This window comes from Rhipicephalus microplus, chromosome 2, assembly GCF_043290135.1.
Source record: "Rhipicephalus microplus isolate Deutch F79 chromosome 2, USDA_Rmic, whole genome shotgun sequence".
NCBI classification, from domain to species: Eukaryota; Metazoa; Arthropoda; class Arachnida; order Ixodida; family Ixodidae; genus Rhipicephalus; species Rhipicephalus microplus.
This window is the reverse complement of record NC_134701.1, coordinates 208,255,864-208,544,221: the sequence shown is the minus strand read 5'-3', so window position 1 is coordinate 208,544,221 and position 288,358 is coordinate 208,255,864. Positions and strand designations below refer to the sequence as shown.

At 44.9% G+C, this 288,358-nt stretch overlaps 1 protein-coding gene across 2 annotated transcripts; it reads left to right on the top strand.

Annotated features, from left to right (window-relative positions):
* The first annotated feature begins 125,277 nt into the window (after positions 1-125,277).
* On the top strand, positions 125,278-258,414 carry LOC119169587 (guanylate cyclase soluble subunit beta-1-like). 2 transcript variants are annotated; one of them, XM_075875128.1, is made up of 12 exons: positions 125,278-125,434; positions 203,774-203,847; positions 206,847-206,950; positions 207,467-207,706; positions 212,753-212,918; positions 215,379-215,640; positions 219,690-220,079; positions 241,147-241,335; positions 248,485-248,631; positions 250,946-251,100; positions 255,035-255,257; positions 257,380-258,414. In XM_075875128.1, the coding sequence occupies exons 1-12, from the start codon at positions 125,339-125,341 to the stop codon at positions 258,118-258,120; spliced, it is 2,787 nt and encodes a 928-aa protein (XP_075731243.1). In that variant the 5' UTR covers positions 125,278-125,338; the 3' UTR covers positions 258,121-258,414. The 2 variants fall into 2 exon arrangements, with proteins under 2 accessions (XP_075731243.1, XP_075731247.1); XM_075875132.1 differs by lacking the exon at positions 125,278-125,434 and adding an exon at positions 149,985-150,257.
* The last annotated feature ends 29,944 nt before the right edge of the window (positions 258,415-288,358 follow it).

Below are 288,358 nucleotides of genomic sequence, written 5' to 3'. Positions count from 1 at the left end.
CAAAATGTACGATTATCTACGGGGAAAAAACCTACCTAGTGTGGGTCAGGGCTTGCCTTCAGGGACAGAAGATCAGACACCGAGATCCACAAGGTCAAAACAAGGGCACAATATCAATGGACCATGCTATGGAGCCGTGAAAAAAAAAGTGCCAAGATTTCGTCTGGAAGACGCGGGGTCAACAAGCCAGACCGTTTCCATCTGAATCGGCTCCACTTGAAGCTATAGGCACGTCCGACGAAGTTCCAGATTGTGCTAAGTCTTTTGGTAAGGAAAGTAGAGGTTAGAAAATAGCCGGAGAAAGCCCTAAACCCCGTTTTGAGGGCTTTCGTTAGATGGGAGTGCTCTAATCCCCGAAAGTAGAGAACCCAGGCAACTATAGCTCCGCAGTTGGTGCCTTGGAGGCATGTGTCTGAAAGGGCAGCTCATTCCGAGCCGGCCCCTTTAGTGTCTGGATTCGAGGTGTCTTTTCGTTTACTATTTTATTTGCTTCACCGGCGGCGTAGCTCATTCCTATACCAGGCCATACTGAGAGGTAAACCTTTCAACGGGTGCCACTCCAACCGCGAGTAAAACGTACTTATACTGATGGAGATTTAGACTTATTTTCGAGAGCTCAAAGTACTCGAGGCACCGTACGTTGAAAGAACACTATCGCCATTTATACTACCCCACGTAGCTCAAGCTTGATACCAGGCCTCTTTACTTTCTTTACGACCACATTGCGAGAAATGAAAACTTTCATTCCATATTTTGATTGTTTGAAAGTCCTGACGGTCTGCTTCGTGAAAGATGATGATTCCCAAATATTAATCGGGCAAGTTAGCTTCTCTGAACTGAAGCAATGTATATAAAGTAGCGACGACAAAGTGTACTAGAGAATAATTTTACGGCTTTTAGTTTGAAAGGCTGTAGGGCCTCGCAGTAGTACATTTCTCATATTGGTTTGGATGACATCAGGACACGCGTCTGGCAACTGTTCGAAGAAATGGCGAATATTGTTTTGTTTTGGCAGCGCATTCAAAACATACAATGCTCCTAAGACATTCAAGGTGGCAAATAGAGAAGAAAAAACGAAGACTACATGGTGGGCAGCACACTTAAGTCTTGTCTGCAACACGTCACGCAAAGCCGTAGTCATGGTGAAGTCAACTGGGTGAAGAAAATTAACGTATTGTAATTCTTCACCGTAAAAAACAGTGAATAAAATAATGATAATACGACAAGCAAGGTATACACAGCGCAACAATGTCATTTCGCCGCCTTCGTTTCTTGCCCTACTTTCTACGATGATGCAGGAACAACTTGTTCATCAAGCCAGCAAGCCACTTTCAGAAAAGTCATTTCGAATCAAGATTATTTACGAACATAGTCTAGTATACGATGGGATGCAAGCGTTGTCTACGAATTATCAGGAGGAGAGAAAAATAGGAGAAGAATGGAATTACAGGGAGGTTAGCCAGTTGTCCGACCAGCTGGCTACCCTGTGCTGAGGATTAGGTTAAGAGGAGTAAAAAAATTGTTGAAGAGAGAACTTACAGAAAGAACTGAAGAGAAAGCAAACAGACCAACAATACGTTAGACGACACTGCTCAATCGTTTCCGCCCTTAATTTTTTAACCAGCAGATGTTTGAGTTTCTCGTTAATTTGCAGTTACTACAACCTCAGATACAAGTACTGAGTATATCAGTATACAATAAAAATGACTCCATGTCCTAAATATAGCACGCCAGAGCTTAGTGGTTGTAAAGTAAAATATGGTGAATTTCAATACACCTATTTATTTAACCCTGTCAGTGCAAGTGATCGTTGTGAAGCCAACATACAGCAACCACGTATTAGTTACAGCGCCTAAACTGTCCAATAGCAAGTCTGTGTTCGTGATACACAGCTCCTCATTGACCTTGAATGGTCACCATCTACATATAGAACCCTTTGGAAGGTCCAACATGATAAAAATAAAATTCAACAGATCCTTCGTACCTGGGAATAGATGTTATGCGAAGCATGCGGAGGAAAGGTGACCATGTTGGAAATTTTTTATTGTGTGACACGGCATGAAATGACGCTAAATATATGTACAAACTTTTTACGCACTGACATATGTGTAAGAGTTGCAGATGTTTATATAATCAGGTTTTTGAACTTGCGCAACGATGGCAAATGGAACCTACGTATTAGCAACACCAGAAGCTGATATGAAGCACTGATGCTCGCGAGGATGCTGGCCTCGGACTCTGCAACATAAATCAACTTCAGAACCTGGCAACAAACCACAATTGACGTTAACTCGACGTAACGGCTGCATTAAAAAGTACATAAGTAATGTTTATAGAATTGTAAAGGTAGCACTGCAACCACTCTTTACGTTTCACAAAATTTAGCGTGTATTTGAAAAGTAGTTCTGAGACCTTACGTAGCTCTGTGGTAAAATGCTTCACTGCCATGCAGAACGCCTGGGTTTGATTCCATCTGGAACCCTGACATTTACTCTTTGCATTCCTCCGGCCGACGCTACTTATGTCGGGTATTTCTTACCGTTCGCGTGTTAAAATTGCCCATGTGTGTTCTCGTCGTTCATCGGTAAATACTGTCAATCACCTGTGGTACATACCCACCTACCAGTGGCACATTCCGGCCCATGGGTATGTGCTATTGTCGGGCGGCAAGTGTTTGACGACGTAGGTGACGGGACCAAAATTAGCATGGGAGGGTACTCCCATGCTAATTTTGGTTCACGCCAATTAAAGCGGGTAACCACGAGAGCACCCAAACGTAACCGCCTAGATAGATAGCTAGATAGATAGACAGATAGATGGATAGATAGATAGATTGACAGATAGATAGATAGATAGATAGATAGATAGATAAGTAGACAGATAGATAGATAGATAGATAGATAGATAGATAGATAGATAGATAGATAGATAGATAGATAGATAGATAGATAGATAGATAGATAGATAGATAAGTTGTAAGTTGAAGGTAGATCGTACTATTCTCTCTAGTGGTTGTTCAAATTTTAGTTGTACGTAAGCCTTCCTTACTAACTAGAAAGAGCACTTACAATCAGACGCAGAAAAAAGTACGCCTCCTTCATCGAACTTTGAAAAAATTGCGTTCGGACATCACGGCTTCAGTCACCTTTTTCCTTCAGTATTTTGCTTCAGCTGCAACAGTATGAGTAAGGCTTTGTTATTTGAAGATTACGTTGACTAATACTGCAGGATTAAAACAGAGCGATTAATTGAAGAATTATGTACGGGCCGAAACATAGCAAAAATACGAATCGAAATTCACAGCTTAAAGCGGACGCATCGCAAAAGATCGTTTTGAGAAAAATAGTGAAGCTTATTGTGTTGTAAAAATGGCAACTTTGTAGGATATCTTTATTTATTTACCAAGAAGAATTTTTTACCAATAAGAATTTTATGTAGGAACTTGGCGCTATTACTACAAGATATAGGGTGTAACTTTAAGCTTATTCGATGGTCTCCACCACAAATCTTCCACTGGCGCGAAACCTATTAGTACACCTGTTCATTAGACATTGTGATGCTTGATGCGTTCAAAGATACAGTGTCACGATTATTTACCAATGTAAAAAAGCGCCTTCTTCGCCAAAACCAAACCACATCCGCCTAAAATAAAGATTGATTGAAAGTTCTTACAATAATAATAGCACATTTTGTATTGATAGGGGCATGTAAGAGGCAGACGAAATATTTGCATGAAACACATAAACCTCATCAATCACGACACACTATTGATGTTTCCTTAGTGGTATACCAGAAAGTATCATAGATACTACATTATGAGAATCCTATACTTCTGCCTTGCTACGTGCCTCTTACGAAAGTATATGGAGAAGGACTGTCGCTCAGCTCATGTACCTTCTTCATTTCACTTTTTTTTAATATATCAGCCGTAGCAACCTTGCTCAGTATGCTTTCAATTGTCTGTGTAACGGTGGCTTCAGCTTGGAACGCGATATTTCGACTACATACGCGAGACGAGAGTAACGCCGCTGGATGATAAATTGGACTTCTGGTAGCTAGATAGCTTTCGGCATTGACTCATTGGAGTACGCGTTACAAAATGAAAAGCAAGTTTGAAAAGGGGAAGAAAGAAGATGCCGGTTTACGACGTCTCCTATTATGCCCGTTAGACACTGCGTAACAAATTATCTGTACGCTTGCCGAGGCAGTTTCAACATCCCAGTCACTGAGGCGCTCAAACGTGGCGTCGCACGTAATTAATGACGTTTTTCGTGGACAAAAGATTCATTATACACGCAGTCATCCGATACTTTGATTTTCAGGCAAACCACACTTGCTCGCAGCATCATGCCACTGCAGACCAATAACGCGTGAAAACTGAACAAATTGTATCTTTGGCTTGTTCGCAGCGTCCATAATTTCACTTTCGGCAACCAGCGTAAAGTTATGCTAAGTGTCTCTTACTGACGTTAGTGACATAGAGGAGGAGAGGGTAAAACTGAAGTAAAGGTAGAAATATAGAAAGAGTGAGAAAGAAAGGTGAAAATTAATATCCATGCTGGAGTCAAGGGAAGAGTGGGTCGATAGACCAGCCCTTCTACACCACCCATTCTTTATGCCGTGGCCAGGCCTTGGTTTTTGGTGTCGTTTGCGGCCACCCGGACTTCTCAGTGTTGGTCTATTGGACGTGTGGTGAGCAGCATATCCACACAATGCTCGGGCATGGTTGTCGTAATTGTATGATTAGTGCGGTGTTTAAACCTCTCTCTTCAAATATTTTTTTGCCTACTTGATTCTACGTGTCCTGAAAAGGCTCATGTGATTTAATCGGTAAAGTATATTCAAGTTATTCTCTTTTTTTAAATATGCAGTTGAGTGGCTTCACTTCACTGCATTCCAAAAAGTGCCCTAACTTCGCCAGTATTTGGTGCAGAAAATGTTTATAAAATTTATTATAAGACAAATACGTTGTTCATGTCTAGCCATACACAATGGGAAGAAGAAGCTGATCTGCAAAGTGTTGGACTAATTCGACCATGGCGTACTATCAAAGTAAAGCCTTCTGGTCCTTCGAACAACATAGAACTTCAGATGCTATTACTGATGCTTAAGAAGTTAAGAAGCTCATATCACAACTGCCCCGCCGTGGTGGTCTTGTGCCTAAGGCACTAGGCTACTGACCCGCAGGTCACGGGATTGAATCCCGGCTGCGGCGGCTGTATTTCCGATGGAGGCGGAAATGTTGTAGGCCCGTGTGCTCAGATTTGAGAGCATGTCAAAGAACCCCAGGTGGTTGAAATTTCCGCAGCCCTGAACTAAGGCGTCTCTCATAATCTTATGGTGATTTTGGGACGTTAAACCCCACATATCAATCAATTAGATGTCACACCGCATTGACCCAACAAAATAAGATTGAACTGAAACAGCATGCAACAAAAATTCTATATGGAATGTTTAGAATGACGCGCTTACTGGTTCATTACGAGACCTTTGTGGAACTTGATGACGTGACCGATGATTTCGTTCTCGGATAGTCAGTAACAGGATCTACATTAGTACTGCACCGTAATATACGGGACCGCGAGACAGAACAATGTGGGGCCGGAATCAACGCGGCCCTCGTTACGTGAAAACGCTAATGAGGCAAATGCGCTGCGCAGAGACAACTGCAGCTGTCACATGACACGAGCTCGCCGAGTGCGATGCCGACTGACTGCTAATGAGGCTCCGATGTAAACGTTCCACGAGGGAATACCGCCGAGCGAGAGGACGAAGGTTTATGCAGATGCGTCGCATCATCACGACGCGGCCCTTTCTGAAGGAAACAATGTGAAAACAATCGCATGGGCAATTTCTCGCTCAGAACATGCATTGCGGGCTTCCGTGGAGGCGTACGTGGCCCGCTGTCAGAACCTAAACATCGTGCAAAATTTTGCTGGCAGATACCACAGATTGCACTAACCCATCTAATGTGGAATTGTCTAAGGAGCTCGTTGTATCGCATTGCATGACGTTGAGCGCCGTGTTACTGCAGACAGTTAAGCTCTGGAATTCTCTGTACGCTTAAGCTTTCCGCGAACACATTATATTATCCCCAAAAGCCGCTGGTGTTGGAAGCAGGGATATATTTTCTCATGATCCAAAAAAGTCTGCTTGTGTGTTTGCGTTCGTAAAATTGTTTAGTAACCTGCGCCCGCATATATTCGTCAAGATGAATCTAGTTAACTCTATATACATGCTCACGTGGGAGACAGTTACTGAAGAGTGTATCTAGGCGTAGTTGATTGGAAATGAATACTGGAGCACTGCAACACTGGCACTTGTACGACTCATGGATGTTAAAGCGTCTGTGATGAGTCACGCTTAAGCAAACTAAAAGTGGTTCGTGCATGAGGTGCATGTGCCGTGCGAGAGTGAACAAAAAAAAGCTGCATATACAGTGAAGGTAGCCGAACAATGACGAAAGTCAAATGGGCTGCACGAACACAGATATGCTTGCATGGTCTACGTACTCGAGAGCGAAGCACTTGGTCGACGGAGCCTTGTCTCCATCAGTCTAAGGAAGGATCATTAAGCGTGTGTCTGTATTTTTCTCCTAAAGTTTAACAAGCGCTAAGCAAGCACCGTCGAATCGAATAACTTAGTTCGAATCTTTAAAAGATGTGGAAGCTTTGTCATAAAATTCTAAGTGGGCAGCCTGAAAAAAAAAAGAAAAAATCCGATTGCTTTGAATTAAGGTTTTGCAACTCCCGGTGTCCCCCTGTTTTCTCGTAAGTGCCTGTGAAAAAGAAGGAAAAACTCTAGTGGAAGTGCTGTTTGTTATTGTGCTACACGTAAAGTGGCTTTACCTGCGAACAAAATGCAATTGAACTGTTCTGAAATGTAAGGATGCACGAAGAACTGCTTCAAGCTAGTTGCTCCTTTTGCTCGGTGTTGGAACTACAAATACTATTGAGTGGAGCTAAGTTTCCTTGCGAAAACTGTTCATGCATGTGCCTCATTTGTTTGCTTACTGTCAATCTGCTTGGGTTTCAATTCTAATGCTCATTTTTTTATACGATTGGAGGGATGTCTAACAAAAAGTGGCGATTTCCACGTGACGATGATTAAGGCACACTGTACTAGGCGTACGGGAAGGTGACCAACTATACACCAGCGCACATATATATCATATTTAGTATAATAGTAAATGCAGATAAGCAGGCGTCTACACACGGCAGTAAAAATAAATGCTTTAGTAATAGCGCTACACTCCACAAGAACAAAAAAACTAAAACAGAACTTTGAAACTCTAGTGCATAATACTATCATAAGCATTGCAAGTACCATAGATAAAACATCAAAATCAAACCTACACTTTGTAATGGTATATGTTGCAAAAGGCAATGTTTTAGAGTTTCAAATTGTGCTAGTTTGCCCATACAATATCTGAATGATAAAACGGAGCTAGAACCCGACAAAAACGAGAAAGCACAAGCCTGGTATTAGCCGTCTTCATCTTGTGGTAGCTATTTTATTCAGGTTATATGGCCTGAGGGAGTTATATCAATCGGTAACTGAACATTTAGTACCACTCATTACACGTCTAGATTTCGCTATCACCATTCTATCTGCTGGCTAATTCAAGCCAATGACTAGAAGTAGCCATACATCTAAGTTAGCATTGGCAGGAAAATATATTTCGTTTTTTTCCCCTAACACGAAGCTCTCTTTTTAGCTGAGTCATTTTCTTCTCTCTTTTTCAGTTGTGGCCCTGCAGCTGCAAACCTATTAGGTTGTACTCCCCTGATTGCAAGGTACCTCAGGGCCCGCTTCCCGGTATCGTCACCGGTAGCCGTGAGTCGCCCGCAAAGGTTGATGAAGCAACTTGTTTCATTAGCCCAGATCAGTGAGTTCGCACTTTTTGTGGCCGGCTTCCATTGCAGCAACACTATCACGTGGGTCAGTTGGTTCTTATTTAAGTCAAGGTGCAACGCCTCTGACGCAAGACAAGGACAAACGACGTGGCTTTATGATGCGGCGATGTAGTTTCTTTTTCCGGCTTTGCTTCGTCTCAATCGCGACACGCACACATTTAACGAAACGACTAAGGCGAAATCCCTAGACACCTCACCAAGCGCGGAAAGTCACTGTCGGCGTTGGCAGTGTCAGCGTCAACACGAACTGACACGAAAAATATCCGGCCGATCCCTCCATCATAGGGATAGGTACAACACAGAAGTGAAACGTGTCTACATAGATGTAGTGCATAATGTGTAGTGGTATATGAGTACTTGTACAAATTCTATAGGTGTTTCGCAGTGGTGGTATCTTGTGACGTGGACGCAGCCACGCTGACCATTTACACTATTACGCTAACTTAAGTTTTTAACTTTAACTTGAACACAGCTTATCGTTAGTCGCGCGCAAAGATGATTGACAGTTATGGAGAGAGAAACAGCATGGTGTGCGCTCCATAAAAATACGCCAGCGCTCGTAGATACTGCTCATCAGTGACGTGGGATACAGACGTTCGTAGTTTGATCCGCGAACAAGCACCAGCGTTCCACGTCGTGCTGGCCTCAATTTCGCTCCACCAAGGCACGATACCGTTGCCTTTCTGTAGTGCTTACTGCACAAATTTTATTGAATAGGCTGGTGCTTTCACATTCGAAGTGGCGTGCAGTGAAACATGGTTCGTGCCTGCGGAAGCAGCCCGACTTGAAGAACGAGTTGTCACGTTCTCACCCGAAGCGAAAGACCAAGAACATATTTGAGAAGTTTTTGACTGCCATGGAGAAACTTTTATCATGGCCTCCAAGAGTGCGCGCCAGCGCCAACTCAGACGCCATGCTTTCAATGCGTCATGCAACATTACTTCTCTTGAGCACTCGCAGACAGTGGCACTGCCCCGCTTCACCAACAGTGAGCACGGAACGAGAGAGAATGTGAAAGATATTAAGCATGCTCATACAGAGCACAGCAAGTTCCTCAATAGATAAATTGGTAGAGCAATGAGTGCACTTCGTTGATTTGCCAATCGACAGAGGATCGTAGCCCGGTGGAGTCTTTCTCTTGAATGTTTTTTTTTCTTGCTCATTTGGTAGCGGTAATTTTACAACGTCATATCCGTGACAAAAATATGTCACTGAAGGTCTTGGTGGACCCCGACATAAAACACTTTTGTGTTAAAAAAGGATTCATACGATGACGTCATCGTGTGGCGTCACCGCGACGTCAGAGATATGCGTAATATGTTACTTAGTTGTGACGTCATGAAACGTGGCATCGTGCGATGATGAATTAAAATGGGGCATACTCGTTTAGTCTAAGGTGGCTCAACCTAGAAGTCACTAAAAGTGATGTGACATGTAAAAAGTTTGCAACGCCTCTGATTCCGGAGGCACAGCGAAAGTCACGTTAGTCGCAGAAAGACGCGGAATTTTCAAGCGCTCATTTCTTATTTTTTTATTTTTAAGGCACGATAACAATGCCAGCCAAAATACTACATTGCCAAGAAATGTATAGTGATTATCCTAGTATTGTGCTATAATTGTGACATTTACTATATATTGAATCTTATAGACTCTAATGCAAAGGAAAGTGGATGGATTGTTTTTAGCATTAGCTGTATTGTGGGTGTTATTGTGGCAAGTGCAATATAATGTAACATTTACGCTGTATGGGCAACAACAAACTAAAATGTGATGGAAAATATAGGGAATGTTATTAGCAGCAAATGTCATGTAATTTTGAGATCTACATTACATAGACATTCACGTATTGTAATGGCACGTAAACTACAAAGAATGTTATTAGAAGTAAATGTAATGCTATGTCACACTAACATCACATTTTTTACTAATAACATCTGCTATACTTAGTTCGCATTGTAATTCCTTAGTTATCATTATTTTAGTTGCTGAAAGCTTACGGAATGCTATGGTGGGAACAGGTGGATCAATAAAGTCGACAGAGAAGACAAAGGCCACTTTATTTCACCTTTGATTCACCTTTTTTCGTTTGTGCTTGCAGTAAGAGTACTGCAAGTGTCCTTTAAAATTACAACAGTGTAACAATATTGAATAAGAATCACTTGGGGCATGTTTGCTGAAATTAGAACAGCCATTATGTTTGAGACGAGGTCCACAATTAAATTTTGTATTAGTTTTTTCTAGGCAATCGCTAGTTTTCGGAACTTAGTAAGGAACACGCTTTTAGATGTGAAGCAGCTTTTGCTCGGGGTCTGTCAGCCCCTCAGCGACCATCCACTCTCCCACTACGTATGCTCCTGCTCTCCCCCTCTCATCGCGTAAGTGGGAAGAGGTAGGGTGGTGGAGGTGGCACAGTGCTGCTTCTGCTTCATTTCTCCTCTCCCATTTATCTCTTCGCCACAGCTGTGCGCTCGACTACGATGGTGTGAGCACTCGCTCTGTTGCACTTACTGGTCGCTCTTTTCTACACTCGGACCAGAGAGAGAGAGGAAAACAAAGAAGGCCGGGAGGTTGACCAGATATTGGCATCCGGTTTGCTACCCAGCACTGGGGGTGGGGAAACAGGAACCAGAAACAGGGGTTAGATAGAGAGTAAAAAAATTGGCAGCATATCCACGGAGTGAATAATGGAGAGTGGGGCGAAGCATTCGTCCGTCCATTTGTTGTTGCTTCCGTCCGTCCATGCGTCCGTCTGTGTGACCGTGCATCCGCCCGTCCGAGCATGCGTCTGTTCGTGCGTCCGTCCTTGCATCCACCCCTGCCTCCGTTAAAGCATCCACCCATGCATCTGTCTGTGTGTCCGTTCGTCCATCTATTCAACACTCCAAGTACCACCATCTCGCATCTTTTCATCATATATTCCCCATATAGAAGCACCGCCATCCAGCGGACATTTCAAGGACTAAACGAGAGGTGGCACACGCACACTTTCTAACGGCTTGCGCTTCGGGTCTACTTCCCACCTTTAACCACCTCGAGTTCATGGTATATACTAGTTCACTGTATTCATGGCACTGTGGCCTAACGTTCGCTAAAATTTTTCTAAAACCAAGGAGGTTACGCCTAGCGAGTATAACGTAGCATTCTTTTCCTGTCAAATAGTGTTCAATGTACATGCCAATGGCTGCTAATGGGAAATGAGAGGCAGGAGAATTCGGCTTTTACTGTCTTACGGCTTGCGCTTCGTATCTACTTCCCACCTTTAACCACTTCGAGTTTATTTATGGTATATACTAGTTCATTGAATTCATGGCACTGCGGCTCAATGCTCGCTAAACTTTTCTAAAACCAAGGAGGTTACGCCCAGCGAGTATAACGTAGCATTCTTTTCCTGTCAGATAGTGCTCAATGTACATGCCAGTGGCTGCTAATGGGGATCGCAGCGTACGCGTTAACTAAAAGCCGAATGCACCTGTCTCTCATTCCCCATTAGCAGCTATTGGCATGTACATTAAGCACTGATTTTTTTTGTTCAACAGCGCACAGAAGAAATCTCTCAACGGCACCACCTTGGAGGTCAAAATGTTATAGTTGTTACGTACTACAACGGCTACGAGAGACGAACGGGTGCCGCTATAAGGAGCTTCGCCCCTAAAAAAAAAATGCACGTGCACTCATGAGAAAATGAAAACACATACAGAAAGGGCGTTCTGGCTACAACCGTTCAGAAAGGACGGTAAATCGCAAAAAGTGCAGTAGCGCTTTCAGGGCCTACTCCTGTGAAGTTGCATGTTGTCGATATAACAAAATTGTTTCCTCCGACAGAGGTTGTATATCTAATTTGCTGAGTTCTTTGCGGAGGCCTAGCCGTTCTCTACTATACTCTAGGAAGTCAGAAAGGATATGTGGAAGTGTTTTGTCTTTGCCACAGCGGCCACAGGCTGCGATGTCGGCCACCTTAATGCGGAAAACGTAGGCGCTGGTAAAGCTATGTTCACACGCGAGGGCAAAATCTCGCTGCTCCACGGACCGAACCGTCACGTGATTAGTTCACAGAAGCTGACACGTCACATGCACGCCGCCGGAGCTACGCTCGCGGAATTCTCGTGCATACTCTAGACTCCTATGCTTATGCAGCGCGCTTGTACCGTCTTTATTTTCTACGTGGATCTATGCGAGACAGGACGCAGCTGACACCAGTAAGATATTCGTATTTCTTTTAATTTATCTGTTGTGACTTCGCTTTTTTGAACGCGTGGGAAAGTACCGCCTTTTTACGTGCACCTCAAACGCTAAGTGGCGTCTGCGTCTACATGAAACGTTGATAATGCGTCTTCTCAGGACAAAAATAAAGTTTTAATCAATCAATCAATGCGCCCCCGTCACTTTCCACAGCGCTACGAGACGTGCACCAAAACGGACTACTTCGCGTAGTGCTACATGTGCAGAAGGTCCGCCTCCACAGCTTTCTTTTCAGTGCCATGAAAGGTTGTCGCCGAGCTTAAAACATGTGGCTTTTAAGCCGGCTGTTGCCGGCTTAAAAGCCGGGACTTGATGACTCAACGTGGGGTCAAGCGAGTACAATCGGGCATGCTTGAAGTGTGGCTGATTCTATTGTGACGTGGTTTGCTGGCGAGCAAAGCAGCGGAGCTTTCGTGCAGCATCTGTCCTAGAAATTGGTAGTCGCAGTTCATGGGCATCTGCGTGGTCTCAGCGGGCAGCTTGATCGGCCCTCCCTTTTCCTTCCTTCCTTGATCGGCCCGTTCATTGCCGATGATTCCGCAGTGACTCGGTAATCACTGAATTGTAATTTGGTGCCTTTACAGGTGGGAATAACCTCTGTTATTTCTAGTACCAGCTGCTCGTACGGTCCACGGCGTCGTACTGATAGTAGAAACTGCAGTGCCGCCTTTGAGTCGCAGAACATAGTTCTCTTAGGTGTAGGTTGATCAATGGCAAAATGTAATGCGGCACGAAGGGCTGCCAATTCTGTCGTCGTTGAAGTTGTTGAGTGGGATGTCTTTTTTTTTATTGTCGGGACCAACCTTGGTATCATGAGTGCTCCGATTGAGCTGTTATGCGGAACCGATCCGTCAGTGTACATATGTATGCAGTCTTGGTATTTTTTATACAAGAGAAGTAGTGTGAGCTGTTTAAGAGCCGGTGACAACAAATCGACTTATTTCTGGACGCCTCGCAATCACCTAGCCTTTCTACCAGGGAACCGACCACGCATCTGACACCACTGGTCGACCACACAGTTTCCGCCCTAACCACCGATTCGACATCCGATTTTTCATCAACGTCGCTCTCGTCACGTTCCTGTTCCGATCTTTCAAGCCAATGCTATCTGACAAGCTCACCTCTGAACAAGTCTCTGCTTTCTGCCGTGTGCTTGCTTCTTATCAGGACATCTTTGACTTCAGCGACCGTAATTTGGGCCAGACATCTGTGGTAACCCATCGCATCGACACCGGTGACGCTCGACCCATTTGCCGACGACCCTACCGTGTGTTAGACCCGGAGCGTGCTAATATACAGCGAGAAGTCGTTAAAATGCTTCATAATGGCATAATCGAACCCTCATCTAGTCCCTGGTGCTCACCCGTTGTACTTGTTAAAAAGAAGGACAATAGCTGGAGATTCTGTGTTGATTACCGCCACCTCAACCATATTACCAAGAAAGATGTCTATCCCCTACCGCGCATAGATGATGCACTCGATTGCTTTCACGGTGCCGAATATTTCTCTTCAATAGACCTTCGCTCAGGCTATTGACAGATCACTGTGGACGACAAAGACAGAGAGAAGGCGGCCTTCGTGACTCCTGTTGGACTTTATCAGTTCAAAATGATGCTTTTTGGATTATGCAATGGCCCCGCGACTTTTGAGCGCATGATGTACTCTCTCCTTCGAGGCATGAAGTGGACCATCTGCCTCTGCTATCTTGACGACGTTATTGTTTTTTCGACTACTTTCGACGATCATCTTACCCGTCTGTCCACAGCGCTTGATGTTTTCCGACGTGCCAAATGCCGCTTTGGGCAACGTCAAATCTGCATGCTCGGCCATCTTGTTAATGCTGCGGGCGTTCAACCAGACCCTGCGAAAGTCCGAGCAGTTCGCAACTTCCCCACACCCCGCTCAGCCAAGAACGTTCGAAGTTTTCTGGGACCGTGCTCCTATTTCCGTCGTTTTGTCGAGAAGTTTGCTGAAGTAGCCCGTCCTCTAACCTGCCTCCTCAAAACGGATGTCCCATTCACCTGGGGCCAACAGCAAGCAAACGCCTTCTTGTCGCTCGTCGACATTCTCACCAATCCACCAGTCCTAGCACACTTCGACCCATCTGCCACCACGGCGCTTTGTACTGACGCCAGTGGCCACGGCATAGGCGCAGTGCTGGCGCAGCAGCAACAAGGCATGCACCGCGTCGTCGCGTATGCAAGCCGACTGTTGTCGCGCTCGGAACAAAATTATTCCATCACATAACACGAGTGTTTAGCTCTCGTCTGGGCCATTGCGAAATTCCGACCGTACCTGTATGGCCGACCATTCTCAGTTATTACGAACCACCATGCGCTTTGCTGACTCCCCTCACTCAAAGACCTAACGGGACGCCTTGGTCGCTGGGCGCTGCGCTTACACTTTTTCCGTATCCTATAAATCCGGACAACTTCACAAGGATGCCATCTGCTTGTCCTGTTACCCAGTCGATGCCCCTGACACGGTGGAAGATGGACAAGAAACCCTCGTTCTTTCAATTACCGACTTCACCGACATAGCTGCTGAACAACGACGCGACCCCTCTTTGCGTGCTATTATAAATGGTCTGCACTCTCCCCACCCTGACCACTCCTTACAACTCTTCGTTCTTCACAACGACATCTTGCACCGCTACAATGCCGGCCCTGATGGTGCTGAGCTTTTACTTTTGTTCCTGTGCATCTTCACTCAGGCGTTTTGGCCCAGCTCTATGATGCCCCTCCGCTGGACACCTAGGGGTGTCACGCACGTATGATCACATTCGCCGCCGATTCTTTTGGCCTGGCCTCTACTGTTCTGTGCGACAGTACGTTGCGGCATGAGACCTCTGCCAGCATCGCAAGACACCTGCTCTGGGACCTGCTGGTACCCTCCAGCCCATTGAAGTACCAGATGAGTAATATTTCCGAGTCGACCTCGATCTTCTAGGACCTTTTCCCGTGTCGGCCACCGGTAATAAGTGGATTGCTATTGCTACCGACTACGCAACGCGGTATGCCGTTACACGCGCCCTCCCCACCAGCTGCGCTACTGATGTAGCCGATTTTCTTCTTCATGACATCATTCTGTGTCATGTTGCTCCTCGTCAGTTGATCACCAACCGCGGCAGCTGTTTTCAATCTAAAGTAGTCGACGAGCTCCTGCGATTCTGCTCTACCCACCACAAGTTCACTACAGCTTACCATCCGCAAACCAACGGCCTCACGGAACGCCTCAACCGTACCCTGACGAACATGTTAGCGATGTACGTCTCCAAGGATCACAAAGATGGGGACATCTACTTACCTTTCGTTACCTTCGCGTACAACAGTTCACGTCATGATACAGCTGGATTTTCACCTTTTTACCTACTGTTTGGTTAAGGCCCGCCTTTGCCCATAGACACCATGCTCCAATCTGACGCCCCCTCATCGACTGCTTATGCTCGTGGTGCCCTGGCCCGAGCTGACATCGCCTGCAAGTCGCCCGGGATCGTTTATGTGCCTCGCAGCTTAACCAAAAGAGTGCTTACGATCGCCGGCACCGCGACGTACAGTACTCTCCAGGGCCGCTCGTCTTGCTGTGGTTACCATCACTTCATGTTGGTCTCTGCGAAAAACTGATGCCCCGTTACGTTGGCCCCTACCGTGTCATACGCAAGGTCACCAGCGTGACCTATGAGATAGCTCCACTCCATACCACGTCAGTACCAGCTTCAGTCCCGACCAATATAATGCACGTTTCACGGCTTAAACTATACTACTCACGCCTCGAGAATTGATCGCACCGGGATGGTGCTTCTGCCACCGGCGGGTAATGTCACGGGCTAAGTAGATGCCTGAGGATGACGACGACGGAGTGCTGAACGTGAACGGTGAACGTGCTCAGACTGCAGCAGCGTTGTTTGCATTTGCTCGCCAGTATATTCGCCAGTACGCATTTGCTCGCCAGTGTATACTTTATTCCTCGTAACAATATTTTACTGCAAAACAGTCACCGCACATGGTGAGTCGATACCCACTTCGTTCTCTCCTGCCGCTGGACCTGTGACTCCGCCATGGTGCTTAGCTTAACACTCGAGGACAATTTTCTGTGGCAATTAAGAGAAAGTTTCGAAGCCAAAGTGGGCATGTGTAGAACCAGTGTAGAATATAGTGCTACAAACGCGTCCGCGTTTTCCGCGTGAAAATTGTAAAAAAACCAAAATTATTTTCTACTGGATGCTTTTCATAAGAGACGCTGCACGCACCAAAGAGATATTAATATGTGTTATTGCTATCTGAAGCGTCATATCACGCGTTTGGGCGCTTGAATACGTCGCACGTTTCACGTGCACCTCGCAGACAAAATGGCGTTTTGGTCTTTAGGTGAACGCGCGTCGCCCTCTATCTAATCTGACGACTCGCCGAATAAGCTTGTGTCGAATTGAATTAACAAATGGCTGTGTAAGCGGAAGTATCGAATTGTGTGCAGTCGAATTACTTAAACACGGCCGTCATTCCATACGCGAGCTGAACGGGACTACCTCGTGGAGGAGTACCGCCCCTAGATCACACTGAAGCATTCGCTTTCTATACAGTGACCGAAATTATCCTGTCACAGAAATGCAGCGTCGTTCGCAGTGTACGCGCCCTGCGCCGCCTAATATGCCATCTACCACGGAGCGAACTCTGGATGTCTGCGCTGTCACCCGGTTGTTGTCGTGGCTCGCAAACACCACTAGGTTTTCCGGAGGTCTAGCCTTCGTTTATTCTCGTACGCAGGAAGCAAGAAGAAGCAGTGCTGCTTACTTTGCTGGCAAGCCGCTGTCTTGTAATGCATGAAGAGCAGAAAAAAACAACGATGTAAGTGGCGTTGGTGGGTTCTGCAAGACCGCGACAAGCTCAGTCACGCCGACGACAACCTCGGTCACCTCTTCCACGAAATAGAGACGTGAAGTTGGCACAGAGTGGGTTAAAATCCCGTTGGTTACAACATTCAGTTGCGTGCACTGCGACATGACAAGCGAATACGGCTTAGCTCCCATTTTTCTAAATTTCTTGACTAGCGCTCCTATTGGTCCGCGGCGACCTGTTCAGTGGCAGACGCCACAAAAATCGGTCCGAAAGCGATTGGCGCGGAGGGAGCCCTTTCGGCGGATATCGCCGCCACCGAATCGGATTCGGGCCACTTTCGGTGGCCGGACTGCTCAGTGTGAACGCGGCTTACGAGAGCAGTAGGTCCACCCATGTAGCTTTCCCTTCACTGTCACAAAAAGTCCCCGAGTGTAGCAGCGCTCGGTGCTCCCTTTGTGACACACACACGGTAACACACACAAATCGGAGAAGGTTAACGTAAGCGGTGCAAAGCATATACACAACTCCACATGCAAATGAAACATACACGGAAACATACAAATTGAAACACAAGTGAACACCAGCGCTGCTTCGCATCCCTACAGAGTTCTATTTTGTGGGAGATGGTGTAATTTTTAGCTATAGTGTAGGTTAAAGTATCAGGAATAGCTCCAGCATTGCTTTGATTACAAGCAATGCGGTAAAAAAAAAGAAAAGTCCATTTATCTGGCTAAGGAGTTTGCCACTTCGATTCGGTGTTACGGCCACTGCATCTTTATGGTGGGGAAGTGGCAAAGAACAGCTGGGTGCTCTGATTTTGGAACATGTTTAAGAAATATGTTAACGGGCCGAGTTCCCTCATAGTTGAAAGGTAAATAGGTGTGCACAAAGAATACATAATGACGCAGTTACAGAATAGTTGGTTCAGGGTCCGCTTCACATTTTTTATCCCTGTGTCCATGCGTACCATTTGTGCATATTTATTTATCTTCACAATCGTATTTATATAGTTATTTTTACACGGACTACGTAAGAATTTAGATTTCTCTAAAACTGGCAAAGGGGTTCAATTTTGATGAGCTAATTTTCTTGCTTACTTTTGATATGTGGGGCTTAACATCCCAAAACCACCATATGATTATGAGAGACGCCGTAGTGGAGGGATCCGGAAATTTCGACCACCTGAGGTTCTTTAACGTGCACCCAAATCTGAGCACGTGGGCCTACAACATTTCCGCCTCCATCGGAAATGCAGCCGCCCCAGCCGGGATCCTGCTTACTTTTATGAAACTACGTTTTTTTAGATTGATTTTCTTATACGCGTGTAATTCCCTTATAATCCCCTTTTCCCTTTTCCCTGGCTTTGTTGATCGAATATAATATGTAGCTTATTTATTTTGTCCGTGAAATAAACATCACGCAACAGAAATCTTCCAATTTCACATAACCTAAACGATCAAGCCAAGCTTAGTCGATCGCGTAACATCAGGAGCGTTCAGGGCTCGGCCGAATAGCTGACGCTACGGCAAGCTCAGCGCCCAATTCGTGACGTAGCGTACCGCGTAGGAAATTGGATGGTTGCGTGTGCCCGGCGCTGGACGCTTTTTAATCAGTGCGCAGCGCGCGACGTGTCACACATTCCGAACAGAGTCGCCGCAGTCTGCACCGCACTTCGTAGAACTGTCACGCGCACAGCCGGGCTTGATGTTGAAACGATGCAATTATAGCCGACGTGGCGCGATAGTTTCCCGCGGATATAAAGTGTTCTATTTATATGGTTGTTTCAATCGTTGCATTCCTGCAGCTGCTGTCCCCTACCACGCGTTCAATAGCTTGACTGTTCATTTCCACTGTTCGTTCTTTGCACTCTTTGCAAATGATACATTAATTATAGCATAGTTGTAATTAAAATGAAGTTAACTGAGTATTAATGGGGTGATGAAGTAGCCTAGAATTACGAGCATATTCTTTCGGACATCTATAGTTTCGCAATTCAAAAAATCCCTAGAATTGTCAATACTTCAAGTTGGCAAAGCTGATGTTATTACACATTTAGAAAAAAGGGTAAAAGCATTGCTGTCTGTTTTTTTTCGCCAAGTAACAGACATTTTCGTTAAATAAGAGGATAGCGAAAGCAAATCTATAATTTAGTACCGCTTAAGTAAGTGGGCACTTAAAGGACGTATCTACGCACTTCATGTCGGAGAGTGGACTTCAGGCACATATGTACGGGTTCGTGATTCCCTTCACACCTTAGCTTCTTTTTTTGTCGTTTTCCCGTGTACATCATATTTCGGGCTTGTTTGTGGAACATTTATTTCGGGTAGTATTCTGTATACGGCTTGATACTTAGTGCTCGCTGATGGGGTCAGTGGTACAGTGGTTATGACGCACAGCTGCTGAACTGATAATCACGTGTCTGATCCTGGCTGTGGTGGTCGCACTTCGATGGAGGCGAAACGTCAGAGGCTTGTGTACTGTGTGAGGTCATTGCCCGTTAAAGAACACCGAATGGCCGAAATTTTCGTACCTCTTCGTTACGGTGCACCGCCTAATGATGTCCTTACCACGTGACCTGCAATGGTCTTTTTATTACTTGTCTCTCGTTCAGTTAGCTTTTGGTTCATGCAAAAAGAATGTTAGGAAATTTCATCATGCCTGAATGGGCAGCATGGCATCGGAAACTGACGAGCCATAAGTTCTTTGAGGGGGTGTCGAACCAACTGAGACATGTCAAAGGAATTCAATTGCTGAGCTGTTTCTGCTGATTCAGTCGTATGCTGAGCGCGAGGAACGGAAATCTCTTTTTAAGTGAAATATTTGATGCCACTTTTGATGCATTGTAGCAGCAACTATTCTGGGCTACAAGGACACGAGCTGTTTTAATGACAAAATCTGTTATCCTTTTTTGCATACAAAGTACCCCGCTGGCGTGTGTGGAAGCAGAAAATGAGCCGTGTCGTCCGCACGGAATTAGGCGAATTACACAAAAAGAAGCACATACTTCGATTAGTATTTGTCATTATACTCCACAGGCAAAACGTGTCCGTGCCAATCAATTTCTTCAACGCGCGATGACCACCATTTGTTGTATCTTTCGTACATGTTGAGTTTTCGAACCTACGTCGGTTTGCACCCCATATCACCGCTCATTAGAGCAGCTTCACTTATGGCTCGAATTAATTTTATGCCTGATGGACGCAAGACCAACACTGCCAACTTATTAAATCGACCACGATACACGACACTCGGGGCTTTCCGAGCAGCTCTAGAGGGTGGGCGATTAAGAGGAACCGCAAGCAGGATTATTCTTCCATCTGTGAACGAGCCTGGAAGATTGCGGCAGTCTTTAATAACTTTATCAGAGCGCTTATAATTAAAAAGACCCGAAAGAGACGCAGCCATGCTGTAGTTTTTTCCCCTTTTCGTTTGTTGTTCCGTGCAGCGTGTTGGGCGAGAGCAGCAGTGTGCTTCGTAGAAATTGCAAGTTTTTATATGCAGTAAAAACATCGCCGCCATTACATATAGTCCCTAACGAGTTTCAGGGCGCTTGTAGAAGGACATCATTCTGCATATTGCTTTTAGAGAAATGGTCTATAGAGTGCAACCGTTGATGCAGCCGAAGAAAACGGATGAGACATTATCTGATCTTTTTAACTGTCATGCAATATTTATTGGGTTAAAAGCAAAGAATTAAAGTCGTCTAAAAAGCACCCGTTAAGCTGGTGGGATCCATACATCGTCGGTGGGATTTTTCGAATTGCTCTACCGGTGTTCTACACATTTCGCGACGACGAAGTTAAATGAGAGCAGGGAATGTTTAATGAAAGAGATCGCGTTTGGAAGCAAGGGAAGCTGTCGTAGAGCTGCCCTAAAGAAACGAAGACAACTTGAAGCAACCAGGCTACAACGGTTATAAAAAGGGACAAAACAGAGAATCATTTCTTCGAAGTTTTTAAAAATTGATTTTCGGGATATGTTTCGGGCTGTGGAATGATTTTAATACGCACTTCTGCTTTCTAGCCTGTTGGCTGCAAGAAGGCGGGATCATTATCTTCAAAATATTGCTAGAAACTAAACCAATATCGCGACATAGACATATTTTTCATAGACTAAGAACTTCTAGTATACTTAAACATTATGTGGTGACAGTTCAGAGTTTTTTAGGAACTCCATTAAAGTAACGCTGCTGTAATTTCCGTGCAAGCGTCGAGGAGAAAACACTTAACTCCAGCTGAAATGAGACACTTCTGACTCGTTAATGAAAGTTAATGAACTCGTTAATGGACTCGTTAATGAACTTTCTAATTGTTCTTCTGACGAAAGTTTATATTATAAAGTTGTAAGGCGTCCGTCGCAGTGCTGTTACGGTTGTAGTGCTCGGCGGCTGATCCGCATGTCGTACGTGGGTTCGATCTTGGCCATGGTGGTCGTATTTCAAAGGATGCGAAATAGTTGACGCCCGTGCATTATGCGAAGTCAGTGCACGTCAAATACACCAGATGGTTGAAATTTCCTGAACCTTCTACTACGGTGTCCTCGTAACGCTATTTGTGTTTTGGGACGTCAAACCCTATATATTATTAAAGAAATAACTTTACAGGGCAGCATGATTTATGTGATACCCTGTTTTGAAATGACTGTACTTTGACGTAATGCCAGAAAATTATTCAGGATTTTTAACGGTGATATCAAAAAATGATCACGCCTGGCGCACACCAAGCTCAACCATTCTGTTATACGTCACACCGGAGCCACCCGTGATAGATTGATTGATATGTGGGGTTCAAGGTCCCAAAACCACCATATGATTATGACGGATGGCGTAGTGAAGGGCTCCGGAAATTTTGACCACCTGTGGTTATTTAACGTGTACCTAAATCTGAGCACACTGGCCTAACACATTTTCGTCTCTATCGAAAATGCAGCGCCGCAGCGGGGATGCGATCCCACGACCTGAGGGTCAGAAGCCGAGTACCTTAGCCACTAGAGCACCGTGGTGGGGTGCCCGTGATAGAAGGTGATGATGAAATTTGATGGACGGTGTCCATCATCTCACTTGCCCACCATCTCACTCGCGCCGTTGGATTATATTACCTTAGCGTCTGGTGTTTGGCGCTTATCGGTTTCTTTCAGGCTGCGTGCAAAACAACCACTGTATCAGCGTTGCCTTTTTTTTTAAGTATAAATTTCAGGGTCGTTCCCTGCAGCACATCGTCATTAGAAGAGCGAAGTAGTTTTTCGTGCCTGCCTATAGTTTCAGGAACAGATAAATACGAAACGTTGCAACCAAACAACAATGTTTTACACGTGCATTTAAGAATACCTGTGCATTTTTGTGACAGGAGTCCGTTTCATCTCTCTTTAATTAAAATTGGGCCACTTCCTCATCGTATGTAGTTCCCGTCGTAACATACAGACTGCTTTTCTGTGTGACGACAATGATCAGTTTTAATATCGCCTTTCTGATTACTTGATTACTATAATAATAATAATAATAATGATAATAAGCAGTAGTAGCAGTAGCTAATGTCCCAAAACCAGAATATGATTATGAGAGAAGCCGTGGTGGAGGGTTGTGGAAATTTCGAAGCTGTGGGGTTCATTTACATGCTCTCACATCACACAGTGCACGGGCCCGCACACCATTTCGCATCCATCAAAATGCCACCACTGCGGCCGGGATCATGATTGCTATCTCGAGCTATGCGCAAATTTACCGTTTTCTAAACTATGAGTATGCTGGAGATTGGCAAGTGCTATGCGAGAGTTTGTTACCCAGCCGCGTAAAGGTCATTTTAGTCGTGGCAAAGTATTTCCGCTTCTATACAGACTTCCAATGGGAAAACGATGGGAGCCTTGCTTCTGCAGAATTTTAGGGGAAAAGATTGGTGTTGTCTAAAAAAGCGGCGCCCTGTATAACGCAAGTGAACGAAAGCAAATGAAAAGTAATGACAATTGAAATGTTTGAGAGAACTATGTTGCCAATATTTTATTTCGGTCCTAGTTTGCGGGCGTCAACTATATTTTGCGAATGAGTGGTGCGCTTTTAAAGCATCATGATACTCGATAATATGTGAACTTCTTCACTCTTTAAATTATAGAAAGCATTCGAGAGTTATATTACAATATATTTATGGGTTTTAGCTAGAAGCAAGTAAACAGAACTCGTCTCATTTGACGTCAAAACACGCGCAGTGACTGCAGCTTTCATAAATAATGGTTGACGTCCCCACGTGGGAGACCTAGACCCAGAGAAGCTAAACTATACCGAATAATCAGTAAAATTATTACTGACCAACCCCTAACACGTTTGTCGTGGTGACCGAATAGTTCAGTGAAAGCGAAAAGTGCCGCGTGAGTAACGAACTACGTGTGCAAAAATTCTGCGTTCACATTTATAGTAATCTTTTTTGCATTGCTATAGCACCTCTTACACTGTGTTCTGCTTTCTACAGGCTTGCACATCTCATTTTTCTAGACCCATAATGTACGAGCTTGTGTTGCCACGGAAATAAAAATGAATACTAACCTACTATAGCTAGCATGCGGTACATGTTATACTGATCATACCTCATCCACAGCTTCAAATCTTCGAGCACACTTCTTGTGCACAGCAAATCGGTTAGTGTGATAATGCAGTCGAGATACTTCGCTAATGTAAGCTAAACCAGGCGTAGGAACACCATACTGCTTGCCAGACGCCAGTTATTGCCGATACCACCAAGGCTCGTTAACGGGAGGCAATTAGTCGTGCAGGTGGTGCCGATCGACCGAACAACCCTGTTGTGGCAGCGCCGAGCAGCTGAACAAGATGATCATGAGCGGCGCTGCCTTAAATCTTCATTCACTGCTGTTCTTCCTTTTTTTTTTTCGTGTGCGCATAACGGCCATGCGAGTTAGTCGCCCGATAGGTTACAGAGGTCGGCGGGCCACGATCGTTGGGTCCTACGTTATTTACGCACCACCTTACTGATGAATGCATCCGAAGTACGTCGGGAAACTGAGGCCTAACGGCGTTGTTAGCTTCAAATGAGCATACGCATCCTTGTACTGCCTATAGAGGAGAGATAAAGTGATGCATGGGTGCGTATCAGCTTGAATTGGGTCAATAACTAAAGCTGTCCAGAAACGTGCGTGGCTATGCGATCCATGGCAATGTATTACGTTATGCTTGCAGCGCACTTCCAATGCAACAACACACAATGGCGTCCTTTCATCAGCCTTCGCAATTCAAGCGCCCAATGAGCCAAACGTTTCAATCGCAAAGCAGCATTTTGAAAGACTAAAAGATAGCTTGGTCACTGATTTATAGTGAGCGAGGTAAGCGCCGCTTTATGGGACAGAAAATGCACTCAGTTGTGGTGATTGGTGTAGCGCAGCTGTGTTGCAATCAGTTATTACTTTAGCAAAGTATACCGAAACGCTCAAACTTAGTACCAATTAGAGTATCTAACTGACCGTCGTATCAATCAGCGTAGTTCGAGGCAAGCCTCTAAATTGCTCGATTCCCTATTCAAGAGATGGTCTCCTCCCTATAGACTTCTTCGTAAATAAAAACTGCAGCCGATTCTTCCGATCGACACATCTTTAGCAAAGCTGCCTTGTCAATGGCAAAACAATGAAAACAAAAAAACGACCACAAATCCAGAGCTTTGCAAGTGAGTTTGGGGCATTTGGCTTTGCTTTTAGCTTGGCTAGCGTATGCCCTTTAACCTGTATGTTGAATGTATCATTTTTTCCTTCATTCCGTGAAATAACGAACAGGAATTATCCAATGAATAGGATACATATATGTCCTGCATTAAAAGCAGTTACTCACGTGTGACAAGTTTCCCAGCTGTCTCAGCAGGTCACTCCAGTGTAGGTGCAGACTATGAGTGTCTACGAGCTATAGTAAGGCGAGCAGAACGTCGCTATCGCCGCACTGGGAGGCTTAAAGATAAGAAGAGTCAGGCCGCACACAACCAATCATGCAAAAGTTAGGTCGGAAAAAGTGGCATGATTTCTGCAATTAATTGACACCATTTACTCTACTTCCGAAAATTTGGCAACAATCACTGCTCTTAATCATTCAGTATCTCAGCGAAACCCATTCAGAGCATTGGTCATATCTCTTGGATTATCCGAACGTGATGTTTCTAATAAGTTTTGCACAATGCTGACTGGAACTGGGCAATTGGTTCACAACACTGCTGCACTGCCTAGCTCTGTAGAGCAGCAAGGCCAAGATGCGTACACTTTATCACATGCTCAACTTTATAACACGTATTCTCTACTAGAGTTGCGTACTGCTCTATCACTAACCCGCGTAAGAACGGCAACCGGTCCCGACAACGTATCGTACAGTGTTCTGAAAAATCTAGGACTCAACTACATGCCAGTTCTTCTACGGATATATACCGACATGTGGACGAAGGCGTACGTTCCAATGTGTTGGAAGATCGCGAGAATCGTCCCACTACTGAAGCCCGGTAAATCACCGCTTTCGCTTGACTTATTCCGACCAGTCAGCCTCACTAGCTGTGTATCTAAAGTAATGGAAAAAATGGTTGACAGATTACAGTGGTGAATTGAAGCTAACAACTTACTTCCAAAACAGATGGCTGGCTTCATACGACGGCGATGCGCCATGGACTGCGTCTTCGACCTCGTTACATTTGTAGACCATGAGATGAGCTGTGGAAACATGGCTGTTGCGGCGTTCATAGATATAAAGAAGGCGTTCGAATCTGTGAGCCACCTTTCTGTGCTGCACGGGCTTACCTCACTAGCGGTTCACGGTCGTATCCTTCAATGGATCGCCAACTTCCTATGTAACAGACAAATATACATTTCAATCAATAACGGAGACAGCGATCGCTCCAACATAAGCAGAGGTGTACCCCAAGGAAGCGTTCTAAGTCCGCTTCTTTTTAATGCTGCAATGGCAAGTCTTCCAGAAGTACTGCCTGAAGCCTTGAACATATCCATGTATGCAGACGACATATGCATATGGACGTCTCACAAATCACTGAAAGTGATCGAACATCGGCTTCAACAAGGACTAGACGCATTAAGTGATTACCTCAAAGAGTGAGGCATGCAGATTTCTCACGCGAAATCTGTAGTTTGCCATTCACGAGAAAAAGAGTGAAAAACTTGAAGCTTTTTGTGGATGGCCAGAGAATCGAAATCGCAAGAAAGCATCGCTTCCTTGACGTTACCTTAGATAGCCTACTCAGATGGAGTCAGCATATTGCTGATCTAGAAAATCAAGTGAACAGCACCATAAATGTTATACATCGCATCGCGGGAACAAAATGGGGCGGTACATCAGCGTCTTTCCTCCACGTCCATTGTGCACTAATCCGACAAAAAATTGCCTACTCTGCGCCAGTTCTCTACAACATCTCTCAGACGTCGCCATACCGACTTCAGCTGTTACAAGCACGAAGCTTACGCATATGTCTGGGGGTTCCACAGGCAACATCAAGTTCTTTGACACTGGCAGAGGCAAGAGAACCCAACTTTACAATAATTAGAAATGTGGAGACATATTGGCACCTCTTTCGTCTAGTCACGCAACACCCTTCCCATCCGCTCATTTCCAACATCGTGAACCGTGCTGGAGCGCAAATACACCATGTGTACCAACAGTACATTTCCTGGCTTCCTGTGTCGACACATTGGCCACTGGACCAAAACTACCCTCCATGGCTGCTTGAGCTACCAACTATTGAAACGTCAATAGCAGGTCTTCGCAGCAAACATGAAGTGCCAACCGTTGCCGCTCAGCAGTTAGCATCACATCATCTGTTTGACAGGTACCAAGGATACACTCACGTGTACACTGACGGCTCCGTCACCAAAGAGACAGCGACATTAGCATTCATAATTTCGGAATTGCACGAAGAATATGCATGTCGGTTGGGCCACCTCTCTTCCTCAACAACGTTGGAGCTCGTAGCAATTTCGATAGCCATAAGTTTTATTAAACTGTCAACGGCACTAAGAAAATGGGTGGTAATTACAGACTCTAGGGCAGCACTGGCATGTGTGGAAAGTGCCACTTCAAGACACATTGATGTGCGTATAGTATACGCTATAGTAAAACAGCTCTCAGAAGCTGCGAAGTCGAATCATAGAGTGGCATTCCAGTGGGTTTCCAGTCACTGCGGAATTAAGGGAAATGGAATGGCGGATGAGTTGGCGACAACCACTCATAATTCTACGCAAACTTGCCTCCTTCCGGTATCTCAATGTGATGTGAATAGAATTTTAAGAATAACAAAACGTGAATTATGCCTGTCTACCTGGTTCACAGACAAAACAAAGAAATCGATTCTATATTCTGTTGATCCTAATATTGAATACCAATTAAACCGTGACCTCCCAAGACGTATCGACACACTCATTCATCGCCTACGACTCGGAACTGCTTACACAAAGCACTTCCTACTTCGTATTCAGCGTGCAACATCGTCAGCATGTTCATGCGGCCACGACGACGAGGATATCTGTCACCTTTTGCTCGACTGTCCGAAACACGACACACACCGAAGGCGACTAGAACAAGAACTGCATAGGTTAGATTCTGAGTGACCATCCGGGTTGAATAAAATACTAGGTCTATGGCCATCCAAAACAAACGACAAAGCAATGAAGGTGCTGCACCAGTTCTTCGAAGAAACGAAGATTTGTGACGGAGATTTGCTGAGCGGACAAAAGTTAGAAATGAGCGTGTAGTCTGCGTGCTTGTTCTGCCCATATAGGAGAACTTTTGTTGCTCTCAACCATGTAAGACTGTGTATATGTATATATGCTATTGTTTTTTTCATATTTTTATTTGTACTAATTAAGTGGAAAGGGTTAGCCGTCGCCAAGTAACTTTGACAAAAACTCCTTCGTTTATTCTGTTATTCACACAAAAAAACAGAAATTATTGCGTTGGTGGTCGCAGAGAGTAGATGACAAACAACCGTTTCGTGCTCATAAGCACGATTCTAGCTTTTCATTTTGACACCTTAATGCTTGTTCGTAGTACTAATGATTGTTCGTTCAGTGTTTGTCTTATTGCGTGCATTTAATGGCAAGTTGTGCATGAAAGAAGAACGCAGTCATCAGTGAGCCAGAAAAAACTGCAGAAAGATTCGCTTTGACGGTGTTTGCTCAATGTCAGTTACAAGCTCATCTCTTTACCTTATCTGCAACTTATTTTTTTTTATTTTTCTACTCTCCTCTCCAGGTATGTGGAAATAAGGTTGCCATGCTTCGGTAGCTATAAAGAGATTGATGTTCTTCTAAAGTGAAAAGTTCCAAGCTCAGGGAATTCATGTAGCTTAGAAAACGATGAAAGATGAAAAAAAAACAGCTATACCGTGATCATTAGTATTGTAGGTCAAGACTGTTTGGCCCTATGTTCAAACAAGAAGCGAATCTTCGCAATTTACCGAGAAATGGGATCAGTCGGTGCTTGCGCTTGTTTGCCCGACTAGAAAACAAACATGTTTCTCAATTTCCTCCTAACGAATGTTGCACGACGCCAACTCATAGTGATACTGTTGGACGAGTGGGCGCACGACAATGATTACGTTGCCATGGCGATCAAATTCTTCATTGAAATTTGTGTTCTTCAAACTCGCTGCTTCGATTGAATGCAGGGAATGTGCTCTCTAGCCCTTTCATAAAAAATGCGTAAATGTACAGACGCGTTCACTGTGAAAAGGAACAACTAAGTGCACAGCATGCTCAAATTTTGCTATCTTGAGGAAACATAGTAGCATAGATATGCATAAGACTACGAGCGGATGAAAGTTGTGACTCTTCTTGACCGACTATTGATGCGCGCGGAAGTTGTTTTCATAACTACTCGCCGTTAGAGGACCAGCATTATTTATGGTGTGCTTACGAGTGTAATGTTTAACAGTAGATGGTACAGTATATTAGGCTTGGTATTCTTATGTCACTTCTACATGCGAAAGGAAATTCTCACGCAACAAGATTACTAATGTGGGCTTCATTTAAAAAAAAATCAGAGTACTAAATTGTTTTGTGCTTAGTGAGGTAAACAAAAAGCAATGTATGAAATTAAAGGAACCTAATACAATAGACTATCGAGTAAGCTTCTAAGAAATCAAGGAAGTAGTGCACATAAGTGAACGTTTGCTAAACTGACTATTGATTAGAATATAGAACTGCAGTAAGCACTGCAGACATCAAGTCAAGAGTGTGAAAGGCAACTTATTTTGAGACGAATTGTGTATTTTTATTTGGAATGGTGTCATCAAAGCTAAAGGAGTGACGATGCTGTCAAGAGAGTCTGTGAATTGCCTCTGACATGGCTTGCGCGGTGACATGTATTTTCCCGTGTTTGTTATATATCCTGATAGGATACTTAATTTTTTATTTCATTAACCTTATGGCACAAGCAGTGCATTATAAATGGAAAGAGCAGGAACACTATATTTTTAACAAAGAGCAAAATTAAATGGGGCAAAAAATATCAGAAAACTGCGCAGAAGTGGTGGTCTGATAGAGAAGCCTCTTCTGTTTCGTCGAACTCACACAAATGTAGGCGCACGAACTGTGTTGTTGTTACCTGAAACGAAGATGACTGAACAATACAAATGGGACAGACAAAGAAAGGAGGGGTTAGAGAAATGACGCAAGTGGGTCTCGTTTATTGCCTACGCCTGTGCTAAAGAACAGAAAACTTCGTTGCAAGTATTTCAAAAATAAGTGCGCTTCCTCAGTTCAAGTTCGTTCAATTAAAACTATCTATTGAGCGATTCGTTTAACTGAAAGATTTTGCATAAAATGTGTGCCAGGCATTTATTATTGGTTTATTACTCAGAAATATTTGTTCGGCCGATGTTCGTAGAAGTCAGAGTCCACTATATATATATATATATATATATATATATATATATATATATATATATATATATATATATATATATATATATATATATATATATATATATATATATATATATATATATATATATACATATTATGCCTTGAAAAAGACGGGGCTCCCGTCGAAACGTCGGCAGAATAAACAGTTCTCAGGTGAAAGAGCATCTACATTCATATATATATATATATATATATATATATATATATATATATATATATATATATAACCGAAAGTCGTACGTTCAGTTCCTGCCCACGGCAAGCTATCTTTTCAACCACTTTTCTTTCTTCACATTACAATTGGGTCTAATAACTTCCGCTATACTTTCTTTGGCATTATTGTCTGTTAGATCTCATTATTATTGTGCAAAAACACGGAAAACTAGCCCATAAGTATACAATTTTTTCCCTTACTCATCAACGAGAGTCTCATGCTGGCAGACTTGGTGCCTTAGGTGGTATATGAGGGACTATTGGTCAGCTGCCAGCTCGTAGTAGGTTCACGTGCTACGTGACGCCACGCAGGCTCATAAAGAGTGTGCCACACTCGCCGCCATGGCAACTGAGGGCGCCGACTGACACTCCCACGTTTAAATTCACATATACACCCAATGAAGTGGCTGGGAGGACAGCCGCCGTGATAGCTCAGTGGTAATGCATTGAACGCATTATTCGAAGTTCGCAGGTTCGGTTCCTGCCCATGGCAAGCGATCTTTTCAGCCACTTTTCTTTCTTCACGCTATAACTCGGTCTAATTACTTCCTCTACACTTTCCTTGGCATTATTGTCTGTTAGATCTCATTATTATTGTGTCAAAAACACAAAAAACGAGCTCTTATGTATACACCAGTTCTTTCCTATATATATATATATATATATATATATATATATGCGACGTAGTTCTTGGCACGTCTTTATTAGGCCTAGAAGACGTGGCCAAAAGAGTCACCTCTGAGGCACAGAACCAACTCAAAGGTCATCCCCACTAACGATGAAGATGAAGAACACTAGGTGATGATGGTTTTGTACAGGTGATTAAGAAGCGTGCTTAAAGTGCCCCCACTAATTCCCCGCGCATGACAGTGGCCATCCTGGCCGCAACTTATAGATGCGGAGAATGCCTTGCGAAAGGCTTCATACGCGAGGCATGCACTATCTCGGTACCGCGACAGCGCCGGCCACTTGGAGCAATCACAGGTTCATCGAGATAATTAACGGGCGAGGTCTGCTCTAAGACTATGTATGGGCCGAGCAACCGAAACTGAAATTTGTCACACAAGCGAGGAGTGCGAACTGGTGTCCGGAGGAGGAACTCGTCGCCGGGGTGGAAGGTCACAGTGGTGTGGGATGCGTCATGCAGATTTTTACGGGCTTGTTGTCTCTCCTCAGTGTTGAGTCTGGCGAGCTGGCGACAGTGATAGAGGCGGGATACATATTGTTCACAGGAGGATGCAGATGGTGTAACCGGGTCTGTCAAGAACGAGACGTCCAGAAAGGAAGATGGTGATCGGCCGTAGACAAGGAGACTAGGTAGAACGGCGAGTAGCCAGTTGTGCGTTGTACGACGGTATTATAAGCGAATGTTACGAACGGCAAAATCGCATCCCAGTTGGTGTGGTATGGCTCAATGTACATGGCTATCATGTCGGACAGAGTGCGATGAAAGCGCTCAGTGAGCCCGTTGGTTTGGGGGTGATAGCTAGAGGTTGTCTTGTGGCTGGTGCCGGAGGCTTTTAGCAGTTCCTCTACAATTTGTGAAAGGAAAGCCTTTCCATGGTCACTAAAAATAACACAAGAAGCACCGTGACGCAAGATTAAGCCTCCAAGCATAAATGTAGCCTCGTCAAAAGCGGAGGCCGAATTCACGCAGGTCGTTTCAGCGTAACGTGTCAAGTGGTCGACAGCTGTCAATCTCCATCGATGGCCACTGGGAGTCGTGGGAAGGGGACCATATAGATCGATGCCAACGACTTCAAATGGTGCCGACGGACATGGAAGTGGTTGCAGCTCTCCGTATTGAGGTGATGTCAGAAGCTTTCAGCGCTGACAAAGGTTGCAGGAGGTGACGTACTTTGCTACGCTGGCGGACATTCCTGGCCAGTACAAGTGACCTTCAATGCGATCGTACGTTTTCTGGAAACCAAAGTGACCAGCAGTCAGGTCATCTTAGTAGGCCTTAAGAATATCGGCTCGAAGACAGCGAGGCAGAACGGGCACCCAGCTATGACCGTCTGGGTGATAGATATGATGGTAAAGAACGCAGTTATCGAGCTTGAAATGTCTGAGCTGTCGCCGAAGGCGCGCATTGGGTGGTCACGATTTCCCCTGAACGCGATCTATAATGCGTCTGCAGTAAGCGTCAGTGGGTTTATGCGTTATGATGGAGCCGTGGTCGTCAGGAGGGATCTTGTTAATGGCGGCTAAGGACGAAACAGACGTGGAAGGACCATCCAAGTGTTCCTTGCAGAAGTTAGTAGAGAAAGAAAAGGACGGCGCCATAGGAAGCGGGCAGCGAGGAACCGCATCTGCGTCCTAGCGCTTTTGGCCGCACTTGTAGGTAATAGTGAAGTCGTATTCTTGAAGACGTATAATCCATCGACCAAGGCGTCCTGACAAATTCATGAGCGTGGAAAGCCAACATAAGGCATTATGGTCTGTAACTATGGTAAAATGCCGGCCATGTAGATAAGGTCGAAATTTCTGCACCGACCACACGACAGGTTAACACTCCTGTTCAGTAATGGTGTAATTCATCTCGGTGTTGGTCAGGACGCGACATGCATACGCAACGACCCTTTCACGTGATGATTCATTTCACTGCAGTAGAATACCTCCAATTCCGTGAGAGCTAGCGTCAGTATGCAGGAGTGTGGGTGCTGTTTCATCGAAATGGCGAAGTACTGGTACAGTTGTGAGGGCGTTTTTCAGATGGCTAAACGCTGATTCGCAGGCAGGAGACCACTCAAAGCGAACACCGGAACCGAGTGATTTTCGCAAAGGTACCGCTATCGAGGCAAAGTCTCGTATGAATCGGCGCAAGTATGAAGCCAGGCCAAGAAAAATGCGTAAGTTTTTGGTCCTTTTAGGACAAGGAAAATGAAGAACGGCCGATATTTTATCGCGATCAGGACGAATGCCATCTTTACTCACATTGTGGCCTAAGGCCTTTATTGTCTTGCTGGCAAAACAGCACTTTTTCATGTTCAGGTGAAAGCCAGCCGTACCAAGGCACATGAGGACTTCCTCTAAACGCTGTAAGTGTTAAGAGAACGTTGACAAGAAAAGAATGATGTCGTCCAAATAGCACAGGCAAGTTTTCCACTTCAGGCCACGCAAAATGGTGTCAATCATGCGTTAGAATATTGCGGGTGCGTTGCACAGGCCGAAGGGCATTATATTGAACTCGTAAAGTCCGTCTGGTGTCGCAAATGCCGTCTTTTCTTTATCGTCCTCATGCATCGGTATCTGCCAGTATCCCGAACGTAGATCGAGACTCGAGAAGTATTGAGCTCCTTGTAGCGAATCCAAGGCGTCATCTATACGTGGCATAGGGTATACATTCTTGCGCGTGATCTTGTTTAGCGCTCGGTAATCTACACAGAAGCGCACAGAACCGTCTTTTTTCGAACTTAGACGACAGGTGATGACCAAGGGCTAGCAGAGGGGCGTATTATGTTCCGTCTCAACATGTCGTCGACGTTTTCTTCAATAACCTTCCGCTCAGCTACTGATACGCGATATGGCCGACGACGTACGATTGACGTACCTTAAGTCTCAATGCGATGCGTTGTGACGCACGTCTGCGCCAATACGGGTGAATTGACGTCAAACAAAGCTTCGTGCTTAGTCAGCAAGGCAAACAGTTGTTGGGTCTGCGAAGGGGTCAAGTCAGAGCTTATGGTGGTTTAGAGGGTGGAGGTGGACGGAGAACGTGCAACAGGGAGATCTTCAGGAGAAGCGTCTTGAAAAGTTACCACAGAGAAAGGCTCCGATGTAGCAACGCAAGCCAAGATTAAGCCCTTAAGAACCATAATTTTTTCAGGCGTCGGGTTTTTTTGCTCAAACAAATGCGAAGTTATCGTCGAGACGTATCTGACCTAATGCGACGGCTATTCTTCTGGTGACAAAGCGTCCGGAGGGTTGTACGAGCCCATCGCCGTAGTCAATGACATCGGACAAAGGTGTGACAATTCGCTGACTGTGCGGAGGTAGCTCAGTGTCTTCTGCAGCATAAAAATGAAGTGGTGCGTCATCTGCGTGAAGCGAATAGGTGGTATCGTTCATGTGTAGGACGCGTTGCCGGCAGCAGATGGACGCGGATGCTGTTGCAAGAAAGTCCCATCCTAATATTAGCTGTTGAGTACACGAACTAAGCACTGCAAATTGCACATAATGGAGAAGTCCATCAATGTAGACACGAACAGTGCACATGGCGGAAGGTCGGATGGCATCCCCTTGAGCTGCGAGCAGCGTAGGTCAATCGTAGGGCGTAGAAACTTTGCGGAGACGCGCACACAAATCTCTGTGAATGGCCGAGAAACTAGCACCAGTGTCTATTAATGCTTCCACTTCTATGCCTCCCACCGAGACAGATATCATATTATGAGGATGTCCAGGATGGATGGATGGATGAAAAACTTTTAATGGGGTCCTGAAGGATTCCACCCCAGTTTTATAGGGGTAGGATCGCGGGCCGCTCCCACGTTGGGACGGGCAGGCCCAGCCTCACCGCCGCATCGGGGGCCTTCTGGACAGCCTTGAGTTGTTGTATGAGAACCGGACTCGTGAGCATTAAATAAAAGGAGTTCTCAGAATATTCTTCAATTTTTTTTTGTAAAGAGGGGCACCTTCAGAGGATTTTTTTCCACTTCGCTGAATGCAGCTTTCCCCCCGAAGATGCGTAATTTAGTTTTCCGAGCGACGGTCGGCGAGCTGTGAGGCTGGTCAAAGTGGCGACGTAGAGCGATGGAGAGGAGATGGCGAGCGATGCCTGGCACCACGGTAGCGAGGAGTCATTTGAGGAGTAATTTATCGGCGAGGAAGAACGGCCGTGAAGCGTAGCGTAAAAACAGGCTGGAAAGTGCTTGCTGTGGCATAGTCATCCCGTTCGTAAGAGTCAAACCCACGACGCTCGTCTCGATGACGCTTGCGACAGACACGTGCGATGTGTACACGATATCTGAATAGTAGCATGTAGGGTCTTGTTGGGCGCCATGATTGATATTAGGGTTGGTTGTTTGGGCTGGGGACTATGGAATCCAGGTGTGCTGGCGCTGGTGGAGCATAGTAAGGCAGGTCTTGCGTGCTGGGCGCCAGGGACGCCAGATGGGCTGGCGTCATCATCGGTGGTATCGGTGGAACGAAGGCTGGAGTAACTGCGGTGACTTGCGTGTAAGTCAGTGGGGCTTTAGAGACGTGAGGGTCTGTGTACGCATTACCAGTCATAGCCGCGAACTCCTCCTTGACGACGTTCCGTAAATTTGTACTGATGGTGTCAGAAGGAAACTGACGCGCTGTAAAGCCGAGCGACTGCAGTTCCTCCCGTATCATGCTGCAGATCCCGTCTCGTAACGAGGGGTTGGCAGTAGGGTTGTTAGGGATGGCTGCAGGAGAGTTGCCCAGCTACAGCCGTGCGGATTTGAGTTCGTCCAGGCGCTGGCACATAGCTACAATGTCAGCAACGGTACTTGTGTCCTTTGCGACCAAAGCATTGAAGGCGACAGGCCCTATGCCTTTGAGCAAATGGGACACTTTGTCTGTCTCGGACATGAAGTTGTTGACGCATCGACAGAAAGAGAGAACATGCCCCGCCGCGGTGGTCTAGTGGCTAAGGTACTCGGCTGCTGACCCGCAGGTCGCGGGTTCGAATCCCGGATGCGGCGGCTGCATTTCCGATGGAGGCGGAAATGTTGTAGGCCCGTGTGCTCAGATTTGGGTGCACGTTAAAGAACCCCAGGTGGTCTAAATTTCTGGAGCCCTCCACTACGGCGTCTCTCATAATCATATAGTGGTTTTGGGACGTTAAACCCTCATATCGATCAATCAATCAATCAAGAAAGAGAGAACATCCTCGGCATACGGGGTAAAAGACTCGCCTACTTGTTGTTTGCGACCATCAAGAGTTCTCTTCGCCAGACTGGCTCGAACTGCCGGAGTAGCGAAGACTTGTCGCAAATGTTCTTAGACTACGTTACAGTTGGGAAAGTCAATCTGGTGGTTAAAAAACCAAGTCTTCGCCACGCCAGTAAGATAGAATGAGACGTGGCAGAGCTTGTGCGGATCGTCCCAATGGTTCGCTGCGCTCACTATGTCATATTGGTGTAGCCAGTCGTCCACGTCCTCATTTTGGAGTCCAGCAAATAGCAGGGGTTCTCGAGTGGGTCCATTGACAATACAAAAGTGAGTAGTTTCGGCAGTCGTAGCCGGGGGGGGGGGGGGGGGGTAAAGGGAGAATCGCCCGAAGGTTCGTCCTGCGGCATGCTGGTGGACACGTAGCCCAAACGGCGTTCTGAGCAAAGCTCCAGGAGGTAAAGCGGGTGAGCAGGCATGGGGAATCAAGGAGCAACCTCCACCACTTGTGACGTAGTTATTACATGCCTTTATTAGACCTGGAAGACGTGCCAAAACAGTTACCTCTGAGGCAGAGAATCGAATCAAGGGTCATTCCCACTAACGATGAAGATGAAGAATACTAGGTGATGGTTTTGTACAGGTGACGAAGAAGCGTGCTTATAATGCCCACAATATATATATATATATATATATATATATATATATATATATATATATATATATATATATATATATATATATATATATATATATATATATATATATATATATATATATATAATACGCCTTGAAACAGTATTATTATAAAATTGTGAAACAAATCCGCAGTGAATGATTTCAGAAAGTTCAACTTTGTGGTGTTTTTTACCGTTCACGGACCATCTCACCAAAGAGCATTGTCGTGTCTGGTTGAGTGGAGCATATCATCCGCTCATTGTGAATCTCACCATCACAAAAATTAGCTGGGTGATTCCACGAGAGATCGAGACGGGTCCAAAAAGTTGATATTTTAGATTTCATTGAGTATATTATATTTCGTGCACCTCTCACCAAGTAGCCCGAAAGTCAACCTCGTTTTATGATTAACGGCATAACTTACGAGAAAAAAAATATCAAACTTCACCAACACGGAGGCACCAATTTCGTCACCTGTCATTTTCAAAAATTGCAGATGCTATAACAAGACAAATATTTTTCTTTGAAGAAAGATATTTTTTACCTGAAATTAATGTCTAATGAAGAATGAATTCATATGGTTTCAAGTTTGTAGACCTTGTGAAAATAGCTTTTAAACATGTCTAATTTTGCGACAGTTTAAAGTAAGTTACGTATTCCTCATTTTTTTTTTCTCCGAAAGTATTGCAAGCAGCGTTTTCAAAGTTCTCACGTTTTAAGGATATAGTGTGTTAATTAGGTACGTAAATTATTGCTACCGTAGGGCAAATGTAGATTTTTATATATTGCCTCAACATTCTCATATTGGCAAAAGTGCATTCCACTGAAATTTGAATAATAAAAAAAACTCATCTTTGATTTTTCTTAAAAACTCGTAAATAGACAACCGAAGGCCATCATACAGTAATATAGAAAAACATGTTGCAATATTTTTTTTTAGTGACAATATTCGTGGTACAAATCTGAGCTTTTCGAGAATGCGCTGATAAGTTGAGAAATGTAGAAAACGGAATGGAAAAGCGGAAATATGCTTCAAACGCGAGTAAACAGGACCGAATTTGGTGAAGAAAGGCTGTTTTAGCAGATAGGAGTAACTATTTTGAACACGGTATTCTACAGTATCGGAATTCACTCTTATACGTAGAGCACTGAGACTTCTAATATGTGGTGCCTCTCCATTACTGACACACAGATGGAGCTGCTGTGATGGCCATGTGTTTTGAACACGTTGGGTAAGAGAATTGAATGTTGAATGAGTTCATAAACGATTCATAACAAATTTTTATCATTTGGGGCACGAAGACTGCCGCATTAGACTGAAGAACACGCTTTAGGGCAAGTTGTCATCCGTCGTCTGCTCTACAAATGAATTGCTGGGCGCCGCATCTCGGAGGCAATGCTTTAGATTATATGGTTCAAAGTTGGGACAAAGATTACGCCTCTCGTATTTTTACCGACAAAAACATTGTGAAATTCATTTTAACGTACTATACTTCAGTTTTGCATTCGCACTGTGGATACTTGTGTGCCTCCGAGATGCCGCTTGTTTAAAAGATACGACGAGATACGACTTGTTTATAACGGAGATAAGAATTTGTTGTATGCCTCACGAAATTTGCCTTTTTATAACAAGTTTTAAACTTGTCGTATCAAATAAAAACATGGTTGGAGGAAGATCAAAAGAGCGTAAACTGAAGGAAATTATTTTTTTGGGAGGGGAGGGGGAGGAACAGTAAGCAAACCAGGCAAACTTTTCTTCCGAGTTGAAGAATCAAAATAAGCAGCGTTTTAAAGGGTCAAAGAAGTAGTAATCGATTACTATGAACAGGGAGCAAATTGACTGAAAATAGTTATGGCGAAGGAAATTAAAACGCTCTTTTCCAGAACTGGACGACATAGAGAAGCTTACAGAGGCTAATGAGAAAAAAATTGGGCAATTTTCTGCATGATCCCTTCCATCAGTCTTGTACATAAAAGAGAAACGTCTTTCTAAATCTCACCAGAAGCTCATCGAATCTAACTCTACTCCAAATGTTTTCTTATTTTGATAGTTTTTTCACACATTGGGGCACATCACAGAACAGATGAAAATGGGGGATGGACGCAAGAGGCTTGACTTTGTCGAAGATTGGGTGGCTAAACAGGCTTCCGCTGGTACTTAGAGTTGACATCTGTAATAATTATTTTTCTACTAAATTCAATTTGTGCGAACATATCAGCAGCACTTCAGTACTGCCACTAATGAAGTTCACCTATCAATGATCCTTTTTTTTGAAGCCTTACAAAGTTTATTGTGTAGCTTTGAAATGTTAGAACACTGGAAGGCTTTTTGTGAAACTTTGCCGAAGTGATTTAACAGTTTCTCAAAGCTTAGTTGCTTCGAAGCTCTGTTTTGGTCAAGAGAAATTTTCTTTACGACGAGGCGTAACTTGTTCTCAACCTCCAATGCTACGGAAAGCGGATGCCTTGAATACTTTTCTTTCACGTATCAACTGCAAGGCCCCGGATACACAGAAAGGCAAAAAAAATATCCGTCGTCTGCAGTCAATGTAACCCATCCCCTTCCTCGTAGAGGAGCCCATCCCCTTCCGTAAGGACGGAAGGAGACTTTTTTTTTTCTAGTAACTGTTTACCATGCCTTTTATCTTTTGTTGGCGTTAAGACATAGAAATCAATCTGGAACTTCTCATCCCGGTGGGTTGTTCTTTCGTTATTTTTCGTTATCGTGTCAAGCGACTTCCTCATTTTCAGTTATGGCCTCACAGGAAGCTTCGCATGGCGCCGGATGTCGATTTGACGCCACAGAGGCTTCCTCACTCTTCTCTGGAAGAATGCACCGACTTTTCGAAGAGAAGGGAGAAAAAAAAACCTAAAGAGAGTGAGAATAGGCACAGCAACCTATATTTTATTTTAGTAGTAGAATTTGTAGATAGCAGTTGCGTTGTTAACGTTGTCGGAGGCAGAAGCTTTCTTTCAGATGCGTTTTCCTAAAGGGTATGTTGTGTACGCAAACTCTGCGTACGCACCATACTCTTTAGCAAAACGCTTCTGAAGGAAAGATTCTGCCTTACGACATTGTTAACAGTGGAACTGGTAACAATTTGGGTGAAATGGCACGATTACTCGTTCATGGGGGCGAACAAGTACATATAAAGAGAAAAAAAGGCTGATCTTTTCTTCATACGAATCAATATAACAAGAAAGGTATACATGTATTCACAGAGGTAGTTGAGCGTTTATTGCGCATTGTTTTTCCACAAAAACGAAGGAATGAATGATATTGGAACAAATCGTAACACTACCGGAAAAACGAAAACCAGCTAGAAACTTGCAGCGCACTCATCAAGCACGAAGTGAGCGCGAATTGAGCATACACCGGATGAGCGTGAGCTAACAACTGTCACAGCTCAGAACTTGGAGCGCTCTGCTCAAGCATCGAGAAGAACGCATGGAGCGAATGCAAGAACTGAGGGTGAACAAGCAACTTTTACGTTCGTTACTTCTTGGTTTGTGATCAGCCTACTCCAATAAAAAAAAATCGGCCGCTGCAGTGACCGTATAGGGTGGTGTTTTTTGTAACTTCAAGTCGAACATGCGGTTGTAGTCCAATACATCAAAAAATAGTGACAGCTTTGCCGCAAAGCCAAAGCAATGAACACGATAGCAACTAATTATAAGGTCACGCACATACTGGCAAGCAAGTAGAAACGTGACACGCGTTCTTCATGCACAAACGACCCACGAATTACACTCACAGGTACACATGAATGCAAATAAGCGTATCACTTAATACTTCACTGTGTCGGAAAAGCGTGCCCTTTTTGCAAACAGGCTGTGCGACAATTGCAGTGACCTTTGTCTACCCAGTAACTACACCAGAATCGTTTTTGTGAAAGCCCAAGAAGTGTGGTTGTCCCCACCGCGAGATAAGCAAGCGCACGTGTGATCTACCACCCTGCCTGCCCCTCTCCGCGGGGTAATGTATGCGCGGGAGGTGAGAGCGCGCGCCGAAGCGTCGTGTCGATGTGGTGCATGACGCACGCTCATTGCGCCATCTCGCTGGTAATGCTGAAATCCCGATAGTTCCCCCCGAGATGCCCATCACCAGCGGTGATAAATATAAAAAGCTTGCCGTTTTAACGTTGGAGGGGGAGCTTCTTCGTGGCTCAGTGGCTAACACCTCACACTCACAATTGCAGAGGTCCGACGTTCCATTCCGCGCACTGTTTCTCTCTCTGGATTAGTTTTTTTCTTGCGTTTTCACATATACAGATGCGTATACTTATATGAATAATGACGCCCGCACTGGCGGCAAAATTCAGCCGAGAGTCTTCATATAACTGCTATCGCAGTAAAAGGGGTCCCATCGTAAGATAAGCGCGTGCGCACAAGTGACCAGGCGCTGCTGAGACACGCCGCGTCACACCATGCACATGGTGATGACCTTTATAGTGCGCCCACTGACGAAGACCCTTGAGTTACGGTGGACCCGGGTAGAAAAAAAAACTAAAGAAAGAAAGAATAAAAAACAAAATAAAGGGAAACAAAAGAGAAAAAGATAAATAAGGGAAAAATATTAAGAAAGATACAGGAACAGAGGAACAAATACGAAGAGATGGATGGAGAGAGAAAGAAACAAAAGAGAAATACTGGGGAAAAAACGAAGATTGCACTAAGCCACGCAAGGCTGCGATCAGCGAAACCGGATGATTCTGAATAAGAATTTCGGTGCCTCTAAAGGTAATTTTTAGGCCTCAGCTAGAAGATGCAGGTCCCTTTCACGTTGCTTCTAGGTCGTTTCTAGGGTTCAGAAAGGTAATGCTAGTTTGCCACTGCTTTGATTCTCTGCGCAAGGAGACTTCAGCAACACCTTATACAGTCACACGGGGCGGTCCTTGGCGTGAGCCTTCTATCGCTTCAGGGTCTTCACGCAGCCCCAGTTGCATTCACAGTTCCCGGTAACTTTTTCTTTGTACGTTGGGCTAACTTGGGTTAACGTGCGTGTGCCTTCTTCATTTTGGGACAACCTGTGGTGAGCGCTGGTATTTACACAAATTATGAGGCACAGATTCACTTACAACGAATGTATCTTTCGTGCAGCTAGCTTTTTGATGATAATTGCTTAAGCGGTGACGACTTTCAGCGCATGTCTATAGCCTGCACAACTTGAGGCTGGCCTTAAAGAGCTTCGCTTTTGAAACAGGGAGCATAGCAGGCGGAGAAGTAGTGACAGAAACATACAGAAACAAGAAATTAAAGTTAGAAGTATATAACAAGAAAAAGAGATAGAAAGGAAGAGAAATAATGACTTTTCGAGGTTTGACGTCCCGAAAGCACGGTATGACTGTGAGCTGTGCTGCCGGGGTGTCTCCGGAAGTTTTTGCACAATTATTATAATTAAGGCGCACCTAAATCAATGGGTGCAGATCTCAAGTCCTGTGGAGCGTAAGGCGAATCGGTCCCTCACCCTATTAAATATTTGTCGCAATACTAAGCGCTTAGCCAGCATCAAAAATGCTGCAGACATGGCCAGGTGTGATGAGTGAAGAAAACGACGACGACGGAAGTGCGGGGCAAGGTGCGTGTAATGTGCGCGTGAGTGTCAGCGAATCAGCTGATGACCTGTGGTGGCCCATAGAGGTGGCATGCCACGATTGGGCCACGGGCGACCATTACGGGGCAGTAGGCTGGGTGGCTGGGGACGAGCCGGAGCAGCGGCAGACGGGAGACAGCGGGCCGAAACGTCGGACGCAGGCGATCCAGGTTCCAGCCTAGGAACGCGGCCGTCCACGCTGCTGCCGTCCAACCACCAGCTGGGGCGGCATTGCCGGCACAAGTACTGTATCTCGGAGCGCGGCCTGGCCTGCTGTTCTCTTCCTTGCCGAGGGCATCGCGGATCTCGGCGAGGCGTCTCCACGGTCAGCCGTTCGACACAGCGATGAACGTGGCCTGGCTAATTAATGGTCGCGGTTGCGTCGAGCATCGCGTCTCGGCGCACGCTCTTCGCTGGACGCGCTGGCCATGCCCCGCATCGAGCATCGCGTCTCCGATGCGGGTTGACTGCTCCGTGGCCGCACCCATGCCATCAAGCGCCGGTGTCACCAGAGCGTCGCACTTCGGCAAGGGACGAGCGAGATTTTCTGCCGGGCGAGACGCGGGCGTGTGCACGGAGGACCATGGAGCCGGGCGAGGTTCAGGGTGGCCGAGGATCCAGGTGCCAGGGGAGTTCTGGCTGGATCGAGGATCGCCGAGCGGTGCCGAGCCGTACCCAGTGACGCGTTAGACTCGGACGTGGGCCGTGAGCTCATGAGCTGCAGTGTGCCCCCGAGGGTACCTGGCGGTGCCCTGGCCAAAAAAAAGGAACGTGCGGAAAAGCGAGCTCGAGGGTTGAGGCCACGAAGGCAGAGGAAGCGGTGCGCCGCTCGAGAGGACGAGTTCCTGGCAGCGTTCCTGAGCCGGACGTGAGACCCGTACGTGTCGGCCAGGTCGAGCTCCGGTGTGTCTGTTCAAGGTCCAAGGCCGAGACCTGCCAAACGGCTCCTGCCTGGGTGCACTGGCCGGGAGCAGGTTCGTGGGCGAGGCCTACTGGTTGTGGTCCTCGTGAGTCGTGGCCTGATCCTGGACCTCCGAAGTTGCGACCCTGACTGCTGAGTTGGCCGCGACGTCTGACTCAACGGCGCTGCACACGGTAGCGTATCCGTGCGCCATCAGCCGTTCCACCCATGCCGTGAAATAAAAAAGTTCATGTTAATCCTTTCTCGTCCGCTATCGACAAGCATAGTGACGAACGTTCCTTAACCATCACAATAAATGGTGAGCCTTCCAGGATTAAGCTCTCGCGTTACATCTGAGAGCCTCCCGTTGTTTGTGTGTGGCAGACGAGAATGGACGACAAGAGAAAGCTAGTTGAGCTAGGGAAGGAGATGAGACTGAGTGGAGAGGCTTTGCTGGCATGGGTGAGCGCTGAGGAAAAAGAAATGAGGGACCAGAGAGCTCGGAAATAAGGCCCGAGGCCGCACTGGTTCAGGCATCTCCGCCACCACTGCTCGAGAGTCGTGAGTCCACGGGACTGTTCTTCCTCATCACTGTGTATTGTGAGAAAAGTTGTTTGACTGAAACAACTTTCTTGTGCTGGGGGTTATTGTGATGAGTGAAGAAAACGACAACGACGGAAGTGCGGGGCAAGGCGCATGTAATGTGCGCGTGAGTGTCAGCGAATCAGCTGATGACCTGTGGTGGCCCATAGAGGTGGCGTGCCACGATTGGGCCACGGGCGACCATTACGGGGCAGTAGGCTGGGTGGCTGGGGACGAGCCGGAGCAGCGGCAGACGGGAGACAGCGGGCCGAAACGTCGGACCCAGACGATCCAGGTTCCAGCCAGGGAACGCGGCCGTCCACGCTGCTGCCGTCCAACCACCAGCTGGGGCGGCATTGCCGGCACGAGTACTGCATCTCGGGGCGCGGCCTGGCCTGCTGTTCTCTTCCTTGCCGAGGGCATCGCGGTTCTCGGCGAGGCGTCTCCACGGTCAGCCGTTCGACACAGCGATGAACGTGGCCTGGCTAATGGTCACGGTTGCGTCGAGCATCGCGTCTCGGCGCACGCTCTTCGCTGAACGGGCTGGCAATGCCCCGCATCGAGCATCATGTCTCCGATGCGGGTTGACTGCTCCGTGGCCGCACCCATGCCATCAAGCGCCGGTGTCACCAGAGCGTCGCACTTCGGCAAGGGACGAGCGAGATGTTCTGCCAGGCGAGACGCGGGCGTGTGCACGGAGGACCACGGAGCCGGGCGAGGTTCAGGGTGGCCGAGGATCCAGGTGCCAGGGGAGTTCTGGCTGAATCGAGGATCGCCGAGCGGCGCCGAGCCGTACCCAGCGACGCGCCAGACTCGGACGTGGGCTGCGAGCTCATGAGCTGCAGTGTGCACCCGAGGGTACCTGGCGGTGCCCTGGCCAAGAAGAAGGAACGTGCGGAAAAGAGAGCTCGAGGGTTGAGGCCACGAAGGCAGAGGAAGCGGTGCGCCGCTCTTGAGGACAAGTTCCTGGCAGCGTTCCTGAGCCGGACGTGAGACCCGTACGTGTCGGCCAGGTCGAGCTCCGGTGTGTCTGTTCAAGGTCCAAGGCCGAGACCTGCCGAACGGCTCCTGCCTGGGTGCAGTGGCCGGGAGCAGGTTCGTGGGCGAGGCCTACCGGGTGTGGTCCTCGTGAGCCGTGGCCTGATCCTGGACCTCCGGAGTTGTGACCCTGACTGCTGGGTTGGCCGCGACGTCCGACTCAACGGCGCTGCACACGGTAGCGTATCCGTGCGCCGTCAGCCGTTCCATTCATGCCATGAAATGAAAAAGTTCATGTTAATCCTTTCTCGTCCGCTATCAACAAACATAGTGACGAACGTCCTTAACCATCACACCAGGATTCGTGTCCGCGACCTTCTGATCAGCTGCCGAGCACCATAACCACTAGATAACTAAGGTTGGTGGAAACAAGTAAGAAGAGACAAAATAAAAAAGAAAAATGAAAAGATGGAAGAAAGCTAGCAAGAAAGAAAAAGAACCCAAAAGAAGAATAAATGAGTGAAACGAAAATTGTAATGGACAAAAAAAGCTGGAAATATTTTTCGGAAGTACAGAGCAATGAAAACGAAAAAAAATTCAGAAAAGAAGCAAGGTAGAAAGAAAAAAAAACGTCCAGCGAGCTGTATTTACGAGCGCTGTCGAAGCGGTCAAGTTTATGCCCGTCGTTTTTTTTCAGGCTATAGTGTACTTTCATATTTTCGAATTGTTTCGTTCGTTGTAGCTTCGTTTAGGCCTCTCGCATGAGCATCCCGGTCGGCTTGGCGACGACATGCCAGTTTTTGTGTCAACTCTCACTGACGTTCACGCTGGGCGCACTTTTCATCAGGAGAAAAAAAATGTTCACGATATTGAAAGTGCACACTCCAGAACACTGTCACTTACACGCTATAATTTAGTCTACTGCTCCTCGCCATCGCCCCATCTTGGCGCGTTTCTCAAAGATTCACCCCTCGACTTTGTCCGCCCTCCCTCTCTCCTCTCGCAGCGAACGAAGCCATACTTTTTCTACCGAGGCACACTTTCGACAATGCAAGGCCAAGTGATCAGTGCTACGAAAACGCCGGACATAAAAATCTTGGCTAAGAACAGCTTCGCTGTTCAAAGGTGAACCAAGTAAGACTGCCCAATTAGTGTTTTCTACAAGCCTGGCACGACTAGTGCGAAGCTTCCAAACAATTTTTTTATAATGTTTGTTCTGAAACAAAGGGATAGGCACTAGACAGGGCCGTCCTTTAGGTTTAGTGGGTGCTGCTCGTCAATACAGCTGCAAGTGAACTTTTTTCACGCTTCCATTGACAGCAAAAATTGTCCAAGGCAAGCAATTAAGCTAGGCTTATCTAATAACTAGATTTCTCTCTGGTGCTCTCGCCACGTCTTCATACTTTTTCACATTTGAGAACGCGCAACTTTGAACTGAAACTTTTTATTGCGGAATTTCAGATAGAACACATTTTGACTGTTAGACGGCATTAGTAGAGTAAAGTAGACTAGAGAAGAGGAGAGTGGAACCTTCGACAAATCCACACCGGGGAATCAGCCAGTAGACGCACAGACAAGCGCTTTGTGTCTTTCCTTTGTCTTCGCAATTCGCTTTGGGAAAACAATGAATTAGGTGATGTGATGATCAAATATCGACCAGTATAATTTTAGCCTAATTAAAAGGGCTGACGTGCTTTGGTCCGTTAAGTAGGAAGAGCCTAAACTGGAATAATGAACAACCTTGCGTTATATGTGTTTTCACCTAAAGCATACGTATAACCTTGATTTTCATCGTTCTGGGTGGTGTTCTATATAGGGTTCAGATTAGCTAGACTCCTGTTATATATTCCATAATCTGCATCGAAACCTAAAAAATCTTTTTGAAATGGAAAGTACTCGGAAAATATTAAACTAGGGCACTATAGCATTTAGCTACTGTGGTCTAAAATAGTTCCATCCATAGGAATTGGGACACAGTTATGCAAGTGACATCCGTGATGGCCTATATATACCGGCATGGTAAATTTATTGGCACCTTTAGTAATCGCGTGCCTTTAAATGGCGTCTCTGGAAAATAACTGATGTGCTCCTACGCTCCCAATAAATGTTCTAACGTTAGCTGCACTTTGTGGCTCATCTAATTTAGGGGGAAAATATTACTTTTCTTTCTCCTTCTTCTTCAATGCTCAGATTCCCCTGTAAAAAGTCACATGGCCGGAGTACAATAGGTAATTACGCACTTCATAGGGCCACGCATGGATACGCTGTCGACGATGAACGCTGAAATCTGTATGTTTCACAATGATGTTGATTTCATGAACGTGATGCAGTGTGCTTTTGACTGCTCCTGTATATTCCAGGAACAAATTAAAAGCCATAGAAATGGAGAAAACTATTGTTTTTAGTTCTTTGCAGACGAACAAGCTGATTTTGTTTCGCAGCAATTTGCTGTGTACTTCGTCCTACTCGATTCTTAACCTGATTTGCAGCGCAGTGCATCCACCACAGCACAAACAAAAAATGTCCCTCTATATGCGAAAAACTTACTGCGGCTGAATACGATGTGTTTGTGAGCCTGACCAGCTATGTGCGGATCTCGAACAGCTACAATAAATTATTCATAAATTATTTATATTTCCAAATGTCTTCAAGTGAAAGGCTTAGAAACGCTGAACCTCGGCGCAATTAACGTTGCGTTAGCTTCCCGAGCGTTTCCTGTTAAACTGAAGGAAGTGTGGTAAGACTGGCTATATATATATATATATATATATATATATATATATATATAATTATATATATATATATAAATATATATATATATATATATATATATATATATATATATATATATATATATATATATATATATATATATATATATATATATATATATATATATATATATATATATATATATATATATATATATATATATATATTAAAGATTTGTTAATCGACATGCCATTATCCATGACATCCAGAAAAAAAATCCACCTGTTAGATGTTAGATGAACATGCGAGCACGTGAATAACAACACAAATACGTTCTTTGTTTGATAACAATCAACTAAAATCTTTTTTATGTGCTACGCAAAGTCGTTTTGCACCACTGCTTTGCGATATATGCGGGTAACATTTATTTTGACCTTGAAACAATGTTGCTCTTTTCTAAATACATTTAGTGCAGCGAAATTGTGTCGGGTCCTCAACGTTCTATCACTCTTGACTCCTTTGGTAAGCCCATCTCGAAATACCAAACCTGCATAGTTGCAACTGCACGCAGAAGTGTTACAATAAAATTAGGTCTAGCTGTTTGTAAGAGCTATATTTTTTGTTGATCCTTGTAGATACCATAATTAGTTTTATGCGGCTAACCAGCAATTGTAGAAGAGAAAAAAAAAAACGCCAGACCTGCGCGGAAGGTGCAGCACAGTCGCTGCAAAAGCTAGAAGAGCGGCCTTTGATAGCCTTTACTAAACAATCGTTGGGTAACTGCTGCAAGCACACTTGCTGGGTGCCCACTACGGCATTAATAATAATAATATATTTGTGGGTAGTAGACTGGCATTTGCTATGTTATTCTACGTAGTTTTTCCGAGAAGAGTGGTATCCGCTAAGCACTTGCAAGGAATTTTGTGCCATGTTCATGCAGGGGCTGACTAAGATGAGGAATTATGCCTGCAGTGGGTATGCGCCACAGTTAATAGGTGATAAAGCGTTTGCAATAGTTAGAGCATTCGTTGGAGCATTGGATGACCCACTAGTTATGCTGTTCGCATTGTGTGACCCACAGTTGTTCTTTTGCTGTTCTAAAACGCTTTATTACTCATACTAACGCGATTACTTTACCGACATCAAGCCTGCCTAACGCAAGTTTCAGAACAATCCCCAAGCACCGGCGTGGCTCAGCGGCAAAATACTGGGCTCGCATGCACTGTACCTAAGTTAGAGCTCCACTGTGTCCTTAGTACACATATTTGTTTTCTTATATTTGTGCGACATTTCTTACGGACACTGGCAGCGGTGGTGGCAGCGGTTGTGGCGCTGACAACTACGGCGCCACGCGTGACCGGATTTTTTATTTTAATACAGCTTTCGCTGTTTAAAAAGTTCATAAAGAAATAATTACAAAATATGATGAAGGCGTACTGTGCCTACAAAACTTTACAACATTTAATGCGTACTGCGCCACTTCTTGGACTGTTCGACGCAGAAATTTCTGCCAGAGGCGAGCTTTCACAATCGACGTACTTGAACCCTTATTGAATTCAGAAGAACAGGTGTACGAAAGATGAAGCGTTGCCGAAGGCAACAATTTACTCTCTAAGGTATCCGTTCGGTAAATGTTCATGTAATCGTAAAATCACGTCTCGTTCATCATTGTTTAACTCGTAGAGAGCACCAGCTAAGATTACGAAAGGTGCTCAAGAAAGTTCCCAGGCGCACGTCTGCGAAGAAAAATGTTCGCTTGGCCGAGTTCAAAACATCAAGAGACGAGACGGTGTTTGGAAACGTGGGTTCAATACAACTATGTTACTAAGTCAAGCGGCAATCACCTGCGGGTTGATTCCTTAAGAATGAACGATTTCGACAGGAATGCAGCAAGGGCGGAAAATCTACACCGCACAATAAACAGGTGAACACTGCAATCAGAGCTGTATCCGCGTAAGTTCAATGCAAACAAAAGATATTGAAAAAACTGCACGGCAGCAATTGAACTTATTCACAATATTTTATTTAGCTAAAAGCAGGTTTCATTTTGTTTTCTTTAAGCGCGACATGGAGTAGTGAATTATTTATGGCAAATCAGAGCAGTTTCCCAACAGGTGGCACATTCGTAAAAGCTAACCGCTGGTTCTTGCAGGCCATGTAGCTCCTCAAAAGATAAGTTAGACAAGGCCAGCAAGAAGAATGGCTGCGACAAATTTAGATTCTGCTGTAGAGCAGTCCATAGTGTGGTGTTTAGATGGTGCGGAGTCTCCATCAGAAAGATCAAAGAAAGAACACTGTTGGGAAAGAGCGCAGATGTTCGCTGGAACAAATAATCGGACATTGCCGTGGGGCGAATGGACTGATAAAATAGCCGGACCATGGCAAGGTCCAATTAAGAAGCCGCGCTGGCACACTGAAGCCATAGAACACTGGAAAAACAATAAGGTACAAGGCAGCAACAGCTTCTGTGCTGGTTTTATTCGTCTGAAGACGTTCGGCGAGCTCATTCAGTCGACGCCGCTGTGAATGCCTGGGGCGTAAACATGTGATGAATCTATCTATTCGCTGTAGCAATATAGCACACACTTAAGCGACTGGCCGAGAAAGAAACTTGTGGGAAGTAGGAGAAATAGAGACATCTGTACTCTGACTTGAGGTGGGGCTGCTTTTGTAGATACACTGAGTATCCTCTCTTCGGTATGTGTTTATCCACACGTGGCGACATGGGCGACTTCTCAAAACAAAGAACGTGAACAGAACCGTGATACTGCGGTACTTTGCTGAGTTTCAGTGCCCTGAATGACTGCGAGGAGCACATGACTAGGTCGTATGGAATGCGTTCTCTGCGCCAATGGGAAGCTTCAGTGCAAACAGTGGTCATTGCATTGACAAGAATAAATGTACGCACGGGTAAATGAAGGTCTAATATATTTAAGCACTTAACCTTATATAACAGTAAAGTTTATGACATTGCTATAGTTCGTTCTTAGTCATTTTCAGTGGCTATCGACTTCAGCTAGCGTATCATGTTTGCCATGTCAGTAATGTTTTTTTGACTTTTTGTATGTTGTAGTGGAAATAGGAACAGAACCCGCATTGTGTATTTATTTATTTATTTGTTTGTTTATTTATCTCTTCATTTATTATTTACTTACGCACTCAATGCAATACCTCTAATTCTCATTGGCGTGGCAGAAGGAAGTGGCCTTTCAAACAGAGCAACATTAATTTTTCATCGGCTAAGTAAAACTAGCGTCAGCTGCGACGTATCACTACAAATGGAGCGTGAATTGGGAAGTGTTCTGTCGAGTCCCGTATTCGCGAAAATCTCGGAGAATATACATCCCGTTTTTGTTTAACACCACGCCTTGGTTCTGCGAATATTTACGTTCTCTATAAAATTTCTTGTGTTTTACTCTATATTTCGCGTCTCTTTATGTAGCAATGCTAGGCAGCTAAAGTTAATTTCAGAAAATTAAAGAAAATACATTTGTAGCTCTAACTGTGGCACTAAAAATGAGAACCTACCATCTACAGTCGTGGTTTGAGCCCAGACCTTTCGACAGGGAAGCGGTTGTTGTACTGCAGCCCAACAATGGTGTATCCACATGCAACACTGAAACGACGATACGTTGCAGACTACCGATCAGCACGCCGCAAGTGACTTGATCATGTTCGGGCTTCACTTTTCGACGTTCATTCTGAGCTATCCCCTGTTCTAGTACACTCTAGTTACACCTTATGTTGCTTTTCAAAAGTCATTGTAATATGCATAGTAAGCCCCGGATGTGCACAATACTCCACGTAGAAAAAACTTCTCGGTCTACCTCGTAACATCTGGCTCAATGACAAAAAAATGAGCGTAGACTATTTCACTGACTGCTTCGCGTGAAACAAATTGCACTGTAAATGGGACCTGCCAAATTTTTGTTTTGACCATCTTTTTAAATGTCTTTAAGTATAACAAACTAAGGTATTCTTGTACAAACACAGGCAGGCATCAAGACAAATATGGCGGCAAAGCGCTTGCACATAATGAATACGTGAGATACCGAAGACTACTCAACAAAAAAATAAAAAAATGGCAGCATATCCACGGAATGAAGGATGGGGAGTGGGGCAAAGCATTCGTCCGTCCATTCGTTCTCGCTTCCGTCCGTTCCTGCGTACGTCTGTGTAACCGTCCATGCGTCCATCCGCCCGTCCGTGCGTGCGTCTGTTCGTGCGTCCGTCCCTGCGTTCGTCCATGCATCCGTGCCTGCGTCCGTTCATGCGTCCATCCATGCATCTGTCTGTGTGTCCGTTCGTTCATCTATTCAGCACTCCAAGTACCACCATCTTGCATTTTTTCATCATATATTCTCCATATAGAAGCACCGCCATCCAGCGTACATTTCAAGGACTAAACGGGAGGTGGCACATGCACACTTTGTAACGGCTTTCACTTCGGGTTTACTTCCCACATTTAACCACCTCGAGTTCATGGTATATACTAGTTCACTGTATTCATGACTATCCCGCCCAACGCTCGCTAAACATTTCTAAAACCAAGGAGGTTACACCCAGCGAGTATAACAAAGCAACCCTTTCTTCTCAGATCGTGCTCAATGTACATGTCAATAGCTGCTAATGGGGATCGCAGCGTGTGCGTTACCTAAAGGCCGAATCCTCCTGACTCTCATTCCCATTAGCAGCCATTAACATGTGCATTGAGCACTATCTTTTATTGTTCAACAACGCACAGAAGAAATCTCTCACCGGAACCACCTTGGAGGTCAAAATCGTAAGGACCGCTATTTCGGGTCTGTGCCACTGGTGGTTACATACTACGAGAGACGCACAAGCCACGCCATAAGGAGCTTCGCCCCTGAAATGGCCCCGTATCCGCATGTTACACTGCAAATGTCGTCGTAAGACGATAGTCTTGTGTCTGAAGAGAGTGAGCAAAACGTTTATTTGATGTTCTGCGCTAGAAAATACGTAAATGGTATTCTGGAGGCGCTGCGTTAGAGTACCTCGAGCATGCAGTGGAAGCGAACGAGAACATCAAGTCACGTCACACGTGAGACATCAGCGCTACCTGGCTGGTATCCTGGAAAATGAAGCGCGTGGCGTGCGCGTGCGTCTCTGAGGTGATAAGGTGTAGAACGCAAGGTGACGGGTAGGTGCCACCACTGTGTCGTCTTAGCGAAGCGTTGGAAACACTTGCCTTTTCGTAGAAGCGTTGCATGGTCAGCGCAGCGTGATGAGCGCTATGGTCCTTAGAATTACTTATGTATGCCTTTTATAATAAAAAAATACACATATTCTTGACGTGTTGTTATGGTGCCTCAGATATGTGCAATAATTGCGTTTTAGTTGACAATCGCACAAGTATGATCGCTGAACCTTGAGCAATATTAGGGGGCGCTTTGGACGGAGTTGACCGTTTGGAGTATCGTTTGGCCACTTTGGTACCGTTTGGGGTACCGTTAAGGGCAGACAAACAGACCAATGTACAGACAGACAGGCCAAAATGTTTGCGTCGAACGTCCCCAAGAAAGACTATCGTCTTTCAAACCCGGGATATAATCAGGGCAATAAATATACCCACGGACTAACCTAAAGGTCACTAGTGTGCCTAGGTGACAACATATAATAATTACATAAACTGTGGAGAAAGCTACGTAGAATCACACTTCATCATACTCTGAGTGAGTATTCATCAAAAAGACCAAGCTACCTGGGATAGAAGATTTCAGTTGTCCTTCTTATGAAGTTGCCTAAACTGTGAAAATTTTCTGCCATTTTCTCAAGCACATAGCTCCAGGTTTTCTTGTGGTTTCAGTAATGCTACATCGGCTTCTTCGACTTCTTTAAACAAAAATTGCGAGTCGTGTAAACTTAAAAAAGGCTGCCACACCTCCAATTCTTGCAGTCAGCACTTTAACTCTTGCTACCGTGTTGCCTTTCGAAGTGTAGTTCGGCATCTCTGCAGAGGCTTCAACAAAGGTGTTTATGTCAGCAAAACCTGATCCCTACCAGAAGGGTAAACTGGTATATAAAAAAAATCTGAGTCTACAAATCTGCCTCTCGCGGAAATAAGCTCCCTTGGAGCTTCTAGTTTTTTACAAGTAGGCCTCTAAATAAGGACCTTCTACATTTTTTTTTCTGAAAATGTAAAACAATGCCTACGAGGAAGCCAGGAAGCAGGAAGCTGCAGGACGTTTCTCGTCATGCTCACAACGCTTATTTCTTCCCATAACGGAAGTGGTGAAACAGATGGTGGTCGTGCGACGACTTCATAGATTGCTGCTCATCGACCACAGAAGACGCTTGCTATGCAACGGCTCGAAAATTGTGCATTTAAAAACTGCCATGAATTTCCCTCTGGAATGGTAACGCGCATTCGCTCAAAGATAAGTTAGTTATTAACAAGTGATATATCACAGAGGAGAAAAATGTGAGTAGTATTTGCGCACATGAGTTTCATTATATGCTTGAAAATTTAATACTTCTGTCACACGAGCAATTTTGAGCACGATCAAAAATAATCCGCATTAGTCTCGATGTGCTGCTGCACGGTAACTTTAATCATGATCAGGGTCAACCGAAATCAATGCAGTCGAGATCTGCATATCAAGACTTTCCTTTGAGACCACGATTTTACTGAAGTCCGCACTGAGCTTGATCCGGAGTAGTTTGCAGCATGGGGCAGCGATTATTTAGTTGCCGTCAAAAGAAACAATCCGGATCGTCCGTGGTGGCGATGCCCGTGTGACACCAGTGTAAGTTAATGAATGTTATTGCGCCTCGCCTTGAAGAGGTCACTGAGGCTTGGAATCGAGCCTCCAACCTTGTTCTGTACAGTGGAATGCGTTTGCCTTTGCCGCTTTGGCTCTTTCGGTGGCATTTTTCGCAAAAAAAGATTTTCACATCCCGATAGGGACTCTAACCCTATAGTTACGAGTGACATGATAAGTGAAGTATCTTGTCTTAATATCTGCTTACGTGTACCAGAAATATACATGTTCCTTTGCTGAAGCCCGCCACAACAAAGAAATCGTAGTCAGTTGGTTCATGCCCAAAAGTATGCTCTCTAATGACAAGCTCACAGACTCCACTCACCTTTACCAACGAAGACGTTAGAATAGACGCGTACATTCTAACCGCGACCAAGAAAAACAAAAATTGCCAGAGTTGAAGATGTCCTTGGTGTTTCACTAGCTGCTTTAGAAATCCCTCCGGTAACTATACTTTCACGTTTCGCTGAAAGCCGTTGACAGAACCGGGTGGATGTGCTTCGTTGAGCAAAAAGAACCCTGTACATGCACGGGCAGTCTGTAATGCAAATATGGGCGGCTTTCTTCTGCGTTGAGCAACACCATCTTAGAAGCTTTCCTATGTCAAAAAGACGTGCTACCTGTCCTGCACAATATTGTCTACTGTCGCACTGGTTGGCGCATAGCTGGGTTGAAATTCTTAGGAGCAGAAGTAAGAATGCAAATAAAGAACAAATAGGAAACATGGACAAGCGCAGAGATGTATATTTGTGTGCTTGTCTATGTCTCTGCTTCGTTCTTTTTTTCCCCCTTCTTTGTTTTGCGCCAACAAATCCTGTTCCAGACTCATTCTGCGGAAATTCCGACACAAACGCACCATGCCTTTATTTTAGAGTACTCGAGAAGTACAGTTCACAGTGCTCTTCGAAGAAAGGCTCGCTTTGAAACGCATGACGGCCCTCTTCCACAAGCTACAGCAGAGGCTTTATAAGCCATTTCTGCTTGTTTTTTCAAGTGCTTGCGATGCATATTATGTACACTACATATTTCTTATTGGAAAGAGTATGACATTGGTGCTTTGGAATAAAGGAACAGCTGATATGAAATATTGTTTTTTTTCTCGCCGTACATGGCAGTTCACATACATCGCAGCTTTATATTGAAAGGTCACTGCCTCCACTTGAATAATGGCTTATTCATGTCTTTTTTTTTTGTACAAGAGCCAGCAACGTTTTTTTTTCGCATTGCATGTTTCACTTAAGAAAAAGCAGGGAATAATATCCACAGAAAGCAAAACAGATAGATGTGTAATTATAGCATTTTTCAGAGGAAGTGCAGCCCGTTTGGTGCTAGCCAGATATTTATAAATATTTTACCGAAGCAAGCTGATGTAGCCTATATTCAAAAGAAAGAAAATAGGGTGCGTACTAAGAAGCAGTAAGGTATACGTGTGCAAGCTTTTCACGTTTACATGAGTTTAGCCTAACATAGTTTCTATTCTATAATTAATCAATATTACTTACGTTTGGGTTGCGTGGTGTTCACAGTGTGATCACCTTTTATAACATATAGCCAGATAACAATAAATAGACAATCAACATTAACACAAATTGAGGTACTGCCCCTTAAATACAAGGTACTCTAAAATCGATCGAGGGTCCAAACAAGCTGTCATTAGTAATTTCACACAAGCTGCGACAGTCGTATCGAAATTTTACGAAAATAGTTCTGAAATGCCCGACAAGCAATACCTTGATGAGAGACTGATAGTTTATATTCATAAACGTGATTGAACATTTCTACTAAAGATAGGCATCTAGAAAAACACAGAAACAGAACGAGCACTGTCTATGACATAACTGTTTTCTTATAAAACAGGGGCACCTTTTCCACATTACGTAGGATGTGCAAATGTAGAAGTGTAATAAAAATAATCAGTGGAAATTAAAATTCTATATGCAAACAAAAAAACTTCGTTTTAAAACAAAGCAAGTGACGAAGCCTTTTCACATTTCTATTCTTCATTTTGAGTGAAAAAAAAGTTTCATACATTTCTTTCTGCGCTTGTATTTTTTAGTGCTACAGACTTTCTTCTTTCTCAAAGGTGGTATGCATGTGCTCTTCTTACATAGGCTCAGTAAACTATACACATTACACGCACTGAGTTCTTCACATACTGATGATATCTTGGTACCTACGTCCAAAAACTCATATGCAAAGGACTGTGTTTCTTCAAATGAAGTATAAATAGTTGGGCAGTGAACACTTTCTCTCGCCGGTGTTTCTTTAATTCTCGATGTCCTTGTCAAAACTATTATATATATATATATATATATATATATATATATATATATATATATATATATATATATATATATATATATATATATATATATATATATATTGCTACGATATTGAGGGGGCGCGTGGAAGAAGAGGAGAACGAGGTTGGCACGAGTGGTGATCGGCCAGATCCCTGGACTCTCACATTCATCATCTCCTGTAAATAAAGACATCTCACCGTAACAAGATTGGTGGAAGGTGCGGGGTAAGACGGAGCGATCCCAGGCGAACGCTCACGGAAGCGCTACCTCAAGAACTACGCCGAAGCCGCCGACTGGCTGGTCTACCACCGCTCTCTATAGATCCGATTGCTGACGGCGATACCACGCACTCTTCGTCTGGCGCTACGTGGCCCCGACACATAGTACCACGAAGCTTCTCTAGGAGGGTCGGAGAAGACGTCGACGAATGGCTGAAACACTTCAACCGTGTGAGTAAATACAATTGTTGGGATGCGGCCTCCCGGTTGTCCAACGTCGGATTGTTTCTTCAAGGGACGGCGTTGGTGTGGTTTGAAAACCACGAAGAAACACTAACGACCTGGGAAGCGTTTGAGAAAGAAATAGCGAGCTGCTTCGGGGATCCATTGATGAAGAAGAAGCACGCTGAGCAAACTTTGATGCAGCGTGCTCAAGTCCCCGGTGAAACATGCAGAACGTACATTGAAGAGATTCTAAAATTGTGCAAGTCTGTAGACCCACGCATGAAAGATGATGACAAGGTAGGGCATCTCCTCAAAGGGGTTGCTGAGGATGTGTACAATTTCCTCATCGGCAAGGACACCTTGGCGTCTGTAGCGGACGTAATACAACACTGCCGCACGTTTGAGACCCTGAAGGCTAGGCGCATCACTCCCAAATTTGGTAGACTTGCCAACGTCACCACCGTTGCAAGTGTCGACGTCCCTCCAACATCCTCCTGTGATCTTGCCTCAACGATCAGGCGAATCGTACGCGAAGAACTTGGACGACGTGATGCCGTCAACCCACCGAGAGCACCTGCTATCAACACCTCCCCACCATTCGACGCAATGTGTGCTGCCGTTGATGCCACGCTATATGATGTGCCCCAATCAAGAGCACCAGAGCCTCCAACCGACAGCTTACATCATCGCCGTGGTTTCCAGAATGCCTCTTGCCAACCACCTACAATGGTGTCTTCGTGGGACGATCATGGGCACATGGCGCCTCGTGGAAGGTTTGGCGACGTGCGTGAGGCCCCTCTGTGCTATAACTGCGGTTTCCGTGGACATGTGGCTCGATTCTGGGGTCAAAGGCTGTCTCCCCGAGCAGCGCTACTGCGAGGGATCATCAGCTTCTTCTCGACAAAACCGCTGGCGCGGTGGTATACGTTTAATGCGGGACGCGTACGTTGGGGACGGCTTCCAGCAAACGACCCACAGTGATACACATGTAGGACGCAATTTCCACCGGAATTTACGCAGCGACTCGCCTTCCTCCGTGCGAAGCTTGACGCCCCCCACAACACGCCGGTTCCGTTCCCCATCTCCTGGTCGACGCGTCACCTCCCCGCCTCCGGGGAATTAGGTGGTGCGGCCAATGGAGGTGAGGTCGCCGAACATTTGTCACTACATCCGCCTATGCCTCCATCTGTTTTTATGACGCAAAATAGGGTCCCCGCGCTTATTAATGGACTTCCTACGATGGCTTTGTTAGATACTAGAGCAGCTGTTTGAGTAATAAGTCTTAACTTCAAATTGCGGCTAGGACATAAAGTGATGTTTTGCTGGGACAGTTGTGCATCATTTCGTGCAGTGAGCGGGGAGACACTGTACCCGATTAGTGTGTGTGTTGTTAGTGTCACTTTGGGTGACAAGGTCTTCGAGGCTGAATTCGCTGTCCTGACCAGCTCCACCCATGAAATAATCTTGAGGATCGATTTACTACGCGAGTGCGGGGCTACTGTAGATTGCGGTGCTGGCGAGATTATGCTATCGGCATTCACTGACGATCCTAGGTGCTGTCAAGGATCTATCACAGTCATTGAGGATGTTGTCTTGCCGCCCAACTCGATTAAAACCGTACGCGTCGACGGCTCTGCCTCGGACGCCGAAAAGTTTGATGTTCTTGTGGAGCCCATTTCTCTCAATTGCGCCAAGAAAAATGTGCTCGTTCCACATTGTGTTCTGTCGATCAGTGATAGGCGATCGGCCTTATGGGTGTCGAACTATTCAAATGAACCTGTTATGCTACCCTGCGAAATGCGACTCGCCCTCTTCGAACAAAATGCGACCAGTTTTATTGCATCTTTAAGCGACGAGAGAGTAGATCCTATTCGTGCAACGTACCATACAGAATCCAGCTTTCGGAGTATGGTAAAGAAGTCGCTATCATCAGAAAAACGTCAAGCTTTGGCCGAAGTCCTTGCAAAGCACGCTACTATATTTGACTTTGCGCAGAAAGAAGAGCAAATAAGTGTACCCAAGTCGCGTACTCGCCATGGGATCGACACATGATCCGCTCACCCTATCCGGCAGAAACCATACCGTGTCTCATCTGCGGAGCGCAAGGTCATTACTTAACAGGTAGAAGAGATGTTAAAGAAAAGTGTCATCCAAGAGTCGTGTAGCCCTTGGGCTGCCCCTGTGATTCTTGTTCGAAAGAAGGATAGTACATGGCGATTTTGCGTGGATTACAGACGGCTCAACTCTGTTACTAAAAAGGATGCCTACCCGCTTCCCAGGATTGATGATGTCATCGATTGTTTACATTCGGCATCGTACTTCTCCTCCGTGGATTTGAGATCTGGTTATTGGCAAATCCTCATGCACCCAAATGACAAAGAGAAAGCGGCCTTGATAACCCCAGCTGGTCTATTTGAATTCAATTTAATGCCGTTTGGCCTATGCAATGCTCCAGGCACGTTTGAGCGCTTCATGGACTCTGTGTTACATGGACTAAAGTGGGAAGTTTGTCTTTGCTACCTGGATGACATTACAATTTTTGGCAGTACATTCGATGAACACAACCATCGTCTAGACATTGTTCTCACCTGCCTTGAGAGAGCTAAGCTCACCCTGAACTCTAAGAAGTGTCACTTTGGCAGCCGTGAGACTCTCGTTCTCGGTCACCTGGTGGACAAGCATGGCGTTCGACCTGACCCCCAGAAAGTCGCTGCAGTGAGCAGCTTCAAACAACCTCAGTCGGTACGAGAGTAGCGAAGCTTTTTGGGCCTATGCTCGTGATTCCGTCGCTTCGTGCGCAGGTTCAACGACATAGCTTACCCTTTGACGTCCCTACTCAACAAGAACGCACGTTTTCGGTGGTCAGCGGAATGCGAGTTGACTTTTTCGCAACTCAAGTTTGTTCTGACGTCAAAGCCCGTACTTCGCCACTATGACCCATCTGCTGCCACAGAAGTTCATACCGACGCCAGTGGTGTAGGTATTGGCGCGGTCTTGGTCCAATGCCATGGAGCTGCTGAACACGTCGTTGCCTATGCCAGTCGCTGTTTAAGTAAACCGGAGCGAAACTATACCGTCACAGAGCAGGAATGTCTCGCGGTCATATTCCCCATGCACAAGTTTCGCCCTTATATCTATGGACGCCGATTCTCGATTGTCACGGACCACCATTCTTTATGTTGGCTCACTGGACTACGGAACCCATCTGGTCGTCTTGCTCGTTGGGCGTTACAATTGCAAGAACACGACTTTAAAGTCTGTTACAAGAGCGGTCGTCGTCATGCCGACGCCGATTGCCTTTCACGACTTCCCCTTCCGACAACCGAGTGTGACGCTGACAACTTTGATGAATATTTGGCTGTAGCGGATACTCCGTTTCCTGACCTAACAACTTTTCGAGCAGAGCAACGCAATGACAACAGCCTCGCTTCTTTTTTTATTTCCGGAACGAATGGTCAACGTGGTTTCGTCGTAAAGCATGGCGTTCTTTACAAAAAGAATTATTCCGGCGTAGGCCCTCGCCGACTTCTAGTTGTGCCTACAAGTCTACGACAACACGTACTTCGAGCAATGCACGACGACCCAACATCTGGCCATATGGGTTTTTCTAAGACATTTTATCGCACGCAAGAACGCTTCTTCTGGCCGAAGATGCGTCAAAGTGTGACTGCTTACGTTGCGAGCTGTGAGCAATGTCAACGCCACAAGCGTCCTACAACTCCGCCAGCCGGACTACTTCATCCCATAGCAACCCCAAGTTGACCATTTGACATCGTAGGTGTCGACCTGCTCGGCCCTTTTCCGCGATCAACGAACGGCAGCCAATGAATTACTGTGGGCGTTGACCACCTCACACGTTACGCCGAAACTGTGGTGATTCCTGCGGCAACGTCCACTCAAGTTTCACAGTTCATGCTGTCACACGTTATATTACGCCTTGAATCCCCCCATGTCAACATCAGTGATCGCGGCGGCAATTTGTTGCCGATGTAGTTGAAGACCTCCTTCGTCTTGCTTCGTGCCATTTTCGTCACACTACCCCGTATCACCCGCAAGCTAATGGTTTGACGGAACGAACTAATAGGACTCTCGTCAACATGATTTCCATGTATGTTGATTCTGGACACAAAACATGGGACACGATTTTTCCATTTATTACTTTCGCCTACAACACAGCACAGCACGAAACAACGAGATACAGTCCATTTTATCAGCTCTACGCACGCCAACCGCGCACAGCTCTTGACACTATTCTTCCTTTTTCCGAGACTGATCAACCTACTTTCGCCGAAACCATTTGCCGCGCAGAAGAGGCCCGGTGCATCGCCTGTCTTCGAACTTTCGTCTCACAGAAACGCTCCAAGAACCGTTACGACAGAAGTCACCGGCACGTAATGTTTAAGAAAGGGGATTTGGTGTGGCTTTGGATGCCGCTTCGCAAGCGCGGCCTCTGCCAAAAGTTTCTGGCCAACTACACCGGTCCGTGTGTTGTCCTGGAACATCTCAGCGATGTCACGTACGTGATATCTAAGCTGTTGTCAACTGGCCGCCGCTCAAGCATGACCAACGTCGTTCATGTTGCCCGTCTAAAACGCTATCATCATCGCAACGAAGCCTAACTCGCCCGGTGGGCATCGTCTGCAAAGGGGGAACTACTATGACACTGAGGGGGCGCGTGGAAGAAGAGGAGAACGAGATTGGCCCCAGCGGTGATCGGCCAGATTCCTGGACTCTCGCATTTATCATCTCCTGTAAATATCACTCCTGTAATATACTCCTGTGTATATATGTGTATATCTGTGTATATTTCCTGTGTATATCTGTGTATATCACTCCTGTGTAAATCTCCTGTAAATATCAAGGCATCTCACCGTAACAAGATATATATCTATATATATCTATATATATTGTTATGAATTTGCTCTGTCGTGATGGTAGCGGTGGCGAAGACCGGCGAGCCGTCGAGCGGACTTCGATGAAGCCTTAGCCCGAAGGCGAAACAGGGCAATTCGTTTAGAAAACAGCAACAAAAGGATCGTTTACTGTAGCAGGTTGTCGTTTGACAGAGCCGGCCAGCACGACAACGTCGGCTGGGGCAAAATATCTCTTAATATGGGGCCGGCTCGGCCTTAAATAGCGTTTTCGGTCCATTCTCTCAGACCAGTTCTCGGGCTCGGAGAGGGAGACGTAGCCATACCCGGAACTGCAAGGTGGTTCGGCGGAGGAAAGGACGTTATCCCCGGAACTGCACGGAAGGCGGCGCTGGGAGGGGGGAAACAGCTCGTCGGAACAGGGCTCGATCTAGTGAGACGTGCTCCCGAACGAGGAACATGTCTGTGGCACAACAGAATATATATATATATATATATATATATATATATATATATATATATATATATATATATATATATATATATATATATATATATATATATATATATATATATATTTATTATTACTATGTTACTACACATATATGTATATATACTACAATAAATATACTGCAGTGGAGAATACGCAAGGCAATGAATGACCAGTGTGACCATCTCTGAGCGCGAACTGCGAGCGTGTGCACGATCTGTAGACGCTGGACTGCTCGAACATTTGTGTCCATACCGGCTGTCTGCCTACTACCTGGAGTCGCTATTAAACTCCCTTGCAAAGTGGTTGAGGTGCTGGGTAGTAGGCACGATGACCAGTTGAGATTTGGCCGTGCTTTGCTGGGTGGCGCCTTGCTGGGTCGTCTGATCAGGAATTGCTGATGCAGTGGGCAGCTTCCGGCTTCGCGTACCCAGCCCACTTATCTATCTATCTATCTATCTATCTATCTATCTATCTATCTATCTATCTATCTATCTATCTATCTATCTATCTATCTATCTATCTATCTATCTATCTATCTATCTATCTGTCTGTCTGTCTGTCTGTCTGTCTGTCTGTCTGTCTGTCTGTCTGTCTGTCTGTCTGTCTGTCTGTCTGTCTTTCTGTCTGTCTATCTATCTATCTATCTATCTATCTATCTATCTATCTATCTATCTATCTATCTATCTATCTATATATATATATATATATATATATATATATATATATATATATATATATATATATATATATATATATATATATATTGTCACGCAGTTTATTTAAGTACAGACCTACTGGAAGGCCGAGGAACGCCAACATGCCAAAAATACAAAACAAACGCAAGCTCGTGTCGCGCGCGTGCACCAACGCTGTAGCTTGCCGTTTCATGCTGCTTCGTCGTCGTTCGCATAGTTCCCTACATTGGCCCCCGGTGAATAGCGAAGCCAACCTGGTGACTTAAGGCGTAATCACTATAGCGGGGTCGTAATATGGCTTCAGGCGACTCACATGCACAATTTCTCGGCCACGACGGTGTAAGTCATGAGACTGTGTCAAAGGCTCAATCTCATAATTGACTGGTGACGTACGGGCGAGAATGCGGTTGGGCCCGTGGTATCGTGCCAGTAATTTCGACGAAAGGCCAGGAGTGCTCGGTCGAATCCAGAGCCAAACGAGAGCACCAGTCGCGAAAGTAGAGAGATGTCGGTCGGTGTCATGCCGTAGCTTCTGGTGGCCTTGGTCCTCGGTTGTCAGTGAACGGGCCAATCGTCTGCAATCTTCTGCGTACCTGGCAACATGAGAAATTGCAGTGTACTCAGAAGAGTCGGGCGTGTATGGGAGGATAGTGTCCAGCGTGCACGATGGTTCGCGTCCGTACAACGGAAAGGAAGGGGAGAACCCTGTTGTCGCGTGCGTAGCGGTGTTATACGCATACGTGACCAATGGAAGGACAGTGTCCCAATTGGTCTGGTCTGAAGCTGTGTACATCGTCAACATATCGCCGAGAGTGCGATTAAATCGTTCTGTCAGGCCATTCGTCTGCGGGTGATATGCTGTCGTCATGCGATGAACCATGTTGCACTGAGCGAGCAACGCTTGAATGGCGTCAGACAAGAAAACACGCCCCCGGTCGCTCAAAAGTTCGCGGGAAGCACCATGGCGAACAACAAAGTTGCGCAGGATGAAAAACGCAACTTCCCTCGCGGTTGCTGCGGGTAGTGCTGCCGTCTCCGCGTAACGCGTGAGGTGGTGCACGCCGACAAATATCCACCTATTTCCAGAAGACGACGTGGGAAGTGGTCCGTATTAGTCGATACCGACGAGGTCAAACGGACGCGCTGGACAAGGCAGAGGCTGAAGTGTACCGGCAGGGCGTTGACGTGGAACTTTACGTCGCTGGCATGCAGTACAAGCACGTACGTACTTGCGGACAAATGTGTACATGCCGCGCCAGTAGTACCGCTGACGTAAACGGTTGTACGTTTTGAGAGCGCCAGCGTGAGCGCTTTGCGGGTCGTTGTGGAAAGCAGTACAGATTTCCGAGCGCATGTGGTTGGGTATCACTAACAGCCACTTCCGACATTGAGACGTGTAATTCCGCCGATAGAGTAGGTCGTCTCGAATAGCGAAATGTGTGGCTTGACGACGGATAGTTCTTGAGACAAAATTAGCTAACGGATCAGTCAGAAAGGCGAGGAGTTGGGAAATCCACACATCTTTGCGTTGTTCCGATGCCATGTCTGTGAAGTCGATTGGTGTTATGACAGCTGAAGAAGGTGACGAGGGGGTTGGGTCAGCCGGTAGCGGCGAGCGGGATAGTGCATCAGCGTCGGAGTGCTTGCGGCCGGATCGGTATACAACACGAATGTCGTATTCCTGTAGGCGAAGCGCCCAACGACCAAGGTGCCCCGACGGGTCTTTGAGCGATGATAGCCAGCATAGAGCGTGGTGGTCCGTGACGACTTCGAAAGGGCGGCCATAAAGGTATGGGCGGAACTTCGTCAAAGCCCAGACAATTGCGAGGCACTCTTTTTACGTGACGGAATAATTACACTCGGCTTTCTTGAGGGTTCGACTCACGTAAGCGACAACGTATTCTTGGTACCCTGGTTTTCGTTGAGCCAATACAGCACCAAGACCGACACCACTGGCGTCGGTGTGGACCTCCGTAGGCGCATCAGGGTCAGAATTACGTAGTATTGGAGGTGATAGTAATACCCACCGAAGCGCGGTGAAGGATTCGTCACACTCTTTTGACCAAGCAGAAATGCCTTTGGAAGTTGTCAACAGGTTGGTAAGAGGCGCGATGATGGAAGAGAAGTTGCGCACAAATCGACGAAAGTATGAGCACAGGCCGATAAAACTTTGAAGCGTCTTGATGAAATTGAGCTTCGGATAGTCGGCCACGGCACGGAGTTTCGCCGGATCCGGGAGAACACCCTCTTTGCAGACGACGTGACCCAGTATAGTGAGCTGACGTGCGGCAAAATGGCACTTCTTGATGTTAAGTTGAAGGCCGGCAGAGGTGAGACACGTGAGAATAGCACGAAGACGAACAAGGTGAGTTGAAAAGTCGCGAGAAAAAACGACGATGTCGTCTAGGTAGCAAAGGCACGTGTTCCACTTGTAGCCGCGAAGGATGGTGTCCATCATCCGTTCGAAGGTAGCTGGGGCGTTGCAGAGTCCAAGCGGCATGACGTTAAACTCATACAGCCCATCAGGTGTTACAAATGCAGTCTTCAATCGGTCAGGATCAGCCATTGGAACTTGCCAATATCCTGAGCGTAAATCTAAAAAGGAGAAATATTCTGCCCCTTGCAAGCGATCGGGAGCGTCGTCGATGCGTGGCAACGGGTACACATCCTTCCGAGTTATCTTATTGAGCCGGCGGTAGTCGACACAGAATCAGATAGACCCATTCTTTTTGCGCACAAGTACAACAGGGGACGACCAAGGGCTCTGCGATGGCTGGATGACACCACGCTAGAGCATATCGTCGACTTGTTCGTTGATAATACGGCGCTCTTCCGCTGAAACTCGATATGGTCGTTGGCGTAAGGGAGCATGACTACCGGTGTCAATGTGGTGCGTGATGTTCGCTGTGCGACCCAAAGATGGTTGAGCGCAACCGAAGGCAGAACGGAACTCTCGAAGAAGGGACAAGAGTTCCCTTCTTTGTGTCGGCGATAGCTCAGCGGCAACACAGGGCTGGAATGAGTCTGGCGCGGGCAGTGTGGCCACAGGTGGCGTCATAGCATTGAGCTGGAGGTGAGGTGCGTGTTCGGCGAACTCTAGAGGGTGCAAGAGGTCAACGTCTTGTATGTTACCCAAACATTCTCCGCGAAGTAAGGTAACTGGCGACGATAGCGATTTCGCGACGAGCATGGCGGTAGCACCGGATTCCATGGTGAGTACAGCAAAGGGCAGGTGTAGGCTACGGCGGCGGGTAAATACGTCAGATGGGGTGAACAAAACAGTTCCGCTAGGAGGAGCCGTACAGGTCAGGGCTACAAGGGTGGATGTTCTCGGTGCTATTTTCGTGTCTGCAACAACAAGTTTGTAAGGTTTAGGAAGAGAATCCACCAAACAAGAGGTTGGCAGCGGTGTAAGGGCAACTTCTGCACGGGAGCAATCTATATTGGCCCGATGACGCGAAAGAAAGTCCCATCCAAGAATGACTTCGTGGGAGCATGATGCCAGCACAAAAAATTCAATGGCGTAAAGTTCACCTTGGATAATGACACGTGCAGTGCACACAGCTGTAGGTTCTATGCACTGCGAGTTGGCCGTGTGGAGCATCAGGCCCAGAAAGAGGCATCGTCACCTTTTTCAACTTGCGGCATAAGGTCTCACAGATTATGGAAATGGCGGCTCCTGTGTCGATTAGCGCTTGTGCGGCGGTCCCCTCAACATTGACGTCAATATCGTTTTGCAACGAGAAAGATGGAGGTCTTAAGCAGTTCGAATTGTAATGCAGCTGTTGCCTCCGGAGCGGCAGCGATCAGTTTCCCTCTTCCGTAGCAGGTCGGCGACGCATAGGTGACAGGGAGCGTCGTCGGGGCGATGGTGACCGATGGTTTGCGTAGGGTCGAGGACCGTCAGTGGTGTACCTTGATGGCGTCCTAGACGACGACGCCATTGGCCTGCCCACGGTGTCGACAGGAGGGGGATCTCGGCGACAGTGGCGGGCGACGTGTCCAGTGATACCACAGGTGAAACAGATGGGCCTATTATCCGGCGTCCTCCAAGCGTCTGAGCGACGGTAAAATGGAGCTGAAGATCTCGCGTAGGGATACGGCGCAGCAATTGGGGTTGTAGGCACGACATAGGGTGGCGGGGCAGGTTGAGCATATGGCATACGCTGTTGCGCAGGGCGAGCAGCGACGGCGGCGTACGTGAGAGGCGTAGTGACTCGTGGTTTCTGATGCACCGGCGGAAGGGCTTCAGCCACTTGGGTCCGAATGACGTGTTGGAGGTCCGGTGCCAAAGCTTGCGTGGGCTCATGTGTCAGTGGCAGCAGTGACAGCTGGCGCGCTACCTCTTCGCGGACGAAGTCCTTGATTGTCAAAAGCAGCGGCTGCTGATCGGTAGGATGGGCAGCTAGGTGCAAGCTTGCGAGCGTGTCTGGCGTCGTGAGGGCTTGACGAGCAATTGCGCGCTGCCTACGCAATTCATCGAAACTTTGACAGAGGGAAACGAGGACAGCAATTGTGGGAGGATTTCTCGCGAGCAACATCTGAAAGGCGCCGTCGTCAATGCCTTTCAATATGTGCCGGAAATTTTTTCTTCCTCAGGCATGGTAGAGTTGATGCGGTTGCATAGATGCAACACATCTTTAATGTAGCCTGTGTAGGTCTCACCTGGTTGCTGCACACGGTGACGTAAACGGTGCTCGGCTTGAAGCTTGCGTGCCGCAGGTCGTTCAAAGACGTCCGTAATAGCCATCTTGAATGCAGACCACGTAGTAATGTCAGCTTCGTGGTTATTAAACCACAGTTGCGCGGTGTCCGCAAGGTAGAATGTGACGTAGCCCAGCTTACTTGCGTCGTCCCATTTGTTACTTGCGCCGACTTTGTCGTACCTCGCCAACCAATCTTCGACGTCCGACTCAGTGGAGCCCGTGAAGATAGGAGGGTCTCGTTGAGGATACACGGCGCCGCAAGTGACGTGGACGGTCGAAGGTCCCACCTGGAGAGGCGTCTCGGTGGCCATGTTCGTGTCACGTAAAGGGGGAAGCGTACGGGAGTGAAGTTCCAGGTTTGTACGGGAGTCCACGCACCTCCACCAGATGTCACGCAGTTTATTTAAGTACAGACCTACTGGAAGGCCGAGGAACGCCAGAAGAGCGAGGAACGCCAACAGGCCAAAAATACAAAACAAATGCAAGCTCGGGTCGCGCGCGTGCACCAACGCTGTGGCTTGCTGTTTCATGCTGCTTCGTCGTCGTTCGCATAGTTCCCTACAATATATATATATATATATATATATATATATATATATATATATATATATATATATATATACATATATATATATATATATATATATATATATATATATATATATATATATATATATATATAAGGGAAAGAGGTGTTTACCTAAGGGCTCGTTTTTCCGTGTTTTGACACCATATGAATGAGATCTAACAGACAATAATGACAAAGAATGTATAGGGGAAGTTATTGGAACAAATGTAATGTAAATAAGAAGAAAGAAAAGTGGGTATATATATATATATATATATATATATATATATATATATATATATATATATATATAAATTTTATGGTTTATTTGAATAGGCTACGTGCTCTCAACCATAACGTGAGCTCCATACGAAGAACTATTAGTGGGTGCGGCCACATACTACTTTGTGGAGCGCGAGAGTTATAAAAACTTGACAGGCGTGTCGATGTGATGGCGGTTTGAGGCCTAATTTATGAAATAGACGGCGGGGACCAGAAGGCTGAAGTGTGTTCCCCGTGTGCGTGGTGCCTTTTGGCTTCTAATTCGCAGTGATAGTTTCCCACGGCCCCTGCCAGTGGTGTTGGGTGAAGCAGGACACAAAACCTGACGGCCGCAAGCACAGGCCCACTTTTATTGTTCTCTCGGCATCACGAAGGCAGTTTGTCTCAGTTTGCCGATATAAAGGTATTGTGTTTGCTTCTTTTTTGTTTCTTCTTTTTCGAGTAATCCTGCGGCTCAGACGTTTGACGGACGTCAGCCGATGCAGTAAATCAGTGACTCTTGAAAAACCAAAAAATTCTGAGCAATGATCCACTTGTAACCTGACGTTTTTCATCAATAGTCCTGATGTGTTCCACGTAGTAACACCGTGCCTTCTTATCTTAGCTTGATAGTCTTTACTCTACATCTATTAAATATCTGAATGCATGATTGGTGCATAGTGGGAACCTGCGTGATAACTTTTGTGGGGTGAAGACCAAACATTTTTCTACACTCCTGCATGTAGTTCACTAACGCTTACATTAGGATACTGCTTAGCTTATAAAAAAACAGCTGAACACCCGTTTACTTTTCATGTTCAGGGATGTCTTAATATTCACACGAACACTGCATCTTTATTTTAGCCGACGACAAAATTGATGAAAATATTATATTGAATGTTTTTGTTATATAAAGAAAGCTTCATGAGTAAGACGTTTTTTTGCATTTATATTTTTTGTGGCGTTGGGGTGAGCACCTGTTGATGATAGCCCACTTTGCTGCTTCCGTAAACAGTCATGGCGTTTCGCAGGCGCGCATCAAAACTTGCAAGCCACCATGGTCGAGGGTTCCTGATTTGTATTGAATTCATCGAGTAGGAAAAAAAGAAGACAGCTGGGTATTGCGAAATGTTGTGCTGTCTGCGTACAGCCGTGAAAACGGTGAGAAGTGGCCGTCGCCAGCAATTCCACTTGCTTGAATCCAAAAGTGATTTAAATAATTCATTTATAGGCTTCCGTATGCATACGCTGCCGAGATTTCTGGTTGTTTTCAGTCACTGATGCAATCACGTTGAAGACCCTTTGAATATGGAACACGTACCGGATGCATCAGTGTTTATTTAGGGCTAAAGACTTAGATGCCTCACAGAACTTTATGTGGCCGCCGGGGTGAACGTGAGCACGAGTGCGACAAAAACTTACCACCATGTGATGACTGGTGCATATGGCACCATAGTGACGTAAAGTGTCACCAAAATACTCGTTGAATAGGTGGTAAATTCAAATATAAACAGTTATACATGCTAATATAAACAGGTAATCATAATTCAATAAGGGTTTATTTCGTTTTATGCGCTCGTATTTCTCGTTTTCGAATAAGTGGTCACAGTGTTTTTAAGTTAAAGAGACAGAGTTTCCGCAATATCCTCATTCAAAGGCAACACCGAGGCGTAGCATACTGAAGCCCGGAATGAGAATAACATAGCGCAGAACTGAAAAGTAGAGATACACAAAACTTTATTACGGCTTACAGAGGTATTCTAACACACATATTTAGCTCAGAGAACGCAAGAGAACCCAATTTATCACTGACATAGCTGATGGCCTAGTAGAGGCGTTGCACCTTAAGTCACTGGAATTTTTTTCTCTTTAGAAAATCTTGGGTCTTTAGTCACATCTGTTCATGCTGCAACCATGACGCTTTGACACTGGCCATCAGCAGCTGTGTAGTATTCGCAGCCGGAGGACTTCACTGTCGTTAAGAGAGAGATCACACGCTGGAGCGAGTGACATCACATCGTCCATATCACTTTCCAAACGAATACAGAGCCCGCATTGCGAGTGGGTACTTTGTTGTCTTCGCTGTCGAAGAAACAAAATTACACGCCGGCTCGAGCACGTGACCCAGAGCCTGTGGCGGATGCCTTAGGTACTGTGTGACGCTCACTGGGGAACAAGGCTCGACCCTTAGAATATCTCTCTCTAAAATCAAGGTAGCTTAGCACAAGCGGTGCTCAGCCAGAAGAATGCCCAACTGGGCAGCCTTCCTTTTTAAGACCGGATCACCCAAGAGTGCCGGCATGAGGGCGTGTCCTGTAATCGCCCGGTCCATCAGTATACGGGCACGCAACAATTATTTCGGTAAGCTGCACTTCTCAACATAGGTTCAGAGTATGCATATAACGAGTTCAATATTCGTTGTCGCTGCCTAAAACATTATGATTGCCTCAGCAGTAACCTAGCAATCTACGACAAAATTTATCAAGACGCCAAAGTTTTTTATCTGAAAGCAGAGACAAAAATGTTCATCCTTAAGGCAATGTTACATATTTGAAACTTGACTTTCTGAAAGTTGTGGTACTTTACTCGCCATCAATCTACTAGAAATGAAGAAGGCAACACGTAACCCAACAAATAGCAGACGACGTTAGTGGAACTGAAACATCCTTCCCTACATGACGTAGGGAAATGATTCCAGGCATTTAAGGAAGTAGAAAAAGCACCCTAGTCAGTACGTACCAACTAACTCAACACGTATTTCTAAGCACCTTAAGCTGCACGCTGACTGTTTTACGACGACGTCATTAGAGCTGAAACATCCTCCCCTACATGACGTAGGGAACTGATACAGGCATTTAGGGAAAAAGAAAAAGCACCCTAGTCCGTACGTACCAAGTAACTCATATCTGTTATACTACGATGGAGGCGAAAATGTTGTAGGCCCGTGTGCTCAAATTTGGGTGCACGTTAAAAAACGCCTGGTGGTCTGAATTTCCGGAGCCCTCCACTACGCCATCTTTCATAAATATATGGTGGTTTTGGGACAATAAACCTCACATATCAATTAATAAGATTTGTTATTCTAAGCACCATAAGCTGCACGCTCATGCTGTTTTATGACGACATCATTGGAGCTGAAACATCGATCTCTACATGACGTAGACAACTGATGCCAGGCCTTTAGGGAAGGAGAAAAAGCACCCTAGTCGTTACGCAACAAGTAATTCAGATCTGTTATTCGAAGCACCTTAAGCTGCACGCTGACGCTATTTTACGAAGACGTCATTGCATCTGAAGTATCCTTCCTTACATGACGTAGGGAAGTGATGTCAGGCTTTGAGGGAATAAGAAAAAGCACCGTAGTGGGTAAGCACAAAGTAACTCAGGTCTGTTATTCTAAGCCACTTAAGTTATACGCTGATGGTGTTTTGCGACGACTTCATAGGAGTTGAAACATTCTTCCCTACATGACGTAGTGAACTGATGCCAGGTAGGTAGAGAAGAAAAAAGCACCCTTGTCGGCACGTACCAACAAGATTAGCTCCCTGTTATTATAAGGCTCTTAGGCTGCTCTCAGTTTCACGCACGGTTCGAGGCTTGGTACCACCTTGTGCCTCATCAATGAAATCTCCCTCAAAACAATGTGACGAGTTACCTCGGTCAGACCCTTCTTTGTTGATCTCTCATTAGCCCAATAGCTGCCATTTTCCTGTGGGAAACACTGCTCAACAGTGCATGTTTCACCGCTGAACAAGATTGCCGTGAATGAAGCTGAAACTTTTTTTCCTACATATTTCACCCCTCCCCAATTCCTTTCACACATCCTCTCTTTTTTATATCACTCTCTTCCTTCATGTTTCCGTTTTTGTGTTCTATTTCTATTCTTTCTTGTTCTATCTTTCTTATTCTTTTACCTTTCTCTCATTCTTGTGTCTACACTTCTCGCTTCCTCATCCTATCTTTCACTCTCTTTCTAGCTTTGATTCTCCTTCTTCCTGTTTTCGTATACCTCTCTGACTTCCTTTCTCCTTTTCTATATTTCTTTGTTGTCCAGTTCTTTCTCTGGCTTTATTTCCTTTCTTTCCTTCTCATCATATTAGTTTTCCCGAACACCATACTCATCGCATTCTACAACTAGCAAATGCTCATGTTTTTTCGCATGGGAGCAAATTAGAAGACGAAGGGACGAGGATAGTGCGCGCCACTTTATGACGGTGATGATTGTTATTCGTGACTAACGCTTTTTCACAGTTGAGCTCAGCTGCTGAAAACACGCCACATTTGGGCGTAGAAATATTATTTAATGAAAACTATTGCGCAGCATTGATTATAACTGTTTCTTTTATTTGCTCTGGCATTTGGAGACAATACTATTTCATTGCGTATTCGTGACGTACTTGCCGAGACGAGTTATCTCGGAGTGTCCTTTGTTTTATTTCTTTATAAATGTGTCGTCACAAAAATGGTCATCAGGTGTCCTAAAAACACCGCACAAGAGCGCTATTGTAAAAAAAAAAAACTTGGCAGCATATCCATGGAGTGAATGATTGAGAGTGCGGCGAAGCATTCGTCCGTCCATTCGTTCTTGCTTCCGTCCATCCATGCGTCCGTCTGTGTGACCGTCCATGCGTCCATCCACCCGTCCGTGCGTGCGTCTGTTCGTGCGTCCGTCCCTGCGTTCGTCCATGCATCGGCCCCTGTGTCCGTTCATGCGTCCATCCATGCATCTGTCTGTGCGTTCGTTCGTCCATCTATTCAACACTCCAAGTACCACCATCTCGCATCTTTTCATCATATATTCCCCATATAGAAGCACCGCTATCCAGCGGACATTCCAAGGGCTAAACGAAAGGTGGCACACGTACACTTTCTTACGGCTTGTGCTTCGGCTCTACTTCCCACCTTTAACCACCTCAAGTTCATGGTATATACTAGTTCACTGTATTCAAGGTACTACGGCCCAACGCTCGCTAAACCTTTTTAAAACTGAGGAGGTTATGTCCAGCGAGTATAACGTAGCAACCTTTTCCTGTCAGATAGTGCTCAGTGTACATGCCAATGGCTGCTAATGGGAAATGAGAGACAGGACAATCAGGCTTTTACTTTCTTACGACATGCGCTTCGTTTCTACTTTCCACCTTTAACCACCTCGAGTTCATTTATGGTATATCCTAGTTCATTGTATTCATGGCAGTGCGGCTCAACGCTCGCTAAACCTTTCCAAAACTAATGAGGTTACACCCTACGAGTATAACGTAGCAACCCTTTCTTGTCAAGTAGTGCTCAATGTTCATGCCAATGGCTGCCAATAGAGATCGCAGCGTGCGCGTTAACTAAAAGCCGAATGATCCCGTCTCTCATTCCCCATTAGCAGCCATTGGCATGCACATTGAGCACTATTTTTTATTGTTCAACAACGCACCGAAGAAATGTTTCAGCGGCATTACCTTGGAGGTCAAAATGTTATACTTGTTACACACTGCAACAGCTACGAGGGACGAACGGGTGCTGCTCCAAGAAGCTTCGCCCTCAAAACGGTTCTGAAGAATGATTCGAATAAACTGTAAACGCTCCAGAGCACTGTACTATGGCAGAGTTATAGGCTGTCCCAGGACAACGTAGAGTTCTGGACTGTCAACTGAGTCGAATAGTTAGTAGCACATCCTAGCTCTGCTGTTGATAAAAAGCCTTCATAAATTCTTTGGTTTAAAAAACCAAAGCTTTTTCTTTGTACTGATCGACATTATGATCCAAGTGGACATGATTTTGTGAGAAAATGAGGGACATATCCGGCTTCCTACTCTTTAAGCTAGAATATATAAAAAACCCAAGCTGAGATCATGCCTATGCTATAGATTTATAATGATTTCTCGGAATGCATACCTCCTGGAAATAAATTTTGTACTACTGGTGTGGTAACGGGACGATCAGCTCACTTATTTTTGTCACATAACTCTTAACTGTCGAAGGAAAGACGGTAGTACCCTCCAGCTCACCCCAAGCTAAATCAGGCCCAGTCCATTTAATGGCAACACCTACAAACACGCACACATAAGAACCCAGTCATCATGCACCGCATATATTCCAAAGCCTATACCACTAATCTATACCAGTACTGTAAAATTAGAGCCACTCTTGACTATATTCTATAGGCATGTCCAGTATTAGCAGTTCTGGGGTCACGGCCTTTATTAAAGGCCTCCGGGCGCGTTGACGGACTGCGCTGCTCAGTTGAGGCCTGGAAAAGCAAATCTGGGCGACACAGCCAGCCAAAAAAGCTGCCGGGATACACAATCTCTCTGCTAGCTTCTAAGTGGGTGCCCGGCAAAGCAATCTGCCAGAAATTAATAAACTTTACCTCTTTTTTCCTCAATGTCAAGCCTGGCATGAAGTTTTTACACTCTAAGAAGTAAATAAAGAGAAGGGGTATTGAGGTTGCTCCTTTAGAGGAGTAACTAACCTGCCACACCCATTGCACCATTTTGGGAGTAACTGCGAAGAAGTAACCGCACTCTCGCAGGTACTCCTCAAAGCAAGAGCAGTTGGCAAAAGAAAAATCAGGCTTTGGTTGACTTCACCGGCCTTTAGAAGTGCGGGCAGGCCTTTGATCAGATGTGCAATAAATATGCAAGCAACACATTAAGAAATGAACTTCAGAAAATTTGCAGCAAACACATGGAATCCGAACTTGCTACTCATTCAATCACCATGCGCATACACTAACCACTACACCAAGCCACGCTACGGCACGATCTAAAATGAAGCAGGCTTGTGTAGGCACTGATGGGTCGTTTGCAGACGGCGCGAACATTCCTGCAGTTACTCCATAAACCAGCGTTTTACACCACAAAGAGGAAAGTGCCCTTCTTTGCCGTGGCGTGAGCAATCTTTCGGGCATGTTTTGTCTTTTGAAGGAGCAAAGAGCCCTTTTCGGTGTATCTGCTCAGTTGATTGATCTGTGGGGTTTAACGTCCCAAAACCACCATATGATTATGAGAGATGCCGTAGTGGAGGGCCCCGGAAATTTCGACCACCTGGGGTTCTCTCACGTGCACCGAAATCTAAGTACATGGGCCTACAACATTTCCGCCTCCATCGGAAATGCAGCCGCCACAGCCGGGATTTGATCCCGCGACCTGCGGGTCAGCAGCCAAGTACTTTAGCCACTATACCACCGTGGCGGGTCGGTAACTGTTCAGTTCCTCTACAAATCTTTTTAGAGTGAAGAGCGGACTGTGGTGCTATACCCATGGAGAACTTTTCTTGGCAATGAAGGGAAAGCTACAGGAGTAGAGCTACTGTACATGTGCTACTACGCGAGGTATAGTTCGGCTTTTCACGTGTTCGGTACTGCTTTGGAAAGTGATGGCTGTGCGCGACCAGCGTTTTATATCGACGCAGGCGCCACTTCACGTTCGACGTACACATAAAAGGCGCGGTTTTCTCACGTCTTGAAAAAACGCAAAGTGTCAAAGAACAATTATGACATACACGAATATCTTGCTGGTGTGAGCTGCGTCCTGTGTCGAAGAGCTACATGCTAAAATTGAAGGCAGTATTTTTCAAGCAGCTATGTCCCTTTCGTTCCTTTTGTGCTTTGTCTCCGTGGGGTGCTGCATAAGTAAACATATTTCATATCTCACCTCAAAAATGAGGGCACTAGTGTAGAACTACAATAATAAGAGGCAGGATATGCAATATTTGGCTCTGTAGTCTTCACTAAAATTCCCAACAAACATAGTCCGAGAATTCAATGTGATGAGGGAGCTACAACGCAGGACAATAGAGCCAGTATGAGAATTATGGGTAGTACACGAATGAGTCTAATCTTCGTTCTTTCGGCAGAACTTGGTTTTTCGGGCCTGAGTTTTCATTGCCGCAAGGTAAAGTTCAGCTAAAGTTCAGTAGTTACGCTGCCCCGATTTGGTCTTTTATGGGCGAAGTTCCTTAAGCTGTGGGTTATGCATCCACGACAAAAGTAGTAGTAGTATTTGTTGAAGTCGTCGTCATAGTAGTAGTAGTAGTGCATCTTTGTAGTAGGTAGCCGCCTCCACAGCCGGACTAGAAGAGTGGCACGCGTGCACTCATTTGAATTGAGGAGGAAACCCATGCACGTTAATCATGAAAAAATATAGTTGTTTTTGAATAAATAACCTACATAGATGAGTATCGGTGATTTAATCTGCGATAAGATTTTTCTTGAATTCGATGCTTAGTGAAAAAAACAACTATCAGAAGAACACCCTTAGAGCACTATATGCTTGCCACGTTGAACACGCTGGGCATAACCTCCTTGGTTTAGCAAGGTTTAGCAAGTGTTAGGTCGCAGTTTTGTGAACTAGAGACGACGAAAGAGGGAACTGGACACAAAGTGCGGGCCGTAAGAAAGTGCGTGCGTGCCTCTCCTCTGGTCCGGCAGTGCCATCTTTTGTTTAGTCCTTGGAACGTCTGCTGGATGGCGGTACTTCTATATGATGAATATATTGAAATCAATCTGAATAACCGACGCTCTGCTAATAATGAAGAAGACGATGATGATTTGTGGTTGTAGTAGTAGCTCGCGCACGCCGCTCGCCATTAGCCAGACGTGCCTGATAAAGCACATTTTTGACAAGCTGAGTCTGAACCTTTCTCGACGTACAACGCCTGTATTTTAAGTGGTGGAGGAGCCGGGGTTCCCATCAATCTGGAACTTCGCAATAGACGCTACCTTTACCGTTCACCACGACTGCTCCTGGCCCTTCTCAAGCTGCCCCACCAACGACATTCTACTGTAATGGCGTGCCTTGGCAACAAGACCCACCAAGTTTTCGCGGCAACGACGAACAAGACGTCTGGCTTGTCGAGTACGAAATCGTAAGCGCTTCTAACAAGTGGAACGCCTGCGACCAGCTCACAAACGCGAGCTTTCACCTCGCTGATGTGGCCGGCCTCTGGTTCAAGAACCACAAAGGCGAAATCACCAACTGGTACGCCTTCAAGACCACCCTCGCCGCGGTCTTCGGTCATCCCGCCGTGAGCCGGCTCCGCGCGGAACAGCGACTCCGTATTCAAGTCCAGCGCAGGGACGAGATCTTTAGAAGTTAAATTGAAGGTGTCTTGTCTCTTTGCAAGCGCGTCGATGAATCTCTAACCGAACGCGACAAAATCAAGCACATCATCAAAGGAGTTGATGATGGTACCTTCCAGATGCTCGACGCTAGAAATCCACATACCGTCACCGATGTTGTCCAGCTCTGTCAGGAGTATGACGAGTTGCGTAAGCAGCGTGTCTCGACGTGCAGGGCCGCTGAAGATACGGCGGAAGTTGTCGCCCTCGTGCACGACGTCGCTGCTGATCACACCGTCTTACTGCCCCACATCAAACAATTCATTCGTGAAGAAGTTGCGCGTAAACTTTCTCTTGTGGCCGAAGCATCCGAGCCAGTGACCTCGTTAGACCCACGTCTACGCCAGGTCGTTGAGACACAGGTCACGCAGGCACTGCCTCCATCGCCATCTTTCCCTACGCCGCTGACCTACGCTGCCGTCGTCGCTAGACCCCTAGCCCCACCTGTCTCTAACGCATACCGGGGCACCGGGTCCTCCTACCCTACGACGCTGCCTACATACACGGCACCCCATCCTATTTCGCCCCCTGAACTTTCTGTCGTTAACCCATGGCGCACCTTGGATAATCGACCCATCTGTTTTGCATGCGGTTTTGTGGGAAATATAGCTCGCTACTGTCGCCGTCGCAACTTCTAGCCTCCAGACCATGGGAATCCTGCAAATTGCCAGGCTGCCAAGAATCTCCAGCGACCATCTTCTCTTATCACCGACTCATTGTCCCCACGACGCCCTGCAGACTCTCGCCGGTCATTATCGCCCCGTCGCTGATCTGTCTCCCCGATGCTTCGGCGCACGAGCCCCGCTCGAGAGGAAAACTGACAGCCGCAGTTCCGGAGGCAAGAACTGCGTCATCGTCGAACTCTCCAAGACCTCCTTTTTGTCAACCCAACGAAATTGATGTAGAAGGTCTTGCTGTACGTTCAATTGTCGACCCAGGCGCCGTCGTTTCTGTAATTAGTGAAAAACTGTGTCGCGATTTGAGAAAAGTTACAACGCTGCTTATGAATCTTGATCTGCGTACAGCCACCTCCAATTTCATCGCGCCGACGACTCAGTGCACAGCACGCGTTCTTATTCAAGATGTTTAGTACGCCGTCAACTTTGTTGTTCTTCCACGTTCATCTTACGACGTCATACTAGGATGGGATTTCCTTTCTACCCATCAGGCCCTCGTCCACTGCGCTCGTGCTGAACTCACGTTGACGAATCCGTGCCTTGATATCGACCACCACAGTCCCTCGAAAGTGTTTGCTGCAGTTGACGTCCGCATCGCGCCGTTGTCCGCCGTCCTAGTGCCTGTGTTTCCCCCTGCTGCCACTAACTCGACGCTCCTGTATAGAGCTAGTGGGCACCACCAAACCATCGTCCTCCCGTTTGCCGTCATCAAATTTTCCAATGATTTGGCGGTACTTTATTGCTTGCAACGTTTCTGCTCGCCCGTACATCCTGCTACGCGGCCTCGAACCTGGGAAGCCTCGAGACCTTAATCTGTATTTTCGAAGACGCGATGTATCTAGACAAGCCATTTTTACCGACTTGTCCCATTACACCCGCAAGTGACGCCATTGAACCTATGGATGTATTTCGCAAATCCATTGATTGCCACCTCACGCCTGGGCAGCAGAAACAGCTGATCAAGCTCCTCCAGTGTTGTCGAGCCTCGTTTGACCATAATCAGCCTTCCATAGGTCGAGCGTCATCTGTTGTTCACCATGTAGATTCCGGTCAAGAGACGCCATCACGGTAGCGTCCATATCGTGTGTCAACTACCGAACGCCATGCCATCAATGAAAAGTTGACGATATGCTGACACGTGGCGTAATCGAACCGTCAAGCAGTCCCTGGGCCTTTCCAGATGTGTTGGTGAAGAAGAAGGACGGATCCATCAGGTTTTTCGTGGACCACCGACATCTCAACCGAGTCACGCGCAAGGATGTCTATCTGCTGCCACGCATTGACGATGCCTTGGACTGCCTACAGGGAGCCGAATTTTTTTCTTCTTTAGATCTGCGCTCTGGATACCGGCAGGTACCCATGGCAGAGGTCAATTGCGAAAAAAACAGCTTTGATCACGCCCGACGGGCTTTACGAATTCACAGTCATGCCCTTCGGCCTCTGCAACGCGCCAGGTACTTTCGGGCGAAAGATGGACTGTATCCTTCGAGGCCTCAAAGGGAACGTTTGAATTTGTTATTTAGAGGACATTGTCGTCTTTTCAACTGATTTCGCAACCCATTTAACCCACCTCGAGAAAGTCCTCGCGTGTATTTCTGCCGCGGGGCTGCTACTGAATCTGAAGAAGTGCCATTTCGCCGCTCGAAAGCTTACGATCCTTGGCCACGTGGTTTCAAAAGACGGCATTCTTCCTGACCCTGCCAAACTTACAGCCGTTTCAGCATTTCTCAAACCGACCACCATGAAAGAGCTCCGAAGTTTCATAGGCTTTCGCTCTTACTTCCGGTGCTCCGCCCGCAATTTCACGACGATCATCGCTCCTTTGACCAAGCTCCTCGCCGGCTCTAGAGACCTTTAAGCCTGGCATGCCACCTGTGACGATTATTTCAATGAACTGCGCCGCCTCCTCACGTCACCGGCTATTCTGCGACACTATGACCCACCGGAACCCACAGAGATCCACACCGACGGTAGTGGTGTCGGGCCAGGAGCTATTCTTGCACAGCAGAAAGACGGCTTCCAAGAGTACGTGGTTGCCTAGGCAAGCCGATCTCTTGGCAAAGCCGAAATCTACTATTCCGTCACTGAAAAGGAATGCCTCGCCATTATTTGGGCGATAGAGAAATTTCGACCTTACGTGTACGGGAATAACTTTTGACGTCGTGACTGATCACCACGCCCTCTGCTGGTTGTCGTCACTGAAGGATCCAAGCGGTCGCCTCGCCTTATGGGCGTTACGCCTCCAAGAATATAATGTTCGCGTGGTCTATCGCTCCGGCCGGAAACATTCGGACGCAGACGCCCTCTCCCATTCGCTCCTACCCCCTGACTCGGACTGCTGCGAAAGTGTAACCTGTGATGCCACTGCCGTCACCATCGCCGACATGCCATCTGATCAACGCAATGACCCTTGGGTTGCTTCGATTCTAGACATCCTGGCTGGGTGGACGGCTTCCCTCCCTTCTCGCACGTTGCGTCGGCAAGTCGAGCACTTTACCACTCACGACGACGTGCTGTACCGACGCAACTACGCACCCGGTGGACGTCAGTGGCTACTCGTGATTCCACGTCATCTGCGATCCGAAATTTGTTCCACGTTTCATGACGACCCCCAATGTGGCCACGCAGGTTTCCTGAAGACTTATTCTCGCATACGTCTCCGATACTACTGGCGTGGCATGTACCGTTTTATACGACAATACGTTCGGGCCTGCTCGACACGCCAGTGGTACCTCATTACCCTTACCATGCCCATCCCGACCATTAGACCGTGTCGGCATCAATATCTATGGTCCCCTTCCCAACACTGCTGACGGTAACCACTGGATCACAGTTGCCGTCGACCACCTCACGCAGTATGCCGAAACTTCACCCCTTTCATCGTCTACAGCAAAAGACGTTGCGACTTTTGTTCTTCACAACATCGTATTACGTCATGAAGCACCTCGGGAGTTACTGAGCGATCGTGTTCACGTATTCTTGTCAGACCTCATCACAGCATTGCTGTGTGAGTGCCACGTCGTTCGCCACACTGCAAGCGCCTATCATCCCCAGACCAATGGAATGACAGAGCGCTTCAACCGCACCCTTGGTGACATGCTGTCTATGTACATCTCGTCAGACCGCTCCAACTGGGACCGAGGGCTCCCGTTTATCACGTTCGCCTATATTACCGCCATTCGAAGCACTACTGTGTTCTCTCCTTTTTTCCTCCTTTACGGACGCGAACCTTCTTGCACTATGGACACCATTCTTTCGTACAAACCTGACTCTTCAGAGTCCACGACTTTGTCTCAAGCAGCTACATACGCTGAAGAATGCCGCCAACTGGCAAGAACATTCACAACCCAAGACCAAGGACGCCAAAAGCACTACCATGACGCATCAAATAACACTACTTCCTACGATCCAGGTTCACTCGTCTGGCTGTATGTCCCTTCTGCTACACCTGGCCTTTCTACTAAGTTGCTCCCCAAGTATCGCGGCCCATATCGTGTGCTACAAAAAACGTCACCGGTGAATTACCTCATCGAGCCACTGGAACCATCTTCTGACCAACGTCGTCGTGGCCAGGAAATTGTCCACGTCTCGAGACTTAAGCCCTGCTACGACCCTCCCGTGTTTACTTGTCCATAGGTCGCCAGGATGGCTCCTTATTTCGCGGGGAGTAATTGTAAGGAATCTCAATAACGGACGCTCTGCTGGTAATGAAGAAGACGATGATAATCGGTGGCTGTAGTAGCAGCTCGCGCACGCCGCTCGCCATTGGCCAGACCTGCCTGATTTAAGCACATTTCGCCAAGCTGCGTCTGAACCTTTCTCAACGTACAACACCTCTATTTTAATATGATGAAGAGATGTGAAATGGAGGTACTTAGAGTGCTCACTAAATGGACAGACGGATGGAGAGACAGACAGATGCACGGACGAACGGACGGACGCACGAACGAATGGACGCATGGATGGACCGACGCGCGGATGAATGGATCCACGGACGGATAGATGGATGTATGAACGAATGCATGGACGGATGCGTGTACGGACCGACGCATGGACGGACGCACGAATTACCGAACGGACGTTTGCACAGTTGGACGCACGTACGGACAAAAGCAAGAGCGAACGGACGGACGGCAAGTCAGACGGACTGACGGATGCTTAGCCCCACACATCATCATGCACTCCATGGATATGCTGCAATTTTCAGGCTTCCGGATTTTTCTTTGCTTACGAATTTCACAATGGTCTGTTCTTTTATTAGAAACAAAACGGAAACCCAAGAATAAACAAAACCACAAGTGCGTTTGAAGCCCGCAAGCCCGAAGACTACGCGAATACATTATTTTCATTATGTCTGAGCGATCACAGTGCCAGAGTCACCTGTAGGTAATTTGAGGAAACTCTGTCGAGTCTTGTACTGAAAGTCACACCAGAAATCGCTGGTCACGTGATCTTTTATCCATGGTCAATAGTTGATTGATTAATGTGTGGTGTTTAACGTCACAAAATCACCACATGATTATGAGAGCACCGTAGTGGAGGGCTCTGGAAATTTCGACCACCTGGGGTTCTTTAACGTGCAACGCGGTCCATAGTGACACTGTCACTAAAGAATCGCAGCTGAAAGCCTTCATTTCCCAACAGGTAAATATCAGACAGTTGGAAAGAAGCAGAGTAAACTTAATCTGTAAAGGCAAGAGAGATAAGGAAGACACTAGGTCGTATAGATCACTATACATTACACCGGATATAGATTTTTTGTGTGTGTATGTGCGTGTGGGTGGGCAAAGCCATATGACCTATCATCTCTGGTTGGCAACCAACTAGCTTATGCGAAGTGGTTGCGGTTGCAGTCATGTTTTAGCACTAAAGTGTATTATGCCGGGGTCCACCACGGCTTCATCTGCGTATTTTCGTTACGGATACGATGCTTGAAATTTAAAACAACAAAAATTATATAGAAAAAAAGCTAGACATTTTTTGTAGCCGGACCTGCTACCACTCGCTTCGTAAAGCACGGCGCCAAACGGCTAGTTCACAAAGGGTATGTTCGTCAAGTTTCTGATGGTGAGCTATATATATATATACACGATAAGCCGTTGGTGGTAGAGCATTGCATGGACCCGAGCTGGCCCGAAAGCTCGGGCCAGCTCGGGCCGTCCTAGCCGTTTACCGTAGGGCTTAGGCTGGGCCGTGGCTTAAAAGTGCGGGCCTGAGCCGGACACGGCCTTGATGCTCCGGGCCTCCGCCAGGCCTGGGCTTCAGGCTCGCTCACTTAAAGACCCAAGTAGTGCCTCCGAGGACACGAGAGGTTACGCATTGCGTGGCCTAAGGCAATCGGTGCCAAGATAATGGGACACGTTCTAAGAGTTGGTGAAATTCAAAACTAGCTATCATCGAGTCCGTGCTAACTCAGCACTACGCAATAGAGAACTTCTTGGATTCAAGTGGGAAATAAAATGTACTCTTGGAAGGTGTCAAGGAAGAAAGGAAAAATAAGGAGCATTACGTCACATAGGTGAAACCCACTCCAACACGTCATATAAACGTCAGGGGGTGCGGTAGGTTTCAGTACTCTCGATGATGTACCGCTTTTAAAACTCCTGTGGGAGCCGGCTGCCGGTCTGCGCCGGACAAGCGCGTTTCAATTAAAAGGTACGAGATGCCTTGCTCTGAAGTGTCGGCATGTCTCGTTGCTGACGTAACCTTGCGCAAAGGTCACGTGTTCAGTCGAAACTGCTGGCTTCAAAATGGTTTGGCTTTCCAATGCAGTCTGCGTGACGTCATGCTTTCCCCTTTCCTTTCCTTTTCTTCATCTTTCACCCCCAGCCAAATGTGGCCGTTGTGGTCGTACATTGATTTGATTTGTGGGATTTAACGTCCCAAAACCACCATATGATTATGAGAGACGCCGTAGTGGAGGACTCCGGAAATTTCGATCACCTGGGGTTCTTTAACGTGCACCCAAATCTGAGCACACGGGCCTACAACATTTCTGCCAACATCGGAAATGCAGCCGCCGCAGCCGGGATCCCACGACCTGCGGGTCAGCAGCCGAGTACCTTAGCCACTAGACCACCGCGGTGGGGCCAACCGCTGAACTACGCTCGCAGCCAAAGCAACATTTCAATGGATGTTGACAATAGATTTTCCGCCCAATGCCGCACTACAAAACGCAAGGCAACATTAATAATGATCATCAACTATTATAACATCTAGCGGACCCTAGCTGGGCCTATAGTAATGAATATTCGCGCCATAAATAAGTTTACCAGAGAGCGCGCGGACGCGGGCCGTGCTCAGGTTGGGTTTAGTCATGTAGGCCTGGGCCCGAGGCAGGCCTGGGCTTGTAACCATGGCGCCAGCCTGGGCTCGGGCTTCATAAAGCGGGCCCAGGCTGCGCTTTATGTGATATTTTCTACAAGAAGACTTTACATTGTTTGTCGTTGTTACCTTGAAAAATACAAATGTGCCTGTTGAAACGTAGCCTCTAGAGACACCTACCAGTCACGAATATTTTATATCTTTTCTCCCACTTGTAAATGCAAACGCTGCATTTCCGTTGCACGTCGCTGGCAACGCATATTGTGCGAGACTCAAAGATGATTGGCCCAAACATATTTTAAGTCTCGTGAAATCAGAAAAAGCGCTGAAACAGCAACCTGTTTACCTGTTATGCAGGTAAATTTAGAAAATTACTTCTTGATTTTCTCTACTGCGCAGATGTTTCACGCGAAGTTTTCTGGAAAACAGCACAATCTCCAATAGTCACACGATTTAACTTGCGTACGACTAAGACGACTAAAAGGTGAAAACTATAATCTTTTTCTCACTTAGATCCATTCATATTGAGTTTCGGCTTTGTTTATTGTTGTGTTCAAGCTGCTTTGGTTGCCGTTGCTGCTACACAGTGGGCATAGTGTTCAGATCGATGTTGTCTTTTGCTTCACTTAAAAGAATCGCAATGTGGGAACATCGTGAGGTGATTCAAACTGGCGACCCTAAAAGGGTGAAGCTGTTGGAGTGAAACTGCTGAACTTCATATGATCATCACTTTTATAACGTCTGCATGGAGCCATGAAAATGAAGCTTAGCGCTGTCCTTGCAGTGTCCGTCATTTTAATAGTGAATGAAGTGGCACGCGTTGCAGCTACTCACGCCACATTGCCATTTAGTTCAGTGTTATGAAACTATATGCGCCTCGCGGCACACTACGGTCTTCTAAAACCTCTAGAATCAACTTTTGAATAGCTATTCTCAGTAAAAACAATCACGATAAAATTCACGAGGCATTCAAAGAGATGACGAGAGAATTCGAAGGCAGTTTCGCGTTGGTACAGTATGTGAATAACGAGGTATTTTTGACTGCATGGTTTAAGTTTGTTCTGATCTTATACATGGTTGATATACGGGGCGAATGCGCACACGCAGAGACCAGCGAAAAATGCGAGCCTTTCTTTTTGCTGACTCTACGAGTCGCGCTCTTCGAACGTCGTACGGGCAAACTAAAGTTGCGTCAAAATGAAGTTATAAAGGCGAGTAGAGATAAATAAACGGGAATAGTGGCAACAGCCGTACCGTCTGCAATTAGAAAGAATGCGTTCCCCGAAAATCAGTGTCGATGGCCGAACAAAAAATTCGCTAGAGGGAACGTGATGACGTAGATAACTGTGGGTGAGCTGCTATTATCTTATTTTTTTGTTAGCTCATGCTGGCCCTGAGGAAACTCGTCTCGAGAAGAAAAAAAGAAAGTGCTTGGCTGTGAACGTGGTGCATTCTACCACCGCGGTCTCCCCCGGGAACTGAGCGGGATCTGCACATCCAGGGTGGTTGTGTTTAGAAGCACCTCCGTGTCACGTAGTTCTCATCTGCTCCTCAATCGACGTTGGCAGACGTGCTTCATCAGTGTGAAAAGAAAAGAAATTGTTTGGCTATTTCACTTGTTACAGCACTTCAAATAACAAGCACACAGTGGTGAACTTATACGTGCCGCGAACAGCACGAGCTTTAAGAGAAACAGGCCGCGTTAACAGAAATATCGGACGAGTTGTACGACAAAGTTGTGTCGTTCGCCTAGTTATAGTGCGCCCCCCAGTAGGCGTCTTGTTCGGCTTTTTGCTCAAGAACCATTGCCCAAGAAGGAACTCTGGGAATAGAAAGGGTGCTCGGAACCAGTTGCATCCACTCCCTGTGACAGTTCTACTGGACGAGTCTTGCCTCAAAGCAAAACGTGATCGGCGTCACCAACACTGAACAAAAAGTGTGGTCGTGCCTCGCATGTTTGTTTGAGTTCTACTGTGCAACTTCTTATTTTACTCTGGCTTGACAGGAAACTCACAACCTGTGTGTGTTCTTTCGTTGCCCCAGTACCACGGACTTTCTATTCCAGTACACAATATGTAGACTAAATGATTCCATGAACGCAAGCACTTATGTTACCGTAGAAAAAAACGAAATAAAGGGTCTAGCATCAAATGCAGCATCAAACAACAATGGCTTCGCGCAGCTAAGACTAACAATGACATATCTCCATATAAGACAATGGGATATGGCATAGCTGCAGAATCATTCATGAGAAATGGTGGTTACTACCTATTTTTGATTATGCAACTGCTATAGTGATAGCATCGCCACTTCAATTAGTAAAGTTCATATACTTACTGCAGTTCATATATTTACGACATATTTGTTTTGAAAGAAAACAAAATAAAATTGATAGTATTGCACCATCCGTCCCATGAGACCATATCAACGAATGAGACGTATATTAATTAAAATTGCTGCTTGGGCGAGTTCGTGATTATTTAGGCAGATTTATCAGCGCAAAAAAATACGGAGTTTTTACAGAACAAACACACACGCAGTGCTGTACTCAGAACTGATTTACTATTTCAAACGCAGGGCCTTTTTGAAGGCACGCATCGAAACAACAGAAGATAACATGAAGAAAAGAGGCGATGAAAATCACGTCACAACCGCTTGCCAAAAAGACAAACAACCGAAGGCAATCACGCCATCTAATTTTCCACGCCACAAGGTACGGCCCCAATATGAATAGATAAAAAAAGAAAAAAAGGAAAAAGTAAAGTTATGTACTTGATGCCGAAACCGATTGATATGTGGGGTATAACGTCTCAAAACCACCATATAATTATGAGAGACGCCGTAGTGGAGGGCTCCGGAAATTTCGACCACCTGGGGTTCTTTAACGTGCACCCAAATCTGACTTGATGCCAAAACCAACCAGGCGAACACATTGAAGCCAGAGAAGCCTAGGAAGCCACACACGAAAAACAACCAAGATCTAAAACGTTAAAAACTGAAAAGAATTATAAGAACATTGTAAAGCACAAATTAGAACTATTAAATTGGCATGCGCTGTAGGTAGCTTATTTCCTTATTTGAGAGGGAAATGGAAGTCCTGCTTACACACTTTTACCCCAGCCTCTGGATTTCAGCTGCTTCTGAAATTCCTCTGACCAATTCTTGTAAAATTTCTCTGTTAGAGAAATTTTAGAAGCAGCCGAAATTCAGAGGTTGGGAAAAAAAGTGTAAGCAAGCCTTCCATTTCCCTCTGAAGTAAGGAAATAAACTACACACACACACACACACACACACACACACACACACACACACACACACACACACACACACACACACACACACATATATATATATATATATATATATATATATATATATATATATATATATATATATATATATATATATATATATATATATATATATATATATATATATATATATATATATATATATATATATAGGGAAAAGTAGAGTACGACGCACGTTGGTTTTGCACGGTATATTCTGACTGACGTTTCGGCTGGTGGACCAGCCTTTGTCAAAGTAACAAGTACATGTCAACGCGCTTGCTTATAATTATGATTCACATGGAATAATAAAGATCGGCGACGTATATCAGCGATTAGAGAATTTATAGCGTGAAGTGTTCATGACGGTAGAGTTAGATATCATGCAGAAACATAAATAAATATATATACAGATATAAAAATGTAGAACACCAAAGGACAGAATTAACTTCTTCGTGCACACCGCATAACTCTGTAAGAACCGGAGATAGATAATGATATAACAACAATGAAAGCATGGATACCAAAATATCAAAAAACCGCGTGATATTACAGTAAGATTGCGCGTCATATACACATCTCAGTCATTGTGATATGAATAAGATGAGTAGTTGATGCTTTTATTGCGCGTGCACGTTCAAATACAGTCTTGCATCCACATTCGTGATAGCGGCGGCGATTAATAAACTCAAGTGTCTGTAAACATTGGATAAACAAATATACACAATAACAGAAGCATTAGAGACGGTATCCAACAAGCTTAACCGATCACGCTACGGGCCATGGGTTAAGGCTGTTAATGCTTGGTGGGCAAACTAGAAAGCGTGCCTGTACTTTCGTTTATGCCTGATGACACGCTGTTGAATTTGTAGATGAGGTACGATTCACGGATTTCCCGATCGTGGTGAGAATGAAAGCCCAATTCAAGTATAGTGACCCTAATTTTTTTGAACGAATGCCCTGGTAAGCGAATATGTTTTGAGAGCGGGAGGTTAGGTTGCGTAATGGTATGCGATTTATGGTAGTTGAAGCGTATTCGGAATGGTGTTTCTGTATGGCCAATATACTGTTCTTGGCAGACGGCGCGCTCGAGCATGTATATGACGTTACAGCTATCGCAATTAAAGGGGCCGCGAATTTTAAGGGTGAAATTAGACGACGTACTAACGGCTTCCAGGGTGGTTTGCATATGTAGGCAAACTTTGCAGCGTGGTTTGTTGCAAGGTGCACAGCCAGATGTTGTGGGTTCGTTTAATATTGACGATGTTAACATATCGTGGAGATTCTTAGAGCGCCGGTAGACTACGCGAGGTGGTTCAGGAAAGATATTTTTCAGATGCTCACTTTGGGTAAGGATGTTGTGGTGGCGTTTGAGTATAGAAAGAACTTTTGGCACTGATGCCGAGTAAGTTAATACGAGATTAGTGCCAGCACGTTGTTCAGGCAAACTGTTTGCGCTAAGAATGTCGGCTCTATTTAATTGGTCTGCTCGGTCTATAGCGTCATCGACCAAGTCCGCTGGATACCGTCGTTTAATGAGAGCGCTTTTAAGTTGCTCGCAGTTAGATAGGAAGTCTTCGCGATCGGAACACAATCGCTTAAAACGGTGAGTCTGACTATAAGGTATACCTGTCTTACAATGTCGCACATGACTGCTCTGAAAATGGAGAAGCTGGTTTCTATCAGTAGGTTTGCGGTATAATTTTGTGATCAATTTTCCTTCGGAAAGCGCGACGGTGAGATCCAGAAAGTTAACAGAATTTGTCGAATAGCTGTGCGAAAGCTTGATTGACGGATGAAAATTATTGAATCCATCTATAAATTTTAAGAGCGTGTCCTCCCCATGTGTCCAAATTAAGAATATATCATGTATGAACCGTCTATAAAACAAAGGCTGTTTATAACAAAGGCCATGGGTTAAGGGTTTATAACATGGTTAAGGGTTATGGACATGGGTTTATAACAAAGGCCATGGGTTAAGGCCACTTTATTGGGTATAGTTGTGAATCAAAACGTAAGAGTGTCAGTTAGCACCCTCCGTAGCCATGGCGGTGAGCGTGGAACACTCTTTATGAGCCTGTGGGGGGACACGTATCACGTGAACTTATTACGAGCTGGCAGCTGACCAATAGTCCCTCGTATGCAACCAAAGACACCAAGTCTGCCAGTACGAGACCCTCGTTAATGAGTAAGGGAAAGAAGTTTATACTTAAGGGCTCGTTTTTCCGTGTTTTGACATAAAATTAACGAGATATAACAGACAATAATACTTTGGGGAAGTTATTAGACCGAATTGTAATGTAAATGTGAAGGAAAAAAAGTTGGGGAAAATGTAACTTGCCGTGAGCAAGAACCGAACCCGCGACCTTCGAATAACGCGTTCGATGCTCTCCCACCGAGCTACCATGGCGGCTATCCTGCGCACAGTGTAATCAGAGTAAATGGAGTTACTAGCATCGAGAAGGTTGATGTCTGTCACCTAGAATAACAACATTCCTATATTCACGTGATAAGTTGTTGAAAAAAGAAGTAAGTCATGATCAGAAATCTGGAACAGACGATGACGGTGAAGGCTATATGCAGCCTACGATTGTCTTATTATCGCTCAATCGGAAAGACGGGTTAGCCATCAATCTATATGAACTCGGTATTCTATACCGAAAGGCTAAAACCACGTCTGCTTTGATATAGAATCATCGAAGGTCTGAACACAGCAGCACTGCCATAACTACCAAATGAATGGTGGCAATACTCGGGCACGTATTATAGGAGACCGATCATATGTTTGTCGTGTGCTGGTGGCAGTGTTTTAGTGATGCGAAAAGAAAGAAACTCAACCCATCTGACTACAGAAATTCATGTAGGCTATCGAAGTTATTTTAAAAGTTGCTTGCGTGGAAGTGAAAGAGGTGAAATATGCATCACGTGAAAACTGCTCAAGTTGGTGCGTTAGAAAATACAATGTGATAAAATAAAAAAAAAGGAAATAAACAAACACACAGAAAAGAAAAAAGAATAAGATGTGCGCTGAACCTTTGGTAAGCTATAGGAACAACACAGCCGGGCTGCTGGAAAACAGACAGGCCTTCTGAAGAAATGCGGAAAATGCCGTTATCACTCAACTTTCCAGCTGGCCCGAAGGCCGCCGATTTAATCCCAGCTGCGGTGGTCGTGGAGGCGAAATGGGAGAGGCCCGGGTTGTGTGCAATTTCAGTGCACGTAAAGAACACCGGACGATCAAAGTTTTCGGAGACCTTCACTAAGTTGTCCCTAATTATCATGTCGTGGTTTCGGGACGTTAAACAAACAAATATATATCACATCTTGTTCGAAAGAACGAAGCAACTCTTGGTACGGTTTGAGTAAGCTTTAAGATGTCTAACGTAGCTTGCTTTCAGAGGAAGCCCCAACTTTTTCTAGCCTCTTGGCCAACTCATCATAAGTAAGCATCATGGGCAATATTGAACAAGCACAGAACAGAATGCATTGCATCTGTCGTTTCAAAAGAGAAAGAAACAGACTGCCAATGAGCATGGAACTAACCGGCGGGTATAGAGAATTGCATGTAAGCTAGTGAACTGCCAGCCGCAACCACTGCTGCCTAATGAAAGCCGTGGTAAGACTTGCGTTGATTTTTATGCCGGAGAGGTCAGGATCAATCAGTGCGCAGGCAGGCCACGCATGAAGGTAGTTGAAGTGCATTCCATGCTGGTCGATAACATGCTGATCGGCAAATAGTTTCCACGTTTGATTGATAGAACGAAAGATAAGGTTGATGAGCTAGCGTAAGCTTGAATGGGCTGATTGACACGGAGCCGCATGGGAGGAGCGCTGCTGTTTCGAAGCGCGTGATGAAGCGCGAAAACATCGAGGCACGCACGAGAAGCGAAACTTCCTCGAAGTTTTTTCAACTTGCGGACAAATGTGTTTAAAGCGAAAGCTCATTTCTAAAGCCTTCTGTCTGATGGTTGCAAGGTAAGCTTTACGAAGGTTTCCCTGTTGCACGAGCGGGCATTGGTTTAGATTCTTTATGCTTACGGCCCATGGCAAAAAACAACAAAAATGACCACCGGAAAATGAATGATTTATCAAAAATCAGGGAGGTAATTTTCTAATTGATAACGAAAAGTAACAGAAATTTATTTCAGTCGAAAATACTTTTTTTGGATCAAAACTAAAGTGGGAGTTTCTGGTAACTGTTATGAGGACGTTCAACTTTTCTTTCCGATACCTATGAAGGAGACGTGTGTATGTTTTTCGGTAGCGTTAAATGGAAGCACGTAAACACGTTGGCTGTCGATTTTTCGCAGCATTGTGAAGAGTGATGCTTGGTTCAGTAATACCTGTGTCACACGGGCGCGCAAAAAGTCTTTTAAGTAAGCGGTCTTTTACGAAGTTGAAAGACTTTTAACAAAGAGGTGTTTGCGGCGCAGACACACGGCAGCAACGATCTCCTTTTAGTGTTTTCGTTCGAAGACGCTAGCGAAAGCGTGGCGCTAGCAGGTAAAAGAGAAGCAATGAAAATTAAACGATGTATCACGATGTACAAATTAACGACTTGTTGCACTGCTCGTTTCTTCAAAGAAATTTAAGAATAAGAGATGAAGAAACACCAATGTGAAAGTTTTTTGCACTAGATAAGGAAGCATTCCCATAACTAGCGACGTGCACAAGTCCGTCTGGCACCACTGTGCTTTTATTTACCGTATTTGTTTTTCGCTGCTCTCGACTGCTCTCGACACGTTATGGGCGACCGTACGGGAGAAAAAGCGAGGATCGCAAGCCTCACGGCCAGCCTTCTCGCTCTGGAAAGCGAGGCAGACGCTGCAAAAGCCGCCAAGGAGAGGATAAAGCAGCACAAGACCGAGCGTCACCACGTGATATTGCCGACGCGTTGTAGCTGCTTACGAGAGTAGAAAAAGAAATAACCATTAAAAGAGTTCATTACACCTTCTGCAGGATATGAAATTTGTTTTTTAAAGAGTTTTGGTGACAGAAAAATAAGCATTCACTCTTTTTTTCCCACCACTCGAAAATTGCTGGCGCCCACTGGTTTCGAGGCTACTCATTTGAAGCCGTAAAAGAGATCGACGAACGCCGTTTACGAAAAAGACCGCTTCTGAAAAGGAGTTCGCTCTGTGCCGTGTGTCTGCTGTCAGGAACTCCTTTTCGGAAAAAGACCGCTTACCTAAAAGACTTTTAAGTGCCCGTGTGACAGGGGTATAACATGACCTCATGAATAGTGAGGCCCACAGGACGGCTTTTTGCTCTGCTATAGTAGAGCACGAAGTACCCTAAGTCGTTAACAACGTTTTCTACACACAAAGCATGACGGGAATCGCCAGGTCGATGAATACTTGCGTGGTATACCGGTTATCCCTTTTAGTGGTGAAGCTCCTTAAGACCTCACGATGTCCGCCGTCTCCCGTCTGTTCGTAACACCATGTAACCTTCAACTTTAGGCAGCAGAGGGCGTTGGTGGTAACCATTTCGCATGTAACCTTCAACTTATAAGCAACAGAGGGCGCTGTGGTTAATTGTGGATGTGATGGCGCTGCTGTCAACGCAATATATATATATATATATATATATATATATATATATATATATATATATATATATATATATATATATATATATACATATATATATATATATATATATATATATATATCCACGTTTCATACCACACATTCTCTTCTCTCAATTAGACAAAGACGAACGCAGGAAAGCGTGACGTGCTAAGTATCAGTGTCGCTGTCGACGGGAAGCTACCGCGGAGACAAAAAGAAGAAAGCGCATGCAAAGCGGCGACAGCGACAACAAAGTTCTACACCACAGACTAGGGCAAAGGAAGCAAAGGCTAAGCGGGAAAAACGCCAAGCTGACGCGCAGTTGAGACAAATTGAAGCGGATGCAAGGCGGCAATACCGACAAGAAAATTCTACAACAGAGACGATAGCTAGTGAAGCTGTGATTATGAAGTCAAAACGTAATCCGGAACTCGGAACCTCATATTAGCTATAAAGAAAAATCACCGCTATATCACAATCGGTCTCAGCACTATCTCTTTGCACAAAAAATATATATATAAGTATCACAACCACAATCAGTCTCAGTACTATCTCAACTTTAATCACAATAATCACCTCTGAAAGCTTCGCCCCATAATTATCTTCAAGCAGCTTGAAATGTTGTGATTTTTTTTTACGGGGCGGCTCACTGCTCTCCCGTAGTTGAGTGCGAAGTGCTCAAAATATTGAAGACTTTCTTCTAAACACAGGGCTCCCATAATTGATTACAAAGTACTCAAAATGATCGAATACTTTTAGATGCAAAGCAGTTCTTTGCACACCACGTAGACTATTAACAAGGCCCCTCAAGGAAGAGCGTGACATCATGCTAGTAACCCACCTTCACCCCTGCCGCAGTCGTCTCTAGTTCTTCTTATACAAATGGATTAGTGACATTTGAAACCAACTTTACACTTTGTCTTTTTCTATGTGTTGTATTGATTGCCTTCGAAGTTAGTTTGTAGCCAAGCTTGAGAAGCAGTGCTCGCTCCTATGAATATAGCAGTCGAACGGTTTCAAAAGATGCTGCTTTCATTCTGGGTGGGCCGTGGGGCAATACTCCAGATAGGTTCATTTCAGGGAAGTAGAAGTGTAGAGCCAGGTTGTACGAGACGAACACGTCTTTTCAGTAACAGCGCCTACTCGCTTCTGTCAACCAGAGAGTCGAAAATAGAGCGGGTGCACGCAGTGCACCAGAAGTGGCAAGAGTGAAAGAAATGAAAGAGAAACAGAGAGAAGAGCAGCACGTTGCTTGCAATGCTGCCCCGCAAGGTTTTTATGACCGGGCGGGGGGGGGGGGTGTAGTTGCGTCAATACAGAAGCATGTTCTTTCGTTTTTATGATTTATTCAGTTTTACCCCGTGCGTCTATACATCCGCGCTTCCGGTTCTCTGTCTGTTCGTTCTTTTATCCATCCATCCATCTGTCTGTCCATTCATGCTTCGGTCCATGTGTGCATTCGGCTATTCATTCTTCCGTCCGTGCCTTCGTTCATTCGCGCATCCGTCCGTCCATGCTTCCGCTCATGCTTCTACCAGTCCGTTCGTTCATGCTTCTGCCCATCCATCCGCACGTCCATCCATCCGGCCGCACAGATGGACTCACAGATGAATTTACACACGGAAGAACGCTTAGCCCCACTCATCATTCACTACGTGAAAATGCCGTGATTTTTTTAGTCGATGTATTTATCCTGCTCGGTCATCCCCCCCCCCCCCCCAACCATCAAAAAAAAAAAAGCTTCCTGCACCTGACGCGCTTTTGCTTTGCCTCCCTGCTCGTGTCACCTTTTTTATCACGTGACGAATCTTTTTTGCAGTACTCGTGTTGACGATACCAACGTGAGACTTTGCTCAGTTGTCACGTTTGATAAGGCACCTGAAGCTTTTCATTTATTGAATAGTATTCTATATCATCGCAAAATTTATTTATTTATTTATTTTTGTATTTACAAAATACTGCAGATACATTTAAGGGCCCCAGCAGGAGGGGCAAAGATCATAACATTGCGCACAGGTGTAAACAGCAAGAACAAAAAAGATGCATCATATACAAAAGATACAAAAACATAGGTCATGGTTAAATACACTCCAGTGCCTCTACAGAGCTGGTTAGCGATTGAGGTAAGCAGTTCCAGACGTTTATGGTTCGAGGAAAGAACGAGTATTTGAAAATGTTTGTTCTGGCAAAACACGGTGTTAATGAATGAGTTTGTCGATGCCGGGTTTGTCTTGTCGTAAGCGGTTTCAGATACATATCACGGTTTACTGACAGCTTGTTGTTATTTAAAAGAAAAAGAAATTTGAGCCTGTGAATTTTACGACGTTTTTTAAGTGTGGGTATACTGTTTTCTTTCATAAGGTTTGTGGGGGAATCAGGTCTTCGGTACTTGGAGTGAATAAAACTCAATGTCCACCAATGAGTAAATTTCACTCAATGTCTACTTTTTGAGGTACAATTGTGAGAGACAGCTTAGCGATTTCCCATATAGAGAATGCATGACTCTAAATTATGCAACAGATTTAGTTCAATAACAGTTTTATTGCCACTGGGTGTAATTTCACAAAGTTCTTTACAGTGTTCTTGTGTTATTTCAACAGTCGGGGTACAAAATTTGTCATCGATGTGTCTGCGCATATATCTGCCAGCACAGCAAACCATAACGGTGCCCTCCAAAATATAGTATGCAACGAGCCGAGTGAAGCCGTTTACTATAAACGTTTTAAGCGGAACTCTCGATGAAGCTTGCTGTATGCAGCATCCATTGCCCCTAGTTTTAAATGAGTGGCAGGGCATTTTCTAAATTTCGAGGTGATGCTGCCACGATAATGTCATTAAAGTTTTGAAATATAAACGCTCGACGGGGTTGGCGAACCCTTGTGTGTATACGGTTTTCCATCTTTAAAGTACTGATTAAGCAATTAGTACTGCGGATGCACAACATATCGGGGAGGCTAGCTATTTTCCCAATAGGAAGAAACAAAAGGCCTCTCATAATGTATGGAAATGAAAACGCCTGCATCATTAAGATCTCTGTCATCGGCTTCCATCGCTCGTCGTGTTTGCCACGAATGCCTTGCATTATTCGCGAGCATGTTTGCTCTCAGCAGCACTGACGACATAAACACCGTTAAAGTAACAACGTGTGCCCAACGTCAACTCGTATGCGTTTGCTATGACCACTTTAATATTTCACGGTGAGGCTTAGAGACAACCTCTGGGGGAAAAACACTGTTAGGCAACCCTAAGCGTCATAGATGACACCGTGCGCGACTACATCATTAAGCTCTTCATTTGTAGTAATCACCATCAACGTTGTACGACTTACGATGAGTGTACTTGTATTACCCTCTTTGTATACTTATGTTATTCTCTCGTATATGCTATTCCCTTGTATTTATGCCTGCATTTCTGCGTTCTTGTGCGTATCTTCGGAAGTGTAGGTGTGGGTACACCACAGGTATACCTGTGAAGGAAGAGTGTCGGGGGTATAAATGGTTGTGGCATGGCCGTTAGTTTATGCTTTCTACCACTGTCACTGCTTTTTTATGCACTCGATGTGCATACACAGGCGGGCTCATGAACACCAAAAATGCTGCGCTGACTAAAACTAGATTCATTATTAATAGAAGCTTTGCTATGCCCTTCCCCTTCCTTCATTGAAGGTGGCGCCTATACTGTCTGCTGGCTACTGCTGGCTGATAGCTTTTCGCATTTCTTTGTGCCAGTGCAAACTGCCACAAAACTTAGCCCAAACTTCTTTAGATATTGTAGCAAATGATGTTCGGAAGTGCTTCTATGATTCTGCACAAACGCAGACCCTCGCCTTGTCTTCGTTGTCGTTTCTTTGCTGTATTTAAACCTCGTTCATTCGATCACAATCATTACTTCTAAGTTATGGCCGCTCTCCGATGGAGGCGGAAATGTTGTAGGCCCGTGTGCTCAGATTTGGGTGCACGTTAAAGAACCCCAGGTGGTCGAAATTTCCGGAGCCCTCCAATACGGCGTCTCTCATAATCATATGGTGGTTTTGGGACGTTAAACCCCACAAATCAAATCAATCAAGTTATGGCCGCTTGATTGTTGAGACATCATCTACAAAGCTAGGTTGGGCCGCCATCAAGCCACCGAAGACAAGCTTCAATGGTCAGACCATCGTCGCCACTGTGTCTGGCCAACGATACTAGACTATATGAGGTCAATCGCCATTTTCAGACTGACTGCCCCACTTTACCTATACTGTCTACGGAGTCAAACCAGCTTTCGTCACACTATGTCTTGCATTGGCCGCGCCAGCTCGGTGGTGGTGAAATACTGTTGTTTGCTCTATTAATAAGTCCAGCCATCTTGAGGATCATCTTGGTATAAAATATGATCGAAACATAATTTTAAAAGACAGTGGCTGGTGAAGTGACAGTGGTCGTAAAAATCAGCGAAGTTGACACGTCAGTGTCAAGTTCGCCAACAATGTTACGTGCATTCCCGAAAACTAAGGGTGATCACTAGAGCTCATGGGACATAAATATGAACAGTTACAGCTACATTCATAGGACACGTGCTATCGCTTCAGACAGTTGAGACAGTTCACTAAAGAATTGTCGATAGCATTCGCCAAATCTTGGATAGCAAGTGCCTGTCTTCAGCCATATGGTTCGTGATTTATACTACAGCGTAATAGGATAAGCATCTGACAGTGGTAAGCCATTGCCGCTTGAAGGCATCATTCACACATGTCACATTCCTGTAAAAAAACTAATTGATTGGGATAATTTTGTTTTTGCTATGGGAATGTTGTGTGAAGCAGACCGTGATATGCTTCAAATTCAACATGTCACTGCATGCACGACAGCAAGAGGGAGTGGTACGAAAGGTAAATGGTTGAGGGAACAGACGGAGAGCACAACAAAGCAACCTTTGTATGAGAGTATTGTGCACGGTAAGAACCCGCTTTCCCCTAATTATCAGGGGAAAAAAGCTTCGCAGCATAGGTGATCTCCAGTTACAGGCCGACGCTTTAGAGAAGTTTGATCATCATTTAGGTCAATTATTCGCTTGAAAACGATGTCTGACTTCAAGGTTTTGCACGAAATTTCATTATACCGGGATAGGGGTCGTTGCTGTGGCGGTTTATTGTGTATTTACTTTATGTGGTGCAACTTTGTTTGATGCTACACCTATGGAGACTACAGGAAACCAAATACTAAAATGAATCAAATCAAGCTGTGAATATTGGCTATGAATATTTCCTCATAGTAAGTGAAAAAAGAAACTTTATATTGTATTTTCTATGTGCAGCGAATTTTCGGCAGTTGCGCCATGTGGTATGTTTGCTAAATGAGCGATATTGAACTAAATGAAAAATACCTATGCTCCAACAAGAAAGGCGACTTAAAATAAGTGTCACGTTGCGCAGGTGCAGATGTCGCATAAGTGTGATTTGGGAGCCCACGGCTGATTAAAAATTGCGGATTTATTGCGTAACATAAAATACTTCATTATCATAATGTCCTAATTATTATAACAAATTAACAACAGGTTAATCTGTGAACGTGCAGCTTCGCACATCATAATAAGCCGGGTACGATGAATTTCATTCGCGTCCTGAAGATCAACTCGTAGGTCGGCGCAGGCGGCTCACACGTCGGTACACTACATAGCGCTTAACGTTACTGCCGTATATTTCAACTTCTGCGCCTTCTCGACCAAAAAGAACTTCACTGTGAAGGCCTCGCCACCACCAGATTTCTCTATTTTCACAGTCTGTGAAAGCCACAGAACACAAAACATATGATCCTTATAATAGAGTTGGCCGACATGTGGGGCATCGCGACTTCAGCATCAGGTCTTGTGAACTCAAATGCACTGAATAGGTAAAGTACTAATATTCTGTGCAGATGATGGTTATATCGACGATAGATAGAAACAGTTATAAGCGAGACGTAGATGCGTTTTTTTTTCTACTTTATATGACGCTCATTTTTTCACCATAACAACGATTACGCAGAAAAACACGTTTACACAGCACGAAAAGAATATGACGTCCACTTCAACATTATACTTAGCGTCTAATTTTGTTGCGCTGCTTTTAGTTTATTCACACACAGTCGCAGTTTATGTGCACTTTTTCTTTTATTATAAAGTGAAAGAATGCTGACGATGAATTGTGAACCATTGGGGACCACATGTGTAGATTAAGTGCTTGAAGATTTTGAACTATAAGTGAAAGAGAGGTACGAGGTAGTATTCATTGCTCTATATGTTCATGGCCGGGCTAGCGAAAATGATATGTTTCTTGTTTGGGCATCGGAACAGATTTCACGGTGTTTTCAAAACGTGTGCTGCGCGCTGCAATGTTTTCGCTATATCGACGCCTGCTCTTGACTCACTTGTAGTCTAAACAGCTCCCGACTGACGCAGACCGAACACCCTGGTTGTGAACTTGTTTTGAAAATATCCTGGCGTTTCAAAACTCGCTCACTCGGCCAATTTAACAGCGAGAGGTGATGATGTACAACAAGACAATAATAGCGCCTTCGTATAAACACCTCGAAAACGTCATTGTTTTGATAGTTTTTTGTTCAAATATAGGTTTGTCCAAAATAGACTGGGCTGTTAGTCGGTGTATATGTTACATTCATCTTTAGAGAGTTCTGTTTCAAACTTTGTTCGCTCATTTCTCAAATTTCTCAAACTATATTATTTAGTTACTCACCTAAATTTATCCAGAGGACACTACAATATTTCTTTATGTATTTATTTAATTATTTATTTTTATTTATTTACAGAGTACCTAAATAGCCATATAGGCATTACGTAGGGTGGGGGGGGGGACGAAAAGAATCAGTACAAAGGAATTCATAGCAAAATGCATAAACAAACATACAAAAAATCACTGTCACATTTATCAGAACATAATAATGGATCACAATATACATTTTCTTACACACAGAACATACCTAATGCAAGAAAAATGAATCATTATTTGTTATATTAACTAAGGCGTCATTTAAGCTGTTATACTCATTATTGTTTTTGGAAAGAATGAGTAAAAAAAGTCTTTGATCTGCATTTGAAGGTAGATATCTTTTTGCTATTGTCACAGCGCGTTGATGTGTAGGGTGGTTGAACAAGGCAGCTATTGTGATTGATTCCAGTGTTAGACTGGTATATTTGGTGCAACAGTTTAGGCCGTAGTTTTTGTTGACGTACACGTAGCAGATCCCACCACAAAGTGGCCTTCATTTTGGAAACACTGGCGTAGAGGCTATAATTATTTAAAAGAAACCTTGCCGCTTGGTTTTGAAGTTTTTCTATTTTATTTATAAGATAGTTTTGGTCGGGGTTATTTAGCGGAGCAATTGCTGAAAAGAGCGAATTCTCCCTAGTGTTTATGCAATTCGGTAAGAAAGAGCCCTTGCACTTATCCTCAGAAAGTAAGATTACGCTCTTACAGCACACTGACTCGAACTCAAAAGAGAGTTCACTTGTATCTCTAAAGAGAGTGCTAGAAGTGGCAAGCCGAAATCTCACTCTTTTTCGTTCTTAGCATAAGTCAGTACTAAATTGTTTGAATGTTTGAAACCACACCACATAAAAATGACTCAGCTATCTCAGTAAAGACTTCAACAGTTCACAAAAGGATGTTTAGTGCGTCATTACTTTTTCAATTGTGACGCAATGCTACATGAAGAAGCTTGTTTGTTCGAAAGATCCACCTAAATTAAGTTCTATGGCCCTTTTGGCGTTTCTGGGGAGTTCGGGGCTGATAGACGCCCTGTGGCAAACTTTTGGTATGAAGACGTGAGACTAAGAGAGATGGAAGAATTGCTGGATCATGTGCCAGGTTAAACCCATCTGATTAACACTAGCACAAACAACAAGAACAACTACACTAACGATGACGATGATGATACAGCCAACAACACTGTAGCCTTTGCTTTTATATTGTATATAAACACATATTTACTGTGTCATCGAGTTCTGCTATTCGAAAGACTCATTCTTCAAGAAATTTGACAAAAACGAGAACGAGGTGGTTTTGTGTCTGGAAACAGTCACCGTTTATAATCCCGGACATTTTGGCTCCATAAATATGGACTGATGAATTCACGTCAGCGCCCTAGCACATTATCACTTATAAAGCACAAGTTTTGTCTCAAAACAAACTAAAACAACTCCTGCAGTCTTGAATTCAATGAAAAAAACATTATGCCAAATAACAGAAACCGCAATGCCCGTGATAAGTTAGACAGGAAATTTCACCAATTTTATTGCAATTCTTGTATAAAAGGTTATCTGTGTAAGCTGGTGAACAAAGCGGGCTCCATCCACATGATAACCTGTATTAGTCCACTATTACCCGTACTTACCAGGGAACTAGTAGAAGAGGGCTGCTGTGGATAACCTTGCCAAACATATAAGAAGAGTATGTAAACCATAATGCTTAAACTACACCAAGGCAAAAGCTAAATAGTGCCTTTTTACTTAAGCGATGGTGTTGGAAGTAGGAAAACCACTTAAGATATTGTGGTAGTGCGAATAATTCACTGAATTTCACAACGCCTATCCAGATTCTACAGTGCGAGCTCGGAAATGAACACAGGGTCATCGCAAACAATGCCCTGCAATACATACATGAACGGGCTTAGCAAGGATAATAATTTTAGCGTTAAAAGCCCTGCTTGCCGCTGCAAGCAAACAATTGCTCTGTATATTTATTGGTATCACCACCAGAACTCTGCCAGAAAAAAGGCTCGTTAGACACATTTGACAATCGACTTTTTGTCGAAAGTAAAAATCCCGGCACAATCGCTTAGACCTAACTCACCGCAGAAGGCTCCGATAATATTGTTGCGCACTCTTCGTACAACTGGTCTCAGTGACACACTTTAAGATGTGTCATATTCTCCTGCTTTTACATTTTTCATCCTCTTACCTTTTTTTAAGACTGACTCCTTTTCTTTTTTCTTTCATTCACTTTTCCCTCTCACCCAGGAAAGGGTAGTCAGATGGTTTAGGAACAGGCTAATCTTTGTGTCTTTCCGTCAGCTTTTACCTTCCTCGTCTTCCTTCGCGTTCATTTGCTTAGTTTCTAAACAGCCTCTCTTTGAATGAAACCCAGAGGTAAAATCTGCGAAGTATGCTTAATTGCAAGCATTGCTCACCATTGTCTCACAGACATAACTGCTCAGCGTTTGGAAGGCATGTGCTGAGCAGCAGCTTTTCAACCTAAGTACTCATTCCTTTATTACGAACCAAAGCTTGATGTTGAACCAAAGCTCGATGTTGTGGATTTCATTTCCGGCCTCCGCAGCCATGCTATATTGCCGAGCCAAAATGCAATCACATCAGTGCGCTTTTACATGAGTGCGCGTTGAAGAGATGGCTGAAATCAATCCGTACTCCACTTCTAACGCGTGACTTGCAATCATACCGCACTTTTGGCACGTGAAATCGAAGGTTCTATAGTTTTGAGTGCAAAGCACTTAACGTGGCCACGCTGTCGTATCCTGTCATATTCGTAACGCAGGCTAGCCACATTTTTTCTGGCCAGCTGTAGCATTGTGAGCGCTTGCTTGCACCAAAGATGTTTTCATCCTCTTGCTCTTCAATCGCCTTGATGATGATTATAAGTGCGGACAATAATATTATAACCAAGAAAAATGAAAAAAAACACGCATAAAAATTGAGAGGAAGCATGCGAAAAACATAAAGAAAGAGCAAAAAAAAAGGTAGGACGAAAATAGAACTGAATTGAAGAAAAAAAAAGTGCAGAAAAATACTCACGCAAAATTATTATTTTATCTTGCGCTTAGTTTTTCGTACATACATTAAAAAAAGTGAAGTGTAAGGACGCTAAAAAATGGCATCGCTTAACGTGGCGAGTATACTGAGTGACACAAATGTTGCAGCAAAATTACGCAATTAATCAATTGGATTGGATTGGATAAACTTTTATTTGGTCCTCCAAAACACAGATCACTGTGTTGCGGGCAGCTCCCACGTGGGGACTGAGATGCCAAGCTCCTCAGCCGCCTCGCGGGCTTGGTGAACAGCCCAGAGCTGATCTGCCAAGGACGAGCTGCGGATTGCCGCCTCCCATCTGGCAGAGGTGATGTGCGATAAATGAGCGAATTTGGTGCACTGCCAGAGCATGTGTTCTAATGAAGCTATTTCCCCACAATGTGGACAAAGATTACTTGGGTATAGGTCAGGGTACATGATGTGTAACATTTTCAAAGTAGGGTACATCCGCGTTTGCAAAAGCCTTAATGTAAGTGCTTGGGGCCGGGGCAATTAATCAAAGTATAGAGCGAAATCGACAATAAAATTTCTTTATACACGTCCAAAAACGTGCCCACGTAGGAAGACACAATTTGAGGAATTCGGAAACAGGGTGTGAAGAAGGACACGTCTCTGTACGAAACTCATTAGTAACCTTTGAACAAGGCTTGGAGCTATGTTTTTGGACTGCGACAAACATGCACGCTCTGCCCTGAGCAGCTGCGGCTTGGACAAACATTTGGCCAAGGGGAAGCGAGTCTCCTCGTGGCCCACTCGGGGATAATTGTGCTGCGGGAAGAGTCAACAAAGGAGCGCGTCGCCCTGTTTAGATCCCGCGCCTGCAAAAAGGGCGGTCGTGTTATTCTAAGCGTAACAGCTCCACCAGAAAACGTCGCTATCGCACCACGTGAAAAAAAATGGTGTTGCAGCATCGTAAAGCGTACATAGAGGCAATGCTTTGAGAACGGCTCGATAATAACAGCGGGGTGTTTCGACTCTCGCGTGCACTGACACTACAGCAAGCGGAGCATTATTGTAAACTTAAGACATTATTGTTAGATTTTGAGTTTATTATCCGCTAAAGTAAAAAAAATTAGGGGAACCTAGAGCTTCGCCTTTGGTAGTCGAATGCGATTTTCATCACTCCTCCACTGGTAATACCACGAACACCATGATTATGAGCTTCATAAAGAAATAGACACAGAGAGAAATTTAGGGTAGCTAACTGAATCAGATGTTAGTATCCTGCCTGCTGAGATTTATTTTGGCTGCATGACATGACACCTGCTTTTGGACAAACTGCGAAAACTCCCCGGTGCCACCCGGGTTTTAAGTCCACAACATGAGGGGAATAATCGCAGTATATGGACCACACCCGGCACTCCTCCCTCGGTGCTCAATTAATTATTTAATCAATCAATCAATCAATCTCAGATTGATCTTTACCAATGGTGATATAGCGTACCGTCATTCACCCGTTTTACACCAATTTTCACTACACGCAACAATGAAAAAAAAAGAAAAGCCTGCACGGAAATTTCGTTTATTGTTTAACAAACAAATACCAATTTTCGGTCTTTGTGGCTGCAAGCTGCTATATCCACCGCCAGTTTGAGGTAAATATTCGCGCCTTTGGAGGAGAGTTTTTATTTGATATAATCAATTCAGGACAAGGAAGAAAATAGGGTAATATTAATAGCTTCAATCTGTTATCCCGATCAAATGATGTGACAATGAGGAGCGCCGTAGTGGAGCTCTCCGAAAATTTCAACCTCCTGGTGTTCATTTAATCACATCGACATCGCAAAGTACACTGGCTTCTACTATTTCGGCCCCATCGAAATTCGATGGCCGAGGTCGCGATTGAACCCGCGACCGTAACGTTGATCTCGTTCACAATAATTCCTCATGGCAGCTAGATAGATAGATAGATAGATAGATAGATAGATAGATAGATAGATAGATAGATAGATAGATAGATAGATAGATAGATAGATAGATAGATAGATAGATAGATAGATAGATAGATAGATAGATAGATAGACAGACAGACAGATAGATAGATAGATAGATAGTAAGATAGATAGATAGATAGATAGATAGATAGATAGATAGATAGATAGATAGATAGATAGATAGATAGATAGATAGATAGATAGATAGCACAAGTGAGCTAATGATGGAGAGAGATACATACAGCGACAAATTTTCTCAGCAATAAAGGAACTACTTCGGAGAGTGGGAAATCGAAGAGGCTCTTTTGTCGCTCTGCACAGGCTGCTCATTATCACAGTGACGTCTCACCTTCGTCGGAGTTTACAAAATCGTTCATTAATTATGCCTCCCGCGTGGCCAAGTTTTGGAAAAGCAGTTTCCTCCATGCCGTCTGCAGAAGCTCCTAACGCCTTTGTTTCACTCAAGTCAAGGAGTGAGCGGGTGGTCTTAGAGTGCGCTTAAACTGGAAAATAAATTTTTCGCTAAGGTCAGAAAGAGAAGCTGAGACGACAGTGAACTTGCCTCTAAGTCTTCGCGTGCGGCATAAAAGGGTAGGGTCGAGCACACACGTCATAATCAAGCAGCGCCCAATTAAGCACCGCTGCTGCTTAAAAATGAGCGGGTCTCTTGCTGACTTAAATCTGAGAAAGAAGCCGCTTGAAGAAAACTTTGCGCCCGACTGAGGCAGCTGCACGGGATCCCGTAATAAATTTTGCGCGGGCAATCACGCTCGAAATGAGATGCAGCCCTCCATCCAGCCCCATTTCCTTCGACTCTTTTCTTTTTTTCATTTTATCGATGTAGCCTTTTGCAGTAGGTAGATTACTAAGACGCTTGCATAAAAAGAGTGCACTTGCAACTTTAAAAAGAATGCTCTTGGCGGAATGGCTTAAAGAACAGTGATTAATGTTTCTAATACGTCACTGATGCGCCGGTTGATGGGTCATGTAAGAACACGCACCACACCAACACCCTGAGTGCGTCATGTGTCTTTTTCTTCGTCGGCCTCGGTCGATCAGTGGCTAGTGTGTTCGGCTGCTGACCTGATCGTAGCATGTTCGATACCGGCTGCGAGGTCGCTTTTCGGTGGAGGCGAAATAGTAGAGGTGTAGTGTGCGAAGTCAGCGCACATGAAAGAACACTAGATGGTTGGAATTTCCGGAGCCCCACACTCATTATGTCGTGCTTTTGAGACATATATCTCTACGAATTGTTATTATGTTTCTTGTTGTTATTAAGTTGTCAGAGTTGGCATTGTTAGATGTTTATATAACCAGTTCTTTGCACTTGCGCAACGATGCCAAAGGAAACATGGATATTAGGAAAGCAATGACTAATAAGCCAACATAAAGCGCTGGCACTCTCGAGTATTGTAGCTCTGGACACTGCTTCATAAATCAGCTTCAGTGGATTACCCTTATCTACTTTTGATCTTAAGCCAACGGGACAGCTGTATGATATGAGTACATATGTAATGTTCATAAAATTGGAGAGCCAGCAGTGCAACAAAAATTGACGTTTCACGAACTTTAGGGTCTATTCAAGAACTAGTTACGAGACGTGGCATGGCTCTGTGGTGGAATACTTGATTGTCACGCAGAATACTAACTTTCCATTCTTTCTTAGGCCATGACAATTATTCTTTGCATTCATCGGGTCATAACTGCCGATGTCAGTTTTCTCTTAACACTCGCGCATTAAAATTACGCATATGTGTTATCACCGTCACAGGGTATATACTAAGTGTAAGTCAACTGTGGCACGGACCCGCATACCAGTGAACCTCCCCCCCCCCCCCCCGCGGGTATGCGCCACTGCCTGGCGGAAAGAGTTTGTTGACGTACGCGATGGGATTGTGACATGCGTGGTGGGGACAGGGATGAGGGAATTTGAAAGATGGAGCATGTATGTTGGGAATCATCGTCATGCGAATCGTGTGGAGGGAACGTGACCATGTTGTAATTGAGCGACCCCCTCATACACAAGACCTGCAAGACCACCCTTGTTCTATCACAGTCCACGAGCATCACTCGTCTGCTACAAATGGGGGTGTACAACACCCTTGGTGAAGTAGTGGAAGCCCAAAGAGTCTCGCAACTCGAACGTATGTCCCTGACAGCCGTGGGTTGGTACATACAGCAGAAACTCGGCCTGAATTATCTCAGAGAACAAGGTCAGAAAGAGGACATTCCACACGACATCAGCGACATGCTCATAGTTGCCTCTATTCCTAGAAATATGCACGCCAAACATAACGAGGGCCGACGCCAGGCTTGTGATAAGGCACTGCTGCGCTCCTTCGGCGGGGAGAGGACTGTGCGCTTCGCGCATGCGGCAGAATACACAAACAAACACCGGTTCACGGCGGTTGTCGTAGATGTTAACTCCCGGCTTACCCAGGCGTGTAGTGTTAGTGCAAAGTATCCAGACACCGCGGAAGAGCTCACGATAGCGCTTGCGTTTACCGGCCCCATCTGCGAGACAGTTGTTAGGGACTCACAATTCGCAGTTCGTAACTACGTGCGCGGACGCATTTCTCCCGAAGTTCTACAGATTATGAGGAACGCTGATCGACAACAATTCAATAGCACCGAGATTCTGTGGTTCCCAACACATGTCCCCACCACCACCGACGAAGGCCCCCCAAATTCGAATGAGATGGTACACCACTATGCTCGAGAAATGACCCACCGCGCAGAGTCTGAGACCACCTCGTTGAGTTCGGACCTCCTGGTTCAAAATGTGGGACAATGCTTAGTGAAGTATAACGACAATAACAAGCACTAGTATACCAGTTTGGCAGTCCGATATGGCCCCCACCTCACCCTAAGCTGAAACGATGCCAGGCAGTCATCTTGCGACAGCTGCAGTCACACACCTCCCTCAGTCCGGTGCGACTGCGGCACATTTTTCCCGCGCAATACCCTAGTGTTACCTGGAAATTATGTCAGACAACTCGAGCGACAACGTCACACATGTTGTGGGAGTGCTCTGTTATAGCAGCTGAAATGGCAGTAGATCCGAATGCTCTTGCGTTGAAGTGGGCAGCCACTTTGTGGAGCTCGAACTTCAAGACACTAGAGGGGGAAATCCAGTGGGCTCTAGAGGTGGCCATGAGGCAAGGCTTTGAAGTGTCATGAGAGACATGACTTCGGGCTGTAAACATCGCCGAATTTTCATTAAAGTTATTTTCATTATTATTCATGTTTTCACCAGTGCGTCATATTCGTCAAAGTATTTTACCCTCCTATACTAAGTTTGCTTCACGCCAAGTTAAGGTTGGGATCACGAGTGCACCAAGAAGTGAGCGGCTAGATAGATAGATAGATAGATAGATAGATAGATAGATAGATAGATAGATAGATAGATAGATAGATAGATAGATAGATAGATAGATAGATAGATAGATAGATAGATAGATGCTGAAAGTGTTTGCATTACGCTAAGAAATTCTACGCATTTAAAACTGCGACGAAGTGCTGTATCTATAAAAAAGCGCTAACATTTATTTCATTTGCAAGAAAAGCAAAAAGGAAACATAGTCATCATGATCGTAAAACAGTTAAAACCCAATTGAGCTGAATACTACTAACTCAGCTTAGTTAGGGCCTGGTTTAGTTTTCTGCGGCCCCACTCGCTAACACTGTCAGATGCGATACCCATAAAGCCTCTGGAGAAAAGAATGCATGCGTGCTGACTCAAGCCAACAAACCGGGGAGCTCCTCTTACTAGGTTTAGTCAGCATTGTGCAAATATGAGAGTATAGGCTTTCAAACGGGACCAATGAAGTACACTTGGCGGCAATGAAGTACACTCGACGTTGTGGTCACTGAAGCGAAGTGGCTAGGTGCCAGCGCGGGGCCTTCAACTGACAGCATGCGTTACCGTCGACTACGCTGTCCCTAATATTAGTAGAGATTGTGTTCCTCGTGGTGACGAGCTGTGTAGTCTGGGTAAATGGCACTTGGTTTTGAATATAGTGGCAGACCTTTCGATCAATAGACTATGATCTACAAAAAAGGTGGTTCTTTCTTTTCCAACCAACCAAATGTGTCTCTAGACGACATTCTTCACAAGTCTGATGCCTGCAAAATTATGACACTTCAGAGCTCCTGTTCCAGCTTGGTGAACTCTACCATAAGAGATATATCTTCCTAACCATAAACGAATGGCTGGCAGGCTACGAAAGGCACAATGGCACGACCAGAAAAAGACAGCTGAAAAAATTGAACGTGACGGTGACAGTCGACTGTGTTTCGATGCCACCGCTTTTTAAAGAAGAGTTATTAACACGCTATTTTTCACGCGTAGATGAAGGTTGTCTGGCGGGAATATAAGTTCTAATGGAGCTCATATCTTGAGGACAAACGCCAAGAGTCATTTCTTTTAAAAGGAAGACTTGCATCAACGTCCACCTTCTATTTTTTCTATTGAACTTTCAAAATAAGCGGAGTGGAGTATAAATTGAGTGACGACCATTGTTTGGCCGACAGTAGAAAGAGACAGCGGGATTCCGACGTGGTGTTCGACTCGAATGGGCGCATAGGCATGGGGTGTTGTGTTTTATTTAAACTTGAATAGATGGCCAATAAGCTTATCTTGTAGGCACATCTAAATTTGGATAATTTACAGTTTTTTTTTTGTTTTTACACCATACCGTCCATGCATTTGTAAGATTCCTGGATTTTACAGAAATCATCCCAATCTGCTTTGTTACTTTTTGCTAGCTAGTAGTGGCTTTCTCGAAGTGATTGTTCACTTGGCTTCAATACAGAGTTCGTGATTGCTATGATAGCAGGCAGACGTTACTGAACTTCTTCTGCGACAGTCCTCATCACAATGTGCCGAGAATGTACCTCGAAGTAGCTTTTGCTCACAGAGGCCACAGGTCAATGATGACAGAAACCATTTTGGAATCATGTCGTGGGCGAAGAAGGTAAAGGCACGGCTCAATTTGTTGATGGCATCAGACTTGCACCGGCGGCTATGGGCCAATGGCGGCAAAAATTATTTTGCGCGTGCGTGCTTTCTTATGTTTTGGAGCTCCCCCCTTCATTTCTCCAGTGTAGGGTAACGTACTAGTTTCAAATGCGAAGCATTTCTTAGCGAACTTCGGCGACTTTGAATCTATCTATCTATCTATCTATCTATCTATCTATCTATCTATCTATCTATCTATCTATCTATCTATCTATCTATCTATCTATCTATCTATCTATCTAACTATCTATCTATCTATCTATCTATCTATCTATCTATATATCTATCTATCTATCTATCTATCTATCTATCTATCTATCTATCTATCTATCTATCTATCTTTCTATCTATCTATCTATCTATCTATCCGCCTACGACTTTTAGTTCTCCTGGCCGTTTCGATAATGGTATCAATACGAAACATGGTATGACTTGACATGACTGTATGAAGAACATATTTGACTTGTCATAACATGAAAATTATGACACGTATCATGAATGTCATGATTTACAATTCATGGTCCTGCAGCTCTGGCGGTGGTTTCGATCACATGGCATGTTGAAACACTGGTATGGTATGCCATGACTGCATGGCGAACACAAGCGACAAACCCTAACATGAAAATCATGACATGCGTGTCATGTATTAACATGATTACGTGCCACGCTCATGATGTGCTCGCGGCTGTTTCGCTAGCGTCACATATACCAAATTTGGTATTACAGTACGTGAATGGATGACGAAGGTATGTGACTGGTGCAAACATGATAATTATGAGATGCGTGTCAAGTAACAACATGACGACATGCTACACTCATGATGAACTCACGGCCGTTTCGCTAGCTTAACATGTTACAAACTTGGTATTACGCGATGCGAACGGACGACATAGGTAAATGATACATCCAAACATGATAATCACGACATGCGTGCCATGTATACCAACATAACTACATGCCACACTGATGATGCGCTCACGGCTGTTTCGCTAGCTTCACATGCCGAGATCGGTATTACGGAACGCCAATGAATGACGAAGGTATGTGACTGATGCTAACATGATAATCATGAGATTCGTGCCACGTGAGAACATGTTTACATGCCACAGTGAAGACGCCAATACACTTCGACGTGATATGGTGTGCGGTCTCACCGGCGTTCATTTTGTCGCGTCACGCCAGCGTTGCCACAACAAGCGCCGGTCCTGCCATATACTCGCAGGTGCGCGCCGCGCAGCGTTGCTCTGACGCATGCGCGTTTCAGCGCGTCTGGATTCCCTCCGTCAGAAAAAGGAGGAGACAAAGTGTTGTCTGGGTAACGCATCGGCGCTTAATGCAGCATGTCGCATTTCGCGCCAGTTGCCGTCGGGCCGCGCTGACGGACGCTGGTCGTGCCAGGCGTCAGGTTATAGAGTATTCGCGTTTTACTAACGTAGCATCACTGTGCCCAGCGTGCGCGCGCGTCAACGCTACATAGGAGTATATAGGGCCCTTCGTGATATGCTTGCGGCCATTTTGCTAGCTCCATATATACGAAATTCGGTGGTACGTGACGTCAATGGATGACAAAATATATGACTGGTGCTAACATGATAATCCTGACACGCGTGTCATGTAAGAAGATGACAGCATACCACGCCCATAGCGTGCTCGTGGCCGTTTCACTAGCTCCACCTATACTAAATGTGGTATCACGTGACGTACTAGATAACGAAGGTAAACGACACATCCAGACATGACAATCATGACACGGAAGTCATGTACGGCATCAATTACCTCTACTTCGTAACGTTGTGCTGAATGTAAAGGGACATATCAACATTTCTCATTCGTGCTTCGCATATTATCGATTCCCACTGTACGTGGGATCTGCCTTTTTTTTTTAATGTCGGGTTAACAACCCTGTTTCTGTCCTTTTTCTTCCTTTACTCTCTCTCTCTCGTACATTTAGATTAGATAACGTATTTTTAATGAAGATTTCTAGCACAATTTCATGCTGTTACCTTTCGGCTAATATAGTACGAGAGGATGTGAGGGCCGTTTTCTGAAACTGCCGAGAACAGGGCCAATGTTTTGTTTGCGTATTGTAGATAACTTGCGAAACTATGTCGATCTTTTATATAGAACTGGCGCTGTATCATTTATTCACGAGATTCGTAGCAGCCGAGAATTCATGGGTTGCTCGCATGGATTCACATTATCTTTCCGATAGTCTACAAACGTTCGTTTAAATAACTTTGTCGATTTAAATTCATTAGATGAAGCAATTCACGTGTCCTCCCTAATGCACGCACTCTCTGATGACGAGTCGTTTCCTAATCTCTTTCTGCAGCGTACATTTACGCACATGTCGCCGGCAATTCTACGCTCCTCCTGAATCCAGCTGCGTTCAATACCGTACACGTTTCTTTCTCACAGAAAAGCCATCTACTTTAATGACTGACAATTACACTGAAGAATATTTGGTAAAACACAGCCTAAAAGTGGTTGCAAAACCGCTGTTGACGTAACACCAGCTGAGAAAACTACCTATTGAGCCAACGGGAAAACAAAATGATGTGAAGCAAGACTTGAAAACAGCACTTAAGCACAATCTCTCACTTATAATATTTGTTCTTAAAGGTTTTAAAGAAATAAAAGTCTTATGACAAATTATTAGAAAAAACTTTTGTAAAACACTCTTGAAAATTGTAATGATGAGTAACGTGTAAGTACATATGCGAGAAATCAGTAAATGAGTGTCTTCAAGCACACAGTTACAACGAAATACGTCTTACGCTGGAAATGTAACAAGTTACTTTAGCCGATCATGGTGCTTGCAATATCGCAGGGTAGCCATGACATACACGTTCATGATAGCCTATAGCATTTTCCTTTTCAGTATGGGCTACCTGGAAGCATCAATTCACACCCACACACACACCTACATGCATATATATATATATATATATATATATATATGTATGTATGTATATATATATATATATATATATATGTGTGTGTGTGTGTGTGTGTGTGTGTGTGTGGGCACACATACAAACATACGCATGAAGGTACGTAAATAAAGGTTCAACCCTGCTTCCTCACCGTGGAAATATCTGGCTAATTGATTGATATTTATTTATTTTATTTATTTACAATACTGCTACTCTCCTTCGAGAGCGTGGCAGTTGGGCAATACAGTAATTTTTACACACACAAAAAGGATGTAGACGTAAAAACATGCAAGCATAATAACAGGACATGAGGATCATATAACCATTGAGCAGTGCAGAAGTTAAACGTTAATTAGGCTATTAATACACAATGTATGCAATAATCACAAGATACAAAGCAAGTTATAGCCATTATACAGAGCTGAAACCATGCCGAAAGGCGATAGAAATAAAATACATGATTGAAGAAAGGAACTTATGTTAGCATTGGCATCGTGAGGGAAAACATAAATGGAACAGTTGTGACAGGAATAGCAAGCACTGAAAGCATACTCCAAAAATAGCTATACTACTGTGAAGGGAACATTGAAAAAGGTGTTGCTTTAACTATCGAACAGCAGATCTGGACCGGTGCGCCTGCATGCGTATAAACTGTTATGCGCACCCAGTTTTTTCTATCTGTGCAATAAATTCTGATAGTGATTGGGAGTTTGTGATAGTGGCATCAAGCTGGTTCCATTCCGCTATCGCGCGCGGGAAGAATGAGTACTTAAACGTGTCGTTCCTACATGCGTATTCTGACAACGTGCGCGCATAATTATTGCGAGGGGGTTTAGTGCGAGATATGTGGGGTTTAACGACCCAAAACCCCCATATGATTATGAGAGACGCCGTAGTGGAGGGCTCCGGAAATTTCGACCACCTGGGGTTCTTTAACGTGCACCCAAATCTGAGCACACGGGCCTACAACAATTCCGCCTCCATCGGAAATGCAGCCGCCGCTGCCGGGATTTGAACCCGCGACCTGCGGGTCTGCAGCCGAGTACCTTAGCCACTAGACCACCGCGGCGGGACTGAAATATCTGGCTACATTTTGGGGAAGCTCGCAAAGGACATCAGTTGGCACCATTACCCAAATATGAAGTACATGACGAAATCAGGCAGTAAGGTATTTGTTCATATTAAACATTCATCTTGAGGTAACTCTGCAGGTTGATACAGGCCAGGCAAATGTTTTAAAAGAAACGTCAAAATAATAGTTTAACGTATTTCATACATTAGTTATTCATGCTGTAGTGAAGGCAATTACGACTGACAATATTGATGAATGATTTTGCAAAATTGTGGACGCGCGCGTCTCATAGGCTGAGTGTTATCGAGCACAGGAAAGTAGCACCACGTAGATTTCAATATCAGCTTCTCGCCCACTGGCACAACGGCTAAGGTAACTTGCATAAAAAATGAAGTTGTGACAATTTTCTCTAAGATAAATTAGACTGCACTATGAATGCCTTTACGGACGTCTGCTACTTTAGTGAAACTCGAGTTTTGGAGCGAAGGAACATTCCGCGTGCTCTACGCGCTCTACGATTGCACAAGTTAACGGAAGCTGTCGAGAATAAAGACAGGTGGTGCGGTGCAAGAGAATATCTATCTATCTATCTATCTATCTATCTATCTATCTATCTATCTATCTATCTATCTATCTATCTATCTATCTATCTATCTATCTATCTATCTATCTATCTATCTATGTATGTATGTATGTATGTATGTATGTATGTATGTATGTATGTATGTATGTATGTATGTATGTATGTATGTATGTATGTATGTATGTATGTATGTATGTATGTATGTATGCATGTATGTATGTATGTATGTATGTATGTATGTATGTATGTATGTATGTATGTATGTATGTATGTTGGTGGGCAGCGCACGTAGTTTTTTTTGTGCGTGTACGGGTGCGTATGTGCTTATGTTCCCTTCCTGCCCTTCCTAGTATAGGAGCATAAATGATACCTTCTCTCCGTGTCGCACCAGCACCCGAGGACGAAAAGAAATGAAGCGCAGAGAACACGTGAATTTCACAGATATGGAGTAACGCTGACATGCGCCTTTCAGCGGCAGCCGCCTGCCCAATAGAAGCTCACTGAACTCGAATCAACGACATATGGGAACAGGTTGTCTTCTCGTCGCTTCACAAAAGTGCAGCATCAGGAACTGGCCGTAATGCCGGCCGAGATGAAAGGGCTTTCCGGTCTTCGGCGAAGCACTGACTGCTACTTTGATCATCGCAGAGAGGAAACAACAGCTGCTTCGTGAATAAGATCCTGACGGGGGCCTTATGGTTCGAGATGAGATAATGCTGCGAGGACGGAAGACTGCAACAAAGGCGATCAGTAGACGGCGGCATTGCATGTCGGGAAGCAGCGTAAGGCAGTTTTGTGCCTGACTTTTTTTTTTTGCTGCTGCTGCTGCTGTCATGTGGAAAGTACTCATTCATGACCACGTCATCGAATGTTTTGGTCATCTATAACACACAGTTTTTCTTTTTCTGCATAGATCCCTTAGACTCATGCACGAGGTGCCGCTAGGATAATATGCCTCTTGTAATTTGTTATGCGTTTCTGCTGCCGTTTTTGTCCTCTCTGTATCGATTATTCTGTGATGGACGTATTTTACTGGCACGAAACATTTTCTTCCGCCACGGAAAGCGTGATAATAACGCATCACTCTCTAGCTATTTCACGCGAGTTTCTGGAACTGTAAGAATGCGCGGCAATTAAAACTATTGCTGTCTCGATAAAAACGATGTATTGAAGCATCAATGCTGCTTTAACATTTACACATCATCAGTTAAATACAGCGTTGTTTCGCCCTATATACATACATAGATAAAAAGAGGTGAGAAAGGTAAAGGGAAAAATAACAACTAGATATACGTCTGGTTTGCTGTCCTACATTGTGGAAAAGAAAAATAGTATGAAAAAAAGCTTGAATGAAGTTTGAGCGTCACCTTCAACTGTACAACGTGATAGCTTGAATTGGCTCGGTTCCCATTCTCTTGTCGATCGGTAGCCTCGGCTCACAGTTTTTTTTTTTTTTTTTTTGCCACAACGCTTGCTGGTAGTGTGGTTTGGTAGACCCCACTACATATAATTTCTGTTTTGGTGAATGGGCGAGGTACCCGCTTCCCACCAATAAACCAACACAGTTGAATGCGCAGCTACGCGCTTTTTTTTTTTTTGATGATGTGGCTGTTAATGGTGATAGCTTCTATTCGTAGGCCTTTGAGTCTACTAATCGTTACACCATTCCAATATTTTGACGCTTCGTGCTATTCCAACCTTGTCATGCGCTGGGCAGAACTTATAGAGATATCGCATACGTTAAGCAGAGCAGTAAACTCCCCCAGACTCCTCGCACTGCATGACATTCTCAAAGAGTCCTCTTCCCAAGGGGGGACATCTGATTGCGACGCTGAAGCCGTGGGTTCAATTACTTCTTGAACCGGTGCTTGTTATTTATTGTTAATTTATCGAATTTATGTTGAATTTCCTCTCACGGGCAACGAGAGATTTTCGCTCTCAACTAACAACGGCGGCACCAAAATATACAGAGAACGAGCTTTTTAATGCTTTCGCGTTGTTCTTAGAAGATCTTGCAGTGACGGTGCAAAGATGGTACCAACAGCGAAGTTTTGGGGCAGTCCTTGTTTTTCTTTATTTTCTTTTGTTTTTCTTCTATTTTCAGTTTAGTTTTTCATAGCTTTCTTGTGTCTGTTTTTGTTTCTTTCGTTCTCTGATCAACGCTTTCTATCGTTTGTTTTTCTTCTCCACCTCTCTCTCTCTTTCTCTCTCTCTATTTCTCGCTTTCTTTTTTTCTATCTCCTCGCTTTTCTCTCTCACCGCGTTTTTCTGTTTTTTGTTTGTCTCTTCCTCACTATTTGTTTCTATCTTTTTATCAATTCTCTTTCTGCCTTTTCTTTTTCTCTTTTCCCCCTCTCTTTCTCTTTCTCCTTCAGTGTACTGGTTCTCACACATATCCCAGTTATTGCATTTAACGTCGAACAAATTGGTGCAGTGGACGAGAGAGCACCAGACTCATCGCTTCGGGGAGCGAAGCGGTAGAATACAGAAAGAGAGAACCTCTTCTACTTCTTCCCATTAAACATTATATTATTATTCTTGTTGGGGCAGTATCCTGCTATGCAGCTGGTCCTACTAATGGCAGCCAACTTCTTACTACGAGCAATGTATTCGGGACCAGTTTGCTTGCGCGAAACGTGGCAACTGTCAACTCAGTGGTCTTGATATAGACAAGAATAATGGACGAGCCCCAGCATGTGCAACTAGGACACCGTTTCCAATTGAATCCCCATCGGTGCCGCCATTAGTAGGGCGCATATGAATGCACGAAAATTAGGGAAATCTCCTATTCCGCCATTGATATGTACGAGCAAAATAAAGAACGAAGAGTGCAACTTCATGCTAGAGCACATATTGCCACGATCCGTTCTCAAGTTTTGATACCGCCTCGTTAAACGGTGCGTAATTCTAAGCGCAAACCACTCCTTCAGTGTTCGACAAGCTTTGGGGCTCTAGAAGATCGTTTCATTAATATTACGCTTACTTCAGGAACATTACACATTATTCTGGAACCCACGCGACCGTTAGCGATAACGCTAGAATATTCGATAGCACGCGTATAAATACCGACGCGCTTCACCACTTGTCCAGTCGATTTGCGGAAGATGCTCAGCTCGCCGCTATCTGTGCTGGTGTCTTGCTGTAATCTTACTTTTCTTTTACGTGGCCACACGCTCGGTCAAATAAACAGTTTAATTTTCGACCTACTGTCTGCTTTCTTCATCGACGTCACGACCACGTACCAATATCAATACACACTTTGTCGGTGAGGTCTGCAGCTTGATGCTTTGTGGCTTGGTTGGCATTTTGTGGAAGAAACATTCAAGGTACACGAAGGCGGAAGTATACACGTTGGAATGGACGACGCGCGTCTAACAGTTCATCGATCATTGATTGATATGTGGGGTTTAACGTCCCAAAACCACCATATGATAAGAGAGACGCCGTAGTGGAGGGCTCCGGAAATTTCGACCACCTGGGGTTCTTTAACGTCCACCCAAATATGAGCACACGGGCCTACAACATTTCCGCCTCCACCGGAAATGCAGCCGCCGCAGCCGGGATTCGACCCCACGACCTGCGGGTCAGCAGCCGAGTACCTTAGCCACTAGACCACCGCGGTGGGGCCAGTTCATTGATCAGTGCACCTTTTCTTTTCTTAGAGGTACTCGTGGCAAACAGTCGTGGAGGGCGACGGTCGAATCGAATCCTACAGGTCAGAACGGAAGCCGGTTTGGGAACATGTTTTTATGCGAGTGTCGAAATATAGTGGCATTAGCTGAAGTTCTAGTTACAGAGTCAAATACGCCGATAATTTCTTAAACTCTAATTATTTGTTTCTTCTTGAAGGCGTTCATGTTTAAACGAACAAAAACAATATATGTCCAATAAGTTAGCCACGGCTGATTTATAGGAGGTTTATTCAGCCAGAGTTTTCAGTTGTCATCTAAGACACCACCTCAAGAATAAAGTAGGCGAGTGTATCGGATGCTGCAAATGAAAAAGAAAAGTGAAATCTGCGGCTGACCACGATGTCGGAGGAGGAGGAGAAGGAGTGAAAGAGGAAGGACAGGGAGGTTAGCCAGTTCTCAGACCGGCTGGCTACCCTGTACTGGGGAAGGGGGTAAGGGGGATAAAAGATGAGAGAAAAGAGACGTTGTAAAAAAAGGGAGAGAGAAGGTCATCAGACGATCCACGACGCTGCTTACAGCCTGTCTCTAAGACCACTTGCCCGCAGAAAGCGAAACAACGCTCTCAATGCCTTGCGTGCAGAGGACGGTCTTGGCCAGTGTCCTAATACCCTTTCTTCCGACAATGGGCGAATGTCTAGTCTATCTAAAGCCTTCGACAGTTCTTTTCTTGGCACGCTGAAGCGAGGACACTCGCAGAGAAGATGGGAGAAAGTCTCTGCACAGCCGCACCACGCTGTCTGCGCGACCACGATGTCGAGTTTCCATTATGTGAAGGGTGTGGTCAAAAGGCTCCCAATAAGACCACTCATAAAAAAAAAAGAGTATGATGCCAAATTTTCCGCCCTTAATTTTTACGTAATATCATATTTCTGGTAGCCCGGCTGCACGTGTTCCCTCTATGGAGACAGCAGTTCGAAATTATGCAGTGTGGTCGTTTGTGCATATTACACGAGCTGCGCAAGGATGCGATGCAGCCTATAGCTGCGCGGAACTTTTTTTTTTTTCGGGTATTTTTGTAAGGGGCCGTGAGTCAAATCAGCCGAATGGCCTCGATGTTTTGCATGAAACTGCTGAACTTCTCTGCATGATTAAGCGTTTGAGTCTGTCAGTGTTACAGGCTACTCAGTAAAAGACCAAGTGACCAGGACTCGAAACTTGCTACAGCCCATCATAACGATTCTGTTTCTTCCAAACATTTCGCGGGATAACCGCTTTCCTGTACTCTGAATAAAACAAGTAAACCCATAGTTATGAACCTTTGCAGATTTTAAAGGTCCTTTCTATGAAATCCTATTTAGCGAACTCTCCTGCTAACCAGAAAGGTTATTCTAGTTCAGGAATAGCACTTGCATGGAACAGCTTCATGCGCACTGTTGGGTCTCCGAAAACATTACTGGCGACAGAGAAAACGCTACCTATGAAACTGCACAAAACAGGAAGATTGGTGTATCTGCGCTATATGTTCTGACTTGTTGTTCAGTAACGCTCGAATATGCAGATTGGAAAGGTTAAAGCCGCCTATTGAAATAAAACAATGCACAATGCACCAAAACAAACAATGACAATGCACCGATCCCCGCCTATTGGGCGGGGATCGGTGCATTGTCAGGCATTCAGTTGCCTTTTCACCACCCCTTTCCATTCAACCACTGGATAAGTGATGTATGTTTAAAACTATGATGATGAATAAACTTCAAACTTCAAAGATTCTACAATTTCAACTATTTATTTGAATACATATGTGCAAGCAGACAACACAAACAAGAAATATGCTTCCTAAACCTTCCAAAAAATTTTGGGTATGTAATATGTCTTGTGCCTTTTGCAAAGGTCGACAAGATGGTTATGAGGCAGCTGCTTCACTTAGTATATTTCCGGCGTTTTGAATGCGCTACAAAACGTGGAAGAAATAAGATGATAAGACACTCTGACAACTTAAACCGAGAAAAGACGTTCAAAACAAAGATGACCCCTTTTCATGCTCCACACTGCGTAAAACTAAACTAGTGTTATCTTCTTTTTTTTTTACGGACCCTCCTTTCTTGTGAGAAAAGGGACTGAAAGTGCTTCTTCATTTTTGCGCGTCTACGTCTTGCGCTGACCCCTCGTTTTTTCTCTTGCGAAAACCAACTTTGGAGTCCTATACGGGCTTTTTTTATTATTGCGCGCACGCTGAGTCTTCGATCGCACACACTGGTGAATCGTTCCAAAAGTGGGATCGATACTCCTTGTGCCTCCTTATCGTAAGCTCTTCAATGAGTTCCCGTTTCGTCATGATTTGATTGACTAAGATGAAGGAATCTGTGAAAGTTTGAGCGTAATAGAAATCCTAGAGCGGAAAAAAAAAGTAATAGTTTAGACCTGCAACGCCTATACGCTACTACAGTGGGAATTTCACTTTTATACTTTGGAAATAAATCAGTGTCTTATTTTAGTTTTTACAAATAGCATACGCTTCGGAAGTTTTCTGTCTCCTTGATTAGAAATTTTTACTGTGATTTTTCGACTGAAAGCGGTTGATCTGCGAAACGAATATCCAATACCCCTCTGCATTGTACCACCAATGACATCTTATTTAGGAGGTGCCATAGCTTCAAGTGGAAATAGATCGCTGACTCTCAGCATTTGTAGATATGCACTCAGGAAGCTGTCAAATGTTTTTTTATAACTAATATGCATCACTGATTAAAGGTGAATTGCAATGACTTACCTGTCACCTACCCGAAAACAAGAACGCATTTTACATTACACAAGCAAAAAAAAAGAAGAACTTCACGTGTAAACCATCTAACAAGGATATAAACATAAGCAAATGAGTGTTAAAGGCACTGGTGGGGCAATCCACGATGTTCAGTCTAGTCATGAGGTTACAAATAAAAGTTCTCGGAAAGCAAGGGATTTATCTGATTCGAAGTATACGCACTTCACTTCCAGGCTTCGGCTTGGTGATGCCTGGCCATAGCTGCTGCAGTTCGATGCAGGCGGTAAGGTAGGGGCCCGTGCGCTTGGATTTAGGCTACACTTCAATAATGAACCCCATGCGCCGCCGTGGTGGTCTAGCGGCTAAGGCACTCGGCTTCTCACCCGCAGGTCGTGGGATCGAATCCTGGCTGCGGCGGCTGCGTTTCCGATGGAGGCGGAAATGTTGTAGGCTCGTTTGCTCTGATTTGGGTGCGTGTTAAAAAACCCCAGGTGGTCAAAAGTTTCGTAGCCCTCCACTACGGCGTCTCACACATTCCTATGGTGGTTTTGGGACGTTAACCCCCCCCCCCCCCATATATATCTATAATGAACCCATGTGGTCAAAATTTGCCGAGAACACCCCAACATGGCGTGTTTGATAACCATGTCGTGGTTTTGACACGTAAAATCTGAACGACTATAACGGGTGACAGAAGCACTGTCGTGGCAGTGGGTCAAATAAAGGATCGAGGCACTTACATAAAAGTTTTGTCCGATTACGATAAGAAGACTTACAGTACTAGTGGTTTAAGGCAGACCTGATAGGGTAAAATGCCTATTATATAGGATGCAACAAATGACTAAAAATGGCCGGTGAGCAGAGCATATTCGTTTAAAGCGTTCCCAAAACATATACACTAAAAACTTTTTGAATTCACAGTTTCGTTACCATTTGCTTGGGTGCGTACTTGTTCTTCGACGTTTGAAGCTGATTAAGTGAATTTTTTTGTAACTATAGGTATTGCTTGCTGAAAAAAATTAAACAATAAAACGCACAAGGTTCCTTACACTTTCGACTCAAATGACTTGAATATGGCAGACACTTTATTGTTCTTTTCAGTCTATGTACTCACTCACCGCGTTTTCCTAACCCTGCAAGATTTATGCGGCTAAAGGGATTCTGCATGGCCTCCGGGATTAGATGCATTGCACGAACTTCACAGCTCAAATGATTTTGCACAGGTTCCGTGATCACACATTCGATGAGCGTCGATGAAATATGATGACGTCAACATGCGACGTTTTAGTGAGGTCATGGTGACATCATGCTGACGCAATGATGACGAAACTAAATGTGGCGTTTCGTGACGTCCTCACGTGATAATTAATTTTTGCATCACTCGTTTTGACGCTGACGCTGCAGGGAGCTGACGCCGATGATAATAACATTTTTATTTAAGTGCAAAAAAAAAATGGGGGGGTTCCCATACTGAGACACTTATGACAACCTCTGCGACATCCCGCGCCCTCTGAACGAGCACCCGAGAGACCTTGGGGACGCCGTCGCGAAGGGTACCTTTCCATTGATTTTGGCTATGGGTGAACTGAAGGAATCGTAGGAGGGGAGAGAAGTAGACAGCGGTATGCTATGCTATCACATTCGATGAGGCATCTAATGCATGTGGCCTAATAATTAGCATACTCCAAAATCTTCCCCGAACTGGCATCCCTCCCACGTATTCAAGGTATGCTGCACTGCACTGAACAAACGATACCATGGTGAGAAAAGCTGGTTTTACAAACATGCAATAAAGGTATAACAGAGGTACTAATGCCCGGAGACGTAACTTGCTGATTTCCACCCACACGTATACACAGCAGCAACAAAGACAGTTAGTTGTTTTATCGCACGCAACAGAGCACATTTGACAGGGCTTGTATTGCTAACAAGTGCGAAAGAAAAAAACGCCACGATGGTACAGGGTAGCGCACCAACAAACAAACAATGCCCACTCGGTGCATCAATAATTATTTCCCATTTCGAAGGGTAACGACAGCATGCTCGCGTCACCGGAACAAGCATGGCGTCGTTGCCGGTAGCAGTTTTACGTGCAGCCGGTTGATACGTATACGGGCGTCACTTTGTTATACAACCAAGCAGTACTGTGATAATCTGGGCCTGGCATCATAGGCACCCACATTGATATACAGTGGCTGCACGAAGCCACCAATTCAATCTGGCGCATACTTTTATGAGCATGTTAATATACCAAATAAAGGAAGGGAGTTAACGTGGAGGCACCCGATTACGAAGCAAAGCAAAGTATTGATGGTGGTCTTCATTTTCATTTGTTTAGAGGCAGCAATCGTAAGATAAAGATAATTTTGATTCATTTTATTGCATAACTTTATAATTATAGCAGTTAGTATCCTAATATACCGTAATCTATTCATTTATACTCGAAAAACCACACGGTGGCGTTTCTTATATTGCATTTGGTATGCTTTTATACGGAGGTGTTATAGAAGTTTAGTACACCTAGCATAACAAGCTTTGAAATAACAAGAACAACTATCTCGGATAAATACCAGTATACATCTTAGATTTGCACGTCGACCATATAAATGCCATGTGAATGCCATAGTAGTCCTTCGCCTATTGGCTAAAAATGAAGCTCTAAACCTAAGATTGAGATTTTAGAGTGCATCCCAAACTGGAATGTGGGCGCACTTAGTGCATGGTGCGCAAAGCGCGCCTCCTTGTGACCAAGTGTACTGCACAGTATTGCGTGGATGCAGTCGGTCGGAAAATGCGAAATAGAAACGAGGCGAAACAGCGGCTGGATTCGCCTCGTTCGGCTCCCAGTGGGGCCGATAGATCCCGGTAGCGGGGCGCTTTCGTATGTATGCGCTGGTACCGCATGCCGCGGGCGTCGAGCCGCGGGACCACTGCCACTGAGGTCGTAAATTTCGCAGCCCTTTCGCGGTGTTCGCTAGTGGTGAGAGGGTATTTGGAGCGTTTTTCTTGCTTGTTCGTTTTCAAACGCACATGACCATGATGTGTACGTGTATTGTAGACAAGGCCACACGCATGCTGCCTTTGGGATCAAAGAAAACGGAAAGAGACGGTTGGGGAACCGTTTGCGGTGCTGCTTCGCATCCATGAGCCGAAAGCGTATGTGGTGTTTGATATAAGTTCCATTCGAGCTTTTTTTTTTTTTGGTTTGTTCGTATTCGCCCGGCTTTGGGCGGCGGCTGCTGATGCGCACATGTTCAGAACGGGTGACAACGGCGCAGTGTGTGCGAACGCAGGTCTGCGCCAGGCCGTTAGGGCGGGTTGGCAGGCCGACACAATCCCGAATAAGTTATGCAGGGAAGCGGCTGAAACGTGCTGTTTTCTCACACCTGACAACTCTCTCGCGGCGGTAATGCGTGGTCGTGTCGGCGTGTTTCGCTCACCACTGCTGGAATACATCTTCGTTTGCTTCAAAAATTTTTTTTCGACTCTTTGAAGCTCCATGTGTATTGTTGTGTAGACTTTCCGAATGTTTTACCGGCATTTTCACTGATTACGGTCTTATCTGGGGAGAAATATTGTGGCTCGTGCCAGTTGGTTGACGTGAAATGGAGGTGATAGCAGATAAGTGAAACTCTGGTAGCTTTCTGTGGTCCATATCTAATTTCACCGGCAAAAAGTTGAGCCTTTCACCTCACAAAACTGAAGATAAACCTAGGCGAACTTCACAGTTTCTACAACGTTAAGTCCTCTTCTCACTAAGATCAATCTAGCATAGTTTTCCTTTACTCAGTTATTACATGGTCCTTCACCTTGCGATGGGCAAGCATCGCTTTCACAGGAGATAGACTTACTGGTGTGACGGCTGAGCAGCATAGTACCATATGAAGCCTTACAGAGTCGAGTCAACTTTCAGCTCTCTTTCGGCCGCTTTAACACTCCCTTTGACCGCACCTCTTCATTACACGCCTCGTAAATATGGCCGCCTATGGAGCCGTTGACCTGCCAGTCTTTATTTGTGCAGGAGGCTTCCTGGAAAGCTGCGATAGTGACCCACGCACACGCCACTCGTTTACGAAGGCACGCCTTCGGCGCAAGACAATGGAGACGAACAAAGAGACGCCCACCCCAGAAGAGCCGTGGCTGCTGCATGGCGTCCTTCTTCGCAGCTATTTCGAGCCTGAAGTGCCGCAGCCGGTCAGTTATTCTTTCTAAAGCATAGATGTCAGTTTGTCCTCAAGCTGGAGAGGCGGTCAAAAATTTTCAATGCTCCTCCGGCACGAGAGACTGAACTTTATTTCCAGCGAACCCTTCTCCTTATGTGGAAGAACCTGCTGCCAAAAAAAAAAAAGATTATTGATAGACGTGCTGTACGTCCCCCTTTTAATGGGACTTGATATCTTGCAGAAAAATTACGTAACACAAGTAACGTCTTGCATTATACTTATGTCGTCTACAGAAATAGAGTACTTATTGGGGCCGGTTGGTCTGTAGGCGCTGAGAAGGACAGTGACAGAGCATACGATAAACAGCGCTTAATCCGTTTTCGTCCTGTGTTTCTCTTGTTGGCGCTTTTAATCATTTTGTAGTTTTCTGTATTTATCGTTTTCTTTCTTGTTGTTATCACCCGCAGTACAGGGCCTGCGACTGAACTGAGATATAATGTGTTTCGTCAGACTAGCAATATAATTACGAAGTTTTGTGAAGTAATATGAAATGGCGCAAAGATGCCAAAATGAATAAAGAGAAAGATTAGCCTGTCACCTTACAAAGTTTTTTGTTAGATTTCGCAAATAGCTAGAATAGATACTACATTTGCTTTGGTACTATACTTTATGCCTAGTATTGATGTACTGGGCAGTGTTGCTCTGACGACAATTATACTGAATAATCATGACACGCATCTTATGATTATCATATTTGCACCAGTAACATACCTTCGTCATCCATTCTCGTCTCATAATACCAAGTTTGGTATATGCGAGAGAGAGAGTGAGAATTTATTAGAAGGCAGAGAGGTCGGCCTGAGCTAGTTCGCTCTAGCCTGCTACTCTACACAGGGGATAAGGGAAAGGAGAAGGAAAGAGGGATTAAGGGTGATGATGGAGACAAAAAGAGGTGGTGCGTATGTACAATAGCCACTTAGTATAGTACCCTACAGTCTAGTATCTAGTCCAGTGTTTTTTATATAGTCTAGAACAGCCTTTGTAGCAGTTTTTGACACTGTTTGGTCGTTCATTGCTGACAATATGTGGCTTTCACTTAATGGCGTTCGTCCGATGCTTGCCAACGTTGCAGTTAGCATTTTTACTTGCGCCACGTATAATGCACAGTCACAAAATATGTGAGCTATCGTTTCACTCACTTGGCAGCGTTCACAATTCGGGCTGTCCGCACGTCCGATTAGGTGGGTGTAGTGGCGAGTGAAGGCGACGCCCAGATGAATTCGGTGCGAAGCTAGCGAAGCGGTGATCGCATCATGAGCGTGGCATGTAGTCATGTTGTTACATGACAAGCTTCTAATGATTATTATGTTTGCACCAGTCAACTAACTTCGTCATTCATTCACGTACCGTGATACCAAATTTAATATATGTGACGCTAGCGAAACGGCCGCGAGCGCATCATGAGCGTGGCATGAAGTCAGGTTGTTACATGACACACATCCCATGATCATCATTTTTGCAGTGGTCACATACCTTCGCCATCAATTCACGTCCCGCAATACCAAATTCGGTATATGCATAGCTAGTGGAACGGCCGCGAGTACATCATGAGTTTGGCATGTAGTCGTGTTGTTACATGGCACGCATGTCATGATTTTCATGTTAGGGTCTGTCGCTTGTGTTCGCCATGCAATCATGTCATACCATACCAGTTTTGCAAATGTCATGTGAACGAAACCAGCGCAAGAACTGCAGGATCATTAAATGTAAATCATGACATTCATGACATACATATTGCTACGGGGCGCCACAAATGAACATTCTAGAAAAGAGGACGATGTTTAGCGCGAGCTCGTGCAGACCGGGCTCCATATTGTATGCCTGCCTGTTTACCGAAAGTAAAGGCATTTTTCAGACGCCTTCTCCCCGTAACATTTTGGTGGAGAGTGCGGGTCTTCCCACAGTCAACACCACGACGATTCTACGCAGCGGACGTTCCTTGGCTGCCTGTGCGATGCCTGATCAAGACGAACACGAGGATTCTTCGGAGACTACCCCAAGCGTGCTTCGTCCAACTACGCAGCCACCAACAGCACCGCATCCAGCTGCAACTAACCGCACCATCGTCCTGACTCAACCGCGTGACCCAGGCACATTTTCGGGCAGTGACAGTACTGACGTGGAGGAATGGCTTCAGCTGTACGAAAGGGTGAGCGCTCTTTACAACTGGGATCCGACGCTCATGTTGGCCAATATTATTTTGTACCTTGATGGTACAGCTAAACTTTGGTTTTCCAACCACGAGGAAGATATCACGAGTTGGGACATCTGTAAGCAAAAACTCATCGATCTCTTCGGCAAGCCCATCGGGCGTCGTCGTGCTGCGCAGAAAGAACTAGCGTCCCGACTCCAGTCCGGCACCGAGTCGTACGTCACATACATACAGCATGTGCTCGCCCTCTGCCGGAAGGTTGATGACAAGATGCCGGAATCTGAAAAGGTCGCGCACATCCTCAAAGGAATCGCCGATGACGCTTTCAATCTCCTCGTATATCGAAACTCATCGACCGTAGAGGACGTTATTAATGAATGCCGACGCTTCGAAGACGCGAAAAGTCGCCGCATCACTCCGCACTTTTCGCGTCTTCCCAACACGGCTGCAACATCAACCTGCGAGGACGCCCGTTTGGCACCAGCCCATGCTGCATCCGACAATATCGTGCGCATCGTGCGCCACGAAATCGAAGCAGCATCTCCTCTGTCTGACCAAGTCCAGGCCCCTGACGACTCTCGCGCCACGATTTCCTTAATCAAGAGTGTCGTACGCCAGGAACTAGCCAACGCCGGACTTCAGACGCTATGCCCCGTTAACCGACCTGACTACCGACTGCCCAGTACACCTAATATGTCCCGCGGACCGAACAACCGCCCACGTTACCGGAACCCGGCAGAATGGCGAACTTCCGATGACAGACCGATCTGCTTCAACTGTGGACGAGTGGGCCATATTTCACGTCATTGCCGCACTTCCTGGGGTTGGCAGCCATGGTCGCATTATGCCAACACCCGACGCCCACTTGCTGGCTCTCGGATGCCGATCTACACGGCACAAGATGATGCTTCGCCATCCAGGCCCGCCCAACCAAGCCGCTCTCCGTCGCCCTCTGGACGCATGTCCCGCTCAACTAACCGACGTCGCTCCCCCTCGCCCTCCTACCACCAGTCCTCGGAAAACTGACGGGCGCAGCTCCTAGAGGTGAGCCTGCTTCGACGACCCGACCCAAAATTCCTCTACACACGATACCCGGACACAACAACTTGATTAAAGTAAATGTTGACGGTACTTCTGTGGCAGCACTCATTGACACCGGCGCTCACATCTCAGTCATGAACTCCAGCCTTTGTGCTCGACTCAAGAAAGTGCTCACTCCTGCTCCGATCACTCTTGTCCGAGTAGCTGATGGTGCAACACCAGCGGTCACCGGGATGTGTGCCGCCCGTGTCACTGTTGCTGGACGTCATACCACTGTTCTGTTTTACGTACTGGACCACTGCCCACATGACATCATATTGGGACTCGATTTTCTGTCGGAACATTCCGCCCTAATTGACTGTTCTGCTGGTGTTGTTCAGCTCGTCCTACCACACGCCGTTGACCCTCCTGATCCTGCGCCGCCAAAGCTATGCTCCGCCGACTTTGTTCGCCTATCTTGTCGAGCTGTGACGTATATCGACGTCTCTTCTGATCCACCTGTGGCTGACGGCGATTATGTCATTTCACCTAATCCTACAGTACTCTGTTCGCTCAATGTTGCGTTCCCTCACACCATCATCACAATGAAGAACAACGTGGCATGTCTCCCTATTGTGAATTTTGGACTTTGCTCTGAAGTGCTGCCACGAGGAATATCCCTTGCAACCCTTGCCCCGGCCGGCGACTTCCACATATCGGCCTTAACAGAGGATACACCGTCATCTACAAGTATTCAGTCGCGCAGTACACTAGACTGCATAACTGGAATGATTGCCTCTGATCTCCCGGCCGAGCATGTGTCTGCGCTTCGTGGCCTTCTTGCGTCGTATGAAGACGTCTTTGATCTCTGCAACCGACCCCTAGGTCAAACGACCGTCGTAAAACATCGGATCAACACCGGTGATGCAAATCCAGTACACCGGCGACCCTATCGAGTTTCCTCCACCGAGCGCCACGTGATCCAGCAAGAAGTCGACAAGATGCTTGCCCGAGACATCATTGAACCTTCTTCAAGTCCTTGGGCTTCGCCCGTTGTGCTTGTGAGAAAGAAGGATAACAGCTGGCGCTTCTGTGTCGACTACAGAAATCTTAACAAGGTTACGAAAAAAGACGTATATCCTCTGCCGCGGATAGACGACGCTCTTGACTGCCTTAGTGGCGCAAATTATTTCTCTTCCATCGACCTTCGTTCCGGGTACTGGCAGATATCAGTTGATGACCTGGACCGTGAAAAGACGGCATTTATAACTCCCGACGGGCTCTATCAGTTCAAAGTAATGCCGTTCGGTTTATGCAATGCCCCGGCTACATTCGAACGAATGATGGACGCTCTTCTTCACGGTTTCAAGTGGTCAATCTGCTTATGCTACCTTGATGACGTCATTGTTTTTTCGCCAACTTTCGAAACACACCTCGAGCGTCTCTCAATAATTCTTTCGGTTTTCCGCAAAGCAGGGCTCCAACTAAACTCGTCGAAATGTCACTTCGGCCGCCGGCAGCTTACTGTCCTTGGACACCTTATCGATTCTTCTGGTGTTCGTCCCGATCCTGAGAAAATCCGTGCCGTCAAAGATTTCCCTGTGCCGACCTCTGCGAACGATGTTCGAAGCTTTCTGGGCCTTTGTTCTTACTTTCGTAGATTTGTGCGGAATTTTGCTGACGTCGCACGACCACTCACGGAACTACTAAAAAAAAATGTGGCTTTTGTGTGGGGACCTGAACAAACCAGAGCATTCGTTGAACTGACGAGTAGACTTACGACGCCACCGATTCTCGGCCACTTTGATATATGCGCTCCAACGGAAGTGCGTACCGACGCCAGCGGCCACGGCATCGGAGCCGTTTTGGCACAACGACAGCATGGCTGCGAGCGCGTTATTGCATACGCTAGCCGTCTTTTATCGCCAGCAGAGCGAAATTACTCCATCACAGAACGCGAATGCCTCGCACTCGTCTGGGCAGTGGCTAAATTTCGGCCTTATTTGTATGGACGCCCGTTCACGGTTGTCACTGATCACCACGCCTTATGCTGGTTGTCGTCCTTAAAAGATCCTAGTGGACGTCTCGGCCGGTGGGCTCTACGGCTACAGGAATATTCCTACACGGTTGTCTACAAATCAGGTCGCCACCATGAGGATGCTGATTGCTTGTCGCGTCATCCAGTAGACCCAGCAGACCTTTCTGAGAGCGATGAGTCTACTTGCGTTTTGGCACTTTCCGCGTTTAGCAACATCGGAGATCAGCAACGCCGTGATCCTCACCTCAGAGATATAATCCTTCGGCTTAGTGGTCCCACAACTCCTCCTTCTCTCCGTATGTTCCTGCTCCAAGATGGCGTCTTATATCGCTACAGCATGCATCCTGACGGACCTGAGCTGCTGTTGGTCATACCACAACATATGCGTCAGACTGTCCTTGCACAGTTGCATGATATTCCGACAGCTGGTCACCTGGGAGTTTCAAGAACTTATGACCGCGTTCGACGTCGCTTCTTTTGGCCCGGTATTTACCGATCCGTCTGCCGTTACGTCGCCTCATGCAAATCCTGTCAACACCGCAAAAAACCAGCAACCCTTAAAGCGGGACGCCTTCAACCCATTCAGATCCCATCCGAACCATTTTATAGGGTAGGTGTTGACTTACTAGGACCGTTTCCTTTATCGGCGAGCGGAAACAAGTGGATAGCAGTCGCCACGGATTACACCACTCGGTATGCAATCACACGGGCCCTTCCTACCAGTTGTGCGACCGACGTCGCTGACTTTCTTCTAGAAGACGTCATATTACACCACGGCGCTCCCCGGCAACTGCTCACCGATCGGGGTCGCTACTTTTTATCACAAGTTATCCAAGACATATTGCACTCTTGCGCAACAAAGCACAAGTTCACAACAGCGTATCATCCTCAAACCAACGGGCTCACGGAGCGGCTAAATAGAACCATCACGGACATGCTCGCCATGTACGTTTCTTCCGACCATCGTGACTGGGACTTCGCCCTTCCATTTGTAACTTTTGCCTATAATACGTCTCGGCATGACACTGCAGGTTTCTCGCCATTTTTCCTCCTGTACGGACGAGAACCTACGTTGCCCTTCGACACGCTCCTTCCTGCCGTTGGCCGCACGTCTGAATATGCCCGCGATGTGATTTCTAGAGCTCTAGAGGCACGTGAGATTGCTCGCCGGCGTCTGAGCGATTCGCAGGAACGACAACGACAGGTCTACAACGCGTGCCATCGTGATGTCCACTTCAGTCAAGGTGACACAGTCCTTCTCTGGACGCCGTCGCGGCGAGTTGGCCTGTGCGAAAAGCTGACTTCACCGTACTCGGGTCCGTACCGTGTGGTGCGCCAAGTCACCGACGTGACATATGAAATTGAACCTCTTAACGCCACCAGCGCGCAATCGTGTTCTGACATTGTTCACGTCACTCGGCTGAAACGATTTTACTCAGACCAACCAAGCACCGAGACGGTGCCTTCGCCGCCGGGGGTGATGCTACGGGGCGCCACAAATGAACATTCTAGAAAAGAGGACGATGTTTAGCGCGAGCTCGTGCAGACCGGGCTCCATATTGTATGCCTGCCTGTTTACCGAAAGTAAAGGCATTTTTCAGACGCCTTCTCCCCGTAACAATATTGCCACAGAGACTAATTACACTATCCGACATCATGAAGAATCAGCGTCCAGTCTTGTGCGCACTCCTGCTTGTGGCCGCACGACTCATGCTTCAAGTTCAAGGGCACATGTTAATGTGGGTTGGAGCTGCGAAGAAGAAGTTGCGCTGGCGGATGAACAGTTTTTGCTTTGGAACGCTCTAGCGGACTATTCCATTTTTTCGCACATAATTTTCAGGGCACAAGTTCGCCCATAATAAACTAGTTTTTGGCGTTTCTTTTCTCGCACCTGTTACAATATCACGATTTTTATGTCATGACTAATCAAATAGGTTCTTCACACAGTCTTGTTATGCCATACTAAGTTTGGTAATAATACCGTCATCGAAACGGCCAGGAGAGCTAAAAGTTGTAGACGGCTAAATAGATAGATAGATAGATAGATAGATAGATAGATAGATAGATAGATAGATAGATAGATAGATAGATAGATAGATAGATGATAGATAGATATAACAAGCCCCGCCGTGGTGTTCTAGTGGCTAAAGTACTTTGCTGCTGACCCGCAGGTCGCGGGATTGAATCCGCGCTACGGCGGCTGCATTTTCGATGGAAGCGAGAAGGCTGTAGACCCGTGTGCTCAGATTTGGGTGCAGGTTAATGATCCCCAGGTGGTCAAAATTTCCGAAGTCCTCCACTTCGGCGTCTCTCATACTCATATGGTGGTTTTGGGACGTTAAACCTCACATATCAATCAATCAATCAACCAATCAACAACTGGAATATGAATGCTATTTTAATTTTCTGCTATAGGTAGATGTATTGATACTGTGCTGCCACCCTCTGAAAGCATTCCTACCTAACACAATTTTTCATATCTTTTATAATCTTCCTTTAACCAAGTGATGATGTGGAATAATCATATGATGAGACGTCATGTGGTGTCACACTGACTTTATAACGGCGTATTGATGACAGGATGACGTCGTGAAATTTTGTGATGTGTGAAGTTATATGATGGCGGGACGAAGTGATTGCTTTTTGCATCACCATTAATGGCATTGACGCCGTGGTACGCTCACTCCGCAGACACAGGACACCGGTGAATTTTCAAGCTTTATTAGCTGTCTCAAGCACCAGGCCTAATCAAAAGGCCCTATGAAGCTTGATTTGGGCTGCTCACTTGAGCAAAAAAGAAATCTATTCTCGCGCTTCCCCATGTATATTATGACGTCTTGCAGGGAAAATAAATCATAAAGAAGAATACAGCGAGTACGGCGGTTTATTAAAGGCTGCCGGGACCTCAATTTTTACAGGATATGGGTCATGCCAGAAAAAGTACCTAAGAAGCGGCAGATCTTAAAAATTTTTATCGCTATGTCTTCTCTTTATAACTCCAACTATTGACGTCAAATGCTGACCCACCAGCCTTGTCCCACTGCTCTCATTCTATTGTCCCTATTCACAAAAAGCTGAAGAATGAATGTCTTGAGCATTTACTGCTTTGGTTTTATTTTTGTTCCTAAATACACGTTTTCACAGTGATTATGCCAGCTTTGCTCAGGTAAAGTTGGATTGGGTTAGGAAATATATCTGTCTAGCGATGGTTTGCGTCATATGCAGTTTGATAGTGCCATTTAAGGATATAACTAACGCTAACTTTCATATGTACCAGAGCAGCTCTGACTATTTCATTTTTCTTAGTGATGTAAAATGAAAACAAAGTAATGAACGGTGGGCATGAGAAGAAACATATTCTGCACATAATCCCGCTGTAGAGCTCCGCAACAGAACTCAAGAAATGCTGAATCTGGGGACATGCAGTTTGCGGTATAAATAAATAAATAAGTAAATATATATATATATATATATATATATATACATATATATATATATATATATATATATATATATATATATATATATATATATTATTACGACGTGTATGTGCCGGATTGATAAGAGGGAATAGAAGTGTGGACTTGGGAAGAAGAAGATCTCTCGGCAGTTTTATCCGGTGCGGCCTCGCCATCCCAGCTTCCGTTCAATAAACCCCCGTACCCCTACTTCAGGCGTAACAGAGTGGTGGAAGGTGCTGGGTACAGTATACGTCGACGAACCACGGAGCCACAGCTGTTCGAACTTCGCCGGAGCCGTCGTATTGCCGGTCTGCCACCGACACCAACTGCCATGGCCGAGAGCGAAGGTCACGCCTTCTCAACCACACAAAGGTCAGTGCCAGCTGCACCTCGATATCACTATATGGAACCCCGCCCGTTCGCGGGAAGAGCAGGAGAAGATGTGGATGCGTGGCTGACACAGTACAAAAGGGTGAGCCGGTACAACTGCTGGGATGCCACCGACCAACTGGGAAATGTCGCGCTGTTTCTCACGGAAACAGCTCTGATGTGGTACGAAAACCACGAAGATTCCTTAACAACGTGGGATCGTTTCACTGAAGAGCTCAAGAAATGCTTCGGCGACTCTGATTCAAAAAAGAAGAGCGCGGAGCGCACGTTGGCTCAAAGAGCTCAGACTCCTGGAGAAACGTGTACCACCTACATAGAGGAGGTCCTGATGCTCTGCAAGATCATAGACCCGTACATGACTGAAGAGGACATGGTCGGCCACCTTCTGAAGGGTATAGCAGAGGACGTCTACAACTTTTTGATAGGCAGGGAAGACCTCACTTCCGTCTCCGCCGTCCAACGTCACTGCCGTACTTTTGAGAAGCTAAAGACCCGTCGTATTGCCCCGAAATTTGGTAGGCTGGCAAATGTAACAACGGTCGCCAGCGTCGACGTGAGCCCGCCCGCCGACCTTGCCGCTACTATCCGGACAATAGTGCGGGAAGAACTACAGCGACAAGACACACTGTTCCACGACACCATCCGCCATACGCCTACCTGTTTATCCTACTACCCGGCCCCGTTCGCTCCTCTGCCACCATCAGTATGTGTGACAGACGTTCGCGAAGCTAGGGCTTCGTGGCCACGCCGAGACTCATTCGCGTCTGACCAGCGGTATGACCAACGTCTTCGTCCCGGCCCCGCCCCACAGAGGCGCGCAGCTCCCGTTCAGCAATCTGCTCCACCCCGTTCGGTTAGGCGACCCTACACAGCCCAGCGCTCTCAGCAGTGGTTCGGCGAGCGACCCCTACCCATCTGCTACAACTGTGGCGTCGAAGGCCACATTGCCAGGTACTGTAACTACCGGCAGCCGCCGAGGTACGACTGGCCACCGAGATCCCACCTGTCCGACTTTGCACAAGCACCAACGTTCCCTGGAAGCGCATCTTACGAGACACCAAGGCCGCTGCGAAACCGTTCTCCAGCCTCTGACCGCAGTCTGACACCCCCGCCAGCCCCTCGCTCCAATCGGTCGCCGTCTCCTAGGCGCCGCTACCCTTCGCCGCCTCCGGAAAACTAGGCAGCGCGGCCGCTGGGGGTGAGGTCGCTGGTGATTCGCTGCAAGAAGAGATACCTCCACCGGTGCTTATGTTTAAAAACAAAGTGCAAGTTTTTGTTGATGGTGTACATACGATGGCTTTGGTGGACACTGGAGCCGCCGTGTCGATCATGAGTGCTGCGTTCAAAGCTCGTTTGGGAAGAAAGGTGACCTTTTTGTTGGAGAAAGCGATAACGTTCTGTGGCGTGGGCGGCAACTCGTTGTGTCCGATTGGTGTTTGTACCGCGGCAGTGTTACTGAGTGATCAAGTGTTTGTGACAGAATTCACGGTTCTTCCGCGGAGCACTCATGACATCATTCTAGGCATAGATTTCTTGCGAATGTGCGGAGCCACTGTAGACTGTCGAAATGGCGAAGTTATCATAAGTGACGCTGTTCCTCATGGACTTATCGAGAATTCGGGTACGGAAAGCGGTGCGCTCCGAGTCTATGAAGATACCGTTATCCCGGCCTTCTGTGCTGTGCGCGTTCCAGTAGCTTCTTCGCATATTAACGACAATAAGACCAGTTTCGATGCGCTAGTGGAGCCTTTCCATCTAAGTTGTATAAAGAAGAACACGTTGGTACCCCACAGCATAGTTTCAGTGAGTGAAGGTCGTTCAGACCTTTGGACAACGAATTATTCAAACGAACCGGTGCTGCTACCAGGAGGACTTAAGCTAGCGTCGTTTAAAGAATACTCGCCAACAACAGTAGCTGTCCTCAGTGACGTTCGACGGGATGAACAAGTGACCGCCTGCTCAGACAGTTCGAAAGTTTTACCTATGGTTGATAAGGCGCTGACTGCCGACAAGCGCAGAATGCTTGTGGACGTTTTGTTAAAGTACTTGCAAGTTTTTGATTTCTCCCAGAGTGACCATACGCCTTCCATTCCTCCATTTCGTATACGCCATAGGATAAATACACAAACAGCACAGCCAATCCGACAAAAACCGTACCGAGTATCGCCGTCCGAGCGCAAGATAATAGACAATCAAGTGCGTGAAATGCTCCAAAAGGGCATCATTCAAGAATCATCGAGCCCTTGGGCAGCTCCTGTGATCCTTGTGAAAAAGAAAGACGGTACCTGGAGATTTTGTGTCGACTATCGCCGTTTGAACTCCATCACGAAGAAAGATGTTTATCCTCTTCCACGAATTGATGACGCCTTGGACTGTCTCCATTCGGCGTCATACTTCTCGTCTATCGATTTACGTTCAGGCTACTGGCAGATTCCCATGCATCCAGCGGACAAGGAAAAGACTGCTTTCATAACTCCAGACGGACTTTATGAATTTAACGTGATGCCGTTTGGATTATGTAATGCTCCTGCCACATTCGAAAGGTTCATGGATACCATTCTGCGTGGCCTAAAATGGAACGTCTGTATGTGCTACCTAGATGACATCGTGATCTTTGGGCGCACATTTCGTGAGCACAACGAACGCGTGGACATTGTTCTGGAATGCATTAGAAACGCTGGCCTTGTTCTTAATTCGAAGAAGTGTCATTTCGGCGAGCGACAAACCTTAGTACTTGGGCACCTTGTGAACAAAGATGGGATCAGGCCTGACCCGAGCAAGACAGCAGCTGTGAAAGCGTGCAAACCACCTCGCTCAACGAAAGAGCTTCGCAGCTTCCTAGGCCTGTGCTCGTACTTTCGCCGATTTATTCCCGCATTCGCCGACGTTGCCTTCCCCTTGACCAGTCTGCTACGTCAAGGTACTAGCTTTGAATGGACACATGACTGTGAGACGTCTTTCAACCAACTCAAGTTCTTACTCACATCGCAGCCCATTCTCCGACACTTCGACCCTTCGGCGCCGACCGAAGTTCATACTGACGCCAGTGGCATTGGCATAGGTGCAGTTCTAGTACAACGACACAGTGGAAAGGAACATGTCATTGCGTATGCCAGCAGAACTTTAAGTAAACCAGAACGGAATTACACAGTGACTGAGCAAGAATGTTTGGCACTCGTCTTCGCTGTACAGCGATTCCGTTCATACCTGTACGGTCGTCCCTTCCAAGTGGTCACAGACCATCATTCCTTGTGCTGGCTTGTAAGCCTCCGAGACCCATCTGGCCGCCTGGCACGCTGGGCCCTCCGCTTGCAAGAGTATGACTTCACGGTGTCATACAAGAGTGGCAGGAAGCACGCTGACGCTGACTGCCTTTCGCGGATGCCGCTTACTACAACACTTTGCGATGCCGACAATTTCGATCACCTAATTGCGTCAGTGACTCCAGTATTCCCGGACAAGACCACCTTTGAAAATGAACAGCGGAAGGATGTCAGCTTGGAGCCATTATTTGCTGAAGCACGAGCGTCCACTTTGGCCGGACGCTTTTGCGTTCGTGAAGGATTACTTTACAAGAGGACCTTCTCGGCCACGGGTTCCCGCTTCTTGCTGGTGGTGCCGCACACACTCCGTTCCTCCATTCTGCGCGCCATGCACGACGACGCAACTTCGGGTCACCTGGGAATGACGCGAACACTCCTTCGTACACAGGAGCGATTTTACTGGCCACGCATGCGCCAGTCAGTTGAGCAGTACGTGGCCAGTTGCACTCAATGCCAGACGCACAAATCAGTCACGACTGCTCCGGCTGGACTTCTACAGCCTGTGACGCCTCCCAGCACTCCCTTTGAGCAAGTTGGCATTGACCTCGTGGGCCCTTTTCCACGCTCGGCAAAAGGCAACCGTTGGATTGTAGTGTGCGCCGATTACCTGACCCGCTACTGCGAAACGGCCGCCCTGCCATCTGCGACTGCTGGCGAAGTATCCTCCTTTCTCCTGCACTCTATCATACTGCGCCACGGACCTCCTCGCGTCATAATAAGCGACCGCGGCCGTCAGTTTACGGCAGACGTTGTTGAGGAACTGCTCCGTATGTGTGGCTCGGAACTTCGTCATTCGACACCTTACCATCCACAGACGAATGGCCTTACTGAACGAACGAACCGGACACTGGTGAATATGCTTTCAATGTACGTGGCGTCCAATCACAAGAACTGGGACGACGTCTTACCGTTCATCACGTATGCCTTCAACACTGCCCAACACGAAACCACCGGCCACAGCCCTTTCTTCCTTCTTTACGTTCGACCCCCTCGTTATACCCTGGACACTATCTTTTCGTTTTATGACAATGACGATCCTTCATTAGCTGAAACACTATGCCTTGCAGAAGAAACTCGGCGTCTTGCCCGCCTGCGTACTATAGCATCGCAAGACCGCTCAAAGCTCCGCTACGACAGCAAGCACCGCCACGTCACATATGAACCGGGAGACCTTGTAATGGTGTGGAAGCCTATCCGCAAGCGTGGCTTGTCCACAAAACTTCTCGCCCACTACACTGGCCCATTCGTTGTCCTTGAGCGCCTCAGTGCAGTAGATTATAAAATAGCACGACTGACAGCTAGTGGGAGACGATCAACCAAGACCGAGGTTACCCATGTGGCTCGCCTCAAAGCTTTTAGACTGCGGGACGATGCATGAAACGCGCGGTGCGCTTCGTCTGCGAAGGGGGAAATATTACGACGTGTATGTGCCGGATTGATAAGAGGGAATAGAAGTGTGGACTTGGGAAGAAGAAGATCTCTCGGCAGTTTTATCCGGTGCGGCCTCGCCATCCCAGCTTCCGTTCAATAAACCCCCGTACCCCTACTTCAGGCGTAACAATATATATATATATATATATATATATATAAGCAAAGAAGTGCATACTTAAGGGCTCGGTTTTTGTGTTTTGACACAATAATGAACTCTAACTGACAATAAAGCCAAAGAAAGTACAGGAGAAGTTATTAGACTGGATTGTAAAATAAATGTGAAGAAAGAAAAGTGGGTGAAAAGATAACTTGCCATGGGCAGGAACCGAACCTGCGACTTTCGAATAACTAAGGTGTTCTTCACATTTTTGACGACACGCGTAAACAGCCGGCGAGGTGGCCGGCGGCGTGGCTGGATGGTCCACGAAATTCCAGCTGGCCTACGTGGTGGTTAATTCCATCACTGACAGTCTAGGCAGGTTTTTACGCAGTTGGTGACGTCGGTAGTGAGGTGGGGCCAGTAGTACTTTTCTTTAATCCTCCCTAGCGCATGGTGTCCAGCCGTCAGGTCATCATGCAGAGCATGCAGAACGTCTGTACGTAAAGCCGAAGATACTACGATGATGTAGTTGACCAGATATGACGAGAAGATTTTCTTGACGAGGACGCTGTTAGGTAAGAAAAACGACGCAAGTCTTCACATGAGTAACTTTGGAACAACGGCAGCCATGCTATCGAAGTATTCTTCAAGGCCTTCGATTTCAGGGTTGGTTGGCTGTAGTTTGGTGAAGTCATTGACATTTTAGTTTCCCAAAAAGTAGTCACCGTCCTAGTCATGAAGTGGTGGGTCAACGAGTGCTCGGGATAAGCAGTCGGCGTCAGAGTGCTTTCGTCCGGATTTGTAAACGACAGTAACGTCGAATTCTTGATGTCTTAGACACCATCATGCGAGATGACCAGAAGAGTCCTTCCAATTTGCTAGTCAGCAGAAGAGGTGGCGGTCGCTCACAAGTTTGGAGGGCCATCCATAGAGGTAGTGGCGACACTTTTATGTAGCCCAGATGATAGCAATCCACGCTTTTTTTGTTGTGTATTAGTTGACTTCTACCTTCGATAGCGACCAGTTACATAACTGATCAACCTTTTTTTTTTCGTTATACTTCTGCACAAGAACGGCGCCGAGACCTACACTGCTTGCGTTGGTGTGGATTTTTGTACAGGCGGCTTCGTTAAAATGCGTAATTATTGGAGGGGTCTGCAGGCATGCTTTCAGTCTCAAATGATTCAATTTTCGGCATTTCAATTCTTCAATCGACATCGGTCTTCATGAGCTGCGTTAGTGTATTAGCAATCTGTGAAAAGTCTATATTAGGCGGACAAGCTGAGAAATCGGCGCACGGCCTTCTTGTCAGTGGCTGGCAGGAATTCGGCAATGGCCGCTATTTTCTGCGGGCCTGGACGCTCTTCGGCCTTGCTGATGACATCGCCTAAAACTCGAGTGTTCGCATCTTGCAGGTAATTTTAACAGAACAATCTGCAATGATCGCGAACCTTCTCGAACATTGAGGCGCATTTTGCGCTGAGCATTCTTGACCCAGGTTTCGTGGGCGGAAACCGAATCAAACAAAAGTGAGAATAAGAAACACGCGCGGCAATATACACCAATTATTGATTTCTGAAGTCGCTTTCCATGGCGCGAATAATATTAAGGAAATAATATGCAAAATATTGTATCAGATTTACACTCTAAGTATCGTAGAGTCCTACATTGACATGAAGCATAAATCGTTATGTTTGTAATTTGCACATTCTGGTTCCTCATAATTGTTCGTGTATACTAGATTGGTCGTCATACCTGTTTATTTGTATCGGCCAGCTTCGGCATCAACACCGCGAATCTGGAAAAAAAAATCAGTCGCTTGATGAAACATTCTGACATAGCGAAACTGATCTTTTATGGTAGCTTTTCGCAGCGTACAGCTGATGCTTCTCGGCCACTACAAGTTTTTTGTGCTATCGCTTCCGCGCAAACACAAGCGCAAATGAGAGATAATTGTTGCTGTGCACGCATAAAAGCGGCCGAAATGTTTGTCTACAATGTCATGCTGACGACATTCCAAGCCCAGTCGAACAAAAAACAAAGCAACGCTTTGATTATATATGTTCCTTGTTGTCCAAAGATAACGTTGAACTACAAAAAAAAAAGTTCTTTAGCGTTTACGAACTTGGTGATTACTTCACGCTGCGAAATTCCCGAGCCACACATGCAACTTTGTGCTTAGGCTCGCGATAGTTTGAGAGCCCGAGCAAGATAAAACAAGCGGCCACTTTTTAAGGCTTTCGAGCTCAAATCTTGCTTTGTCGTTGTGTTTTCCTATATTCTGATGCTTGCAGCAAAAAAAAAAGCAGGTAAAAGCGAAGGGTGAAAGGACAAATGCATGGCATCATCAGCTATATAGCCTCACAGCTTCTCAGCCGGCGCAGAAGCACATTACGCATGCAGAGACATGTATGCTAATGCAACGCGCCATTTCCAAGTACCAAGTTGGCGCTACAAACGCGCTGGTTCGACGCTGCAAACGTCTCGCATGAATTTTGAAGGCGCAGGTTCAAACGATCGAGAGCGCGAAACGCGAACGGTCGTAAGTTGACTGAGGCAAAAAGCGCGGAGTGACGATGGGCAGCAAGCTTTAACGGCAGCTCGCATTACTCGTAACCCTTCAGTGCCTTCCATATTGAAATTTGTAAAGGGCATAAGCATTTCACTTGGTGGCCCATGGTGCAATTATCAACAAGCAATCACGTTGGGAAGCAGCTCCGCCGCGTTGGAGATGTTAGTACAATCTTTACCGTGGACTGAACTGTAGCTATTTTACGATCAGCGCTGGCAGTCGTTGTGGGAGAAAAACGATCGACTCATTCAGCGCTTCCCTATATTTGCGTAGATTCACTACTTACGTGACGTGTTCTCGGTAAAGATTTGACAAGTATTTGTTTGTGCCTCTCGATCCATCAAATTGATTATTTCTTTTATATTCTCAAAGTCTAACATAATTTAGGCAATTTCCTGAAAGTGTTTTTTTTTTCTCGGCTATATTCCCTACAATCAATCCCTTTCTATTGATATTGACAAAACGCGAAATGGGCTACCGCTTTCAAGCAAGTAGACCGTGCCAGTATCTCGAAATTATTCGCGTGCAGAAACAGGTGTAAAGAAAGCCCGAGAGCAATTCGTTATTTTTGCATGTTTCAAGCTCGGAGGTCAAACCACAATACTCTAGCAATATTGCCTCGCGTATGCTCGAAAAGGCATGTTTTCACAGGAAAAATTTTGTATCAACGAATTGATGGGCCTTGTTATTAACACGTTATTATATGCAGTGGCAGAGCGGGTGCTTAACGAACTGTGTCTATCATATGACAACGCTTTAATTCATAACACGCATGTCACCAGGATAATCTGCAACTAAAAATACAATTTTTTTCAGATGAATAATTCCTATTATCACGCGTTAATGTTTTACGGCGATCACTGCGATGTGATGCAATAGGTGAGATAGTACCCAGAGCTTTTAAAACGAAGAACGGCAAGTTTATAACTGACGGATTGAAACATCGAGTTTCCTCAAATGTTACGGCGCAGGGAATCATCTGCTCGCAGTGAACCTGAATTGCCATCTCTTCCGAATACATACATATTACTTCATAAAAATCACATGCCACACTTGCACACAGTTTTTTTTTTATTCAAATGGCCCACAAGTTGTTAGAAAAAAAGTTAGAAAAACAAAGTTCTTGTGATTGTCTTGCAACAACGAGGTTTCTTCAAGTCCCAAGACCTACTTACGCTTTCTCAACTCGTTTACAGAAGCAGTCCCCATTCACATTGCAGAAGCGATAGTTCAGAGACAAATCGCAGATTGTCAAAGAGGCGGGTGACAGTGCGAGGCGTTTCTTCAGCGTGCCTAACGATGACAACTCTGCGAAGTTTCGACAATTATCGGCACTGCCGCACTGAAACACAAACATCTCTCAATCAATAAAATCCGCCCTCATCACATGAAGTTTACTTCGTCTATCGCGAATACACAGGTTCTCCAGCGCACGCAGGTCATTAGGTGAACAAACATTCAACTCAAGCACTTCTGACAGCATGGTTCGAGAACATTGGGTACGCCCCTAGGCGGCGGAGACAAGGAATAATTTACCGTCGTCTCTCATCACGCACTCTCATAAGGTAATTAAAACGCAAACATTTGCGTTTGTGTACGTTGACTAGTTTCATTTTTCATGGCATCGATCGACAAACGCCGGCGTAAAATCTAAAGTTTCTTTCTATAAATGATTCGAGGGTGAGCTTTGTGCCTCTCCTTACTCAAATTCTTTTATCTAACATGTTTTTTTGGGTCACAAAACTTTATAGCAATAAAATAACGCAATCTTCGCGTACAAAAACATTCGTTCATCAAAGAAATGTTTAGACGTCCTAAATAATGTTAACGCGTCAAAAACAATGTTCACACGCAATAAACACAAAGAAGTTCACGCATAGATAAAAAAGAAAATTTTATAGTTTTTTACAGGTTATCAGACAACAATCATTGGGCACTTCGTCTTAACACAGTTGTCACGAAACCCAAAAAACACGCCAAAACATGTGACCAGATGCACCTACTAATAATTAAAAAATTGAACCAATAGTTGTGCATTCCAATCGGTAGCTTATTGATGTCCTCTGGTCTTATAATGAATGAACTAGTTCGCATGCAGCGATGTTGTGAGAAGTTTCTGATGGCAAGAGGGTCACAACACATTTCTGATAGCGGCTACTCATCTAACTTATTAAGCTTTTTACATTTTTCTACCGGTAACTGCATCATCTTTAGAATGTAGAAGAAGGCATTCAGTTTTTCTCTGCCTCTTCACGCGTGCATGCAGACCAGTTATTTTTTATTGGAGCATGAAAATTCGTTGCAATATAAGTTTTATATAATTGGGAGTTTTGTGCACCATTTGTGAACCAATTTTCTTACGACAATCGACCATGTACCTTGTTCACCAAACATCATGCATCGCTTGTCACTAAAGGCCGTAGAGGTAAGCCGTTCTCTTGATGCACTGCATGTGCCATTTGATTACCTGTGACAATTGCTGCGATTTTGCAGTGGCTTAAAATTGACTGCGAAACTATGTAATGACGTGAATCTTTTACTATGGCACATGTGTTCTGAACTTCATCGGTTACTTTGTTGTTAGTTTTGCCCAAGTTGATCTTTTATACACACCAATGTCGCTTGAGAATCACACATCGAAGAAGTCCTGATTGTCTACATTAGACACAAAGCATGAAGTATAGCAAATGGTTCTGCCATAGTGGACGTTGGGAAGTTACAGAGTCTAAAAACTTTTCTCTCTTGGTATGCAGGTATAATAAAAGCTCACTAGAACTATATTTCCGACATGACCCACCAGCGCAAACATTAATACACTCAGCATATTTTTTTGTGCAGATGGGATTAAGGTAATTTCTTTACCGCGATGACGACAATGCTACACTTTCGAGTCAATCTGTGAATCGAAATGACATTTTCTGTAACGTCCAGTCGCCACAGGGGAGGAATCGTGCATGCCGGCCATTATTCATGGCTATGCAAGAAATTTTACATTACCCCTTTCCGATAGCTCCTTTTCTCTACAGTTAAACAGAAAAACAAAATACCCTCTGTGCACCTGTCATCTCGTTTCTCACACAGCCGTCTCGATCGTAATGGCAGCCCTCGGCCTTCTTTCACGCCACTGCATCGGCAACAGCCAATGTTTGGGCGAACTGCGTCGTCTGACGAAGGCAAACACGAAAACGAAGGGGAGAGAGGAGGCCCCAGCGGAAAAGAATTTTGGACGACGAGTGAGGGGGGAGGGCGAAGTCGTTCCGGTTGGTCAGTGAGCCAGAAGATTCCGCTCAGACGCTTCTGAGTGGGAGCAACAGAGGTCCTCCGGGGCAACTAGGAACTGGAGGCACGCGCACTTCGCAAGGCTACGACTATGAGAGGCACAGCCAAATTGAGGAAAGAGAAGAAAGAGTGGGGAGAGGTGTTTGAGAGAGAGCTTGGAGCAAGCAGGGTTTTTCGCGGTGAACTTGCGACAAAAGTCGTCGCCACAAGGGACGCACAGAGCGCCAAAATGAACGAGCCTCATAGAACAAAAATAATTCTGAAAGGATTTCAGCCAGTTCCCCGTTGTGAAAGCCGTCAGAAGGAGAAGCTGTAAGCTTCTGAGTATGTGTGTGGTTGGCCAGCGGGATCACTTGGTGCCGTAAAGAGGCCGCAATAAATTTCAAGTACGCTCGCTCACACATTGTGTGCCTCATCATCACCTCCGTTACCATAATCATCTTTTAGCATCATCATGATCATCATCATTTCGTTTTATTTCCGTATTCACAACCCCTCTGGGCATGTGGCCTTCATGACGTCTGTGGCTACTGCAGCTGCTGCTTCTACTGATATTCTTTACTGCTACTAATTCTGCTGCTGCTACTACTACTACCAGTACTACTACCACTAGTACTACTACTACTACTACTACTGCGACGATCGCGACGACGACGGCACAGGGTATACACTAACCCCCGTATTCACAAACGGTCTTCGACTCGACTTTCACCCTTTACTTGACAGAGTTGAGTACTGCACCGCTGCTCGGCTGCGAATGACGCTACGCTACTCTAGAATCGCAGCAGGTTATCGCTGATAGGCAGTGACTTGCCCTGCCTAGAGACGGCACTCCCATCGACTTTCTCCAGTGAAGGTGAAGCGTTGAGTGAAGAGACATTCTGGAATACGGGGGTAAATCAGCCTCAATATAATATCACAGTAGAAGAAAGAACATAAAATTGCGAAGGTTTGATGAAGATAAGGTGCTGTCGTGACCAGGTTTAGTGCAAAGCATGCCCGCGACATCACATGCCGGTCATTGAAACACAGCGTATCGGGTTGCAACGCTTTGTTTTCCAATAGATAGGTTTAAAAGCTACGTGACGCAGCTGTGACGGGTCCGATGATAAGACCCAGTCACCACCGGCCACACGCGATTTTGCTTGAAAGAAACCGTCGCACGATGGTTTTGCTAAGTGTCCACTTTCGTGTGGAGCTTGCGCAAGACAGCAGTGAGTATATACGCTTGATTGAACATTGCGCTTTTTCTTTCTTTTCCCTGCAGCTTTTCATTTGTTTGGGGGGGCTTCTTTGCAGGCCGGGATCAAGAGTTCCATTTTACGACAACGCGACTGTTGCCCGCTGAAGTCAGCGACCACAAAAAAAAGTAAATGCTTGAATACAATATTAAACTACGTTAGTCTACGTGCCAACGACTTGGAATGAAGCCTAGCCGAGCACGGTCACGTTACCCCTGTATTTATAAATAATTCATCTTTCGTTCGATGTCATTTCATTGATAGATAGATATATATGTGGGGTTTAACGTCCCAAAACCACCATTCATTTCATTGATGCGCTAAAACTATTTTTTTTGAGGAAGATGAGGTAAATTTTCATTGATGAGCACTAAATTGTTCCGAAAAATTGGTTCACTTGGACCAATGGGATAAATGCGAGCTTGTAGGTAGGAATGCCAACGCCTACACTATCCTCATCGAGGTGAATTATTTGTCTTGTTTTATGGGTCAATGTTTCTTGATTGCCTCGCAGTTTTTTTTCACGGAAAACGAACCAAAACGATCAGCTTTTTCTACACCGTTTTGTAAAGGTGGAAGAAGGGTATACACGCTTGCACGTGCGCTTATAATAGCAATCAAAGCTTTTATCTCCTGAAAACTAATTTCCGCAGATATACCGTTGTACCAATAGTGATACCAATGTTCAGTGGACAGCTCTTCTCCCCTATGATCAACTGATTTTTACTTGTGTGCCCGTAGTTCTAACGCTCCCTGTAATCCAATTCTTCCTTCAAATTGTTCCAATTTATTACATATTTGGTTGCATGCTCAAAAATATTGGGATAAAACGTGTTGTTTGTGTAAGGTATACATGTATCTTGAGTCGTTTCGCTCAAAATTACCCTATATCCGCAGATGAAAGCGTCCGGCCATTCAGTAAGCTGTGAATAACACAAGCGAAATAAATTATTTAGGACTTTTTCTTTAGGTCAATTGCAATGTTATACTCTCTGTTCCACGCCTAACTCCTATTGTGTTCAATAAACATTCGGTGTCATATCGGGAATTTCACCAAAAGAAATTCAAAAGCCCCTCTGGTTCTCCGAATACTTTAATCATTTCCGATGGGGCATGCTAAACACTTGCCGAACTTGCAGTTAGGCCTTGCGTAAGCCGCTAGGCCTTACAGTTAGGGATTACAATCTTTTGACAGTGTGTGCCGCTGCCCAGTTTGTCTGTGTCCGTAATCTTAGTTAGTCGTAGAGAAACGCCACTTAAGAGCCCGCTTACGTTGAGGCAAACCGCACGACAAAGCGTTCTCTCTGGTCTCAGTCTCCAGGGTACTAATAGCTTCGGAGCCTCGAGAGCCCACACTCGGTGCGCTTACGACACCTGGGTAGTATTTATGTACATAGTTTATTTTGAATCGGTTAATAAATGCCTGTTTTGTTTCACCATACTGATAATTTTCAGAATGGTTAACTACCTGTCCAAGGAGCTGCGAAGTACACTGTCGCAAGGCAATCGGCACGCACCAGGAAAAAAGCAACTACATTACAGCAAACACGAGGAAAGTGGAGAGCAATTGCCGAGCAGGAAATTTCGCGGTAGTTCTGGCAAGTGAACATGTCAAAAATGAACAGTGCACTAGCACTAAATATCAAGTTTTAAGTAATAAATCGTATTGTTGGAGCCGCGGCGTTAGCAGAATGCTCTTTACAAATTGCCAAAAGATAACATGCGCCTATACCCGCCAGCATGCGGGCGTAATAAACACTCATCTCAACTTACTCAAAGAAATAAGGAAAAAACTAGCAACATTAACAACAGCAACAACATACCTTTGTTTTTTTTGTTTTTTCAGAGATCTGACTTCTCAACTATATGACCATCTTTAGAGGTCAATCTACTCTCGTCAGAGAGTTTTGGGATGCAAAAAACAGGTAACATACCTGTGTAAAGGAAGCCATACAAGCAGCAAGATAGGACTCGCCAAAAAGAAATAACGCGTAGACTACTATTTTTTTCAAGTTTGCGTATAAAGAACAAATACATCTACTTTACTCTATTTTTTTACACTTATCGTTATCTATTGAGGGGTACATGGCTCTCCCATAGTAGAATACTAATAGTACTTTAAATCGTTACCACTCTTCTAAACACAATATGTAAACGATACTTTGCAGTTTGTAGTTCCTTTAACGCGCATATTTCAATATGTGTAGGGACAAGTAAGAGTTAAAGTGTTGATATTTTAGATGAATACACAGTTTTCTTTATTGAAATACTCTTTCCTCAGCTAAAAATTACATGTACAGTAAAACATTCCCCGTTTAGACCTTCGCGTTTCAACTAAAGGAAGGTAATTGCCCGCTTGAACTTGGTCCCTTTAAAGGCTTGCTTTTAACAGCACTCTAAACTAGGAAGCCCGCGCAGCTGCAAATAAAAAGTGCAGTGGTTAAAAATGATCGAGCGGAGAAGTAACGTTTGAAAAATATAAAAAAAAGGTAACAACTGCAGTGAACTGCCACGCGACTACCCGAACTTCCGTGCGGTTCAGTGAACCGGGGAGGAGAAGAAAGAATGCAGCGTCCTTCTCAACGGCGCACTTTCAGAGTGGGTCGTCGCGGCTCGGAATTTATTAGCGCGCTTTCGGAAGCCACAGGCGTAAACGGTGGTGGTGGTGGAAGTGTGACGCATTCACGCTGGCGGGCGCGCTAAAATCCGATGCCATTCGATACACTCACTCCGGCAGACGGCGCTGCGAGCGACCGACCGCTGGCTCCAACGGGAGAAACCAGAGAGGAGAGAGCGAGGAAACCATCGACGACTGCGCCCTCTCTCCTCAAATGCCGTGGCCAGGACCCGACCCCGCGGGGGAGGAGGCGAGCCCCGTGTGCCTTCGACACGGGGCGAGCGGCGCTTCTCAGACTTGGAGCGGCATTCGAAAGGAGCACCCGTGTTTGGGACGCCTCAGCGAGTTGCGATCCTCTCGCTGGTTCTGACCCCTCGTGGCATGTAGACGGCTGGTTCCTAATCAAGCGTATCACCTCAGATCAACGCGACTCTTTGCGCTCCGCTACTGATACAGAGATGACAGCGTGACGACTGTTGCTTATTTTTGGACTTCGTCCGAGGAGTCCGGGAGCCACCTGTGCGAGCTGTGTTTCGCTTACTTTCGTTTCTGTTAACTCTTGAGGAACAGCTGCTGGTGACCAAGTTTTGGGAGGACAGCTCACCACTCATGAGTCATTCTGGGACAGTCTTGAGAACTATTCATTTTTCTCGCTTGGTTTGGACAGAACATCGAGCCTTGATGTGACACAAGATCGTTTTTTTTTTCTCGTAAAAGAAGTGAAAGAGTATATAAAGTGTTTAGACATTCCACAAGAAAAGTTTTTCAGTGGCCCGAGCTGCAAAAAGAAAATGCGAATAGTAGAGGTGTGGATTCCCAAAGTTGCTACCTAAGCGTCCTGGTGAACGTGTGGAGACTGCAGCAGAACAAGTGCTTGATATGAGCACTTAACATAACTAAGACGAAGAAACGAGCTCCATGAAGATCTATTGGCGTCTTTCGTGAGAAACTGATTGATAAATTTCCACTCTAGGCATTTGTTGCCTACTGTGAGGAAAACAGTTTCGCTTTACTTGAAAAAAAGAATATGAGAACTCTTGTGAAGAAGTTATAAAGCTCTATTCTGCTGGAAGATTATTTATATACCGTCTACTAACTTTTCGAACTCTCCTGAAGTGCTACTTCGGATTTCTTTTCATCTCTCTTGAATACATCACAAAGAAAAAAATGGTAAGTGAAAATTTGTGTAATACAGCTGCGTTGATAAACTGTCTCACATGATTTCCCTCAGATTTCAAACAGTTTCTTGCTTCTTCTCGATAATGACAAATTTAACTAATGCTTGTAAAGTTTACATCATTGTTTCCGTTGACATTTTGTTTCTGAAGACCAGTTTATTACGATGCCAATTAGTCTTACTCGTAGGAAGTGTTCACAATTATGATGTACGCAATATTGTGGGTTCTAAAGGCCTCTGCTTCAAAAAAGTAGCACATTCCTCAGTAAGCCCTATGTTATACGTTGCATCGCACGTTATGAGACCTTATTGATCACAATTGTAACGTGTTTTTATTATTTCTGAACCGAGGTTTTCCCTCCGAATAAAATGGTCGTGTTTACACGGTTAATGTTGTTATTTGAGCAATAGCAACAGTAAATACTGCTTCGAAATGAACTTATAAGCTGGTCAGAGAGTTTGCAAAACCCTCCCAATCATTATAAGTATTATATAAAAAGTTTAATATGAATGAAGTTCAACTGCTTTGGTTTAGATACCTATTGACGCTTAGTTTCAGAAAAAAAACAAGGCACATTCTTTTTAGCAAATATTTTCGGATGTTCAAGATTGATACTTCCATATTTGTGTAATCCACTGATATAAGTAACTTTTATAAACTAATAGAAAACCTTGAATCTCAATTACTCCTCAGTGATTCACTTTCCCCTTTGAAGTGTAGCCTATTGGTTTCACATCGTCCTAGATATTCCTCTGTGAAATCAGGATGGCGTTTTACTTCAAGTGCTTAGTGAAACGAAAGATTGCCTAAAGCAATCTTTGACTGCCAGTTCTTTTCAATTGCTAAGCTTGGATTTCACAAAGCAGCTACCTACAGCACCATACGACAAAATCGTGGTTCTTGTAGATTCAAGAAAACCTCTTTATGTGGTTTTACATTACGTAACATGACGAACTTTGAATGTATTATCAAAAATACCTTTGCCAGAACCTGCGTTTGGACAGATTACTCATTGTGAGGGAGTCAATTGGTGAATACGTTTTAGATTATGTAAAACTATGTATCACCTATATTAATTCTCATGAACTGGAAATTTCATGTAATCGTTGTTTCATATACGTTTTCTTTGACAATAATCTGCTGTAGAGCAAGTTTTTTCTCGAAATAAATGTTCTAAAATACGCCCGAAAGACACATTACATGTATTGGCTGATTTCATTACATCTCCGAAATGATCCTTGTAGCCTGATACAGGGCTCGTGTGTGTTGAAAGTTTGAGTTCTTTGTGAATCAGTGACTGAATAAAATCATTTATTTAGGAAAGAGAATATTCTGCTGCCGTTATTTTGGGTCCTGCGTTTTGGTCCCTTTGCATTATTTAAGTACTTTGCTCAGTAGTAGAAAACATTTTTTAGGGTGCACCACAGAATACAGGCACAAGAAAGATTGAAAGAGAAGCGCTGTCTCTTTTTGTGCCAGTTCGTTGGCAGAAAGTTCAGAACAAGAAAAAAAAATGTAGCTGTCGCCTAAGAAAATTCAGCTGTCGCCTAAAAAAAAAAGAGCGAAGTTCACGAAATTCCGAGAAGGGTGTTTACTTGGATATTACTATCATGTGTAGATATGTACCTAGAGAAAACTGGCCACTGTATCGATACACATTTAAAGAAGCATGCTAGCTCATTAGGAAAGAAAACATTTTTCCACTTGTTTGATTGTTGTAATTATGCCATTGTGATAAAACAAACACGGAAACTAACGGCATCTCTTCATATAAAAAGGAGTGCAAAAATCGCATTAGTCACAGTTCGCTGGGCCTAACAGATGAGGATATCATTTTTTTAATCTGTTTAGCACTATCTTTTCTGTTCGCTGTCACATGACTTGCACCACACATGTGCTGTGCTGGTTCTCGGGTACCTATATGTAATTGTACTTTCATAAATAAATAGTTGAGTATTAGTGATCCTATGTCTCTTGTCCCTGTGTTCTGTGCGTGCTAGAAAGGTCAAAATACGAATACATACTAACTCACACAGATATCACTTTCATTGCTTTGTGCCTATGACTTCCATTCTCTCCCCCTTTCTCTCTTTGCTCAGTATGATACAACTAGCCCAGCACTATTTTCTGATATGTAGCCGGAATGGCTGGATGAACAGAAGTTTATTATCAGTTCTTGTTCACCTGTGTTTCTTTAGCATGTGCGAATTTTATTGGTCGGAGTTTATCGAGTGTCAAGTGGTATAATGGCGTAGGAGGCCGGCTCATGCAAATATGGCATCGTATAAAAATGCCGTCTCAGTTGTAATGACATGGCTATACTTGTTAGTACCGAATTCAATGAAGTTTACACGTTCAACGAAATGACTAGAATCGCCACCCCAAGCCTGAATTTAAAAGCGAGGCTTTTTGACAGGTTGTATAGACTTTATATATATATATATATATATATATATATATATATATATATATATATATATATATATATATATATATATATATATATATATATATATATCAATCCTCAGCGCTGACTAGCAAACCCACAGTTTTATTTCCTTCAAGTGTCATGCGGGTACACCCCTTGCATCAAAACAGGAAGGGTGTGGCGCCTGCATGAAATTAGCTCGAACTGTTTCAGATATTCTTATCTTTCCATCAAATGTGAAAACACTGCTGAGAGTATATCTGAACCCTGAACTTAACACTGTTAAAGGTTTTATAAACGCATAGTAGATTTTCTTTTACTCATAGTTCAACTTTCTTTAAAACCATTGTGAAATGGTGAATGTCTGTGGCACTGACTATATATATATATATTTATATCTATCTATCTATCTATCTATCTATCTATCTATCTATCTATCTATCTATCTATCTATCTATCTATCTATCTATCTATCTATCTATCTATATATATATATATATATATATATATATATATATATATATATATATATATATATATATATATATATATATATATATATATAATTTTTCCCTGATATTGAAACGCACTGTAATAACATTAGTAATGCCCAAAAATATTATAAAGAAGACAGTGGAACGTCAAGCATGACGTGCGGTAATGCCACTAATTTCATGACCTTTGCCTTCTCTGTCATTTTTTTTCTGTCATACCTAGGTGATGGTGGGCAAGAGAGAGAGAGAGAGAGAAATGAATAAAAGGAAGAGATAGGGAGGTTAACCTAAAAGCAGAACGTGTTCGCTACTCTTTACGTGGGAAAATAAGGGTCAGAAAAGAGCAAATTTGCGCAGTATTATCATGGTGTAAAAAAACGCCAAGTAAAGACAACTGGGTATGCACTAGAAGAAAACGCTCCCTTTCCTTTCCAGTAGCACGAGTTTTTCGTGTTATTGTTATAGCCTGCATGAACATCATCAATTTGGCGTCCTCCGTAATGCATACAAATTCTTTATTGTGTAAGATTCGTCAAATATATTTGAGTGAACTGATTATGTGCTTCACCTTTAAAACGGTTGTGGCAATGACTAAAACAGTGGTGCATATTAGGTGCATTTACACTAGCTGATATTGTTTTTGGATCCGTTAGGGCCTCAATTTAGGTTAGCTGTTGCCGTAAAAAATAACCAGGCTGACTACATGAGTTAGCGTAATGTCCCGAAATCATAGAAAAACCACAGTGATTGTACGTGAAACGCAGAGTTGAGCAGTTTTCTTCTTCCTACCTATTCTGTTACCAACATTGTCGGGTTTAGGTTTTCGAGGTTGCAATGTTGCATGGCTGCTGGCTTTGTAAAGGATGAAAGCTTTGTAAGATATGCAGCATTCCATCGTAAATAAAAATAAATAAACTCAGAGGATCTTTACCATGAATCTGTAAATAGCTAAGAAAAACCAATATCCATCCGTCTATGTACGCAAAAACACGTAGGAAGTACATGCCACACTAGGCCGGCAAGCCGTTCCACTGGCTGCTGGTTCACTAACATTGAAGAAAGCAGCACAGTGGTGACTCACCTATTAAGATTTCTTGAGATACATGACCAATATTTGGAAAAGACTAATCAACCAGCGGGATTATCACAGAGACAAACACAGGGGCCGCATGCCCCAGTTGGGCTGGCTGTGTTTATGGAGGGCTTGGACAGAATATTTTCTGCACTGTTTTGGTCCGAGCATTCAACCTGTTTCTGCGTTTGCATTTGTTATCGACTTGCTGATCTCTATGTTTCTATGTTTAGTGCCAGAATTTCAATGGTATAGCTGCTTATATACATTGCGTGTGTACCTTTAAAGTACTTGTCGTCACATTCCTAGGGCAGCAATTGTCGCCTTCTTGTTGATTGCGATGTCGATTTAAGCGCATGGCCACTGCAGTAAAAGCCGCAACTATTTATTTATTACAGTAACCTCACCAGCGCGTTCCTCAAGGAATGGCTCAATACTAAATAAGTTTGGCTTTTTTGGACGACTACCATTCATGGTCAAATAATATAAATATGATTGCGGTGGCCAATAGAGTTTTTTAGTGTGAATGAAGAATAAAGCAAATTGATACGCGTTGAAAAAACGTTCATAAACTTGAAACGTCTTATTTTGCTCGGTAAACGCGAGAAACTATGCTGGTATCGATATTGTATGCTGCGGGCATCAGATGGAGCTCACAAACTTCAAGAAGCTCAGTTCTTCAGCCATTTGACGTGCTCTTGCGTTATAGTTTGGCATAGCTTGACGGGGCCTAGTAATCTTAGTGCATATCAGGTCTATCAAATGCAGTGCATATAAAAAAGTTTTTGCTATGCACTGCGCTGTTTCATAGTATCCTTTTCCGCATCAAAGGAATATATCATCAAGCCTACGCCGCCTCGTAAGGATATCAAGCATGATAGACTTGGTTTTTGCAAAGTGCAGCCGTAGTACGTGATATGACATAGCAAAATAAAAAAATGAAGTAACAAACGTGAAGACAGGGCTGCTTGAAATAGGCGAGAACAGTACTTAGTAGAGCGTAATGTGTCAATCCTGTAGACTTGTAAAGACACGTCCTTACAAAGTCGCCTATTTTCGAATGGTTACACAGTGGACTGATGGCAGTGTCAAAAACTGGACGTGAGAGCCACGGCAGAAGTATTTTTATTATGGCATCGTTCTGTCAAAGAGACTTAACATATGCATGGCATACACCATTGGACAGCTGAAAAGAAGAAAATAAGAACTGTGAAACACACAATCTGGGGTGGAAATCCGTAGGCAATGCTGCCACGTTGCCTGTGTTGGAAGGAGCCTACGCTTCGCTGGGCATGGTAGGGTATGAAGGAAAACGCGTTAGCAGGCGGGCAGGAACTGCCCGATAAAAACTGGCAATCTGCTTTGGATAGTGCTGATCGGTCACGTGGCAAATAAACAAAAGTGAAGCATTTCCTGAAGCGTGGTTGGAAGCCTGCATTAAGCGTGAGTGATTGCACGAACATTTTGTCTTTTTGCGATTCAGAAATGTGTTTCGTTTTCATTCTTTTCAACGCACTTTTGCGTTCATTCTCGAGAGCAGTAATGTTCTTCAGTGTGTACCAGGAGAGCGGGGAAGAAAAAGAAGGAAGCCCCAGCTGGTGTAATTCTCACGCGGGAACCCAGTGACCTGCAGCAGGCACTTGGGGCGAGAACAAGCCTGCCTTTTTAGCCTATGGGTGCTCACCGAAGGAGATAACTCGAGTCGAAGAGACGTGCTGTAGACCGGTCCGCTGTGGCGGATGCATATCATGCCGTATGCTCCATCACATATATAAATGCCGTGCTATAGCTTTCATATATATGGCGTGGCCCGTATGACATAATACTTCGGGCCATATATGCACTGCACAATGCTAGATGCCCCATTTCCCTTTTTCTCTATAAATAAAAGACTGCGAGCTGAATATTATTGACACAGAATCAAACATACTTTATTGTTTCCTGCACCTGCTCTTCCTCGGTATTGGGAAGTTCGTATCTACTTGGTTTAATAGGAGCTCAGCTGTGGGAGCTCAGCTGTGGGAGTGCGCCCGACGCGAGAATTCAGCGCCATCTCCCTACTGATGACAACGAGATGAAGGTACGGTTATCGGGGGATCACCAAACGCCATATGGTCTATATGAATGGCTTGCCGTTAGCCTCCACGACAACGTATGCTTCGAGGTCTAGTAGTCAGCACCGCGTTTTGTGGATTCGGAAGTGGCTTTTTCGACGCCCTGCGACAAAATCTTCTTGTTTTGTTTTCTTTGCAGCTTGTTAGTATATGTTTTACAACGTCAGTCAACGCAACCGTGGTGGTCGCGCCATGAAACGCTTGCATGTTAAAAGAATAGCGAAGAAAATAATAAAAGAAAGGCAAAGTAACACGCTAGGACGTGTAGCAGCGTCTAGCACTCATGCGCACATAGTCATAAAACTGTAAACTCTCCAACAGTATGGGTCAACCTCGACTCACTTGTATGAAGTAAACTACAATGCACGATGCCAAAAAAAGGCTTGCAAGACTGGCTCCCCGGTATCGAGGACACGCTTTGCGCTTCGAGCTGATGGTGTTGTCAATCCAACAAGCAGTGTGCGCATTATGCTTATCAACGATCTTAACGAAGCAATGAGACGTAGTTCTTCATCGCGAAGATCCTTAGTCGAATCACGTGTCGTCTCTCAACCACACGACATACGCTGTCCCCTTCTTCACCTCTGCGTCTTTTTTGGCTCTCCGGGAAAGTAGATAATTTAACATGGCTGGATGAATTCGAATAATAGGCAGACTGCGTTGACCACCTCGTAGCAAGAGGAACAATGGCAGTTGATTTCGATCCCGCACGCAAAGTTGCATGTCAATGGAAGAGAAACTTCAAAAACCCGCGTGGTGTACGTTGTCATTGCCCGGTAAAGAACATCATAAGGCCGTTGTTTGTGGATATTTCCGCTAAGGCATGACTCCTAATCGTATTGCGTTTTTTTCAGAAACATTATTATTATTATTATTATTATTATTATTATTTGGAATAATTCTTCCGCTTGAATACTACATTGATGAATGTGTGTGAAAATTTATTAAGATCTTTGAAGGGAATAGTAGATAAGAAACAGCCTTTTTCTGTATAAATGTAGCCAACGAGCTCCTTTTGAACTACGGCATATGGATTGAAATCAGGTAGTGTTTTGTGATTTGCCGCCTCAAAACATTGCAACAGCTTAGGAGGAGGGGAACCTAATTATTATGTCGCCGGGCGTATTGCGCGGAAAAGCTTCGAGTAGTCGGAGGTTCTCGGCCTGCTGTAGAGGAATACCCAGTCCAGGGGGCCGCTCACAGCAGTCGCTCCGCAGGCTCGGTCCATCAGACTCAGCTGATCTTCTAGGTTCTCGCTGGTCAACAGCTCGTCGCATTGCTCCTTTTTGGGATTCTCTAATGGTAGTAAGGCTCCAATGGTCTGAAATTTTCGCGTGACATGGTACTGACTACGTTCAGCTGAGTACAATAGACAGTGAAAGAAGTATGCCGAGGGATTAATTTCACTCAGGGTGTGTGATTTTAAAAGCGTAGAGAGTTGAGCATTAATTTTCACTGACTGCTGTTGTTTGCTGTGAAGCTGATTGTATTCTGCAAAAATTCGCTAGTAGGCTTTCATAGGAGTTTAGTGGCCTCATGTATACTCCTATCCCCGTCATCTGGTTGCTGATGATTTTGAGAAGCACGATAAATATTCAGTGTAATAATAAATGCTACCAAGTGATGCGTATGTTTGACGGGTCTTCTCTAAGGGAGGCTGGTTGCCAAACTCCTTTAGCATTCGAGTTACCGAAGTCTGTGTGCACAACATTACGAACAGGGGTGCACAATAAGGTCTATTGATTTAAGAATATTTGTTGGATGATCCAATGACGCGCACGATTCTGCAAATCAGGGGTAAGATAAGCATGTTAAGCTTGCGTGGAAGCGTGAACATTAGTTTCTGAGGAAAAGAAAGAGTCGTTTGCAACAGTGCGGGTAAAAGGAGCAGACAACCCCTTTAATCAACCATATGACTAAGCAATCAGCCCCCCCCCACCCTATCAAGCGGGTCACCAGAGCGCGCTTTAAACGCGTGCTTTTTGTAAGGTGCATGCCAAACGTGCAAAACGGCTCTAAATCGCTCTATTCGGGGAGGAATCACCCGCGAGCCTAGCGCCGAAATTCAACAAATGGTTCGTTATCGCTTTCTGGAAACAAGCAAAAAAACAACATAACCAAATGTTCGCTCCTAGTTTCGGAACGCGAACGCAGTGCAGATGAGACGGCAAAATAAGAGACGACCAAGAGGTAGAAAGGCTTAACCGCACACTCAACGCATCCAGCGGGGGCTGGGCACCACAACCTCGAAACAAGGCCCCACATTCGCAGGCCAGTATTGTGGCACACGCGAGACGTCCGGGTTCATTTGCATCCAGCGCTGCTCGTGACGGTTCTTCAGAGGTGCAGCTTGCGCCATGCGTCGAGCTCGACTCAGCGAACCACGTTGAAGCCACCCGTTGTGCGCTTTACAACGACTGCCGCTCCCATGACGAAGGCCGACGGAAGCGGTGGGGTGGTCTGTTGCAAACAAAAGACTTCCGCGCAAGTGCGCACCCTCAAGTTGATCGAGAACTCGACCGGAAGCTGACTCTGACCCCAAGAAACCTGCGCTTGTGCACGTTGATTAAGCGTACCACCACCGTCCCCACGACGGCGGCAGTTGCGTGCGGCATGATTCATCATTAATCAGAGGCCCAAGCACACGAGGGGTTTCGATTACAGTTATTTGCCTGCCCGAACTGAGACTTACTTTAGCGTGCTCCGGCTTTCGCGTATTTTCTTAAGGAGTTATGGCCGTGTCGCCGCTTAATGCGGGGAGGTTTGGTTTACGAGAACGGATGAATTGCTTAATTAGTCTGCAGACGTGCGTGGCATGGCTAAACTGTATGCGCCAACGAACTGCCATCGTCACGCAGTTCGTTGGTGGCATGCGTGAGTGCCCCTTCGCCAGACGGAATTTAGCTATAAAGTTTTTGCCCACTTCAGGGGAAGTCATTGTGTCGAAACATATTAAGCAACTACGGACAAATAACTCTCTCATTTTTTTTCTTCACTCCTGTGTACCCCCCTCCCCTCTCCCTCCAAATAAAGGCTTACCTGAGAAAAAACCGCGATGAAGAAAATGCTTCGAACTCGAACCGATCTTCACGACATACGGCTACATGCAACGCATTCGAGCACATACGCTGTAGTTAGAAGCGTTGTGCGAACACAAAAAAAAAAAAAACAGACAAGAGCTTTTTGAAGACCCCTCCCCCCCCCCCCCCTAAGAAACACCAATTAGTGGTTCTGTTTACGAGCAAAGACAACCAGCTTACGCTAATCAGCCCGGCAAGAAAAAAACGTCGGAACATTACCGATCCAAGTTCAGGACAAAAGCCTCGTCAGTTAATGAAGTTGATTACAGCTGCTTGTTCGACTTTCTTTATTCTATGGCCATGTGACGCGAGCAAGCAGTAGGCAAAACGATAATGACGCGGATGACGCACTGGCTCCGAAACCATGCAGGTTTTCGCGACATGACGAAACGCCACAGGCATTTCCAGCAAAAAAAATATTGTGAGCCCTCGAAATACTATGAAGATGGAAGGCAGGAAAGCCAGCTGCTGTAGCTTCACATTCTGTGACAACGGCTTACGTTGTTTTCATGCCCAATGACTCTTCATTGTACATTCCCACTCTTCTTGCTCTTCCCGCTCTACTTTCACTGCGCGGGTGAGACGCGTTCGTCCCATAGCGAATCCTAAGGGCAACTGTGGATAACAGCGCTATAGCGCGATTTCTTCGTCATGAGACATAAGAGGCACAACTATTGGTAGGAAGTACCACCGACGAGTACTGTGACAGTTGTAAAACAAGCGTTGATATTGATGACGGGCACTGAAAATAATTGTTCCATTTGTCACCCTGTCCGCCGATGTGATACGCTAGAAGCTAGCCATATAGAGCTTCGCTGTAAAACTGCCAATGAAATGTTGCTTATACACGTTGCCAAGCGTAGGAACAGAAACCCCTGCAGCGTTTCCTTGAAATTCTGTCACCGTTCAGGCTAAGGCATCATGACTGTTTGTACTAAGGAAGTAAGCGACGTACCTTGTATCAACGCAGCTACGGGTTATATGTGACCCTCCTTCTCAGCAATGCTTTTTCTTCTTAACTATCTCTATGCGCAGCCTTCGCTGGTGACGACAGCACGCTCGACGGAGCGGAGGCGCATCACTGAGTGGTTGATATCTGGTCATCCTTGTACCACTGCGCTGCCAGTCATTCCCTTTTTATTGTCCTATACGCCAGCAAATTGCAAAATCCAAGTACGCTGATGAACAGTGTTTTAGAACGCTGACTAATAATCGTATACTCGGGAAATGTGGTTGCGGCTTTAATGTTACCACTGTGAATTCAGGAGTGAAGCTGTAGCCACAGACGCGCGTATACTGGCATTGATCGGAATGTGACAGCCTGACGTCCACTGCATCGACGAGCTGAAGCGACTTCGCCAGTTTCTTTCGTGAGCAACCTTAGAGCTATGATAATATGAGAAGGATAGGGGGAGATTGGCAAAGAGCGAAAACCTACGTCAGTAGTTCAGCACGCGTCATGACGCTGGAGTGATGACCCTGGGCACCTTTTTAGTTTTTTTTTTTGTTTGAACACGCCGTTTTTCTTCAGTATGATTGTGAGCTCGTGCGCGAGCATGTGGTGTCACCCTGTGGTGGCCGCAGTAAATATAAAGCTCGTGAAGCTGAATTATGTCATAGACATTGTGTTTATGGCGTGGTCATCTATGTTTATGGCATCAATTATTGGGTGAGAAGGAAGTAATGTCGGGATAAATGAGGCTGCACGGTATTTTTCTGTGCAATTGTTCCCAGGAGGCCCGAATGGCGACCAGTGGGGCTCTCGGACCACGGTGAAAAAAGTGTTGCAGTGCACCTTTACCTATAGATAAAAGTTCGCCACATGTAAAAGGTAACCCAACAGAAAATATTAGCAGAACAGAAATGTCTTCAAATTATCAGTGATGTAAGGTAATTGAGCATGAAGCATTTGTGTGTTTCCTTGAAAATATGGCTCAAACAACTCAGGGGGATTGGCCAAGAAAGCGTAGAATATTTTTTCTGGGAGCATTTTTATCCCGACTCTTTTTCTTTTCGACCTGTTGCGGGAATTGCCTTAAGTGAGACAGAAACGGATGAACAAATTGGCGCCGTATCTTCATTTTTCTGCAAATGTCGTCGAAAGACGATAGTCTTGCGTGTGGAGAGAGTGTACAAGACATTCATTTGATGTTCTGCGCGAGAAAATCGGTGAGTGGTATTCTGGAGGCGCTGAGTTATAGTGCCTCGAGCGTGCAGTGGAGGCGAACGAACGCATTAAGTCACGTCACACGTGAGACATCAGCGCCATCTGGCAGTTTCCTTAGAAAACAAAGCGCGTGGCTCTGCGACAGGTGTGCGGGCCCATCTCAGAGGTGATAAGGTGTAGAACGCAAGGCGACGGGTAGGTGCCACCACCGTCTCGTCTTAGCAAAGCGTTGGAAACACTCTCCGTTCCGTGCAAGCGTTGCATGGTCAGCGCAGCATGATAAGCGCTACGGTCTTTAAAATTACTTACTTATGCCTTTTCAAGTAAAAGACGCACATGCAGATTATATACTTGTTATGGTGCCCAAGACATGCGCAGTATTTCCTTTTTAATTTACAATTGCACAAGCATCAGCGCTCAATCTTGAGCAACATTGGTGGGCGCTGCGGATGGGGTCGGCAGTTTCAAGTACGCGATGCCGTTGAGAGTGGACAAACAGACAAATGTACAGACAGACAGACAGACAGACAGACAGACAGACAGACAGACAGACAGACAGACAGACAGACAGACAGACAGACAGACAGACGGACGGACGGACGGACGGACGGATCGACGGACAGACAGACAGACCGACAGACGGACGGACGGACGGATGGTTGGACGGATGGACAGACAGACAGACAGACAGACGGACGGACGGACGGACGTACGGATGGACGGACAGACAGACAGATGGACGGCCAGACAGACAGACGGATGGGCAGACAGACAGACAGACAAAGAAAATTTTTGCGTCAAAGGTCCCCAAGAAAGACTATCGTCTTTAAAACGTAATCTTAGCTGAGTTGAATAAACACTGGACAAACGGACGGACGGACGGACAGACAGACAGACAGACAGACAGACAGACAGACAGACGGTCGGAAGGATGGACAGACAGACAGACAGACAGACAGACAGACAGACAGACAGACAGACAGACAGACAGGCGGACGAACGGAATTGTGCCGCATGACTTTCTGAAGGGCCATTACTGTGGTGGCTCCTTTCCGGTGGACACAACACTTACTGAAGCTTGGGAACTTGCGGCGCGTGTCCCATCAAGGGCATCGAACAGCGCAATGCGTTTTAGTCATTAGCGTTAATGCGTGGGCGCCTACCAGCGAAGACCCGCCGTATAGGCTTCGCCAGTTACATATGCCACAGCCGCGGCTTCGAAATAGCGAGAGCCAAATCATGACACTGCACGTTGCATCATTCTCACAGTCATTACAGCTTCGACGTCGAGGCAATACGTTGTTCGAAATTGTTCAGTAATTCTCAGCGCAATCACTTTTCTAGCGGCAAAATCAGTTGTATGCAATGCGCAAGGGTAATGCACACATTTTAATTACGGTTCTGACGCTGCTCGCTACTGTATCTTGGCAAGAGTTGATGCATTGTGCACTCGGGCACGTGGGCGTAAGCACGGATCTCTAAAGGGGGGAGGGTTAGTTTTATGGCAGTCTTCCCCCCCCCCCCCACCATACCCTGCACTTCACTACCGCCTTCCCAAATGACTTTACAACAGAACGCAGGGCAAGGACGATGTATTGAAGAAGATAAAAGAACCGCCCCCTTCCCTCCCCCCCCCGTGTGCCCCTCGGCTCATGCGCTTAGGATATTCCAGCCTTCTTTATCACCCATTGAAAAACGGCAGTAAAGATGTCTTTCAGTGCTGCGCATTACCGTTAGAAGGCTAGAGCAACGGCGAAAACGTCAGGGGAAAACCAGTGGTGACGTTTTCGCTAGAGTTTTCTTAACGAGCTTCGGTTGGATCGCAGGCTGTTGTTAGACGGGCCCTGCTAGACGCTTTATAGGCCGGAACTTCGTATGTTAGCTTTTTGCTCTGCTTCGGAGAAAATATGTTGTCGCAGTAGTTCTCGAGTTGCTTTAATGTCGAGTCGTTTAAAACTCTTACTTTCTACTCACGCGCCCACCAACTTTTGTTCTCCAAGTCAACGCCGTGCAAGTTTGATAGAGTACGCGACCGTTCGTGGAAACAGTGCAACAAATGATTGATGAGGCGAAGCTCGGCTAGGTTTCCTAAACTACGCAGAATTGTAATTTTGGCTGTCTAAGCACTTGCTGGCAGTTCTTGACCTGCCCCCTCCCCCCCCCCCCCAAAAAAAAAGAAATTCTTGCAAAATTGGTGGCTGCCACGCTCACGCATAGCCACCTTTATTACGCGCTGCTCTTTGCTCTCGCTCTTTTCTCATGAGCCCTAGACTAAAAAAAAAGAGATAGAAAAAAAAGGAAGCCAGAGAGCCTGGCTGAAGTGATTCTAACCACGCGATAGCTGGGTGCATGTCTGTTTGAAGATTGACGCAGAGGGGATGACAGGAGAGTTATTGCAAACAATAGTTTGAATTAGATGAGTTGCTTGATACCGCTGTAACTACGATTGAATTACAACAGCCGAAGTATATGAAAGAAAACGTTGCTTGTCAACGTGATTCAGTGCACTAGAGTAAGGAACAGGAGTGAGTGGAAAGGCCAGTCTAGAAAATATTCAAGTCATCCTAGCCAGTCTAGAAAAAACTTCGTTGATAGGTGGCATTTCGCGGTTCTGCGACGTTATGGTGGTGAAGCTACCTATTCAGAAGGTCCAGGACACAAGACTTCTGAAAGATTGTCATTTGACATTAATGAACGACTATTGGTCGTAATACGTAGAGAACTAGCTTTTGAACATCACTAGCAAAAGTTCAGTTATTGCGGTGTACAAGTCCATGCATTGGCTTATGAATGTGGTGTTTCAGGTAAACATTTCAAACAGATAAGCTTTGGCTTCTAATTCCGGTAAGTGAACTCACTGAAGACATAACCTGACATGTTAGATTCTCTTTAGGAACTCGTTTTCATAGTTTCTGGTTGGCCACGAAAGGAAATAGTTCTACCGTATATACCAACAGAAGTTATACACATAGCCTGGTGTTTCTCATATCTCTTCTTTTTGAAAATAACTCGCTGTCTTCTTCTTTATTATTTATTAGGAATATATAAATAGTAATTTATTAAAACGTTCATAATCTTTCTAAGTATATACCTTGCTCCTGAATGCCTAGAGCAGCTATATATATATATATATATATATATTAAAATAGAGGTGTTGTACGTCGAGAAAGGTTCAGACGTAGCTTGGCAAAATGTCCTTTATCAGGCAGGTCTGGCTAATGGCGAGCGGCGTGCGCGAGCTACTACTGCAGCCACCGATCATCATCGTCTTCTTCGTTGCCAGCAGAGCGTCCGTTACTCAGATTCATTAATTCATTACAATTACTCCCCGCGAAATAAGGAGCCATCCTGGCGACCTATGGACAAGTAAACACGGGAGGGTCGTAGCAGGGCTTAAGTCTCGAGACGTGGACAATTTCCTGGCCACGACGACGTTGGTCAGAAGATGGTTCCAGTGGCTCGGTGAGGTAATTCACCGGTGACGTTTTTTGTAGCACACGATATGGGCCGTGATACTTGGGGACCAACTTGGTAGAAAGGCCAGGTGTAGCAGAGGGAACATGCAGCCAGACGAGTGAACCTGGATTGTAGGAAGTGGTGTTATTTGATGCGTCATGGTGGTGCTTTTGGCGTCCTTGGTCTTGGGTTGTGAATGCTCTTGCCAGTTGGCGGCATTCCTCAGCGTATGTAGCGGCTTGAGACAAAGTTGTGGACTCTGAGGAGTCAGGTTTGTACGAAAGAATGTTGTCCATAGTGCAAAAAGGTTCGCGTCCGTAAAGGAGGAAAAAAGGAGAGAACCAAGTAGTGCTTTGAATGGCGGTATTATAAGCGAACGTGATAAGCGGGAGCACTCGGTCCCAATTGGAGTGGTCTGACGAGATATACATAGACAGCATGTCACCAAGGGTGCGGTTGAAGCGCTCTGTCATTCCATTGGTCTGGGGATGATAGGCGCTTGTAGTGCGGTGAACGACGTGGCACTCACGCAGCAATGCTGTGATGACGTCTGACAAGAATACGCGACCACGATCACTCAGTAACTCCCGAGGTGCTCCATGCCGTAATACGATGATGTGAAGAACGAAAGTCGCAACGTCCTTTGCTGTAGACGAGGGAAGGGATGAAGTTTCGGCATACCGCGTGAGATGGTCGACGGCAACTATGATCCAGCGGTTACCGTCAGCGGTGTTGGGAAGGGGACCGTAGATATCGATGCCGACGCGGTCGAATGGTCGGGATGGGCATGGTAAGGGTAGCAAGGTACCGCTGGCGTGACAAGGGGGAGTTTTTCGTCTCTGGCACGTCGAGCAGGCCCGAACGTATTGCCGTATAAAACGGTACATGCCACGCCAGTAATATCGGAGACGTATGCGAGAATAAGTCTTCAGGAAACCTGCGTGGCCACATTGGGGGTCGTCATGAAACGTGGAACAAATGTCGGATCGCAGATGACGTGGAATCACGAGTAGCCACTGACGTCCACCGGGTGCGTAGTTGCGTCGGTACAGCACGTCGTCGCGAGTGGCGAAGTGCTCCACTTGCCGACGCAACGTGCGAGAAGGGGGGGAAGCCGTCCGCCCAGCCAGGATGTCTAGAATCGAAGCAACCCAAGGGTCCTTGCGTTGCTCAGATGGCATGTCGGCGATGGTGACGGCAGTGGCATCGCGGGTTATACTTTCGCAGCAGTCCGGGTTAGGGGGTAGAGGCGAACGGGATAGGGCGTCTGCGTCCGAATGTTTCCGGCCGGAGCGATAGACCACGCGAATATTATATTCTTGGAGGCGTAATGCCCATCGGGCGAGGCGACCGCTTGGATCCTTCAATGACGACAACCAGCAGAGGGCGTGGTGGTCAGTCACGACGTCAAAAGGGCGCCCGTACACGTAAGGTCGAAATTTTTCTATCGCCCAAATAATGGCGAGGCATTCCTTTTCAGTGACATAATAGTTGCTTTCAGCTTTGCTAAGAGTTCGGCTTGCGTAGGCAACCACGTACTCTTGGAAGCCGTCTTTCTTCTGTGCAAGAATAGCGCCTAGCCCGACACCACTAGCGTCGGTGTGGATCTCTGTGGGTGCCGATGGGTCGTAGTGTCGCAGAATAGGCGGCGACGTGAGGAGGCGGCGCATTTCATTGAAAGAGTCGTCACAGGTGGCAGACCAGGATGAAAGGTCTCTGGAGCCGGCGAGGAGCTTGGTCGAAGGAGCGATGATCGTCGCGAAATTGCGGACGAAGCGCCGGAAGTAAGAGCAAAGGCCTATAAAGCTTCGGAGCTCTTTCATGGTGGTCGGTTTGGGAAACGCTGCAACGGCTGTAAGTTTGGCAGGGTCAGGAAGAATGCCGTCTTTTGAAACCACGTGGCCAAGGATCGTAAGCTTTCGAGCGGCGAAATTGCACTTCTTCAGATTCAGTTGCAGCCCCGCGGCAGAAATACACGCGAGGACTTTCTCGAGGCGGGTTAAATGGGTTGCAAAATCAGTTGAAAAGACGACAATATCATCTAAATAACAAAGGCAAACGTTCCATTTGAGGCCTCGAAGGATAGAGTCCATCATCCGCTCGAAAGTAGCTGGCGCGTTGCAGAGGCCGAAGGGCATCAGTGTGAATTCGTAAAGCCCGTCGGGCGTGATGAAAGCAGTTTTTTCACGATCGGCCTCTGCCATGGGTACCTGCCAGTATCCAGAGCGGAGATCTAAAGAAGAGAAAAATTCGGCTCCCTGTAGGCAGTCCAAGGCATCGTCAATGCGTGGCAGCGGATAGACATCCTTGCGCGTGATTCGGTTGAGACGCCGGTAGTCCACGCAAAACCTGATGGATCCGTCCTTCTTCTTCACCAACACAACTGGAGAGGCCCAGGGACTGCTTGACGGTTCGATTATGCCACGTGTCAGCATGTCGTCAACCTGTTCATTGATGGCGCGGCGTTCGGTAGTTGACACACGATATGGACGCTGCCGTAATGGCGTCTCTTGACCGGTATCTATACGGTGTACAACAGATGACGCTCGACCTAAGGAAGGCTGATTGTGGTCAAACGAGGCTCGAAAACGCTGTAGGAGCTTGATCAGCTGTTTCTGCTGCCCAGGCGTGAGGTTACAATCTATGGACTTGCGGAATACATCCATAGGTTCATTAGCGTCCGTTGCAGGTGTAATGGCACAAGTCGGTAAAAATGGCTTGTCTGGAAAGATCGGGTCTTCGAAAATACAATTTAAGGTCTCGAGGCTTCCCAGACACTCGCCGCGTAGCAGGATGTACGGACATGCAGAAACGTTGCACGCATAAAGTACCGCCGAACCATTGGAAAAGTTGATGACGGCAAACGGGAGGACGATGGTTCGGTGTTGCACACTAGCTATAGTTGGCTGGAACAGGAGCGTCGAGTTAGTGGCAGCAGGGGAAAACACAGGCACTAGTACGGCGGACAACGGCGCGATGCGGACGTCAGCTGCGGCAAACACTTTCGAGGGACTGTGGTGGTCGATATCAAGGCACGGGTTCGTCAACGTGAGTTCAGCACGAGCGCAGTCGACGAGGGCCTGATGGGTAGAAAGGAAATCCCATCCTAGTATCACGTCGTAAGATGAACGTGGGAGAACAACAAAGTTGACGGCGTACCAAACATCTTGAATAAAAACGCGTGCTGTGCACTGAGCTGTCGGCGCGAAGAAATGGGAGGTGGCTGTACGCAGAGCAAGATTCGTAAGCGGCGTTGTAACTTTTCTCAAATCGCGACATAGTTTTTCACTAATTACAGAAACGACGGCGCCTGTGTCGACAAGTGCACGTACAGCAACACCTTCTACTAGCACATCAATTTCGTTGGACGGACAAAGAGGAGGTCTTAGAAAGTTCGACGACGACGCAGTTCTTTCCTCCGGAGCTGCGGCTGTCAGTTTTCCTCTCGAGCGGGGCTCGTGCGCCGAAGCATCGGGGAGACAGATCGGCGACGGGGTGGTAATGACCGGCGAGAATCGACGGGGCGTCGTGGGGACAATGAGTCGGTGATAGGAGAAGATGGTCGCTGGGGATTCTGGGCAGCCTGGTAATTTGCAGAATTCCCATGGTCTGAAGGCTGGAAGTTGCGACGGCGACAGTAGCGACAGTCCCACGAAACCGCATGCGAAACAGATGGGCCGATTATCCAAGGTGCGCCATGGGTTAACGACAGAAGGTGCAGGGGGCGAAACGGAATGGGGTGCCGTGTATGTAGGCAGCGTCGTAGGGTAGGAGGACCCGGTGCCCCGGTATGCGCCAGAGACAGGTGGGGCTGGGGGTCTAGCAACGACGGCAGCGTAGGTCAGCGGCGTAGGGACAGGTGGCGATGGAGGCAGTGCTTGCGTGACCTGTGTCTCAATGACCTGGCGTAGACGTGGGTCTAACGAGGTCACTGGCGCGGATGCTTCGGCCACAAGAGAAAGCTGACGCGCAACTTCCTCACGAATGAATTGTTTGATTTGGGGGAGTAAGACGGTGTGATCAGCAGCGACGTCGTGTACGAGGGCGGAAACTTCAGCCGTATCTTCTGCGGCCCTGCGCGTCGAGACACGCTGCTTACGCAACTCGTCGTACTCCTGACAGAGGTGGACAACATCGGTGACGGTCTGTGGATTCCTAGCGACGAGCATCTGGAAGGTGTCGTTGTCAACTCCTTTGATGATGTGCTTGATTTTGTCGCGTTCGGTTAGAGATTCATCGACGCGCTTGCAAAGGGACAAGACATCTTCAATGTAACTGGTAAAAGTCTCGTCCCTGCGCTGGACTCGACTACGGAGACGCTGTTCCGCGCGAAGCCGGCGCACGGCGGGACGGCCGAAGACCGCGGAGATGGTGGTCTTGAAGGCGGACCAGTTGGTAATTTCGCCTTCGTGGTTCTCGAACCAGAGGCTGGCCACATCATCGAGGTAAAAGCGCACGTTTGTGAGCTGGTCGCAGGCGTTCCACTTGTTGGAAGCGCTTACGATTTCGTACTCGACGAGCCAGTCCTCGACGTCTTGTTCATCGTTGCCGCGAAAAATTGGTGGGTCGCGTTGCCGAGGCGCGCCAGTACAGTAGAGTGTCGTTGGTGAGGCAGCTTGAGAAGGGCCAGGAGCAGTCATGGTGAACGGCGAGGGTAGCGTCCGATTGCGAAGTTCCAGGTTGATGGGAACCCCGGCTCCTCAACCACTTAAAATAGAGGTGTTGTACGTCGAGAAAGGTTCAGACGTAGCTTGGCAAAATGTCCTTTATCAGGCAGGTCTGGCTAATGGCGAGCGGCGTGCGCGAGCTACTACTGCAGCCACCGATCATCATCGTCTTCTTCGTTGCCAGCAGAGCGTCCGTTACTCAGATTCATTAATTCATTACAATATATATATATATATATATATATTTGTGTGTTCTAAACCTTGCTTCCACCTGGAATTGCAAAATTTAACTTGTGTATACAGGATATACAAGCGCACAATCAGACATATGCATACTCATTTGGTGGCTAAACGCTACCATTTCTTACACAGAAAATAAATGCGACTCTGCCACTGGCGGCATTTATATGGGAGAAAGGCTACATTCTCCATCCCCTCTTTTTTGCTTTCGTCTTTATATTTCTATTTTGTAATCACTCATGATAGAGTAGCCCACCAGACACTTTTTCAGTTAACCTCCATCCATTCTTCCTCTGTCATTCGTTCCTTTCTCATTAGTTGAGTAAGAGTGCGTAACCGCTAAATTTTATTCATAACCAATCTTGAGTAAATGCGCCGTAAAACTGTTATTAAAACTGTGCGTTCACATGTATTTAAAGAATGCACTTCCACTCAGCCTAATTGCTAGAAACTATGGTGCAGAGACGGGGATAAATGGCGTTGTAGGTACCACGTCCACGATGCGGCGGTTAGACGACCGGAAGTAGCGGACAGGCAGGGCGAGCACGCGCATCGTCATTACTGAAAATTTCCGGTCCCCTCCTTCCGGTGCTCCGCACTTCCAAACCACTGGACATGTTCTGGCTAGCCGTGGACGCGAGAGATGCCAGACGCCGCCGCAACTTCCGCTGTTCAGCGCGCGTTCAGACTGCGAATTGGAGTATTTGGAGAAGCAGTGCGAGAAACGGAAGCTCGAATGGGGCTTCTGGCCGTTGTTTTTATTGCGAAAGCTGAAGAACAAGTAGTGCGGCCTACATGTGTAGACTTTTATTCAAGGTCCTTTGCGGCAAACTGTTTTGTTTGATGTAGTATATATACAACAATAACCTTATTGCAGAGGTCTGCAAGCGCCACAGAGCATTCGCGTTCCTCTTACTATTTTTTTTCAATTGTAGTCTAGTGCTTCCAGTGCGCAGAACGCGAAACTACGCTGCCGAATCTTGTTTTTTACTAGTTGTGCGATCGTAGCAGTTCAGAAGAAAGTGCTAAAAGCAAATAACGGAGGTGCTGATTATGTGAGAAGCACGATATGTGCTTTTCCGAATCTTGGCCTGATCAGTACATGAGACACAGAGCTTTGCGCTACGCTGAAGACAAGTGCGACTTCGGCAAAAAGCCACATTTATTAATTATTCTTGCTAAACTTCTCCTAAAACTTTGATATGAGTAGAAGTGGCAGTGGGCACTGTGAACAAAATCTGCTGCAGGCGTCTGGGTAGACGAAGTTTCTTAAGTGACTCTGTCTAAACAGACTGTATGTAAAAGAAAACCTCCGATATTGTAGTTGAGGCAACATAAAAGCGCGCAACGGCTGATTCGAAACTTTAGATTGCTTTCGCTCAAGTGCGACCATTCACACTATGAAACTATACTGCTCTGCCAATATTTCTATTCTAGCAGGACCTGATATTTCATCGCTCGATTAGGGTTGTTTTAATTCACATTCTCTTCATTCTGGTGTAATCTGATGCAGAAAGACCACTGTGAAATGTCAGACGCAAATGTTAAAAGTATGATTGCCGAGTGTAAATAGTGAACTGCGAGAATGAATGCTGAGTGTAAATAGTGACGTGCGAACAAAAGCGTCAAACGAAGCCTCTTCTCCCCCTCCCCTTCCCATAGGACTAATTACGGTTATGCACATGCCACCAGCGTCGCGGCGCTGTGAGCTCAGCCTGCTTCGAACATGTGAATCCATTCTATCCACGTGGAGACTGTTCATTAGGGCGCCTGGAGAATGACCTAATTGAAGAGCGGCGCCAAAAACTAATTCACTGTTCTCATTAGCACACATTGCGATCAGCTATGAGAGACATCGCTAATTTCTCGGGGTGAGAAAAAAGCGATGGAAGCCGAACGAGTGTTATCGTTATCAACTTTTTCATTAGAAAAAAAAAGGCAGATCCCACGTACAGTGCCAATCGATGATATGCGAAGCACGAACGACAAGTGTTGTTATGTCACTTCACAACGTTACGAGGTGAAGGTAAATGATACCATGTCATGACTTCCGTGTCATGATTATCATGTTTGGATGTATCCTTTACCTTCTTCATCCATTCACGTCACGTGACAACAAGTTTAGTGTACGTGGAGCTAGCGAAACGGCCGCGAGCACGCTATGAGCGTAATATGTTGTCATGTTCTTACATGAAACGCGTGTCAGGATTATCATGTTTGCACCAGTCATATATTTTGTCCTTCATTGGCGTCACGTAACACCAAATTTGTATATGTAGAGCTAGCAAAACAGCCACAAGCGCATCATGAAGGGCCATATATACTCTAATGTAGCATTGACGCGCGCGCAAACTGGGCACAGCGACGCAAGGTTTGCTAAACGCGAGCACTCAGTAGTCTGACGCCAGGCGCGACCAACGTCCGTCGGCGCGGCTCGACGGCAACCGGCGCGAATTGCGACATGCTGAATTTCGCACCGATGCGTTACCCAGACAGCACTGCATCTCCCTCTGATCGTGACGGAGGGACGCCGGACGCGCCAAAATGCGCATGCGTCAAAGAAACGTAGCGCGGCGCGCGCCTGCGAGTATATGGCAGGACCGCCGCCGAGCGTGGAAGCGCCGGCGGGACGCGATGAAATGAATGCCGGCGAGCACGCGCACAGACCGCCTCACGTCGAAATGTATTGGCGCCTTGACTGTGGCATGTAGTCATGTTCTCACATGACACGCATCTCTTGATTATCATGTTTGCACCATTCACTTAATTCATTCATCCATTAGCGTCACGTAATACCAAATGTGGCATATGTGAAGCTAGCGAAACGGCAGCGAGTGCATCATGAGTGTGGCATCAAGTCATATTGTTACATGACACGCATCTCATGTTTATCATGTTTACACCAGTATCATATCTTCGTCATTTATTTACGTCCCGTAAAACCAAATTTGGTATAAGTGAAGCTAACGATACAGCCGCCCGCGCATCATGAGCGTGGCATGTTGTTACATGACACGCATCTCATGATTATCATGCTTGCACCAGTCATATAGCTTCGCCATCTATTCAGGTACTTTATTACCAAATGTGGTACAGGCGACGCTAGCGAAACAGCTGCGAGCGCATCATGAGCGTGGCATGTAGTCATTTTGTTACATGGCACGCATGTCATGATTTTCATGTTAGGGTCTGTCGCTTGTGTTCGCCATGCAATCGTGCCATAACATACCAGTTTGGCAGCATGCCATGTGAACGAAACCACCGCAAGAGTTGCAGGACCATGAAATGTAAATCATGGCATTCATGAGATACATATCATAATTATGATGTTATAATAATCAAATATGTTCTTCATACAGTCTTGTTATGCCACACCAAGTTTGGTATTGATACTGTTATTAGAAACGACCAAGAGAGCCTAAAGTCGTAGGCGGCATAGATAGATAGATAGATAGATAGATAGATAGATAGATAGATAGATAGATAGATAGATAGATAGATAGATAGATAGATAGATAGATAGATAGATCAAAGTCCCCGAAGTTCGCTAAGAAATGCTTCGCATTTAAAAACATAAGGACTTGTAAAAATAGAGCTGGCGCCTTTTGTTGCCCGAGACTCAATTTTGTAAAGAATGCACGTGGCATTTACAGTGTGCGCCCGCCAATTATCAGACTAGAAGGTTACCATCCCTGATAACTTAAAACTGTCGCAAGATGGTGCGTTTGTTAAGTATATCAACAATCTAGCCACCTCTGCTCCACGAAAACAGTCGAAACAACGTTGCTGCTGCCCCTCTTTTTTTCAGGCGATTATCTTTTCGTTTCCTACATTGGGCAAGTTCTTTTTTGGAAGTGTGAACACTCTTGGCTATTCTAGAATGGCGAACTCCCAAAATAGCGACACCATCCTTTTACTTCACTGAGTCCCTCTTCGACCCACTTCTTGCTAACAGTTGCATTCTGACGTGCTTTCCGACGAGCCTCGTCATCGTTATCTTGGCGCGCCTCTCATTGTTTCGCACTTTTCGCGGAGCTGTACCCTCACCTATTTTGGCTCTCCTTTCACTGGTTTCTTCCTTCTATAAAGCTTCATTCTCACTCTTCTCGGCAAGGCAATGCCTTTCCTCTTTTATGCCATGCCTCTATCAGCACGGTGACCGTTCCCCCATAGAGTTTCCCACAATACTTACTAGAGGGAACTCTGGCGCTAGTGTCTATGGGAGCTACAACGCATGGCGCATCAGCGAGCATGGGAATGATGGGTAGTACACACATTTGTCTAATATTAGTGTTTCTGGCCTGCTTTTGGCTCCGTGTGTGTTCGTGTGGCTTGGAGCTCTTTTCTTACGAAACAAATATTAGCAAATGTTCAGTGGTTGCGCTTCACCATTTTATTTTTTTAGACTTACTTTCCAAATTGGCTCACGAAGTTCAAAAGGGTTCAATCTTTATTTCAAAACAAAACCGAAACACAGCAATAAACAGAGCCGCAAGTACGATTCGCCGCCCGCAAGTACGAAGACTAGGCAAATGTGTGTACTACCCATCATTCCCATGGTCGCTGAACGATGGCAGCGCCAGAGTGCCCTCTAGTTAATTTTGAGAAACTCTATGCGTTCCCCCTAATCCGATCGAGCCACACTATCCCCCCCCCCCCCTTGTGAAGCCACGTGAGCAGATTTACAGCGCCGATGCCGGTGAAGCACAGCCAAGAACAGTTTCACTGTTAAAACTCGGCCGTCATTTCATGTTTAGAAAAAGTCGTGTAGTGCCTGTCTTTTTACCCCTTGAGGCATTTTACCCCTTGAAGCATTTAACCCTTTGAGGCGAAAGTCTCGTCCACATATGTGGACGAGACTTTTTTCCAGTTGCTCGGACCAGTGAAAAATAAAATGCATTATACATTGCGCATAGTATGAATTGAACCTTCTGCATAGTTAATGCGTCTTGATTACACCCGAATATTCTGCGTATCACTGCAGCCAATCTGTTTGGTCAAGGCACTTCGATGTTCGACGGGTCACTCGACGTGCCGCGTTCCAGGACCTGCTGAATATGCACACCACGTGTGTATCTTGAGCCTAAGATTTCCTTCTTTTTGCGTAAAAATGAAATAAGACTGACTGCAGGGTATATAAATATTTAAATATACGTTGATTAACATTAATAATAAAGCTCAATATATACAACGCATTTCTTAATTTTCAATACTGGAATGTAATATCAAATGGCTTAAAACTATGTTGTGTGAAATTTTAACATTTATGGGCAGTGTGTCATAATTAGTGTGTGAATGGGTTAAATACCTATTCTTTATCTGCTAAAGAAGCCCAAAGTCGGTGCTGTCACGCTAGTGTACAAGTTCAAAGCCCCAGGGGCGGGCACATGCCAAAGACTGCCAAAAGCACATTTCACGGTTGCTCATACCTTTATGTTGAGGTATACCGTAAGCTACCGAGCCAATCAAATTTACTCCGAAGTCACCTTAGTTGCTTGAAGCGTCTGCCTGCAATTATATGAGCATCTCGTCAAGTATTTTTACTATAGACTGCAGTGGCACTAGCTGAAGACAGGAGTCAGTCGTATTATTGTCGTTTTCTTCTAGATGTGGATTGCCAAACAACATCCAATCCTAATAGCATGTGGGCAAAAATTGATTGTCAGGTTTAAAGAAAAAAAGAAGACTCACGGTGGGCTCGTTTGGAGTTATCGAAAAATCCTGCAGTCAGCTAAAGTTGATGATTTGTGGTGTTTAACGTCCCAAAACCACCATATCATTATGAGAGACGCCGTAGTGGAGGGCTCCAGAAATTTCGACCACCTGGGGTTCTTTAACGTGCACCCAAATCTGAGCACACGGGCCTTCAACATTTCACTTCTCTCTCTCTCTCTTCTCCTTTAATCCCCTCACCCCTTCCTTCAGTGCAGGGTAGCAAACCAGACGTGCATCTGGTTGATCTCCCTGCCTTTCATTTCTTCCCTTCCTCCTCCTCCTCCGCCTCCATCGGAAATGCAGCCGGCGCAGCCGTGATTCGATCCCGCGACCTGCGGGTCAGCATCCGAGTACCTTAGCCACTAGACCACCGCGGCGGGGCATTCAGCTGAAGTTAAACACAAAAGTACCCGCTGTAGTGAGAAGGAGATATTGGAAACAGTGCAAGTCGATACTATTTCGCAAGAAAGACCTTTCTTCTTGGTTATTTTACTGCAAAATAAGTATGAAGGGAATAGATTCAAGCTGGCTGGCAGTCTGTGCACAAGCACAGAGCGCAGCGAGACCGGAACCCTTGTCGGGTCAAACCAGTAATGGCAAGTAATGGCAGGAGACATCTGAAAACTTGAAGTTGACAGCTGCACAAGCATGTCGAGTCTGACAGTCCAGGGTTACTTACATCGTTCTTCCCAACGCAAACCGTTATGGCACTCCACGTTGATGTGGACAATTGTGATGTAAAGACAGAACAACTAGACGCACTAGGGGATACCGTACAGATCAAGATAAGTCAAGCTAAAGTAACCAAGGTGCTTTCTCATGATACGGAAGTTTTTGAAGAACGAAGAAGTTAAAAGAGCTTCAATTGTAGCGTGCTTACAAATACGAAAAGGGAATCTATCGGAAACATCTTATCGTCAGAAGAAATAAGACAGGCGATAGCAGCTGGAATTAAAACAACACTTATTAGTAGGTCGTCGACATATGCTCACAGCAGACCAAAAAAAAGTCTCTGCTGATTGCAAGTGATGACATAACTGACGAATAACGCAGGTTTGCAGACAACTTCTAATGTGAACGAGAACGAGATCTCAACGTAGACGCGGACTTTTTGTGTGTAGCTCAGGGCAACGTGGGTGCATGTGTACAGAAAGCATTGTTTCGTAAATATGTTTAGTCGCGATTGTAGCAATTGTCATGTCCTCGTGTCCACTTTTTGTTTTTCAAAGGTGCGCTACTTCGCCATACAGTATAACGATTAGCGTAGAAGAAATGTGGACGAACAAACAAAGAGCACCAGAAAATTCGTGTCAAAATTGGAACAAGAAGTAATAGAAATAATTGAGAGAGGAATATAACGCCCATAAGCAAGACGCAGCAGTGCGCCGAAGCGATATCGTTAAGGTGAGTGGATTTCCTTCATGATCCTTTCCGAACCCAGCTCAGATCATGAAAGTTTCTTCAGGAGTCGACGGGATGATAAGGCCCTGCTTTTTAGAGACGAACGGAAAACTGTCCCAGAGACCTCAAAATATTTTTGCGAATTTCATAGTTGTTTACTTTGGTGAGAAAGCAACTTCTCTTGAGCCGGAAGCTTCTGAAACTCACTGGAAGCGAGAAGAGGAGGATGAAGACCAGCATCGAGAGCGTGAGCAGCAATAAACTAGAAAGAAAACGAAGGATCTTTTTCTTCGCATCAAATGATGTTCTGTAGACTTGTTTCTGCGGCATCGCTTAGGCAAATGACACCGTGGGCCCTTGAACAGGCTTTACCAATCCAGATGATTTGGGAAGTAATGAGTGCCGTCATAGAAAATAGAGTCACGTGCGAACGTGATGCTTCAGAATGACTGGAGGCCTTGGCGTGTTGAACAAAATGTACCCGGAGGAGATTAAGCCGCAATGCAAATGGTGTCAGGCTGTGGCAACATATGATCACATACGTTGGGAATGTAGCATAGTGCTGCCACCTGTGCATATTATGCGTGATCCCTCTCTTGAGCACTGGAAGGCCGTGTTGACCAGCTCAGACCCAGTCGTCCAGTTAAGGGTCCTGGAGTGGACCACACAGGTCGCCGCCAATCTTGGGTTGATGGCCATCTAACACGCAATCATCCTCAGTTGCTTTCTGACGAAATAAAGTTTTACCATCCATCCATTGGCCTGTAGTATTTCTCTTTACCTTAAAATAAATAAGCAAACATCAGTTAGGCATGAAAAGTGTTGAATAATTGCTAAACGTAACCGTTTATTTTTCCATCACGGGTCGTAAACGGTAAAACTGATGCAAACGCATACTTTGTTTAAAATTTTAACTGATAGTAATATAGTAAGCTTTCGCGCTTCGATGAGCGTCAGTCCGCATCCACAAGCAGATGTGGAAGAACGTTCGGAGATATCGTTCGCTTCGCAGCGCCTACGCTTGTTTGCGGGGCTTAGACCTTAGATGCAATATTCAAGGATGCATGGTAATGTGTATTGCCCGCAGACAGCACGCAACTAAGGAGCTGAGTGGCCATAGTGCATATTTTTACGTGCTAGGTGATCGAACAGGTGTAGAAGCAGACGCGGGTGGTCAAAATGTCGGACATGCGAAAGGGCGTCTCCGGATGGCGCGGGTTGCTCGCCATCGTCTTCCTTGTTCCCTGGCACAAAACTGGTTCACTGTTCGTTCGCACCGAATACCAGGTGGCATTACTCCTCATCCCAAAAGAACAGTGACCCCATGCTGAAATACGAGCGTACACAGCATTGGGTCGAGATAGGCAACATAAACAAACAATAAAAAGAACAGGCAGACGAGAGAAAATGCGTTCTGGGGCTGGCAAGCAAGAATGAACGGTGCTCACTTTTCACGAAAAGAATTCATGGCACACGGGGAAAATTAGCAGCACCGCATAATTCGTATTCACTGGCATACGAAGGAGATTCGCATCACTGCATGAAGTATGGTTTTAGGGGGGTCATGGTGTACAGTCTCTAACCAGTCGTAACCAGCGCTGGGATGATCGCGAGCGTTCGTCTTGATGCACTTCGTAGTTCACACGTCTGAGTATTTTGTAAGGTCCCAAGTTCTTGCTCAAGAGTTTCTCGATGAGGCATCGCCACCTAATCGGTGTGCAAACACAAACTTGGTCATAAGTAACTTCTCGATGGTGGATGTTGTACCACCGTGTATCTGCACACTGTTGCGTTCTGATATGCACAAGAGCCGGTTGACATTCTCTTTTTGCTCGCTGTAGGTACTCTTTGATGTCAGGTGATAAAAGGTCGAGCTGGTGGATGTCCTCATACGGAATCAGCATAGGTGGAAAATCTGGTCTTGATTGAGCCGAAACGGCGTGCAGCATGTAAGTTTATGCGTCACTGCGTTTTACGCAAGTGTTACGTACGGCAAGATTTCATCCCACGCTTTCTGCTGCACATCCACATACATATAGATTATGTTTTCTTTAGCCTATCTGTCAAACCATTGCCCTGAGGATGGTGTGCTGTGGTCTATTGATGGCTTGTGTAACTCAACCTGAAGATGTCATCCAAGATCTTTACCGTGTAGGATGTCCCTCGGTCAGTAATGACATATGACAGAGGGCTTTGCCGAAGCACAATTTGAGGCATGAAAAACTAACAACTGCAGATGTGGCCCCTAGTGACAGTGCCTTCGCCTCAGCGTAACGCTTCAAGTAATCGGTTGCGACAATAACACACTTGTTTCCGGAGGAAGAGAAAGAAAACGGCCCTAGAAGGCCCATTATCAATTGATGAAGTAGTGTATGCGCAAAATCGATCGGTTTTAGATGGCCTGCAGGCTTCAAGGGCACTGTGTCTTGCAGCGCTGGCATTCACCGCATCTCTTTACACAGAGCTTGACGCAGGCAGACGTTTTAGGCCAGTAGTAGAGTTGTAACACCCGATTCAGAGCTCTCGAGTAGCCCAGATGACCGAATGTGGGCTTGTCGTAGCAAGCTAATAAGACGTCATCGCGGAGGGCTTCGGGCACGACCATAAATTGATATGTGTCACCAGCACCGGTGTTTCTTTTGTATAAGACGCCATTTTGTAGGCAAAATGACGACAATGTTCGCGACATCGCATGTGGAATGGACGCGGTGCCGCTTTCAAAGTGATTCATAATCAGTATTGAATCAGCGTCATTTCCTTGATGAGAGATCAGATACGGCCCGCTGAGAGTTACCACAAAGACACCATCTTCTTCTACGGCTGTAGAGTCGGATAGAATATGTGCTCGTGATAGCATGTTGGCATTTTCGTGCTTTTTGCAGACTTGTACGCGATGGTAACAAGACGTTCTTGAAGGTGCAGGCTTCACCGTGCTGGTTGCTCTGAAGGGCCTCGTAGATGAGCCGGCCAGGGCATAGCATGGTCATAAGTCACCACTTTAAATAGCCTTCCGTATATATATAGCCTAAACTTTGTAATAGCCCAATGACTGCGATACATTCTTTCTCTAATGTAGAATAGCCTGATTCTGCGTGAGACAGAGTGCGACTTGCGTTACCCATTAGATCTCGTCTATGTCTTCGTACCAAGATAGCTCCAAAACCAATATTGCTGGCGTCGGTGCGTAATTATGTGTCAGCATCTTCATCAAAGTGGCCGAGCATGAGGGAGAAGGTAACTGGTGTTGCAGTTCCGCAAGCACAGCCAGCTTTCCGCCAGCCAAGAGACATAGTGTGTCGTATCGTGTGATTCGTAATAATGGCTCCGCAATCTTGGAGAAATTTTTGGTAAAGTACCGGTAATACGCACACAGACCCGGAAATTGTCGAAGACTTTTACTGTCAGTTGGAGTTGGAAAAGCAGTGACAGCAGCAGTCATGTCAGGATCACGCCGAACATTAGCGGCACTCAAGACGTGACCAGTAACGACTGAAAATAGCGCTAAAAAACGAGGACACAAGAAGAGGACACACAGCACAGGCGCTACGTGACCAGTAGTTCTCCGTAGCCGAAATAACAAAATGATATTTTTTAGGCTTGAGTGCGAAATCAGTGGATTGAACGGCTGCAAATACGTTCCGAAGGCCACAGAGATGCTCGTCAAACGTTTCTGAAAATACAACGATGTCATCGACGCAGACGAGGCAGATTTTTTACTTGAGGTGAGCCTGCACGGTATCTATCCATCATTCACTGGAATGTGGCTGGGATGGAACAGAGGCCTAAAAGGAGAACTTTTACTTCATCAAGGCGACCCAGAATTTCAAAAGTTTTTTTTTTTTTGTGGTCACGTTTGTCGACCTCTACTTGCCAATAAGCACTCTTCAAGTCGATGGAGGAGAAATACTTCGAGCGCCATAGCCTGCCTAAATAATCAACGAAACTCAGCAACGGGTACACGTGTTTGTTTGTAACATTGTTCCACTTCCCGTAGTCGACACAAATGTGAAGCGTGCCATTATTCTTTTTGAAAAGAGTGACTGGCGACGACCAGGGGCTGCTTGAAGGCTGTATCAAGCCACCCTGAAGCATTTCCTTAACCGGCATTTGAACCGCGTGCCGTTCGGTTTAGGATACATGATAAGGCTCCTGCCTTAGGGGGTCCACGTCATCGTTGGTGATAATACTCTGTTGTGCTATCGATGTTTGACGTATCTTCGAGGAACGTGTTAAATATTCAAAAGTGTATGAAAAACTAACTTGCCATGGGCATGGACTGAACCTGCGTTTGGTCTCTGCCCAGAGGAAGTTATCTTTTCATCCAATTTTCTTTCTTCCCATTTACAATACAATTACCTCATAGTGTATCCCCTATAGTTTCGTTGGCATGATTGTCAGTTATGTCTCATTAGTATTTTGTCGAACAAAGAAAATTACCCCTAAGTGTACACTTCCTTGCTACATTCATAGTGAGGGTCTCGTTCTGGCAGACTTGTTGCCTTCAGGTATTATACCAAGGATTATCGGTTAGCTGCCAGATCGTGAGAATATCACGTGCTACGTGACGCCAGTACAGGGAAAAAAAGTGTTTCATACTCGCAGTCATGGCTACTGGGGACGTGGATGACACTCCCACGTTTAATTCTTGTATATATATACCCAATTGAATGGAGGAGGGGATAGCCACCGTCGCAGCTCAGTTGGTAGAACATCCAACGCGTTGTTCGAAGGTCGCAGCATCGGCCCCTGTTCACGGCAAGTTTTCTTTCCATCCGCTTTTCTTTCTTTACGTTTACAGTACAATTACCTCACATAGCATCCCCTATACTTTCCGTGGTATGGTGTTCTGTTAGATCTCAATAATATTGTGTCTAACAAAAAAAAAACAGCCCTTAAGTGTACACTGCTTTCCTTCGTTTTGAAGTGATGTAAATTTCTGGTCGTCGCAGTGATTGTTATCGGAAATAAGTGCTTTACAGATATGTGGCTTTTGAATAACAATGTTACTTCGCAGTAGAGCGCTGTCCTGCTTTTTCTCTTTTTCTCTTGCACCAGTGTTTTCGCACCGTCCCTAGTATGAATTGAAACCTTCTCGCGCTACATTCCCTCGCGTTTACATTAGTCACATAAGAAAAACATTGCCAACCTAAAACTTCCTGTTGGCTGAACTTTCTTTTATTTGAATAATGCACTATTTTGTATGGTGCTTTGTTACGCATGATGCAAGTTTACTTTATGAAACAGCCGATATGACAGATATATTAGGTGGCTGCTTCATCTAAAAAAACACTTTTTTCAAAAGCTCTAGATGGAAACTCATTACCAATCTTGGAAAGACATCTGGGAAAAATAAATAACTTCCGCACATAAAAACTGTAATACGATACAAGGAGAAATAATTCCATGCAAGATAGCTAAATCAAATGCTCGAGCGAGTCTTTCATGCTGTTTTTATTCAAATCTCACGAACGAATTAGATTCGTAAAAGCCACTGGTATGGTGGTTTCATTGTACCTGCGTTGCCGCCCATGCAAGGAATGCGGGCAGGCCATTCAGTATTAGTATACTTGGAAAAACAAGAAATCCACAAAGTGCGCGTCAATTTTAACATGACAGCAGTGTTAACTGGCGTCCACTTATGCTGCGGAATGCCGAAAGAGAGGTGAAATAGCGAGCAGAGAATCGACATGTTCGCGAATGCAAACACCGATGTGCTTAAAGAGGGGAAAGCAAACACAAATAAATTTAGTACTAGCATTGCCACTGGATAAAAAACAACCTTGTTTTCTTATCCAGCGGCCGTGGTACTAAGTAAGCTGCCAGAGATCTACATCCGCTGCTTCGACAACAAGCCCGCATCACTGCGGCCTTATGAAGTGAACAGCACGTGGGTTTAGCTTTCAAGTTCCAAAGAAGAGCGAAGGAAGATAATCGTTCGCTTCAAGCGAACGATTATCTGCCAGATTTCGTGTTTGGCTGCCACATTTCGTGTTTTCGTACGCCCACGCACCCAACTGGGCTTTACTGCGGCAATCAGGAAAGAAGCAGTTCAGCTTCCTTCGGCTGCGTCTCACTAAGCGAACAGCGTGAATGTCCTTTCGACTTGAAAGAAAAAAATATTTTTGGAAAAGGTTGTTTATCTCGGCGTTTCTTTTTGCTTTTTTTTTTCTTACGGCCGCAAAGACGGAAAATGAAAGTGAAGCCGTGCTGCGCAAATATTTGACACTGTTTCCGCCTCGCCGGCTCTTGTCTGTCCAAGGAACTGTTCGTTGCCAACGCACTGTTTCGCCTTTGGCGTTTGTAGACTGTTGTGTGCGGGTCGTCACTGGTTTCTCAATTTGCGTGCCCGTTTTACCGACGTCCCCAGACGAGACGAAACAAATTTGATGGTAGCACTTCTTGTTGTTGTTATTCTTCTTATCCTTTTTTTTCTTCTTGTTTTTTTGTTTACCCTTCCTCCTCCTCTTCCCCTTAATATTCCTCATCTCCATTTTGCTTTACTTTCGCCAAAAGTACTTATTGACCTGACTATTAGGCGGTTTCGGCAGCTACAAGTTGAACCAGAAAAATTAGGCTCTCTCAAGTTGCTGCATAGGTGAAACATGTTCCGAGTGTACATGAGTGTGGAAGCTGCTATGTTTTTTTTTATATCCCCCAGAACGTGTCTGTATTGCTTCGCTCATTTAAACTGATCGCAAAGCATTTCTAATTAGCAGTATTCCAGCTTCCGTTCTCAGCCTGTGGCTTGTTACCCTCTTTGTTTGGTCCCTATCATCGTACGCCTTCGGAATGAAATGACTATGTTGAATCAACTCAAAGCTAACATACGGGACCTGGGCTTTTTCTGCAAGGTTCCGCCTTCGCAGTAAAAACTGTGGACAAGGACGAATCATGTTTCGCGAAAGTAAATAGCAAGAAAGCATCGATGGAAATGAAGCAAAGCGTATGTTGAACAAAGGAACCAGTGGCGCTGAGCTGCCCACTCGAAAAAAAAAAGAAAAACGTGGATTGGGCTGTTTGCATTTCTTGTCTGTTTTCGCTCAAAGGGGCTGACGTCAAGGGCTTGACGGTAGCTGGCAAGACTGGAGCACGCACCAGTACAAGAGGAAAAGGTATGGAGGGACAAGAACATGGTTGGAGTATAGACAGAAAACTAAGGCACAATATGCTGGGCGGGTTCCTGCTGAATGGGTCTCTGTAGCCCGAGATTGAAAGTTGCCCGCTGAAGTCGGGATATAAGAGGCCACGACAAAGCGGAATATAAAAGCGAGTAACATGAAACGACATCTGCTTCTGAAACTGAGGCCAATCGAACACGAACGCCGACAAAAAGGGAGGCTGCTTGTTTTTTGTTTTTTTTTACTTCAAATACGAATGCTGCTTAGCTGTGAAGGCTGGCTTCACTTGTATGGATACGTCTTCTACTGCGCGTTCCCGAGTACTGTTTGATTTTAAGGGAACTCTTTTGGAAAGCTTTGTCTGGTTTTTGTTTACATCATTGTTTTGTTGTGAGGGATGTGCTACTTTTTGTGTAAGCGCTCGCGTAATAAGAGAAGAGAAAGAATGACGTGAAATGCCAAGAGGTTACCTTCAGAAAAAAAATGTGTGTTTTGGTATATTACAGGAGTTGAGACGATAGAGAGAAAAAAATGTGGAGATGTTAGAGAGAGATAATGCAGATGCACACTGAACTTTAATCATTGCGAGTCACTGCAATAGCAAAATCGTGCGTTATCATCTAAAATAACAGTATTGAAGGGCACAGCCGCCTACGAAAATATGTTGTCTTTCAAAACTGCGCATTCACCCTATATCATCATCAGCTGCATAGGCTAATAAGGTCAACATTGGGCAATAGCTTTCTTTTAGCTATCTTTTTGAATTGATCTTGTGATTTTGGGATCGATCATCTCTGTACAGTTGATGTAAGGTCGGCTATACTGAACATATATTCGATTTCCAAAAACACAGTGCACAACCACAGCACACGGTACACGTACTAAACCTGGAATCTGTTTATTTGGAAAAGAAAAACTTTGAAAAAACTCCTAAAACTACAAGAAAAACACAGGCTCTCCTCGCTATACAAAACCTACACATGATCAGCCGATTAAGCACAATAATAAATTTTACGCATGCGATCACTGATTTCATGCATGCGTCATTTTTCTGACCCATACAGTGAACGACGCAGCTGCAGTACAGTTAAGATGAAATCTTTGAGGGGTGCTCTTATATGTGTAGTTCGCTTTAAGCCCTGTTCACGAATATGACTTTCAGTTCCAATCGAAGCTCCTTTATTCAGACAATTATTATTCTTATTTCGTCAAACATTGGTCTTGAATTTGCGCATCACTTTGTTACAACCAAATTCCTGAAACATCGGTATTTTATACGCTCTCAATATATTATATTTGTTACGCTTCAAATCACTTGCAAGCGTACTTTAGTATAGCGACAACGAAAAACAGATGCCATGCTTAGTTTACGAAGAAGACTGGAAAAGCATACTAGAACTATAAACTTCGTATAGGAAGAACGAGAGAAAGCTGCTAAAAACGAAACTTCGGCAGATCCTATGCCTTTTGGGAATCAGTTTCCTGCGAAGCAGCTGGCCGCAATACCCCGATATGCGGCCGCAAAACAGGGGTGAATCTTGCTACTTGTCATGAGTCTACTGAACGTGAAGAAGGGAAAAGTGAGCCGAACAAATAGCTGACAACGATAGTGGAACTGAACCAGCCAACACTTGCCGTAGAGAACTGTAGAGAAGAAGAAGGTGAATTCCGGCGCTGCTTTATGGCGATGTTAGTGAATCGGGAACGCCTCTTCCTGTGCTGAATCTCAGGCTCCTCACCACTAGTGTCTCACCAAAGACATAACTCTCGAAACACTATGCCTCGCCCATCCTCAGGTTTCACGTTTATGGTTCTGAGAGACTTTTTCCCGCAAGCTTTTATTGTCCTCAATTTTTCTTTTTACAAACACATAGGTTAATTTACTCTCACGTAACTGTGCGGAGTGATTCACGATGTGTTGATTTCATTGTTGCGAAGTTTTTTTTTTGTCTAGGGAACAGAACTGCAGTAACGATCCTACTTAAGTGAGCTGAAATTAGCACCGCATGCAAAATATATTTCCCAACACCCGCGAAGTACTGAAACACACAGTATTTTACATATAGTTTGATTACCCTAAACACATTCAATGTCAAGTTTGTAGAAATGTTTTGAAATATAACAGTCTCTTTTACTCTTCTTATTCTACAGACAATTCCATCAGAAAATTATGGAACTTTACGTAAATGTTTTAGTAAGAAGCTTTCGAGAACTAATGGAGCCCCGCCGCGGTGGTCTAGTGGCTAAGGTACTCGGCTGCTGACCCGCAGGTCAGCAGCCGAGTACCTTAGCCAAGCTACGTGGTAGGTGATTAGACAAGCTACGTGGTAGGTGATTGAGCAATCACAAAATGAAATAATTTAAGATGTCCACGGAGATGGCTGCTATGCCACCTCCTTTGAACATATGAGAACCCCTACAGTGTTACTAAACGTCAGGTTTGACAGCACCTTTAGCCTTGGGGTAAAAAAATAGCTGAATTGTAAATGAGCCTGTCTTGCTTTCTCAAATGCTTATAGCAAAAAATGAAACAAGAACTTCTAAATGTACTGGTAACCAAAACCTTGTCGACGTCATATCCGGGTCAATAAGAATGACACATCGCATTTCACTTCCTTCGCATTTTTGTCTGAGGAACACCGCATGGACAAATTATGTCGCAAGTTATCGTCGACATACTCGTCACAATACCCCATCAAAAAAAGTGTATGCAAAAGGGTCAAAGAGACGCCTTACCTCGATTACGATAAAGCATCGTGTGAAAGACGAAGATTTGAGAAGGCATCGTTATATGTATATTACAACAGACACGTTGGAGCAGCTGTCTCATGTAACAGCGGGAATGTTTCGGGCTGTTGCTGTGCCGTGTAGCGCGAACAGAAACTAATATCGTAATAAACTGCACACTCTCTTCCTTATCTTTTGGTTCATTTCCACAATACGCATGCCAAAATGTCCGGTGTGAGGTTAACTCTGATGGGGGAGCAAACGAGTAAGAATACAGAGAGGGAAGGTAAAAAAAGAGAGACGAAGAAGGCAGAAAAGAACATTGCTTGGTGATAAACATTTATTGTTGAGGCAGAATTCGAACCCACGTTACTACAATTATAAGGTGAGTGACGTAACCGCTCGACTAGCCGGGCATGACAGCAAAGCATAGCTTAGCTTTGTACGGTGTGGTATGGCAAGGTGTCTAAAAAATGGTGAATGTGAGGAGGTGGGTAAAAAGGAGGGTAAGAAATATAGCACAGCACAGCACAGCATAGAAAAAAAGACAAAGCAGTACTATAAAAAGAACAAGGGGAAAAGATAAAAGAAAGGTGGAGGGAAACAATACGGGTAAATAAAGAGACAAATTGAGGCACGAAAAACAAAAGGGTAATACATGGAGAGAAAGAATGAAATTGAAATAAGCAGCAACAAAAACACAAAAACGAAGAGGTGCGAGGAAAAGAAAAGAATGAAAAGAAGGAAAAGGTAGATAAATTTATAAGAGAGAAAAAATACGTTGAGAGCCAAATAAAGAAATAGTAACAGAGACAAATCAATGTTGATGATATTGATTGATATGTGGGGTTTAACGTCCCAAAACCACTATATGATTATGAGAGACGCCGTAGTGGAGGGCTCCGGAAATTTAGACCACCTGGGGTTCTTTAACGTGCACCCAAATCTGAGCACACGGGCCTACAACATTTCCGCCTCCATCGGAAATGCAGCCGCCGCAGCCGGGATTTGAACCCGCGCCCTGCGGGTCAGCAGCCGAGTACCATAGCCACTAGACCACCGCAGTGGGGCAAAATCAATGTTAATGGGTGTTAAATATATATATATATATATATATATATATACGTAAACGTTAAAAAATCTTATTTTTTGTTTAAGCATGACGAGCCTTTTTTGCTATGAGAAACCTTATCTTACGGTTGTTTTCCTCACGTACATGACATGTGGTGTTTCAGAATTTAACTGCATAGAATAATGCAAAGAGGCGGAGCACTCACTCAGCAAACTTGAGTACACGTAAATTTTTAATCTTTCGTACTACTACTACTACTACTACTACTGCTAAATGCTACTACTACTATACTACTACTACTACTACTACTACTACTACTACTACTACTACTACTACTGCTACTAAATGCTACTAATGCTACTACTACTACTACTACTACTACTATTACTACTACTAACTGCAACTACTACTTTTACGGATGTTATTATTAGTGTTATAAAGCTGACAGTTACTTTTGTAAAGCTGGCTACTCCGCACTAATAGTCTCTTTGCCAAAAAGCACCCTTTACAAATGATAGAGAATCGCCATGGCGAGAAAGTTTCCATTGGATGCCTTTTTTGCCGCCGATTGTGTCCGCTAGAAGCATTAGCATAGCTGTTGACATCTTTAAAGTTATTGTTTTCGCTTTCGTAATAGAATAATGTTTGAAAATAAGAAAACAAAAGTATTTTTCAAAGATATACAGGGCCTTACTCTACATACCTCTGTAAAAACATGCGCCTTTTCCTGAAAATTTGTTCTTGCGGTCACCTTCACCTGGTCTTTTTTAGAAAAAAAACAATTCAGAAGAATGGAATCAGACTTCAGCCGTTTAAAAATAGCAAGCAGAAGTTTTTTTTTTTTTGTGGCCCCAGATCTTCACTTCATGCCCGAGCATCAACAGGTGCGTGAGCGTTTGGTTATTGAGGCTTGAACAAGAATTGAACACTTGGTGGGCACTTGAGGCGTGCCTTCAAGAGTAGAACGCAATCGCTTAATCCGGACTCAATCACATCACCTTCTGTATTGCTAGATTCGGTACTTCGGTTCTCGGCGCATGCTCCAACCATGCCGCAAGAAAACGAAGCACTGTGCAATTCATACTATCCTAGATTGGCTGCTACAAGTGCAACATTAGGTGCCCACTACGCCACCATTCTCACTTTTTCGAACCAGGAAAGTACCGACTACAGGGACGTGCCCGAAGGTTGACACGCGGCTTCTCCCTTTGTTGATGCCTTGCTAGCTGATGACGAATAAATAGGTATGAGCTCTTCGTTAGGGGTACATTATGGAAAGAGTTTATTCAGGTCCATTGGCGAGTGAACCAGCACGGAGCGGGCTACTTCTACACCAAGAAAGATAGGTCTAGCCTCTCCGGCACGTCTTGGTCCCATTAGACTGCCGATAGTTCTTTCAATAAATCCAGATGTAAAAGATTTCGCGTCTAATCACGCTGAAAAGAGTTCATATCGTACGTGTGAATATAAGAACAATATTGTAATCACATACAAAAAATGTTTTGACTTTTATGACAGAATTGTAAACCTGCGAGTATTTTGGCAGTGCACGTTTGTCTTGGCACGCGTTTTCTCTACTTGCGCCGATTGTGGAACAAATGACATTGTGCTTCGCGGCACGCATTTGGTGAATTGCGGCGAAGTGGTACGAAGAGTTTTGTCGAGCGGTGCAGCACACGTTTTGCATTCCGACTGCTCTCGGAGTGTAAAAATAAAGAATACCGTAATCAACCTCTTTTCTTTTGAAGGGGGGATGCGGTGCTGAAGAGTCAGCTTTTGAACTAGTGCACTAACTTTCATGAAATTTTTTGAAATGGTTTATCTCGTTATTATGAGAAAATTTTCTAAATGCCAACACTCTAGCACAAATGCAAAAAAAAGCCTGCGGCTGTAATAATGGTAAATCAAGTTTGACAACCTTGAAATATAAAAAGATAAATAATGGAAATGTACTCATTCTTTATTATTAGGTGTTTTTATACATTTTGTAATGTCGGATGTGGCCAGTCACGTATTTTTTTTTTTATGCCAGCGTCAACGAAGAAGACAGAAAGGCCGCGTTAGTCACTGCTATTACTTTTCGAAGGATTGAAGTAGAATAAAAAGCTCCGCCATAAGAAGGGAACGATATGCATGGACGTAAACACAGTGGTGAACACTAGCTCAGAGACACTTATTCAAAATTGCGGCATAAGGTACTCGGCTGCTGACCCGCAGGTCGCGGGTTCAAATCCCGGCTGTGGCGGCTGCATTTCCGATGGAGGCGGAAATGTCGAGGCCCGTGTGCTCAGATTTGGGTGCACGTTAAAGAACCCCAGGTGGTCAAAATTTCCGGAGCCCTCCACTACGGCGTCTCTCATAATCATATGGTGGTTTTGGGACGTTAAACCCCACAAATCAATCAATAAATCCTTGTGGGCCTATAAAATACCCATTCATTGCGAAATACACATGTTTGGACATCTGGCACAATTCAACGCTTCTTCCGCGCAACACACATGCGTTGAGGAGGCATCTTCTAATACGTGACATTTATATAATGCTTTTATCTGGAGCCGTTTCAAGCAATAGCGTGGCTTTGTGGTAGAACGCTTCCTTGCCACGCAGACAGCCTTAGTTCGATTCTCACTCGAACTAAATATGTTTAAAAGTTATTTTACTTGCCTTTTTTTAGTTGTTCAGTCACGCACACGATGATGATTTTTCACTCACCACCAATGACACTGACACCGACGCTCCAATTTCTGCAAAACGAGATCTTTAACGCTATCGTGGTAAAAATTATGTGCAATACACGTGGACAGAAATTACAACACTTCTAGCAGCTAGCAAGCAATGTGATGTGATGCAATGTGATGAATGAAGTTTCAACGACCGATTTTCGTGCACGAAATGTAACTATACAAAGATTGAAGTACAACATTTATTAGAGGCGTGGCGAAATAAGATGATCATTGCGTACTAGAGGGTACGGGAAGCCACGCCTTGAAATGCAGAGTGAGAAATAAAGAAGAGGTAATGCGTGCACGAGGAGAGAGAAATATTAAACGCAAGACAGCGAAAATAATTACCGCTGAGGCTACTTTGCTGGCCCACCAAGTGGAAGAATGAAGAAGGTAAACCAAAGAAAATAATAGAAAGGTCACTTATGTTGTTGCTGAGCAAGTAACATTTGTGTTCTCGACGTCACAAGGGATCAATCAGCCCGGTATTTATCGGAAAATTCACCAATGCTGGCGTTGATTTTTAAAGCTATAGGATGGGCAGAGGAGAAGCGTAAAGTGCACTTGGGTCAGCTTGAAAGCCCTTTTAAGCAACGTGTTTTCATAACTTAATGCATTGATGTTCTTTTAACCGTCTTCAGCTAACACAGACTACTTAGGTTCACTTAGTAATATCTATTCGCTCAACAAAAATGATCGTTTATTGACACGAGTTCAGAAAATCCCGAATAACGATCTATGTGTCTGATTATAAATACTTTGTTAAAGCCTTTCTCGAAGCTCCTAACATGTTCACTACACTCAAAGTTTTGCCTTCGAGATTCTTAAAAAAAGACCCAGTCCATGCCGACTAATCCAATCCGTCGGTAGCTTGAAATACAATATCACAAGTTTTTGATTTGAAAACGGATTCGCTTGATTGCATGCGCGAAAGATTAAGTCTTCCACGTGCCATTCACAGATACGACGATGGAGCGGATGCGTAAGTGCTCTGTGGTATCTGCAATAAAGTTGTTCCCATCTATCAACAATAAAGGTTTTGTCATATAGTATCTACATCGAGCCGCCTTTTTGTCATCCAGACAGAGGCGATTGAGCATTTCAGCTGATTTATGATCCTCTTAGCGCGGCCACGTTCGCCACGAAATGCAGCGCATGTAGCGGGGCTGTTCGTTGAGACGCGGGTTTCTATCTACGCCAGAATAGCGATCCCAGCGCCGTACGTTCAGGTCAAGGCGGCATTTCATCACTGTTGTTTATGACGGCCAACGTATCCACGTGCACGGTGTGAGATAAAGTGAGAGGCAACGAAGGAGCACGGTGTCTTGTTTCGCCAAAATAATAATAAGCAAAAGTAATAAGTCTAAGAAACTTGTTCAATAAATCACCAGGCAAAAGTAGGTACGTAGGACACTTTCAGGGCTCCTTAGTGAAAAAGTAAAGATATGGCACGACTGCTCAAGTATACACTGAAGGCAACGCAATGACATCAAATGGCCCTTGAAAGAAGACATTGTGGGTAGCAAAAAAACTAAAATAAACAAGCTATATTATAATGTAACAATCAGCAAGACTTTTCACATCAAGGATAAGGCTTTATGTCTCATACGTTTGACATACGGCCACTCAAAAGACCCATGGACTATCGGGCATCTTTCCGAAAGTCGTTCATGCGAGGGTGGCACCCGACAATAGAGTAGCTTCTTTTCAGTGAAAGCTTCCTTACGAAAAGGGACACAACTGGACAATTGCAGGAGCCTTAAAGGGGTAAGCTCGTGCGCAGCTTTCAAATAACAAGCTTGAATTGTTCGAATGGTGTATGTTTTTGAATTCATTGCTTTAATGTACCGAGGCTTATTGTGACAAGATACATGGTAAAAGTATTTTGTGAGTTTGTGCCATATGTTTTGGATCAGGGATATTTTCCAACTGCCCCAAATTGACAAAGGTGCTGCTGAAGAAGTGAAACTTGATTTATTTTTGTGACTCCCTGTAGACTTGACGTGCTCCATAACAGTGCGCGTGATTTTGCCTATATCAGCCTTCACTCTTCATCCTGCCTCCCTTTACTTTTTCATCTGTCTCGACTAAACTATAAAAGAAACTGCACGATGGATTCGATTAGTAGCGTTCATCATTTTTGTAATAGATTCCACTGCGTGATAAAAGGCGACTTACTTCAAAGAACCTCGCTACACTCGTTCAACAAGAGTATTTCATAAAAAAAGTACAACCTCTTCGTTCGGGGCTCTGGTATTGCAGTATTAGGCTGCACCAGTCTATACATGACCACAAGTATAACCAGCGACCTGCAGTACCCGAGGAACAGAAAGAAAAAAAATTAGCTCTACACTTGTGCTTGTGCACGGACGTGTGACGGTGAGAGAAACCGATTCCGAAGCAGCCGAGAGGAAACAAGTGGCGTTGATAAATTGTTGCCCGATGGGCACAGGATGATAACGCCACTCTGAACTACGTTCCTTCTCGCCCTCTCACTGTCCTTCATTGTTGCTTCACCCCCACGCGCAGTGGGCCGTATAGCAAGGGAGCGCCGAAAACGACTGGAGCCAAATACGGGCCCGGTATCTTGCCTCTTGCGTCCGACTTGCTCCTAATCGTAACTCATCGAGGGCATCGATTTCCCGTATCCTATAACACCCTTCTACGTGCGAGCACCTCCTTGCTCACAACTCTGTTGCCACTAGGCCGCTAATGGCCGTGAAGCCCTCGGCCAGCTTGGCATCAACACTACAACTAGAAAGAACTGTTTTCTAGGGCTGTATTGTTTTCGGGCGAACCATGCTAAGGGGGTTCACATTTCACTGGTGATGTCGGAGACGTCGTGTGTGGATAACCCGGTGCCATCGATTGTACAGAAATTGAGTCTTCGAAGGGGCAGCATTTGGACGCATATTGGTATTGATTGATTGATATGTGGGGTTTAACGTCCCAAACCACTATATGATTATGAGAGACGCCGTAGTGGAGGGCTCCGGAAATTTCGACCACCTGGGGTTCTTTAACGTGCAGCCAAATCTGAGCACATGGGCCTAACGCATATTGGTATACACCGTTTTTAAATGCAAAGCATTTCTTAGCGGTTTTCGGCGAATTTGAGCGTATCTATCTATCTATCTATCTATCTATCTATCTATCTATCTATCTATCTATCTATCTATCTATCTATCTATCTATCTATCTATCTATCTATCTATCTATCTGGCCGCTTACGTTTGGATGCTCTCGTGGTCACTCCCTTAACTTGTCCCGAACCGAAATTCGCATGAGAGGGTGAGATGGTTTGAAGAATATGACGCGCTGCTCAAGACCTATAATGACACAATCCCGTCACGTAGGTCGTCAAACACGTCCCGCCAGACAGTGGCACACACCCACGGGCGGGTAAGTGCCACTGGTATGCGGGTATGTGCCACAGGCGATTGACCCTTAGTATCTACCCAGGAACGACGAGAATACACAAGGGCAATTTGAACGGACGAGCGTTAAGAAATAACCAAAATCGGTCACGTCAACCCGACGAATGCAAAGAATAAATGTCAGGGTCCCAGCTGGAATCGAACCCAAACATTTTGCTTAGAAATGAAGCATTTTACCACAGAGCCACGCCAAGTCTCGGAACTACTTTTCAAATAGACGTTGATTGATTGATTGATTGATTGATTGATTGATTGATTGATTGATTGATTGATTGATATGTGGGGTTTAACGTCCCGAAACCACCCTATGATTATGAGAGACGCTGTATTAGAGGGCTCCGGAAATTTCGACCACCTGGGGTTCTTTAACGTGCACCCAAATCTGAGCACACGGGCCTACAACATTTCTGCCTCCATCAGAACTGCAGCCACCGCAGCCGGGATTCGATCCCGTGACCTGCGGGAGCAGCCGAGTACCTTAGCCACTAGACCACCACAGCGGGGCTTTCAAAGAGACGTTAATCTTCTTGAAACGCCAATAGTGGTTTCAGTGCTGCCTACCCAATTTTCAAACGGTGTTTACACGTTTCGCTAAGGGTTTCCCTGAGAAGTGTTGTCACAACTTGTTGAGTTAATTTTTCATCGCAAACAGTATATTTGATTTAAAGAACAGGATTGTGTGGGTTGTAGGATTGTATAGACTACCACAAACAGGCAGTGAACTGTACGCAGTAACGAAATTTTATTACTCTAACTAGGATAAGGAAAGGAGAGATTGTGGTTATTAAATGGGGGCAATATAAAAAGAACAAAGGAAAGAAAAGAGTTAGGGTTACGCCACTGACGACAAGCGAACACGAAACGTTGACGACGTTTGCTGCCTTTGAGCCGTAAGGCACAAAAGCGAGCTTCATGTTCGAGTATATAAGAGACCGTTCTTTTGTTGGAAGCAGGCGCTCGCACAAAAGCACAATGGGAAGGGAGCTTTTGTGTCGGCTCGATTGCTCCACACTGAGAGCTGGCCAGGGAACAAAAGGTCGGCGCTCAGTCTCCACTACGAAGACACGTCCCCTATTCTATTCTTTTTGGTCTCGTGCCTTAAATTGCCCTAAATCTTGGCACGATCGCCGAGTGGCGTAAAGAACACGTGCGGGTAAGCAGACCAGCACTACGTTACTCTATGAGACAACGCCGTAACACTGCTGATGAGTTGTACTTTTTCTTACAGCAGCAGAAAGTTATCCGAAGATGTACGAACGTTCTTCATTCAAAATATACTTATATTCCAATTTTTTTTCCGATGCCGCCCTATGAGAGTAGGCAAACTAACTATCCTTGTGATTCGCCTATGTAAATTTTCTTAGCTTTTTTTCTTTATTTCTGTAAAAAGACGTTGCCTTTGCACCCTTTTAGAATTATGTACTAATTGGAGTTGTTTATTATTTGTCTATTTTCCGAAAGCGACCAATGGTGATGAGTCTCTCTGCACAGTTCATTGTATTCACCTTCTCTATGGCCTGCTCTCCAAAGATTCTTCTACTTAGTCACTCAACTTGAATCTAGTTAGATAAGTATTTTTTCTATTGATTCAAAGCGCCTAGTAAAGGAAGCGTTACGTTACAACCTGCTCTTGATTTATACCATTCAGAAGACGAGTGTTTCTGACACGGCCCGTAAATCTATTCCACAGAGGAAAGCAAGCAGGTTACTGTCACCTTCGTAAGTGTTGTAAGCGTACCTGTTTTATTACGTTTTGTGATGCATTGTGCCATATATATTCTTTAAATATCGATGACCACGTGGCTGTAGCTTGCAGGTAATAGATTTATAAGTAAATATATTATATCGTCTCGTGTGTTCTGAATTTTGTTTCAGCTGATTGATTACGGTTCTTGTTCAATTTTAGATTAATGACATCGTAAATATTTACGACAACAAATTTTACGTTATATATGCTGATACAGCAGTGTTTTCTCAGCGGCAAAAGTTACGAAGAATTGATAAAAAAAGCTAATAGAATGCTTGTCGCCCTAGAAGGCAAATCGAAAATAAATGCGCTAGAAATTAACGTAGCCAAGACAAAAACGATCATTTTCTGCTCCAAGGGTAAAAGTATATCATGCAATGAGTTTTTGTCTTACGACTCAAATATAGAAGTGTGCTAGCATTTAGAATACTTGCTGTTTGGTTTACGGAAAAGCTGCTCTGGTATGTACATATCAAGGACATGCGTTTCATTACCTTTTTCGCGTTTTGTTGGTCTCTGATACCACAGTAGTTACTTTCTTCAAACTAATATAAAATTGTTGCTCTTCAAACCTTCGCTTATGATCCTGTTGAAATATTTGCTACTTGTATGGGGCACTAGCACACTTACAGCCTAAAAAAGTGCCATGTTCTACACAAAAAGACTTTATGCATTGTGTACAACTTAGCCAGAAGTCAACCTTTCACACAACTTTTCCTTTCCAAGCAGCCGATAGCCCAGCGGTTTTCAAAACTCATAACTCACGTCTTGTTTTTAGCTATAACTTTGAAAAAAGAATACTTCTATGCTCGTTGATTTAGAAAAATTAACTGAACACTATTCTACGTATTCTTTACGGTTCGCGAAAAAGTTCGAGACAAAAACACCACGTACAACTACGGGACCCGGATGCCAAGAATATCTTTGCCCATTGTGTAAAACCTTTTATCGCAAAATGGTTTTTAAAGTTCATCTTGCAGGCCTCCGCTGCACGGTTTTTTCGTAAGATGATTAAAATGCCAGTTTTGAGGTTTTTCTTTTATGTAGTAGTTTTTCAACTTTTTTTCTGCATTCAACGTACGTTTATTATTTGTTCGTTGACTTATGTGCAAGAATATTGTATGTTTTTGTGCTCTTACTTGCGTGTACGCCTGTTTTTGTATGCCGTCACTGCTTGCTGAGCAGTAACCGGCTTAGAAACCTAGCCAAGCTCACAGGAGCTTTTGTTTCCATGCCCTCTATCTGCTGAAATGAAAAATAAATTGATTGACTGAGTGATTGATTGGTTGATCTATTGACCGATTGAATACTCAAGGAAAGGTATACTTTGTAAATATTTTTCTGCCTATGGTTGATTCATTCTTTTTTATCATGTATTGATATCACATATTTTCTACTCTAAATCAATTCGACGCCGAAATAAATTGACGTCATTTTTAGAAGAAAAGTGGTTCAATACTCGATAGTTTTGTCGTAACAGTGGAGTTCATTGTGTTTTGGGTAATTTCAGCGTGGAAAGCACAAACTCTAGCGAATATGCGCCATTGCAAGAAGACATATGCCAAGTGGCACACAACAAAACATAGCAGAGCCTTGCGTAGTATAGTATAGCAATAGAAGGAAAATAAAAAAAGAAGTTAAGTAACGTGAAGGCGAGAAGGAAGGAAATGAGTAGGAGAGAGGAAAAAGCCTGGCATAGTATAGTTTTAACACGGGAACCAAGAAGGAAGTGGAGGATGAGGAGGGGGTAAGAGTGTGTAACTAACCAGGTACAGTATAGCACAGCAAAGCTTGGGAAGGAGTAGTGAGGGTTAGGAGGAGGAGGAAGGGAAGAAATGAAAGGCAGGGAGGTCAACCAGACGCACGTCCGGTTTGCTACCCTGCACTGGGGGAAGGGGTGAGGGGATTAAATGAGAAGAGAGAGAGGAGTGAAGGGCAACGTGTGTGTAGATGTGACCTTGTCCATTGCACGCTTATAAGCGGTCGCGTAGTCCGGTCGTCTTTAGAAAACTTAGCAATGCCCGCGTCGCTTTGCTGGCCAGCGACGCGTAGAGCCATGAGCCAAGTATCTTCTCTTCGGAAAAAGGTCTACTGTCTAGTGTCTCTAACGTTTCGCGTAGCAAGTTGCGTTCGCTCGCAAAACGTTCACATGAACACAGTAGATGTTCTATTGTCTCGTCAGTGTCGCACGATTCACATCGAGAGCTATGCGCCATTCCTATGCGAAAAGAGTACGCCTTTGTAAAAGCTATTCCTAACCACAGGCGGCACAGTAAAGTTGCATCCTGGCGGGAAAGGACCGATAGAACTTTAAGCTTTCTCGAAGGGTCCAATTTGTGTAGGCGGCGGTTCTTGACACTGAGGGTTAGGAGAAAATAAAGGTGGAAATGGGCACGTTATAAACAGATAAACAACGAAAAAAACATGAAAGAGAGAATAATCAGAAAGAAATTCTTCATTCTGTTCGCGCACAAGATGGCGCTTGCCTTTTGTTTACTCAAATTGCACAGGCAAGAAAACGGCTTTGATTTTTTATGCATATTCAGTAGCCCTGCACTCTTCTGACACTAACGAACCATCGGCTTTGAATGCTTAGAGACCTTTAGGTGACTGAAGTTTGAATTTCTCAACAATGTGCGACTCTATCCGGTCGAACTGCACACTGAGTTTTTGCTATAGCGTGTTTTTGCACAGGCCGCAATGTAATTTCAACGCTGCCGGGCAAAGCGACGGAAATATTATTTGTTGTATCTCGTCGTTTCAAGCGCTTGTCACTGACGGCATGCTTTAGTGAATTTTTCTTGCAGGGATCGAACAATTATTTATTTAATTGTGCTCCTGCGCTAGGGCGACTTATTGTCCACGCTAGCGTCGTCTTTTTTTTTGCATTTCTTGTTTTCGTCTTAACACCGTATGCGCTGCCGTGTGTCGTAAACAATAATCGTTGTTAATTATGTACTCTTATACAAAGATTAGTGTGATGAGAACATTCCACGAGAACAAGATATAACTATGAAATAAAGGTTAACGACCATTTGCATTTGCATCATATTGTCACGTGCTTGATCAAGAAATACGATGGCAGTCGTGCATGTGCCATGAAGGAGTATGAAACGGATGAAAAAGAACTCGCTTGCGCAATCTATTAAAAAGACCAACCTGCTTCTGGTGTCTCGATCTCTGCGGCAAAACCTCTGTTTTGACGTCGTGACACTGGTGGAGGTGCTGGGGAGGGGAAACGCAGAGGGCCCGAAGTTCTTCACGCAGTATTCCCCTAATCGTTTGTCGCAAGGAACTCTCACATACGGCAGTATTTTGAGCGGCAGCACTTACTGCCGTGTGGTTCGACAGGCGGTCAAAGTGTCGGCGTCGTTGTTGCAGTGCGCGCTCGATGACAGTCGCTCCTCTTATGAATTCATCTACTGTTGTAGGTGGATGTCGTGTGAGGCCCGCAAACACTGGTTGCTTAGCACCCTGCATTAGGTGACGCATCTTTTTTGCCTCGGGTATGTCAGGGTCAGCTCGTCGAAACAGACGGATCATACCCTCTGCGTACATGGCGGCTGTTTCATTGAGTTCTTGCACGCCGGCCTCCATCAGCTGCTGTGCGCGATCCCGTCGGTCCAAGTTAAAAAATGTAGCGAGGAGATTTCGACGGAAATCTTCCCAAGATAGGAATGTAGGCTCGCGGTTCTCGTACCATATTTGTACGGCCACTCCTTCAAGGTTGTTAGCGACCATCACTCTCAGTGCTGGCTCACCAACCTTAAAGATCCATCTGGCCGTTTGGCGCGCTGGAGCCTAAGACTTCAAGAGTTCGACATGACCGTCGTCTATAAATCTGGGAAGAGGCACACCGACGCCGACTGTCTCTCACGGTCGCCAGTGGAGACTGTCGCTCGTGATGATGCAAACATTGACGCGGCATTCCTGGGAGTTGTCAACATGGCCACTAATGCACGAGAGCGGCGCAGTGACCCGGAGCTGTTACCGCTCATTGAATATTTAGGACGACGTAAAGACGTGCCGTGGTTTTTTGCCAGAGGACTGATATCTTTTTCAGTTCAGTTCAGTTCAGTTCAGTTCAGTTTATTCAATCATTCAAAATACAAAATTCGTAGAGTGTAGTATGCAGACGAGTATGTAGTTTGCTTGTGAAACGATGTTATCTATAAGAAAAACTTCCCACCAACCAGCAACCCGCACTTGCTCGCCATGCCTGCCTCTCTTCGAAAATAAATTATGGAAGCGTGCCATAATGAAGCAACTTCTGGTCATCTAAGCTACACCCGAACATTATGCCGACTACGATGAAAGTACTACTTGCCATAGTTACCTGCTGCTGTTAATCATCACGTGCGGACTTGCACCGACAGCCAAAGCCGCAAAGCGCCGCTCAGCAAACCAGCCGGTCTTTACGTCCAGTCGAAGCACCAGCGAAGCCGTTCACCCGAATTGGAATGGATTTCCTGGGCTCCTTTCCAACTTCCACAACAGGGAACAAATGGATAATTGTGGCCACCGATTACCTCTCCTGTTATGCAGAGACTAAAGCTATGCAGCGCGGCACAGCAGCAGAAGCCGCTCAGTTCTTCATCGAAAACATCGTCATTCGGCATGGCGCTCCGCCTACAGTGATCACAGACAGAGGACCTGCTTTCACCGCAGAGCTTTCGGAGTCGGTTCTCAGACTCAGCGGTACAGCTCACCAGAGAACAACTGCATACTATGCGCAGAAAAACAGACTGATGGAGCGCCTCAATAGGACCCTCACAGACATGAACAGCGTGTACATTGACACGGAACATAAACACTGGAATCATATATTGCCGTACGTGACCTCTGCCTATAATACCGCTCGACAAGACACCGCCGGAATGACACCGTTTAGTATGATATATATATGGCCGTGAAGTCACGACAACGATGAGCGCCATGCTGCCGCATGAGTGTGATGACATCCATGTAGACGCCAAAGAATTCACTGAGAGCGCCGAGGAAGCCTGACAGCTCGCGCGTGTGCGCATCTGTCATCAACAGCGTCAAGACAGAAAACGGTACGACCCACGACACAAGTTCATTAGCTACACATCAGGCGAAAAGGTCTGGGTCTGGATTCCGATACGTCGACGTGGGCTGTCTGGAAAACTGTAAAGACGATACTTTGGCCCATACGGCGTCACGCGACGCTTGAACGACGGGAACTACGATGTTGTTCCCGACACTGACTGTAGTTATAAGCGCCAAAAGCATTTATCCGAAGTCCTGCACTTCGTGCGTATGAAACCGTATTTATCTAGTTAATTTAGCTCCCAGTTACCCTGTCGGTGCGACCACTTCATACGCCAGGTAGAGTACCTAAGTTGCGCATTGGAACGATGCCTCTTTCGGAGGGAAGCACATGTCACGTGCTTGATCAAGAAAGACGATGGCAGTCGTGCATGTGCCATGAAGGACTATGAAATGGATGAAAGAAAAAAACTCGCTTGTGCGTTCTAATAAAAAAGACCGACCTGCTTCTGCTGCCTCAATTTTTGCGGCAAGACCTCTGTTTTGACGTCGTGACAATATTATTAATAACAAGACTGGATGAAGTATAGTGAAACGGTACAGCAGCACTTGTTGAAACAGCCTCAATATAGAACTTTCTTGCTGATAAAGCTGTAAGTTTATCCTCAGCTTGTCTCTCCTATTGAAGAATGAGTGGTGTGCCCGAAACGAAATAAACAAGCACTTCGTAATAGATATTTAAGATGAAATTTTCAGCACATACGCTATGCGTGACGTTCACGGTGTTTTGCAAATAGAACACTATCAGCATTGTAAACCGGCATGCACTCCCTTTTTAATATTCGCTCCCAGAACTGTGCAACAATTTTCCCGGAAAGGATTTAAATAGCTTTGATCGGTGAGAGTACAAGTACATTGCTAGAGTGAGAAAGAAAGAAAGGAAGAGATAAAACGACAATGTGAGCATGGCCTTGCCAGGTGCAAGGGGACGGGAAACGGAGCAAGGAACAGGAGGACAGAAAGAAGGAAGGTAAAGCAGGTAAAGCGAGATAAGAATAAAAATTTAAGGCAAAGCGGAGAAATATAAAGAAAAAAAGGAAGAAAAAGATCGTTCGTAGTCGCATATAGTAGGAAAGGTATGGGAAAGATAAGAGGTGAATAGTAAGCACCTAAATGCCAGGATGACCTAGGTGCCCACCATTTATGCTGTCACTTAGCCTTGGGTGACTGAGTGTTTGCTGCACTAATTTTGAGTTTTAGGCGTTGAGGGAACTAAATTAAATGATGCTCCGAATTTCAATGTATTCTAGCGAACTGTGTCATAGCGAAATATCGTGTTTTGATATTTTAGTTTTGAAATGAAATTCGTTCAAGATATGCTAACTTCACCAAGTCATCGAAAAGTGATCATTGTATAACCATCAATAGAAAGACAAGTGACACTGACTGAGCACTTTGCATTTTCGACCAAAAGTAAACGCGATAATGAGACAACTTTCAGCAGCTTCGAGTGCATAAAAGCAGTGTTTACAGTGAACTGAGTGTCATCATTTGACCTGAAAAGTTTACGCAACAGTCCGCAGCGAAAACCGGAGACTTTGTGGAGGCACAAAACTTGTTTGTGGTGATGAAGCCATTCGTTGTGGCGCGGTCAAATTGCTTAAAGCAGGCCCCAAGTTGCATTGATGGTGTAAAGTATGGCCAATCTAGGGAGCATTCGTCTTCATCCATCAGTGCCGCCATCTGCGAACGGGTCATGACAACGCGTACAGGATAGGACCCCGACCGCCGAGCGTACGAAGCAATAAGTTAAAAAAGAATGACGCCACGGCTCCGTAAATAGCGTCAAAACGTGTGGTGGTTTGTGTACCTCTACAAAGCTTGCTTTTTGAGGTTCCTTTTTCGTGTAGTTCATTTTTTTCTTCTTTTTATGAAATCCATAATGGATGGCAGCACTTGACGTGAGGGGTCATTTCTTACACATATACACCAAAGTTGACCAAGCTAGAATTTCTCGGATCGCTAGCATCAACCCCGTCGATTCAGAAATACTTTAGAGACGCCCACACATAAAAATCAAAAATAAAAATACGGCAGCACTCAAGGCTGCGAAATCTGAGTCCCGGTTATGCGACGTGACGTGAGTAAAAGAGCTGCGCTTCGAAGCTATTCCGGATATTGCGTTCCCCAACCTTAATATGCATCTGCTGCCAACGCCGCTTCTGGCGGCGCCGATACAGTACTTCTGTAGCTACAGTTATCACCGTGCTTAGGCATAAACATTTACCATTTTTCTGGAAGCTACAGACTGGGAAGTTTGCATGATTTATTTAAGTAAAAATCAATTTTCAACGCTTCGTTTTTGTCTTCTCGGTAAGAGTATTATTTTTGGCGTGATTCACATGCAATATCCAATATATATGCTAATACTACAGTCACTGTATCATTAAACGCTATAGGAGCAGTTAAGACTGCGCCGATGCCTGACACGCCTTCGTATGAAGCAAGGCTTGAAGAAATATGGCTTTGGGTCTATATGCACTGCTACGCATGCCGTAGCGTCACTGTTCATTGAATTTCTCTCACCAAGAAATTGTACTGAGTAATAACCTTCTAATAACATCTTATCAAACATAACAGCAGCAGAAGAAGGTGGACTGTGCAATTTACTTAATCTTGTTGGTGTGACATGATCCAAATTCACAGTATTGTTTTCTGGTACAGATTAGATGAAAGAGCCATATTCGGCATATATGTTACAGATATTGGCTTCGTGGCTGTTTTAGTGAAGGTGTAATATGACTAATAACCTACCGTTTTTTTTTGTTGTTCCTTCACAGTACGGGTTTATTCACTGCGCCTTGGAAGACCTCGTGACCAAGAAGTTTGGAGCGGACACGTGGAAATTGCTTCTGTAAGTTTTTTCGCACGCCAAATTCTTTATATCCCGACAAGGGCTTTCTTTTTTTTTTGCAACGCCCACAGTCTAATAAATGCGCCAAACACTATGAAAGCTGCCCTAATTATGGGTTATGAACTTCCGGGTTCAGCTAACACTTTCGGGATGATAATTGAAGGACGTCAAAGAATATAGATATAATTTTTCATGGCACAGGCTTGCTTCGAGAAGTCCTAGATTTTACGACGCAAAAAGATAGCGCAAACTACTAACGAAAAATAGCAAGGTTCAATATGTGTTGCTCATCACTATTTGTTAAACTGCACGAATACTTGTGCTCTGCCTGTAATGCTCGATTTTCTTAATCTTTTGTTGATATATAATTGGCAAAACGCATGTCTGGACCAGAAAAATTCTTTTCCGTTCTATTGCATCAGATACCTTTCCTGTGCTAATCGTCAGGAAAGCAAACAAAAACTTCGGTGACGTTTTATTGAATTATAAAGGTGGTGATTACCTAAGAAGAGACAGATATATGCTGCCAGTGTTTGAAAATACCAAGGAGTTAAGAAAGTTTGCTTGTGAGCTTGTAGAGGAAAATACAGAAGCGAAAGTGTCTTTCTTATGCTTCTTGATTAATAAATTGTTATTATGGTCAGCCACTGTGGTACAATGGTTCTGGTTCCCGAATGATGACGCGAAAAATACCAGTTTGACACAACGGTGGCATTTGGATTGTGGCGAAATGCGAGAGACGCATCTGCTGTCCAATATCAGTGCAAGTTAAAGAGCACTAGATTATCGAAGTTTCTGGAGCGCTCGACTATGGAGTGCCTAAAAAGCTAGTCTTGAATCAGGCACATAAAATCCCAGATAATAATATCATATTTACATTGTCTATCCTTTACGCAAGTGCTCCTATTTGCGAAACAATATGTTTCAGTAAGTGAACTATGTTTTCATTGTCAAGGTCAGCCAAGTATTTTAATTTTCCAGTATAAGCTTTTAGTAAACCGCCATCAACGAATTTTTTGTTCTCATGGCTGAGAGGCAGCGTTTAAAAGCTGATCAGTGGTGGATGAGCAGCCTCTTACCGAGCTACAACTTGGTAGGAAGCGTAGATACTACAGTTGCGTGTACAAGAGAGATTTGGTAAACTAGACATAAAAATGAAATGAATACAGTGAGAAGCAGGGAGTCGATAGCAGGTCTAAGTCCCGGTGGAAATATACACTTCGCTTTCACAGCAGGGAAAAAATTACGTACTTGGTACATTTGCGTTAGCAGTTAATTCATTGGGAGTATTATTACAAGCGTGGGCCATGCAAGAGAAAAATACAAGTAACATTGACAAAGAGAGAGAGAGAGAACAAGAGAAACCATTATAAATGAGAAGATAATTGACCTAGCATATATAAATTGCTGACGTGCTACTGTGTGTTGGAAAAGGAAAATAGAATACAAAGGCAGCAAAAGACAAGAACAAAAAAAAACAAAAAATATGAATATAGAACAATAAACGTAATTTTCTTCGAAAAACGAATAAAGTCAAAAGACTGAGGATCGCAAGCTCTGGGGTTCAAATCATTGAACCAAAATCTAGACGGCGCACCCATACCTCTCTCTTTGACCAAAAAGAGATGGTACGGTTTGTGCCGTACAGTCGAGAGCATCTTCCTTGCACCGTGTAACCGGTAAAGTTGAAGAAAAGGGGCATGGTTATCTTTTTGTAGCTTCATTTGAATCAAGCACGGTTTCCCGCCATTTTAACGTATGAAGAATACGTGTTTTTGTTTGTTACGCTGGAGTCACATGTAGCACAAGGGCTTTTATTCTATTCGTGGTAAGCACGAAGAAACGTAGTTGAGAAGAGACCTGTTTTCGGTTGGAAGACCTCCTTTCATAAACAGGTTTCAGTAGGTACCAGTGTTCCAGTGTAAGAGCTCCTGCGCTAGATTTTGAATTCATACGACTGTTCACAGCACATGTTAGGTGAACTCTCAGAAGTAATAAAATAATATCCATTTGTGCAGTAAAGCTCAATTATATAGGTTTTGAACCTCAACAATCAAAGAAATCTTCCTCGAAAGTAGCCCTTTCACTGTGCTCGAAGCACTGCACGGAAAAACTACACTGTGAAGACCTCCAGATTTAAAGAGTTTCTGTTTTAAAAATCTGTCTGTTTTTTTTTTTGTGAAGATGTAGTACGCTCCCATATCCTTCAATAAATGTGAATATAGAGTTTCTAGAACGTCTATTGACACACACGATCAGTTGACTCAAGCGTTTGTATTGAAGTACTGAGACTAAGTGGAGAGTGTTCTATTATATGAATATTTGAATTTTTTTAATTATCTGCGTCTTAATGATTTAAACTAATATACAACACAAGAGCAGTAATCAGCGCATTACATTGATACCAACATACATTAAATATGCTGAATATAAGTGAATAAAATCGATAGCTAATACATGTTTGTCAAGCTAAATTCGGAAGTTGTCAATCCCCAAAACCATGAAGTGACTGCGCGGTTCCATATCAAGAAGGACTTGGAGTTACTCTTGACAAGGTCGACAATCTAAGTACACTCTAAAACGTAGTATGCGCGTGTTCCTGCGCTTGACTTCACACAAACACAGTCGCATAGTTGAGAATGAAGCCCATGCCAACGGAGTGTGACAGCCCCTAAGCTACTACGACTGCTATTGCAACATGAACCAAAGCTCTTAGTAACACAATCGCTCATTTTCTGCCCTGTCAAAGTCTTCTAGCAAATCTGTTTCCTCAAGAAGATGTGGCAACTGTACCAGCCATCGGTGCATATTAAGACGTCTAGACTACATATACAGTACATATATATTACGGGGAAGAGAATCCTGCACGGTATTTTTACATAAGGCGACATTGTTTGTAAACCACGTTTGTGACCTCGGGGCCACAAGATTCACGTCTGTATTTTGTTTTTGCGTATCTGTTCGCTCTTAAAATACATTTCATCATCTCTAATTCGCAGAGAGAAGTCGGGGATCACAATGCATGGTGCCTCTTTTTTGATGCACAAAGTCTACACAGACGACATGACGCTCAAACTGGTGGCCGCCGCCTGCGAGGTGCTTGGTAAGTGAAACAGCTACGTGTCATTTTTTGGCAGGTGCGCATTTGTCGGAGCATTTCGCACTTTTGCGACTATCTCCATCCTCAATTCGCTTGTGACATGTTTGTATATTTTTCGGTCTCGCACAAGAAGTGATGACTTTTCGCCCACAGTCCATGACGTGGACGCCGACGCAGGTATTTCTGCGAAACGAGCTGTTTAACACATTCATTATTCACAGCCCAAGGTGTCGACAGTCAACGCTACGTAAAATTATCATTACTATGCACGCGAACATCGTATGATGGGATGGCTGTGCCGAATAATTTATTGCCGTAAGGTGATACTGGCCGCCACTCTACACGATCTTATTGTAAGCAGAAAATGTCAACCAACGCGTGTTTTTTTTTGCCAGAGTGTGGAAACGAGCTGATGTCTCCAATACTAGTTGCTACAGTCACATCTGAATGAAAATTATGCAGTTCTTCTCTGAAGGCTATAAAAAAACCTTCTGCACAACGTTGATGTCACCAATGCAGGCCTGGATCTGGACACGTGCCTAGAAGCGTTCGGGGAGCATTTCCTGTACTTCTGTCAGCAGCATGGCTACGACCATATTCTGCGTGTCTTAGGCTCCAACATGGCGGACTTCTTGACGAACTTGGACAATCTGCACGACCACCTGGCCTCCACCTATCCGGGTATGCGGGCTCCCTCATTCCGCGTAACACCAGGTCCAAGCGGTGAAATCCTGCTGCACTACTACAGTGACAGAAAAGGTGCGTGCGTCCTTTCCTCGTGATAGTTTGGCTACAGCTGACGTGATGACATGTTCAAGGCAGCATAAAATTAGAAAAACAGAAAAATGAAATGCCCAGAATGGGCTACAAACGTGTTATGCATGAATTAGTATGTATGTTCGACGACCGATTGGTGCCACTTGAGGCAGCGTTAAGCCACAAGTAGGTTAAACACTGTGCTATATAAGTAAATTTCTACATTGCGACTAAGGCGTATCGAGCTGGTAACAAATGTCAATCGAATTGTTAATGTGTCTAAGAAGGAAAAAACGAGTTCTAAATGTATACACTGATTTCCTTGATTGATAGCGAGGATGTCGTTCTAACAGATTTGCTGCCTTCATGTAGTATACGGGAGATTATTTTTCAGCTGCCAGCATATAATAAGTACACCAGCTACGTGATGCCAAACAGGCGGATAATGGCGGTTTTACACTCGCCGTCATGACTACTGGTGGCACTGACTGACGCTCCTGTGTTTAATGCACATCTATACTCTATAAAGTGCACGGTTGTACAGCCGCTTTGGTAGCTCAGTTGGTAGACCATAGGACGCGTTATACAAAGGTTACAGGTCCGGCCCTTGCACACAGCAAATAACCTCTTCGTTCACTTTTGTTTCTTCACATTTAGATTACAATTACTTCAACTACCATCTCTTTTAATTCCGTTGGCCGATTTGTCTCTTAAATTTCAATAATAATTTTCCATTAAGACATGCGCCACCTGCATTTTATTCAGTGTTTCAGATATCACTAATATATCTCCTATCCCGCTCTGATACACCCCTAGCTTATTTTAATTTGAAACACCAAGACCAATCATTAGATTTAAATTGTAATTTAGACTTAAATAACATTAAGAGGATAATATTGTTACGGGGAATAAAGTATACGCGATGAATATATTGGCAAGAAAATGCGTACAGCGCTGCTGCAGTCCGTGCACGTTCCCATCAGCACTTCGTCATCACCTCGACCAATCATAGAAGCTTCGTCAAGGTGATGAGGTCCAACGGCTGCAGCAATGGCGAGCGATGTGTCCTATCCAATGGCACGTGAAACATATGGCCGATCATCGTGAGTGCGCCATTTGGCTGGGTGTCATCGTGGCGCGAAGGTGCGGTTCGGAGTAGCAGCTGCAACGACTGGAGGAACCGAGCTGGAATAGCAGGGGCATTTTGATGAGGTAGCGAAATGCCCATATTCGCGATCTTTTGGCGAACCACGGCCTGTATCATTGAAACAGCAGTGAGGTTGTGTCCTGGAGCACTTACGCTAGACATAGCGGGCGCCATAGCCTCGAGTTTCACACGGCCTATTCTCGTGAGGTTTTCCAGCACTGGTGGTTGATGTAGTGTGGCAAATCTTCACAGGAGGATGTAGTCACCGTATTGGGAAGGCGGCCAAATCGGGGAATGATGAGCCTACTTTTCGCCTGTTCGAAGCGACGACATGCTTCGATGACCAACTCCATCGTCGAGCAGTCCTTGCACAGCAGGAAACTGAAGACGTCATCGGCGATTCCTTTCAGGATGTGTCCAACTTTGTTCTCCTCAAGCATGTCCTTGTCGACCTTGCGGCAAAAAGCCCACATGTCCTGGATATACGCAATGTACGGCTCTGTGGATATCTGTGCATGAGTCACAAGCTCTTTCATTGCGGCCACTTGTCGTCTGATGGGTTTCCCAAATAAATAGCTTAATTTCTGCTTACAGACGTCTCAGCTAGTTAACTCTTCTTGATGCGGCTCGTACCATAGTTTTGCTGTGCCGTGCAAGAAGAATATGATGTTCGACAACATAATCGTTGGATCTGAATGGTTGCTGCTGCTGACGCGCTCATACAGAACCAGCAAGTCATCGACGTCTATGCCACTTGTGCCGTTTAATGGGCCTGGGTCACGAGGTTGCATCAGAGCGATCGGCTGTGGGGCTGACAGATCTTGTTGACATTGAGAAGCCTGGTCAGTCATTGTGGTAGCTGCAATGCGCCATCCGCTGCGAAGATCTAGCTCCTGGGGCTGTATCGGCGAGTTGTACCCAGCACCTCCACCAATGCTGTTACGGGGAATAAAGTATGCGCGATGGCGAGAAAAAGCATACAACACTGCTGTAAGTCCGTTCACGTTCCCCTCAGCACTTCGTCGTTGTCATTCTCAGGTATCCACTCAGCCCATGACATTATTTACTTTTCCATGCACACCTAAGCACTGATTGCCAGCTACATTGTGAGAATACATCGCGTAAAATACGAAAAAATAAAGAGAGCGCTCAAGAGTACTTATTTGAGTCCATGACAAACCATATTAAAATTGATTCACAATACCACATTTGTTATAACGAGCCGTGCATGGTTGCTGTAGCATACGCGACCAAATACACACCTCATGGTCCACAAAACAACTTTGTATTCCTTGAAAAGCTTGGCAAGGACAGCTGTACAGCATCATTTATCGTGCAGTACTGAACTAGGAAAGTGCAGTCGATCTCTTATCATTGCGCTGTTTGTTTAAGCAAAATGTGTACACAAAAAAGTGGTTTCGCAATAGCAGAGTTATTTTCTACGCAGACTAATACGACAGAAATAATGATATTGTTCTTGTTGAATTTCCTTTCATGATCAGAGAATCGTCTGCAAACCTAGAAAGACAGAGAAAGCTTTTTAATGAACAATAGAGACTGCTGCCAGCGTATCCAAAACATCTACATGATACTCTGAAATGGGAAAGGAGATTCAGGACAAAAAGGTCCCAGGAGGAGGAGGAGGGCAGCAAAAGAAAAAAAACAAAATAATATGATTGCGATATCTGCTTGTCGCTACATGATGGTGATGATGTGAGTTACGTTACAGTTTATCTATCATGCTAACGTCATCTAGGAACCTGAACAAAATTCTAAAATACGGCGTTGCAGAGGAGGTACAAGTGTTAGCGGCGGGAGTCCTGCTCTTAAGTCCCATAAGAGGAGGTACTGTAGCGGCTGTGGTTGACCGCGATCATCACCGTTTATTTGTGAGTTTGCAATAAACTTTTTTTTAGGCATGTGCCGTGTCATCTTGCTTTGACAAAGAGCGGCAGTAGCATATTTCATCAGCGGCACGTTTCGCCTGCCACTGTTGTTTCTATCACATACCACGGATTCACAAACGTATAGATAGCGAAGAAAAACAAGGAAAAGTTAATGAAACAATGCTAAGGCAGCCCAGAGACTACATTATCGGGCACATGTGTGCGCTCTCATTCTTCTTTTCAATTTTGTATCATAGTGCCTGAAGATTGGGAACAGCCAAGATATGAAAAAAAGGAATCTCCATGTTATTCTTTCATCACCTTCCAAATAACACACATGTTTCGTCATACGTGGGTGTCCTGTAGCGTAAGAAGCTCAAAGTAATAGGCGCAATAAGGCAAGACGGCCATGCTGCTGCCTTTATCGGGCATCGGTATCGATAATTCTACGCCATGCGCATGAAAGAGTTCAGAAGATTGGCTGATGTAGCGACGTCTTAGGCTGTCCGGTAGGCTAACTGAGACAGCGAAATTGAAGAATTTCGATATTGAAGCTAGCTTACTTGATCCCACGAACACATAACGAGCTAGTCTTGGGAAGAGCAGATGAAATCGACTGATGAAAGGAAGTCTGATCAAGCGGGAGCAACATGATCCTTTCATTCTCGTTTTTTTCAATATATTGTTTTTTATAGTTTTATTTTACTGCTCAAATCATTAATATTTCTAGAGGGAATTATGATTTTTTCGCTTGCAAAGAGTCGGGGGATTATTGTTTTTGTGACTCAGTTCTTTGTTTTTAATTTGTTATACCAACCAGTTGGATTTTGAGCCGGCTGGATTTATTTTCTCCGGAGAAAGTTCGCGAGTTCTGCGCAATTATTCAAGAAGATTTCACGCTTCTGCTGGTCAAAATAAGGTGAAGTATTACCTTCGTACATTCAGGACAGGAAGATTTATTTTGAATTATAATGATGCTTCCTCTGTTTGCACTTTTATTGAAAGTCTTGCTACGTTACAAATACATCTTCTGAATATACTATGCGACCAAAATGTTTTGTTGTTTTTTCAGAGTAAGACAAGTTTATTTATTAGTCTATATTGAAGAGTGCGGGATCGCAGTGAATTCATTTGGATTTCTTAATGCGAAATGCACAAGAAGATTTTCTTAAGGTTGATAGAAAACTGCAGACACTGAAAGAAAAAAAGAGGTCTCGTCTTGTGCATAGGTGTGCCAGCTTTTTAAAGAGGCCTCTGAATCGATAATTTTTACCAGTGCCGTTCACTGAAATCCCCTACCTAGAAGTAATGTTACGCTTGGAAGCTTCCGTTTCCAGCCAATAGTAATCCAAGTGATAAGAAAAATACGTGGTGGTAATATGGATTTTTTCGAATTTCACGCACTGTGGAAAACGTCAGCGTTACCCCAACAAACCTAACTTGAAAATAAAAGCTTTTACTTTGTTGTTTTCCTATGAAAACGTGTCTATCGGCTAAATGTTTTCAAATTCTATATAGTTGATGCACTGATTAGGTGAAACTCGACTGCGTTTCGTTAAACGTTAAGTACATAGACGTTAACCCCACCACTTCCAGACTCCCCTTCGGGACAAGAGACTACTGCTAGTCAGGATCTATCTATCTATCTATCTATCTATCTATCTATCTATCTATCTATCTATCTATCTATCTATCTATCTATCTATCTATCTATCTATCTATCTATCTATCTATCTATCTATCTATCTATCTATCTATCTATCTATCTATCTATCCTGACCACGCCCACTGCAGAATAAAGGCGTATCCCACGTTTCACCAATTAACCTAGTCATTTGGTAATGATAAGCCATGTTTCGCACATAAACTTCGTGTATAATTCGCTAACTTAAATTTCTGCTTACCTTTAACGTGCTTGCATTGTCTTGAAATTTGCCTTGTTATTATTAGTGACCAGTGATTACCTTTGCTATATATTCATTTATTTTATCTGATCTGCGCCTGTGCTCTCTGCAGGGCTGCATCCAATAGTGCTCGGCATCGTCAAGGTGGTCGGCAAGGAGTTTTTCAACACAGAGGTGCGCGCCGATATTTCTGTTGTGTCGGAATTCGGAGACAGGGCCCACGTGACCTTGGAAGTGACCGAGACGAAGAAGGAAGGGAAGAGCTCCTTGCTCCCCAGGTACCGCAACAGAGATGGCCTGATATAACTTGTTGCTTGCATAGTTGGTGCATATTAAACTATGGGAAAGTGGTGCAACTCGCTGCAAAGACGTAGACGAAGGAATAAGTATAAACCTCCTAGTACAGCTTCTAGATGTTCTGTTGTCTACGTCATTGTCCCGTGTTGCAGCGCTTCCTTGTATATTTGCCGGAAGAGAGACGTGTAACGACGCTACTTCACAAAAAATATGGTTTCAAGGCATGTCAGCGCTGTTCGATGGGAATGCGTGTAAATGAGAGGTTGCTGAATTATGAGAAGTTCGTTCTTATTGTAAAATAAAGTTTATTTATTTGGAAAGTGTCAGTTCTCTCAATTTCGATCAGGCGTGCATAACAAGGTATTCGTTTGTTTCAGTCTTTTTGACTATAATTAAGAGTAACTTAAAATATTTGCTGCATTGCATGAAATCTCAACAAATTTATTGTTTCTTTCGGCAGTTAGTACAGTTGCAGTCTTACAGCTATTGTTATCATCGCGTGCACAAATTTAATAATATACATTGTCACATGCGTTATTTTAGGTTACCATTCGAGAAACGCCAGGTGAGCACAAAAAATTTTTCTCTCACAAGAGAGCATAAACAAATGCAGGCTACTTAGCATGCATGGATACTCGTAGATGTTTTATTACAAAAAACGGTTTTTAATTGTCAGTAAAGATTGTTGTCTTGCAGTTAGTCCAATGTTGAAATTCTGAAGTAGATATGCACCTTTAAATTAAGTGATAATACTACGCTTCAAGAGTACTCAAGCAACACGAATTCAAGATCACAAGTCTATCAATCAAATCAGAGCAAGAAAACGCTGACTTCCGTTTGGTAGGCTGTACATAAAATGTATAAGGTAGGCTGCATGCAGCATACGCAGAAATAAATAAAACTGTATTGATCCAGATAATATTAACCGATACACTATAATAAACATCGATCCTGTTTCCAGACTGTGAAAAAGCAAAGTGCGAACTATGCACTTTTTAACCAGTACTTTTACAATCTAATTTTTGTTGCTAATTAGACGCCTAAATTACGCCTTTTCCTACGAGAAGCAGCTAGCAGAGAGATGTGTCTCTTACATATATTCATTGCGACGAGGTCCTAAAGTTGTCCGTCGTGGTGGTCAGGTTCAAGGTTACGGTGATAGACTGCTGAAGGGAAGGTGGCGGGTTTGATACCGAACGTGGCGGTAGCGTTTAGACGGAGGCAGCATGCTGGAGGCCCGTGTACTGCGTGACAACAGTGCTGGTTACTGGTCACCAGATAGTTAAGATTTCCGGAGTCCTCCACTCCAACGAGCCTCATATTGACATCGTGGTTATAGCACGCAAAACCACACGTGTTATTGGTCCATAATATATATTAAATTATTATTATTATTATTATTATTATTATTATTATTATTATTATTATTATTATTATTATTATTATTATTATTATTATTATTATTATTATTATTATTATTATTATATTGAATTTTCACGTCCAAAAACTATGACATGATTAGAAGAAACACCGTATAGTGAAGGGCTCCAGAAACCGTGACCACATTAGAGAGTTTTAGTACTGCGGAATGGTGCTACGTACGCATCACGCAAGCGCCTTGCGTTAGGTGGCGTCGTTTGCCACTAATCGGCTTTTAGTACGCCGTAGTACCCGCAAACATAACCAGCGTGAAGCGTGTTGCGCCATCTGGTAGATCAAAATAGAAGCATGTGTTGTTGACAGCCAATGTGAGCCAATCCAAGTGTTATAGCCGATTATGGCCATATTTTGAGCCACAGAGCCGGTCGGTGCTAGCCTTCGATGCCGCCATTTTGCAAAACGAAGTCTCGCGCTGTCGCGAACTTGTTCGAGAGCGGCGCGATCACCTGATACGTACGCACGCACGCATCTCATGCGTGCGTACGTAGCGGCTGCGTACGTAATGCGATACGTGCGCGTTGCGGTCTGCGCATGCGCACTACGCAGAACGTGGCGTCGTTACGTACGCAACGCCGCCACGTACGCAACGTACGCAGTACTAAAACTCTCTATTGTCTTATTTAACGTGCACTGAATCGCACCGTAAAGGGTCCTCTACCATTGCACCTCCATTGAACTTGTGAGTGCCGCGACCTGGATCAAACCATGACCTTTAAGTCAGCAGCCAAGAGTTCTAGCCACTGTTCCACCGAGCCTGATAGATCCTCACATGGTTCAGTCTGAAAATCGTAAGATGGTTTTAGAAAAATTAGAACTGCGCTTGAAACGAGACACGGGAATGAAGTGGGCAGGACGATCGCAGTCCTGTCCACTTCCATTGTGCTGCCCACTTGGTTCCCGTGTCTCGTTTTTAGTGCAGTTTTAATTTTCCTAAATGTCTTAACAACTATCACCCCCATCATACGCTTCTCGTAAGATATTTTTGTCCCTCTGCTCGACAGCAACGCAGCTGACATTCTCAGCAGTCGTCCAGACGATCTGCCGATTGGCGTGAAGACGATGTGCGCAGCGTTCCCGTTCCACGTGCTGTTCGGCCGAGACTTCGGCATCAGGCAGGCGGGCAAAGGACTGCTGCGCCTCGTCGGACACCGCTGGAAGGAGAGCAAGGCACAGGGTCGCCACCTCAAGTTCGACGACATCTTCGACATCACGAGACCCGTTATCGAGTGCACTTTCGAGTCCATACGCAGTTATTGTAATCAGGTCAGTGCTGGCACATGTGTACGTTCATAGACTTTGCGTCCCTGTTGTGCCGACGTTTCTGTATGAAATATGGCAGCGGCCTTGAGTTTGAAGTGGAACTTCAAATGCATTTTATCATCGAAACGTCGAGCATTCTTTGCGCAAACAGAAAGTTGTGCAAACAGAAGCCAAAGTCGAATAGCCAGACGAATACCAAATAGCCAAACGAATAGCCAAACAGAAGCCAAACGTTGCGCAAACAGAAGCCAAAGTCGAATAATCATCTGGGGTGAAATTTATTTATAATAAGCAGGATGAGCTTCAAGGAACATATACATAGTCTAGTGCATAATGTTACACTTTTATTTAAAATTCATGCGAGCGAAGTGGGAAAAACACAGTAGGCAATTTAATGTTGTTTATTTGTATCTATACGCACCGCTCGTAGAGATAAACAAGCACCAAGTAAGAGCGCTCAATAGGGCTGGTATCAAGACAAGAAGACAAGAAGCTCATTCGTCTTCTGAAAAATTTAGTTCTTCGAACAGCAGACGGCAGAAAACCATGTAATGAAAATACAAAGTTAACTTTTTGCACCTATAAGAACTCTCGCTACTCGGTCTACACTTATTAGGCAGTTATAGCATAGTGTACGTAAGAATAGCGTTTGTCGGGCACGTTGGGTTCGAAACTGCATGTGTTTAACTAAGAAGTTAGCACACAACGGCTAACGTAAAGCATTGCGTAACCTATTCTAAAATTGCCTCATACTCACAGCGAAAATGCCTGCAATAGATACGGCACGCTTTCCTCCACAACATTCAGGTTTGCATATGCTTTTGTCGTCACTTGAGGGTGTTTCAGCAAAATACAAAGAACGACAATAAAAAAAAGTGCTGGAACCATGTGACAGCCAAATTCAGCATTGTTTTTTTTTTAATACCAACAGTAATATCTTCCAAGAGCCACAACTGCGTCGAGTAGATGGCAAAGTGTCAATCAACAAAGTTTGGTTACATTCACAAAGTGTAAGAGTAACTAAGACAGAACTTCTAAATTTCCATAATTGCTATCGTAGCAAGTAGTCACGCTTTCGTAATACAGGCAAACCTGAATGTAATCAAAGCCAAGAAGAAATAAGCGACAATTCAGAGATGTCTTGCCAATTTTTTCACAGATGCCTATGCTTCGGACCTACGCTGTAATGAAATCACGTTGAAAGATTTAACCATTTCAGTTACAAAATTAATTTTAATTTAACGAGGCTGCCCGCTGCAGTCAGTAGCGCTTATGCACGCCAAATGGTGCTGGGTGGTAGCGGTTTGTTTTCTGTGCAAATACTGCCACATGAACACGCTGGTTGATTTTGTCATGGTTTAAGCGACAGATGACACTGATCATCTGCTTGCCGCTTTCTGGTTCTCCCTGTACGCGCAATGACTGCATTCATTCTACATGTCCCTATATATGCGCTACTTTACGAAAAACGACGCTTTGTAGCACACCCTCATTCACAGGGAAACGACGCCCAAGTCACTGTGCAACCGCCAAGCAATTCGGTCGTACCTAGCCGGCTCTGCGGGCTATCACCGCTGGTTAATTAGACCACTCTTTCCGTTTAACTGTGTGTGGAGCCGTGTGCACTGCGTCGCTCTGATAGTAAGCTAAGGTCTCCGTCGCCAACTTCTGTTTGCCTCCTTGTGGTTGCTTTGTGTCTGGCCTGATCCTTATCGACCGCTTGTCCAAACTCACCGCAGCGCTGCCCGTAAAGCCCAAGCCGTATCTTCACACCGTGGTTGCCGGAAACCTCAGACGGTTAATATGCTGGAACTACGCTGTTTTTCTCACCTTCATACTATTATTTTTTCTCCGGTGGTGCGTTCTCAGAGCAACAATGCACTGGGCTTACTGCAAGGTCTTATCTTGTCTCAAGCTTCGTTTTGTGTCTAGACCTTTCCTAAGGTACGTTCAATCTTTCCATGCGGGTCCATACTCGCTTTGCTGTTTTGTAGTAGCCAGTTCAGTGTATTGATCGGACTTTAACGATAAAAAAAAAACGAGGCATAAAACTAGAAGTGCACCTTCGTAAAAGAAATAATGGACCTCCTGGCCGCGCGGTCATTACGCCTCCGCTTGTTCTCCGGAATTTCTCCGCGCAGATAGCCCCGAATCGACTTCCCGGATTGTAGCGCTTTCGATATATGTTCGCTTTCACTCTTCTCAGTGTGTGTATCTTTGGGGCAACATCGAGCGAGACAAGAAAAAACCCTTCGGCTGTGTAGGACCGATTTCCTGACAATGCACGCTAGGCTTAGTCGCGTCTCAGGAACGAGGGCTCATTTCTACAAAAAAAAAACTACGATGTTTTTTTCTAATTCGAGAAAAAAGCAAGCTTTTGTGTGTCTTTTTTTTGCTAGGTATCTTATTGGACGTCCCTGCTCTCCGCGTTCTTTTGCGGCCCTCAGTTTTATAGTAGGTTTGCCCAACCAGCGAGGTATTTGGCTCTTGAGGAGTGTAGAGAAGCGGGCACAGAACGGGGCACAACGAAGGTAAGGACTACTTGAGCGTGATAACTTACCGCCAGCGGCACGAGCCACTAGAAGAATTCGTTTTTGTTCTTATCGTTTAGTTATTCTAGCCTTGAAGGGCCCGCACACCGTGGTGACTCGGTGTCTTGCTTTTTTTTGGTGCACCCAGGCACTGATTCATGCTCACTCAGTGCTTCAGTGCTAGACATTGAAAACTTTGCTGTATAGGAAAACTACATGTTGGAGGAATTGGTAACAAGCTCAAACGTATTGAAACTTTTTTGTTGCTTACAAAAGCCGGAGAGACGCAAGAACAGTACGCTTCTATATCTCAAGGCACTGGTCACGCTTAAGAATAAAAACCAGGGAGGAGCCAGATTGGCGCAATACTGCGCACAAAACAAGCCAGGATCTCTAGAAAAAAGAGAGAAATAAAACCACAATATTGTGTGGAACGTTGGAAAGACCCACGTTTCTTTTGCTTCTGTAGGAATGAAAGTCACGTTTAATGCCGCAAAAAATAAAAAAGAGAGGAAATGAATAGCGGTGCTCATTACACCCCAACTGCTCATACACAATATGGAGCTGATAGAAAAAACCTGCTCTGCTTCGGTGAAGGCAAGACGACTGGTTTTGCTTTCTTGCTCTGCAGTACCTGTGGCCATGGTACCAAGTCGATCGTCATTACATTAATGTTTTGTGCGTGCGATATAATGAGACAAGTATAGATGACGACGTGGGTGGAATCTGGAACAAGTGTTTAGAATACATTTTGTCGAAAACTCCCAACCTCAATTGTCGCACTCTTCTCCGTGAAGAATTTCTCGAAGTTTGTGAGTTGTACGCGGAATTATACGTAACAGAATAAAGTTGCGTCGCAGAAGAAAATGCAGATTTAATAGCTTCAACTACAAGCTAACAATTCACAAGCAACAATCAAGGCTGATAAGTGGAATGTAGAACATCAGGATTGAGTGTCGAGGGAGTTGATGCAACCCACTTGGAAGTTTCACCGCGCGAGAAATGAGGAACACATTGTAAGACAATGTGAAGCTGTGGGTGTCTGTCGATGCCAGCTTCTTTGCTTGCGCTGTCAAACATTGAAAGTACTTGAACGAATAGATGACCGTGGTGATAATAAAGACAAAGCTCACCGTAAATTACTGATTGATTATAAAAAGGTAACCGCACTAAGGAGAAATATTTACAGTTTACTTGCTTATCTATTCGTTATGACAAAATCTAAATGAGACTATGAATCGCTGACTTTCTTCTCAAACTTGCCATTTCATAAGCACAGGTTTTTCAAGTGTTTCATAGAGTGCTTCAGAAAATGCCTTTTTAAACGCCGTAAAAATAGACTTCTGTAAAAACGAAGAAAAGCAAAACGGGACGTAGACTATGTGTGTCAAGAACTAGCCGCATGATACATTATAAACCTTGTCGCTATATACGTGAATAATTACTATAAATATTAAGAGTTTACATAAGCGCTTGTTCAGCAATTAGCCAAACGTTAAACCAATTTAAACTTCTGTGCAGGTCTTCGTTGTGCAAACAAAAGAAGGAGTGCTGAAGTCGCACTCATCCAAACGCCCTGAGAACGACGAAGACACAGAAAACTCGAGCCCAAAGGTGCTTCGGCTCAAGGGCCAGATGGTGTCAGTTGAAGAGACGGACAGCATCATGTTCTTGTGTTCACCGCGTGTCAAGAACATCGACGACATGCGACGCATCGGGATGTTTTTCAGCGACATGGCCATACACGACCCGGCCAGGGAGTTGTTCCTGCGCTCTCATCACCATCGAGGGGAGCGCGAGCTGATCGAAAAGTTGGACGAGGCCACAAATAGACTGAAGATGCTGCAGTCTAAACTAGATGAGGACAAGAAACGAACCGAGGAGCTGCTTCACTCCATATTGCCATCTAAGGTGAGCTGCTCCCTTTACGAATTTCGTCGAGGCATGCTTCAAGTTGGTTCTTGTATGCTATGTGGTTTGTAATGAAGTCTTGCTCTGTCCGAGAAAAAAGTATGATTTAGTGCAAGCTTACGAACACGAGCCACAACTACAATAACAAAAACAATGACGACAAAGATGACAATGGCGCCAAAGATAGCACCGTTATGAACAACGTCATAACATAAATATGAGTTGTATCTATAGTTGACAGGGTGCTGCCGCGACTACAATGCGTATTCAAACGCATGAAATAGACGTGACTTGACAGCTTCTAAAGCTTTTTGAAGCAGTGTTAACACTGCCTGGGATTTATATTGGTTTTTCAATAACCTTACACATTGTGTCGGAGACTGGGCAGGCGTGTCCCGGTGTGGCTTACTTCACGCCGTCTTGTTCACTATTCTTCCTTCCTGTGCATGGCATTCAATCGTCGAAGTTAAGGTTTTGAATAATGAGTAGCTCCGGCGGCACAGTCACCACTCATCCTTACAAGGCTAAGCCTGCCTCCCGCATCCGACATCTTTCCCTTTATCCTCCTTCAGTGCTGAGTCATCACACGTGTTTTCATTTCGTAATGCAATGGCGAAAGAGACTGCCGGGCACGTTACTCTAGGCAGTCACGGCTGACGAGAAATTTGAGTCGTTACTGAAGTCAGGACTCAAGGCAGCATTCCTAACCGCCCGGAGGTAAATATGGAAGGGGTCGACTTTTGAGGGCAGTGGAGAATCCTTTTATCCCGTTGTCTCCAATTTTCGCGATCTGTCTTGCACCACTAAAATACACACGACTAAATGCAGGTGCAACGCGCATGCAGTAAGCTTGCAGGAGCAAAGGTGTGAAGCAGAGAAGCAATACTGTTTACGCAACAGCCAAGCTTCACGAGAGAAAATTTTCACAACCGCTGTAAAGGTGTTGTCAGGTATGACGACAAGTCGTGGAAATACAAGACGTGCAAAAAATGGTGCTTACTGTGGATATTCGTCTGACACGAAAGAATACGGGCTGGTGCACTCTTATTCTTCACATACAACCAAAAGGAAAACTAAGCGTGCCGTTTTCACTCAAATGCTTTTGTCGCTGGTGCCGTCTAGTCAAATTTCTCGAGCAATTTCTCTGGCAAATTTTCAAGTTCTTTGAAGTGATTCGGTGAAATCAGTGCTCTAGAGAGCAAACGGCTTACCACTTTATGTCGCCGAAGATGATGTCGGCAAGCAGTGCTGTGTTTCGTATACTTTAGCTCACGCGTGTACCTGCCCAAAATTTTTTGAAAAAAGTTTAAAGTTTAATATTCGTTTCTGGAGACTATATAATAGAGAATCGCTGTAAGACTGTGCCAGTTCTGGCTTATTTTTCAAAGTTAGTGCGAACTATAGCGCTTGGACGTGTAACAAGGACAACATAATTAATATGTGGGGTTTAACGTCCCAAAACCACCATATTATTATGAGAGACGCCGTAGTGGAGGGATCCGGAAATTTCGACCATCTGGGGTTCTTTAACGTGCACCCAAATCTGAGCACACGGGCCTACAACACAGCACGGACAACATGTCACTGCTTTTATTCTCCCTGCAAAATGCTTCTCAGAATCTTCCGCTTCGTTGCCAGCTCGTAATCAGGGCGTAACTCGTAGCATCAAACATTCGTGCTGATGGAGCCTGTCAGCTATGTACAACTTTTCAATGCATTCTGACAGATCAACAACAACAACAACAACAACAACAACAACAAGAAAGCAGAACTGAAGCATCCGCGATATCACGGTGTTAATGGGATCAATGGTAGGATGCATTCTTCGTGTACATTTTTAATAATTTTTTTATTGTACATGCCATCAAAGTTTACTTTGATTCAATAGAATAAGTGTCATTTTGTGTGGGAACCTTAGTTATAATTATTTTTTTCTGCGTTTATGTACAATCGTCGTTAACTACAGTATGGCCAATTCCACTGCTGGCCTTCTAGTGGGACAGCAGGGACACGTCCTAGAAAACGTTGCAGTCATATTTTATCACTCATCTATTGGAATTCACGTCATGTATGTGTCAACGAAATACAGAGACACAAGAAAAATTGTCCCGGAAACGTTGGTGCCATTATAGCATTTGATTTTGATCAATCGAGGTAGCGGGCATGAATTGCGCTGTAAGTGAAATGCATAATCAAATAACAAACTTCCTCATTAAGGCATTCCAGGCACATATTTCTTAAGTAAACATTTCTGGACATATTGCACGTGCAAAAGAACTAGAAGTAATTAGCTTTGTTAACAAAATGACCACTATATAGGATCCCTGAGCCCAATATCAACATAAATGTGCTCAAAAATTGACGATAAATAAATTAAGAATAAACTTCTGGATCTCCTAACACTCGTTTTCAAATTATCTGTGTACTTGATTTGGCGAACTTAGAATATTTATTGGTCAATTGGTCACTCTTGCACTTTAGTATTACACACTCGCCTGAGGTCACAAGAAGGTTCCGGATCTTCTGCCACAGCCCTTAGCCATGCCGGCCATCGCTTACAGGGACAACCTAATAGGCATGCTAAAACGCTGAAGGAAATGAAGTGGCGGCAAAGCCACTGTACTCTTTAATGATGCAGCATCTCAGCAACTGAAAATGTAGTAAGGCTTCTGTCATCGACAAATTGTCGTGTGCTCCACTCTATTGTTTTGTTGCCTTATCAATTCAGTTTATATAGTGAGCAAGCATTCTCGCTGACCGATCTCATGGATCATTCTTTCGAGTCCACCCCTAAGAATAACCAAGTTTGTAATTGAACGCTGCTGTTAGCCGCGCAGGTTTCGCAAAAGAAACACCTATAGCGTCACGACTGTCTGATAATTTGTCTTACAAAATATTCCGGTGTACATAGAGTTTTCTTGTTAGGACCCTGCTTTTTAGGTTAAGTTCAAATTTAGATGCAACTTTCACTGCGCTAATGACTTCCTTGATACTGAGGACTATATATTTAAAAAAGAAAATTGCCAGGCCAGCACGGAACACGTAGCACAGCCACAGCGGATGCTAGAAGAGTTGCCCTTCAGAGCCTTTTTAACAATCTTTGAGTAACTGCGAAAACCACACATCTGAGTGCCCACTACGCCATAAATATACATATTTTTGTGTAGTAGGCCAGCAACCACTATGCTATTTTACGTCTTTCTTTGTATAAGCGTGGTATCCGCTAAATGCTTGTTAAAAAGTTTGTACAATTTGTTTATGCACTAGCTGACGACGATAAGGAATTATGCCTGAGGTGGGTATGCGCCACAGTTAATAACTAATCAAGAACAAGTGTTCATTTCACTTCACTTCACTTTTTATTTCCTTAAAGACCCCCTGTAGGGGTATTACCTAAGGGGTGGTGTATAACAAAAAAAGAGAACTATACAACGGCGTTTCTAATGGCTTCTGCAAACATAGATGAGTTAGTGATGGCACAGATGGCGTGAGGAAGGCCATTCCAGTCTTTTGCTGCTTTTACGAAAAGGCATGATTAGAACGGAGTGGTCCGGGTATGTGATATTGCGACTTGTAACGGATGACCAGTGCGATGGGATATGTGCGGAGGGGGCGTGATGTACGGTGGATGATTCAGTGAACTGCTAGTTTCGTAATTGGTAAGACCACTAAATGACCCACTCGTTACGCAAGTGGCATTGTGTGACGGCTGGTTGTTCCTTTGAAGTTAGAGAACGCTTTATTGGTCATATTATATATATATATATATATATATATATATATATATATATATATATATATATATATATATATATATATATATATATATATATATATATATATATATATATATATATATATATATATATATATATAGTGGGAGTAATAATTCATGGGCCAGTTAGTCTTCGTGAAGGTCTGGGATATGACACAACGGGAGCGTTGTCAACAAGCATAAATATATTTATATATTTATCCTTGTTGACAACGCTCCCGTTGTGCCATATATATATATATATATATATATATATATATATATATATATACCCGATTCCTTTACATACATTAAGCCTGCCTAAGGCTAGTTTGTGAACGAGTCCTAAGCAACGGTGTGGCTCAGTGGTAGAATACTAGGCTCGCACGCAGTGGACCCGGGTTCAAATTTCATTGTGTCATTGGTGCTTTAAATGCGAAGCATTTTTTAGCGAACTTCGGTGACTTTGAGCGTATCTATCTATTCATCTATATAGCTGCTGACGACCTTTAGCTCTCCTGGCCGTTTCGATAATGGTATCAATGCTAAACTTGGTATGCCATAACATGACTGTATGAAGAACATATTTGACTACTCATAACATTAAAATCATGATATGTATGTCATGAATGTCATAATTTACATTTGATGGTCCTGCAGCTCTTGCGGTGGTTTTGTTCACATGGCATGTTGCAAAACTGGTATGGTATGGCATGATTGCATGTCGAACACAAGCGACAGACCCTAACAGGAAAGTTATGACATGCGTATCATGTAACAACATGACTGCATGCCACGCTCATGATGCACTCGCAGCCGTTTCCCTGGCGTCACATATACCAAATTTGATTTAACAATACGGGAATACGTGACGAACGTATGTGACTGGTGGAAACATTCTAATCATGAGATGTGTGTCATGCGAAAACGTGACTGCATGCCACAGTCAAGGCGCCAATACATTTCGGCGTGATGTAGTGCACGCGCTCGCCCGCGTTCATTTCGTCGCGTCACGCCGGCGTTGCCACGTATGCGCCGGTCCTGCCGTATACTCGCAAGCGTGCGCCGCGCTGCGTTGCTTTGACGCATGCGCGTTTCAGCGCGTCCGGCGTCCGTCCGTCACGAAAAGAGGGAGACGCAGTGTTGTCTGCGTAACGCATCGGCATGAAATGCAGCATGTCGCATTTCGCGCCGGTTGCCGTCGGGCCGCGCCGACGGACGCTGGTCGTGCCTGGTGTCAGGCTATAGAGTGCTCGCGTTTGGTTAACGTAGCGTCGCTGTGCCCAGCCTGCGCGCGCGTCAATGCTACATTGGAGTATATTGGGCCCTCTATGATGCGCTCGCGGCCGTTTTGATAGCTCAACATATACCAAATTAGGTGATACGTGACGTCAATGGATGACAAAATAAATGACTGGCGCAAACATGATAATCATGACACACGCGCCGTGTAAAAACAAGACAACATACCACGCTCTTAGCATGCTCGCGGCTGTTTCGCTAGCTCTACATATACTAAATGTGTGACGTGTATATATGGCGAAGGTAAACGATACATCCGTTCATGATAATCGTGTCACGGAAGTCATGTACGGCAGCATTTACCTCCACTGCGTAAAGTTGTGCTGATTTTAAATTGACATAACGTTTCTCATTCGTGCTTCGCATATCATCAATTCCCACTCTACTACGTGGGATCTGCTACTTTTTTTAATTTACGGAATGAGTTCTTTTCTTTTGATACGGGTTACGGACAGCGCTGGCGGTGGTGGACAACAATGGCGCCGCGCTAGGCCCGTGTTCTGGTCTCATAACAGCTTTCGCTTTCACATATGTGCGAGTTTGGTGCTCGGACCTAGCATTTACCACAAAGTGCCCTTAATGTGCGCTGATACCCATAAGGGCATGTGCTTCATTAGGCAGTGTCGAGCATAACCATTTTCTTGTTCACCCTGAGAAAGAAAAAGGTGTATTTAGAAGGCTGTAGTTATATTTGAAAAAAAAAGAGACTCGTGTAAATTAGACATTTGTTTCTTAGTTGGTAGTAGGCTACAGCCACACTATTATCCCGTGTAAAGCCTTTTTATTCGCGTTCGTAATTGTTTTTGTTCGATGGCAGCTTCGACCTATCAGCTAGTGACTCTCTGTGTCTGCTTGCGTAGCCATTTAAAGAATAGTCTGAGAAACGCAAACGGATACCAGCTCACTAGAGCGGCCATCTCCTCTGCAAATACTTCTTACAAAATCTGAGCTCATGCTTTGTTACACCATGCAAAAGTTTGGCACTTTCGCGCATTCATATTCTCCTTATTGGTAGCACTTGCGAGAGACTTGTGATTACATCTTATTAACATTTATTAGACCTGTGTAGCTCAAATGAACGTTCCTTTGAGGCTCCACGAATTATTAAAAAGCGCACCGGTGCACGCTAATGATTTGCCATCGTCACGCCCTCCTGATTGAAATTAGGAGGGGTGCCCGTTAGTCCCCATCCTATTTTGTAAGCTTACAGTATTTCGACTTTTTAAACTCTGGTACAATATTAGATTACACTGTGACCTGTGGAGACTGGTAATACTTCACGAAGTTTAGCACGTTGTACCATATTTTCACTTAACAGTAGGCGACCAATGAAATCATTGGATCCAGTTAGATAGATAGATAGTTAACTTTTTTTGTCTCCAGAAGAATCTTCACCCTATTTTTATAGGGGCAAGACTGCGGGCCGCTCCCACGTTGTGACAGGGAGGCCAAGCCTCACCACCACATCGTGGGCCTTCTGTACAGCCCGGAGTTGGTCAAACCAGTCGTGGCTCGTGAGGAAAGCAGAGAAGGCTTCCTCCGTCAAGCCGTAGATTGTGTGGTGCTGCAAAGAGGGGCACGGCCAGAGCATGTGCTTAAAGTCGCTAACCGACCCACAGTCGGGACATATAGGGGAGACTTCTGTGTACCTACTGAAGACGAAGAGTGTGGGATACGACTTTGTCTGCAGAAGCCTGAGAGTCATGGCCTGGGGCCTCGTGAGATTTCGATGTGGCAAGGGGAAAGCCCCGCGGCTCATCTGGTAGTGGCTAGTAATCTCGTTAAAGGTGTAGAGAATGTCCCTGAAGCGGGGTGGGTCAGCTTCTGAAAGGGTCGGACCGAGCCCGTCACTGGTCCCACCCAGCACACCGGCTTCCCAGTGCCCGGCGTGGCCGGCAAGATCTCGCGCCTGGGCATGGACCAACTCATTGACGTTGGCCGATCCCCCTACCTCGGCGCCTTCGTGCGCCGGGAACCATGTAATGACGTGGTGAGTCAGCACCTTACCCTCAATTGCCCTAGCAACTTCCTCACAAACAGCCCCAGTTGAGAAAGCTCGAAGGGCTGATCTCGAGTCCGTAAATATCTTTTCTCTGTCCGACCTGAGGATTGCCAGTGCAATGGCCAGTTGCTCTGCCTTAGAAGCCGACGAGGGGCTGATTGACGTGGCTGATAATACGCGTCCCTTTAGGTCCACAACGTTAGCAACAAAGCGATTGGAGTCACCTTCGTACTGGGCAGCGTCTACAAAACACGACTCCGCCTCATGCGCATGTGCGTACCGCAGAAGCGCAGAGGCGCGAGCCGTCCCCCTGCCAGCGTTGAAAGTTGGATGCACGTTCCTTGGAATAGGGCAGACTGTAATAGCCTGTCGCACACAATCCGAAAGCTGAGTGGTCCTATCCTTTAATGTCGTTGGACTGAGCCCGACTTTAATCAGGATTCCCCTTCCAGCTGTCGTAGACGAGAGTCTGGAAATCTGTACGGTCTGCTGAGCTTCAATCACTTCTTGCAATGTGTTGTGTATGCCAAGTCTTGCTAGGTTTTAGTGCGTGTGTGCATTGGGAGTCCGAGGACTCTCTTAATACACTTCCTGATTAGCGTGTTCAGCTTGTTAATCTCGTGTTTCTGCACTGTGCATGGGAGTGACATAATTCACATGTCTCATGAGGAACGCGTTAAATAGCCTGAGTAGATTATCTTCGCTAAGCCCCCCTTTTTTATTGGAAACCCTTGCAATGAGTATGAGTACTCCTTCAGCATGTCCTGTAAGTTTATCTATAATACGCCCGTGCTGACCGTGAGCTTCAATAATCATGCCTAGCACCCGCAGAGAACGAACCCTGGGGATCTTGCACCCGGATGAAGTTCGTAACCTAATATCTGTCTCCTCGGGAGGCCTCCACCTTTAGGCTTTGGTCCCCTTCTAGTGGGACGATATAGAAGCAACTCTGATTTAAAAGGTGAGAGACGGAGGCCCATCTGACTACCGTGTTTTTGACGCAATGCACTGCCGCTTGCAGTGCTTCTTCAACGCTGCCGTCCTACCCACCAGAGCACCAGAGAGCGATGTCGTCAGCATAGATTGTGGAGCCAATACTCTCCGTTTGCTCAAGCTCGACTGTCAAGCCCTGCATCACTACGTTAAACAAGAGCGGCGAAATAACCGACCCTTGTGGCGTACCCCGTTGCCCGAGATCATAAGTCTTTGATGTTAGGTCACCCAGTTTGATGGTGGCCTTCCTACCTCCGAGAAAGGACTGCACAAATCTGTAAAAGATTTCTGCCAGGTCAAGGCGGGAGATCGAGTCTAGAATATGCATATGTGATACTTTGTCGAAGGCCTTTTTCAGATCGAGACCGAGAATGGCCCTCGTGTCTCGGGTGTCTCTATCTGATATATCATGCTTGATGAGTAGCATAGCGTCCTGCGCAGAGACGTGAGGCCTGAAGCCTATCATGTTGTTTGGAAAAAGATCCTCGTCCTCAATGTGCTTAAAGAACCGATAATTTATCACATGCTCCGCCACCTTGCCCAAGCAAGACGTGAGAGAGATTGGCCGGAGGTTTTCAGCCCCAGGGCTGCGCCCAGGCTTGGGAATAAGAATCACGGACGCAACCTTCCACTCATCTGAAAAGACACCCGATTCCCATATCCGGTTGATTTCTGCCGTTATAACCTCTATTGACCTGTCGTCTAAATTGCGCAGCAGTTTGTTAGTTACGCCATCGGGTCCTGGGGCTGACCGGCCATTGAGCTTTTGTAGTGTTTCGCGAACGTCCGCCTCTTGGAACGGCCTATCAAGGCGCACGGCTGGTTTGCCCTCATATCGTGACCAGGCCAGCCCCGGAGATCCAGCATCGCCCGCCAGAGGAAGATACCTCCGTGCTAAGCACGTGGCGATTTCGTCATCCCCGTGGTGCTGGCTTTCCGCATGTAGAATTCCATCCACCACCGGATTCTGGCTGGTTTTGGTCTTATTTCCATGAAGCAGGTGCTTGAGTAGGTTCCATTTCCCACCTATTCACATCTGTCCATCCACCATGTTACACACTTCCTGCCATTGCTCTCTCTCAAGTACTTGGCAATGTGTCATAATTTCCTTGTTTAGCACGGCTAGCCTCTTTCTAAGCCTGCGATTGAGCTTGTGCGTTTTCCATCGAGACAGCAGAGAATCCTTGGCCTCTAGTAAGTGTGCTAATTTGCTATCCATCTGATTAACCTCGAGCTCGGTGTGTATCCACTTGGTCGCTTCTTCTACGTTCCCTCTAAAACTAGCCATCCCTCTTTCCTGTCTGATCTTTCGGAAGTGATCTCAGTCTATGTACTTGAATGTTCTGGGAGGCTTCCTGCCTACCTGCAACTCTGTGCTGACAATATAGTGATCACTCCCTAATTCTATTCCCAAGTTAGCCCAGGAAAATTTCCCTGCCGACCCCACGAATGTGAGATCAGGAGTCGAATCCTGTGACACAGAGTTGCCAATCCTTGTGGGAAAGTTGGAATCTGTTATTAATGTGAGTCCAAGGTCCACCGCTGCCTGCCAGAGATTCGCGCCTTTGCGTGTGGTGTGCGGGTAACCCCAAGCCTGATTGTGGGCAATAAAGTCACCGGCCACAACAATGGGGGCCCTGACCCTGCCTGCTACAGAAACTGCCTTGACCAACAACGAAGTGAAGCGATGGTGCCCCCCTCTAGGGGAACTGTACACGTTGAGGATGAATATGCTATTTTTGAGCTCGCCACTCGGGATAACCTCGCCAAAAAGGTATTCAATTTTGCACCTACCCATCTTTAAGTGATGCTCGATAAAAGTGTGTTTGTTAGAGACCAGGGTGGAGACCCCCCTACCTTACAGCCCTTTGTTTACGTATGATGTGTAGCCCGGCAGGGAAGCTGTATCCGTTAATACCTCTTGTAATGAGATAATCTGCGGTCGCGATGCTCTAAATCTGAGGAACTGTTGTAAGGCCACCCTTTTTTGAGAGAAGCCCCAACAGTTCCATTGCCAGATCGTGAAGTTCAATATGCCGTTACTTGCAGCCATCATTACTGATGTCGGCTGATCCAGCCTGGGTCCTACCATAGGTTGCCCCCAAGGAAGTAGCTCTACTCTTAAACAGCGACTTCACGCCCTTCTTGGCTCTCAGTTTGCTCAGCTCTTCTTCAATCTTGGAAGTACTAGCACCAAGAGATGCCATCGCCTCGGTCATTTGCTTAAGAGTCTCCTTGATCTCCACCAAAGAATCTGTAATTTGCACCTGAAAATCAAGCTCCTCGTTCCTCATATGCTCAGTAGTGGCCTTTCTTATTGCCGGCCTAACCTCAGAATGGGTGTCCATTGGAACCTCCGCTATTGGCGACTCCCCTATATTCTCAACGGGCCTGTTCGGCCGCGATGGAGGAGCGGCATTCACAACCTTAGCTCCCTTGATTTCTGCTATTTCAGCCTTGAGCTGTTCGACAATGCTTCTGAGAGTAGCATTCTCCTTTTGGATACTACTAACTAGCTCGAAGCTAACATGCTCTGAGTCAGCACCCCCCTTTACCTGCGACTGTGACGTATTTGTGGCCTTGGTGGCCCAGGGTTCCTTGTCAGCTCCTGGTGTTGTGATGCGAACCGAAGAAGTCCTAGATAGAGATCTTGCCCTGGAGGCTGATCGCCCTCTGGATCGGGATCGGTCGCCCTTGGTTTGGTAGCGACCACGCTGTGTCGCACTGGCACCCCCTGGCTTCTCCGTGTGCAGTGGTGGGAAGTCTTCCGCGGCGTAGCCTCGCTGAAAACCCAGGTTGGAGTCTTGCCTCTGTCTTTTCTTTCTCCTGTGACGCACAACATACAGGATCTGGAAGCGCTGCTTCCATTTTCTGTCTGCTGTTACGTGTGCTCCTCCGCAAAGTTTGCACATCGGCTTGCACTCGTGTTATTCCGATGGGGATTTGTCGCCGCATATTCCCTGCATATGACTTCATCTGGCGTAGGACATACGTCAGCACGATGTCCGACCTTGCTACATGCGTAGCAAACATCGGTCTGCCTTCTGAACAATGTGCAGCGAAACATGCTCGCACCACAAATAACATGCTTAGGAACTTTGAGTCCATCCAACAGAATCACCGCCGCTTTCGAGTTTTTGATTCGTTTTGCTTTAAGAGCCGTTGGGTTTCTGTCATGAACAATCAGCGCCTGAAGTTTCACCGGGTCGATGTCGAGGTCTACCCCTCGTATGACCCCTTTGCAAGTGTCGTCCGGGGCAGCCATATATGCATTGACTTCGTACTCCGCACCGCTTAACGCAACACTGGATATGCTGGCATACGTCCTGGCGTTTTTCTCCGTCGGAGTGCTCACCACCGCAACGTTTTGCATGACGTTGGGACAAACTACGTCCTCGGCGATTTCTTCCTCGCCCAGATTCGCCACCCTGGTGAGGGCGAATGCAAACTTGATTTGGCTAAAATGCCTCATGTCGAGGCCATTGCATGGGCAGACAATTACTCGCAAATGATCTTTCGGAAGCTGTGGCATTCTTGACGCGGCTATGACGTGCTTTTTGACGTTCGTGGGTAACCAACGAGGCTGCGACACCATCGCCACACCGGGCTTCACCCTCGGCGCCTCGCCCGTAGCGTCGGGTACGGTTTTGACTTTCCGTCGATTACCAGCCGTGGTGCAACCAGGAGATTGAAGTTCCTCGGGAGAACCATCCTCCCCTTCTACCGCAACTTGCATAGACATGGCGCAAGCGGTTACACGACGGAGAATAGCGGGAAAGCACCGTGCGTTCCGCAGCTTTTGCGAACACCTGCGCTCAGTTGGCGCGAACGCCCAGGCTTAGCTCGGTGCCTGCTCGACGCAGGCAGACAAGTCGTCCCAAAATGATGAAAAAGGGTGCCCGCCTCGAAAACTTGGTGTCCATGGGTTCTTGGTGCTCAGGCCGATACGGTGATGATATAAGGTCAATGGTTGGCGTCAGAAAAACGCTGCTGAACATTGACAACGACGGAGCCGATATGAGCGCGTCTACACACTTCGGCGACCGCAGCGCCTCCCCCATTGGATCCAGTGAACAAATCATTTTTAATGTTAGGCGTCGTAAACATTTGGCCTATAAAAAGCTTGAATAACTAACAGTTTCATTTTAATCGGATTCCTTTATGATTAATACAAATAATAAGTTGTTGTTTCTTCACATGCCTTACACACAATGTCTACTTGAGGCACTGCGTTTTTCAATATCCGGAATATTTTGACCAGCAATGTTTACAAATTTTATTTGTGCACCTTTGCCTATAAGTAAAAAATATTGATTCAACTTCTTGATTTCCACCCTCAGTGCTTTTGCCACACGTGGCAAAGGCTACCACGTGCCAACTAGTGACAGAAAAGCCTCTTTTTTCCCGGAGTAATGCAGAATAATGCAAGTTGTTTTCATCCACTTCCCATCACGTGCCAAAACACGGCACACGCCGCATTGGCGCGTGCTTGTTAATAAGTCAAGTCGTCCTCACCTTCAGTTGCCCTCTTGCCGTTGAACAGGCTCTGCCACTCCGGTAAACAGAATACAACGCATTCCCTTCGCTCGTGACCTTAGGCGTCACGCAGTCGCGTGCTCGCGACACGGCAAAATAGGGCTACACCGAGAGGGAACGAGAGCGAGAGGTAAGACACGGGAAGGCCCAAAAACATTGGCTTTCACGCGTAGCGTGGGCCTCCTTCGAGTCTAATGACGCCTAGTTACGCTGATGGAGCGCGGTCATTTCTGCATATTGCAGGAGACAAGCGAGGAGCGGCCACCGGCAGAAACAAAACAGGGAGAACGCTTAGCCGCTTGCGTCGGGGCGGTGACTTCACGCTGCGTTGCGTGCGCGTTTTTTTTTTTCGTGCCATTCCTCGCGTATACACTTCAGGCAACTGTCACAGCTCACCAAACGCGCGACTCGAGCGACTTGAATCATTGCGGACCGGCGGGCATAAACGAACTGTTTCGCTCAGTCAGCCCTGTCCAAAACAGCACCATTCTGCGACAACTCGTCCATGTTTTCTGTTTGCGTGCCTTTGTGTTGTTTATGTGCATGTTCATGTCTCGAAGAGAAAGTGTGACCTGTGGGAAGACAGCTGAGAATTTCAGATAAGAAATGGTGCTCCTTGCGGTGAGTGAGGGCTTCCCCTCATTTGTAGCTCGTCTTCTAGCTGGAAACCGAAACACCGTGGGGTCTTGATGACAAAGCACGCAAACACCACATAAAGTGCAAAGCGCGTTTCTCTTCAGTTGGTCGCTCGTTCCCTTCTTCTTGCACAGTGTACGTGTGTGTACCAAAAGGGAATGGTGAATCACGTGTAAATGAGAAATTCATTTCCATAGCTGGGACAGTCATTGGCAATCAGCGTGGATCGTCACTCCACTGAAGCTGGATTTCTTTATGTGGGAACGAAAGACGTGCTAGCAATGGCAATGCCGTCATTCACGAGCTTATACAGAGCGTGTCCTTCAGCTTCTCGTTTCTTTGCCCCCTTAATTAAACCATACCTTGTACCTTTAACATGCACGCCATTCACGGAATATTGCTCAATCCAGCCTAAAGTGTTAATGCATATTACTCTCGCATCACGAGAGTTTGTTAACATCAACTCATATTCGCACACAAACCTGATAACACGGAGAACACCAAAACGGCCTACGCGTCCTGCTCTTTTTTTCTGACAGCCTGTATTGTGGTCACTCAAAGGCTTGCGCTACACTCAAAGTCAAGTGCCGGATAACGAATGGCACATAGGTAGCACGCCCCTGCGTAATGAATAAAATCCTGTCTATAGGTAGTCAGCAATAAAAAATACCCGTGACATCCACGCGGCATGGAAGTCACGCATACAGCAGGTAAGACCAGGCGCAAGAAGGAAAAAAAAAGAAAAAAAGGGGGAGAACCGCCGTCTCCGTCGCGCCAGCCTGGCGCCACGAGCCGGTATCAACTTACGGAGAACCGTTCAGCCACAAGCGTGAGCGCGGAAAAAAAAAAAGAAACGCCGCCCCCCCCCCTGTCCCCCCCCCCCCCCACCGTCGCCACGCCAGCTGGGCGCCCACCCTCACCTGCATGCTGTGGTATTTGTGCGTCACCGTTCCGTCCCACTGTCTTGTGATGGTCGTTTTTCTACAAGCTGGTCTGAGACGGAAACATTTTCCAGTGCTATATGGCACACTTTATTCAAGATATCATACATCTCTCTGCACTTGGGCATACACTGGGATGTGCAGTCCGATCGTTACTCTTTTGACTTCAATTTAAGAGTACAAACAACTTTCCGCTCATCAGTTGTCGAGGTATGACACTGTGTCATGCACTAAATAAAAGAGTACTAGTGCATGTGTGACAGCTTTCTGAAACACTGGCCAATGTATGTTGATGCTCATGTTCTACCGAACAAGTTGAACTGATGATTTTAGGAAAGCATGGCAAAAAAACAAACAAAACGAAGGCCGCGAGACAGAAAAATATCAAAATTGAAAATCTATTGGTCGATCTTTGATTAGTGGTTGCGTAATTTGATGATGAACATCAAGTACAGAAGTCAGAAGTCAGGTGCAGAAGTCAGCAGGAGAGCCCCGCCACGGTGGTCTCGTGACTAAGGTACTCGGCTGCCGACCCGCAGGTCGCGGGTTTGGATCCCGGCTGTGGCGGCTGCATTTCCGATGAAGGCGGAAATGTTGTAGGCCCGCGTGCTCACTTTTGGGAGCACGTTGAAGAACCCCAGGTGGTCGAAATTTTTGGAGCCCTCCACTACAGTGCCTCTAATAATCTTACGGTGGTTTTCGGACGTTAAACGCTACATATCAATCAATTAATCGAAGTCAGCAGGAGAGCGTATGTCACCGACATTTTCTCACTCTTTTGAATACTAAGTACACTTCTCATATACCAGCATTAATTTGTAACAGTGAACTGCGACCAAGACAAACAGTGTACTGCTGTGTAGATATTGTACCAGCTATAAAAATCCTCATTGTCTAAAGAGTAACTGCTAGCAGTAAGAATAAATATTTTGAGGTTCTTTCTGCACCATTTCTTGACCCCAACTGCATGCCGACGTTCGCAAAAGAGATGTGCAGAGGCATTATTTTTTTGGAGGGAGACCGACCTGTTCGTCGCTAATTTGTGTACGTCATAATTGACCTTGGCGCGCGTTTCGACATTCACTTGAACAGCGATGTGATGCTGAATAAAGGTAAGAAGAGCCACTCCCCCTAAATGAGATCAGTTTAAGACTGAAAATTAGTAAAAAGCACTCTTTATAGCGAAATAATGCGAATAAATTCTAATTGCAGAAATACGTAATCGTTGGAATGCTAAAAAGGTGCTGCTGCCCCAGCGTGCAGCTCGCAGCAGTTGGCGCGTAAGAAATGCAAATGATAGAGTATGAACTCTAAAATACCCATTGAACGTTTACGTGCGAAAGCGCTTTGTCTTCAAACAGCTGAGAATAGGCTGCTGTCACTGACACGCGTGTACCTCCTGACACAAATCAGCCAAATTTCTCACAGCACACGCACGTGCGAGAAACATACGCAGGTTTCGACAGCCGAACAGAGCCTCGTCCACGGAAGCTATTCGCTGATCAAATGCATGCACATGGCACAAAAACAGTTCAAGCTTCCGAAGATGGTTTGCCAAAACCCACTTGGTAGATATATACCCCGCAAAAAGACTGTGGTGCAATGGGTAAAACACCTGCTTCACGTGCACGTGGTCCCGAGTTCGTTTTCAGGGCTGTGCTTTGCATGTCAATCTCGCAAATATAGACGATTGTGATACTAATGGTTTTCTAATTACCTGTAGTCGTAATATCCGCCGCATTCTCGGCGAGTAACTGCTCTGAAGAGAATAAAATACTCCTTTTTTCCCGCCACCGCATCAAGGCTGGGCCGCCTACGGGAAGTCACGCCTAACGGCAGGCCGTATCTTGCGAGGAGAAATTTGACCTAAAATCACGGCTGATCTTTGTGCCGGCTATTCGGAAGGCCACTTCAAAATCGGACAGGTGTCTCTGCAACACGGCTCCGGAGCCGCCTAGAAGCGGCGATAACTTTACTTGATTTCCTGCCTGCGGGCGTGTAGTCTAGCCAGGATTTGACTTAGAGTGTAGTTTTTGCACTAACGCAATTCTCTCAAGTTAACCAGTGTGAAAAGTCGCTCATCTGTATCTATATGTTTTAATTTTATGACCCTTTCTAATAAAAGAAACCTAAAAGAAACATTGACCCTATTTAGCCTGATAAGCTGCATTTTACAAGTCTGATGTCATATATATTCCACTACCATAAGTTTGTTATTATGGTAGAAAATTGAGGTTGAAGTTAAATTTTTTTTTTTGGGATAGCAATTATATGGAGAGTCTCGGCTGGTTTTTGCCGTCGCCGTCGTCGCCACCGATATTCACGTATATATATATATATATATATATATATATATATATATATATATATATATATATATATATATATATATATATATATATATATATATATATATATATATATATATATATATATACGGGGAAGAATGTACTAACCTATTCTTTCTGTGGAGAGAACAGCGCCTTTCCGACCGGGCTCGTCTGCGTGCGTGCCTATCTCGCCAGGGAACAAAGGGGCGGGGGGGAGGCGCTCATGGTTGGCGCGCTGTCGCGGCAAGGATCAGCGTGCGCCTTGTGCCCCGAAAGCAGGCGAGATCTTCTGTGGGCTGTGCTCTCAACACGAAAAAAAAAAGGCAGATCCCACGTACAGTGGGAATCGCTGATATGCGAAGCACGAAGAAGAAAGGTTGATCTGTCACTTTAAAATCAGCAAAACGTTACAAGTTGAAAGGTAAATGATGCCGTACATGACGTCCATGTCATGACTATCATGTTTGGATGTGTCTTTTACCTTCGCCATTTATTCACATCAAAGACACCAAATTCAGTATATGTGGAGCTAGTGTAACGTCCGCGAAAACGCTATGAGCGGGGAATCTTGTCGTGTTCTTCTTACGTGACACGCATGTAAAGATTATCATGCTTGCACCTGTCATATATTTCGTCATCCACTGACGTCACGTAACACCAAATTTAGTATATGTGACGCTAGCGAAACGGCCGCGAGCGCATCATGAGCGTGGCATGTAGTCATGTTGTTACATGCCATATGAACGAAACCACCGCAACAGCTACAGGACCATGAAATGTAAATCATGACATACATGTCATGATTTTTAGGTTATGACTAGTCAAATATGTTCTTCATACACTCATGTTTAGCCATACCAAGTTTGGTATCGATACCGTAATCGAAACGGCCAGGAGAGCTAAAAGTCGTAGGCGGCTAGATAGATAGATAGATAGATAGATAGATAGATAGATAGATAGATAGATAGATAGATAGATAGATAGATAGATAGATAGATAGATAGATAGATAGATAGATAGATACGTTCAATGTCACCGAAGTTAGCCAAGAAATGCTTCGCATTTAAAACGGTGCCAAATGTCTACCTGGAGCGGTCGTGTTCTCTTAGATCAGCGTTTTGTAGAGTTAGGTGAGATCGCAGTCAACCACCTGCCTCACTTCGTAAATCAACACCGTCCTTACGCCGATGCCTTGTTGTTGTCATCTACTGTTGCTGCGTCGTAGGAAACTTGGTCACTTAGCAAGTGCATGTTTACTACAATTATTATTGCTCCTAAAATTGCTAGGCTTGCTTTGTGATACATTAGAATATGTTGCTGTCACATTCATTGGTCTGCCCTTTTGGCGAAACTATGACTTTTTATTACCTAGTGGTGAAATCTCCACAGGTGACGTCAGAAATAGCTAATATTATTTTTCGTATTATCGTGACATTGACTCGACGACATTTTTTAAAAACTGATATTCTAGGTTAATGGCATTCACGGATGACAATGTATCTCATTTTTGTAAATTAGAAGCTACGTAAGATCGACTAGACGCCTTCAAAATCTCTTACGTCATGGTGTTTTATGCGAGAATCTCAACGTTACATCTCCACCCGCATTTTCTTTTGACGCGTTTCATCGCTTATGGAGCATCGTTTAGCGGTAATATTGGGGTTTTCTAGATTGTGAAATTGTACTTTAAATATATGCAAAAAATCTTTTACTGATTTATTCCTTTAACACCTTAAGCAAAAAGCTATCTAAGCAGAACAAAATTTTATTGCGAAGCGTGTGGCGATCATTTATTTTTAGTGGCTATTGACAGTATTTTATGTATTATTTATTTAGAGTGTAACTGCATTTAACTACGTGTAAACGGAAGCATGTCATTTTCAGCAACTTTAATATCGCGTCTCAAAATACTTATTCCCTCGTGCTTATAGGCTTTCCAACTTTTAACCAGGCTGCTACTCCATGTGTTTGTGCTCTCAACTTTTGGCTTTGTTTTTATCAAAGTAAAGGGCCGCTACTTTCAAAGAATTGAAGAAAATTCGATTTTTAAATGACTATTGGCAATACAATTTCTGTCAATTACATTCCCATTAAGTCCAATATTGGCACATCTCATTCTTTTGCAAGCCAGCTTCAGATTGATGGATATGTGGGGTTTAACGTCTCTAAACCACCATGTGATTATGAGAGATGCCGTAGTAGAGAGCCCCGGAAATTTCGACCACCTGGGGTTCCTTATCGTGCACCCAAATATGAGCACAGGAACCTACAGCATTGTCGTATTTATTGAAAATGCAGCCGCCGCCACCGGGATTGGATATGCGACCTGCGGGTCCGCAGCCGAGTACCTTAGCCACTGGACCACAGCGGTGAGGCTGCAAGCCATGTTCTAAATCCAGAAAACGTACTGAACAAAATCAAACAAATTCATGACCATAATAGCGCTCCGGAAAAGTTAGAATAACCTACTAAACGAAAACAAAGAAATCCATGAGAATAAAGGCGCTCCGTATAAGTTAGGAAACCGCAACGTGAACGGAACACCGTTACCCAAGACGGAGCTGCAGTCTGGTCGATGCGCACCCGACAGTCGATACGCAGCGTAAGCACTCCAGAGGCATACGCTCGTCTGGAACCTTCCTATGACCACTGGTCAGCTAAAGGAAATTCCAACCCAAAGCAAGATAGCGACAAAAAGCAAGAGATGGAGGATTTCGAGAATCAGACGGGCTAAAGCACAAGCAACGCACTCTGAAAACGATGGTAGACTGCTGAAGAGCCCGGCTTCGTCACTGCTTGAGCACGTAATTCTCATCTAGACTCAATTGCAGTAGGCCTGCGTACTGCGGTGGAAAGAAACTACAAGAAAAGCGAAAATAACGTTAGAGGTGTACTCCGGAGGCCTCGGCCTACCGGCGTGCCTCCGCTCATAGGCGCGCGTATTACTATTTTCGGTGTGCTTTGATAACGAGGAAAACAAGTACGAAGGAATGAACAGGACGCATAGGTCAAAGTGGATGTTCGTTTTTTCTAGAAGTGCGCATCGGCCATCACACTGATGCTGCACTCCTCTGGTCGCTTCCTACGAAGCAACTGGTTTTGGGTTTCAACACTTGAGAAAGGGATTGGTTTTTGCTTTGCGTGGTTGCTCTACACTCGTCGCAGCAAATGGAATTCGCAGTCCTTATGACAGATTTACTAACCCCGCCACGTCGTCCATATGGAGTTCTGTCTCCTGTTGAAGTGAGGCCACTTTATCAGACCGACTGAAAATGTTTTTCTCCGTGAGACGCGGCATGGAATCTTCCTGCTTGTGCTGTGTATCAGATGATGTGCTGATTTCAATGAGCTTCTTTTTAGAGGTGAAACTTATGGCGTGGCTTGTGCGTCCCTGTTCTAAGTAACCGCTCCTCGTTAATTGTTGATATGTAGATAAATGAAAATGTACTGTATGTAGATAAATGCAAATGGTACGACACTAGAGGGTGTTACTTGTAAAAAAGAAAGATTGACGTCACACGTATGAAAGGAGAGAGAGACGATCGGGCGACTATGATCACAGGTTTTTTGGCGGCGCCGTACGCCAGGGGCTGCTCTATAGTACAATACGAACGCCACATTGACGCGCATTTGGAGGCTCTGCAACGGAGGATATAATGGGCTGCTGAGTGGTGTGCGTGCGCAGGGCGGCAGCGGCTAGCGCTTGAAGAAGGGACCCCCACGTGCGGGCATGCGATGCAGAAGCGCACCGCGCAGACCCTGCAGTGCGACGATGGGAGGCCGAAAAGACGCCGTAGCGGCGTGCGGACCCAGCTTCGCTTCACTCTCCATCATTCACCCGGTGGATATGGTGTCTTTTTTTTCATCAATGCTCCTTCGCATAGTTTTAACGTAAATTTCTCAGGAACCATAACATAACTTTATATACGAGACGAACGCAAACATGTTTTCTTTTGCGATGTAGGCCGGCCTCGATGGCAGCTGTTACCGGTGCTGGACTGATCTGTGGTATTATGTGCGAGAATTTTCCACACCGATAAAAATTTTTCGAGACCCCTACCCTCCTGGCCCCAACTATTCGTTGTGATAAAGTTTACTCAGTTCCTGAAGATAAAACCTTAGGTTGATGCAAGCGGATGCCGAAAGTCTTCTCTTTTTCAAGACAGCCTTCGAAAAGACAGGAACACTTGTGGAAACTTTGTTGCCATACAATATCCGTTGAAACATTTTTTCTACTTGAGTTTTTGTGTTTTCCTAAACTTCTGTATTGAATGTATGTGGTATGAGAACGAGATAAAATACCTTTTTGGGTATTTTTGGGTCGGAGAAAACTGATATAAATACTTAAAATATTTACACAATTTTGTACGTTTAAGAGCAGTAACGTGCGTTAAAATGTGACATATGAGATTCCAGTCACCCTATGAATGTATTATTTTCATGAGACAATGCTTGGAGGGAATTCTCCTGCTTCCACTTACGTCGCGAAAAAGGGTACAGGGCTTGAGAAACATATTTTGCCCTGTGATGTCTGGTGACAATAAGCTATATTATTTCCTTTCTTGCATCGCAGGTAGCCAAGCTTCTCTGCCAGAACCTTCCCGTGGAAGCGGAGAAGTTCGAGACGGTTTCGTGCCTCTTCTCTGACATTGTGGGCTTCACGAACATGTGCGGTAGCTGCGCGCCCATGGATATCGTGCGGCTGCTCAACAAGTTGTACTTGCAGTTCGACAACCTCTCTAATGTGCACGGAGTCTACAAGGTGAATGATGAAAAGGCGACATTTATCTTTTGTGTACAATAGGTAATGAAAACCTGAGCGAAATGATGAGCCAGCTGGCTTTCTTACTGAGGGACTCGATTTTGTTGTAGGTCGTAACCCATTTTGCCATAACCAAAGCCTAGAGGCATTTGATCACATGAACATTGCGTAACATTTTTTAGCTACTGCATAAACATTTCTTAGAGGTCCAAATATGTCAAAGACTTCATGCTAAGCATGATCATTTTGTTGTCGTTATCAATGCAAAGGTCTACAGTGCAAGTGTGATGATGGCCCTCACGATGCTGCCCCCCAATCAAAAGAGAAATCATTCTTACTAAACAAATGTTTAAAGACTTCTATCTCACACAAACGCCGCACAAAAGGCGCAGCGTCGGCATAATCCTTGACGGAAGAGTGCTAGACAAGGAGCTGATTCCATGCTTAAAGTCGAAAACTCATTTGCTTTGAGCACAAGCAAACCTTGAGGCATGAAGCAAGAAGAATCGACAAAGCCGGACGCTGTGGACAAATGGCCTGCGCTTCCTTCCACGTATTCAGCTAGAGAAGGAGCGTCCTCTCAAGGCTCCTTGGCTTATCCCTTCCTCTGTGTCTACTTTAGGTGAGCGTGTGCCAATAGTCAACTGACAAATCATTCCAATGCTGTGAACTCTTATCACTGTCATGGAAGAACTACTGAGAAGCCTGAGAACTTCAACTTGTCGAGGCGGTTCGCAAGGGTTTGTAGGCATTAAGCCAAGTCTTACAAAGTCTCACCTAGAGCCAGTGCAGGGAATCAGACATTGTCAAGTCTCACCTAGAGCCAGTGCAGGGAATCAGACATTGTCATGAAAAGCATGACCATGAATTGGGGACATCTGCACGTAGCACCACCTCTCGTCAGCCAAAGCGGTGACCTCCTGTAACAGAATAGAAAATAGGCGAAAAAAAACATATCTGACAAGAAGCTAGTAAACAAAAACGACTCCCAGTTCTATGCAGCAAAGATTTAATTGTACAGTCTGGCGAAATTTCAGCGTCACACTACAAACAGAGTGGCTTCAGAGAGAGATTACGTTTTAACAATTGCATCCCATGAGTTTCTATGGGTTGTGTTCAATTGTCCTGAGAATCCACATGCTTTATAGAGCGATAATGCGATTTTATCGAAATGCACCAGAGTGTCTAGTTTATATAACCCACAGTTGTCTTTGACAACTAACCTTTTTTTAAGGAATATATTTTTTGTCACCTATTCAGTTACGGCAGGCTGCCACTTTCCCCGCAGAGAGATCGCACCCGTTCAGATGTCCATAATTCCTGGGAACGACGTGAGAGAAACAACTAGGAGATGATTTAAACTCCAACCAAAAAATTCGTAAAAACCCGACGTTTCGAAACCGACTTGGTTCCTTTTTCAGGGGTGACTGCGGGACGACGTAGCAGCAGTCATCCCGCAGTCACCTCATGGTTAGAGTCTAAATCATCTCCAAGTTTCATATCCAACGAAACAGACTTTTGTCGAATATTTACATTCAAAAGAAACAACTACAATCCAGTGGAACGCTAGAGGATTTAGATCGTGCACTTATTTTTTCTTTCAGCACGTATTTTGCAACCCTTTTGCTATTATCTTAATCTGTAAACCAAAGTTTTCGTACCTAATCAGGGAACTTAACAGTACGTTATGTTGGGCTAGTTGGTACGTATTAGGCTGAAATACGTGGCGCAAGGTTGACAAAGAGAAAAAAAAAGACGAGACAGACAGAGCGCCAAAGATGAGACAGAAAGCGGCACTCTTTCTGTCTCGTCTTTTTTTTATCTTTGTCAATCTTGCGCCACGTATTTCAGCCTAATCAGAGAAGTCGCAAGAAAATCATCTTCTCTTCAAGCTACATTGAAACCACCGAGCTTCTGTTGTGCAATCGTCTTGAGGTTACCTTTCTCATTCATCCTGTGCCACATCATGATGAGCACCACTGTTTTCTTGGTAATGAAGAAGAAAAAGATCATGGCATAACTACGAAGTGAATGATGATGACTAGGCACAGCTGTGGGATTGTTCGGTGTCAATTACCCGTGACATTGACCACTCACGCACTTGAGTGACAAAGCGGTAGACCGTTATATACAATGTTTATAGTCATGCATGATGTGTTGAGTTGTGAATTTTATTTTGCCCTCATGATAGCTGTTTTGTTATATTGGATCTCGCCTGACGAGGTCCATGTACGTTCCCCTGGTGGTTGTTGGTTGCTTCTAGTCATGTGAAATTTATCGTAGATAATATCAAGACGTCATACACTGCACAAGCCGGTGGTTTTCCGTCATCCTCATCGTCGTGATTTTCATCGTCGTCAGCGTCATTGTCATCGTCATCGTGGCGACGGCGCACGCCAATGCCATCAACAGACAAGCATCGAACTTAATGAGCTCTATCCCTAAAACCTCAAATTTATCATTGTAAAGTGCACATTTTCATTTTCTCCGGTCAATTTGATAAAAGAAGATTGGGTGGCATGCTTGCGCGAAACCCTTGGTTAGATAATGTGAGACTGTAGTGCCCATCGCCGTAATTAGGGCAGCTAAAAAGCTAACGCAGCTGGTCAGTCACTGTTTTTTTTCTCGTGATCCATCACATCTGTTCCTACTTAGTGACAGCGGCCCTGCATTTCTACGAGGCTACGCACACAGCAGATGCTTGGACATGTCTTTAGTATCACACCACTTGGTCACGTGTGATGAGTTGTTTAGAGACATTTTACACGTAGAAACGTATAGACGCGGTACACGTCATACACATAACCGTTGCTACCTTAACTAAAAAGGCTTCACTGGCTATCATTCAGATGACACATTCCGTAAAATTTATTGGTCTGCGTGAATGCCAACATCGTGGATATTCGTCTAGTGGTCTCTCCTCTGGCCTAAAGCAATCCATAAAGGAAGCACCTCAGACTATAACGTTCACGCTGACATTATATTTAAGGCTCTCAAAAACCAGCATAGTGTTGAAACGACAATGCGCAATTCGATAATGTGCCGAACGAAGGTACCAAAGCACGAAATCTATTCATGATCTAAGGACAGCCAGATACTTGCAAAAAATAAATCAGCTTTGTTTACGTATACTTGAAGCCCCGTCGTGGGTGAAGTTTCGCGAGTTTGTATACGCCCAAAATCTCTACCTTAAATATGGCGAACCATGCAAGGCCCTGGCACAGTTCCTCAAGAGCGAAGTTTTTTAATGTTTTCGCCACATTTTTAAAGTCGACGAGAAATAGAAGTGGTTAAAGATTTATACAGGATGACTGCAGGCCGTTAAACCTCAACTTGCACAGGAGACCTCGTTGCTGATTAATGCCACAATTATCGGATTCACACTTATAGCACATGCTTCTCAAGTTGGGAGGTGGATGCGACTCTCACCTTGTGCAATTGTTCGTTGTGGCTTCATCCTGGTGGCATACCAGACCTGATCTTATTCAACCACAGTGACTAGGCACATGCAGCTTGGCTAGATGTATTGAAAGTTTTTGTGAGATGGACAAGTCCCACAAGAATAGAAAGGGAACTGTTTATTCCTGCCTTCAAAACCTGAGAAATTACTGAGAGCTCACATCATACTGCCCAGGAGCGCTCCCTCGTTGTGTAGGAATGCAGATAGAGTGAATGATCATTGTCGCCTTAGAGTGGTTCCTAGAATGGTATACTGTATACAATCAAGCAGAGGCCAGTTTTATTTTATTGCGAGAGCATTTATATGGACACTCTGGGCTGGATCTTGGCGCCGGCGTCGACGTCGGCGTCAATGTCTTGACTATATGACATCATACGGTGCATGATATACGTCATATATATATATATATATATATATATATATATATATATATATATATATATATATATATGTGAAAGCACAAGAAAGAAAAAATTCAGAAAAAAGCACTACGGCGCGTGGAACCGAACGTGGGACCTCTGCATCGTGAAAGCGTGGCGTTAACCACTGAGACACCCGGGGGAACGTTCTTCAACGTTCATACGGCAAGCTATTTATATCTACCACTTACCGCTGCTGTGTTTTCGGCATTACCGAAAAAATGGCGCAATGAGCGCACGTTGCCACATCGAGCAGTGGCGCCCGCTTTGATCTCCTACATGTACTTAGCTCGTATTAGAGAAGGGGAGCGGTGCTCCCTCACGCGCCCTTATCTCGCGGTGGTGAGGAGGGGAAGATCGTACGCCTTGGCTAGCCTCGGGCTTTACGTGTAACAATTCTGCTGTAGTTACCGGGTCCACAAAGGTAACTTCAATCATTACAGTCTCCGTTCATTGAAAGTGCGCGCTTTTCAGACTCAGCGAAGTAACAAATAGGGCGCTTATTAGCGTGTACCCTTACGTGTGAGCATGTTTCGTGCATAATTTGCGCGCGAAAAACGCAGGGCACGTTTCAATCTGCTTTACATTTTGTGCGTGACCTTCCAAATTGTTGCTATCGCATTCATTGTTTCGTCTTTGCGGCGAAGTTGTGACTTTTTAAGGCTTCATTGACAATGTCATTTATCTGGTAACTTATGTCCAACACTAAAAAATGAACATAGAGTTATCCTTCACAATAGTGGTCGATGTAAAATGAGCATACGACAACATTTCTCCCGAGGCCATACTTAAGGCCCCCGAATCAGTTGCTCTTGATGAAATAGTGTACGGTTACATCTGCTGCTATCTCCAGATGAGAGCATTCTTTGTGCAAACTGACGAAGGACAAACTTATGGGCACCACACACAGCAGAGTGTTCCTAAAGGGGGAAGCTTAAGCCCCACGTTATTGAACCTTGTGTTAATCGGCCACGTGAAACGTATAGCAACTTATTTCATATATCAACATATAGTGATCACAACTGTGTTTGAACGTCAGATAATGCACAGGCTCAAATACATGTATAGCTCCAAAATGCTGCGATTCCAATAGTGGTGTACCTTAGCGAAAAATGCATCCAGATTTCACCCGAGAAATCTGCGTCAGTCGAATTTACGTGCAATTTATTGACGGGTATCGCCGTGCCTGTTAATTCGCTAAATGCTCGTTACTTTTGTACGCACATATTCTGGGGCGTCATCCAGTGCTCACCGATAGAGATCTTTGGTAAAATACCCGTGCGGCAGGCCTTGAGAAGTGGCTGTCAGCCATTTCGCATGTCCTCAATTGCCTCTGAAGTGAAATTGTGGGATACATCAGCGCTTGATTGGTTGCAGTTCTAGCAGATCCCACTTTTAGGGTACCTGCGGTACAATTCATTAATACTGAAAAACACCTTTAGAAGCAACATACATAAAACAGAAGATGCCTAAGGCCAGCTAACATAGAGTGCCAGGAATGTCATGGGATATGTCAACAGGGGAGGCTATTGCCATTGCAGAACTTGATTTTGCCACTTTTCACATAACGTTAGGGGTGGTTATGGCACACATTACACACCTCGCTCAAGCCCTGGAGCGCTAGCTGGCCTCATTTAAAGAAAACTGGTGCAATATCCCCTTAAAGAATGTCTGCTTCTTGAGAGTGTTTCTAACAGACTACATGCCTACTGAAAAAACCCTGATACCCCCTTGTTTTCTGATTCAACGTAAACTTTGCCAGGCAGTGCCATGGATACGAAAAAGGCGGAGTTCTTCTCGACAGCTTTGTAGCAGCTGTCTCCATTGAAGATACACGACAGTGTAAACTATAGTGTTAAACTATAGCCGAATGCCTCAAAACTGTCGCGGTATCTGCATGAGCTGTAATGTTTCGAGGAAAAGCCGAAACCTGTAATTATAGAACCTCTCATCTGACTGCGTCAACTGCAGTATAGCTAGTGCCATACCGAAGTGTGCTACCAAGGATTCGTTTAGGGTCGCCGCTAACATGCAGCTTGTTTAGAGACTCGTTTACAGGGACAAAGTTTGTCATCACCATTATGTTGCGGTGCAGAAGACCAACTAGTAGAGGAAATAAGGCAAACATATCAGGAATGAAATGACCAAGTGCATGACATAACTTACCAGTGGCTTCCAGGCCACTGTGGCATCGATGGCAACGAACAAGCCAATAATTCTGAAAGTAATGCCTAATGAAGCAGTGTGCAGGAAACCACTACACTATCAAGAGCTGATGCAGCATCAAAGACTCAGTTGTTCGTGTATGATGTAGCACATTAAACTTGAAATACAACCAGTTGTATGCATACCCTCTTTCACTATGTGAATTCTGCTTTATATTTCATTCGGGCAGTCCTGCATGATCCAAGACAACCGTTTCTGCTGCCCATGACTGAGTCTGTCATTTACAAACAGCTTTGCTTGCCGAATCAAAATGATACCCAGCGCTGTATTAGATTTACGTGGAACAATTCTGCTGTAGTTACCGGGTGCACAAAGGTAACTTCAATCATTAAAGTATCCGTTCGCGAAAAGTGCGCGCTTTTCAGACTCAGCTAAGTAACAAATAAGACGCTTATTAGCGTGTACCCTTACGTGTGAGCATGTTTCGTGCATAATTTGCGCGCGAGAAACGCAGGGCACGTTTCAATCTGCTTTACATTCTGTGCGTGACCTTCCAAATTGTTGCTATCGCATTCATTGTTTCGTCTTTGCGGCGAAGTTGTGACATAAGGAAGACATTGAACATGCCTTTTGTCATTCTCCTCACTAGGGCGCCCTGAGACAACACCTCTCTACAATGTTAGCACACCTCGTTAATCATCCCCTTTTCGAGCAACCAATTTTGTACTGTAGGAATGTTAGAGCTTCCAACCGGGAAGCGAAAAAGGTGCTGCTAATGTTTTTGTGCTCACCCCCCCCCCCTCATCGAACCACTATGGCGCGTACACGCTAGGGTGTGTGCGTTTTCTTTTTGTACGTTTTAGACCTTTCACTTGTTTCTTAGCTTTCTGTCATCCTGATCTCTTACCTAGTGCGGGATAACAAAACGAATAATTTTCTTCTGGTTAACCTTCCTCCCTTTCACTCAACTCTTTGTCATTATCTGATCATGTCGTTATAGAGTGCGCCACCATAATTTTAAACTCTGGCTACCGTTAGCTGGGGCACCCTGACTATGCTTTCATACATGCGAAGTTTTTTGAGCCACGTCTTTGTGTAACGCAGGTGGAGACCATCGGGGACGCATACGTGGTCGTAGCAGGTGTGCCGGACTTTGTGGAAGACCACGCAGACCGGCTAATCGCCATGGGTCTCGACATGATAACAGCCACAAAGAGTGTCCGCAATCCGGTCAACGGAGATTTCATACAGGTATGTTGCTCATGCAGCATTTGTATAACTTCATGACGATATACACATGAAGGGAGTGTTAATGTGGGACCTCTGCCTTTGGTACTCAAGTCAAAGGATTGAGACGCTTTTGCTCCCACACTAGTGCACCTTAACTTTGAATAGGTTGAAGTGAAATAGCACTCGACTACAACAAGAAGTCACTCGAAAATTGTTTTATTCGTGGTAGCATTGTAGTCTGCCTTCAGTCGACCTATAAAACAAGCATTGTAAGATCGAATGGTGTAAGGGTTGACACACGGAATAGCTGGAAATATTCATGTAACGTCGGCCACACTAGGTGACCCAACGGATGCACCACGTGACTCGGGAACGACACAGACAAACACAAACTCGTTTATTGAAGTACTTCAACTATCTATCTGCATGTGACAGTTGTAGCACCGCCTATACACGTGTTTAGAGTGCAAGTAGTTTATGGTATTGACGATATTTCCTAACAATCCGCGACACTACAGTTCATAACAACACTGCAAATAAAAACGGGATTAATAAAAAGAAGCACCTTGTAGGTTTGTTTCCAACCATGCCTTTGTTTTTTCCGATGCTACTGAAAGCTAACTTGCACACCTCCATGAATAAAGCATGTGATATTAAAAACAAACCTTTCCGTGTTCATAACGAGCGCACTTGTAGGCAGTCAGTCGTTGAAGAACATTTTAGCAGAAGTGTGAACTAAGCAAACATTATACTGCATTAGTTTGTTGTCGGTGTAAATTTCAGGAAGAAACGCACGTTGGCACAAATTTCTGCATATCTCAAAATTTTAGGCCATCACGGACTTGCCATTGTTTTTTGTCAGATAGAGATATGCTTAACAGATTGAACGTGATAAGGATATTTGGTCCTGAGACATTGCTGAAATTGAAGCTGTAGAACGTTTTTCAATCCTTTTTTTTTACAATCGGTAAATTTGGCGTCATTTAATATCACCATTTGCGTACCATGCTCTTCCACAAATCCAGCACAAATGATATTAAAGTAAAGAAAGAAAATAAGTATATAAAGCCGGCGTTGCAAGCGGGAGCGGCTTGTAGTAAAAAATGAAACGATCAGATGTTTTGGAGTACACAAATATTTATTCGTCTACGACGCTATTTTTGGGCGCCGTGCCATGAACGAGATCCCATCTGGTGAGCGTGCTACACTCTGCTGTGCGAGCTGCTCGAATGCGCTTCAGCACGACAGCGGATTGCAGAACGTTTTTACAACCGCAGCCTACAACACATTTTTTTTTCTTCTGGTGCCTACTGGTCGTAAAAACCGGGTGGCAGCAGATTGCCCTCAAACTTTTATGGAACGGTTTGCAAAAACAACACCGACCATCTCTGAGCCAAAGCGATTTCCCGATGCTATGTTTTGGCGCTCCCTAGCTAGGCTTGCCTCGAATCATTTCAGTCGGCCACACACAGCAGAGACGCTACGCGTGTACTTCTATACAGCGCTGAAAGTTTAGTTCAAACTCAGTCGTTTAGTTGGTAAGCGTTGTCTCTTTTTCGAATATATCTGTCACAAAGTCATTCGTGTAGCCAGTTAAATTTAACCATTAGGTTTTTGTGATCTTCTAGTGATCAGCGCAGTCTCATTACAAAATTTTCATAAACTAACAATGTGCACTGCTATGGTGCACTGTGCAAATTCTGTGCACAGTTCACCCATGCAGTGCCGAAAAAGTTTTCAGTTTGCCTAGAAAGAGAAGCTGGTTTGGAATAGAGGGTTCTAGTTATTCTGGGTACACATGGCATCGAAACTTTTCTTTAGCAAATGATCAATTAGGTGTAAAGTTAACTCAGTGAAATTACATTCAATGAGCTCTTTGGCAGATGACAAGGTCCTCTTTTGGCCACCAAGTATCCAGCGGCACCCTGCGGTGCAGACTTCAAAGTCGTTTTTCTTGGTTCGGGGGCTCCGAGATACACTTGGGGAGAACGCGAAAGAAAACGTTAACGCTAAGAGTACGCCCGGGCTAACGAAGGCCGATGCGTGAGTGCCACTACCACACACCTAAATCAAGCACTAGGGTCCAGCCCAGACTTTTTTTTTGTTTTCTTCGATCTGTCACGGTCAATAGCGTTTCTTGGAGTGAAGCTGTTTTCAATGTTACAGTTCAGTGTACAATATCGTCACTACAGTGTACAATATCGTTGTACAGTGTACAATATCTTCACTTCCATAACACTTTTTTTCACAGGCATCGTGGCTGTGAGAGTGAGCAATTGTTCTGCAATGCTGGAGTCAGGTTTTTGTAACTTGTATTTTCTTTTTCTCGACGTAGATGCGGATTGGTGTACACACTGGTTACGTGACGGCCGGCGTTGTAGGGATGACAATGCCTCGCTACTGTCTGTTCGGAAACACAGTCACCCTGGCAAACAAGACAGAGAGCCTGTCAAAGCCATCCAGGGTAAACCTCACCGAAGTGGCTAAGAGGTGCGTTAGTATACTGGGTATTTACGCTATTACTGCTACATCGATTAACTCGAGAGTGCACACGTAAGGCAGATCAAATAACTCACTAAATTATTAGGTAAAATAACACATGGACAACATTGGTGCGATGCCAGGCACCCAAGGCACTAAGTGTTGATAACTTGATGCACCAAATAAAAAAAAAACTTCACTGGGAAAAAGACATCTTGTTTTTCTTGGTCTTTCTTCGTCATATCTTGATAAATTGATTGATTGATATGTGGGGTTTGACGTCCCAAAATAACCATGTGATCATGAGAGACGTCGTAGTGGAGGGGTCCGGAAATTTCGACCACCAGTGGGTATCTTGATAACGTCCTTGGAGAGAATAGAATACTTGCTGCTTCACTTTTGGTGGAGCAAGAGGTGCTAAATGCAACTAACTTGAGTGTAATTTCCCAGCCTTAGTGGTAGTGGAGGATGGTGTCATCAGGTATCGTCTGACAGGAACCCTACTTCCATAACCAGTCAGCAAATTTTCATTTCCTTAATCATTTGACGCGATTCTGAATAATTCCCATAAAAAAGATAGTAACACACACGTTTAAATACACTCTTATGAACCATAGTAGCCCACGTGAACGTTTGCCTAGACGGAAAAATATCACAGCACATCCACAGAGTGAATGATGATGAGTGGGGGGAACCGTCCGTCAGTCCATCTGCGCTTCCGTCGCCCGTTCGTTCTTGCTTCCGTTCGTCCATGCGTCCGTCTGTGCGACAAGCCATATGTTCGTACTTCGTCTGTGCGTCCATTCGCCCATACGTGCGTCCGCCCGTTCGTTCGTGTGGCTGTCTGTGCGTCCATCAATGCGCCCATGCGCCTATTCGCGCATACGTACGTGCGTCCGTCCCTGCGTCTATCCATGTGTCAGTTCTACGTCCATGCATCTTTCCGTGCCTACGTCCGTCAGCACAACTGCCCATCCGACCATGCGTCTGTACGTGCATGTGTCCGTGCATCTGTCTGTCCATCCATCCATCCATCTAGTGAACGCTCCAAATACAGCCATTTGGCATCTTTTTATCATATCGTATACAAATACCGTCATCCAGCGGAAATTTCAAGAACTAAACGAGAGGTGGCTACCTACTACTACGACGACAGCTACTGCTACTTCTGCTACTACATGTGTCGCGGACGCACGATCCACCGATTAAGGAGCTTCGCCCCTAAAAAACAGAAAAGAAGCGTCATCGTAATCCAGAAAGCAGTTATCTTTTCTCTTTAAATGTGCACCTCTTCTTTTCTTTTGTTCTTCGTGGGTCAGGCGTGGCTGCTATTTCTTGGGTCACGCATGCACATGCTATGGTATGACATGATATGACATGATATGATATGGTATGACATGATATGATATGATGTGGACACCTTTATTAATGTCCTGCTGATCATGTCTCCACACGCAGCGGGCTGTTCTCACATAGAGATCAGAAGGCCCAGCCGCTCGGTTATTGACGGGCCTTCTGGACAAGCCATAGTTGGTCGGCCAAAAGGGGCTACGCAAGATCCTATCCGGCCTGGCCAAATTGCTACTGACTGTAGAGTGTGACTGGGTACATCTCCGCAGCTTGTGTTTTATATTCTGTATTTTCACATACGAGTGACAAGAACGAGTGACAATTCTCTACCGTCGTTAGCTATAGCATCAAGAAAGTGCAAAAAAAACTCTTGCAGGTGCGTTTCGCGTGCCATGGTTTTCTGTATAACCGAAAATTGCTTAGTTGACACTTTTCAACGAAACAAAATACGATCATTTACAGCATAGCGGGTACCTGAATAGTGCACTTACATTGCCTATGCATGAAGTTAACATAGTGAATGTAGTGTTGGAGCAGAGTAAAATACGAACAGATGTCACTCAATGCGAACTATGTAAGCAGTGAGTAGAATAAAGCTTTACAGCCATGAGAAAGGGTTCTGTTGAAGAAAAGGTGTCTTCGCTGGAGGAGTGAACGAAAACAAAGGTTCAATGGCTCAGAGACGTAACAAACACGTACAGTGTCCGGCAAACGTTCTTTTCGGCGCAGCCCAGGCACCAGCTCTCCGCTCGTGCGCCCACTTCGTTCTCCTCTTTCTTGAATAAAATATTCAAAACACTCCATGGCCTGAAGTGAATAGTTCAAGAGAATACCGTTGTTAAAGGGACGTACAACTTCACCAGAACGGCTGACAAGTGCACATTGAAGAACAACTAAGGCGCACTTACTTAAAACACTAGCACACATGATTAGCGCCACACTAACTGGTCCTACAAAATCCACTTGTGTCATTTATAATTTCCTGCTGCAAACGATCCCACTGAAGAGTTGGTCCCAGTTCACTTGTCACGTTCGCTCGAAACCGAGCACGTGTCGAACACTTTATAATTTTACTTTTGACCGCGCGCACGCGTCTCCCCACCTAAAACAGGCGCGAATATTGGTTAACGTTGCACAAACGCCACCTTAATGTACCAGTACGGCAGTAGCACTGGTGGTTTCTTGCCGCAAGTGATGTGAGCTTCCCCCAGGCGCGTTTGTATTTTGATGGTACGCTTGTCGTTGATAAATGTGTCCTTGTCTTCTATAAAATGGTTTCCAGGACGTCCGTCAGAGTGGAGCTGCCTGATCGCCTTGTAGTGTCGTTGCTTGAGCTCTCACCTTGTGGCAACGTGTCGTGTTTATCTGTGAAGTTTTTGCTTTGCAGCTGCTTGGTTTTTTGCTTGAGTAGAGCGCAGTGCCCTAGAAGGAAGTGTAACTTTAAGTTGCCGATAATTGTGATGCGCTTCCTCGTTCAACGACCACACTGTCTCGTTCTCGTTCTCGATGCCGACATACAAGAGTTTTTGTAGAGAGCGAGGGATGCCCGTGTCTACGCAGCTGGTACACTGATGGTAATAGTAGCAGCAGCACGCTTAAAATTCCGTTCTTCACACCGTATGGATCCTTGAAAGGTCCAACCAACCTTTGTGTTGACGGCCACCAGGCCTTGTAGCTCGTCGAGGAAGACATTGTTTAACAAAATTTTCACATTTAATCTGCAGCAACGAGCAAGCATATGCTGTCCTCAGTTTTAAATCCAGGAATTTCACTCATGCCTGCAACAAACTTCTGTTCATGTAGCAGCTGTTGCGCTAATATGTTCGGGGGTGGAAGTTACATCAGCTGGTCACAGGTGATTGGTACTTCTATAGCTTTGACATCATGCGTGGTATGGTCGAATTGATTCATTAGCGTCACTCAGACAATGTTTAGCCGTCTTTTCGGTGCTCTGCTAGCTCCTTCTAATGCCTTGACATTCACTTCGATGGTGCGCACTATAGGTAATCTTAGGTTTATGGATATGTTTTCTCGGATGAATGTCCGTTTTCTTCCATGGTCTAATAAGCCTCTGGTAAAGCATGGGTCACTTTTGGTTGTCATCCATGCAGGAAAGGTCTGTTGTAGGAACGCATTTCCGTTATGCTGCGATGATGACTCATTCGGTTTTAACGCCCCAAAACCACCATATGTTTATGGGAGACGCCGTACTGGAGGGCTCCGGAATTTTTGACCACCTGGGGTTCTTCAACGTGCACCCAAATCTGAGCACACGGGCGTACAACATTTCTGCCTCCATTGGAAATGCAGCCACCGCAGCCTGGATTTGATCCCGCGACCTGCGGGTCAGCAGCCAAGTGGTGAGAAGACTAATGGGCAAAAGTCACAACCCGGGGCGTGCCGAAATGTTTCCAATATTGTCCTAAAATCAACCAACCCGGCTTTTCACGCCATTATATTTAGGTGCACGTTAAATACCTCCCGGTAATACGAAGTTTTGGTGGTCTTCATTGCAGCCTGTCGCATTATCATGCAACTATTTTGGAACATCAGCTCCCCATCTCACCAATTATTTATTGTTTTGTATTTGCAGCCACCTAACAAAGAAAGATTACGTGTTTGAGGACAACCCTGATGTGGGTGATTTCCCTCTCCGTTGTTACCTGGTGGACATGGTGTCGAGACCCGCCACAGACGCAAAGACCCCTCAGGCTGCTGGGCAACAGCCGGCCGATGACAGCATGCTCCTGTCGCCATCCTCCTCACCAGTGCGCCGCGCGTCTGCCGTCCCGTCACCGTCCTTGGAAGCGGATGAGGTACGCAGAAGATTAATGTTTAAAAGGTTCAGTGTACCTGTTACGGAGCTAGCTGCGCGCTAGTTGATTTGCCTCGTACAAAAAGGAAAGAAATTGTTGACGGCACCAGTATTCCTAGGGTGATAAAATTGATGAACGTCAAAGTGATGAACGTCATCGCTGAACGGCTCAAACAACGGAACGGGGAATGGCAACACAGAATGCTCACTATCAAATGCTTTTTATTGAAAAGGCAGGAGGGCAACCAAACATCAACGCAAATGCTAATAAGTGATTCGGATGGCAAAACTAGCAGTTTAGGTTAGTGCTAACAATATACACTGTGATATGAAAAGCAGCGCTCAAGAGTGCAGAGCCGGACACCTAAGAAAACTGGTATTATAAATACTATTGAGACAGTGCTCGTTCTTTTTTTTTATTGCAACATACTATAAAATAACTTTGTACAATAATTTTTTATACACTTTCATTCAAATATGCTGTTAAAGATCATTGAAAGATCTGCATGTCACACGTAGCTGCAAAATTCACAAATGAAAGCAAAAACTGTAGGTTCCGTTTATCTTTCCCTCATTGTTGCTCCCTGTTCTATGAGCATGCCGCATTTATAGTTGGTTTGTAGACCGTCCGGTGTGGACAAATGGCCGTGCTCGGAAGCGCCTACTCGGCAGGCACTTTTTTATTCAAATATAGATTGGTTTTTTTGCAAACGTGTTAAACTAAAACATCGGAAGTAGTTTTGGGAGGGCAAATTATATTGATACTTATCGATAGATTGTGTAGTTTTGTTGATAAAAATATGGGTCGAACGTTGATCATTGAAAAGTTGTTACGAATATTGCTACTTGATCACTGAAGTCATAAGAAAAGATGCATAGATTGCATTGGTTTGTAGGACAGTTTCTATTACTAAATCTCTTGCATCCTCGTAATGTAAAATAGTGACTACATGGGTGGAATTATTGCATTTTCAATTCAACTATACTTCCTTAATATGCAGCGAATGTTTAAATAGAAGAGAGGGTGCGCTCTGTCCTATATATATTCTTTCTGAAACATTCTCTGTGCACTACGAAAGTATATTTCTCTAAAAAAAACTCCTAATGTACTCACAAAATTTTCCTTGATTTAGGTCTGGCAAAGCTGAGCTGCTGAGTCAAATGTAGTTGCACGTCGTATGAACTATCATTCGCTTGTATTCCGAAATATTTCGATTGTTGTTAGAATCAAGCTTGCTTGAACCTCGGATTTTCTAGAAAAATCATTTTAGTGACATATCGCTCCTATTTCTAGCCCTCTATTTCTGCCCAAATCATACTTTTCTGAGTTTTATTTCGTGATGGCATTCACTACATGATTACAAAACAGAAAACACAGTTGTCTGCGTCTGTCAGTAATGCATACTGTTAATTGAGTGTGTCTTTATAGCAAGATGATCATGTTAATAAACGTTTTTTTAAATATAGGCTACTTAAGCTACCCAAATATATTTTTCTTCTCTTTTTGTCACATAATAAGGCAGGCATGTAAGGTGCACAGAGCTGCTCTTCATATCATGTCGATATAAATATGTTCAGATAATGACAAATACCGATTGATGCTCTACCTTACTGCCAGATGGCTTCAGAAATGATGTGAAGACGATGGTCACAAATAAATCTTCACTATCAAAATAAAGTGGAGCAGTTTTATGCCGCTCGTACCAATGATGCTTATACAATCTATTTGTGTATAAAGGCCAAACTAAAGACAAATTTTAGCAAAAGAAAATATGCTCGACTTTGTAAACATGACCTGCTGTGTTGAGAATACATAAATGGCCTATAGATAACTTGATTTCTAATTATCACAAGGTAGTCAACACAAACTTTGCTAATTTAGAACAATATATTCTTATGGAGCAAAGAGAATGCAAGTAGACGCGGGCTGAGAAAGGGAAGACTAGGAAGACAAAAAACTTGGAAGAGCAAGGTTGGATGCGATGACTACCAGGTCAAAGAAGTGTTCAGCATGCTTTACTTAGTGTGTGTGTCTCTAACATTTCGGGGGTACCAAATCAAATATGCACCAATGTGATTTTTATTATCTGACCTGCTGCACAATTTTCTTTCTTCTTTTGCAGATTGGCATGCTTATCAACAGTATGCCTCCTAAAGCTTCCGAGCCAGCAGCCGCCACATTGGCCAATTCCAAGAACAATGCTGAACCATTGTTCAAAGCTAGAAAAAACAACATCTCATCGTGTCCATTTCTCAATGAAAACGCAGACGAAAAGCGCACCACAATTGCGCAGAGTGCCTCGTCCGTGCCACCAGTGACGACTACTGCAGAAATTGTCAACGTACTTGAGAACGCGTTCGCCGATTCCATAGCCAACGGCACTGATGGACACAATCCACCACAAGCTAGCAAAAGCGGGCACGACTCGGCATCCAAGGGCACTGGAAGTGGGAAGTCATCGTTCCTGGGTATCAGATGGAAGCTATCTCAGACTAACAAGATGAAAAAACACAAGAGTGCCGACTCCACTCACTCTACCTCATCGCACCCAGATGATCACGAAGAGCTAGGCGGTGTATGTGGAGGAGTTGCGGGAGGAACTGGAGGGACTGTACGCTTCATGGAGAGTCCCGAGCCGAAACCTGGCCGGTTGCAGTGCCCCTTCTTCCGGTTTCGGGCCAAAAACGTGGGAATAGAGGAAGGCTTCGCGCAGGCGGGCAGCGGGAAAAGTGCGCCAGTGGCGCTGGCTGCTGCAGGCGCTGGACCTGGAATCGCACCCGGACAAACGGAAGCTACCCCGTCCAGAAAATCTGAAACGCGGAAGAAGGACAAGTTCTGGTCTCGGGTCATTTTTCCTTCCTGAAGGGACGAGACGAAACAAGTGAACCTCCTATGTCTTTTGGTGAACCATACAGTGAGGCCACGAGACATTCCTCGAAGCTCGTACCTTTCTATAGCCTATGCCAGCCCCAACGAGCACCGGCCTGTTTCTTTTTTGCAAGAGGCACATGGACACTCACACGAAGAAGGAATGCACTATTTTGGGTTTTTATAATGTATACCTATCAGTGTAGTCACACTCTGTAAGAGGGAGGCAACAGCGGGACCTCTCACAGTCATTCTAGGGACGAGAGCCCACACGTCTCATGAGCACCGACGGTTTCAAAACAAGACGGCAGTGAGCGAATAAGCCGACGTAGCTACTTCGCTCATCTTTATTAGATTTCCCCGTTTCCTTCACCCTTCTGCTTCAGCCTTCGAAGCTACCTTGCCACCTGAAAGCCTGTAAGAAAACGCGACTCCCACAGCCTTCACATTTTGTTTCCTAAGCTTGCGCGCAAATAAAAAAAATAAGAAGCGGACACACTGCAAACAGCCCAATTGTCTTACTTTCTGTACGAGTTGCTCGATGCATTCCCGATATTTATTTGTTTTTTTTTTCTTTTGAGGACTATTGTTAGGGTGAAGTTGTTGTAGGCTATAAGATAATACAGGTTTGAGAGACTCGCCAGAAAGCCTGTTTAAGGGCACTTTAAGGCAGAAAGTTCGAACGATTGTAGTGGATGACATCCACTTTTTGAAGCTGAGCTTATGAAGTTGTGACGGAGATAGAAGACGAAGTACTTCGACAGAAACCGGCACATAGCAGCCATATGAGACATCTGAGTTTTAACACTCCGTGGATATACTACGATACATATGCCAGGTCGATGTTTGCAGTCCTGCATTTGTGTAAAGGGGATGGGGGGTGGGGTAAAAAGAGCCCGATCTTTCCGTAATCGTAAAGCCCACACAAGCTCTCGAGAAGCCACTGTCCGAAATGTGTTCACAACCACCGCTAGCGTCCGGCTATTCCACAGTTTTAAATTTTCGAAGAAAATGTATTACAAAGTAATTTAGCTATCAGCATTGTTTCTCTGATATTTATTTAATTAATTATTTATTTGTGCAACAATACTGCCAATCTCATCAGAAATTGGCAGTACGTCTTCATTACGCTTTCACTATTCCAACCAAAGTCAATTTTTTCTCTGACTGCTTGATGAAAGCCAGGAATGCAAGGAACAGTCTCACACTAAAATGAATATCCGGACTCTCTCGATTGTAACATGGATAATCATTGTAAAGCCTTTTGAAGTTTATTTTCTGGGTTCCTTTTTACGAGGAAGCCGAGGAAGCCGCCCGAGCCCAAGGGCTCGTGGCCGACGCCTAGGCCCGCCCCAAATCAACTTCGCTGGACTTCATAAATAAAGTTATTCTTCTTCTTCTTCCTTTTTACGTCTTCGATGACCGGCTTGTATCAAATTGTCAGTGCTCTGTGCATACAAATTCAACATGCAATGCCACTTCATATACGGCAGTTTCCAGCACATTCTTCCTAACTCTCTGCCTCAAACAATGAGCAGAACTAAGATTGAAGAAGCTGATAGTAATGATGAAAATCTGCCAAGGTTAATTCAGTGACCCTTTACTGTACCTCATCTGCTGGACTGTAGCTGCTGTCATGACAGAAACATGCAGTCAAACAAAGCATAACTGAATATACGAGCAGCGCAACTTAAAAGTAGTTACAGTGTAACTAAGGAAGCGAAGAAACAAGTATAGAAGAAAGCTCTGTTAGGTTGCGCTGTTCGTATATTCAGTTATGTCCTACCAACTTGCATAAGTTTCTACCCTTCGAACAAAGCAATAACAGAAGCTGTGGCTTCTTTGAGGAAATTCAGGAATGGGAACACAGAGAACATGTATATGTTCCAGACCACGCTGCCGTGCCTTTTTTTTAAATCGTGCTTCTCCAGGACATGTTTGTATTCATAATCACACACGTATCCATGAGGGCCTGTTTTTCTGAATGCAGCATTCTTTGTGAATGAGTTTCAGAAACGATTGGATTCTTTTCTCTTGTTTACACGTCTTTCCTGCAGTCATCTTCATATTTGAATATCCCAACAGAAAATAGGCGACCACCTACAGTCGACCGTACAGAAGCCACTCGCAACGTACAGCTCGTCGTCTAACGTGCATTGTCTTTCACTCTTTTTTTCATTCTACACGAAGGTGTCATCTCTGCTATTTTGTTAAGCGATCTCCCGATATCAACATCCAAGTAACATGCAGGGAGGGACCTAGCCGGTGACGGAGCGCTACTTTGCATTCACAACCATCAAAGCGGTAAATTTCTTGTGAAAAACTAACTGTGAGCACAAAAGTTTTATGTTGTACTTTTCCGTTTTCCAGACTCGCACATGTTTGAAGTTCACAATTGTATCAGATTCTGCTTGAAGGAAAGTGGAATTTAAACGATAAATGTCGCTTCGACAAGACGCAACAACACATGGCAGTATAGCGAATGAACGTCTAGAGTATACAATGCAGAAAGTGCTGCAACCAGGTCTGATAGTCGACAACGCCGCATAGAAAGGCAAGTCACTGAAAGCCGAGCGTGGTGACGTACTGCTTCAGAGGTAGCAAGAGCTCGCTCTTTCGTGCATAAAGACGCTATGCAGTAGCCGGGTTTATGCTATCAGCGCACTGTCCAGCCTGTCAGTGCCTTTTTAAGTCGCCACGCCCTCAACTCGCCCTCCTTTCTCTCGCTGAGCTCCAGCCACTGCTTGGTGGCGCTTTGGTATTTCATCTAGTCGCTGCAATTCGTGCGGTGCATGCTTTAATCAGGAAAATTGGCCCTTCTACTGCTGTCAGTTGCGTTATATTCACACAAAGAGCGGGACGAACGAGAGGGTTCACGGCTGTGTGGTTACTCTCGGTTGAATGAGGATGGACGCGAGAAAGCGAAATGATTTGACGACGGCGGCTCCAAAAAGGAAAGTACGACAGCGCAGAGACCATGGCGCGCTCACTGCCTTGATCGACGGATAACGGCGGAAGGCACGAGTGACATTGAAGGTAAGTAATCACTGAAAGTTGCGTACTACCGAGCGAAGGGTGAACGTGCGAGCTGCTTTTTTTAATTTCTGGTCTTTTTCATGCGCTTTAAAAAATCGGTAAGTGAGAGTGGCGGCCATTTTAATGGCGCCAGTCCTATTCCCTGCGAGTTATCAGTTTTTATATATCTTTATGCGGGCCTGCGTTTCAAGCAGTTGAACTTGATACATTTCTTCTTACAAACGAAATGCACGGCACGTGTTCTTGAGCCTTCGAGGCCTCTAGGGTGAAGCGAAGTATCAGCCATCGTGAAGAAAAACATAAACAGAATGAAAAGAAAGAAAGAGGGAAAAGTTAAGGTAAGACAGGAAAGCTAACCAGTAAAAGTCTTCTTGTAGAAAACCTTGTAGAAAGTAGGCGTGAAAAATATCAAAGAACAGGAGATGGTCTGTAACTTCCCTGCAGAGAGATACCAACAGCACTGCCTCAAAGCAACAAATGGGCGTTTTCACGTAACTGTCAAAACATAGCCCTAAATCTTGTTTCTATAAAAAACTGCAGCAATACACCTCGCGTTGACATCTCGCGTTGGCTCACGTTGACATCTGAGTAAGCTGCTCTTTTGAAAAAATTTCCTTTTTTGCTGAAGGGCCATTGTCTAATGAACCAAGCGTAGCTGAAAGTGCTACTTTTTCGGCATCAAAGCGTGCGCAATCACACAAAAGGTGCGTGATAGTTTAGTTGCCCCTGCAGAGTTCACGCAATAGACCATGAGACATCCGTGTAGTGAATGAAGGTGCATTAAAGATGCCAATTCAAGGCAGAGACTGATCAGCTGGGTACAATCATGTCGTGATAGGTTTTACGAAATTCGTGATTGAAGATCTTGATCCCAGGAATATAAGCGCGGATTTGTAAACAGCGGTGAATTTCACAGCTCAACGTTGGATGTGCTAGCGCATGAAGTCGTTTTGCTGCATAAAACCTTAATAACGAAATGGTGGTACCGCTGACGCCCGCGTGCACTAATAAGGCAGCTTCTTGCGCTTCATCATTGCCCTAAATTCTTCCATGCCTTGGTAATCACTGGAATGTTTATTGTGTCCTTGCCGAATGAATTCATGCTGAGTGTGCCTAATTTATTCAATTAGCGGCTAATGTCAGGCAATACTAACCGCGACAAGTAATCTTTGCAGGGCTGCTTTGCAATCACAATTGGACCGTGAATTAGAGCTTTATCAGTAACATACCTATAGGAGCCGCACGGACGAATAAAAGTTCATCAGCTGGTATTTATATTGCGTAGAACATTTGAGGCTGTGTTGTAAGATCTCGCACTGAAATATTACGTAAGTCAATAAGTTTTGACCGTCATGTAATTTCTAAGTGTAATAATGGATACGATCATTGTGCACCTGATATTTAAAAAGTTTTGTTACTTCTTTTAGAGCAACCAACAAAATTTTTGTTTTCTTCATAATGACTGGTATCTTGACGCACAGTTCTGGTCGAAGTAGGCACAAAAAAGGCGAGGACGGTCTTGCAGCAGGTGTGTATATGGAGGCTGTTGAAGTACAGTTAGTAGCAATACCATTGATGACTGTCACATGTGACTGATTTGCATTTAGTGACGCGAGGTGGTGGGAAGGCATCTTGACAAGGTGTTCAACCCGGCGTGGTGGCTACATATATACGCAGACGTAGGGTTATCTCGCGGAACGATTAATATTGCCGCTGCAAACGTATAATTTAAGACCGAGGGAAGTCCTTAGAACTGGAGCTTGCAGTCTCTGGAGTGCCGTATACTGCTGGTATTTCCCATCTTGTAAAGGCTATATATCGCATATGCCATTGCCAATCTTCAGCATGGACTTAATTCTTGTTTTCTATGACCTTCTACCCGACAATGTGTTAAACTGCGTTATAGCAGTTGGGTGTCTCTTCAAGTACGAAACGTGTGGCGTCCATAATAGGTCATGATCAGTAATTACGACTAAAAATTGGTACTTACTAGTGTGTATATCTGCTTACCCACTGATTTTTATAGAACATGGCCACATCTTCTTGCGTCTAAACGCTGCAAGGCAGCACTTCTCTAGTGCCATGTGTAAGCTCTGTCAACTTTGTCAGCGTTGCTGCCTTTCATATCCTGGCTTGTACTTGTATACGCGCCATGGCAGATGACCAGATGCAGATGTCAACTGCATATATGAGTACATCGACTGCCTTGGTCAGACCATGTTGACTTGTGTAATGCTTAAAACAACCCCTGAAATATTGAATTACTTTGTCCTCATACAGCATAGAAACACTAACAAAACATTTATCTCGCATGTAAAGTACGCTCCTTTATCAAAGGGAACGGGCCCGAGCGAGGCCACCACGGCGGTGCTTACAACGCCGGTAGGCGGCAGCTCGACGGAATGCCTCTAGTTCCGTCGTCGCCTATAGAATATCAATTTAACGAGGAATGGGTAATAACGGCAGGTATTATCTGGGTTTTAACATGATAAACTACAATTGAATTCAAGGATGTGGTAGTTGAGGGCTCCAGAAACTTCGAGCAGCACCGCGAGTTCGGCAGAGTTGGTGGATATTCATCGTGCAATAATTGACAGCGAAATTGGACGGATAGAGACACGGTTAAAAACATAGTTGTGAGATCAGTGCTGTGTCCTTTTTCTATACTTGTCAGTGGCGCAGTCAGGTGGGTAGAACACCTGGCCCGTGCCCACTGCAAATCTTTTTTAGCCAAGTATAGAGCGAAATATGATCATTTTCTGTGGTACCTCCTCTGAAATCACAAAAATGTGCCCCGACCCCTTCGAAAAAACTTTGTGCCTACGCCCCTGCTGTCCGTATCGAACTTGTCGTGCTGCCAATTATTCTGCAATGAACTTCGACGTTCTTTAACGTTGACATCGCATAGTACATGCGAGTTCAGCGTGCGGCCGAGAAGCACAATCGCTACACCATCGCTGCAGGCAGCCAATCATGCATGGCAAGAGTAGAGCCGTCAAGCTTGCCCGCTCGATAACACCCACTGTGAAGATAACGTGTGCAAGCGAAGTGCAAAGCTGCCACGTTTCCAAGGCGCTCCCGCGCCAAGCACAATTTTTGAGCAGTACACAAAACGTCGCTGACCTCGCGTTTTGCGCAATCGTCCAGGAGGGGGCTGCGTTACTCCAATCGCTTGCGTATCAACCGTACATGGTTGTTCTCGGGTCGAGAGATGACGCGCAAAGGGACCATAAATGCTGGTGGCTATTTAAACAAGCCGAAAGCAGCAGCCGCAGAGAGCAGGCCACAAGCTCGCGCCTTTACTTTCTTAAAAAGCCTACCTGTGGAGAGGTCAACACGCTGGTACAGGCACCATGCATACGTGAGAAGCCACCTCAGTCATGCACTGCCTCCAGCGCCAAAGCAGCCACGACCGCATGTTTGAAGGGATACGGGAGTGGACGACGCAAGCAATGGCAAGCCACTGCGCCGTCCTTTTGTGTTTCACTTACTGGGTTTTCGTTCCTGTTTGATTTATTTTTTACTTTTTTTCTGTATGTTTACTTCTCCATCTATTTCATTTAATCCCTCTTAATCCATTCCGTCGTGAGCCACTACAGACGGTAAGTTATTAGCAGCCGTGGGAAAACCATAGTATTAGTGTGGGTGCTTTTCTTTTTTTCGCCAGACTTCATGCACCCTCTGTTAAACGTGACCACATCCAATTCTCGGCAAAAACAACGAAAGCGACAAGCCCGTTGGACGATACTGCACGTGTGTAGAGCAGGTTGCTTCGTTCCGTGAACTATCACAGCTTACAACCCTCGGGCTAACGCAACACGAAACTTGGCGGCAGCTTGACACGGACGACAACAGCGATCGCACTGTCACGGTCGCTTCAGAGGTGCTACTAAAGAGCGATGTCTTATGCTATGCTAATCTTATCGTCGAACACTCGCAGTTAACTGAAGAAGTTGATAACGCCGATGGACCGTAGATCATGCCATAGTAGGTTAAGGGGGGGGGACGAGATAGTGATTTTGAAATAGGGAAAATCGAAAGAACCCAGCAACTTTACGCATTGAATTTGACGTCTCAGCAGTAGCTCACAAAAGAACGCATTGGGATTGATTGATATGTGGTGTTTGACGTCCCAAAACCACCGTATGATTATGAGAGACGCCGTAGAGAAGGGCTCCGGATATTTCGACCACCTGGGGATCATTAACGTGCACCTGAATCTGAGCACATGGGCCTACAACATTTCCGCCTCCATCAAAATGCAGCCGCAAGAGCCGGGATTCGATCCCACGACCTGCGGGTCAGCAGCCTAGTACCTTAGCCACTAGACCACCGTGGAGGGGCGAACGCATTGGGAGAGAAAGAAGATACATAGAGAAGTGAACATTGAGAGTAAAGCAAAATATGGGGAGACTGGTAAAGAAGTACGTGGACGGTGCGCTGATCGGCGAGCGGTTGTCAAATAGAAAACATTGGGACGACACCACCATCAGCCACGAAATCCGCTACGCCATTCTACTGGCCACTGGCTAAGCACGAAAAGCGTTAGCATAAAAAAAGCGTTGTTCCGCGATTGCTTTTCTGTTTGCACATCTGTTAAAGCAGCTGCATATTACGAGCAATTATCCAGTCCGGTGTCGGCTAAGGAGTCTTTTAGGAAGATGTCTTTCAGGAAGAAGTGCTTGGAGATTTATAGAGAAAAAAAAACTTAGTATGGATTTCTTCTCCGAAAAGCGAAAACAAAAACGTAAAGATCACGCGGCGTTGTGTCTACCTCGTTGGTATTTACATTGCATGACCTGGAGGTGGCATTTTCTTTCTGTTAGAAGACGATGTAGACTTCTTAGTCACAAATAGATGATCTCAGATAGAATGTGAAATAAGGTTGCATTTATGTTATTGATTTCTAGGTGAGGGTCTCCACGTTCACTTCACACGGTGAGGATTGCGAACGCTTCAGCAAACCGTCTGTGGCTTTGAGAAGATCAGTGACACCGACAGACTAAACCTGGTGTCCAGTTATCACTATCTTCTCCTTGTGGTTGCCTAGGGATATGCTAGGCAGAAGAATGCGGCTGATGATTAGGGGAATATTGTAGTGCACAGAAGTGGTGAAGATAAATGTTATCAATATTTTTGAATGGCGCAAGATATCAGTTCTGTGGGGGCAGAATTATGTCGTATCGACGTTATAATATATTTTAATGCAATGCAGTTTTGTTTCAATCACCGTTAAATGTTGCTACAGTCTGAAACTTGGCCAATTACCGTTAAAATGCGGATGGTTTCGTTTTGTGAGAAAGACAAGGAGGGTGGCTGCTACGTTACTCAAAATAAATTGCCCCATTGTGTGACGGTGATCTCTCAGCTGTCCCGTCGCTAATATACGCTGAAACAACGCAGCGAAGCGTCGGACGCAATGAACAACGCAGATCAAGCGGTCACATTGATCGAAGCTTGAACCCCATTCTCGTAAATACATGTGCCAGCACTTTTCAGGTCGAAAGTGGGCTCCATTTCTCTCTGCCGTTGACTGTGAACACTATATTCCCAGAATACGCGCGCCTTAGCGTCCTGTCTTTATTTTTCACTATTTTTCTATGCGATATAAGTATGTATGAGGCACTGCCTCACCGTTTCCCTCTCTACATATGATTTCCGTAATCAACAATCCTACGCCCAGCACACCCGCTGTACTGTATCCTTGTTTGGGAGCATACCAATGTAAGCGGAATTCAATTTCAAGCTCACCGCCTAGCTTCCGCTTTCTCTTCGGTCTGTGCCTCTGCCAGCTGCTACCCACCTTTACTCTTATTTTTCTATCTTGGCTTGAGACCTATACTTTCGCTTTTTTGGGCCACAACAAGGCTCAGAATTCCCTATCGTTCCCTTTCGTTTGCTGGTTTTACAATCGTTAGTGAAACCGAAATGAGCCAGTTTTAGCTTTATTTTTTTCTCATTTTTATAGACAAGCGGTTTTTTTTTTTTTGGCTAGTACAACACCATTCATCTGAGTTTATTTGTTGGTGGCGCAAACAACATCAAATGAGCAGAGAGTCATGGTCACGTGACAAGGCGCAGATAAGAAATGCATCCATTTTGAAAACGTATTTATTTGCCCCTAGTAGATAGAGCGAACTTCATATGCAAATGTACATCACAATCTGAAGAGCCAGATTATCTTAGGATCACGCTGATGTTAGACCCCACACATCAATCCATACCACAACATTTTGCATAGCTCGTACAGCCATGACATGCGTATCAATCGGCATTTGTATAAAATTTGTTAATACATGAATAACACTTTGGAAAGAATAAAGTTTGTGGGACGGTACACGTCTTCGTTGAAGGTGGAGTTTGCGACCATGTGCAATTCGTCGCATTGGTGAAGCGAAATCTATTCGACTTTCGAAGGAGAAAAATAAACACAAATATTGGGTGGAAGTTGGCCTGCTTGCGCAAGCACGTGGTTTCCGGTTTCGTGGGTTTGATACGGAGTGAGCTCTAGATTGTAACGGCGTGGTTCTGCATATGTGACATGTCCCGAAAACCTTTAAAAGTGACTGCCCCGGGAGGCGTACGCCTTCTGACTTTTTTTCTAGCGCAGATTGCTACGCTGTAAAAGAGGGTGGGGTTCCCGACATGAGCGAAGTCTGCGATCGGTCTTTTGTGCACTTTCGGCAAGCTTAATTTCTGACCTGCTCTTTTTATTAGTTGGGTGTGGTCGCTTTAATGCTTTTAAGTATTGCAATGAGTTCATTGCTCTTAAAGTATGATACACAACATTTCGTCACTCCTAATTTTAAGGAAGTTTTTGGCATAAATAATCATGACATGGTGACCCAGCAATTTGCGGTTTTCGACAAAAAACAAAGGTAGCGAGTAGAATGTGCTTGCAAGCGTGTGAAAACTGGACTTCGAGTGATTATTTCAGTCCAAAATAAGCCCTACAAGTCTGGTTAGAAAGCTTGGTTAGAAAACACTGCCGATTGGCAGTCTATAGAAGCACCCGAAAACATGCGAGCCAGACAATATAGCTCAGAACGCGGCCTGGAATGTACAAATAATTATAAAAGTAATCTAAATGTTGCTTTCTCTTCTCTCGAGAAATGGTGGAAGATGTTTAAAAATTGTCCGCATAAAGCCATCTATGAGCCATTGGTTGATTTAAAGATGGCGTGCTTGGCCGTTACAGAGATCGTCGCAATAGGCCGCGGCTTGAACACGCGTGGGCGCGCATTTTTTACAAGAAAAAAGCCTCGCATTCGAAGAAAAGATAAAAGAAAAAGTGCTCAACGTCACGAAGTGCGCATCTTCGCCCTTGCCATTCCTCCCTGCTTAGCCTCCAACGCTTACGCTGGGACGAGAGAAGAGAAAGAACGATTGCAGTGCGTGACAATTCTTTGATACTCCGCTCGTACTTGACGGACTCTTAAAATTTTTGCGGTGTTTTTTCGTGAGGCAATAGGCCATTTCAGTAAATTCATGCTATGGTTATTTAAAAAGAGTGTCTTAGAGCGTAAAAGGGCTTGCTTTAAGTTCTGGTAGACGAGTCTGTGGTCGCACCCTCAAAATGTACTGGTATCGTAAATATGCTAAGAAAGCACTTGAGAGTGAAGGAGCAAAGAACGAGAAGTCAAGTCAGCACAATGAACAAGAGATTCGTTCTGTTAGGGCTGCCTTATGTTAATTACGAATCCCTACCCAACTTGCTCACTTATACTTTCCCCGCCGCGGTGGTCTAGTGGCTAAGGTACTCGGCTGCTGACCCGCAGGTCGCCGGTTCAAATCCCGGCTGCGGCGGCTGCATTTCCGATGGAGGCGGAAATGTTGTAGGCCCGTGTACTCAGCTTTGGGTGCACGTTAAAGAACCCCAGGTGGTCAAAATTTCTGGAGCCCTCCACTACGGCGTCTCTCATAATCATATGGTGGCTTTGGGACGTTAAACCCCACAAATCCTCACTTATACTTTATGCTACAGTGCTGAGACAACTATGAATGTGGAGTCACCCCAATTCATACAGGCCGCGCAGTGTGCGCTGAGTATTTGCAACCTAAAATGTGATGTCTTATCACGGAGCGTCACCTGGGTATCTAGTTTTACTCATATTTGTTTGCACTGCACAGCTTTGATAACGAGCGGGTTCGCCTTTCATGGGATGAGTAATAGCTGTATGAGAAACTTTGGCCGGCACAGTATTCTACACTGCAGTTTGCTCCCACTCGCAGTCCTTCCCGATACGAACTATGCACACGTCGCGACGGCGCTTTATTGAATGCTTTCCATCAACGGACACGCTTCCTGTTGTGAGGTCCGCTTCCGCTCGAGGTCACGACGCACCATGCAACGTGTCGTGCATATACGCACGTACGACTTCCTTGCGGCTCGATCCCGCAGCGCCAGACTTCAAGCGTGGGCTGGTCAATCGTAAAAACCATTCAAACTGCTCGACTCGCCGAGCTTTGCGTGCACGGAGCGAGACAAGTTTTATAGATGGCGAGGCGCTTGCCCAGCGCTGAATGCAAATGAGTCTCGATGCGATAGCGTGCGGAAGAGCTGCGGCACAGTGGTATGGGGTCGTAGCAGAGGGTCACAGTGGCTTTCTAGCTGACAGCGAGATTTATTTTGTTCCTTGTTTCTTTAGCACGGTTGTGGAGAAATCAATTTTTCGTGAAATGCCAGATTTCACGATCTAGCCGAAATTGTGCAGAAAAGCTGCGACAAACTGACCCATACCCCCCCCCCCCCTTGTCATTTGGCACCCTTCTGCTACTCGTATTATTCTGCCAGCTTTTAAGCTTTTTTACACAATCACCGCTGGTGCTGGATGCTTTATTCTAAAATTATGAAGTATTGTAAACAGCGGATGTATAAAGCTTGTGGAAAAAGTACCGGTTTGACTGAGTGCCACGAAATTGCGAAGTCACCGAAGAAAGCTAGCGGCTGAAAAAAGTTTCGACGAATATAAGTTGGAATGTCACGTCGTCAACTTCAGGAAAGAGGCGGCCATACTAGCAGAAGAGCTGCTAAAACTGCGCCTTATATATATATATATATATATATATATATATATATATATAGAGAGAGAGAGAGAGAGAGAGAGAGAGAGAGAGAAAGTGAGAGAACAGAACAGCCGCCCCGAAGCAAGGTTGCTGTCTCTGCCTCGTTTACTCCTTTACAATGGCGCAGCTCGATAATTCAAGCTTGCGGCTCAAGCCATCTGTCCGTAGCCTCATGGGTCGTCAGCAGCGTGGGCTTCTCCATCCAGAAGCGCCGCTCACGCTTCCTGGCGATGTAGTCATCAACCCGGCCGCCGCTTCAGCTCCATTCGGACCATGAGTGGACGGCGTCTATGCTTCCACTGTGGTGCCAGGGCATCTCCAAACGAACACCATGCTACCACTTCGCGGCCGTATTACGCACGGGATCCTGTCCTTTTGGAATGTTGTTCAAGCTTCCCACGGCCTACATTCCGTTGCCGGTACTCTTCCAACATACGAGCCGCCAAGAAACGCTGCTCATGCTTCCTCTGACATGTGTGTCGCCGCCGTGAGTGTTATTAGTATCGCATATTCCACGGACGTGAACCAGCACTGTTCCGATGGCTCGTCAGAAAGCGCCACGTACCTGCGGTGTACGATCACGGGACTCCACCTCACGGCCAACGCCGCGAGAGCGACGAGCTCCGCGCTGTTCTCTGCAATCCTGCCGGCCCTGAGCGCAAGCAACGCTATGTTGGATGCAGTCACCTAGCAAGACCTTGAAGCCTGCTCATCTGACTAACACAGAGATCTGAAGGGCGCCTTTCTGCAGCTCTCAGACCAGCTCGACTGCTTTGCCTCAGTTATCTCTGCATTCTTACGTGCCACCCCACTATTGCCGTCCATCTGCAAGCTGCCGGAATATGACGGGTTTGCAGCCGGCTGGGTGGCAACCATCAGCTCGCTAGCTATGCGCGCGGCCCAGACAGAGCATCAGAAATGGTCCTTGGCCATAGACCGTCTTCGGGAAGGCGAAGCGGTGTGGCAACGGTATGAAGGCTGGAAGCAGCAGTCTTGGTTGGAGTGGAGCTCCAACTTCATAGCTGATTTTGGTTATTCCCTGCCCATGAAACTTGACGTTCCCCGAGGACGGAGCTCAAAAGAAGCCCGACCTAGAGGATGCAATTCAAGCCCCTACCATCCTGCCGTCTCTCGGTGACCAAGGTGAAAAGAACAATCACGACCGTGTAACGCTGCCTTGCACAGGCGTTTGTGCTGTCGTATTTGGAGCTCCTGAGGAGCACCGGCCTAACGCTGCAGCTGTGTCCACCGGGTTTCTAACCTCAAGCTTTGCGCAACGCACCACAACAGGCCTCAACGCAGGCTGCCTTGTCGACTTAGTGGCACCAGCCCCCATCCTACAGGGCATTTTACCACCTAATGAGACAGGCCTCTTCACTGAGTTGACTAACATTCCCTCTGGTCAGACGGAAGTGGATACGCGTGCAACGCATGCACTGCCAGAATCTGTAGAGTCTCCGATTTCCGGAACGGTTTCCGTCGAGGATCTCCAGCCTGTACACAGCGTGGCTTCAAGAATCATTGACTTGATAGCGTCCGGAAGCCCCACAGCGACAAGGTTGCGCAAGACAAGAACTAGCTGCATCTCGGCGCAGAAGCCACGTCGCTCGTCAGCTCGAGGATTTCACCCCACGTTAGTGCAGATGTCTGATCGCACCAGAAAACGTTCATCGATCGCCCGAAAAATGCACACACGGCCGCGTATGGCGCTACATGTTTGTTGCCGGATCCACCATTTCCTGCCCTCTTTTCCAAAATATGGAGGGACAAAAAAAAACGTTCAGGGATCAACCTGCGGCCATGTCGATCCAGTCTGGGCCACCCGCCAGAACCATCTCCAAGGAAACCACGCCTCGGCAGGAAACTTCAACTACCACGAGAATGCCTGCTCCGTCCACTAGAAGCGAATGGAACTACTTTCTTTGAAAAGTTCCAGAGTGGTCAAGAATAACCACCCCGGTGCAGCCAGCCCCGCCCAACGGAGGCAATGTCGGCAAGTCCACAAGATCTCACATGGAATAGACCAACCGCAGCGACAGAGCCAATTCCGGCCGCCACACAACACGCAGCTGGACTCCCAGGCAGGGTCGCAGCGTGGCCCGTACCGACCACTGTGATGCAGCCAGCATCGCCCAACAAAAACACAGTTGACTGCTACAGCTAGAATTTCCCACTTGAAACGTTGTCGTGCCCTCCTTCGACAATGTTTTCAGTCATGGCCGAGTGTGATGACGAAGAAATACACCGACACTGTGGCCCAGGCGCGAAGGCTAGGCCAGCGAAACAGAGAAGGAAGCAGACAATATAACAGCCGGCCCGCAGCAAGGATGCTGTCTCTGTCTCGTTTATTCCTTTACAATATATATATATATATATATATATATATATATATATATATATATATATATATATATATATATATATATATATTGCAAGATCCTGCGTTGGATTACTCATTTCTTGAAGCACCAGTAAAGTTTTGTGGTAACGCATGAGGGCCTAACGTCAGAATATGTCCTCAACCAAGGAGTGCCACAAAGCAGCGGGCTAAGCACGATGCTCTTTAATGCAGTCACAGCGCAGCTGCCATATAATCTTCCCCTTTACATCATATGTTCAGTATATACTGATGACATAAGTATATCGACGTCTGGTTCATCGTTTTTAGATGTCCAGCAAACTCTACAAGAAGGACTGGATTACGTAGACAATTTTCTAACAAGGCTAGGTCAGGTACTCAGTCTCACAAAAACAGTCATACTACCACTTACAATAGAGAGACCTGGAGGCCTCCAAATATTCCATAAAATATGCCTATTCAAATGATGAAGACTCGTGAATTTCAGGTGTGATTTTAGCGCGGAGACTAAAATGGTCACGTCATGTTCAGTCCCTTGAAAAAAAAGTGAATCAAGCAATTAGAATCCTCTGTCATTTCTGGGGGGTTAAACGGAGTGGTACTACAGAATTGCTGTTAGCCCTACATTTGGTGTGGATACGCCCCATGGTTAGTTATTCCCTTCCTCTGCTGCATGGATTTCAACCTCCATCGAAAGAAGACCACTTGTTATTCGAAAGGAGCTTGAGGGTATGTCTAGGGTTGCCATGGTCGACTTAGTGATTTGGTGTGTGGAGAAGCTCCACAAACACATTTGGCAGTACACCAAGCAAGAGAAACACCTAGAAGTTTGTTTAGAATTTTCGCGCAACATGACCGTAATTCTTTATCTGGTGAGCTAAGAAAAAGGAGGGCAACGTGCCTACAGGATAGTGTGTTATCGTTCCAAGCACCAGTATGACTATATGAAGAATGGAAACCATTAAACCCATCTTGGACGCTGCTGGTTCTGGACGTTATCTGTGAAATACTATATGGCATACGCAAGAAAGCACACATGGCGCCTCTAGTGGCGGCACAGATGGTGCTTCATCATTGTCATATAATGCATATTGAAAAGACAACGATATATGAAGATAAGTATTTCAATCAAGAAGTGTCGGCCTGTGCGGTCTTTATACCCACTATTCATGAATAGAGAATGTAAAAATTATCGAACAGACTTTCATCAACGACATCAGAATTGGTAGCTGGTTGCGATGCAGTTAACTTTATGGGCGACTTTCTGGGACACGAAAGGGGGTGGGATGCATCGATAGCAAACGCACCCTTCAGATAATCAAACATGCGAAACCACCTTACAAAAAGGGTGAAATAGCCCAATGTATTGCAGAAGCTGTACATTATGCCTCAGCCCAGGGTCCCAACATCGTATTCCAATGGATGCCCATTCACATTGGAATAGAGTGTTATGAAAAGGCAGAGACCATGGCTAAGAAAGAAATTAATGAAGGACAGGATTGTGCGATTCCGATGTCTAGGAAGGATAGTCAATATTTTATAACGCAAGGAGTTAATCACTATTCTCGAGAAGTGGTCTGATAGATTGATTTGTGGGGTTTAACGTCCCAAAACCACAATATGATTATGAGAGACGCCGTAGTGGAGGGCTCCGGAAATTTCGACCACCTGGGGTTCTTGAACGTGCACCCAAATCTGAGTACACGGGCCTACACCATTTCCGCCTCCATCGGAAATGCAGCCGCCACAGCCGGGATTTGATCCCGCCACCTGCGGGTCAGCAGCCGAGTACCTTAGCCACTAGACCACCGTGGCGGGGCGAGTGGTCTGATAGACCTAAGTTAAAGGAATCATCGCTTTATAAAGTTCATCAGCACATAAAATTTCCAATAGCGGCAGACCTTCCAAGAGACTCAAAAACATGATTCCACGGGCTTCGACTGGATGTAGCATCTACAAACGGCTTTCTGCACAGAAACCATTGATACGATTCGCTGGAATGCCACTGTGGGCATGCAGAAGAAAATTTTCGTCATATTCTTTTGAAGTACATAAAGTACGAAAGTAAAAAAGAAATTCAAGAAAGAAACTAGCAAGTTTAGAAAGACTGCCTCTCAAATTAAAGAAATTACTTGGACCATATCAAGAGATACATTTTCCGAAAAAGGCAAACATCTTCCTAACAGACTTCATAGTGAAGACTAGACTTGATATGCGCTAGTGATATACAGCTACCAGTTGACATATATGAAATGATCTGTTAGTGCATATACTGAGGGTAGAAGTAGAAAGGTGTGCGTGTGAATATTCTATAACAGTGTCAACTGCTGCAAGCAAACTGTACATATACATGCCATAAAATTCGAAGCTTTTCTTAGCGAACTTCGGCAACTTTGAGCCTATCTATCTATCTATCTATCTATCTATCTATCTATCTATCTATCTATCTATCTATCTATCTATCTATCTATCTATCTATCTATCTATCTATCTATCTATCTATCTATCTATCTATCTATCTATCTATCTATCTAGCCGCCTACAACTTTTAGCTCTCCAGGCCGTTTGAATAAAGGTATCAATACCCAACTTGGTACGGCATGACATGACTGTATGAAGAACATATTTGACTAGTCATAACATGAAAATCATGACATGAATGTCATTATAGTCATGACTTACTTTTCATGGTACTGCAGCTCTTGCAGTTGTTTCGTTCACATGGCATGTTGCAAAACTTGCATGGTATGACATGATTGCAAGGCGAACACAAGCGACAGACCCTAACATGAAAATCAAGACATGCGTGTAATGTAACAACAGGATTACATGCCACGTTCATGATGCGCTCGCGGCCGTTTTGCTAGCGTCAGATATATCAAATTTGGTATTACGGTACGTGAATGGATGACGAAGGTATGTGACTGGTGCAAACATGATAATCATGAGGTGCGTGTCATATAACAACATGACTACATGCCATGCTCATGATACGCTGGCGGCCGTTTCGATAGCTTCACTTATACGAAATTTGGTGTTTCTGGACGTAAATGGGTGAGGAAGGTATGATACTCATGCGAACATGATAAACATGAGATGCGTGTCATGTAACAACATGACTAAATGCTACGCTCATGATACGCTCGCGGCCATTTCGCTAGCTTCACATGTACCAAACTTGGTATTACGCGACGCGAACGGACGACATGAGAGCATCATGAGTGTGGCATGTAGTCATGTAAAACATGACTACATGCCACACGCATGATGCGCTCGTGGCCGTTTCGCTAGCTTCACATATACCAAATTTTGTGTTACGTGATGTCAATGGCTGACGAAATATGTGACTGGTGCAAACATGATAATTCTGACACGTGTGTCATGTAAGAACATGACAACATACCACGCTCATAGCGTGTTCGCGGCCGCTTCTCTAGCTCGCATATAGTAAATCTGGTATCACGCGACGTGAATAGATGACGAAGGTAAACGACGCATCCATACACGATAATCATGACACGAAAGTCATGTACGGCATCATTTACCTGAATCTCGTAACGTTGTGCTGATTTTAAAGTGACATGTCGACATTTCTGATTCGTGCTTCGCATATCATCGATTCCCACTGGTACGTGGGATCTGCCATTTTTTTCTGGCCAACTGGGGAGGAATTCACAAAGCTTTCTCGTGGTTACGTATTTTCTTAGCCAAGAATTCTCTTATCTGGAGTGATTACTATAGCGCGGGTACGAATTTAACTTATTCGGCACCTAAGAGGGCGAGGAGGACACACAATAGCTGAAGTAACGACAAGGAAAGAAAGAAGTGTGTGTTGATAATATCAAGGTAGCACGCAAAGCGTCTAGCATCGAGAGTATACGATGATAGCCAATGATTTGCTGCATCTAAGTTTCAGTTCCGCGAGCGTCTGCTACAGCGCTTACGGGATGCCGCGTACGTTGTAATAGACGTTTTGGTGGGCTGTGCAAAGCCAAGCACTCGCCTTTCGTCAAGGACTGTAGCTAAAAAAGAAATAGCTCGATGGCCTTAAGTCATCAAGCAATCCTTCACTATCTCGCCAACTACAAGTAAACAACACTCCAGGTGCATCACATCAATGAAACAACGTATAAATCGATGCATGCAATGTTTGAAAATGTGCCTCAAATGTCTTCCCTTGTTTAATGCGACCAGTTACCTTACATTTTAATGAAGCAGCGCTGCTACTCAACTAATCCGGTGTAATCGAGCACGGTATAGTGGTGAACGTAAGGGTGTTTTGTGCCAAGACGTAAAAGGTTGCCTTTATTACAATATTCTTATTACAAGACATAAGAGCGACTTTTGTGCCTATGAACGAATTGTGCAGAAATGGAGAACAGCAGTAATCAAATGAAATTGTGAGCGGAATTTCGCTGGTTCCATGCACCGCAGCATTTTTATAAAGCCGGAATGCGAGAACGTGCATACGCTTACGCTTAGATATGTGTCTACGTAAAACGAGGGAGACTCGTCGGGAGGTGTTCCAGTGCAAATGCTTTTCAAAAAACACGGTGCAAATATTTCGTCAAGCGTTGTTTGAGTGAGAAAACAAAGCAAGGGACGTGTGTACGAGTCTTGAAGTCAAGAGACGTTATCACACGTGCATAAAGGACGAAAAGAAAGACAGAGAGACTCTCGTTTCGTCTCCGCGAAAGCTTGAAATCGATAGATAATAAAGACAATTTTCTGGCCCAGCAGACATCATGGAAAATTTCCACAGAGCAGCATCGGATGCTTAAAGATACTAAAAAGTTCAGTACTCGTTTTATGGGAGCGACCACCACACAGAAAGAGAGATGAAGTGTGACTGTCTGTAGATGTGAGAATCAATGCTAATTAGGAGAATTGTGTGTTAATGAGCAAAATCTTCCTTACATAACTATAATGGAAACAAACTGAGTATTCATCTAGTGATAGTGACATTAGTGACAGTGAATTCATAATAGTTGAATAGCGTTGTTACAGCCTGATATATATTTTTATTTATTTTTATTTACATTTGGCAAACTATGAGAATGTAGCGCACGTTAGAGCCGGCTATCCCAACATCGTGGCAGTAATGTACAAGATAAATAGTGCACGGTTATACAGCCACACGTGTCGGGTTCTATCTTCCAGTAACCTTGGGCAAAGGCATTATATTTTTTTCTATTTTTAACCAAGTTTCACCGGACGTTTTTGCATTTGGCGTCATTCGAAGCATTGACAATATATCAGCAGTAGACGAGCACTTACAGCGCTCCGATACAACCTAGGAGGTACTGGGTTCGATCCGCAATGTCATCGAGCACTTCTTCCCCCCTCATTTTTTTTGGGGGGGGGGGAGGGTTGCCCGTCCTGAGAATATGCGTGGCGGCGGGTACCAATTTTTTGAGAAGGTGGCTTTCGCGCTTTCATGTTTCACTTCCCTTTTGACCTAAAAGCGCTGTGCCGTGCTCCTTTATAAATTACATAATTCAGGGTTCATAATTTTCCCCTCCATCCTCTCTTATCGCAAAAGTGCCCAGTGCTGAAATACCAATATCATACCTGGTATATTACTTTTCACGTGTTTGGATATTCGACCAGCGATCAGTCGTGACGCTGTTTTGAAGAAAATCTACACATGCAGCGAGCTAATTGCTTGCGGCCAAGTTGACTGCCTTTGTCGGGACACGTTTTCATGCTAATTTGGTGGGCATCATTATATGCAGCAAGGCCAGAGAGCACGGACCGTTAGAGAAGGCACATATAGAGTGATTAGTTTGTGTCTTCTCTCCCGCTATCTGTCATGCTGCGCGCTTCAGTGTAATGTCGCTGTCAATGGTTAAAATGAACTGTAGCAGTTTATCGAGTTGTGATGAGAGGGTCCCCTAATGTTCAGAATGGAACAGAACAATGGCGATTTGATTTGTGCCATAAAGAGATACTCTGCTTTTGGTTACTACAATAAAGTTTTAAACCGAAGTTTATTTTTTTAATAACAACAGTTCCAGTACAAATGAAAGGTGCATGGCCAAAATTTGTGTATTCAGCTTGATTAGGTTTGTGACGTTAATAATAATTGACAACCGGTATTACAATATGCATAAATATACAACCGCGGGTGATAGCTTGTTTATTCTGAATAAAATTGATATATTTAAATTGACATATTCGACTAACGCAATGTGTACAATATATGCCTTGTAGAGTAGCTATGCTCTAAACTAATCTTCGCTGGTTGGTTCCATTTTCCCAATTTCTTGCTCATGGCTGTACTCTGGCAAATAAAACAACTTCTTCGAATGCACTTATTTTGTGTAAGGTTACATTTATTTTTATGCAGTAAAAACAAATTGAAATGTATAATGGCTCTGAAGAAAAAGTACTAGAAACAAATTCAGTCAAATCATTACCAAACTTACTCATCAATGATAAACGGATTCTCATTCAAAAGATACATGCATACATGCATGCATACATACATACATGCACACACACACACACATACATACATACATACATACATACATACATACATACATACATACATACATACATACGTACATACGTACATACATACATACACTGATGTGTAAGTATTAGGATGAATGGCTATAAAACAACAATTCTAATACACTCATTTTGAATATATAGAAAGTAAATTGCGAGAGAAATCCACCAGCACTGTTATGTCTGAACTCTGTGTTTCTCGAACCATCTCGGAAAAGCTTGATGCATAGTTTCTGCTGCTGCCCAGTGACAAGCAGTTTTGATAGGAAACACAAGAATAAAGCCCTTGACAATGTCATGCTAAAAAAAGAGCTGTGCATCAAAATTTCGTACATGTCTGAAATATTACTCTGTTTATTTACATAGCTTGGCTCATTTACAACACACTAACAAAGCATGTTAGGACACTTGGGTTGAAAGTTGGGACAGCGCAAAGAAATTCTAGACAATACATGAATAATACAATTCTAAGCTACTAAGCTCCTTGATTCACTGTTTCTATGGAAGCCTATAGACCCGATTTTGTTTCCTGAAAACACTCCTCAAAAAGACTTCAAAGTTTGCACATCAACACAGTTCCCATACAGCTGTCTGTTAGTTTGCTTGAACAAAATTCAGTTCACTGGTGGGCAAAGAATGTACACTAATTATGTGAGGTGATGCTCCAGTACACTGCATGTATGTCTTGCTGCTGGCTTCAACTGAGATGTTGCTCAGCACATATGTGTAAAATCACATCTAATAGTATGCCACTGCAAAGTAATTATGTGTCATTTGCATGAAAGAGGGACCACAATAAAAGAACTTAAAAACATTTACCTTCACACAGTTACAAAATGTAAATACATTTCCATGAAGTTTTCACAACTCATTTGCGAATAGTAATAATGGTTATAAACACATTGTTAATTCCACTACCAAACTGTTTTCAGATGTCAGCTTCAATAGTAGAGTATACCAGTACCTTTGTAGGGCTAAACAATTGTAAAGGCACCTAGAAAAAGATAAGTAAATGCATGCTATAGCTACATAACAATTAAAATAAATACTTATATTTGTAGTCTGAATAAAGCTGCATAGATAAGTCATTTGCATAGTACACAATTACATTATGAACAAACCTATCTGAGCAAAGTATACATTTAAAAAGTTATACTTACACAGTAGAAACAGAGAAGTAGACTGTTCAAGGATGAAGAGGCAGTGGGATAACAATACACAAGCACTAAAATCTGCTATTAGATATACTAGTAGGGATGATCCTCTTCTTTCGAATTAAAATAATGCACATGGATTCACTTTCAAGAGCTTACACGCACATGACATCATTGGTGCTATACAAATGAGTGCATACTGATGGATTATATCGACTAAGTACAAGACTACCGCACCCATGGCTTTACTTGTACTACAAAGAATGCAAACAAAGTGACCATGCCGACCATCAATGCTCTGATTTATGGCAGTTAAATGAAGAGACACGCAGGCAGTTGAATTAAAATGCATGTTAAAAACTTCACCTAAAAAGTATTTGCCCACTAACACTACAGCAGCATTTAAATAAATATCATAGTTTGGTATCTTCCATGCAAAATTTAAATAATTTGGTTTGCAAGCAAAGGAACTGCTGAATAATGCACTGCTAAGAAGTTAAACTGCAGCTGCACAGACTGTTACTACGTATACAATTCAAACTGCTCCTGACATCACAATGTGCTCTTACTGCTGTCGTAAACTTTGAGCAGGAGAACAGTCACTGGCAGTCACTTTCTACTTGTTGGTCTTCTGTGCTCTGTTTTTCATACACTGTACATGACCGTGGAGCACCAGATCCCTTGTTACTGCTGGAACTTAGAAAAATACAGATCATTGTCACAACCATGCTACATGCAAAAATGTACAGTTGTTAAATATGTGCTCATATTTACAGATGTCGTATTTTCAGAAGCTGATGACAAGCCTCAACAAACACACAAACAGTGAAGACTGAAAATATATTTTATTGTGATACAAGAGCAAAAGTACAATGTTATAGATGAAGGCATGAAACTTCTGCTAGGCATAATAAGCCAATAAAGTTTCTTCTATTTTGATGTTACACTAGGTACGAGAAGCAGGACACAAATAAGTTCACGAAGAAACACAAGTTACTGCATTACAACACAACAGCTAATGTTTATAACTTTAAGGCTGTCTAACATAGCCAGCTCCTTATACTGCATATAGGAGCAAATGGGCAGCCTAGAAGACACAAAACATTTGTGAATTATGAATGTACTTGTTGCTGACATCTATTATTCCAAACGAAGAAAACCTTTTGAAAATGCACTTCATCAGGGGAAATAATGCAGTTACTGGCCCAATGATGCTGTTACTGGCCCTATGATTCAGTTACTGGCCATATGTCGTCTGAGGCTTGTTCAATAGGCATTTCTCCTTGCAAGTTGTAAACAGCCAGGCGATTTTCACCCACGTGCTATTTCATTCCAGAGCACTTGATCTACAGAGTGCGTCACAAGCTCCAGAGCTCAATAACGAATCAAAGTATTTGTGCTCGTTCAAAAGCACGAGCTTTTGAGCCTCAGATGATTGTAGTTTCATTCATAAGCTGCAGGCTTTCTACTTTCAACACTCTCAATTATCTCGCAATTTAGTTCTATAAAGGTTTATTAAGCATTATGTGTGAGAATAATACAGGTATCCACTGCAAGCAACCATGCTTGGGTTTTCAATTTGTGTACAGTAAGTGGTGTTCACTTACTCGTATGAACTTGCACAGTCAGGGAGCACGTGTCCTTCCTATTTTTCTACAGGTGCTTCAAGTCATGATGAGACTTGATGTGCCAGTGTGTGCAACCGATGCATCAAAGGACCTTAACAAACTAATCTCTGCGATCTGTGAAGAGCCAAAAACGAGATATTTAAAAACAATCATTAAAAGCACTCACTTCTAATACTTATTTGACGAAGCTATCCCTTCATCAAAGTGACCAAATCTGCTATAATTACTTTGAAACAAACTGAAGCCTCATGTAATATTTACGTACCACAATATATATGTCCTAGTGAAGTATAGTGCTACCACAGCGGTAATCGTCTATAGACCAAATTCTTCAAAATAACATAAATTTCTCAAGTGCAACCTGACTCCTGGAAAATAAATTCACATAAACTTTCCAACTATCAAACATGGTAAATCGACGGGCCCATCCTAATATTCAACAAGAGCTCACTTATATCAAATCACAAAAAACTGCTGATGTATTTGCCCGCCTCGCCATAATATATATATGTATATAACAGTAGTAGTAAATGTTTGATGCTTGAACTTATCATAGAGAAACAATACATCTGATGGGCTTAAAAACTTGCACACGTTATAGTACTGCGTGAATAGCAACAAATTTAGTTCTGCAAGATCAACTCACCGGGGGCAGCATTTAGTAGCCGTCAGTGTCATGAGGAACCAAGTGTGCTCTAGGGCCAACAGGCAAGAGACATCTGCAGACTGGAAGCTGCCGATGACAGCAATGAAGGGCTAGCCAGGCGTGCACGTCGATTGATATAGTGTAAGAACTGGCCATGACCGGCTGTTGTCAAGTCTCTAGTGTCGTGCAAAATGATGGCCAGACGAACTCGGAAACTTGTAGTTAGCCGGTACTGGCCTACAACTTCATCCAAAGCAAGGCACCGGTGAAATCTTCGCTCTTTCTGGGGGCCGGAGGGGAGCTTGACATGGTTATCACAAAAAGGAGAAGTGATGAGTTAACAAACAAAAGCGCCAAACTCCACCTCCGCAACTTCGCAGGGCAAAACAGTTATCAACGCTGTCTTTCAATTTTCGGTCACACGAGCACAGCTTCTTCACAAGTCTTGGAAACATCTACACTGCACCACTGTTCACAACGAACATCGTTTCTCCCTCGAACACTGGATTGCTCGCAACAAAATAGAAGCGTACGGGCTAACCTGTGGCGAAGCAAGAACCGAACACAGCGCGTAGTTCATACGTTTTCGTACGTACTTAGGGTCACTCTAGTAACGTGTCAAAACGCTGTCAATCCGAAATGTCGCACAGCACCCAACTGAGAGACTGGAAAGTCAAGCGAACGAACTGTTACCGGCACACAAACACACATTGCAGGCTTCTCGAGTACTAGTTGCCGTCTATACAGCGGCGCCGATCGCCGCTTGATAAACACACCGACACACAAGCTTCGCTGCGCTTCACCGTACACCATTGCACTGCCACAGCTTTCCGCACTACTTACACGCACTGAAAGAGCTGCCGTAATCACAATGCATCCCGTCGAACGCTGAAGGAACTCATGCGAGGAGCGTTTGCTAAAATTCGCACTGACCGATATGCTGTTTATGACGCCATGTTGTTTTTGACAACTGCGCAGCACGTAAGAGAGCTCTTAGAAAGTACTTGCGCATTTTTGATGGCGCTACAAAATTTGCTCTTATGTGCGAGGGGGGTGATATGACGAACACGACAGGCGTTCCAGATGAAAGAAGTGTTTTGGCAACGTCACGGAGTGAGCTTATGTTGATGGTATTGCTTCACAACCAATCACAAGCTGTGCCTGTCGGCCAAGCCATCGTCTGCTCGCGTTTGTCGTCTGCTTCGATCAGAGCATGCGACGGGGGATTGGCCTTCGCAACGCAATTATTACCAGGTCAAGTGGTCGCTGCGTCGCAGAAAATGCATGTCAGTGGCTCGCTCTACCTTTGAATGATGTTCGTGCACCAAGTTAAACGGCTAGTAATTGTCACAGGGACGAATTTAGTGAAGGTTTGCTCCAGAATCGCGAGGATTTGCATATTTCCGGTGTCATTTAAAGTTACTAGGGTCATTTTATCCCGACTGCTTGCCATATTATGACGGTTCATATCGGTTTTTGAACAGTGAAGGTGGAAATGCTTGATTTGTTTGTAGTTCCATGTGTAATCACGCAAACCCCTAACACGCTTCGGTTTACAAAGTACGCGCCGTTCCAGATCGTCCCAAAGTGTATCGACAGCTGTATTTCAGAGATCGCGCCCATTGGACAGTTAGAGCCAATCGAAGTACACTAGAGCACAAGCTTTATGAACCACTAACTAAAAAGTTCCTCTCATTTTTATTCCCAATAGCGTGCAAGGAATGTGCTCCCATTAACCTCTTTGGTGGTAATTTCCCCCGATGAGGCAAGGATCTCGACTCGTACTCTTAATTGGATGAGATGGGGTGCAACTCAACAACATAACAAATAAGTTTGATAATATGCCGTGCCGCGTTCGAATGCACCGTTCATTCACGTAGCAGATTGGTTTTCATCCAACCACAAATCTTTACATGCATAATTTTATGCCATTGACGCCCAATAAAATTCTTCAATTACTTCGACTTCGAACTTTTTGGACGACGGTGGTTCTCAATACGATCCACTGCGTATAAGGGAAACAACACACAAAACTCAAAGTGCAGAAATAAATAAAAAATGGCAGCATATCCACGGAGTGAATGATGGGGAGTGGGGCGAAGCATTCGTCCGTCCATTCGTTCTTGCTTCCGTCCGTTCCTGCGTACGTCTGTGTAACCGTCCATGCGTCCATCCACCCGTCCGTGCGTGCGTCTGTTCGTGCGTCCGTCCCTGCGTTCGTCCATGCATCCGCGCCTGCGTCCGTTCATGCGTCCATCCATGCATCTGTCTGTGTGTCCGTTCGTCCATCTATTCAGCACTCCAAGTACCACCATCTCGCATCTTTTCATCATATATTCTCCATATAGAAGCACCGCCGTCCAGCGGACATTTCAAGGACTAAACGGAAGGTGGCACATGCACACTTTCTTACGGCTGGCGTTTCGGGTTTACTTCCCACCTTTAACAACCTCGAGTTCATGGTATATACTAGTTCACTGTATTTATGGCTATGCGGCCCAACGCTCGCTAAACCTTTCTAAAACCAAGGAGGTTACACCCAGCGAGTATAACGTAGCAACCCTTTCTTGTCAGATCGTGCTCAATGTACATGCCAATAGCTGCTAATGGGGATCGCAGCGTGCGCGTTATCTAAAGGCCGAATGCTGCTGTCTCTCATTCCCCCTTAGCAGCCATTAACATGTGCATTGAGCACTATATTTTATTGTTCAACAACGCACAGAAGAAATCTCTCACCGGAACCGCCTTGGAGGTCAAAATCGTAAGGACCGCTATTTCGGGTATGTGCCACTGGTGGTTACGTACTACGAGGGACGCACAAGCCACGGCATAAGGAGCTTCCCCCTAAAACGCACGAGCTGTCATCAGGCAGCCCTTCATGGGCGTGAATTGACTCAAAACCAGCCAGGGCACCAAAGTATACCGCCGCAGCGGCAGGTTCTAAGTTCCTAAGAGTGGTCCGGACCACTCTTAGGATTTTTTCTTAGCCACGCTGCTTTTACGCAAAATTTTGCTTCGTGAATCCACTTACGAGCACTTTTCGGTGATGTAAGCAAATATAGCAACTGCATCACCATCGCTGACATGTTCCCGGGCAGTCACAGCGCGCTTTATTGTAGCGGCCGATCTGACAAGGATGGCCTCTTACGACGTTTTTTTCGTTTCATGAATCGACTTACGCAATAAAATTTCTCTTGCGAAAAACTGTTTTCGTAAGTGAGTTTTGTGAATCCAGCCCCTGGCCTCACTGACACAGAACTACAATCCGAAAAAGGAAAATTTGAATGAGTCGCCACTGACCAGTGATGTGACGCAAACAGCACGGGCAATGTGCCGCGTAGCCCGCCTTTCGCAATATTTTATTTTCACCGCGTGTTCTGTCCAGCGCACTTCAGCCAACGTCACGTGCGTTTCCATTCCAACCTTAGTGTGCTGGAAAATGAATGGCACATGTCAGCGCACTCCGAAGCGAGAGTTCACAGGTTCGAACCGCTCGTCATGCCCTTCGAAAAGTGTTCTTCACAGTAATTTTTATTTGTTGCTTTTATGGCTACATACCTACATATGCATATACAGGACATGGTGGTAACGTCAAAAACCCATCAATAGTGTACATATATTTGCTATCGCAATGAGAAAACGAGTAAGGTACCGCCTTTACTTTCTTAAGGGAGATCATAGTTCGCAGTTTCAAGTAGGCAAGCGTCATCTTCATATCACCTTTGATTGTCAGTGTAAATCATGTAAAGACCGACAGACGGACAGACGGACGGACGGACGGACAGACGGACAGATGGACAGACGGACAGACGGACGGACGAACGGACGAACGGACGGACGGACGGACGGACGGACGAACGGACGAACGGACGGACGGACGGACGAACGGACGGACGGACAGGCAGACGAACGGACGAACGGACAGGCAGACGAACGGACGAACGGACGAACGGACGAACGGACAGGCAGACGAACGGACAGACGAACGGACAGGCAGACGAACGGACAGGCAGACGAACGGACAGACAGACGAACGGACAGACGAACGGACAGACGAACGGACAGACAGACAAACGGACAGACGAACGGACAGACGAACGGACAGACAGACAGACAGACAGGCAGACAGACAGACAGGCAGACAGACAGACAGACAGACAGACAGACAGACAGACAGACAGACAGACATGCGAACGGACGGATGAACGCTTCACTCCACTCATAATCACTCACTTCGTGGATATGCTGTGATTTTTTAAATCAAATGTGGCGAAGTTCATTTACATATATTTGCGCAATAAACTGCATAAATTGGAATGTCTTCAAGTTCACCTATTGCGAGACGATTCGAGCGTAACTGCGTTGTATTCATATGTCATGTGCGCTGAAATAAAAAAAAACAGGTACAAGCATACAAAATATTTCGCAACCTTCAAATTGTTTGAACCTCTGTAGGGTTGGGGCTTCGCCCTTTGCGTGTTATGCAACCATAATAAAGCACTGAACACCTACCGCACGCATAATAAATTGCTGGACATTGCCCCTATTTTGGTGGATGCTAGAAGCTTCGGAAAGTATGAAGCTTTCATCGACGAAAAGGAAAATTATCGCTTGTTGCTTGCGCCTTTTGGTGCTCTCTCTGGAAGGCTGGATCTTGCAAAACTGCAAGAGGCAGTAGAGGCATTTTCCACCACTGGCCAGACAAACGACCGACTTTGAAGCCATACAAGGAGCCTGAATTCAGGGCAGGGCTGGCGTCTGCGCTCGGAATGTCCACGTGACAAAAGTGCAAAAAAACCGAGGCGACAAGTTCCCCAGCTTCGAAAATCACTCACACCATCCGACGCATGGCTTCCAGGGAACTAGGAGCGTACTTATTCTTCGACTCCCGGCGTAATGTCCTGGTATTTTTATTTCTTCACGCTTCGCTTCAATTGGTAGTTATTTAGAATTCTTTTCTATGAAATCTATTGCCAAGAGTATTGCGTAAAGCGGCTCAACTTGTACCATACTCACGCCACCATGTAAATGGCCTTTGCCGCTGAGATCAGAGCCTGTTATCTTTTTCGTTTAGTGGGGACAGAGCAACTCACTCGAAGCTCTGGTATCAGCCTCCCTATTCTTACAACATCGCGCGTGCTCTTGGGCCTCGTAACGTAATTCATAAAGGGATTGCTTTCTCGTACGTGCAACCCCCCCCCCTTTTTTTTTTGTACGTACCGAACCCACTGAACTTTCGCACTGAACAAATATATATAAAGTTGATAAAATTGGCTGTATGAATGACTTTTTATTGAGCATTAACAATTTTGAGGATTATCGTCCCATAACCACCATATGATTATGAGAAATGCTATAGTGGAGGGCTCCGGAAATTTCAACCGCTTAGGCCTAAGCGCACGGATTTCAAGCATTTTCGTCTTGAGTAAGTATACGGCAAGAAATTATATAGTTTCTTTTCCCGCACCTTTTGTGACATAGGTCGGTGGCTTAAAGCATAATTCTCACATAGCAATTTGTATTTTCATTAAACTACATCTGAAACGAGTAATTTCACATGAACGCCTGCTGTGAATATGGAGGATATAAAAAACGTGTTTTCCAAACTCAATAAGGTGCAAACGAGACGAACACTTCGTGTGTTCGTCTAGTTTGCGCCTTATTCCTGTCAGTATGTCTACGCGTCTGTCCGTCAGTTCATAAGCCCATGCGCCCACTCGTTCGTCCATCCATCCGTACGTCGGTCCATTCATGCGTCTGTCCATCCGTTCGTATTAATGCTTTTGGCATATTGCTTCATTGTCAACCACAGCATCACAAAATTGCCC

Bases quoted from the DNA above. Each gene is read 5' to 3' on its own strand.
- LOC119169587 (XM_075875128.1), top strand. From the start codon at position 125,339: ATGGAGACGAACAAAGAGACGCCCACCCCAGAAGAGCCGTGGCTGCTG. The intron at 207,707-212,752 runs GTGCGTGCGTCC...TGCTCTCTGCAG, and splicing joins CTACTACAGTGACAGAAAAG to GGCTGCATCCAATAGTGCTC. The intron at 212,919-215,378 runs GTACCGCAACAG...TCTGCTCGACAG, and splicing joins AAGAGCTCCTTGCTCCCCAG to CAACGCAGCTGACATTCTCA.